General features: G+C 36.8%; 13 protein-coding genes across 22 annotated transcripts in view; 4 read left to right on the top strand and 9 right to left on the bottom strand.

Annotated features, from left to right (window-relative positions):
• dock2 (dedicator of cytokinesis 2) overlaps nt 1-21,593 on the bottom strand; it is a 171,403-nt gene extending 149,810 nt beyond the window's left edge. For both annotated transcript variants that reach the window (XM_087799620.1, XM_087799621.1), the window contains exons 1-12: nt 21,419-21,593; nt 19,671-19,754; nt 19,290-19,330; nt 19,120-19,175; nt 18,938-19,034; nt 18,717-18,865; nt 17,556-17,691; nt 14,169-14,326; nt 11,259-11,334; nt 10,955-11,087; nt 10,784-10,859; nt 716-792 (exon numbers count right to left, since the gene is read on the bottom strand). In XM_087799620.1, coding sequence (XP_087655746.1) covers nt 716-792; nt 10,784-10,859; nt 10,955-11,087; nt 11,259-11,334; nt 14,169-14,326; nt 17,556-17,691; nt 18,717-18,865; nt 18,938-19,034; nt 19,120-19,175; nt 19,290-19,330; nt 19,671-19,754; nt 21,419-21,461 — 1,126 coding nt within the window. In that variant the 5' untranslated portion in view covers nt 21,462-21,593. The remainder of the gene's footprint in view (nt 1-715; nt 793-10,783; nt 10,860-10,954; nt 11,088-11,258; nt 11,335-14,168; nt 14,327-17,555; nt 17,692-18,716; nt 18,866-18,937; nt 19,035-19,119; nt 19,176-19,289; nt 19,331-19,670; nt 19,755-21,418) is intronic.
• A 4,795-nt stretch (nt 21,594-26,388) lies between these two features.
• hrh2a (histamine receptor H2a) lies at nt 26,389-35,106 on the top strand. The gene is made up of 2 exons (XM_087798861.1): nt 26,389-26,729; nt 31,277-35,106. The coding sequence occupies exon 2, from the start codon at nt 31,403-31,405 to the stop codon at nt 32,438-32,440; it is 1,038 nt and encodes a 345-aa protein (XP_087654987.1). The 5' UTR covers nt 26,389-26,729; nt 31,277-31,402; the 3' UTR covers nt 32,441-35,106.
• Nucleotides 35,107-55,944: 20,838 nt separating this feature from the next.
• tlx3a (T cell leukemia homeobox 3a) lies at nt 55,945-58,522 on the top strand. The gene is made up of 3 exons (XM_087799619.1): nt 55,945-56,356; nt 57,099-57,336; nt 58,330-58,522. The coding sequence occupies exons 1-3, from the start codon at nt 55,945-55,947 to the stop codon at nt 58,511-58,513; spliced, it is 834 nt and encodes a 277-aa protein (XP_087655745.1). The 3' UTR covers nt 58,514-58,522.
• A 3,161-nt stretch (nt 58,523-61,683) lies between these two features.
• kcnip1a (Kv channel interacting protein 1 a) lies at nt 61,684-126,331 on the bottom strand. 2 transcript variants are annotated; one of them, XM_087798538.1, is made up of 8 exons: nt 126,244-126,331; nt 67,776-67,900; nt 67,624-67,693; nt 67,498-67,568; nt 67,333-67,440; nt 65,213-65,317; nt 63,894-63,956; nt 61,684-62,572 (listed from the first exon to the last, which is right to left on the bottom strand). In XM_087798538.1, exons 1-8 carry the CDS (start codon nt 126,329-126,331, stop codon nt 62,525-62,527), a joined length of 678 nt encoding a protein of 225 aa, XP_087654664.1. In that variant the 3' UTR covers nt 61,684-62,524. The 2 variants fall into 2 exon arrangements, with proteins under 2 accessions (XP_087654664.1, XP_087654665.1); XM_087798539.1 differs by lacking the exon at nt 126,244-126,331 and adding an exon at nt 90,810-90,970.
• A 12,371-nt stretch (nt 126,332-138,702) lies between these two features.
• On the bottom strand, nt 138,703-156,298 carry LOC148072326 (uncharacterized). Of its 2 annotated transcripts, none has more exons than XM_087799714.1 (17): nt 156,222-156,298; nt 156,072-156,130; nt 153,609-154,316; nt 152,329-152,697; nt 150,149-151,192; nt 148,989-149,048; nt 148,788-148,934; nt 145,804-145,920; nt 145,576-145,698; nt 144,385-144,435; nt 143,926-144,321; nt 143,177-143,320; nt 141,383-141,914; nt 140,515-140,645; nt 140,393-140,446; nt 140,191-140,332; nt 138,703-139,192 (listed from the first exon to the last, which is right to left on the bottom strand). In XM_087799714.1, exons 2-16 carry the CDS (start codon nt 156,072-156,074, stop codon nt 140,207-140,209), a joined length of 4,005 nt encoding a protein of 1,334 aa, XP_087655840.1. In that variant the 5' UTR covers nt 156,075-156,130; nt 156,222-156,298; the 3' UTR covers nt 138,703-139,192; nt 140,191-140,206. The 2 variants fall into 2 exon arrangements, with proteins under 2 accessions (XP_087655840.1, XP_087655841.1); XM_087799715.1 differs by having other exon boundaries at nt 150,149-151,189.
• Nucleotides 156,299-156,306: 8 nt separating this feature from the next.
• jakmip1 (janus kinase and microtubule interacting protein 1) lies at nt 156,307-196,652 on the bottom strand. 3 transcript variants are annotated; one of them, XM_087799717.1, is made up of 24 exons: nt 196,353-196,652; nt 183,068-183,336; nt 181,586-181,918; nt 179,766-179,927; nt 178,139-178,351; nt 177,844-178,002; nt 176,589-176,735; nt 175,619-175,789; nt 174,151-174,210; nt 172,101-172,229; nt 171,909-172,037; nt 170,203-170,286; nt 169,654-169,716; nt 167,619-167,717; nt 166,454-166,555; nt 166,340-166,393; nt 166,215-166,280; nt 165,125-165,193; nt 164,979-165,056; nt 162,292-162,501; nt 157,148-157,213; nt 156,978-157,055; nt 156,625-156,902; nt 156,307-156,422 (listed from the first exon to the last, which is right to left on the bottom strand). In XM_087799717.1, exons 2-22 carry the CDS (start codon nt 183,221-183,223, stop codon nt 157,005-157,007), a joined length of 2,601 nt encoding a protein of 866 aa, XP_087655843.1. In that variant the 5' UTR covers nt 183,224-183,336; nt 196,353-196,652; the 3' UTR covers nt 156,307-156,422; nt 156,625-156,902; nt 156,978-157,004. The 3 variants fall into 3 exon arrangements, with proteins under 3 accessions (XP_087655843.1, XP_087655844.1, XP_087655845.1); XM_087799718.1 differs by lacking the exon at nt 196,353-196,652 and adding an exon at nt 192,031-192,101; XM_087799719.1 differs by having other exon boundaries at nt 156,308-156,422; nt 177,844-177,957.
• A 6,448-nt stretch (nt 196,653-203,100) lies between these two features.
• On the top strand, nt 203,101-214,533 carry wfs1b (Wolfram syndrome 1b (wolframin)). Of its 2 annotated transcripts, XM_087799228.1 has the most exons (10): nt 203,101-203,218; nt 203,548-203,820; nt 206,004-206,080; nt 206,163-206,307; nt 209,167-209,340; nt 209,398-209,478; nt 210,295-210,458; nt 210,536-210,772; nt 210,845-210,963; nt 211,967-214,533. In XM_087799228.1, exons 2-10 carry the CDS (start codon nt 203,550-203,552, stop codon nt 213,462-213,464), a joined length of 2,766 nt encoding a protein of 921 aa, XP_087655354.1. In that variant the 5' UTR covers nt 203,101-203,218; nt 203,548-203,549; the 3' UTR covers nt 213,465-214,533. The 2 variants fall into 2 exon arrangements, with proteins under 2 accessions (XP_087655354.1, XP_087655353.1); XM_087799227.1 differs by having other exon boundaries at nt 209,167-209,478.
• A 933-nt stretch (nt 214,534-215,466) lies between these two features.
• On the bottom strand, nt 215,467-246,234 carry LOC148072323 (serine/threonine-protein phosphatase 2A 55 kDa regulatory subunit B gamma isoform). 4 transcript variants are annotated; one of them, XM_087799722.1, is made up of 13 exons: nt 246,149-246,227; nt 242,171-242,602; nt 241,584-241,906; nt 236,966-237,122; nt 231,278-231,375; nt 230,881-231,046; nt 229,521-229,633; nt 225,936-226,113; nt 223,945-224,109; nt 222,804-222,973; nt 218,715-218,806; nt 217,080-217,413; nt 215,467-216,962 (listed from the first exon to the last, which is right to left on the bottom strand). In XM_087799722.1, exons 4-12 carry the CDS (start codon nt 237,045-237,047, stop codon nt 217,119-217,121), a joined length of 1,359 nt encoding a protein of 452 aa, XP_087655848.1. In that variant the 5' UTR covers nt 237,048-237,122; nt 241,584-241,906; nt 242,171-242,602; nt 246,149-246,227; the 3' UTR covers nt 215,467-216,962; nt 217,080-217,118. The 4 variants fall into 4 exon arrangements, with proteins under 4 accessions (XP_087655848.1, XP_087655847.1, XP_087655846.1 ...); XM_087799721.1 differs by having other exon boundaries at nt 215,467-217,413; nt 242,171-242,567; nt 246,149-246,234; XM_087799720.1 differs by having other exon boundaries at nt 215,467-217,413.
• Nucleotides 246,235-256,631: 10,397 nt separating this feature from the next.
• LOC148072322 (uncharacterized) lies at nt 256,632-264,405 on the bottom strand. The gene is made up of 6 exons (XM_087798916.1): nt 264,279-264,405; nt 262,329-262,684; nt 261,111-261,241; nt 260,640-260,678; nt 260,491-260,548; nt 256,632-258,239 (listed from the first exon to the last, which is right to left on the bottom strand). The coding sequence occupies exons 2-6, from the start codon at nt 262,654-262,656 to the stop codon at nt 257,629-257,631; spliced, it is 1,167 nt and encodes a 388-aa protein (XP_087655042.1). The 5' UTR covers nt 262,657-262,684; nt 264,279-264,405; the 3' UTR covers nt 256,632-257,628.
• A 1,310-nt stretch (nt 264,406-265,715) lies between these two features.
• mif (macrophage migration inhibitory factor) lies at nt 265,716-267,340 on the bottom strand. The gene is made up of 3 exons (XM_087798893.1): nt 267,137-267,340; nt 266,008-266,180; nt 265,716-265,937 (listed from the first exon to the last, which is right to left on the bottom strand). Exons 1-3 carry the CDS (start codon nt 267,242-267,244, stop codon nt 265,871-265,873), a joined length of 348 nt encoding a protein of 115 aa, XP_087655019.1. The 5' UTR covers nt 267,245-267,340; the 3' UTR covers nt 265,716-265,870.
• Nucleotides 267,341-267,576: 236 nt separating this feature from the next.
• Nucleotides 267,577-272,904, top strand: LOC148072320 (uncharacterized). Its single transcript, XM_087798914.1, has 5 exons — nt 267,577-267,737; nt 268,038-268,355; nt 270,047-270,345; nt 270,450-270,561; nt 271,573-272,904. Exons 2-5 carry the CDS (start codon nt 268,052-268,054, stop codon nt 272,616-272,618), a joined length of 1,761 nt encoding a protein of 586 aa, XP_087655040.1. The 5' UTR covers nt 267,577-267,737; nt 268,038-268,051; the 3' UTR covers nt 272,619-272,904.
• Nucleotides 272,905-273,863: 959 nt separating this feature from the next.
• Nucleotides 273,864-275,984, bottom strand: LOC148072319 (endonuclease domain-containing 1 protein-like). Its single transcript, XM_087798915.1, has 2 exons — nt 275,694-275,984; nt 273,864-274,777 (listed from the first exon to the last, which is right to left on the bottom strand). The coding sequence occupies exons 1-2, from the start codon at nt 275,982-275,984 to the stop codon at nt 274,172-274,174; spliced, it is 897 nt and encodes a 298-aa protein (XP_087655041.1). The 3' UTR covers nt 273,864-274,171.
• A 285-nt stretch (nt 275,985-276,269) lies between these two features.
• Nucleotides 276,270-279,261, bottom strand: LOC148072318 (endonuclease domain-containing 1 protein-like). Its single transcript, XM_087799125.1, has 2 exons — nt 278,945-279,261; nt 276,270-277,810 (listed from the first exon to the last, which is right to left on the bottom strand). The coding sequence occupies exons 1-2, from the start codon at nt 279,233-279,235 to the stop codon at nt 277,205-277,207; spliced, it is 897 nt and encodes a 298-aa protein (XP_087655251.1). The 5' UTR covers nt 279,236-279,261; the 3' UTR covers nt 276,270-277,204.
• Between the last annotated feature and the right edge of the window lie 9,097 nt (nt 279,262-288,358).

Raw genomic sequence — 288,358 nt, 5'->3', positions numbered from 1 at the left:
TTTTGTGATTCATCTTTCCACCCCCATGACTTCTTTAATGTATCCTATGCAAATTATTATATTTTATTCATATTTATTTTACCCATTCTATATTATATTGTAAACAAAACACCACAACAAACCTTGTGTATTAATTTCTACTAAGAAAATCATTGTATGTTTTACTTGATTTATATTTTTTCATTCATTATTTTTAGTTTGTTTTTACAATACTAGCAATAAAAGTTTTCCCTGCTTAGAAAAATGATTATTCAGTTCAACATAAACCAGGGCGACTTAATTCCGTGACCCGTTTTTGTCAGAACTTTGAGATAAGAGTCCATTAAAGTCAGGAACATAAAACGCTGTGTCGTCTGCTGCCCTCATCATATCTGTGTGTTCAGGTGATTCTTCTATATATCTAGGTTACGCCAGGGCGCCTCCAAGGTTGAGATAAAAGCTACACGAAGTGACAGCCGCTCGCCGTCGTTACGAGACGGTATCACTTGTAGGAGCCGCCGGCGCCGGCTTCAGACACCGGCGGGCGCCGAGTGTGGCGAGGAGGGTGAAGCTAAGGGCAGGTCGTAGAAAACATTCGCTGGCGGACGTTAACGATCCGTCAGGATTATGGTTTTCAGCGGCGGAAGAAGGAGAGGAGGCGTCCAGGGTCGTTTGAGCCGACCGGGAACAAGCCGGGTGTGAAGAGGGCTGCAGATATGAAAAGCCCACACAGTACCTTGGCCCCCGCTGTCTCCACGGAAGGCTGTTACTTTGTTCAGCAAAGTGTGGAGGAAGTCGTTCTCCGCTACGACCCTGCGGCGGAAGAGAGAAGCAACGATATTGGGATTAATTTCTCTCTAAAGAAAATACACATGAAACTAAAGAGTGCCTTTCAGCGGCAGACAAATCAATACCTAATGTATGAAGACCCTGATCCTTGTCAGTTTTGTTTTAGGGTAGACCAGCTCTATTAAACACTAATAAACACTCTAATAAACACTCTTATAAACACTAAACACTCTAATAAACATTAAACACTCTAATAAACACTCTAATAAACACTCTTATAAACACTAAACACTAATAAACATTAAACACTCTAATAAACACTCTAATAAACACTCTAATAAACACTCTAATAAACACTAAACACTCTAATAAACATTAAACACTCTAATAAACACTCTTATAAACACTCTAATAAACACTAAACACTCTAATAAACACTCTTATAAACACTCTAATAAACACTAAACACTCTAATAAACACTCTTATAAACACTCTAATAAACACTAAACACTCTAATAAACATTAAACACTCTAATAAACACTCTTATAAACACTCTAATAAACACTTTAATAAACACTCTAATAAACACTAAACACTCTAATAAACATTAAACACTCTAATAAACACTCTTATAAACACTCTAATAAACACTTTAATAAACACTCTAATAAACACTCTAATAAACACTAAACACTCTAATAAACACCAAACACTCTAATAAACACTAAACACTCTAATAAATACTCTTATAAACACTTTAATAAACACTCTAATAAACACTCTAATAAACACTAAACACTCTAATAAACACTAAATACTCTAATAAACATTAAACACTCTAACAAACACTAAAAAAAACACTCTAATAAACACTAATAAACACTAACAAACACTAAAAAAACACTCTAATAAACACTCTAATAAACACTAATAAACACTCTAATAAACACTAAACACTAATAAACACTCTAATAGAAACTCTAATAAACACTAAACACTCTAACAAACACTCTAATAAACAATCTAATAAACACTCTAATAAACACTAAACACTCTAATAAACACTAATAAACAATCTAACAAACACTAAACACTCTAACAAACACTAATAAACACTAACAAACGCTTAAAAAACCACTGTAATAAACACTAATAAACACTCTAATAATCACTAATAAACACTCTAATAAACATTCTAATAAACACTAAACACTCTAATAAACACTATAATAAACACTCTAATAAACACTCTAATAAACACTCTAATAAACGCTAATAAACACTCTAATAAACACTCGATTTTAGTCTGAGTCATTAGTGTTTATTAGCGTTTATTAAACACTCTAATAAACACTCTAATAAACACTAATAAACGCTCTAATAAACACTCTAATAAACACTCGATTTTAGTCTGAGTCATTAGTGTTTATTAGCGTTTATTAAACACTCTAATAAACACTCAAATAAACACTCTAATAAACACTAATAAACACTCGATTTTAGTCCAAGTCATGGGTCAAACTAAATGTACATTAACAAACCTTCTGTAATAGAGCAAGAACGAGTCTGATGGTGATATTATTACTGGATTCTTGGAGGGTCAAACCATCAGAGGTGTGTATCGGTCAGAATCTAGCCAAACGATACGCGTCACGATACGATATATATATATATATATAGATATATATCACAATATTGTAGGAAAAAAGCTTTTTTTAAAGAATGTAAATGCATGAAAACCGTCACAACACAGTAAACACACATCTGTTATATCACTAATCAAGTGAATATTTAAGTGAATTGTTAATTTAAAGAATCAATAAAGTGCTTCAAATATCGATAAGATATCAATATTTTATCAACCCTAGAATCCAACTTAATTATATCTGTGTTTGTCTTCAAAATCTCACGAGCAAATTCCTTTCCTTCAGGATCATTTCAACTCTTAGGACGTCTCTGTGCAACTGTTGGCCAAGATAAGCATCATTTCTTGGCTTGTTATTCTTGTTGTTGGCAGTTTAAACACTGGCAAAGTTACAGGTCATGAACAAGAACATGCATCTATTATAGTTTGGAACCGACCACATAAAACATCAAATCACTCCCCAGGAGTTGGACAAGTGGAACTCGTAACAATCCTCAACAGCGACCTTGTCAGAACGCGTTTGTGGCTCTCCGTCAAATTGAATGAGGTTTTGGGATGTCGTTCAAAAAGTGTTACCCAGAGTGAAAAGAAAACATTCAGCCGAGTTATGACACCAGTTCCTAAACTCTAAACACCTCACGTATAAGAGGTTCTGAAGGAGAGAAATCTCAGCATGACGTTCTGAACTTGAGGTTTGTTTTGAGCTTCCTGGAGGTTTTGTTGTTTTTCATGCTGTGTTTGACCTTCAGACGTCAAAGATCGAGAGACATCTGACCCCTTGGCATTTACCACCGTTTTAAAATAAATACCGTAAATAATGACTTTTTTTTAACAACAAAAGACAAAGAAACCAGAACAGAAGGCGACAACTCATGAAGTTAGCGTTTAGTTAAATCGAGCGAATACGTCTTTTCCATCACTCGCTTGTGAACTTTGTGTCTACGTGAGCATGAACTTGTGTTAGCAGCGAACAAGGATGTTAACTGAGGTGAGTTAGTTTATACTTTAGACTTTCTTTATCGTCACTTCACAGAAGAACACGGCAGTGAAAAACTGGCAACGAAATTTCGTTGCTTGGCAACCGTTTAAAAAACAACAGCATAGAGTGAATGCATAAATATAAATATTATTAAGTGATAAACAGTGCAATATAATATAAACAGAAGAAATTAATGTTTTAAATATTGCATATAAAAAATATTAATATAATATTTATAAATTATAAACAGTGCAATATAATATGAACAGAATAAATAAATGTTTTAGATATTGCATATAAAAATATAAATATAATATTAATAAGTTATAAACAGTGCAATATAATATGAACAGAATAAATAAATGTTTTAGATATTGCATATAAAAATAAAAATATAATATTAATAAGTTATAAACAGTGAAATATAATATAAACAGAATAAATAAATGTTTTAAATATTGCGTAGAAAAAATATAAATATAATATAAGTTATAAACAGTGCAATATAATATAAACAGAATAAAATGTTTTAAATATTGCATATAAAAAAATATGAATATAATATTAATAAGTTATAAACAGTGCAATATAATATAAACAGAATAAATAAATGTTTTAAATATTGCATATAAAAATATAAATATAATATTAATAAGTTATAAACAGTGCAATATAATATAAACAGAATAAATAAATGTTTTAAATATTGCATATAAAAATATAAATATAATATTAATAAGTTATGAACAGTGCAATATAATATAAACAGAATAAATAAATGTTTTAAATATTGCATATAAAAAAATATTAATATAATATTAATAAGTTATAAACAGTGCAATATAATATAAACAGAACAAATAAATGTTTTAAATATTGCATATAAAAAATATAAATATAATATACATAAGTTATAAACAGTGCAATATAATATAAACAGAATAAATAAATGTTTTAAATATTGCATATAAAAAATAAATATAATATTAATAAGTTATAAACAGTGCAATATAATATAAACAGAATAAATAAATGTTTTAAATATTGCATATAAAAAAATATTAATATAATATTAATAAGTTATAAACAGTGCAATATAATATAAACAGAACAAATAAATGTTTTAAATATTGCATATAAAAAATATAAATATAATATTATTAAGTTATAAACAGTGCAATATAATATAAACAGAATAAATAAATGTTTTAAATATTGCATATAAAAAATAAATATAATATTAATAAGTTATAAACAGTGCAATATAATATAAACAGAATAAATAAATGTTTTAAATATTGCATATAAAAATATAAATATAATATTAATAAGTTATAAACAGTGCAATATAATATAAACAGAATAAATAAATGTTTTAAATATTGCATATAAAAATATAAATATAATATTAATAAGTTATGAACAGTGCAATATAATATAAACAGAACAAATACATGTTTTAAATATTGCATATAAAAATATAAATATAATATTAATAAGTTATGAACAGTGCAATATAATATAAACAGAATAAATAAATGTTTTAAATATTGCATATAAAAAATATTAATATAATATTAATAAGTTATAAACAGTGCAATATAATATAAACAGAACAAATAAATGTTTTAAATATTGCATATAAAAAATATTAATATAATATTAATAAGTTATGAACAGTGCAATATAATATAAACAGAACAAATAAATGTTTTAAATATTGCATATAAAAATATAAATATAATATTATTAAGTTATAAACAGTGCAATATAATATAAACAGAATAAATAAATGTTTTAAATATTGCATATAAAAAATAAATATAATATTAATAAGTTATAAACAGTGCAATATAATATAAACAGAATAAATAAATGTTTTAAATATTGCATATAAAAATATAAATATAATATTAATAAGTTATAAACAGTGCAATATAATATAAACAGAACAAATAAATGTTTTAAATATTGCATATAAAAATATAAATATAATATTAATAAGTTATGAACAGTGCAATATAATATAAACAGAATAAATAAATGTTTTAAATATTGCATATAAAAAAATATTAATATAATATTAATAAGTTATAAACAGTGCAATATAATATAAACATAACAAATAAATGTTTTAAATATTGCATAAAAAAAAATATAAATATAATATTATTAAGTTATAAACAGTGCAATATAATATAAACAGAATAAATAAATGTTTTAAATATTGCATATAAAAATATAAATATAATATTAATAAGTTATGAACAGTGCAATATAATATAAACAGAACAAATACATGTTTTAAATATTGCATATAAAAATATAAATATAATATTAATAAGTTATGAACAGTGCAATATAATATAAACAGAATAAATAAATGTTTTAAATATTGCATATAAAAAATATTAATATAATATTAATAAGTTATAAACAGTGCAATATAATATAAACAGAACAAATAAATGTTTTAAATATTGCATATAAAAAATATTAATATAATATTAATAAGTTATGAACAGTGCAATATAATATAAACAGAACAAATAAATGTTTTAAATATTGCATATAAAAATATAAATATAATATTATTAAGTTATAAACAGTGCAATATAATATAAACAGAATAAATAAATGTTTTAAATATTGCATATAAAAAATAAATATAATATTAATAAGTTATAAACAGTGCAATATAATATAAACAGAATAAATAAATGTTTTAAATATTGCATATAAAAATATAAATATAATATTAATAAGTTATAAACAGTGCAATATAATATAAACAGAACAAATAAATGTTTTAAATATTGCATATAAAAATATAAATATAATATTAATAAGTTATGAACAGTGCAATATAATATAAACAGAATAAATAAATGTTTTAAATATTGCATATAAAAAAATATTAATATAATATTAATAAGTTATAAACAGTGCAATATAATATAAACATAACAAATAAATGTTTTAAATATTGCATAAAAAAAAATATAAATATAATATTATTAAGTTATAAACAGTGCAATATAATATAAACAGAATAAATAAATGTTTTAAATATTGCATATAAAAATATAAATATAATATTAATTAGTTATGAACAGTGCAATATAATATAAACAGAATAAATAAATGTTTTAAATATTGCATATAAAAAAAATATTAATATAATATTAATAAGTTATGAACAGTGCAATATAATATAAACAGAATAAATAAATGTTTTAAATATTGCATATAAAAAAATATTAATATAATATTAATAAGTTATAAACAGTGCAATATAATATAAACAGAATAAATAAATGTTGTAAATATTGCATATAAAAATATAAATATAATATGAATTAGTTATGAACAGTGCAATATAATATAAACAGAATAAATAAATGTTTTAAATATTGCATATAAAAAAATATTAATATAATATTAATAAGTTATAAACAGTGCAATATAATATAAACAGAATAAATAAATGTTTTAAATATTGCATATAAAAAAATATTAATATAATATTAATAAGTTATAAACAGTGCAATATAATATAAACAGAATAAATAAATGTTGTAAATATTGCATATAAAAATACAAATATAATATTAATAAGTTATAAACAGTGCAATATAATATAAACAGAATAAATAAATGTTTTAAATTGCATATATAAAATATAAATATAATATAAATAAGTTATAAACAGTGCAATATAATATAAACAGAATAAATAAATGTTTTAAATATTGCATGTAAAAAATAAAATATAATATTAATAAGTTATAAACGGTGCAATATAATATAAACAGAATAAATAAATGTTTTAAATATTGCATGTAAAAATATAAATTTAATATAAATAAGTTATGAACAGTGCAATATAATATAAAAAGAATAAATAAATGTTTTAAATATTGCATGTAAAAAGTAAAAATAAAAATATAATATAAATAAGTTATAAACAGAATAAATAAATGTTTTAAATATTGCATATAAAGAGTAAAATTATAAATAAGTTATGAACAGTGCAATATAATATAAAAAGAATAAATAAAAGTTTTAAATATTGCATGTAAAAATATAAATATAATATAAATAAGTTATAAACAGTGCAATATAATATTAACAGAATAAATAAATGATTTAAATATTGCATGTAAAAAGTAAAAATATAATATAAATAAGTTTAAAAAAAAGTAAAATATACAGTATATATATATAAATAGAATAAATAATGTTTTAAATTGCGCTCGAAGTTACTAGTAACGTTGCTTTCTGCAAAGTAGGGGCTTGAGGGAGCAGGTGGAGGGGCCTGAGAGCGCAGGTCTGCAACCACCATTAGAGAGAGACGACCCCTCCAGGTCCAGTATAAACCCGTTTAAGGACCGACCCCAGAACCGTGTGTTCAGTAGAACTGATCTAAGGACGGCGAGGTTATCGACGCCATTATTCCAGAACTCAAACGCCGCCTCCAAGATTAACCCTGGTGCTTCACCGACTGCTGCGAGACACGAGCAGATTACGAAGGACTCCGCAGCGAGTGAACATCACAGAACGCAAGCCTTGGCAGCGTCGCCGAGTGTTACTCCCTCTCCTGGCGCTGATCCGGCGCCGTATCTGCACACCATCAGCCGTTCGTGGATCGTGGGACGGCAGGAAGAGCGAGAGGCTCTCGAAGTCGTGGCTGCGAATTAAATCTTAAATATTTCAGGAGCTCAGGAGCCTCCGGTCTCTCCTCCCGACAGACTTGGTTTCACTTTTCATTAAGTAGTTCCAGGAGTTTCATTAACAAGCTACAAACCCCAGGCTGCGGAAAATGTAAGCATTGTTCAGGCCGACGTCGACGACCTTTGCTGCTCGCCGTCATTCAAAGTGTGCAATAAAGTTTTTTTTCAATGTGGAACAGTGGTCCACAAACTTTTTCCTTTTTCCCTTCTTTGTAACAGTAAAAGCTTGACGATCCCTAAACGTACAACTGTATTTCCAGGAAGTCACGCATAACCAAATAACTAAGGCTGCACGATATATCGAAAAAATATCGATATCGCGATATTGGCCCGTGCGATATGCATATCGAAAACACGCGAAAACTGAGCGACCTCAGAGAGGAGCCGCCGGCGCGTCGCGATATCACCAAATCAATAATAAATCCACCTTCTTGTACGCGCACACATAACACTTTATAAATGACGCTAACAACTTAGCTTGTTAGCACACGGTTAAGACAGACTAAATCAAGCATTTTTTAAATCCGCACTTCGACCAATCAGTGTCGCGTTCTGTAAAGTTGTCAATTTGTACTTCTATGTCTCCTTGTTGTTTACGTCTCCGTCCGTCTGTGAACTGTGCGGCGCAGCTTGCTAGGCTAGGTTGCTATGGCGACGCGTCTTGCTGATGTATCGCAGCTCAGTATATCCACGGAAGTAATACTAACTTTTGATCTAGTCAAACACTAGTGATCCAGTGAAGTAATACTAACTTATGATCTAGTCAAACACTAGTGATCCAGTGAAGTAATACTAACTTCTGATCTAGTCAAACACTAGTGATCCAGTGAAGTAATACTAACTTATGATCTAGACAAACACTAGTGATCCAGTGAAGTAATACTAACTTATGATCTAGTCAACCACTAGTGATCCAGTGAAGTAATACTAACTTATGATCTAGTCAAACACTAGTGATCCAGTGAAGTAATACTAACTTCTGATCTAGTCAAACACTAGTGATCCAGTGAAGTAATACTAACTTATGATCTAGACAAACACTAGTGATCCAGTGAAGTAATACTAACTTATGATCTAGTCAAACACTAGTGATCCAGTGAAGTAATACTAACTTCTGATCTAGTCAAACACTAGTGATCCAGTCACTCGTCTCTTTCAACCTCCTTTCTTAAAGCAACATATCGTAAGAACTTTTCATCTCGTCTCAGTTGTTTTCTGATAAGATCGTGAACTTCCAAACAAACCTGTCCGTCTTCACCGTATGCTAACGAGCTAAGTTGTTAGCGTCATTTATAAAGTGTTATGTGGTGCAGCCTACTCCCATCAGTATGTGTGAATGGCTGTCAAAGCGCTTTGTGACCGTGGTCTAGAAAGGCGCTATATAAATAGAGATTATTATATCGCGACGCGCCGGCGGCTCCTCTCTGATGTCACTCAGTTTGGTGGGAAACCGATGCAAGTCCCGCGAGACTGAGCGTTATAAGTGATACATATATAAGTGATACATATATAAGTGATACATATATAAGCGATACATATATAAGCGATACATATATAAGCGATACATATATAAGCGATACATATATAAGTGATACATATATAAGTGATACATATATAAGTGATACATATATAAGTGATACATATATGAGTGATACATATATAAGCGATACATATATAAGTGATACATATATAAGTGATACATATATAAGCGATACATATATAAGCGATACATATATAAGCGATACATATATAAGTGATACATATATAAGCGATACATATATAAGTGATACATATATAAGCGATACATTTATAAGCGATACATATATAAGCGATACATATATAAGCGATACATATATAAGCGATACATATATAAGCGATACATATATAAGTGATACATATATAAGCGATACATATATAAGTGATACATATATAAGTGATACATATATAAGTGATACATATATAAGTGATACATATATAAGTGATACATATATAAGTGATACATATATAAGCGATACATATATAAGCGATACATATATAAGTGATACATATATAAGCGATACATATATAAGTGATACATATATAAGTGATACATATATAAGTGATACATATATAAGTGATACATATATAAGTGATACATATATAAGTGATACATATATAAGCGATACATATATAAGCGATACATATATAAGTGATACATATATAAGTGATACATATATAAGTGATACATATATAAGTGATACATATATAAGTGATATTTTTCTACGATCATGTCGACACAGAAGCGCGGAAATAAATGAAAGGGAAATATCTCATTGTTTTCCCTCCCCCCCCCCGGACCTCCACTACAGTACTCGTGGGTGCGTGCACGCGGCTACATTTTTAGGTGAAAGAAAACAATATCGCATTAATATCAATATTGCAATTCCAGACACCAATATCGAATGTCGCACTTATTTCCAATATCGTCAAGCCCTACCCTTCCTGGGTTCTTCACAGAAAGAAAAAGTCAGGAAAAAAATAACACTTTTTATGGAATAAATAACCAAAACCACCCTCTGGGTTTAAAATTTTAGGCCCTAAAAGTTTTATTTCGCTACTTTAAAATCATGATTGTATCTAGAATGAGCGATTTAAAACGAAAAAAAAACAGACTTACGGGAAGAAGGGGATGAAATACTGCTTCTCTTCATCACATTCCATCTTGCCCTTGATGATGTCACTGATGTCCATGACTGTCAATCAAAGTGACACACGTCAAGGTCATTAACATTTGACATCAATTAAATCAAGACTCATTGTGGCGATTAAAAAAATAATAATTCACGACCTGCGACCCCGAACGGCCTCCTCAGACCCTGAGTGCACTTTTTGTGGTTCTCCTTCAGATCCATGCGACCCGAGCGAACGATCTGACAGATCAGATAAATCTTCTCGCGACTCAAGTCCTTGTTGCCCAAGTCCTGGTCCAGGGAGGAGAGGAAAGAAACAGGATTTAAAACTCACACAAACTGGGAAAATCCATATCCAACAATCAATTTTATCATTGTTAATATTGGAAGAAACATATTTCCAGGGTGACGTTTTTGAAGAAGCTAAAGATGGAACTCTAGCGCCACCGCGTGTTCGCTTACCGTAAAGACAACCTTCAAGTTGTTCAGCATGTCGATAGGAACGTCTTTCCCGCCCCAACGAACAAGATAGTTTTCGCTGCAACAAGGAAGGTACATTTCTTTGTTCATTTTTCAATTTATAAATATATTATTCGCATTTAAACAAACGTTTCCTGCTAAATTATCAGGTTTTACATCAAATTAAAACATGTTTTTACTTTAAATAAAAATATCAAATCTTTATATTTTTTATTATTTACTTATGATATGTTTTAAATCATTATGATCGATGCACGTGATCTATTGGTTTAGTGAAAATAATAATAAAAATAAACGTATTAGGTTTAAACGTCTTTTTAAACAGACTGTTGCCGTAGGAACTGTGAAAAAAACTGTAATAATGACTAGTTTAGGGAGTTGCAATCCATCAAATTATTTTAATACTAACATATAATTAAATACTAACTTAATACTTCAATGTTTACAAATAGAACAAATGCTTAAAAATAAGGGGATGAAAAGAGTCGGATGCAAATTTCAATGTTTATGTAAACACTACACAGGGTTTTTTTGTGGTGACAATACAGAATAAAACAATGAAATAATATACAAGAAATGAAAAGAGATTAATAAAATATAAAAAAAAATATGATACATTAAATAAGACGAATAAGAAAATGAAATAAGGAATAATTAATTAAAATAATTAAATCATGTTCATTATCTCGACAGCAGATGGAAAGAAACAGATCTTGAACCGAGATTTTATTCAAAGTTCAAATCGGTTCAATTTTATTTATATTAAAGCATTTATATTAAAGCATATTTCATACATATTAAATAAGGACAATATCTATAATTTCAGTTTTTAATCAGAAATTTTCATTTGCATAATCCATCTTAACCGTATTCTCTTCCATCCTCCCCCTCTTTTTTTTTCAGTTTACTTTTCATTTCATCATTTATATTAAACTCTCATTTTCAGTTAAAGAATATTTATATTCTTATCCTTTTTTTAAACATCAGTTTGTCATCTTCAGTTAAAGTATTATATATTTGACTTCAATGTATTATTTTTGTCATTTTCAGTCAAAATCATTTCATAATTTTTTTCTTCAATGGAGCAAACAAACATACCCGACCTAACATCTAAACCAGAAGGATGTGTCTCGCCTGCACTTCATACAAAACTCTGCAGCCAGAATTCAGAGCCGCTCTAGTAGAAGAACTCACATTTCTCCTTCAAACTCTTCACTGGCTGCCAGTTTCTTTCAGGATCAACTTTAAAATTCTGGTTCTTACTTTCAGATCTATTCATGGTCAGACCTTCCATCAGTGATCTGATCCAGACTTACACCCCAGCTCGGGCTCTGAGGTCTGTGGATCAAAATCTACTGATGGTTCCTGAACTTCAGGACCAGAGGAGACTGTTGCTCCTAAGCTTTGGAACCATCTATGTGTTTGATGATCTACTGACTCCTTCAAGAAACATCTGTGTTTGATGATCTACTGACTCCTTCAAGAAACATCTGTGTTTGATGATCTACTGACTCCTTCAAGAAACATCTGTGTTTGATGATCTACTGACTCCTTCAAGAAACATCTGTGTTTGATGATCTACTGACTCCTTCAAGAAACATCTGTGTTTGATGATCTACTGACTCCTTCAAGAAACATCTGTGTTTGATGATCTACTGACTCCTTCAAGAAACATCTGAAGACACTTTTATTTGTGTTTTTCCTTGATTCTCTGAGACTCCTGTGTATGTCTCGGAGATATCTGGACCTTTTAAGTATCGTATTTTCCGGACTATAAGGCGCAGACTTATACTCTGGAGCGACATATGTGTGAAATTATTAACACATTATTACCATAATATCATTTCACATGTTATTTTCACACTAAACCACAAGAGGGCGCTCTAGGCCTGTGTTGATGATTTCCACGTAGAAGAGGAAGCGCCGCATCTTCTACCTCCGGAGTTAGTTAGTTGTTTAAAAGTGACACCGATGAAGATTTCATTGGATTTGAGTTATTTGGAGTTACACGGATGGTTTGGTAAACTTGTTAGTTATTTATGCTATAGTTATGTGAATAACTCTTAATATGTTACGTTAACATACCAGGTTCTCAGTCGTGTCATGTAACGTAACGTACAATTATTCAGCCTGTTGTTGCCTCTATTCTATTTTTATTTTAAATTGTCTTTCAAGATGACATGTCTGTTCTTGGTGTTGGATTTTATCAAATCAATTTCCCCCAAAAATGCGACTTATACTCCAGTGCGACTTATATACGTTTTTTCCTTCTTTATTATGCATTTTATGGCTGGAGCGACTTGTTCTCCGGAGCGACTTATAGTCCGGAAAATACGATATATTTTATTGAGTATTGTTTTGATTGTTTAAGCGCTTTGTGACCCTGGTCTAGAAACAGGCTCTATAGATATTACTTACTTACATGGCAACAACAGGTACGTCAGCTAGTTCTTCAGAAGTACAGACACATGTTTAAAGAGCAGGTAAAAACACGTCGAAGTTGCCATGACAGTGGGGAACTTGAGGGAAAGTGTCGAGGTGCGGATCCAGATTCTAACTCCCCACCAAGATATTGACGAGCCCGACAGTGAGTGACAGGGTTTAGCATTAGCAGAGCGAGCAGCGCCGCGGTCACGTCACTCAACGTCTACAGTCCTGGTAATTACATTTTTGCTCCAACCTCTAATTCTCTTCTTCTAATCGGGTCACGTTTCATCACCGACTGTGGAGTCTTTGAAACATAAACCGAGGAGGAAGAGAATTCCTGCGAGCGTCCATGAGTAATAACAATAACAACGTCTTTCATCAATAGACGCCAGAACGGATTAACTCCGTATCGGATCGAGAGGAAAAACAAACCTTTCTATAGACGTAAGGAGCGACGGTTCTGACCTGATGATGGCTTGTTTGTTGGGGTCGTAGAGGGACATGAAGAGCTCCGTGTCCTCCTCGATGCGACACACGAAGTTCCGGACGAAGACGTAGAGACTGTGGGTCGGCGAGGACTGGATCCGGGCCGAGATCCCGCTGTGATCCGTCTGGATGTTGGACTGACGAGGATCGATGTGGTTTTTAGCTCTTTTGACCAGAGGCCGAACCACAGCGTTTTATACTTAACCGTCTTAGGAGACACTTGCTTTGTCCCAAATCGCATTCTTGCGTACTCAAAGTTAGTATTTTAAGTGGGTAAGTGCGTCTCAATTCTTAGTATGTGAAATTTAGTGCGCCATACACACTAGATTGTCATTAAAACACCCACAAAACTGAGTATGGATCGATGGACACTTTCTACACTAAACAGCTCCATCTTAGTGACGTTGTAAACGAAGTTACGTCACATATATATATATATACATATATATATATATATATATATATATTCATATACTTACAGCTGTATTTTCAGCAGCAGTAGGAGGATAAACACGTCTTCGGTGCTGATACCAGCTTAAATATCTCGCAAATATTTTGATTCTCATATTTTTTCTTTATTTCTTTTTCCAAACTTGCAATACGTGCTGCCAGCAGGTGGCGATAGCGTTCAAACAGCTGATTGAAACATCGTTAAATAGAAGTAGAAGAAGAAGCTGTCATGTGATCTCTGGTTAGTGTGTAGCAGCAGAGTTTGATTTGAGACATACTATCTGTGGAGAATTTGCGTACTAGTTAGTATGTACACTAAACTGATGCATACTAACTTCTAGCATACTAAGAGTAGTATGCGATTTGAGACACAGCAATGCTTTGTCTCAAATCGCATTCTTGCGTACTCAAAGTTAGTATTTTAAGTGGGTAAGTGCGTCTCAATTCTTAGTATGCGAAATTTAGTGCGCCATACACACTAGATTGTCACTAAAACGGCCACAAAACCGAGTATGGATCGATGGACACTTTCTACACTAAATGGCTCCATCTTAGAGACGTTGTAAACAGAAGTTACGTCATATATATATATATATATATATATATACATATACTTACAGCTGTATTTTCAGCAGCAGTAGGAGGATAAACACGTCTTCGCTGCTGATACCAGCTTAAATATCTCGCAAATATTTTGATTCTCATATTTTTTCTTTATTTCTTTTTCCAAACTTGCAAACGAGCTGCCAGCAGGTGGCGATAGCGAACAGTTGGTTGAAACCATCGTTGAATAGTAGTAGAAGAAGAAGAAGCTGTCGCGTCATTTCCTGTTAGTTCGTAGCAGCAGAGTTTGATTTGAGACATATGCTGTGTCTCAAATCGCATACTAGCGTACTAAAAGTTAGTATTTTTAGTGCGTTAGTGCGTCTCAATTCTTAGTATGCGAAATTTAGTGCGCCATACCGACTAAATTGGCGTACTAACACGCCCACAAAACTGAGCATGGTTCGATGGACACTAACCACACTAAACAGCCGCCATCTTAGTGACGTTTTAAACGGACGTTACGCCATATATAAATGCATATATATTCATATACTTACAGGTGTATTTTCAGCAGTAGGAGGATAAACACGTCTTCGCTGCTGATACCAGCTTCAATATCTCGCGATTATTTAGATTCTCATATTTTTTCTTTATTTCTTTTTCCAAAGTTGCAATACGTGCTGCCAGCAGGTGGCGATAGCGTTCAAACAGCTGATTGAAACATCGTTAAATAGAAGTAGAAGAAGAAGCTGTCATGTGATCTCCGAGTTTGATTTGAGACATACTATCTGTGGAGAATTTGCGTACTAGTTAGTATGTACACTAAACTGATGCATACTAACTTCTAGCATACTAAGAGAAGTATGTGATTTGAGACACAGCAACAGTGTGAACACACGAGGTCGGAATAATGCGAGAAAATGTTCCCGATAAAAATAATTATTAGGATCATAACAATAATTCAACTCGTATAAATATCATTGTCATGTTTATTGATATCAGGTTTATATTCGTCATAAGTGCATTTACACCATGTTTTCTAAATTAAATATTAATAAAAATTAAATTTATTTCATGGATGTATGCATTTTATTTAGGATTGAACTATTCAATGTTAGTTTTTTTGTTTAATAAATAAATTAAAAACTTAAATAATATACAATCAAATTAAGATTGAAGCTTCTTTTTTTTTAGAATGTCCTTATATTTGTTTAATTAATTTTTTCTCCATTTTATTAAATCCTTTGTTTGTCCCTTCCTTCTTTTCTTTCTGTTGCTTCCATAAGTGCACTGTCTTACAGTGTACTTAGTGCACTTACTTAATTTTGACAGGGCAGTACTGTCTCAAATCAAACACACTAACAGGAAATAACTCGACAGTTTCTTCTTCTACTACTTTTTAACACTGATTGTAACCAGCTGTTGAAACTCTATCACTGACACTTGACAACACTTTTAACCGAAAGAAACAAGTTATTAAGTTGTGTTTTATTGTGTTATTACTGTTGTTGTGTTGTTTTGTGGTAAAATAAGTGTTTTCTCGAGACATTTACGTCAGTATCTGCTCCGAAGACGCGTCGTCAGTGACGTAGCTTCAGTTTAGCTTCAGTTTAGCTTCAGTTTAGCTTCAGTTTAGCTTCAGTTTAGCTTCAGTTTAGCTTCAGTTTAGCTTCAGTTTAGCTTCAGTTTAGCTTCATCTACGTCACTAAGATGGAGGACGTTGAGGGTTGAAAGTGTTCATCGATCCACACTCAATTTTCTGGTCATTTAAGTGCACAGACGTATAACCATGGACGCCGCATCGACTGCTGCCGCCCACTACAGCGGTGTGCATACAGGGCGGCCATCTTGGTACAGTGCCACTCACTCCTACAGTGCATTCATCTATATGTGTTTACTCTATAAAAGTCATAAATCGCTCGTTCCTCAAGCTTTTTTCACAGGGTTTTTAAACCTCAGACCAGATAGACAGACGTTATTAGAAGGTATATTCTACTACATTTTTTAAAATATACACAAGCACCCTGTATCATAGCTACATGTATGACGATTTTACAAATGTATTTTGTATTTATTTAATTTACATTTTCACATAACACTTATTTACTTTTTCCCTACTTTTTTTGTGTCATTTTTCGAGTATATATTAATCGCACAAAATATTTTATAGTTTAGTTTATTTTAAGTTAGTTGAAGAAATGATAAAAAAAAACTTATATATATACAAGAATAATATTGCAGCTTATTTAGCTTAGTAATCATGACCTATTTTTTAGGGATTTTTTTCATCTTTCTTTTTGCTTGACGGCCCCTAACGACATTCACAGAATTTAATGTGGCCCCTTGAAGATGATAGTTTGATTCGCTCACCTCCTCCTCCCGAATGCGCTCCTTGATCTTGGCGGTTGCTTTCTCGTGAGCCCGGAACAGGCTGATGACACTCGCCTGCTCCGGGTCCAGGATGTTCCCGGCAGTGTCTCGAACCACTTGATCCAACTCCAGGATTCTAGAGAAGGAAGGAGACTAGAGTGATGTTTGGAGCTTCTTGGAATAATGGCTGAGAAATCAAGCAGCTCCACGGACTGTTCTTTACTCTCCTCTTTTTTCTCTCACTGTATCCTCCCTCTCTTCTCTCCTCTTTTCTCTCACTGTATCCTCCCTCTCTCTTCTCTCCTCTTTTCTCTCACTGTATCCTCCCCCTCTCTTCTGTCCTCTTTTCTCTCACTGTATCCTCCCTCACTCTTCTCTCCTCTTTTCTCTCACTGTATCCTCCCTCACTTCTCTCCTATTTTCTCTTACTGTACCCTCCCCCTATCTTCTCTCCTCTTTTCTCTCACTGTATCCTCCCTCACTCTTCTGTCCTCTTTTCTCTCACTGTATCCTCCCTCACTCTTCTTTTCTCTCATTGTATCCTCCCTCCCTCTTCTCTCCTCTTTTCTCTCACTGTATCCTCCCTCTCTCTTCTCTCCTCTTTTCTCTCACTGTATCCTCCCTCTCTCCTCTTTTCTCTCACTGTAACCTCCCTCTCTCTTCTCTCCTCTTTTTTCTCTCACTGTAACCTCCCTCTCTCTTCTCTCCTCTTTTCTCTCTCACTGTAACCTCCCTCTCTTCTCTCCTCTTTTCTCTCACTGTATCCTCCCTCTCTCTTCTCTCCTCTTTTCTCTCACTGTATCCTCCCTCTGTCTTCTCTCCGTCCATCTTTCTACCCTTCATCCTTCCTCCCAGCCGGTCACAGCATGAGGCCGTCTGGGAGCCTGGTTCTGCTCCAGGTTTCTGCCTTCTAAAAGGAACTTTTTCCTCGCCACAATGTTATTTACTCATTGTTGAGTTGCTGGATCTTTCTCCACTATAGTCTTCCTTCAACTGTTAAGTGTCTTGAGATAACTTTGTTATGATGAGACACTTTAAATACAATTGAATTGAGAAATAACTGAGATTAACTGTATTTTAATCACAGTTTCTTAAAGAGTAAACATGTTTTTGTTTTTGTTCTTCTGGAGAGTGAAAATGGAGCCTCTACTGTAAACCTACTTGTTTCCATAATCGATTTTGGAGGTGACTTTCTGCTTGAGCTCCTTAAACTCGTCGCTGGGCAACGTTCCCGAGAGGAGCTGCGAGCGCCACTCGATCAGCTCCCACATCAGGCCCTGGACCTGCTTGACTCGCGCCTCCTTGTTGGCCTTTCATGGAAGAAACGCGTCGGATTATCTTCTCGACTATCGAACGTTTGAGACCAGGTTCTGGTTTCATACCACGAAGAGCTGCTTCCAGATGCTGCCCCACTCCCTCAGCGTCGTGGTGACCTCTTTGACCAGCGGCAGCTCCGCCGACAGAACCACCTCCTCATTTCTTCAGAGACAAAAGGGATTTATTTTAAATTATTCAAAGTCAAAGTCAAATATTCAAAGTCCTAAAGTATCTAAAGGCGTCTCACCCTCGATGTTCAACAACAGCCTCCCTGAGGTGGATGAAGCTGGCGGGAAACACACCCTGGAAATGTTTGATCAATTATAATCTGTATAAGTGAGTTTTGTTCATATAGTTTTATAGAAACACATCATCAATAACTGTATACTTTTTAAAGGAGACATGCTTGTAAAATACCTGAAGAGACTCGTTTCTGGCCAGGTACCCTTTGAACCACCCTTGAAAAACAGGGGGAAAAATACATATATTCATCATTAATATATACATTATCTATGAGAATTTGTTTCAAATTTGTTCTTTTTGCAATTTTTTTCGTCACTAACAGGAGGGATGAACGCGAGGCTAGTTCTTAGTAAGAAATTATAATTATATCGAAAATAAAAAGATGTAAAAAATAATATATTTACACAAAGAAACTGTTGAGTAACTTAACTAGAGACAATATGGAGAATAGTAGAAGGATTATCAGTTCAAATCACAAAGCTTTGTAAATATACAGCATGTATTATTATGTGTACAACTGTGACACTATTATGATACATTGTAGAGAATACTTACCATCACACACTTCTTGAATAAAAACTGCATCTCCAATTTCCAGAGAAAGCTGCTTCTCTCCTTTGCCGGTAAAGTTCCACTTCACTGGAAACGGGAAACATAAATACAAGGAAAATAAATGTAAATACTGGCAGATTTTTAAAAAGGTATATTTTATTGCTTAATGGACTAGAAAAATAACAAGCTAGTAGCACTAGCTTAGCGATTAGTTTAGCAACTAATTTAGCGATTAGCTTAGAGATTAGTTTAGCAACTAATTTAACGATTAGTTTAGCGATTAGTTTAGCGATCATCTTAGCGATCAGCTTAGCGATTAGTTTAGCGATTATCTTAGCTATTAGCTTAGCGTTAGTTTAGCAATTCATTTAGCGATTAGTTTAGCGATCATTTTAGCGATAATCTTAGCTATTAGCTTAGCAATTATCTTAGCGATTAGATTAGCGATTATCTTAGAGAATAGTTTAGCAATTAATTTAGCGATTAGTTTAGCGATTAGTTTAGCGGTCATCTTAGAGATTAGTTTAGCGATTATTTTAGCGATTAGTTTAGCGATTAATTTAGCTTTCATCTCAGATATCAGTTGAGCAATTTTCTTATCGATTAGTTTAGCGATTATCTTAGTGATTAGTTTAGCAATTAGTTTAGCAATTAGCTTAGCAGTTAGCTAAGGCCTGCTTGATCATACGATTAAAATCTATGGAGGTAAATATAAATTGAAGTTATAAAGATAAATTGTTCCAATACTTAATCTAAAGTAGGTCAATACTTAAGATCTTTAAAAATGCAGTTTGTCCCGTTTATATAGTCAAATAAAAAAAATGTACCGCTGAAGGCCAAATATAATTGTCTCAACCCTCAACTATTTATTCAATCATTATCACACATTAATGTATATTGTAAAAAAAAAAAAAAGAACACAATAATTATAGTGAATACAAAACCATAATTACTAAACATAATGTAGATGGACATTTTCAACGAATGCACTAGTAATTAAAATGCTAAACATATTTAACATTCCTTTACACTTGGCTTAAGATATCACAATAGAACATATATTCAAATCCTACATTTCAATTGTTGTCTTAAACCTTTGTGACAAAAGGTCATCTGACAAATCCAGTCTCATTGCTGCAATTATGGTAATTAAAAAAAAAATACATTACAATTTAAGACTGAAAGGTTCTCACACGCACTGATTTAACAATCTTAAGAGAACAAACATAAAATCAGAAAAGTGCAATACTTGGGCTTTTTCTACACACATATATATATATAGATACAGTATTTGGCTCAACACGATACTTCCTCCTGTCTTCTCCATTTCCTGTGTTGTAGCCTCGCGCGAACCAGAAACACATTTTTAACAACATTAGAACTAAACAACCGCCTCATATTATATATAACCATATTGTTCTTGTTTATAACAAGTACTTTTAAACAAGTCAAAATATTAATCCAGATTAAATCAAAGGTTTATTCTAACAAGTGCTGCAAATATAACCCCATAGAAACCAGTCAGCCGTATATAAAATGTCATTTATTTTTAATTATATACTTGCTATTAAATATTTGACGCCGATAGCAGAGGAACTATTTGTCCTGAACACCTGCTGACATCCTGTGACGCGTCGCGTTTATTCTCACTCCTCTGAGCCACTCTTTTTTTAAAAAATAACACTAATATCGACGCAAGATAAAGTTTCGTTCTTCTGCGTATGAACGTAAAAAAAAAAAAATCAACGTACCGACACCGAAGCGCTCGAGCGTCGTCCTCTTCCAGGAAACCATGATGAACCTCTCGCTTTATGTCCCTCGAGCGCTTTTTAAATCTCGTTCATCGTCTGAATGCAGTCGTGAATGATTTTGTCAGAAACTCGCAGAAGCAACCGTCATCTCTCTTCCTCTTCTGTCGCTCCTCTCTTCCTGCCTTCGCTCGGTTAAGAGGAAGTGGCTACGACAAGGTGGAGGCCGACAAAATGTGCAGTATTTGGCTCTACATGTTACTGGAGGTTATTTCATTTGCTGTTTTGGATCGTTTTTTTTGACAGTAAATAACTCCGACCTCAGTTCACTACGATCGTACATCGTGTTCAGGACATATTCTTCCGAACATGCTCCGTCATCATAAATAAATAGGGTAAATGTATTATGTATTTGAATTGACATAGGGTGCTCTAGTGGTTGTATAGCGTAACTGCGATAGAAAGATGGTATATCGGGGGATCATCCTTTTTGTAACCGGTTACACGACGGTTGGAAGCTTTGGTTACATGTGTAGAAAATATTGTAGAAAAATTGCCACACCAATGTGTGTTTGTATTAATATATATATATATATATATATATATATATTAATTATATTAAAAAAGTGGTTGTATAAGGCAACAACGATAGAAAGATGGTATATCGGGGATCATCTCTTGTGTAACCGGTTACACGGCAGTAAGAAGCTTCACTTACATATGTAGAAAATATTGTAGAAAAATTGACACCCCAATGTGTGTTTGTATATACTCTATATAGTATATATATATATATATATATATATATATATATTTTTTTTTTTAATTATTATTGTATTAAAAAGTGGTTATATAGCGTGACCAGAAAGATGGTATATCTGGGATCAGATATATCTTTGGTTAAATGTGTAGAAAATATTATAGAAAAATTGAAACGCCAATGTGTGTTTGAATTTATATATATATATATATATACAGTATATCTTTTTTTTTAAATTATATTAATAAAGTGGTTATACAGCGTGACTAGAAATATGGTATATCAGGGTTTATCCTTTGTGTAACCAGTTACACGACAGTTGGAAGCTTCGGTTACATGTGTAGAAAATATAGTGGAAAAATGAACACCCTCAATGTGTGTGTGTGTGTATATATATATATATATATATATATATAACAAATTGCATCACAAATACTGTCTTGCAATCTGAGTATCGGCAACAATACAAGTTTATTTCTCAGTTTACAAGATGGAGTCGAGAGGTGAACTGAGGATTCCATATATAAACATGAGTCGAAACCACTTTGATATTTGATACATAAAACGTCTTCACGAATCTGCCGAGAGTAGAAGAGATGACGAAGCATGTTCGGAAGAACATTTTTATGATAATTAATATATATATATATATATATATATATTAATATAGAGTGTAGAAGAGATGACAAAGCATGTTCGGAAGAACATTTTTATGATAATTAATATATATATATATATATTAATTATCATAAAAATGTTCTTAATAATATATATATTAATATATATATATATTATATTAATATTAATATATATATATATATATATATATATATATATATATATATATCTTCTACTCTCGGCAGATTCGTGAAGACGTTTTATGTATCAAATATCAAAGTGGCTTTGACTCATGTTTATATATGGAATCCTCAGTTCACCTCTCGACTCCATCTTGTAAACTGAGAAATAAACGTATATTGTTGCCGATACTCAGATTGCAAGACAGTATTTGTGATGAGTTCTGGGCTTTAGGTCGAGTTCAAATCCCATCTTAGAGGGAAAAGAAAAACAATCTTAAATCCGGGTTCGTCGTCTGGTTCGATCGCTTTAACATCTGAGACGAAAAGAGCCGACGCATCATTCACGGAACAATCCGTCTCTCAGGCCAGAGACGACGTGGAAGATCTGCCAACATGGACTTTACTTTTACTGGCTGTATTAGGACGTATGCAGCCTTTCTGGACAGAAAGTATGTGATGATCTCACACTGGCTGAAGAGGGAATTGAAACACTGTTGCCAAGAAAGTAAATGATCCACAAACTGATAAGGAAGATTTACGCAACTTTTACAACTAATCTCAGTCTTCTGCTATTTACCTCAGTTCTCCTGTGGCGTTTAACAAGGTACTATTTTGGGTCCTATTTTATTTTCTATGCATTTCAAGTGTCAAATCATTTAATGTAGCCTGGTTTGAAAACCAAACAAAAATGTTCAATGAGAAAAAAGGGGAGAAACATTTTATCAACTTTGATTAAACCAACTTCAATAATTATATGAATTATCATATAATATCGATACACTGAAATATCTAAATATTTTTTCACAATCCTGAAACAATGTTCAACATCATCAACATCATTTGTTGCAATTAAGATTCCGGCCTTTAGATGGCAGTAGTCTTTATGTCCGCCGAAGCTAAAGGAACAATCAAATTCTGCAAGATCCTGGTGATGACTGAGGACAAGAGGATACAGTGACTCCAGCAGCTTTTAAAGCTGATGTTTGGACATATTTTGGTTTCAAAAACAAATGTAAGCAGTTACGACTTCGTCAAGAATCATTTGAACTGTAAATACTACAACACCAGAGTCAAGTACTGGACAATACTACACTGACTCCTTTAAGAAACATTTTAAGACATTTCGATTTGTTCAGGCTTTTCCTTGATTTTCTGGAACTCCTGTTGTGTTCTCAGTTTTATCTTGATCTTTAAAGTATATACTTTATTGAATATTGTTTTGATTGTTTAAGCGCTTTGTGACCCTGGTCTGGAAAAGCGCCGCATAAATATAAATTACTTACTTACTTACATTTAATTTATTTAATTAAATTTTCAACACTTGTTAATACAGTATCATAATGTATCTTGCCAATACACACCTCTATCTATTTTCCATAGTCAGGAGCCTCACGGAGTAAAACTACAAGAAATGAGGGGTAATACTACAGTGACTCGCAGAATAATACCGTCTTGATGCGCAGTTCGCTTTATAGTTTATACAGATTTCTAAGCACCGTATACAACATAAAATTGGCTCTAGGTCAGAAAGTACAACCAAAATAAATTTATAAGGCCCACTGGCAATTTATAAGAAAGTTAAAGTATTTTAAATTTGCCGTTCAGTCCAAAAATACTGCAAATCAAGTTTTGTGATTTATCCGTCATGTTGGCTAAAACACATTTTAAAGTCCACAAAAATATAGATATTTTTTAATTGTTGAAAGGCATGACATTAGTTAGGACTCCACACCTCCTAACTTGTGATGTATTTGAATTGACACAGGATGCTTTAGTGGTTATATAGCGTAACTGCGATAGAAAGATGGTATATCGGAGATCATCCTTTGTGTAACCGGTTACACGACGGTTAGAAGCTTCAGTTACATGTGTAGAAAATATTGTAGAAAAATTGACAGCCCAATGTGTTATATATACATATATATTTTTTTAATATATTAAAAAAGTGGTTATATCGCGCAACTATGATATAAAGATGGTATATTGGGGATCATCCTTTTGTGTAACCGGTTACACGACAGTTGGAAGCTTCGGTTACATGTGTAGAAAATATTGTAGAAAGATTGACACCCCAATGTTTGTTTGTATTTATATATAAATATATATATACATTTTTAAATTATATTAAAAAAGTGGTTATATAGCGCAACTATAATAGAAAGATGGTATATTGGGGATCATCCTTTTGTGTAACCGGTTACACGACAGTTAGAAGCTTCGGTTACTTGTGTAGAAAATATTGTAGAAAAATTGACACCACAATGTGTGTTTGTATATACATATACATATACTGTATATCATTTTTAATTATATTAAAAAAGTGGTTTTATAGCGCAACTATAATAGAAAGATGGTATATTGGGGATCATCCTTTTGTGTAACCGGTTACACGACAGTTAAAAGCTTCGGTTACATGTGTAGAAAATATTGTAAAAAACTTGACACCCCCAATATATATATATATATATATAATTTTTAATTGTATTAAAAAAAGAGGTGATACAGCGCCACTATGATAGAAAGATGGTATATTGGCGATCATCCTTTTGTGTAACTGGTTAAACAATAGTTAGAGGCTACGGTTACATGTGTAGAAAATACTATAAAAAACTTGACATCCCAATATATATATATATATATATATATATATATACACACATATTAATTATCATAAAAATGTATATTTCTTTGGCCACCCAGATTCCAAGACAACTGGGTTTATTAATTTTCATTGCGTCCCATTTTGAGTTTTCATTTCTCCAGATGCGGTCGACTGGTGTTAATGATTACAGATCCATCATGAGGCAGGGAGGAGCACAGAGACATGAAATCATCTGCAAGCGACTAGAAAACGCTCGTTCTTCTCTCAGACGGATCACTCGTCTTTGTCTGCGATCCTCCATCACCTCCCAGAGTCGGAGTCGTGACAGGCTTTGTGTCCTGAAGACGTAATAACAATGAAAAGTGATAATTAGTCGGAGATATAAGAACGTCGGAGGCTAAAAAAAGTAAGGAAAAGGGAAAGAGAATGAAGAGATTCATCGAAGGAACAGGAAACGCATGAAAATACGAGACGGAAACTCGTAATGAAAAAGTACGACGAAAGATATGAAAGGAGGATGGCGAATGACTTATAGGCTCGCCTGCGAGCGTTAAGAAGATGGATCGACGATACAAAATGAAACGGAAACACCATCAACGGAACAAAAGATACATGTAAACCAAGAGCAAAGTAAAAAAGATGGATTCCCCGGTGAACGCACGAGGTCAGCGAGCGTGCAGCCGTCGATTCTCAGTCAACTGCACGGGAAACATTCAAGTTTAAAGCTGTAACGACGGCCTGAATTATTGAGAGAAGTATATATGGTTCACTGTGGAGGCATGTGACGCCACATGACACACTTGGACTCGAACAAGACTAATGTGCGTCTCTTTATAGCATTTGGAAAGACAATATTTACAGAGTGGATGAGGAATTATGATGGTGAACAAGAGCTAAAAGCCAAGTAATAAAAGCAGACGAGAGGAAGGTCGAAGATGGAAAGCACAAGGGAGAGAGAGAGGGAGGGAGGGAGGGCGAGAGAGAGAGAGAGAGAGGGATGTGAGTCACTGACGCTCTCGTCTCAAGCACACACACTCTCAGACACACCGACGGAGAAAGAGCAAAACAACTACAAAAAAAAAAAAAAAAATCTGGGATTCATCAGGAGACTGGAGTCTTTCTTCGCTCACAGACACAAAGGAGGACCAAAAGGTGGGTGACTTGGATTCTTATTTTCAGGTTCAAATCTAAAACCTAATTTAAACATTACTAACGTAGGTCTATTGGAAATTGAAAGCTGATGTGAGGAACTTGAGTGACGTGTGTGTGTGTGTGTGTACCCTTGTGTGTGTGTGTGTGTGTGTTTGTTTAAGGAAGTGACATTTGCCGCGACTGTACTGAACAGTCCAATGCAGTTCAGACGACATAAACACGCAGCCGATCACCTCGACTGAACTTTGAACAAAGGGAAGAAAAACTTACCTCACTCACTCGCAATAAGGAAGTGAGGTCGACCGACAGGAGGAAGTAATTCATTTTGTATCGCCGTGACATCGTAATATATGCAACTGACCGACTTAGAAAATAACACGTAGTGAAGATGCGTTTTAATTGTTACACAAATCACCCTCAAGAGATGTGCATCGTTTTTCTTTGTTTTGTTCAATACAGCCGTAAATATTCTCTCACGGTTTCTTGTTTTAAAGTCCATATTAAATGTTTTTTGCTGCACTTAAAAAATAAATAACAAAAACATGGTATCCTGGTTTAGTTGACTATTATGTTCGCTTGTTCACATCTTGCTTTATTTGTGGAAATATATACATTTAGTAAGAACTTTAATGTTATCTTGGCTTAACTCAGATGCATTTAATAGAATATTTGGAGTTTTATTTGAACAATTAATGTAAAATTGTTGTTTACTGAAGCATTCAAAGACATAAAGGGACGTCATTGGTTTGATCAGCTTTGAGAAAATGTCCCGTTTATTTTTATTTGTTCAGGCTTTTCCTTGATTTTCTGCAACTCCTGTTGTGTTATCAGTTTTATCTTGATCTTTAAAGTATATACTTTATTGAGTATTGTTCTGATTGTTTAAGCGCTTTGTGACCCTGGTCTGGAAAAGCACTATACAAATAAAAATTACTTACTTACTGTATTTTAATCCTAGAGGTACAACTTAATCCATCAATATATAACATCTGAAGTTTATTTTCAAACAATTATTATTATTATTATTAAACACCTGTAGGTTTAATGTGAGACACAACAACAACCCTTTTTTTTCCCCTCACTGTGTCAACAAATGTACATTCAGTACATAAACTTCCTGTAGGTATGTGATCATGTGATACCAACACAAACATCTCATTCATGGCATCGGCTCCTCAAATTTGATCACCGACTGGTCATGCATTTCGCTCCAGGTGATGTTCAAACCGACCTCTTGTTATCTGTCAACCATCGCTGTTATACAGGCGTGTGATCGGTGTTGTTTTGATACCAAACACGCTGATGGATTCATCTTCTGCTCTACAAAACAAAATAGAAACGTCACTCAAGGGTGGAGTAAACTCCTGCCATATTGGGATCTTTTTTCAAAATCACTATGGACATAGTTTAGATCAGGTGTCTGCAGAAAATGGCTGAGTTAAGAGTTTATAGTGAAGGTAAATGATTATTTTGAGGTAAACAAAAGTTTTATCTAAGAAATTGTCCGATTATTTATTTTGATTTTACTTTTTTAATGAGTAGTTGATTTATTTATGAGCACATTAGTTCAACAGACTTCAAAGCATTACATGTTTATTTATTTTTAAACTAAATCAATAAAAACGTTTTAAGAGTAAATAAAGTTGAAATTTCAAAGATGCAACATTTTCGGTAGATTGACACAGACCTTAATTTATATCATAAATTTTAACTTATGAATATTTTTTTTTCTTCAACGTCTTTTTCGCTTTTTGTATAATAGATTTTAGTCTTAACTTGAAGTGAAAAGGGTCCATTATAGCGATGAGCTCAATGCGCCAGCAGGGGGCAGTAGCAGGATGAATATTGCACAAGACAGAGTTTCAAGCTCGATTGACAGCTGGAAAGAAATGCCAAATCTAAACTCAAATTCACATGGAACTCCCAAAAATACCACAAATATTTAATCATCTGTTCTTTGTTATCCGTTATCAGTATTAACGCCGTTGTTGTCACGGGTCAAACCGGGATAAAGAAGCGTTCAGAAAGTCCAGTAGAGGAATATTTACACGAGTAATTCCAGGTTTTATTGATGTTTGATCTTGAAAATGCTTAATGGACAAATGTAGTGTTCACAGCAGTCAAACTGCTGAGGTGGTCCAGAAGGTTCTCAGCTCCTATTGGTCCGTGAGGTCGTGAGTAGCTCACAACAATCTTAATGACCACAAAGAAAAGATGTAAAATCAGCATTTTTAGCTACTTAATCTTTGATTTATGAGCTCTCCACGAAGCAAACCTTCAGCTAGAGATCATCGAAGGACACTCGGGGACTCGTTTTACTAAACAACGACAAAGAAATGCAAATATTTTCTCCTTTAAATTCAACAGCTGCAGGCGTAAAATGTTAATGTCAGAGGGTCTCCCTCGGAGTCGCCTCCTGAATCTTAAAAAAGTCACTCAGAGGATGTTGACGTGCGGCTGCAGACGGAATGAGGTCAACTTGACGCTCATTTGTTAACGTCGTCGAATGGACTGCGTGTCACTCAACCTGCTGCATAACCTCTTTACTGTCGTCGATCACCGAGTCTCGTATCCCGCCGTCGACTCCCCTCCGCTTGGGGATGACGGGCTGTTGCTAGGCAACCATCCATCCCAGAATGCCTCCCTGCTCCAGAGGCGATCAGCTGAGAGACGCATATGGAATCAACTAGAATGTTTTAAGGTCAGACTGCAGGACAGGAGAGATAAACATGACCTTTTATAAGAGTTATCTTTGTCCGTAAAAGAATAAAACATGTCAACAAAGATTCGGGAACATCAATGTTTTGTTAACAAACAACATAGTAAAGTACGGTTTCTTCCATTTCCCTTGATAACAACTTCAAGTTAAAGACTTGGGGGGGGGGGGGGGGGAATCGAGACTTGGCAGAGATCAGATCTAAATACTTTGTTGTGTACTGAGCAACATCTCTGCCCGACGGGCCTGCAGTGATGTTCCCTTGAGACTCTATTTAAAGCGAAGACGATGAAGTCGTGACGTCATGATGTCCTCAAGATGCATGTAAGCAGGAGCAGGTTTTTGTGGCCGACGTTGCTACGTTACGACGAAAGACTTCAGCTTCGAGTGCATCGTGAACGACAAAACTAGCTGCTAAAATAAATACATGGAATGTTCTCACGACCTGAAAACAGCTTCGTCATTTGCATGTTCAAAGGTTTCATGTGTCAATAGTTACTTTGGTTGTGTGACAACAAAGTTTAGGATCAACTCATGTAATTTAAGCATTTCGTAAAGTGTTGTGTGACTCTATTGTGTCATCAGTGTGTGTTTGTACAAAACTCTTTTCACTGAAATATTGATATTAAAAAAAGAAAAAGTTTTTCTGGAGATTAAGTCTTGTTTACCATAACCACACCCGCTGTGATTGGTCAAACATGGAGGTTTGTCACCGCGCGTCATCAATCCCGGGAGCCTTTCCCTCCAAGGGACTCGTTGTATAAACAAAGCGGGGCGTGATTACAGCTGGAGGAGGAGTTAAGCCATTATTGCCTCATATTGGACTCTCGTAACCTCTCGTTCGCCCAGATTTCAGAGCAACTAAAGTAATAAGTTGAAAACATGGTCATGATGAAGAACTTACTGCATCTTGGAGAGAAGAACGTTTACTGCATGAGAGTCAGAAGTGTGGGTTTTTATTTGAGGACTACAGGCATCACTAAGAATGTGCAAGGCAGAGTATTTATAATAATTCGTTTATGTTAGGGATGTTAAGTACAAGCCATAAAAGCACAAATTTCTATTAATAAGATTTGCTGGTGTAAGAGCATTACTCAGCAGTTCTTATGATCCATTAAAGTCCTTAAAATGTAAAACCATCCAGTGGCTTAACCTTGTTGTGTCGTTTAAAGACTGCAGTAGTGTGCGTTTAAAAAAGCAAAAACAACCATATTCAAGAATATATATATATATATATATATATATATATATATATATAGATAAAATATTAGGGAGTCTATCTCTTATTATTATTATAAATTAAGCATTCACACAGACATCAAATCTGGTGAATTCCAAAGCCATGAGAGATGAAATGCTATTATTCATCCTTGTTTTTGTACCTCAGTGATCGACTGATCTACTGCATAAACATGCCAGGTGTGTGGATGGATCAAGAGTAAAATGAAGTTAAGGTATTTTTTTCTAACTCATAAATAACAATGACAATATCGACGTTGGCAAGCAAAGATGATTTAGTTAAACATTATTGCTTGTGATAATGTGTCATAATAACTGAGAACAGTATAAAATGTACAATACACATTTATATCTTAAAAGATTTAAATCCATTAATGTAGTATATAAACAACTTTAAACTTTTATTATTCATCTATCAATTGTGTAACTGACAAAAACGATGCTATTGTTTCAGAGTTGTTGTTTTGATTGTGTGTATTTTGCTTATATTCTTCTTCTGTGTTTCAAGTAGAAAGACCACGTGTTTCCATTGAATATTTTTTAGATCCAGTATTATGAGATGATCATTGCAATTCTCCTCTACGTCCACCAGATGTCAGCAGAGCCACAGAAGACGCTGAGCTGAGTTCCCGGAGAGAGCGATGACATCACTGACGTTCAGGCTCATCGTCATGTCAGACCCGAGTCATGATGGGATGACACCGAGGTAGATGACGAGATGAAAGAAGTGGGGCTTTCACTTAAAACTGAAGTCATGACAGACGTCCTACTGGGTTCGGTCCTGGTCCTGCTCATACTTCTGACCATCGGCGGCAACGTGACGGTGTGTGTGGCCGTGTGCATCTCCCGACGCCTGCGCTGCCTCACCAACTGCTTCATCATCTCGCTGGCCATCACCGACCTGCTCCTGGGCCTCCTGGTCCTGCCCTTCTCCGCCCTGCTGGAGCTCACCCGCGACTGGCCCTTCGGCCCCGGATTCTGCAACTTCTACATCTGCATGGACGTGATGCTGTGCACCGCCTCCATCCTGACCCTGCTGGTCATCAGCGTGGACCGGTACCTGGCCGTGACCATGCCGCTGAGGTACTCCTCGCTGGTGCTGCCCTGGCGGGTGGGCGTGGCGATGGCCATCGTCTGGACCACGTCCCTGGCCGTGTCCTTCCTGCCCATCCAGATGGGCTGGAACACCGCCAACGGCACGCTGCAGAACTTCGGGCCGGGGTCCACGAAAGGATCCTGCCGGTTCGAGCTGAACCGGCCTTACGTCCTGACGGACTCCATCCTCACGTTCTTCTTGCCGCTCTTCGCCATGTGCTGCATCTACCTCAGAATACTGCGCATCGCCAGGAAACAGGCCAAGCGGATCGTCAACGCCCGCCCCAACTGCGTCCAGAACTACCAGGGCGGCAACAACAAACCCAACACCTCCGCCACCGCCACCACCTTACGCGAGCACAAAGCCACGGTCACGCTCACGGCCGTGATCGGGGCGTTCGCCATCTGCTGGTTACCCTACTTCATCATGTTCACCGTGTTGGGTTTAGAGGAGCACCCTCACCCCAACACCGTGTCAGGATTCTCCGTCGTTTTGTGGGTCGGCTACACAAACTCGGCCCTCAACCCGTTTCTTTACGGCGCACTCAACAGAGACTTCAGGACGGCCTACAGGCAGGTCCTGGGGTGTCCTTGCTCCAGGAGGTGCAGGAGCCATACGCAGTCGACGGCGACAGCAGCCGACGCCGAAACTCGTCAGTGACATCGAGCGTCTCGACGTCCTCGTCCAGATGTCGTTCTCAGTAAATTATTCAACACCAGCAACACCTCCACACACCAGTCCTCGTGTCCCACGACTTTCCTAGACTGTGGGCGCCAGAAACCTTGACATAACCAGACTCAAGCTAGGTAGCGCTCTTGACTAAGTTGTTTACCGAAAGAATAGTTCTGTTCCGAGTCTTTTTAAGGAGCTTTAGGACAAAGAGGACGAGGTCAATGGAAGGAACTCAAACGACTCAGGGATCGACAAACTCTTTACTTCGTTCTTGGTTAAGGCTCGACCTTTAAGTAAGACTTTGAGGCCACGCATTCGTTGACGTCTTTCATCTCTTGTTTACACAGAGTCTAGAATCCAAATATACAACTCAAAAGTTTCCTGTGCCCTTTACTTTCACCAACAATCTTTTGGGAAACACCTGCATCTCCTCCTGACATTCCTTCTTCTACCAACACGCCTCACAAACACTAAACTACACAAGAACTACACAAGCTGCGATGTACACGTCAAACTCAAAACCCTTGGGCCTCATTTAAAACACCACAGTACCTTGAAAAGGCAAGTGTTGGATCCACAAATGAACTGTAAACAAGATCTTCCACGATGATTGGTTATTCCATGACCTATGAAGTGACAGCCTCCAATTACTAGACCGCGTCCAAGGGTTGCTTAAAGCAAAACTCGTGTCTTTTGTGCTACACAAGTGTCAAAGTACAATATCTAACGAAAAACTAGGGACAGGTTCCAATAAGTGTCACCATCGAGCCGAGCTTTCAGACATAAAATGATACGATTTCTTTACTTAGTTTTTTTCCTGATAAACATCTAAAATACAGAGCTAAGAACAAGTATTTAAATATCAATGATTCATGGACATGAAGTTATGACGCTCAAGACAAAAACACAATAACTTTCTATTGAAGATCATTAGAATTATTTTGTACGTCTATTTTGACGACATTCTGCACTTTCAATGAATCTCTGTGGAGTGGACTGTATGTCGGGAAGTGGACAATATCAACAATATTATTAAAGAAAGAGAGAACTTGGGGCAAAAACGAGACCAGGACCAAGACTGGAAATAACTGGTCCGATGATCGGTCAAGTATACAAGTACAATTTCAAATATTTTGGTTTGATTTTTGTTTCATGGACCAATTTAAAAGCACCAGTTTTTTTCACCAGTATCACAAGTGAACATGTTGAATAAACACTTCTATGTTGTGGGACAATTTAATGAACGAGTTTACACTGGAGTTCCCCCCTGTGGTCGTGTTCAATAACTACAAGTCTAATTATCATTACATGTGTACGAATAGATACACTTTTTTTTTGTGGAAACGATCAAAAATGCCTCCGTACTATATAATATTAAATATTTGAAATGTGTTTTTACTCCACTTTCCAATTCTTTTATAGAATCTTGAAAAATAAAATTGAAAAATGACGTTTTTTATAACATAATTTGTAATTTTGCTAGAATTAAATATACTTGAAATAACTTGAAACAACTTGAAAGAAAGAAATCCAAAATAACTTGGAGTGAAAATCTACCGAAGCCAAAAATGTATCTCAAAATTTGTACTGTGTGTGACATAATTTTCTTTTTATTAAACTGCGTCTTATGAAATTGCCATCTGCAAAAGTATTGCTCAATTACATCGAGGTGAAGGTCAAAGTATTTGTACCAGTATCGGAAAATCATTTTTTTATTGACACCCGTCCCTCAACATGTGACATCCAATGCATACTTTATATTTATTTGTCCCTTTATTCAAGCCAAAAGAACCTTTACGAGTCCACTGCTGTGTGGAGATGTTTCTAAACCAGCAAAGACCTTCCAAAGACTACTGGGATCAAACAGAACCGGGAAAGAACCGACGAGCCGCTATAAAAAATGACTGTCAATGAAAAAATAGGTGAAGCAAATCTCGGTCATCGCTCAGATGTTGCGTTTTTTATGTGTGTACCGGGTGTATTTAGCTTCTACCACAAAGTGCACAGCGGACGCAGGGAGGCACTTCTACCGCCCGTCTTGCCAAATAAATCCAGGGCGATCCCCATCGTGAGGCCAGCAGCAAATGAACTGTGACACACATGTCCTAATGGTGTCGTCCTCGGAGCGGCGGGCCATATGGCAACACGCTTGTTAGGCCAATAAACCTGGTTTTCAGCCGGCGAGGAGCCGCATTAGCCGCTTTCACACACGGCTCTCATTTCTCCGCTCGGCTTCAAACCACTCGCTCATTACTCACGTGTACAAATGTGCATTAGTTAAAGCAATACTCTCTTAGCAGAGACCGAGGACGCGCCGACGTCGCTGCTCCCGTGATTCGATTTCCGAACCTGCGCTCATCCCTTTTCTACACGTTCCAGATATTTGGATTTCAAAACTAGCATGTTTTGGTTTCCGGTTCGTCATTAACGTGTTGTTAAAAACATGTGTATTCAAACTAAAACATGGAGCTCATTTTTCCAATCATAATAGGAGAGGAAATTAAATGTTTAATAGTCGTGGCAGCGACTCTTTTGCATGTTGGAAACTCGCTAAGATTCCGGGTTGACATGTTGAAAAACTTAATAGTAGGTTGTTTAATGCGTTTGTCTAACTTATGTATTTATTTTAGCTACAGTTTTACCAAGAATGTGAAAACTCGCTCATCCTTAATCAGGTTATTTGGAAAAACTGGAGTTTTTACGGAAACTAATGTTGAATAAAAACGAATGATCTGAATTTAAAGTATGTTTCATGTTTCTGTTCTTCGTGTGCTTTTGTAAGTAAGAAAGTAATTTATATTTTTAAAGACATTTTCCAAAGATCTCTAAATTAAGGAAAATGTTGTCACAGCATAACCTGGAGTTTATAATCCATGTGTTCTTCTTGTTTAAACTATTGTAACAGTTTATTTTGGTGTCTAAATAAGAAGGATCTGTCTCGCCTGCAGTTGATGCAACATTTCTGAGCCGCTCTAGTAGAAGAACTCACATTTTCCCGAAACTTAAATCTCTTGTGAGTTTATTCTTTTTATGAGTTTCTTTGAGCACTCTGGTTTCCTCCCACATTCCTTAAAGTTAAAAGTCTCCGTTGTGTTTGAGTCATGTTTACTGTGATGGACTGGCCACCTTTCCAGGGTGTCCCCTACCTGGGTTTAGCTCAGGGCAAACGGGTACGGACAAGTGAAAGACAATTTCACATATTCAAAAATTCCCCTTTTTCAAAAGAAGGAAAATTCACCTTTCTTTTCTGCCTTTAACATATTATTATTAGTTTATATTTTTATTTCATCATCACTTTGATGTTACAATCTGCAAGTATTTCAATAGATTGTGTACGTAATGTATTTATTTATTAATTTTTCCCCAGTCATGATATATTTGGATAATTGAGTCATGAAGATAAAAACAAAACATACATTTCGTCCTAAGAAGCAGAATTAAAATCAACTAAATTGATTCTGAACAAGAGGTTTTTTGGAGTAGTTGGAAGTAAAACGTGTGTCAAGTGTAGTAACCTGAAGGGTTGACATATAATCTACAGTTTAAATTTCAAATCTGTCAAAAGTCAGCCAAGCTTGCTCTTTAAATCAATCCCTGAACATGATAAATCACCTTCGTAAATAACATCGGATCACATTTGACGGTTAATATTCAACGATACCAAATAAACAAAACGCTAATGATGCCGAAATGAACAATGAAAAAAAAAAATCTTTGAATCGATGAAAGGACACGGCGGTCAAAACCAGTGGGTAATTTCCTACGATGACGGTAACTATGACCCGCACATTGGAAACAATTCATCAAACCTGTCAGCGAAACGTCGCCTCAATCCACTGCAACATTAACTCTTAACCTTTTATGTTGTGCGAGCGAGTTCCTCCGAGATGGAGGTTCAGAGGAGGACGAGCTGGTACCGAAGGCACATGTGATGCGGGTCATGGAGCGTCTGCTAATGTACCTTAAGATAAGTGTAAGCATCGACAGACGCACAGAAGAGATATCAGCACTTTCACGAAAAGTTTGCTGGGAAACGTCGAGAAGTTTTATCTAGAAGTGTCTTTGTTTGTCATTGTAAGTCATTGTGAGTAAGTAAGTAAGTAATTTTTATTTGTATAGCGCTTTTCTAGACCAGGGTCACAAAGCGCTTAAACAATCAAAACACTTTAAAGGGCAAAATAAAACTGATAACACAACAGGAGTTCCAGAAAATCAAGGAAAAGCCTGAACTAATAAAAATTACTTACTTACTGTACGAAACTATGAGTCAATACAAATAATTGTTGGTTAAGTTACCTACGAACATGCCTAAGAGAAGATATAAGACAGATTATTGATGTAAATAAAATATATTCAAAATAAATACATTTTACTCGATATTAACAAAGAGAAAAAGCAGGTGAAATTTACTGCCTCAGACAATTGTATATTTATCTTAAAGGAAGAATGTAATTATAGAAGATTTAACATTCCAGAATTAAACAAAAACAAAAATAGAATATTTGAAATTTGAGATGAATTAAAATCAATCCCACAAAGTACAAAAAATAAAATAAAAAATCCAAAAGACAGTTTTACACAAGAGGGAAAGATCTTTCAAGATAACTTTTTTTCCACCCATTATAAATGTATATCTAAAGGATTCATCATTTTTTATTAATACTCCTGAATCACTAAGAAAAATAAAAGTGTTCTTTCGATCTCTGGATTAGAAAATACAAATCTTGAGTCAAAAACGCAAATTTAAAGAAAAAACTGAAAGATAACCTGAAAGAATATCTTTTTTAAATCAATAATTTAATACAAATCTTAAAATAACGCTAAAAATGAAGATGATTTGAAACAACATTCAATTTTGAAAACCTTTTTTTTTATTATTATTATTTATTTATTTTAAATCAATAAATTAAAAAATATTGAGCAAAAACGCAGAAATTAAGATAATCTAAAAAACGAATTAAAAACCCCTTTATCCATTAAATAATACAAATCTTCAGTCAAAGACACATTTAAAGAACATTTTAAATAATATTTTTTAATCCAAAAAATTAATTAAATTAATTAAAATACGCAAAAATTAAGATAATTTGAAACGCAATTCAAATATAAATCCATACATTTAAAATATCAATACTGAGTAAAAAACACAGAAATTAAAATAATCTGAAATGAAAAAAAAAACATTTTTAACCATAAATTAAATAATACAACTCTTGAGACAAAAACATAGAAATTAAGATAATCTGAAACAATTAAAAATAATAAACTGACAACTAAGAATGATCTGAAATGAAACACGAGAAAATGAATATATAAACAGATGGACAGTGACGTCAAGAATGTTGTAGGAGACAATTTAAATCTAATTAAAGTCGATTAAACATGACTATATGAAGGTAAAACCGCATGTGAGAGTAAAAAGTGTCAGTCAATATGTTTATAATTTATCCTTTTATCACACGCCAGGATCTCCGGGCTCCTCAGGAGGTCATTAACTTCCTCCTTCCACGAGTGACCACCGGCTGATCGAAGCACATGAAAACCATTCATCACGGCTTCTTTAACATAGCATTAATGTGAGGAACATATCAACTCTTATCCTCTCACACACACACACACACACACCTCCACAGGAGCTATCAATCATAAATATTGTCATTATTCAACAGTGTCATCGACAAACACCTCTTCTTCTTTTCCCTTCCTTTTCTCCCTCTCTGACACCGACCATGCATCATAAATCACATGAATGCCATCTTAAGACTTCTCGCCGCTATGAGAAAAGAGCGAGTGATTGATAGACGAGGACGAGTGGAGCTTAGAGGAGGAAAGAGAAAAAAAAAAAAAAAAAAAAAGATGGACCAGAAGGTGGCCACCAGAAACACGGAGGTCAGAAGCTACAGTTCAGGGGTCAAACGGATTGAAGGAGGCTCAATATGGCCGAGAAGGGTTGAGATATTTAGGGAGGGGGGGGGGGGTGTAAGTGGTTGAAGATGAAGACGAGGAGGTGGGAGAGAGAGAGAGAGGGGGGGGCGAGCGAAGGAGGGGAGGAGGCACAGGGAGGCTAAAGCCATAACTCATCTTTTATTAAAAATAATGAAAAAACTTAATGAGTTAATAATATCTGGAGAAAGCGAGTGAGACAAAGACGGAGGAAGGGACGGAGCGAGACGGAGAGCTGGAGGAAGAGAATGAAGCCGGCGGAGGATGGAAGGCAGAGAGGAGAGGGTCAGCCTCTCTCCTCCGCCAGGTGGTCAACTTAATGCACTTCTCGAAAAAAAAAGTTGCCGGAAGATCCATTTGCAATCAGCAGAAGACGGCGGTTCGACGGCTCAAGTCCCAGAGCCGGGCCTGGTAATTAAAGGCACTTAACAACCAATTAACAACGAGCGGCTAAATTAGCAGGAAGCGACGGGCGGAAGCCTCGGCGCTTGCATGTCGGCAAATGACGGATTAATTACTATTAAAACATCAGCGTCTTAATGAGCTTTGGAAACAATTAGGGGGGTCGTTAGCACGTGGCGAGCGGCTGGAGAGGGGAACGCGGCGGCGGCGGCGGCGGCGGAGAGAAAAGGAAAAACGCCGCCGCAAAATGAGAGAAATCTTCATTGGGAAGCAATTCTGATTAAATGGACGTACAGTCGTGCTCGTCGCCCCAATATCCGAGGCCTTATTAAATACATGACATCACCATTTGTCTCCGCACGCTTCTTCCCTTCCGCCATTATCCTTCCCCCCGTCGTTCCACGGCGACTCCCGGCTTTTGTTGTGACTCTCATAAAAAGCCTTTTTCTTGCTTCTTCATCCACTTTTTAAGTTTGTTTTTTTTTCCTTCCTTCCTCCCCGGCTTCATGCTTGGGGGGCACAGTCCTGTGAAGGAATTTAATATGCAACTTTTATATGAGAAACCAATCGCATACGTCGGGCTCTATTGGGCTCGCAATCTATCGGCCCGGACGGCTAATGCAATAGAGGGAGCCGGGGCTATTTATCACACGGGGAGCCATCTTTCCTGCTCCCTCTCTCTCTCTCCCCCTCTTTATTCAAGCCCCGGATTCCGGGGCTGCCACTAAATCAGGCCAACTATGAGCTATGGCTGCCCAGAGGGCATCTCCGACTTTATGGGGGATTTGGATTCTGTATCTTCTGGTTCCTCAGTGGTCGTTGAGACTCTTGCTAACGGAAGCTATAAACGCCCAAACAAAAAGACGGGAACTTGAGCGTTCGCTCCGGCCCCCCCGACGGTAATGACGGGGAACATGTGGAAGTCGGCGGCGGCAGCGTAAACAAACCATCATCGCAAACGTTTTCATCAGGCGCTCGGATGCGTCGGCGACATCACACAGTCGAGCTAATGCGCTGTTAGCGTAGCTACCAGGCAGAAAATAACCGTCGACCGATGTATCGCGATATTTCTGCACAATATAGTAATTTTTAATGGTTCTTTTATGGTTGATACTTCATTAAGTGTGTGTAACGTGATTAATACAATTGTTTTATTTATTTTTTACAATAAACACGCAAATACTTACAGCGTTTGTTCATTTTTCTGTTGCGGGATGTTGAAAAAGTACTTCATTTGAAAACATGCTGTGAAGATTTTCGGTGGTCACATGGACACTAGGGGTGTAAAAAAAATGTATACACTTAAATATATCCATGTTTTTCACAATATCGTATCGATATTCAATAGCACTGTATAGATATAGTTTATATGTGTACGTTATATATTTATTTAATTTTTATCATAGTTATTTTATTGTTTGTTATTCAACGTATTGTGTAAAGTAAAACACTGTGGATATTTGCATTTTAACTGTCAATTTTTTTTTATTTACATGTATTTGTTCATTTTTGTGTAGCCATTAAACTTCCGGCCGCTAGATGGCAGCAGCCATTAAGTCCCTCGCAGCTTAAAGAATGATGAAATCCCGCAAGATTCTGGCGATGACTGAGGACGAGAGGATACAGTGGACTCCAGCAGCTTTTAAAGCTGATGTTTTGACATATTTTGGTTTGAAAACAAATAAAAGCAGTTACGACTTTGTCAAGAGTCATGTGGTCTGTAAATTCTGAAACACCAGAGTCAAGTACTGGACAATACTACACATATATCCTTATACATTGTCTTTAAATCCTATTGAATTTTTATTATTGTTACTTTGTTTGTTATTCAATATATTGTGTAAAATAAAATAACATGAATATTTGCACTTTAATTTTCAATATTTTATTTACAGGCGTTTGTTCATTTTTGTGTAGAAATTATAATTATAATTAAGAAACAAATTCCTGCAAGATCCCGTCAGAGACTGAGGATGAGAGGATACAGCAGCTTTGAAAGCTGATGTTTTGACACATCAAGAAGCATGTGGTCTGTAAATTCTGCAACACCAGAGTAAAGTACTCGACAAAACTACAAATATATACTTGTTCCTGGTCCGGCATCTAAATATACTCGCAGTATAATCGTTTCGCTGCTGCTGTATCGACAGATCTTTGCAAATCCACATCCATAGTCGCTACATCAACAATAGCTAAACTTGGGTAAACAAGAGTGACGGTGGGGGGGGCGAGCCCACCTGCAGCAATTAAAATGCAGCAGAAAAGCAAATTCATTTCAACAAATTAGCCACATTACTGGCCACTGTGTAATCGCTGATGGCAATTAATAAGAAATTAGTCACAATCAGCCCTATATTAACATCTCACCCAGGGGCCGCGGCTGGAAATTAATAACCGGAGATTCATCTCTCTTACCGTCTTTCTGGCGAGCGCCCATAAACTCACACACACACGCACACACACACACCTACAGCCACCTATAACGCTCATGAATCACCTCTAAGACACTGATATTTCTATGTGGATCATCACATGAGCCCCACAATCTGCTCGTGTCAGCGAGCCAGCTTCCTCTTTACCAAGGTGTGAAAACCCCCTGAAAGACATATGTGTGTGTGTCGGCCAGAACATGCGCCAGTGTGTGTGTGTGTGTGCGACCCGGTGTGTATTTATATTCATGTTTAATGTTGCACAATGCTACCAAAACAAATCCCTTTCGGTGGAACCGTGCACTGCCAACAGCAATAAAGATAATTCTGATGGTGTTTAAATTGAGGGAAGAAAAAGATTCATCTTTTCACATTTTATGTTGACTTGATGGCAGATTAAATTCAGGTACATTACTTTATCAAAGAACAAATATATATATATATATATATATATATATATATATATATTCAAACTGCCTTGAAAATGAGTTTTTATGACATAACTTAAATTTGATTACCATATAAAATTGAGGCTCTAAGATTAAAGATATATATATTTATGAGTTATGTTACATTTGTTATTACATGTTTTATTATATTATTAAGTTTAATGTGCTGCCCTATTCAATATACTGTAAGTAAGTAAATTATATTTGTAGAGCGCTTTTCCAGAACCAAAACCAATTTAAAGAACTTGTACAAGTCTTTATATACAGTATATGTCACAGTACAGATTGGAATCCAGTAGAACCTGGAATCCTGCTACCGAACTGGGATCTTAATACCGATATACAGTATATATTAGAATTGGAGATTGTTCTGGTAGAATTCCCATTTGTCCTAGGACAGATTGCAATTCCAATATTCAGATCCAAATACAGTAGTATGATTGCTAGATCCTACTAGTGGATGAATTCAATAGTAGGATCTGGAATCCTATTAGTACAGATTGGAATTCCAATCTTCAGATTCCAATACAGTAGTAGAATTCCAATCTGTACTAGTAGGATCTGGAATCCTACTAGTACAGATTGGAATTCCAATCTCTACTAGTAATATTCCAGATCCTACTGGATTCCAATCTGTACCCTAACATATACACATAGACCAGAGACCTTCATACATTTCAAATTTCCCAATTGTTGGACAAATAAATATGCGTTCTTTTCCAATTTTTCTCTCATCAAACTTGTTTCCTCAAACCAATTCATATTATTTTCACGTTACAACTTTTAAATCAGTCCTTTTTTCCCCCTTTTTTTCAGCTGGTTGTCGTTTTTAAGTTTAAGTAAAGTCAAGTCTACAGGAATATTATAAATAGAGAGAATAGATGTAATAACTGTAAGAACAAAACAAACAAATAAAATAAAAATAGGCATTGATTAGCAGTTGTAACGATTATTTAGCGCATCTCTACTTGGTATCGATCTGGATTACTTTATCTTGAATTAAGAACTTTACTCAAAGATCAACTTGAGTTTCATAAATTGATTTGAAAAATGTGTCACAAAAGGTTTATCTACTTATTTGTTACTTCAGACAATTTTGTGAACCTGTAGACGATCATGTGACAACGTAGAAGAACTGGCGTGTTAATTCCTCATAGTGATAGCTTTGGAACTATTATACATACATTTTATATGGAATTAATAAGAATAAATAACTATATGGGTGAAGAAAAAAGTATTCATTTTGAAAATATTCTAATTTTTCAACTGTTGACCCAGAGAAAGAACAACAAATACCACAATTTGATTTATTTTATTTTGATTTATTTTTTATGAAAAAATTGCTGTATTTTCTGTGGCTATTGGGAAAAAACAATTTCATAAATCAATAAAATTTGACCTTACCTTACAAAAACACATTTGTTTTCGGGCCTCAGGTCACCTTGACCTTGAGATAGCATAACGGTTTCTTTATCTCTTTTTTATTTGTTATTTGTTTGCAGACCTGGCTTAGGAAGCACTTAAACAACACTATAATACACTATTAAAATAATTTAATAAATATTTTAATATAGAAACAATTGAATCCAATGGCTAAAAAAAAAGAAAAATTGTATACGCTTAAAAAGAACAAACAATATTCCGATGACGCTGATTTACTTTCACACTTCTGCCGTGAAAACTATTTTCGACTAATTTCGGCAACTGTGTGCACAAATGTGCGTCGCTGGAGCCTGAACCCGCCTCTAGGGGGCCTCACACCAATCAGCAAAGCGCCCCATGAATCAATTAACACCGGTGGGAGGGGGCAGAGGGTACGACCAACACACTCGGTCGTGCACACACTCTGCCCACACACATGGTACTGTCTGAAGAGATATCCGTCACGTGCACTATATGCCAACGGTCGTGTCTCTGAGGCGTGTGCGCCAGTCACGGTGAGCGCCGGTGCCTCATGGGGTGAGTTTTGGGAACAGATTGGGGGTCAGCAGGGGGGTCAGGCCAGGGTCACCCCCCCCCAGTCCGAGTGGTGCAAGTGTGTGTGTCTGACCATCGCTGGCAGACGGACGTGAATAAGACGGATGATGTTGATTCAAAGCACAAATTCATCGTTTGCACCGAATCCACGGAGAATAAAACATTGGCCGAAATTATGAAGCATGGGAGCGAAATGAGCGTCTCACGATTCATATCCTCGACACTCTCGCCGAGCACCAGCGTCTCTCTGGTGCCGGCGACATGAAAGCCATTCATCACTGCATCTTTACCATTAAAATCCTCTGACAGTGGACGATGAGGCGGACGCTGTTCATGCCTGGACTGAGATCCATTTATTGGACAGTGAAGGCGGCTGGTTAGGTCACTTCAACTGTGACTGACGGGGCCTTTGCACAAACCTTATATAGTTTAGTTTAGTCATTGATAGGTCACCTTCAAGGTCAAAAGTTAAGTGGTTTATTAGCCGTGACCTTGACCTTGGGTGGAGTGTTGAATGGCACAGAATATGCTCTAACTTTTTTAGATGCTGAGGTAGACTTCGGCCATTTTCAAGTTCAGAACACGACCAAAATATTTGAAACTATTTGAAACTATTTTGCGAAAAGTTTCATCCTGCTTTGAAAACCTTTCAAACATGGTGTCTGGTGACAGTGGGGGTTTCACAGTCCAATACTATGGTCCTTTGCGGAGTAATACACTGGTCCCAGATAGAGTAATACACTGGTCCCAGATAGAGTAATACACTGGTCCCTCGCAGAGCAATGCAACGGCCCCTCGCCGAGCAATGCAACGGCCCCTCGCGGAGCAATGCAACGGCCCCTCGCCGAGCAATGCAACGGCCCCTCGCCGAGCAATGCAACGGTCCCTCGCGGAGCAATGCAACGGTCCCTCGCGGAGCAATGCAACGGTCCCTCGCGGAGCAATGCAACGGTCCCTCGCGGAGCAATGCAACGGTCCCTCGCGGAGCAATGCAACGGTCCCTCGCGGAGCAATGCAACGGTCCCTCGCGGAGCAATGCAACGGTCCCTCGCGGAGCAATGCAACGGTCCCTCGCGGAGCAATGCAACGGTCCCTCGCGGAGCAATGCAACGGTCCCTCGCGGAATAATGCAACGGTCCCCCGCGGAATAATGCAACGGTCCCTCGTAGAGTAATGCAACGGTCCCACGTGGAGTAATGCAACGGTCCCTCGTGGAGTAATGCAACGGTCCCTCGTGTAGTAATGCAACGGTCCCTCACAGAGTAATACAACGGTCTGTCGCAAAGTAATACCCTAGTCCCTCGCGGAGCAATGCAACGGTCCCTCGCGGAGCAATGCAACGGTCCCTCGCGGAGCAATGCAACGGTCCCTCGCGGAGCAATGCAACGGTCCCTCGCGGAGCAATGCAACGGTCCCTCGCGGAGCAATGCAACGGTCCCTCGCGGAGCAATGCAACGGTCCCTCGCGGAGTAATGCAACGGTCCCTTGTGGAGTAATACAATGGTCCCTTGTGGAGTAATACAACGGTCTGTCGCAGAGTAATACCCCAGTCCATTGCGAAGCAATACAACGATCCCTCATAGAGTAATACCAGCCCCTCGTAAAGTTATTCAACTGCCCCTCGCAAAGTAAAACTCCGGTCGGTTGCGAAGCAATTCAACGGTTCCTCGTAGAGCAAAACAACGGTCCCTCGCGGAGTAATGCAACGGTCCCTCATGGAGTAATGCAACGGTCCCTCATGGAGTAATGCAACGGTCCCTCGCGGAGTAATGCAACGGTCCCTCGCGGAGTAATGCAACGGTCCCTCGCGGAGTAATGCAACGGTCCCTCGTAGAGTAATACAACGGTCCCTCGTAGAGTAATACAACGGTCCCTCGTAGAGTAATACAACGGTCCCTCGTGGACTAATGCAACGGTCCCTAGTGGAGTAATGCAACGTGCCTTGTAGAGTAATACAACGGTCCCTCACAGAGTAATACAACGGTCTGTCGCAAAGTAATACCCCAGTCCATTGCGAAGCAATACAACGATCCCTCGTAGAATAATACCAGCCCCTCGCAAAGTTATTCAACTGCCCCTCGCAAAGTAATACTCCGGTCCGTTGCGAAGCAATTCAACGGTCCCTCGTAGAGCAATGCAACGGTCCCTCGCGGAGCAATGCAACGGTCCCTCGCGGAGCAATGCAACGGTCCCTCGCGGAGCAATGCAACGGTCCCTCGCGGAGCAATGCAACGGTCCCTCGCGGAGCAATGCAACGGTCCCTCGCGGAGCAATGCAACGGTCCCTCGCGGAGCAATGCAACGGTCCCTCGCGGAGCAATGCAACGGTCCCTCGCGGAGCAATGCAACGGTCCCTCGCGGAGCAATGCAACGGTCCCTCGCGGAGCAAAGCAACAGTCCCTCGCGGAGCAAAGCAACGGTCCCTCGCGGAGCAATGCAACGGTCCCTCGCGGAGCAATGCAACGGTCCCTCGTAGAGCAAAGCAACGGTCCCTCGCGGAGCAATGCAACGGTCCCTCGCGGAGCAATGCAACGGTCCCTCGCGGAGCAATGCAACGGTCCCTCGCGGAGTAATGCTACGGTCCCTTGTAGAGTAATGCTACGGTCCCTTGTAGAGTAATACAACGGTCCCTCGCAGTGTAATACAACGGTCCCTCGTGGAGTAATACAACGGTCCCTCGCAGAGTAATACAACGGTCCGTCGCAAAGTAATACCCTGGTTCATTGCGAAGCAATACAACGATCCCTCGTAGAGTAATACCAGCCCCTCGCAAAGTTATTCAACTGCCCCTCGCAAAGTAATACTCCGGTCCGTTGCGAAGCAATACAACGGTCCCTCGTAGAGTAAAACAACGGTCCATCGCGGAGTAATACAAAGGTCCCTCGATATTTGAGAAAATTAAAGGATTTTGTTGAGAACTTAAATACTGTTTAGAGAGTAACTCAAGTAGTCAGTAAGTATAACATTAGCGCTGTTGTGAACACAGATTGAGACCATTTTTTTTTTTAATATTAAATTGTAAACATAGACACAATTAGTTGTCACTTAATGATATGAATCAAATCTTGCAGATTACACACACAACCCTTGAAGGACCGTTATCTGATTGTATTTCCTACTCTAGAGGCTCACAAGCTATATCACTCTTCTTTTCAGGGTCTAATCTTTTCTACAGGATCTTCATACTTTAAATGGATGACAGAGCATGTAAACAAACAATGTTTTATTCTTTCAACAAATATATATATCGATTATTGATTAAAAGTAAAATGAGTATTTTATGAAAACAAAATGTCTTTAAAATCTTTATTTTTATGTTTGTACGTATGTTGGTTTCAAAACAAATGAAATCGTTTATGACAATCACTAATAACAGAAATTGTGAAAAAATAAAAACGTCAAAATGTCAAGTTGTGTTGCGTTAATATGTGCGTCAGGATTAGGTTGTTGTCAAGAATCTGGTGAGACGATTTGCATCACGATACAGGGCAACAACGATACGATGTATCGTGATACTGCAGTAACAAGGACATATGTATAGTATTGTCGAGTACTCTGGTGTTGTAGTATTTACAGACTACATGACTCTTGACGAAGTCGTAACTGCTTTCATTTGTTTTGAAACCAAAATATGTCAAAACATCATCTTAAAAAGCTGCTGGAGTCCACTGTATCCTCTCGTCCTTAGTTATCACAGTATCCTCTCGCCCTTAGTCATCACAGTATCCTCTCGTCTTTAGTCATCACTGTATCCTCTCGTCCTCAGTCATCACTGTATCCTCTCGTCCTTAGTTATCACAGTATCCTCTCGCCCTTAGTCATCACAGTATCCTCTCGTCTTTAGTCATCACTGTATCCTCTCGTCCTCAGTCATCACTGTATCCTCTCGTCCTCAGTCATCACTGTATCCTCTCGTCCTCAGTCATCACTGTATCCTCTCGTCCTCAGTCATCACTGTAGCCTCTCGTCCTCAGTCATCACTGTAGCCTCTCGTCCTCAGTCATCACTGTAGCCTCTCGTCCTCAGTCATCACTGTAGCCTCTCGTCCTCAGTCATCACTGTATCCTCTCGTCCTTAGTCACCACTGTATCCTCTCGTCCTTAGTCACCACTGTATCCTCTCGTCCTTAGTCACCACTGTATCCTCTCGTCCTTAGTCACCACTGTATCCTCTCGTCCTTAGTCACCACTGTATCCTCTCGTCCTTAGTCACCACTGTATCCTCTCGTCCTTAGTCACCACTGTATCCTCTCGTCCTTAGTCACCACTGTAACCTCTCGTCCTTAGTCATCACTGTATCCTCTCGTCCTTAGTCATCACTGTATCCTCTCGTCCTTAGTCATCACTGTATCTCTCGTCCTTAGTCACCACTGTATCCTCTCGTCCTTAGTCACCACTGTATCCTCTCGTCCTTAGTCATCACTGTATCCTCTCGTCCTTAGTCATCACTGTATCCTCTCGTCCTTAGTCATCACTGTATCTCTCGTCCTTAGTCATCACTGTATCTCTCGTCCTTGGTCACCACTGTATCCTCTCGTCCTTAGTCATCATCTGGACGTTGCAGGATATCATTGTTTCTTTAGCTACCGAGGACGGTTCCATCTAGTGGCCGGGGATTTAATTGCACCACGAAAATGAACAAAGGCTGTAAATATTGTCATGTTAATTTCAAGTTTAAAAATGTATAATTATTTTTGAAGGATTTTCATGTTTATTTTTAATCCATAAACTACTTTTAAATATTGATACAGTATTGTGTTAAAGATATTGTGATGTTCTTTCTCCTACTTCTGCTAAAAAAAAAACAACTCACATACTAAGTAATAAAAAGACGTCACAAACACTTAAAACCTCCTCAACCTTTCGTCCATCTGCTCGCCCGGTCGCACCAGTCCATCCACTTCCACCCCCCCCTCACTCACTTCCTCCCTCCTCCCCGGCTCCGTCTCCCCCTCGGGGGGGAAGTAAGGCGATCCTCTCCTGGAGTAAGTGACTGGTATTAGTATCCTTCTCTGTCTGTCTGTTTGATCTGCGCTCTAATGACTCCGGAGGGACTGAGGTCTGATAATGGGAAATCAATATTGAGAGCGGTGGTGGAGGCGGTGGTGGACCGGCCTCACTTACAGCTCGCGCTCGTTCACGCCTCGCACGGTGACGGTGTGCGTTATTCACTTCAAGTGTAGCCGTGGTCCATTAGTCGAAACCCCAGGTAGGGGTAAGAAAAAAAAAAAAGCACTTGTAGGAGTCCTGGGCGGGCGGCGGAGGGTGAAACTTTTAACTGCTAATGTACGCAGAAGTGGTGCGAGCCTGTGTGTAATCGGTCACAGTGCAACGCCTGGAGCAAGACAGGTGGGGCTGGTGGCATGAGTCTGGTGTCAGCCCCCCCACACACCACCCCCCTAAAACACACACACACACCCTCAGGGGCCAGAAGGCCCAGCAAAGCAGGGGGCTTGCAGTAGCTCCCTCTGCCAGGCAGCAGAGCAACTATGGCTGGTGGCAGCTGGTCCTCAGCCCCCCCCCCCTCACCTCACCCCCCTACACCTCCTCCCCTCGCACCAGCACCCCATGGGTAAGGCAACAGGAGGGGTGAGGAGGTCAAGAGGCAGCAGAGAATTGGTGGAACGGCGGCGAAACGAAGGATAATCGGCTTTTATGAAGCGCGGCGAAGACGGACGGGGAGCGGCGGACGCACAATGCGAGCCGCTACAAGCGGTAATGAATTAACGCATTAGCAGCCACGAGCGGGGAGGAACTCAGCTGCTCTTAAGGGCCCGATGCCGGCGCCGCCGCCGCCTCCTCACGCACGCCAGTCAAAGAGGTCATCATGGCAACGCCGAGGATTCATCACGTCGTTTTCTCATCTGCTAGAAAAAAAACTAGGAGCATAGAGAGAGAGAGAGTCTCACAAAGACAATGAGAAACTTCCTGCAGCCAGTTTTAACTGTAGCCATGTGTTCAATTATCATTAATGCTTTAAGTCTTTCTCTCACATCTCAGCTCGAGCCATCCGTCCATCCCTATAATTCAAGTCCGTGCGGTTCCTTCCCCTCCGTCTTCCACCCCCTTCCCCGCCCTCGCCGTCCTTCTAACCAGCGTGAAGAGGCAGCCGTGCGTTCAACCATCAGACAGACTTACGTGCTCTCAGCACACACACACACACACACACACACACACACACACACTCAATGGGAAAACACGAAGACAATGTTCATAATCGACGCTCGCCACGCGGTCGAAGGGGGCATCCTGATACTGGTAGAAAAGCTAATTTGTACACAAAATTATGCTAAATATTTCCGCCTTTAGTGACTTTTTCTTTCCACGTGAAGCACATACACGATAATCAAAAGCATTTACCGTCCACCGTCTTAAAAGGATCGAGCTTCGGGAATAATCCTTTACCGCCCTTTAAAAAAAGAAGAGATATACATCTATATTAATACGTTATAACCAAGACCCTCGCCCCGGCTTTGTTGTGCGTTTCATTTAGCCGAGCGCGTTTTCATCAACGTAACAGCGGCAATTAAGGAGGAATCCGTGGTCACCAATTACCGTTGATATTATTATGTTTTTGGTTTATGGGAGTTTGGATGGGTGTTGTAATGAGACGACGGCGCTAATGGCTGCGTCAACGAGACACTTAACTCCGCTTTAAAAGGTGCAGTGTGTAACATTCAACATATCAAGTCGCCGTATGTCGACATAACAGCGGCGAGGACTCGGATGAACGCGGCGTTTCGGAATTTCCCTTTTGTACGAGGCGTCGTCGTGAGTCGAAGAAGGCGTCGGCTTAATTTAGAATGTCTGGTAAATTAAGGATGGAAATCAAAACGAGTGGAAAAGGGACATCGAGTGGATCTAGAATTAGGAAATTTAGATTAAAAAAATGAATAATCATAGTTTTATTCATTGTTTTTTACCGTTACAAATGGGTTCAGGGAGAGAAGATTTCTGGACATGGTGATGAATTTGCATAGTTTCTGCTGAGATCCTTCTTTAAAACATAAAAGAAAAGATATGTTTAAAAAACAAAAACAATCTCAGGTCAATCTTTCTTTTAAATGAAATAAATTAGTATTAAAATGTTTCTGCTAAATCATTTTGAATTAGTGTTTCTAAGGATTTTCCAACAAATTTGATGTCAACTATTGGAAAATATAAATAAAACAAAAAAAACTTAGAGAAAATAAAAGGGTTTACTTTAAGAAAGACAGAAAAAAGGGAAAAAAGAAAAGGATTTTTTGTTGTTTCTTATTAAAAGGGTTAAAGAAAAGTAAACGTTTGACTCACTCGAAAAAAAGAAAAATGATTTTGTTTTTTAACTCTGGAGGTTTGAGTTAATTTGTTTCATTGTAAAATAGAAACTTCTGACTTTATTAGTCAAATGTTATTTTGTGCATCACGTCAAATCTTACAATAAATAAATAAACACTTATGTTAAATGAAATAAAACTGTACGATAACTTCTAGTAAATCTGCCCATTATTATGGTCATCCAGGATATATTGTACGTTGGTTGATTCATTTTTGATTGAATCAAAACATGCACTTTTGATTCATCTAAACCCTCACACTGGCTCTAAACCTCTTAAACAAACGTTCAACAAAACATCATCTCTGTCGCGACCTTCAAATAAACATTGTTCTCTGTACGTCTCATATTTCTCTGCTGAACAATAAAAACCACAGTCAGGGCTGTCAGTACATATTCAGTAATTAAACTCATTCATTATTAACTCGGCCGTTTATTTGACGTCCGCCGTGACATTTAAGATGCTTTATCTGCTTTTAAACTGTCTGCTGGATGAATTGTGTCCACACACGGTCCGGGGGAACGACGGCGGTGGAGGAGGGTTATGGTCCAGATCAGGTCCCTGATGGGGGATCCATTCCTCTCGTCTCCTCCAACAATCCCAGCGAGCATGTCAATCTTGAAACACTAGACCTGCGTCTGCCTGTGTATCAACTTGTAAATTAAACCAAATCAGCTCCTGACACACTCGAACCCATGATGATGGTGAAGGATGGAAAAGGAGCTTCTTTTTTTTTTTTGGTTGTTGGGGCCAACTTTTCAAAAGAAAAAAAAAGAAGCAAATGTTGTCAGATGGCCAGCGTCATTCAGCTTAATACCACCTATATTAAATAGTTTAAATATTTCATAAGGACGTTTTTTTTTTTTTTTAGATGGAGGGAGGGGAAATCGTTAGCCTCGGTAAAGTTTCATTAACTGCTCCACATTTCGCTGCGAGGCAAACTCATCTCCTCTTATTGTAATAAAACAATCTCTCTTTCTTTTTTCCGCGCGTCTCCCTCTCTCTGCCCCCTCTTCCTCTCCTCTTTTACATCATAATAATACACTACATCCACTTTAAATGCACTATTACTTACCGCTGCCTTTTCATATTGTAACATCACGGGCACTTTAGCGACAATATAAAAGCGTGTCATTCATTATTCACAAGCCTCGGCCCCTTTTAAAAAGTCAGCCGCTGCTGAAATTGATAACGGCGCAGAGACGCGCAATAAAAACGGCGCCCGCGGGCGCAGGAGCCGCAGCCCAGACCCCCCGATTATGCAGATCAAGTGGTAATTTCTCAAACAAATCGCACTCTTTCACTCTTTTGTTGTCGTTTCTTTTTGGGACTTTGGAAAATCACGGTGTCAGGTTTAATCATCTGGGGGGGGCGTGAGGGTGGGAGACTAGGATTGATGCGCGCTTTAATTGCGCGGCCACGTTAATGTCTCTCACACACACACACACACACACACACAAAAGAAACTTAAATATTTCTGCTTCTGTCATGAGGCAATAACGCGAGAACACAGTCTAGGGAGTTTCGAGGAGTGAGTTGTTGTTTTTTTTCTGTATTTTTTTTTTTTTTTTTTTTAAACTTGTGCCAATGTGTCGTCATCGCTCACCATCATTGGATTACAAGGGGATTAGCAAAATGTGCAACCAGTGGGGGAACGTCGCGGGCACCCCGCCAAACATGGAAGTTACTGTCGTCACTTAAGGGAAGGAAACACTGGGAAATATTAATGCACGAGGGGGCGTGGCCAAGAGAAGATTCTACTGAACTATATACCTGAGTAAATGTGGCCCTGGTGACGTCAGAAAAAAAATCATAAAGATAATAACTATTATATTTTTAATTACTTGTCTATAAATAAAGTTGTTTTTTTGGGGCATTTTTGTGACTATTTATCGTCAAAACGACGTAAGTTAACACGGAAAAATATATTTGCGTAAAAATCGCTTTTACATCAGATTTATCATAATAAAAAACGATATAAAATACAATTGTTTTAGACACAGCTACTGTATAAAATGTGGCCCCTGAGGGAATAGCATTGCCCACCCCTGAACTAAACTGACAAATAACTCATAACAGATGAATAAGCCATATAGGATATTTGTGACAAGTATCGGTTTTTTTCTTAATAAGTTTCTTTTTCTCACCTAAAACACGCGATAACTTCAATTTACAATTTTACAAAAATGCTTTAGAAAAACACAGAAGTATTTTTATAGTTTTAAGAAATAAAGCAAAAGTCGTTTCGTTTTTTCTTCAGAATGTAAACAGTAAGTAATAGTTATTTGTAAAACGCCTTTATAGAGCAGGTCAATTTATATTATTTTAACAACATGGTATATGTATAGTTTCTCGTTATAACCAACATTTCATTTTTCATTTGAAGTAAAACTGGCACATCTTATGGCAAGTAGTTTTCACGAGAGAGAAATTATATATATATATATATATATATATATATATATATATAAATGGATTTAAATTAATAATAATAATTAAAAGGTAAGAAAGTCCAAGAATACACAGAAAATACCCATTTGGCGCATCAACATTTCCTCTATTGTGGTATAGAAAAAATAAATAAGTGAATAAATAAAAACATGGACTCGTCCCCAAAACGTTGACAGCTATCACAGACCAATTCCTCCTCCATCAAGAGCCACTGGTGAGCTCGCATATGGCAGCGAGGTCCGGCCAACACTCAGTCTGTCCATATTGCCAAACAAACACCTCAGGCCTTCCTGCGTCTCATATTGCCTCTTATATATTGCGATCTCAGGTGTTTCTTAAATATATATATATATTGCTTTTTTGGGGGGGCGGGGGGTAGATCGTTCCAGGTGCATAAGATAAACTCTTAGAATGAAAATACATATTTTATACAAACAGAGAAGAATCATTAAAATATGTTTAGGCTCTTAATGGTGTTGAAAAACTTCAGTGGAGAGAAGTATTCGTTCAGACAAGTAACGTGATCGCGTGAACACCTGAACCATTAGTCTGTGGCGGCGACACGTTGGTTGCAAATGAGATTATCTGGGATCACTTTGGGCGCCTCGCACATTGAATCTGAGCGGTTCGCAGCTTCCAGAGTCCAGACACTTTATCTGGACTCGCCCTCGGCCTCGACTTGTCAGGTCACTTAATGTCGCTCCGGAGTCCGGGACCAAATAAAGACCAGGACGACGCTTCAATAAAAGACTCGGATGCGTAATTACGCACCGACGGTACTTTAAACAGGTGGACACTCGCAGGTTTCTTTATCTGGAACAGTCGCCCCTTGATGGCGATTAAATAAACTTCAAACAACCACAAAGTAACCAAAACTAAACGTGTTTTAATACATGAACGTTTTAAAAAAAATGAACTTTGAAATACGTGATGTATGCCTCATTGAATTTTAGCACCAAAAACACCATTAAATCACTGCCATCTTCTGTCTGTTTTTTAACACAATAAAAATAAGTAACGAAACTCACCAGGTATTAACACTTTTACATTCCTCACTTATATACCTACATTTTCTGAGAATATTTGTGCACTTTCTTGAGAATACTTCTGTTCATTATTATTATATTAGGTGTATTTTTATGCATGCAATTGTTTTTATAAATGTGTATTAATATTGTCGATGTGTGTTAAATTAATGTGTTTTTTTACGTAAAATATTGTGTGACAATGCTACGGTTACTGTTCAAACTTTCTCACTTTTGGGGCGAAATAATATTCAAATCTTCTCTCAATTGATGACCATGAACTACTACTACGTCCACAACCACAAAAATATATTATAAACGGAAAAAGGTCTAATTATATTTCCGTTTGTTCATTAAAACCTTCGATTAATCTCAGTAAAAAATAAAAACAAAATTTCTCGTATTAATATTTAATTAATCGTTAATTCTATAAAACAACAGGAAGTTGACATTTACGTGTTATTTTCTTTTATAAAGCAATTTATATTTGATGGCAATTTCTTTTTTTTTAATAAATACATTGTCAGGTTAAAAAGATGTATGGGAAATTATTAGTTTGAAACGTTTATCAAATTGTCGATTTAATTATAATATATATAATAGAGTATTTGTTATTTTTCTTTGATCTATGTTCTTTATCTTTAGACTTAGATTGTATCATCTTGTTCTTTCTCTTCTTTTCTCTTTGTTCTTCTTTATTTTGATTATTTTTTATGAAAAAATTCTGTATTTGCTGTGGATAATTTGGAAAAAAAAACACAATTTCCACAAGGAGACCTCCTGAGGGATCAATAAAGTTCTACCTATAAACGTTTTCCTGTTATTTTTCCTCAAGAAAAAAGTTTATATTCAGTAAATCTCAATCTGACGTGTTCAGATTTCCTAAAACAAATTGAGGAATATATGCATTTATAATCTAATAATAAATCTTAAATATATAGAATATATTGTAAATAGAGCGAAATGAAGCAACTCATGCGTGTTTAAATCAGTTTTCAAATAAATAATAAAGTATTTGCTAAATTTACGCGCTAAATTCGGCGAATAAATCAAATAAATCAAAAGTATCATCGTTGAAACGATCCTACGACGCAAACAAAATGGCATCACGTGACTCCACCGATCATATTCCTGCACTATTAAGTCTCCTCGTCTGGATCCTGTCACGAGTGTTTTTCCCTATCGAAGGAAATCCTAGTGATGGAGCCAGTATTTTTTGGGGGGGCCCTGGACCCATTAAGCAGGACTCCTGCTGGTCGCAGCCAATGGCAGGCGTCGAGAGGAGGAGGAGGAGGAGGATGGAGTGAGAGGAAGGACTGAGCGTCACTTCTCTCCACACGCTCGTCAAACTTTCACAGGAGAGGAACCAGCATCCTGACCAGGCCTGGACCCCCGGACCCAGAGACATGGAGACTCTCGCGGTTCTGTCTTTTGGATCCGTTTGACCGAAGATTTAGATTTTGTTTTTTTCTGTGTTTTCTAATTCCGTGAGAGAGCCAAGGATGGATCCGGCACCGAGCAGTCCTCCTCCGAAACCAGCAGAGCCCATCAGCTTCGGCATCGACCAGATCCTGGGTTCGGAACCGGAGAGCGGACGCACGGCGGGGAGACCGAGCGGAACCGATTTAAGCAGCGCGGATGGATATTACGGTTTGGGGAGCCCGACCGGGGCCGGGGGGGCGCCCACGTACACCGCCCTGTCCATCTCGCTCTCCGGCATCATGCCCCCGGTGGAGGTGCCGGGCTCGTACGGGGAGAGCAGGAGTTTGGGGAGTCGCGGGGTGATCCGGGTCCCGGCGCACAGACCGGTGACAGCCCCGGGACCACCGACCCCTGGGCACGGCGCAGTTCCGGGGTTCGGGGGACTGTGTTTTCCATGGATCGGAAACAGGTTCTCCAAGGAGAGGATATCAGGTAAAAATAATAATAATACACCGTTTTATATAAATATATGTAGCGATAAATGTTGAAATATTTACACCAATAAGTGCTTTATATTTTATTAAATCTCTTACGAAAATAAATACCTCGAAAAATAGATATTTTCACGAGTAAAACGAACAAATAAATAAACAACTTGCTGAGAAGCATCGTGTAAATTTGCCAGTGCTTTAAAACAAATGGAAAATAAACACGACAAATGACTACTAAATATTACTACCATTTACATATTATCAAATAATGTATTCTTGTTTTTCTGTTGTCATTTTTTAATACGTATACTGTATGTTTAATGTTTTTTTTAGTGAAATGTATCTCTGGGAAATTAAAATGTAACCAATGATGGAAGAATAAATTAATAAAGGAAAATAAAGGACAGAAATGTATTTATTTTTTTGTGTAGTTTATTTAGTTTTATTTTACAATTTGGGGCCTGTGGATTCTTACTCCACAAAAATCCATTATTTATCACTAAAGTTTAAGTTTTAATTAAATGTGTTTTTGTTATTAAAAAAACAAAACAACAACCGATGAAGTGAATTTAATCATTTTAGGGATTTTTTTTAATTGTCCAAATTAATTATTGATACGAGAAGAATAAATAAATAAATATTTCACGTTTAGAAATTAAGTAGAAGTAGTAAAAAAAAGGTAATAAAATACGTTTTACGAATTAATTACTAAAACTTGACTCACCTGTGATTTCTCTGCGCAGCTGCTCTGGTTCCGTTCACGGTGACCCGGAGAATAGGACACCCCTATCAGAACCGGACGCCTCCAAAGAGGAAAAAGCCTCGAACCTCCTTCTCGCGGGTCCAGATCTGCGAGCTGGAGAAGCGGTTCCACCGGCAGAAGTACCTGGCGAGCGCCGAGAGAGCCGCGCTGGCCAAGAGCCTGAAGATGACGGACGCCCAGGTCAAGACCTGGTTCCAGAACCGGAGAACCAAGTGGAGGTACCGGTTCGAATTGACACCTTAAACTCCTCCGTGTCGCATTAGTGTCGAGTTTTTTTGTTTTTTTTGTGCTAAATCTAAAGCGTTTTTGGAAGAAAAAAAAGTCGCTAAATTGCTAATTCAGTAGCATTTCTTTAACTAATATCTGACGCAATTTCCGGTTTTATGACCTTTGACACCTGTTTAAATACTTTATGCAGCTGAAATGAACACGAACTTCCGCCGTTTGTCTTTCGTTTACGTATTTGTTTCTGTTGATATCTTTATTTATATTTCAGTATTTTATACATAAAAATGCACAATTAACGATTTCCATTTGTGTATAAATAATTAAGTTTATTTTAAAAATAAATTAACGGTTAGTGCGGTTCATTTAAATACAGTAGCAACGGTTTGAGCCGAAAATAAAACAAGATTAATTCAAACAAAAATAACTGAAAGTTTGTTTGTTAAATAATAATGTCTTTTTTTTTCAAGATTATAAAATATATATATTTTTAAGTTATTAATGTAATTAGGGGGTTAAGGGAGAATTAATTTAATATTTTAACCCATTGTAGTTATATTTTGTATTTATAATTATAGTATTTAGTATGAACGAGAATCAATTAAATAAATTAATAAAAAGAAAAGTAATATTTATTTAACATTTGGAAATTATATTACGATTTAAAACGACGTTTATTTTTCTGAATTCATTCTTTACTTTATCATAGTTATTATGCATAGTGTTGCTTTAAAACTATTTACAATGGATTTGCTTTTTAAATATTAAATGGTCAGTCGTGGAAGTCAACAGCAAGGTTGTGAGCTCAATTCCAGCCTGAGGCAACTTTTGCTTTGCAATAAAACAGGATTTATGAATCGCAGAAGAAAATGTGAAAATAGATCTTTTCTTGTTTATTAATGAATGCAAACAATCCGGAGCATCCATCCATCTTGGACGTTCAATTCAGAGCCTCTGGTTTGATTGATGTTCCTGGTGTGTCTCAGGCGACAGACAGCTGAGGAGCGGGAGGCGGAGCGTCAACAGGCCAATCGTCTGATCCTGCAGCTGCAGCAGTCGGCCCTGCAGAAGTCCCTGGGCGACGCCTCCGTGTCCGACCCCCTGTGCGCCCACAACTCCTCCCTGTACGCCCTGCAGAACCTGCAGCCCTGGGCCGAGGAGAGGGAGTAGCGTGGACCCATCTCTGGTCCTGGTGAAGGAGACGCATAGACTTGACAAACTGCTTATTCTCTGGTCAAATATCCAGATTCTTGGTCGAGATTCGACCCGAGAACCTCCTTCCGGTTCAAAACTGGAGACCCAGAAACAAATAAAAGGACATTTAAAGTGATCTCGACCTCACGCAGACGACCAATACATTCCTCCTCTCGACAATAAAAACACATGTGGGTCCTCACGAGACTTGTCGGACAAGAGCAAAGTCAAAAACAATGCAATAAATCAAGTTAAATAAAGGTGTACAGTTAAATCTCCGTCCGTATATAACATCGTTTGTGAGGTTTAATCAATCAATCTAAATTATTCTACCTTTTATGTTCGACTGTAAATATGTTTGCTAAGAGGCAATATAATTATTTATCAGCAGTATTTTTTGGGTTCATCACGACAGGGTAGCAGAAGAATGAAGCCAGTTTTCGGGGCGATTTTTTTCTCCAACAATAAGTGTCTACAATCAACCTGAGAATGCATGTTTTTTTTGTTTTTTTTTAACAGAAATGATCCGACTCTTATTAATACTTCACTTGTAAATGAGCCGTGTAAATACCTGGGTCACTGTGACCCGTGACAAGAATTTCAGAGACGCATGTTCAGTTATGAAGTTTTTTTTAAAAACTTGTTTGCACACAATCACGCTTTTATTTATGCGCCCATGTTGTCGAAGGGACGGTTCGAGACTTTTGTATTTTCATTGTATATCCGTGTAAATTATAGTATAAACTTTTCCTCTGAATCTTCGCCTCATGGTTTTATTTTTTTTATTTTTTAATTTTGTCTTTGAGCAAAGATGGTATGCGAAGGATTATTTTGGGAACATATGATTACATGATGTCGCGGCTGGCTAAAGCCACGACGTATGGCGTCAGAGCTTTCATCTGACCTTTGACCTCCTCGGTGTCTATGAAGCTATTTTTTTTTTTTAAAGAAAAAAAATTGTAACATCACAATTAATAGCTGTTAAACTGAGATACACGTCTAAATATTCATATTTATTCATTTTTTATCAACTTGGTCTACAATAATCATCAAAAAAAATGACCGGTTTCAATTCATTTTGGAAGGTTCACGGGCCAAATCTGGCCTGCCTAGTCATTTTCTGTATAAAATACATAATCAATATTGATTTAAAGCTGCATCTTTTGATTAAATGTTGGTATAGTTTATTCACAGACCGAGCTTCAGATAAAAATGTATCATATCAAGTTTGTGTTTCACTCATTTTCGCTGGTTTAAAGGTAACATGTTTAAACTCGACTGAAACGAGGGTCACACACTGATATTACTTGAGAGTAAATAACATCTTTGTTAATTAAAAACACCACCTAGACAGTAATAATTGATAGAACAGGAATAATATACATGATTCTTTTCTTTGTGGCCGCTAACGAATGCATCATGGACCAGTTCCAGTCCGCATGCCAGGTGTTTTAACTGTCAATGCATGTCAACTTTGTGGTTAAACTAAGATTAGATAGACTTTATTAGAGTTTATTAATCCCTCTGGAGATCTGCTTCAGGAGATGAGGTTTCCAGTTCACAGCAGACCATAGAAGATAGAAGAATAGAGGACAATAGAGTTATAAAGAGACGGTTAGAAACTGACCTTCAACTGAGAAAAATCTCTAAACTCAGGAAAATGATGTCATAACATGATCTGGAGCTTATAATCCATACGTTTGTGTCGTTTATACTATTGTAACAGTTTTTTTAAGTGTCTAAACAAGAAGGATGTGTCTCGCCTGCAGTTCATACAAAACTCTGCAGCCAGAATTCTGACCCGCTCTAGTAGAAGAACTCACATTTCTCCGAACTCTCCACCGGCTGCCTGTCTTGGGGGTGCTGTGTTTGTCTCTTTGTTGTCTCGGCCTTTTAGAGTTTTTAAATTTGTATGTATTTTTAACCGTGTGTTGCTTTTAATTATTCGAGCGCTTTGTTACCCTGGTGAGAAAGGCACTTTACTAATAACTATTACTCACTTAGTTTTACCTTACCTTACCTTACCTTACAATTAAGATTACTTTACTTAGACTACTAGATTTAAACACACTTTTTTTCTCAATAGCAAAAATTAAACAAGTAGGAAATGGAGAAACTTCTGAGAAGTTGATTCAGGAAGAAAATTAAATAATTGTTTGTTGTTGTTGAGAACAAGAAACAATTCTTCTTCTTTACAAAACTATTTGTTGAAGTTCTTCATCTAGTTCAAAACCATTTTTTTTAAGCAAAGACAAGCCCTTTTTTTAACTCAGTATTTATTATTCATCTAACTTCGATGTACATTTTTGGGGTCATAATCAGATTTAGCCCCCCCCCAAAAAAGATCAAAATAATTAAAGAAATTAAATTAGATGAAAGTTAATGTTGATTTGATGAGCTATAAACTATTGATGTGTTGATGAAGCGTCATGAAACAGTGACATGTTGTTCAGAGGTCAGTAGGTGGCGACATCACTTTAAAAATGATGTTTCATTAGAACAGTTGTTCAAAACAAAGTAAAATAGTGCAGAGACGCCATCTAGTGGACTCTGAAGATAATGACACTGTTTCATGACGCTTCATCAACACATCACTACTATAAAGATGCCAGTGTTTAAGATAAGATAAGAGATAACAGACGTCAACGACTTTACAGAGACGTCTACTGAGGTTGATGGAGATTCAATACTAGTTTAGTTTTGTAAAAATTTGAAAAAGCCTGAAATCAAGATTGATGAAGGATTTTGTTCTCGTGTGAAAGATAAGATATCATTCAGTTTTAACCAAAGCTGGTGCCAAACTTTATAAAGAATGAACATAAACATTTGGAAAAAAAAGCTCTTTCCCAAAATTCGTAATAATAAAATAACAATGTGTGTTACAGTAGTAAAACAAGATGTCTTGAGTTCTGTCAGAATTACTTTGTGGATAAATTGTGTGTGTATGAGACGACGCTGAATCACCATCATTAATATATTTTCAAATACTAGTTTGAATGTTTGTATTTTAGAAAAAAACGCATGTTGTACATTTACATGATCTAGTGAAACACATTACATTAGGTTGATCATTTTCTGACACACACAGACACACACACACAGACACACAGACACACACACACAGACACACAAAGACGACTCCAACGTGGTTTTTCTTGAAAACTTTATTGATAAATATAATGATTTTATACAGTATTTCAACACACACACGCCGACAGTTGTCTGTCTGTCTGTGTGAGATGTGAGCGAGCGTCGCGTCGGAGCCGAGTCTCGTTGCCGTGACAACCTTTTTAATTTTGATTAACGATGGCTCTTAATTAAAACATGGCTTCCAGACGAGGAAAGTCTCGTCCTCCCGCCGTTTCCTCTCCGTCACAGTGGAAGGATGTAGAAAATAAATAAAAAGTATTACTAATGTATCCCGTTTGATTGACAGCCCTTCACGCGTGAGTGACATCAACAGACAGAGAGACAGACAGCTGGAGTGACAGACGGTTCAGAGAAACACGACAGTTCTTTATCTACGATGGAAACACTGACAAGAACACTCGAGGGAAGGAAGGAGTGATGAGGTCGTTTTGGTCTTTTCGATGTCGCCCGAACTCATGGCACGGATACATTATGACCACCTCACTGTCCGGCATGCTAACAGTGCTGGTGGATGACGAGGCCCCTTTTTTATCTTCGGCCATTTTGTTTTTCGAGCTGCTTCATGAAGTGGTTTCATATACAAATATATGAAAAGTATTTCACAAAAAAATGCGTAGGGAATCGTACGTACGAAGTCCGAAAGTGGGACGACACAAACAAACCGTTGAGGTTTTCGGTGAGAGACTTTTTTTGATTTTTTCTCGGAAGTTTTTACATCAGCTAGCTTGGCGCGGCTAACGGCGGCTTCTCACAGTCGTTTTTCTGCCTTACAGAGGCTGGATTTTTCACCGCCGCGCTCGTGCCCTTTGACCTCACCGTCCTCTCCTCGTGGTTCTCTTAGATCACGTTCTCGAACAGCTGCAGGGACCTCATGATGTTTTCGTCCTGAGAGAACGTAGAGAATCCGTTAGCGTAGCTTCGGTGGACGACGACAAACAAACTTACATAAACATGTTAAATAAAAACATATTCTCTTTTTTTTTTTTGAATTAGTTTGGACCATTTAACAGAATTAAGAACGAATAAAATTACTTGTAAAGAATTAATATTATTCTTAAAGTGGGAGATCGTTGATATTTAAACAATTCAATACAGCGTTTGACCACTAGAGGGAGGCAGAGCGTTTACAGTGAAGCCTTTTGGTCAGCTGTGTAATAATATAATAATAATAATAATAATAATAATCTCTATTTATATAGCTCCTTTCTAGACCAGGCACATTGAATAAATGAATTTCATTTTCGAGCTTGTATAAAATATGTAATTTATTTTGCATATAGAACGAATAAATATACCGAAAATACAGCAAAAATTATATGATTAAATAAATAAAAACAGTATAGGAAGAAATAAAAATACCTACTTACTTACTTATTTATACTTTACTTATTCTTAAGTTTTCAGCCACATATTTTCACACCTATATAAATACCTAATTAAAAGCACTTATAGTAAATAATATATCACACATTATCACTTGATATTGTATAATAAATATAAGTAGATATTCATTTAAATACATGATATATACACATGTTACTACTTTATTATTATAATCCCCTTAAATATATATCATATACGAATTTAACTGCAAAAGAACCATGAAGGCTTTTCCTTTTCATGCTCAATTATCACACCTCCTCTTTCATATACTTATACTAAATATATGTTTATTTAAAACAGATTTATATTTATATTTTGTTTCATTTCTGTCTCACTACACAGCTCGATACACACATATTTTCAAATGTATCACGTAAAGCCTTTGACTTTTTTAAAGTTTAAGTTTTCCCTTAAAATATATCTAATTTAATATGTTTTAAAAGTGGATAAATAATGTTGAGCCACTAAAAACTATTCTCAAATAGTAGTTGGATCATGTGTGATTTGATCATTTTCATAATATTCTCAGGATAATAATTAATAATGTATAGTTTTGAACAAGAGGCGTCTGGGGCGAGACATTAACAGGCAGGTGGTCATAATGATATGGCAGATGTGTGTATGGTTATCAGCTCAATTCAATTGTGGTGTATTTCTCAGCGAGTGTGTGTGTGTGTGTGTGTGTGTGTGTGTGTGTGTGTGTGTGTGTGTGTGTGTGTGTGTGTGTGTGTGTGTGTGTGTGTGTGTGTGAACAAATTGAATCGAGTCTAATGGCATCTTCAGTCGCACCTGTGCTGAGATATTGTGTCTCTGAGTGAATTACCTCCTGACAGGACACGATGAATTCATCCAGGGTGACCACGCCGTCGCGGTTCTTGTCCATTTTCTGGAGATTAAAGGAGTTGCAGGTGCGACGAGGAAATAATCAGAGAAAACCAACCGAAAAGAAAGTTAAGATCCAGAAGTTTTCGTTTTAAACACTTTTTTTTTTAAACACAACACTTGTTTATATGTTTAAAAAACAAAGATAAATCTATATATTTCTATAATTATATAGACATAGTTTTAACTGTAGCAAGACAAGAGGACAGGACAGACTGAATATGTATCTAGCGACATCTAGCGGTGACAAATAAACTCCACACCAACTTCATGTGTCAGTGCTTTGGTTTATGAATGAGGTTCAGCTTATGGTTATGATTAGTTTTAGAAAATAAATAACAAGTCTAATTAAATTAAACATTAATAAATGTAATATAGTTAGAACACGTGAACAAGATAATTACATATAAAGTTTTTGGAAAGGTGTAAAGTTATGCAAAAAGAGAAATAATTCAAATGTTAATGGTTAGTGTTTGGTTTAGAAAATGAGTAAAAGTATTGATTAATTCAATTATAAATAATAATAAAACGTCTAGAAAGGCTCACGAATAACCATTATTTAGTTACTTACACAAAAATAATGTCATTAACAGTTATAAATAAATAAATTACAAGTTATTGAAAACATTTAAAGCAAAGAAATTAACTAAATATGTTATGGTGAACTAACTTTATATTTTAGCGTCTTTTAAAATACTTAATTGAAGTTGTTAATTTCATAATTCAAACCCAAATTAAAGTATTATCTTTCTAGACTGAAGGATGACATTTTCTTACTTACAAACAAAATTTTATTTGAAAACAATCCCGTAAATGTTTGTTTTACTCACATTTATAGTATATCGTTTTTTCCACTGCACTGCAGTGGATTATGGGATTTGTAGTTCAAGATTATATTATTTTACCATAAATATCTATATACATTTAAATATTATTAATTGTTTAATATATGATATTTATATATATATATATATATATATATATATATATATATATATATATATATATATATATATATATATATGAAAATAATAAATTCAATCTATTAAAATTAAAATAACCTTGTACATTTAAATCGTAAAAAATAACATTATACTTTAACAAATACATTCAAATTAAATAACTGAGGTGTTTATACTATAAGCTGTATAATTGGTTCTGAATAATCCTGTGTGAAACGCTGACCTTCTTTAAGTCAAATATTTACAGAAGTTCCTTGAAAAACTCTTCACAAAACGGCGACTGGACCTGAGAACGAACCTGGAAAAAGGCGTCTACGTGCTGCTTGGGTGCGTCTGTTCTCAAAGCGGGGTAGGTGTACTTCCCCATCATGTCGTAGATGGCGCGGACGATGTCCATCATCTCCTGCCACACAAGAACCAAAATAATCATCAATTAAATGTTTCCTTGTCACATGTAAACAGACAATAACAACACAACAATGAAGCCTGAAGTTCATACAAAACTCTGCAGCAAGAATTCTGAGCCGCTCTAGTAGAAGAACTCACATTTCTCCGATCCTTAAAACTCTTCACTGGCTGCCATTTTCTTTCAGGATAATTTAAAAATCCTGGTTCTTACTTTCAGATCTATTCATGGTCAGACCTTCCATCAGTGATCTGATCCAGACTTACACGCCAGCTCGGGCTCTGAGGTCTGTGGATCAGAATCTACTGATGGTTCCTGAACACGCTTCAGGACCAGAGGAGAGAAATCCTTCCAGACTGTTGCTCCTAAGCTTTGGAACCATCTCTGTGTTTGATGATCTACTGACTCCTTCAAGAAACATCTGTGTTTGATGATCTACTGACTCCTTCAAGAAACATCTGTGTTTGATGATCTACTGACTCCTTCAAGAAACATCTGTGTTTGATGATCTACTGACTCCTTCAAGAAACATCTGTGTTTGATGATCTACTGACTCCTTCAAGAAACATCTCTGTGTTTGATGATCTACTGACTCCTTCAAGAAACATCTGTGTTTGATGATCTACTGACTCCTTCAAGAAACATCTCTGTGTTTGATGATCTACTGACTCCTTCAAGAAACATCTGTGTTTGATGATCTACTGACTCCTTCAAGAAACATCTGTGTTTGATGATCTACTGACTCCTTCAAGAAACATCTGTGTTTGATGATCTACTGACTCCTTCAAGAAACATCTGTGTTTGATGATCTACTGACTCCTTCAAGAAACATCTGTGCTGATGATCTACTGACTCCTTCAAGAAACATCTGTGTTTGATGATCTACTGACTCCTTCAAGAAACATCTGTGTTTGATGATCTACTGACTCCTTCAAGAAACATTTGTGTTTGATGATCTACTGACTCCTTCAAGAAACATCTGTGTTTGATGATCTACTGACTCCTTCAAGAAACATCTGTGTTTGATGATCTGACTCCTTCAAGAAACATTTGTGTTTGATGATCTACTGACTCCTTCAAGAAACATCTGTGTTTGATGATCTACTGACTCCTTCAAGAAACATCTGTGTTTGATGATCTGACTCCTTCAAGAAACATCTGTGTTTGATGATCTACTGACTCCTTCAAGAAACATTTGTGTTTGATGATCTACTGACTCCTTCAAGAAACATCTGTGTTTGATGATCTACTGACTCCTTCAAGAAACATTTGTTTTTGATGATCTACTGACTCCTTCAAGAAACATCTCTGTGTTTGATGATCTACTGACTCCTTCAAGAAACATCTGTGTTTGATGATCTACTGACTCCTTCAAGAAACATCTCTGTGTTTGATGATCTACTGACTCCTTCAAGAAACATCTGTGTTTGATGATCTACTGACTCCTTCAAGAAACATCTCTGTGTTTGATGATCTACTGACTCCTTCAAGAAACATCTGTGTTTGATGATCTACTGACTCCTTAAAGAAACATCTGTGTTTGATGATCTACTGACTCCTTCAAGAAACATCTGTGTTTGATGATCTACTGACTCCTTCAAGAAACATCTGTGTTTGATGATCTACTGACTCCTTCAAGAAACATCTGTGTTTGATGATCTACTGACTCCTTCAAGAAACATCTGTGTTGGATGATCTACTGACTCCTTCAAGAAACATCTGTGTTTGATGATCTACTGACTCCTTCAAGAAACATCTGTGTTTGATGATCTACTGACTCCTTCAAGAAACATCTCAAGACACTTTTATTCGTGTCTGCGATCTACAAATATTATTTAATAACTTACATTTTATCCTCAGAGAGGGTTAAAAATGGTCATTAACTGCAGCTTGTTCACATCGTTTTGAAGAACATATAGCCCTCCTTTAAGGTGTTGACTTGTGTGCTCTAGAGTCAACTTTCTAATCCTTGATCTCGACCTCGGTCATCGGTTCAAGTCCCGAAGACGAACCTCTTTGTTGATGTATCCGTCTCTGTTGATGTCGTAGAGGTTGAAGGTCCAGCGCAGCTTCTCGGTGATGGTTCCTCTCAGCAGGATGGACAGAGCCGTCACGAAGTCCTGAAGGAGAAACAGGAATGTATTCATGTCGTCAAGACAGCGGCATGTTCGACTCACCTCGAACTTTATGGACCCGGTGTGCGCGGCGTCGAAGGCGTTGAACAGGAAGTGGGCGTAAGTGCTGGCGTCTGCAGAACGGCGAGAGCTTCAAACACTTGCACGAGTAAATGACGATTTTTTTACCTCCGTGAGGAAAGAACTGCGAGTATATTTGCTTGAAGGTGTCTTCGTTCACGACGCCGCTCGGACACTCCTGCACACGAGGGGAGAAGGGAAAAAAACGGTTGCGTTGCAGCCTACTGCCGCCACGGGGAGCGCAAAAATCTCCGACTCACGTTCTTGAAGCCTCGGTACAGAACCTGCAGTTCCCTCTTAGTGAAGTTGGTCTGAGCCTCCAGCTGGTCCAGTCCCTCCGGTCGGTGACACACCATGGTCATCTCAAGGTCATCGTCCGCCTTGTCTGGGGGAGAAAAAAACACACAAAAACGTCGGATCATTTTTGCCGGAGGGAAGGGCGGACGCAGAGGTGCCGGTCGCATGACTGTGACGGAGGTAAAGAACAGACGACGTTCTCTCTTTCACACACTAGTGTTTCTCCTCTGCTCCGACAATCACTCAGAGAGCGCAGACCTCCCCCAAGCAGCTCAGCTTCTACCAATATCAACGTTTTTTTTTTAAGCATTCGAAACAGCGATGAGCTAAATAAGAACAGAACTCGCTTACACAACACGAGAAATTGGGCCTCAGATCAAACGAATGTGACCAAACCTTCAATTGGTATGAGGAGCCAGACGGTCATTTCATTACTACCAAAAAAAAATTAGCTCGTGTCGCATCGTCAACGTTTGGTGTAAATAAATGTTACTCTGCTCACACTGTATCTAATCTATCTATCTATCTATCCATCCATCCATCCATCCATCCATCCATCCATCCATCCATCCATCCATGAAAAAAATAATTAAATTAAATTAAATAATTTGAGATCAAAATACAATTATTTTACATTAAAGTGGGAATGTAAAAATTTAAAAAAATAAATAAAAACTGCAAAAAGGTAGAATAACAATACTAAGTAATGCTCATGAGGAAAAACAATTAGTATAGTTAGAGTATAAAATACTTTTATTGCCAGTATTGTATTAAAAGTAACACATGAGGTTGTTGGTGTTTAAGATGCATAATAACATAAAATAAAACACATTAAAATACAATTATACTTCATCAAAATACAATTATTTCACATTAAAGTGGGCTTGTAAAAAAAATTAAAACCACATTAAAAATAAATAATAAATGGAGAAAAAATAAATAGTTTTTATGTTTCGGACAGCAGACGAGTTGAATAAGAATACTAAGTAATGTCCCTGAATATAACCGAAAAGTAAAAAAATATATTGTTCTAAACATAACAGTATTTTGTTGTTTAAAGGCTACTCTAAGAAAAAATATTGAAACTACTTATTTACAATCATGCTAATGCTAAATGGGGTTCAATGTGACACAAAACAAACAACTGTTTATTGAAACTATATCAGAAAATATATTTAAATGATGTTGAAAAAAATATATCACCTCAAAAATGGACCAAGTCAAGAGACATAAAAGTATAAAAAGTATTTCATCGAACAAGGAGATGATGAGAGAAGTCCTGCTGCAAACAGGAAGTGGACAACTTTGCTAGAAGACAAAGAAGGATCCAGACGAACTAACTTTGTTAGAAGACAAAGATGATCCAGAGTAACTAACTTTGCTAGAAGACAAAGATGATCCAGACTAACTAACTTTGCTAGAAGACAAAGAAGGATCCAGACAAACTAACTTTTCTAGAAGACAAAGAAGGATCCAGACTAACTAACTTTGCTAGAAGACAAAGAAGGATCCAGACTAACTAACTTTGCTAGAAGACAAAGAAGGATCCAGACTAACTAACTTTTCTAAAAGATAAAGAAGGATCCAGACTAACTAACTTTGCTAGAAGACAAAGAAGGATCCAGACTAACTAACTTTGCTAGAAGACAAAGAAGGATCCAGACTAACTAACTTTGCTAGAAGACAAAGAAGGATCCAGACTAACTAACTTTTCTAAAAGATAAAGAAGGATCCAGACTAACTAACTTTGCTAGAAGACAAAGAAGGATCCAGACTAACTAACTTTGCTAGAAGACAAAGAAGGATCCAGACTAACTAACTTTTCTAAAAGATAAAGAAGGATACAGACTAACTAACTTTGCTAGAAGACAAAGGACGATCCAGACTAACTAACTTTGCTAGAAGACAAAGAAGGATCCAGACTAACTAACTTTGCCAGAAGATAAAGAAGGATCCAGACTAACTAACTTTGCTAGAAGACAAAGGACGATCCAGACTAACTAACTTTGCTAGAAGACAAAGAAGGATCCAGACTAACTAACTTTGCTAGAAGACAAAGGACGATCCAGACTAACTAACTTTGCTAGAAGATAAAGGACGATCCAGACTAACTAACTTTGCTAGAAGACAAAGAAGGATCCAGACTAACTAACTTTGCTAGAAGACAAAGGACGATCCAGACTAACTAACTTTGCTAGAAGACAAAGATGATCCAGACTAACTAACTTTGCCAGAAGACAAAGATGATCCAGACCAACTCACCCTCCACACTGATGACTCCCAGCAGGTGCAGCATCTTGACGGCGCCGCAGCAGAGCAGGATCACAGCTATGGTCTTCAAACTGTCACCTTGTTCTTCTTTATCCATCTCACTCACAACCACTCTCTCCTTCTGACCAGCTAAATCTCCTTTTCCAACTCTCCTCCCAGCCTGGCTCTACTCTCCCTCCCCCTCTTCATCCCTTTCCTCCCTCAGGTCTCCCCCCTCTTCCCGACCTTCACTCCATCCCATCTCTCTCCCGGGCCGGTCCCGCCTCGGACTTCTGTTCCCGTCGTCCTTCACTCGTCAGGAATCACTGAAAAACCTAAAGTAAGGAACTCACCTTCCTCTGCACCCCTTGATAAATGGCCCCATCAACACCCAGTCACCCCGACAATAGACGACTATATTTACCCCAAAGTGCCTTTTCAGAGTCACTTCCTGCGGCTCCAGCACCTCAGCTCACCCCTGACTGTTCATGTTCTCGGTGAGAGCAGATGGAATTAAAGTTATGGGGAAGATAAAGAAGGAACCATCATGCTTGACTCCCTTGTGTCCAGCAGGGGGCGGTAGAGACCAACATAACTACTAGATTCAATGGTTGCGAGTCATGTTTCTCAATGAAACGTGTTGTTTGCCAACTCAACTGCGTGGATGAAGAAAATGCTTACAGTAAAAATAATTGATGTTGAAATTTAAACATATTTTCTAATAGTGTGGGGAAGAAAACAGCTTTAGATTTTTAGGTTCAACTCTTTAAACAGTACTTCTGTACAGCAAAAAAAATCAAATGTTGTTTTTACAACTCTGGCAAAAATGTTTCCGATTGTGACATATGTTCAAAAAGTAACCAAAATGTTGAGAGTCTTCAAATTCACAAAAATAGACTCTTTCATTGATAAGCACCTTATCATTTAGATTACATTAGATTTCTCCTTCGAGAAATTATGTTTCCAGTTCACATCAGACGATAGAAGGTAAGTAAGTAAGTAAGTAAGTAATTTTTATTTATATAGCGCTTTTCCAGACCAGGGTCACAAAGCGCCTAAACAATCAAAACAATACTCAATAAAGTATATACTTTAAAGATCAAGATAAAACTGATAACACAGCAGGAGTTCCAGAAAATCAAGTAAAAGCCTGAACAAATAAAAATGTCTTAAGATGTTTCTTGAAGGAGACAGCAGAAGTTTCATCAACGCAAGAACAAAGGACAAATAAAAAAACAAAGTGCAAAAGATGACTGCAAATAGCGTGGTTCAAAGGAGAACAAACACAAAGATCTTAAAGGATACGAAGATTAACATGGAATAAAATACATCATCCCTTCACGATCAATTTCAACAAACATGTATCAAGTCTAAACAAGTGGACTGGGGCAGGTCTAAAGTTATTGGAAAGTCAAAATGGTGGATCTGTTTGCAAACATCGCAGTAAAATCATGGCCGTTGGTAAAAGATGCAGATGTTTCACTTCATTTCGAGGTTTAATAGTAGATGTTGCTTGAAAAGAACCAAAGCTGACGTGTTTTCACGTGAGTGAGTTACTGAGAGATTTATTATGAAGTTAAAAAGACAGAAATAACTTTTCAAGTCGCCTTCAGTTAGTTCTGAGCAGGCATTTATTGATCGACTCGCTCCGACAGTTCGATCGATCAACGGTTTGATGGAGTCAGAGACGGTTGATGAATCGTACACAGAAAGTCATCCAAGCGTTGAACCTCTCACTGCTCTGGTTCTTTCTAATGTGCGCTGAACCTTCTCTGAACAACAGTGACCGCAACCCCTGCTCAAATCTCACCGTTTGATTGACAGGCTGATAAAATAGAAAGTTGTTTAAGATATTCCTACTCAACGTGAGACATGGTATTATTTTATAAAGCAGTAATAGTACATGGCTGTCTCGCCTACAGTTCATACAAAACTCTGCAGCAAGAATTCTGAGCCGCTCTAGTAGAAGAACTCACATTTCTCCGATCCTTAAAACTCTTAATCTTATTTTGTAAACCAAAAAAAACATGCTGTATCTGGCAATAGCGCAACAGATACATTACAAGAGTGCAGTTGCTCTTTTCCACCACTTGGGGAGCCATAAACTATCTAATCAAATCTACAAATTGTTGAATCACAGAAAGGGCCAAGATCTTTTCAGTCAAGGTCGCGGGATGAAGAAAAAGTTTATTTATATTGTTTTTAACAAAAAGTATGAGTGGGATATTGTTATTGTTTTTTTGTGATTGTGATTAATTACTCAAGCGTTTGTTCCTTTCTGTGCCATCAGTTCTACTTTAATTGTTGGTTTTTATCCTTAATCTCTGTCTTGTATCTTATCTTAAACACTGACGACGTAGAAGTTATTTGTAGTCGTCGTGTTGTGAAGTCAACGTGAGCCTTGAGAGTAATTTGACATGAAAGTGTGACAGAATGTTCCGTGACTTACTCGGTGTCCCAGCGAGCAGGAAAGATGATATAATCCAGTCTTTCTTACCCATAATTCAACTTTCCTTCATCATCACTGCTCTTTCAAATGTATCTTAAAGTTTCATGAAGTTATAAGTAAGTAAGTAAGTTATTATTTATAAAGATCTTCCTAGACCAGGGTCACAAAGTGCTTGAACAATTAAAAACAATACACAATTAAAATATATACTTTAAAACAGGGGTAGGGAACCTGGTCCAGAAAGAGCCGCAGTGGGTGCAGGTTTTCGTTCCAACCATTCAAGAGGACACATTTTGACCAATCAGGTGTCTTAGGAGTGTAATCAGTTGATTGTCAGTCTGGTGTTGCTTGTTCAGCTGAAACCTCATTGGTTAAACTGTATATGCTTGATCGGTTGGAACAAAAACCTGCACCCACTGCGGCTCTTTCTGGACCAGGTTCCCTACCCCTGCTTTAAAAGATCAAGACACATAAGACAAACACAGGAGTCTCAGAAAATCAGGGAAAAGCTCAAATAAAAATGTCTTGAGATGTTTCTTGAAGGAGTCAGTAGATCATCAAACACAGAGATGGTTCCAAAGATTAGGAGCAACAGTCTGGAAGGATTTCTCTCCTCTGGTCCTGAACTGTGTTCAGGAACCATCAGCAGATTCTGATCCACAGACCTCAGAGCCCGAGCTGGGATGTAAGTCTGGATCAGAATCTACTGATGGAAGGTCTGACCATGAATAGATCTGAAAGTAAGAAGCAGAATTTCAAAGTTGATCCTGAAAGAAACTGGCAGCCAGTGAAGAGTTTTAAGGATCGGAGAAATGTGAGTTCTTCTACTAGAGCTGCTCAGAATTCTGGCTGCAGAGTTTTGAATCAACTACAGGCGAGACAAATCCTTCTTGTTTAGACACCAAAATAAACTGTTACAATAGTTTAAACGACACAAACACATGGATTATAAGATCCAGATCATGTTGTGACATCATTTTCCTAAATTTAGAGCATTTTCTAAGTTGAAGGAAACAGTTTCTGGTCAGTTTTCTGCAGTAAAACAGTAAAGTCTGAGGAGATTTACAAGAGTTTTACCTCCATCTGTTGCTCCGACAGTGACTGAAAGGCTTTTCGTTCAGAGCGTCTTCGGCCTGATAGTGAACGTTGTCCATCACTCAAACCAAATCCAGCGACAACAGAGAAGTATTTTCTTCTTCTAATTACCGAGAGTTTCTCATCTATCTTCCTTCACTTCTGCTGCCCGCTCTGTTTCTCCGCCACGGTTTTATCTTTCTTACGCTGCCAAACTTCTCTTTTCTTCTTCTTCTTCTTCTCTTCATGGTAACTTCTGCCACATTTGCATAATCTAAATTTGCCTAATCTGTCATCCGCGGGCGGAGGAGAGAAGAATCTGTTTTTAAAAAGTCCGAAGCTCGACAAGAACCAGCCGAGGTCGTGAATGATTAAACACAGATGGAAGCGACGGAGCCAGAATTCACAATGTCGTGTCTCCGGCAACACTTGAACACACCGGCCTGAGAGAAGAAGATGAAGATGTTTAAAACCAAAATAATGACCTGAGTCTGAGCAGAGAATCCAAATAGTGAGAGAGAGTCTGGAGTCACATCTGATATGTAAATGAAGTGTCAGTCAAACTATCATGAAATATATTCAATTATGATCATTAAAAATGATTTGTTGGATGATTTCTCTTCATAAAACCTGTCATGAGAACATGTTGAACGAAGGCTCTATTCCATGTTGGCATTATTACATTAACCCTTGTGTTCTCAGGGTCAAGATGACCCAAAGGCAAGAAAAACAAATGTATTTGTGGTATCCCTTATGTAGTCTCTAGGTCAAGGTGAACCGAAGGCCAGAAAATACAACACCGAGACAAACACAGGAGTAGTACAGTGGCACCTCTCGGAGTAATACTATAGCAACTCTTGGAGCAATACTATGGAAACTCTCGGAGTAATACTCAGCACCTCTTGGAGTAATACTATAGCAATTCCTGGAGGAATACTATGGCAACTCTTGGATAAATACTATAGCAACTCTTGGAGGAATACTATGGCAACTCTTGGAGAAATACTATAGCAACTCTTGGGGCAGTACTACGGCGCCTCTTGGAGTAATACTCGGCACCTCTCGGAGTAATACTATGGCACCTCTCTGAGTAATACTATGGCAACTCTTGGAGGAATACTAGGGCAACTCTTGGAGGAATACTATGGCAACTCTTGGAGGAATACTATGGCAACTCTTGGAGTAGTACTACGGAACCTCTTGGAGTAATACTTGGCACCTTTCGGGGTAATACTATGGAACCTCTCAGAGTAATACTATGGCACCTCTCGGAGTTATAATATGGCAACTCTCCGAGTAATACTATGGCACCTCTCGGAGTAATACTATGGCACATATTGGAGTAATACTATAGCAACTCTCAGAGTAACACTACAGCACCTCTCGGAGTAATACTATGGCACCTCTCAGAGTAATACTATGGCATCTCTCAGATTAATAATATGGCACCTCTGGGAGTAAGACTATGCCACCTCTCGGAGTAATACTATGGCAACTCACGGAGGAATACTATAGCTATATATTTTATTTCTTATTTTACTCTTTGTTTTTCTGCTTTTTCCGTTGATGGTCTTGATGTTCTCGAGGTGTCGTGTTGTAAACAGTGATCAGTCACTGATGTGGACATTGATTCTGTGAATCCTATAACGCTTTTTCACATGTTATAATGTTTGGGACATAAGAAAACTACAATATTCACCCCTGCAGATGGAAACTACAACTGCATCTATGCAAGTATGTTAAAAACAATACATTAATGAATTATATAAATATTACTTCTAATATATATCAACCTTTTCATTTGCAACATAATGATTTTAAATGGGGAAAATAAATTATTGTTGACTTTTCTCAACAATTTTACGTGAAAATGAACAAAAAACAAGTTTGTTATTTGTAGGTATTTTGTGTATTAATATGTAATGACCTGTGAGTGTCGGCAACTGACTCCGACTCCATCTCTTCTCTGCCTCCGAGCGTCGAAGACACAAACAAACACACGATCCGATGCACAAACATTTGAAACGCCTCGAGCGCTTCAGGCCATGTGACAGGAAACAATTTCCTACGAGCAGCACAAGCGTGAAAACACACAACCATCCTCCGAGCAAACGTGATTCTGTTTGCTTAACGTTTGTTTGTTTTCTCAGCCGTGATAAATCTCGGGGATTCCACTCAAAGGTCGGTCGGTCGTCCGGGCTGCGATGCATCCAGATAATGATTTCTGTAGTCGAAGATGTGACGCGATCGATGGTCGCTCTCAGCGAGGAATACCAGATGAGCTCGGGGTAAGAGAAGTCGCGAAGTCGTCGATATTAGAATTAGGAACAGATATTATTCATTCATTACTTCATTGACAACTGCACATGTTATAAGGTTTGGGACATATGAAAACTACAATATTCACCCCTGCAGGTGGAAACTACAACTGCATCTGTGCAAGTATTTTAAAAACAACAAATTACTTAATGATATAAATATAACTTAAAATATATAAAAACCTTTTCATTTGTAACATAATGATTTTAAATGGGGAAAATAAAATATTGTTGATTTCTCAGAAATTTTACCTGAAAATGAACAATAAATAAAATCGCGTTTAATTCGAGGGAAGTCGTCGATATTAGAATAAGGAACAGATATTATTCATTCATTCATTCATTCATTCATTTATTGACAACTGATATATCCCAAGATCGGGGTCGCGGGGAGACTGGAGCCTATCCCAGAGTCATAGGGCGAGAAGCAGGGGACACCCTGGACAGGACGCCAGTCTGTCGCAGAGGAACAGATATAAGATTTCTCTAAATATTTAAAAAAATAAAATCATTATAGAAATAAATCTTTCTATTGTCCATATGTCACTCCATGGTCAAAGGAATGATACGTAACAAGCTCTCTCAAAAATGATTTATTTAAAAAATAAATATATATATATATATACTGTATATATATATATATATATACTGTATATATTTATTTTTTTCTTGTTCAGGCCAAAAACCCTCGAGGATAATGAAGTACAAACAAAGAATTCTGATTCAAGTCGTTGAAGATAGAAACGTCTACTGAGACTCATGCATCATATATGAACTCTGGGCCAGAATTGACTTGAATTCATAATCAACTTCTCAACTTGCGTACGAGGCCAGAAGAAAAGTTTCGAGTGGAGACGAGCGAGAGACCAGGAGATCACGGAGATCACGGAGATCTATCCTCCCGACGTGGATGACGCGTCCATTAGACTGTGAACAAACACACAACATCCTCACACCGACGCTCACACACCGTGGAGGCGTGGATCGGATTCTTCTCGCGGCTAAACATCCTGGGATTAGGAAGCGAACGCTCGCCTTCAGGGGGAAAGAAAACGCAGCTTATAAAGTCGCTTGAACCGTGAGGTTCATGGTTGGTGAGGCAGTGACTCCTTCAGTGTCAGATTTACAAGTGTATCAACATAAAAGGGAAGTTTACTCAATTGGCTACTGCTTATTTAATATCATCAGCATTCTTCACACACACATGCACACACACATGCACACACATGCACACACACAGACACACACATGCACACACACAGACACACACATGCACACACACAGACACACACATGCACACACACAGACACACACATGCACACACACAGACACACACATGCACACACACAGACACACACATGCACACACACAGACACACACATGCACACACACAGACACACACGGGATCTTGGGTAAAATTTAAGAGATTATTTTTACGAGACTGATGTCCTCCCTTATAGCATGAATCTGTCATATTTGAAAATATCACATGTTTAAGACGTTTTTTAAAAAAAAAAGTAATTAATCATTTTTCAAAAAGTCTATAATAAATTGTTGTGATATTTTGTGGGATGTTAGTCTACATCCTCTAGATCTATGGCGGTCATCGATTGTGGATAAATATTGATATATAGCTTCATAAACCTTACAAGCATCATAGCTGAAATATTATGTTTTAATCATCAATTTATTTAAAATTCTATATTCAAATATTTAACCATATTTATTGATCTGAGATCTTTCAATTGGCTGTAAAATCTGAATTCGTTCCAAACAATCAATGGATATAGAAAAAGATGAATGAACTAATAAATAATTTAAAAAAAGTATAGAAAACGTGGATTCTAAACAGTATAGAGTACGACCGCGATAGTAAAAGGATAACAAGGAAGACAAAGCTGATCCAATGCTCTTAATTTGAAAGCCGTTTATTTCCTCCTACTGAGGGGAAGTTACTGTAAAGTTCAGCGATTTTATTTTTACTCGAGAGTAAAATATCCAGAGCAACTGTTAGCTTGACAGCATTTCGATGTCAGCGCTGTATTCGTATTAAAATGTTTAGTTTACGATGAAGGGATTGTTAGACACATCGCTGTCAGGGAAGATGGACCCGCCTTTTCGTTGGCTTCTGATTGGTTAATATTGCGTAAGGCCTTCCCTGATTGGCTGGATTTACGCAGAAAGGACCAACGTCTATTATCATGAAAATATAAACATTGAGTATTAAATCGGTCAATATAAGGAAAACAAATAATATTTTATTCAAAGCCAAAATGTAGTTTTTTATATTTTATTGTATTTTTCTTAGTCTTTTTTATACGATTGAAATTAAAACCGTTTCGTCTGTTTTTCACCACACAAACCTCTTTTACTTTGTTGTAAAACCTTATTTCATTTAGTTTTAAAAGTCACCTCAGTGTGACGTAGTTTAATGAGGCTCATTAGATTGTGCCTCAAACTTTGCCTTTTCACCGCGGTTGTATTTCCGATCAACAAAACTAAATAAGACCCTTAAAAACATAAAACTTTAATGGTTAAAGACATCAGCCAGACTGTGGAAAATCAAGGCAAATAAACGTATCTGTGATCATTATATTGACGAGATTCAGAGATACAGCAACAGGCGCGTCAACAGCGTGTATCAACGCAGTTTGTGATGGATTGCGCATTGAGAGGTGAGGCACTGCCTCCCCTGCCTCCCCTAACCCCTGAGTTGAGGTTTTGCATTTAAAGTTCGATAAGTAGGTCTTGAAAACGCTGACTCAACGACCGAAAATAATTCACATTGTTGTCAAAAATGCAAAACATCTCGAATAAACTATTTCTTAAAAATAGATTCACTGAAGTATTATTTAATAATATTTTTCTCTGTGGAATCTTTTCTTCAAAGTAAGTACAAACGTTCTTCCACGAGTGCATTTTCCCCTGGTGGCGCATTAAGACAAGTGCAATTAAAAGTAAAATGCTCATTATTTTCAGAGGCTGGAAAGCAGGAGAAGACGCCAGTGCGTGGAGAGGAACAGGATCGTGGGTCGGGCGGTGGTCGGCGCCGGGTCGACGTGACAGATTGAGGCGACGGTAGAATCACAGGCCGGCGGCACCGACGACACAAATCATGATAATGTACCTGACATCCAGCCGGGGCGTTTTTCGGACCTGATGGCTTTCTCCTTTACACGACTTTGACCCAAGAGGAAGTGGCACAAAGAAAAAAACGTGACAAAAAAACTTCACTCCCGAGGGATCGGATCGAGGAACTTCCCTTTGATTAGAAAATGGCGGGAGAACTCTCGTCGGCGCGGAACTTAATGAGGCAGAGATCCGATGTGATTGCTTTTCCTGATGCGATTTGTTCTGTGATGTTATTGCCTCAGACCCAATTAGAGCCGCAGACTTAAATTATTTCTTAATATGAAGCCGTATTTCTAACAGGGCAGAAATACATTAAAACATTGATTACATTAGCGGCTAGCTAGCAGCGCCGCAGACAAGTAATGAGATTGCTTTAAATGATAAGTGGCATGTTATTACTGTTTGTCTTCCTCTATAGTTGATAGCTTTAGTGTTTAAAATAAAGGATATTTGATCAGGGACACACTTGTTTATGTAAAGACCTGATGCTCTGACGTTACAAGTTACTCACGGAACATGTACCATAGCAGAGTTCTGAGGCGTACATGTGGTCGGTTTTATCGCAGAATTAAAAAAAAAACGAGGTAGTGCTGAATGATATATCGATACTGTATCTCTATCCAGATATGGAAACATTGGAAAAGCAACAATATTGCTCAATATCTTTCGGGAACTGAATGTAAAACTGTAGAAGGTGAAAACTACTCAACTGGTTAAAGTGAAAGTTCACCCAAAATTCATTTTCTACTCACTCTTATGTCGACTAAGAAGTAACACAGTGTAATTCTACAAAGAGTCGCAAAGTAATAGTATAAGCATTGTGGTGTAATACTAGTAGAATCAAAGAGTTATACTACAAAAATCGAAGAGTAATACTACAAGAATCACAGAGTATAAGAAACGCAGTGTAATAGTACGAGAATCGCTGAGTAATACTACAAGAATCACAGAGTAATACTACAAGAATGGCAGAGTAATAGTACAAGAATCGCAGAGTACAAGAAACGCAGTGTAATAGTAAGAGAATCGCAGAGTAATACTACAAGAATGGCAGAGTAATAGAACAAGAATCGCAGAGTACAAGAAACGCAGTGTAATAGTACGAGAATCGCAGAGTAATACTACAAGAATTGTAGAGTAATAATACAAGAATTGTAGAGTAATACCACAAGAATCGCAGAGTAATACCACAAGAATCAAAGAGTTATACTACAAGAATGGCAGAGTAATAGTACAAGAATGGCAGAGTAATACTACGAGAATCACAGAGTAATACTACAAGAATCGCAGAGTAATACTACAAGAATGACAGAGTAATAGTACAAGAATGGCAGGGTAATACTACAAGAATGGCAGAGTAATAATACAAGAATGGCAGAGTAATAGTACAAGAATTGCAGAGTAATAGTACAAGAATGGCAGAGTAATACTACAAGAATGGCAGAGTAATACTACAAGAATGGCAGAGTAATAGTAAAAGAATCGCAGTGTACAAGAAACGCAGTGTAATAGTACGAGTATCGCAGACTAATACTACAAGAATTGTAGAGCAATACCACAAGAATCGAAGAGCAATACTACAAGAATAGCAAAGTAATAATATGAGAATGGCAAACTAATACTTAATGACTCACAGAGTAATACTACAAGAAACGCAGAGTAATACTACGAGAATCGCAGAGTAATACTACAAGATTTGCAGAGTAATACCACAAGAATCGCAAAGTAATACTACAAGAATTGTGAGGAATATCACAAGAATCGCAGAGTAATACTACAAGATTTGCAGAGTAATACCACAAGAATCGCAAAGTAATACTTCAAGAATTGTGAGGACTACAACAAGAATTGCAGAGCAATACTACAAGAATAGCAAAGTAATACTATGAGAATGGCAAACTAATAATAACGACTCACAGAGAAATACTACAAGAATCATGAAGTAATATGCAATGACTAACAGAGTTATACTACAGTGTCTCATAGTACTACTTTATATTGTATCAACAATTTGACAGATTTTTGACCACGGTATACCTTATAAAATCCGTTCGAGGAAAGATTTAAAGTACACCTTAAAGTCTGAAAAATACGGCAAAAAAAGTTCTGTGATTTATGTCGGCTCTGATTTAGTACATATTTAAAGTAGGTCCATAAGAAAAAAAAACTGTTGAATGTGCTGAAAAGATTAGGTCTGAGCTTTGCATCTAGATCATCATTTCATCATCATTTCATCCTGAGACAACGTCATCTACAAACTCACGAAGACACTAAATGGTCCCGAAATGGACAAAGAGATAAAGAGTGATGAGAGGCTGAGGCCTGAAAGGGCAAGAAGGTTCTGATGGAGCTAAAGGACAATGAGTGCGAGAGACTGGAAGACGTGAGTGATCTCTGCGGCACAGATTCCAGAAGTCAGGTGAAGGTAGGAAGATACATTTTTGTTGAGCTCGTTATCAACAACCAAGAAGAAATTCCTCAAGGTCGAGGAAACCGAAATACCCGACTCTCCTGACATGTAGTAAATGTTCTTCTCTCCAAGATGCAGTAAGTTCTTGATCATGATCATGTTTTCAACTTATTACTTTATAAAGTTGCTCTGAAATCTTGGCGTAATAATGGCTTCACCAAAAAACGAGTGGTTACGAGAGTCCATTATGACGTTATAATGGCTTCACTCCTCCTCCAGCCAGCTGTAATCACACCCCTGCTTTGTTTATACAACGAGTCCCTCATCATGACCATGTTTTACACTTATTACTTTATAAAGTTGCTCTGAAATCTGGGCGAACGAGAGGTTACAAGAGTCCATCATGACGTAATAATGGCTTCACTCCTCCTCCAGCCAGCTGTAATCAAGCCCCCGCTTTGTTATACAACGAGTCCCTCATCATGACCATGTTTTACACTTACTACTTTATAAAGTTACTCTGAAATTTGGACTAACGAGAGGTTACGAGAGTCCATTATGACGTAATAATGGCTTCACACCTACTCCAGCCAGCTGTAATCACGTCCCACATTGTTTATACAACGAGTCCCTCATCATGACCATGTTTTCCACTTATTACTTTATAAAGTTGCTGTGAAATCTGGGCGAACGAGAGGTTACGAGAGCCCATCATGAAGTAATAATGGCTTCACTTCTCCTCCAGCCAGCTGTAATCACACCCCTGCTTTGTTTATACAACGAGTCCCTCATCATGACCATGTTTTACACTTATTACTTTATAAAGTTGCTGTGAAATCTGGGCGAACGAGAGGTTACGAGAGTCCATCATGAAGTAATAATGGCTTCACTTCTCCTCCAGCCAGCTGTAATCACACCCCTGCTTTGTTTATACAACGAGTCCCTCATCATGACCATGTTTTACACTTACTACTTTATAAAGTTGCTCTGAAATCTGGGCGAACGAGAGGTTAAGAGAGTCCATTATGACGTAATAATGGCTTCACACCTACTCCAGCCAGCTGTAATCACGTCTCACATTGTTTATACAACGAGTCCCTCATCATGACCATGTTTTCCACTTATTACTTTATAAAGTTGCTCTGAAATCTGGGCAAACGAGAGGTTACGAAAGTCCATCATGATGTAATAATGGCTTAACTCCTCCTCCAGCCAGCTGTAATCACACCCCCACTTTGTTTATACAACAAGTCCCTCATCATGACCATGTTTTACACGTATTACTTTATAAAGTTTCTCTGAAATCTGGGCGAACGAGACGTTACAGGAGTTCATTATGATGTAATAATGGCTTCACTCCTCCTCCAGCCAACTGTAATCACCCCCCTGCTTTGTTTTTACAACGAGTCCCTCATCATGACCATCTTTTACACTTGTTACTTTATAAAGTTGCTCTGAAATCTGGGCGAACGAGAGGTTACGAGAGTCCATCATGATGTAATAATGGCTTAACTCCTCCTCCAGCCAGCTGTAATCACACCCCCGCTTTGTTTATACAACAAGTCCCTCATCACAACCGTGTTTTACACTTATTTACGTTATAAAGTTGCTCTGAAATCTGGGCGAACGAGAGGTTACGAGAGTCCATCATGACGTAATAATGGCTTCACTCCTCCTCCAGTCAGCTGTAATCACACCCTGCTTTGTTTATACAACGAGTCCCTCATCATGACCATGTTTTACACTTATTTACGTTATAAAGTTGCTCTGAAATCTGGGTGGACGAGAGGTTACGAGAGTCCATTATGATGTAATAATGGCTTCACTCCTCCTCCAGTCAGCTGTAATCACGCCCCCGCTTTGTTTATAAAACGAGTCCCTTGGAGGTGGAAACATTTTGGGATTGATGGGTGTGGTTATGGTCAACAAGATTTCATTTCCAGAAAAACAGTTTTTGTTCCAGTAGGTGCAGCTTAAGATCATTTTCTAATGTCGATATTTCAATGATATGATTAGACTGTAAAGTGTTTTAGTTCAGTCTCTACATTCTAATGTTTTCTTCTTCTGCTCAGATCCAGTTCTCCTGCTGCTCCACCAAAACACTACGACTCACCAGACAGTCGTTAAAAACCCGCCTCGGCTTCTTAGCAACGCGACCCCGGAGTCTTGACGAGACCATTAGACACGCGTCTGCAACATTAGCAGCGTTTAAAGCGACAGCGTCCGGCGGCGTCGGAACCCTCTCTGGAGACCCCCGGGGGCCCAGAAGACCTGCCTCTGGTTCAGGTCTGCACGAGTAGAAGCTTCTCTTCGGATCAATGCATCTCCGAACATGTGACTCACGAGGAAGTTGCAGAGAAACAAGCCTCGGGCTGACGCTGATTCAGCGTTTATTTCACCTCACATTTGTTTTGTGCTCTTGTGTTCGACCTGAATTCATCTGAACGCCTCGACTGTTGACATGATGTCGACATGAAGCCAGACTCTGGTGCAGATGTTTGTGATCCTGCTTTGAATTCTTCCTTCAGATCTACAGTCAAATGAAGCTGCTTTGATTGAGATTTTATTTCTACAAACAAACTACATTTTTAATATTGAACTGTTTTAACTCCACTGATGTAAAACTGGAGAAAACAACGAGTGGACTTTTATTGTTGTGTACAGTTGTGTAGCTGGTGTGTAGCTGGTGTGTAGCTGTTGTGTAGCTGTTGTGTTAGGACTGAGCCTGAACTCTTCTTCTTCCAGAGCGTGATTTTGAAGATCTGCTCACAAATGTGAAATTAAGCTTCTTTTTAACCTTTTTTTTTACTGAATTCATGATTCACTTGCTCTATGTCTCTCTCACTCCCTCTCAGTGAACTCATCACTACTACTTTGCTCCTAGACAAAAGAGAAAGACTAAGACTAAGACTAAGACTAAGACTAAGACTAAGACTAAGACTAAGACTAAGACTAAGAATAAGAATAAGAATAAGAATAATAAGAATAAGAATAAGAGAATGAAAAAGGGTAAGGGTAAGAGAAAGATCAAGAATAAGAGAAAAAAAAGGGTAAAAGTAAGAGAAAAAGTAAGAATATTATAATGAATAAGATCAAGAGAAAGAATAAGAATAAGAGAAAGAATAAGAGAAAGAATAATAAGAATAAGAATAAGAGAAAGAATAATAGGAATAAGAATAAGATAATGAAAAAGGGTAAGAGTAAGAGAAAGATTAAGAATAAGTGTAAGAATAAGAGAAAGAATAAAAGAAAAAAAAGGGTAAAAGTAAGAGAAAAAGTAAGAATAAGAATAAGAATAAGAGAAAGTATAAGAGAAAGAATAAGAATAAGTATCAGTATTATCTTGATCTTTAAAGTACTTTTTTGAGTATTGTTTTGATTGTTAAAGCGCTTTGTGACCCTGGTCTGGAAAAGCGCTATATAAATAAATATTACTTACTTACTTACTTACTTACTTACTTAATAAGAGAAAGAATAAGAATAAGATAAATAATAAGAATAAGAATACGAATAAGAATAAGAACAAGAGAAAGAATAAGAATAAGAGAAATAATAAGAATAAGAATAAGAGAAATAATAAGAATAAGAGAAAGAATAAGAATAAGAATAAGAGAAAGAATAAGAATAAGAATAAGAGAAAGAATAAGAATAAGAATAAGAGAAAGAATAAGAATAAGAGAAAGAATAAGAATAAGAGAAAGAATAAGAATAAGAGAAAGAATAAGAATAAGAGAATGAATAAGAATAAGAGAAAGAATAATAATAAGAATAAGAGAAAGAATAAGAATAAGAATAAGAGAAAGAATAAGAATAAGAGAATGAATAAGAATAAGAGAAAGAATAAGAATAAGAATAAGAGAAAGAATAAGAATAAGAGAATGAATAAGAATAAGAGAAAGAATAATAATAAGAATAAGAGAAAGAATAAGAACAAGAATAGGAGAAAGAATAAGAGTAAGAATAAGAATAAGAGAATGAATAAGAATAAGAGAAATAATAAGAATAAGAATAAGAATAAGAATAAGAATAAGAATACGAATAAGAATAAGAATAAGAATAAGAATAAGAATAAGAATGAGAATAAGAGAAAGAATAAGAATAAGAATAAGAGAAAGAATAAGAATAAGAATAAGAATAAGAATAAGAATAAGAATAAGAATAAGAATAAGAATGAGAATAAGAATAAGAATAAAAATAAAAGTAAGAATAAGAGAAAGAATAAGAATAAGTTATTTATGTAGCGCCTCCAGACATTCATCAGTCAGAAGATGTTTCACATAAAAGCTGAAATAAAACATTAACTTAGAAACAACACAAAAGTAACATCAACATAACAAAGACAAGACACATTCCATCAGTTACTAAAATAGCATCTTACAGTCAAAAACTTTAAAAGAGTAAAAAACGTAGTTTGTGTTTCCATTTATCTGAACTCTTGATGACTTTATATTGACTTTTAATGACTTTATATTCAACCACCAGCTCAACTAGTTCAACATGTGCTTTTGGATCTCACTGGTTTAACAAGTATTGATCACTTGATGTACGACCTGTCTAGACTAGTCTCTGTCACACACACACACACACACACGCACACACACACACACACACACACACACACACACACACACACACACACATGACTCTGGGCGGCGTGCCAAGGTGAGAGCCCGTCGACGACTTCATAAGCGTTCGCAGCAGCTAATGCTTGTGATAAAGTGAGCGAGCGAGTCGTGAAGCTGAGGGACATAAAAAAGCTTCGCTGATGAAAATTTAGGAAATAAAAATTGCAGAGGCTTGTGAGGAGGAGGGAAAAATATGAGAGTAAAAAAAGGGGGGATGAGGGGGAGGACAGGGAGGATGGATGGAGCTACAATAGAAGAGAGGAAGAATTTGTCAGGTTGTCAACATGTTTAGTTTTGTATTTAATAATAGAATAAACACTCTTTACTTGACGTTCAATATTATATTAAAACTACATTCATTGAAACAATTAAAAATCTGTATTTACATTTTGAAGTGTAAAAATAAAAATGTTAACACAACTATAATGAATAATATAAGAAAATAAATATATCCCATAGATTACAGTGTAAGAATCAAACTACTGTAGAAAATATTGATACACTGATACATTGCGATATTTATTTCACCACTGAATCAATCGTCAACAGCACTGGATCAATATGTTTGACAAATGATAAGGTAAGGTAAGGTAAGGTAAAACTTTATTGATCCCTCAGGAGGTCTACTTCGAGAAATTGTTTTTTTCCAATAGCCACAGAAAATACAGCAATTTTTGATATAATATTGATATATTAAATGATATATATATTTTTTATATTAGTTATTTTATGGTTTGAATTTAAATAAACTGAGTGTAAAATAAAATAATATGTTTTTTTTATCACAATTAACCTGAAAATATACTTTGTTTATTTTTGTGTTGCAGCTAAACTTGGCAGCAGTCATTACGTCCTCCACATCGATAAGAACAGTGATCCTGGCGATGACTGAGGATGAGAGGATACAGTGAACTCCAGCAGCTTTTAAAGCTTTTGCTCATTTTTTTGATGCAGCTAAACTTCCGACCACTAGGTGGCAGCAGTCATTACGTCCTCCACATCGATAAGAACAGTGATCCTGGCGATGACTGAGGATGAGAGGATACAGTGAACTCCAGCAGCTTTTAAAGCTTTTGCTCATTTTTGTGATGCAGCTAAACTTCCGACCACTAGGTGGCAGCAGTCATTACGTCCTCCACATCGATAAGAACAATGATCCTGGCGATGACTGAGGATGAGAGGATACAGTGAACTCCAGCAGCTTTTAAAGCTTTTGCTCATTTTTTTGATGCAGCTAAACTTCCGACCACTAGGTGGCAGCAGTCATTACGTCCTCCACATCAATAAGAACAATGATCCTGGCGATGACTGAGGATGAGAGGATACAGTGAACTCCAGCAGCTTTTAAAGCTTTTGCTCATTTTTGTGATGCAGCTAAACTTCCGACCACTAGGTGGCAGCAGTCATTTCGTCCTCCACATCGATAAGAATAATGATCCTGGCGATGACTGAGGATGAGAGGATACAGTGAACTCCAGCAGCTTTTAAAGCTTTTGCTCATTTTTGTGATGCAGCTAAACTTCCGACCACTAGGTGGCAGCAGTCATTACGTCCTCCACATCGATAAGAACAGTGATCCTGGCGATGACTGAGGATGAGAGGATACAGTGAACTCCAGCAGCTTTTAAAGCTTTTGCTCATTTTTGTGATGCAGCTAAACTTCCGACCACTAGGTGGCAGCAGTCATTACGTCCTCCACATCGATAAGAACAATGATCCTGGCGATGACTGAGGATGAGAGGATACAGTGAACTCCAGCAGCTTTTAAAGCTTTTGCTCATTTTTTTTGATGCAGCTAAACTTCCGACCACTAGGTGGCAGCAGTCATTACGTCCTCCACATCGATAAGAACAATGATCCTGGCGATGACTGAGGATGAGAGGATACAGTGAACTCCAGCAGCTTTTAAAGCTTTTGCTCATTTTTTTGATGCAGCTAAACTTCCGACCACTAGGTGGCAGCAGTCATTACGTCCTCCACATCAATAAGAACAATGATCCTGGCGATGACTGAGGATGAGAGGATACAGTGAACTCCAGCAGCTTTTAAAGCTTTTGCTCATTTTTGTGATGCAGCTAAACTTCCGACCACTAGGTGGCAGCAGTCATTTCGTCCTCCACATCGATAAGAACCATGATCCTGGCGATGACTGAGGATGAGAGGATACAGAGGACTAGAGCAGTTTTTAAAGCTTTTGCTCATTTTTGTGATGCAGTTTGTACGATGTTGTAGCTCAACACTGTAGTTAGTTTCATATTATTGTTCTCTGGTTCGCCTCAGACTTCTCTGCGATCCCGAAGCAATCGCTCCAAACACCGCTGCCACTGAGTCCAACTGTTTCGCTCGTCAAAGTTGAAATTTCCCGGAGGAGGTATTGAAAAAACTTGGTCCGTTCTGATCCAATCCTTTCTCCTCCTTAGGCGACAAACTCACTGTTTTTTTAGTTGAATAGCATTAGCTTTAGCTTGCTTCACTTTCGCCAACTTCTAACGCCATGTACGATGTTGTAGCTCAACTCTGTAGTTAGTTTCATATGAGACACACAACAACGCTTTCAAATACTTTTTTATTCTCTACCCCGATCCATCCACACACCTCCAACCATGTCAACAGTAGAGTACCACCTAGTGGTCATCAGGTTCCACTACACGGTTGAATTTCCGACAGCTAGATGGCATCATTCACTACGTCCTCCGTATCTATAAGAACAATGACAAGATCTTGGTGATGACTAAGGACAAGAGGATACAGTGGACTACATTTTCATTTTGTGTTGCAATCAAACTTTATGTTCTAAAGCTAAAGGAACAAAGATATCCTGACGGATGATGACTGAGGACGAGAGGATACAGTGATTCCAGCATCTTTTAAAGCCGATGTTTGGACATATTTTTGGTTTGAAAACAAGTTAAATCAGTTACGACTTCGTCAAGAGTCATGTTTTCTGTAAATTCTGCAACACCAGAGTCAAGTACTGGACAATACTACACATATATCCTTGGTACTACAGTAAGACAATATATCGTATCGTAAAACGTATCGTATAGATAGATTGTTTTTCCTTTTTGTTGTCTTTTTACACGACAATAAGAAAACTTAAAAGAGGACAGAAGGACTGAGAGGATGCAGGTATGACTGAGGACGAGAGGATACAGGGATGACTGATGACGAGAGGATACAGTGATGACTGATGACGAGAGGATACAGTGATGACTGAGGACGAGAGGATACAGGGATGACTGAGGACGAGAGGATACAGAGATGACTCAGGAAGAGAGGATACAGTGATGACTGAGGACGAGAGGATACAGTGATAACTGATGACGAGAGGATACAGGGATGACTCAGGACAAGAGGATACAGTGATGACTGAGGACGAGAGGATACAGTGACTCCAGCAGCTATTAAAGCTGATGTTTGGACATATTTTGGTTTGAAAACAAATGAAAGCAGTTACGACTTTGTCAAGAGTCATGTGGTCTGTAAATACGACAACACCAGAGTCAAGTACTCGACAATACTGCACATATATACTTGTTACTACAGTAGCACGATACAACGTGTCGTTGACCCTGTATCGTGATACGTGTCACCAGATTCTTGCAAATACACACCTCCTATCTTTTTATTTTGAAAATCACATTCTATTAAATAACAATATTGCTTTGATTTAAAATGAATTCATTTTCTTTACTATTACTAGAAACCTCTATATTTTTATTGACGTCCAAAACTGATGTTCCTTATTTTTATTTTTTTATTTTATTTTTTTTATTGAATCTTCCCAGCAGGAGGTCGCGCGGAGAATCCATCACGTAGGAATTTAATCTCACGATATTAGTGCCGAGGCTTCGTGACGCTCTGGTGTAAGAGCTGCTGCCAATGTTGTGATCCTGGATAACAACACATCGACAACACCAGAGAACAAGCGTCGACACACACACACACACACACACACACACACACACACACACACACACACACACACACACACCAGCTCAGACATCTTCAAACGCTTTCATGTTTTTTTTTCCAGGTCATTTGCTGCAGGAAAAAATATGTTCCTGTGCGAGAAACTGACTCCGAAAACCACACGTTTACAAACGTGTGGAGCTTCTGAAGACGCCTCATTATTCCAGCAACACGTTTGTGCTTCTGCTTAAAGCCCAAGAGAAAAAAAAACAAAAAACACTTGGACTCATTTGCACCAGATCATAGCTCAACACACACACACATTTAAAGTCAGCGCACACACCCGGGAGTCGTGACGATGATGCATCGGTCGGGTTCGAGCCAACAGGTGACGAGGACTCGCACCTGTCGATCCTCTCGTCTCGTTTTGGACTCGACTCACTCAAAACCTCATCAAGTCCCAAAACTGACATCTTTTTTGTTGCCATGGCGACGGTGCTTCCAAGGTAACAGCAAGATGGAAAAGCAGCGTGTGTGAGCTGAGTGACAAACACCTTCGACGTGTGTGTGTGTGTCGGTGTGTGTGTGTGTGTGGATCAGCATCAATGCAACACCGAGTCAAGAAGCCTCCCATGAATAAAAGATGAGCGCCGCGACAATAACTGACATCAGTACAACTTTATGGAATATTTTTCTTTACACCTGTTGGTCTGACATTCCTCACACTTGACACACTTCACACACACCCTGGTGGTGCCCTGCATGTAGACGTCAAAAAGTTTGTCGAATGATTGAGTGTGTGTGTGTGTGTGTGTGTGTTCCCTCACCCCGGGACGGCCTCCTCTGCTTGGTCTGCATGGTCAGCGTTCCCACCACGGCCCCCATGACTTCCTGTTGCCGCCGCGACAAGTGTCTGCTCACGAGTTTCGTGGAAGAAAAAAAAAAGCTTCTCACTTTCCTGCTCTTTCCTCCTCTAATGGCCGATCTCTGCAGAACCCTCTCCCTACCATCGTAACCCTCTCTTCTCCTCCTCCCGGTGCTCCTCCTCTCTTCCTCTCCCTCCCTCTCTCTCCCTCCCTCTTCTAGCCTCACCGTATGCTTCGCCGCCAGAGCGCAAGTGGAGCAGAAGTGATTCACAAGAACCAGGATGTTGTTGATTCATGGAAAAATATCGTTTTTGATACGAGGATGTGACGATGAGTCACCGGCGTGAAAAAACAAACAAACCTCCGAGAGATTCTAGAGCGTGTCATCCTCCTCCCTCTCGACAACCCTTTCGGTAGCAGTGACCTGGAAAGGTTCTCGTGATGCTTGGCCGCCCAGTAACCACCATCACTTTTGACGGAGAAATAAAGAATTTAAATACAGCATTGTAGCGACCAATCAAGCCGTGGCTAATGAAACGATCAAAACAATGCGGTCGCTTCCGTCGCTCCACCAGCGATGTCACTGCCGTCCCCGGGTCTTATACTTCGCGTCGTGGAGAAAGATGAACAATCCAGAGTTTGTAACGGGTCCAAGTCAAACATAATACAAGCTTTCAATTACGATCGACCGGACGCACCTTCTCCCGGCGATTGTAAAGGTCAATAGGCAGAAAAAGGTCCCGAGCTGTAGAAACATCGCTATATTTAAGGCAAATTTCCCGTCTCCTTTCCGGCCAAATTGTTCTTTCAAGTTCCCTGTGTCACGATCACCCCGCGGAGAGACATCCTGATTTGTTTTCTTGTAATCTAATCATTCAACTGTTCTCGGGCGGGGGTTATCTTCTCTTCCGTCTTTTAGCCCCCCTTTCCCGGGTGTGTCTTGCTTCGTTCCTTGATCTACGATTTAAGGTGTGATTTGCAGATAAACAGATGTTTTAAATAACCGGTGTCATATCTTTAATTCTGATCCAAGCTTGCCTCGAACCAGTGAATCAGTCTGGAGTGGAATGTTGATTGTGAATGTGTAGTCAAGCGTTTAAACTCTTAGATGAAGCGAGTAATTTATACTTTATATTTTGATTATCTTTTAGCATTAATTTAAGTATGGCGTATATGATTATTTTAATCTAACAGTAACTAGAGCAGTGTGTAGAAATGCCTCGTGGAAGTTTGATTGGCACCGTAAGTAAAGGGTGTTGTTGTAATGAGTCCGTCAGATTACGTTCTGTGTTGTGTTAAATGTCTTGTTTTCAACAGAGCGAACAAGGAGCGTCGCTGGTCCTGACCTAGTTAGCAACAATACATGTATTTAAATATGTAGTACTATCTAAAAAAGATAAAATATTCCGTCTTTTGTAAGAGTTTGGTTCTTTAATATCTCCAAGAGCATCTAATGTGTTGATTTTAGTGTGTGTTGTTGTGATGTGTGACTCTATTGTATCATCAGTGTGTGTGTGTTGTTGTGATGTGTGACTCTATTGTATCATCAGTGTGTGTGTGTTGTTGTGACTCTATTGTATCATCAGTGTGTGTTTGTTGTTGTGACTCTATTGTATCATCAGTGTGTGTGTGTTGTTGTGATGTGTGACTCTATTGTATCATCAGTGTGTGTGTGTTGTTGTGACTCTATTGTATCATCAGTGTGTGTGTGTTGTTGTGATGTGTGACTCTATTGTATAATCAGTGTGTGTGTGTTGTTGTGATGTGTGACTCTATTGTATCATCAGTGTGTATTTGTACAAAACTTTCTTTCCTTTGAAATATTGACATTAGAAAATTATTTAAACTCTTCACACTGAAAACACTTTCTGGAGATGAGATCTTGTTGACTATGACCACACCCACTCTGCTGCGATTGGTCAAACATGGAGGTTTGTCACCGCGTGTCATCAATCCCGGAAGTCTCCCCTTCCAAGGGACTCGTTGTATAAACAAAGCGGGGGTGTGAGTACAGCTGGCTGGAGGAGGAGTGAAGCCATTATTACGTCATAATGGACTCTCGTAACCTCTCGTTCGCCCAGATTACAGACGAGAACTTTATAAAGCAATAATTCAAAACATTGTCATGATGATGGACTTACTGTGCATCTCAACTATGGACATAAACATGATCAAACTTTTGAATTCTAGTCACTCATAAAGTGTTGCTGATAAAACTGTGTGACCTCGCGATGACAGGAAGTCCCCGTGAGTAGAAACATGAAACAATAAATCAAGAAGACTTTATCGTGTTGTGGTTCTGGTGTTGGATCAATACCTACATAAACTAGATACTGTAAAACAGATTGGATGCTGGGAAGGAGAAAATCTTGTCTGGATAGAAAGAAGAAAACTTTTTTCTGTCTGACATTTTAGTAATATTACGTATAACAAACAAAAATAATGACGATATCATAAATAACACTTTAAATATCAGATGAGAAATACAAACAGGAATACAGAGAATTTTTTTTTTTAAATAAGTAACACTAAAATAACTAAAGGAAAAATAAAAGAAGGAAAAAAGTATATGAAAACAAAATACACACTAAATAAAGCTGTTACACACATTTATTTCTATTTATACAATTCTATAACTTTTTGAGCATTTAAAAAGCCACAACAGAACTCCCTTAACACTGTTATCTCTGGGTCAGGGTGACCCGAAGACCAGAAAACAAATGTGTTTGTGGTATCCCTTGTGTTGTCTGAGGGTCAAGGTGACCTGAAGGCCCTAAAGCAAATGTGTTTGTGGTATCCCTTGTGTTGTCTCTGGGTCAAGGTGGTACATGATGGTGGAGGTCGTTTATCTTGACCCAGATACAACAGGGCCACTTTACTCAGAGACAAAACAAAGGGATACCACAAACACATTTGTTTTCAGGCCTTCGGGGTCACTTTGACCCTGAGATAACACCAGGGTTAAACCGAGCGAGTCCCAAAAGGCCCAATACGTATGTTTGAAATTCTTGTTTCTGGCTCCCCCTGGTGTCGGTTCCAGTGTCGCTACAATATTAAATATTTGTTTCACTGTTGCCAAGCATTTGTTACTCTCCGTGTGAAAAATCTGAGCAACTGCTCAAAACGTATCTGGTAAAGTTACATAGTGAAGATTAAAAACATCGTAACGTTAACCAAGACACAAATCTTGACCATCTCTCCGTCTCTTAACGTTCCAGCGCCCGAACATCTGGTCCGACACGTTTCTTCTCTAATCCACGTTAATCCTTTTCTTTTATCTTTCCTTTGTCTTCCTCTAATACCAACTCCCCCCGTTTTCTACTGCCATCTTCCTGTGAGATGAATTGGGAAGTGATCGAATTGACCACGTTTGTGTTGTTTTCTAGCGTTTTTAACGTTTATTTCCTCCATTATAAAGACCGTATTTGTTTCCTGGATAAGTCTGTGCACAGTTTTATGATTTATATGAACATTTAAGGAGCAGAAGTTAATCTTTCTAGAACCTTTGTTGCACTTTAGAGGTAATATAAACGAAATACAGTACATAGTACTGATATTCTACGCATTATAGATCATAAATGGAGAATTTTTCATTCAGAATTCCCGTTATTTTCCCTCGATATCGTGAAAACCGTCGCTGCTATCCATCCCACTTTCATTTCTCCGCACCTATCGGTTCCTTCCATCCATCCATAACACTCCATTACACTCGTTCGCCGGCTGCTCTCGGGAGTGTGTGTCGGCAGATTAGCTCTCAGGACTTGAAAAGCGAAATGGAAAAAAAAAAAAAAAAAGCCGTAAAAGAAGGGAAAGAAGCTTAAAGTCGTAGAGAGGGAGATTAGACTAGAAGAGTAGGCGGGGGGGAGGCGGAGAAAGGATGGGATGGTGAACGGTGTTGGAAACAGATCCATCAAGAGCTGGTGTCGGACCGGCTTGATGAAAGAACCTCTGAATTGCTCTCGGGTCAATATGAACCGGGGGCGGAGGAGAGTCCAGGAGGATCGTTGCTCCGAGAATCTCCTCCACCTGATGGCGTGGAAATGATATTTACGGCTGATTTACGACGGAGGATTAACTCTTGTCTCGGCAGCGGTTTAAAGAGATGTGAGACCAAAACTAATGGAAGCCACTGAACTACTCAACGGATGCAAATGTGTCTGGAAAAAAAACTCTGATTTAAATCTGTTTCAAAGTCTTATATTTATATTTGAGATTAAGTACAGGATTCATTAGGATATACAGTCGGACATATAGGTCTATATAAGAAACCTTGGATCTATAAGAATGTTCATGAATTAATTTCAAATAGAAAATATATATAAATATTTATGCATTTAAATGTTACAAAACATTTTTTCCCAAGACTGTACTTCACTACAGCAGTGTAGTGATTTTTTAATTTTAAAATAAACATGAAAACATGATTTATTTATTTTTGTGTTGCAATTTAAAGTCCATTACATCCTCCGCATCAGAAGAAACAATTGAATCCCGCAAGATGACTGAGGACGAGAGGATACAGTCGAATCCAGCAGCTTTTAAAGCTGATGTTTGGATATATTTTAGTTTGAAAACAAATGAAAGCAGTTACGACTTTGTCAAGAGTCATGTGGTCTGTAAATACTACAACACCAGAGTCAAGTACTCGACAATACACGTGTATCCTTGTTACTACAGTATCACGATATATCGATGTAATGCTGCCCCTGTGTCGTAATACGTATGATGGATTCTTGCCAATACACACCTCTAATAAAAGGATAAAAACACTCATTGTGATGTTGTAAAACTGTTTGTTATTATTCTGATAGATGAAACAAAAGTTGCTGGAGTCTACTGTATCCTCTCGTCCTCAGTCATAGCCAGTGATTTCGCAGGACTTCAATGTTCCTTTAGCTACGTAATGACTGCTTCCATCTAGTGTATGGAAGTGTAATTGCAACACAAGTTGACCGTACGTCGTGAATATTTACATGTTAATCGTTATATATATGTATCGTTGTATATATATATTTTGCGTTTTTTAATTTTATTACTTTATTTTTCTGTTGTGTTTGTATACATCGACCTCTGTCGAATATTGATACGACATTGTGAGAAAAACTATTGTATATATTGAATATATTCATCATATTTAAGGAGTTTAATGACCATTAAAGCTACATTAAGATAAAAAAAATGTCATCTGTTATTCACTGTGAACAAAAAAAAAGGCAAAAACACAAACGAGAGTGTGATGTGTTTACAGATGGAAAAACTACGACACCATTAATGTGTAAAAATGAGAGCGAAGTGAAGCGACTCTGTTTGCTGGAGGTAAATAATGAAGCCGACGCGCTCGTTCGGAGCCATATGGGAAGATTCAGCGGAAGAGATTGACTTCTGCCGAGGAACAGAAAAGCTGTGAACAGAGTTGTGAGCGAGAGAGACAGAACGCACACCAGTGGGGAGCATCACCCGCCATGACACACACACACACACACACACACACATGTGCTCACACACCCCGACACATGGCAGCAGCTCCGATCACAGATTGTATGATCGGCGCCTCAGGGAAGTGTTGCTCACATTTGGAACTCGTGCTCGTGTTCACGCCTCCGCGGCGTCGACGTACATCTTCGGCCTCTAAACGTCTCAATGTGTTTCGCTCCCGAAACTCATTTCACGTCTGGAAGCAGCAGCAGCAGCAGCAGCAGCAGCAGCTGGAGTCAATGTTTATTTCTGAGTATTTGTGTTTGGTAGCTGTGCCTGCAGACATGTTGCTCAAGGAGAGAAGATGTGGAAGATATAGAAGCAGGAGAAGATGATGCAGATGAAGACGATAAGAAACCATAAGTAAGTAAGTATGTAATATTTATTTATATAGCGCTTTTCGAGACCAGGGTCACAAAGCGCTTAAACAATCAAAACAATACTCAAAAAAGTACATACTTTAAAGATCAAGATAATACTGAGAACCACACAGGAGTTCCAGAAAATCAAGGAAAAGCCTGAACAAATAGAAACGTCTTAAGATGTTTCTTAAAGGAGTCAGTAGACTCCATCAAGCGCAAAGAGAGAGAAGATCGTTCCAAAGCTTAGGAGCAACAGCCTGTAAAGATTTCTCTCCTCTGGTCCTGAGCCGTGTTCAGGAACCATAAGTAGATTCTGATCCACAGACCTCAGAGCCCGAGCTGGGGTGTAAGGCTGGATCAGATCACTGATGGAAGGTCTGACCATGAATAGCTCTGAAAGTAAGAACCAGAATTTTAAAGTTGATCCTGAAAGAAACTGGAAGCCAGTGAAGAGTTTTAAGGATCAGAGAAATGTGAGTTCTCCTACTTGAGCGGGTCAGAATTCTGGCTGCAGAGTTCTGAATCAACTGCAGACGAGACACATCCTTCTTATTAAGACATGAAAACAAACTGTTACAATAGTCCAGACGAGAAGAAACAAACGCATTACAAGCTCCAGATCATGTTCCGACAACATTTTCCTAAGTTTAGAGATTTTTCTCAGTTGAAGGAAACAGTTTCTGGTCAGTTTTCTTCAGTGTCGAACAAGAGACATGTCTTTATCAAATACAACACCCAGGTCTCTCAGGCTCAGTTTGACAGACTGACCTAAGTAAGTATGTAAGTGACGTACATTTGTAAATTAAAAAAAGATTTTAAAGAATTTAATGGAAAATCTGAAAAGGATTGAGTGTAGTAACATGATTTGAAGGTCTTCGATAAGTGACGTAAGTTTGGTGACCATCGGAGTTTTAATTACAAATTTATTACACAATGTTTAGGAAACGTTGCATTCAATTATAGATTTTAAAGATTTCCACAAAAAAAAGAAAAGAAAAAGTAACAAGTGTAGTTACTTGATATGAAGATCCTCCATTAGTGACATAGATTTGGTGACCATCGGAGTTGTAATTACAAAGTTATTACGAAATGTTTACAGAAAATGGCATGAAAATATTGATTTTAAAGATTTCTGAAGAAGTGAGTGTAGTAACTTGATATGAAGGTATTCCATAAGTGACATAAATTTGGTGACCAATATTACATTTTATTAAAATTTAATTCATTTTCTAAACACTTATTCTAAACCATACCTAAATATAATCATTTGTATTCATTATTATTGACACCATTTTTTTTCACATTTTCAACATCCATAACATTTTGTATCTTAGTTTTCTTTTTTCAACACGTGTTTAATTTATTTGTGCCTCCAGACATTTTTTTAAATACTTCCAAAGGAGAATTTATTATTTTTAAATTAATCTTTACTTACCCTTATCATAAAATACATCAAAATGCAATATTTTTTCCTTATAATTGTATCGATAATTGACTCATATATTTTTATATTTTCTTTACTTTTCATCAATTCACTTTATATATTCACCATCCATCCATCCATCCATCCATCCATCCATCCATCCATCCATCCATCCATCCATCCATCCATTCATTCCACCCATCCCTCTATCCCTCCATCATCCATACATCCCTCCATCCATCCATCAATCCACCCACCCATCCATCCATCCATCCATCCATCCATCCATCCATCCATCCATCCATCCATCCACCCATCCATCCACCCATCCATCCATCCATCCATCCATCCATCCATCCAACCACCCATCCATCCATCCATCCATCCATTCATTCCACCCTTCCTCCATCCCTCCATCATCCATCCATCCCTCCATCATCCATCCATCCATCCATCCATCCATCCATCCATCTATCCACCCACCCATTCATCCATCCACCCATCCATCCATCCATCCATCCATCCATCCATCCATCCATCTATCCACCCACCCACCCACCCATCCATCCATCTATCCATCCATCCATCCATCCATCCATCCATCCATCCATCCCTCCCTCCCTTTCTCCATCCATCCATCCATCCATCCATCTTTTTCAAATGTCTCTAAAGAGAAAAGAGGTGGAAGATAAAGAACGACAGACGAAGAAGATACAAACCAGGAACGTTTCCAAGTGAGATTAGTTTGAGACTCATTGAAAGAACAGAGCGAGCGAGTGTCACCATCTTTATTTATCTTATATTTATATACCTTCATCTTCAAACACACATAAATATATATAATATATAATATATATCGTCTCCTCATCGTCACTGAACTCCCTTCTGATAAGAACTAACTATTGTCTCTGCTCGTCTCTAAATAACTGGATTAAGCGTTTAATCTCGGTCTAAGTTTGACACAATAGCGAGAGGATCTTGAATTGTTGTTTATTTTCAGCTCCTCGTCTCTGCTGCGACTCATGCGTTTGTCCTGTCAATCAAACTCTTCTTGTGTTTCCACGCATCATCAGGAGACATGATTTATTTACAGAGGAACTGCAGCAGCTCAGATGGGAATCAAACTGTTATCTTGAAACTATTAAAGCAGTACAATGTAGGAACAGTCGTGACTCAGTGGAACTCAACTTATTACTTGGTATTACTTGGTATTACTTGGTATTACTTGGTTATTACTGTGTCGTAACTCACACAAGATATTATTTCATTGATTCTCTTTATTACATTACTTTTGTTTTGCAGCAGAAGCTCAGAGTTTTCATACTGAGACGTTTGTTTTTGTATATAAATATAAATGATAAAAATTTACTATTACTATTACTATTACAAACAAATATATATAATGTTTTTAATTATTTTGTAATCTGTTTTTCGGTATTTGTGTAATTTCTATATTTTAATTATTGTTTTTCATTGTTCATTTCTGATTTATTGCATTATTCTAGTTGTTAGTTTTATTGTTAATTTGTTATTTATTCTATTATTTTGATTATTGTTTTATTGTTTGTTTGTTATTTATTCTATTATTTATATATTTATTTGTTATGCTTATTTGTTGTTTTATGTATTTTATTATTTTGATGATTGTTTATTTTTTATTTATTGCATTGTTTTATTATTGTTTTTCATTGTTTATTTGTTATTTATTGTATCATTTTAATTTTATATTTTAATTAGTTTGCTTTAAAGTTTATGTGTTATTTATTGTTTTTATTGTTTATTTGTTATTTGATGTATTATTTTGATTTTATATTTTAATTCGTTTTTTATTGTTTATTAGTTATTTAATTTATTATTTTGATTTTATATTTTAATTAGTTTTTTTCATTGTTTATTCGTAATTAATTGTATTATTTTACATTTTATAGTTTAATTCCTTTTCTTTATTGTTTATTTGTTATTTATTTTCCTTTAAATGTCCTTTCCTTAAATGTCCTTTATACAGTGTTGTTCGAGCTGTTTAGGTTTGTTTGATTAATTATAATATTTAAATAATAACATCATCATTTTCTCAAATGTATTTTATCTACCAGAAAAAAATTGGTGAATCGGAATCTGCGTTAAAATCGATGATTGATGCGTCAATGTGTCCGAACTGTGGGAGGAAACAGGAGTTTCCAGAGTAAACACACGCAAGAAAAAACACAAGTTGCCAGAGAAAGGTTTGCATAAATGGAGCGAGAATCTAATCTTCAAAGGATTTTTCTTGTCATTTCTTTCTGAAAATACTTGAAAAAAAAAACATCTGAGAAAAAACATTGAGACTTGAATCAACACCTGAGACTCTTCTGTCGCTTCAACATCCAATGATTTTCTTCTTGCACGACTTCTTCTCCATCAGCCCTCAGGCCTCGAACATCTCATCTTAAAAACATGGTCATCGAACAACTTCCTGTGTCTCGCACACGGAACCATCAGTCAGCACAGACGTGTCCATCAGCAGAATCAATACTCGTGTGTGGAGTCGACACGAGATTCTCTCGTCACATGATCTCGGGAAGAAACATCAAAGAATGGATGAACCAAGAAGAAGGAGAAGAGTGAGGAGCAGATGACAGAAGGTTCGTAGAGATGTGGAGCTCGAGACCATGAAGCTCTCAAATCCATCACGTCTGTCACGACACCTCAGCAAACACCAGCTGGAGACCAGTGTTCCCTCCTTCAATATTTAATGCTTTCTTATGATGAGAACATAAACACAAACACAAACACAAACACAAACACAAACACAAACACAAACACAAACACAAACACAAACATAAACACAAACACAAACACAAACACAAAGTGAGTTGAAAAACCCTCGCAACGAAAGAAACAAAAAAGATAGCTTAGAATTTAGCATAGCATCGACTTCCAAACTAGCATTTGCTTAGCATTAGCTAACAATAAATTAATTAATACAAATATTTTTTTTGTAATAACTTCTAATTCATTAACTTCAAGTAGCACATTAGCATTAGCCTGCTAATAACCATAAACATGTTTAAGTCAATCACAAACTAGCATGTGCTTATTATTAGCTAACAAAAAAATGTATTAATACAATTTTTTTTTTTGTAATAACTTCTAATTGATTAACTTCAAGTAGCCATTAGCATTAGCCTGCCAATAACCATAAACATGTTTAAGTCATTCACAAACTAGCATGTGCTTATTATTAGCTAACAATAAATTAATTAATACAAATATTTTTTTGTAATAACTTATAATTGATTAACTTCAAGTAGCACATTAGCATTAGCCTGCCAATAACCATAAACATGTTTAAGTCATTCACAAACTAGCATGTGCTTATAATTAGCTAACAATAAATGAATTAATACAAATATTTTTTTGTAATAACTTATAATTGATTAACTTCAAGTAGCACATTAGCATTAGCATGCTAATTACATAAACATTTTTAAGTGATTCACAAACTAGCATTTGCTTAGCATCAGCTAACAATAAATTAATTAATACAAATAAACTATTTTTAAAACTTCTAATTGATTAACTTCAAGTAACACTTTAACATTAGCATGCTAATAACCATAAACATGTTTAAGTCACTCAGAAACTAGCATCTGCTTAGTATTAGCTAACCATAAATGAGTGAATACAATAAAGTATTTTTTATTACTTCTCATGCATTAACTTGAAGTAGTACTTCAGCATTAGCATGCTAATAACCATAAACATGTTAAAGTAATTCACAAACTAGCATTCGCTTAGCATTAGCTAACAATACATGAATGAATACAAATAAAGTATTTTCTATAACTTCTCATACATTAACTTGAAGTAGCACGTTAGCGTTATAATGCTAATAACCATAAATATTTATAAAAAATTTCCATGAATAAACTACATTTTTTCAATCTTGACCACTTTCCTTTGGCAACTCTTTCTTCAAAATAAAAGCTTGCACAACTACTTCAATATTATTGAGAAATGAGAAATAAATGAAATCCACCATCTTTGTTCAGTTTTCAATAATAGACAAAATAATATTTCCTTTAATTACCTTAATAACGTCATTTTTCACGATTAATTCTTAACCTTTTAATAAACGTTATTAAAGTTTGTCTCAGAGTTTTTAATAGGTTCTTATTGAGAGACAGGAAGTAGAGCAGGAAGTGTCAGCGATGAAGACGCACATGTTTGGAAACGAGGTCAGATGATGTTTCTCTGGTTCGTTTGAAAACTGTGAAATGTTTTGAGAAGACGAGGTGAAAATCATCCGAGAATCTTCTGCACTACATCTCGTAAATCTCTCGGGTCAAAGGTCGTCGGCGCCGGAGCTTCACAGCAGGAGTTTCTCAGAGACGTTCTTGGACGAGAGGAGTTTGTTTTATTATTTATTGACTCCACAACTGCCAGAACCGGCTCCGATGATTTCACCGCCAGAGGTTTACCAGTCATTTCTGTTTTAAATTGTTTGTTTTCAATTAGTCTTCGAATTCACTTCCCACTCAACAGCAATAAAGAAGATTAAAAAACTACAGTTTCCTGTCGAAGCTGCTGATGAATTATTGGATGATTTGAGCAGAACATAATAAAAGTAACAACTTGGAAAACAAATCAACACAACATCGTTCATTTGTTCTTATTTTGTCGTCGTAGAAAATGGATCAATTCGCTTTGTTTGGTTTGAAAAACTTGTTTTATGTTAAAACATTTTTTTTTTATTTGCTGTAAACTAATAAATTTACATTTTAGTATGTTTGCTAATTTTATTTAATAAGTAGGATAGGATGGACTGTTAGCATGGACAGTTAGCTAGGACTGTTAACATGGACAGTTAGCATGGACAGTTAGCATGGACAGTTAGCATGGACAATAAGCATGGCCAGTTATCATGGACTGTTAGCATGGGCAGTTAGCATGGACTGTTGGCATGGACTGTAAGTATGGACTATTAGCATGGACAGTAAGCATGGCCAGTTATCATGGACTGTTAGCATGGACAGTTAGCATTGACAATAAGCATGGACAGTTAGCATGGTCAGTTATCATGGACTTTAAGCATGGACTGTTAGCATGGACTGTTAGCATGGGCAGTTAGCATGGACTGTTGGCATGGACTGTAAGTATGGACTGTTAGCATGGACAGTAAGCATGGCCAGTTATCATGGACTGTTAGCATGGACTGTTAGCATGGACAGTTAGCATGGACAATAAGCATGGCCAGTTATCATGGACTGTTAGCATGGACAGTTAGCATGTACAGTTAGCATGGACAGTAAGCATGGCCAGTTATCATGGACTGTTAGCATGGGCAGTTAGCATGGACAGTAAGCATGGCCAGTTATCATGGACTGTTAGCATGAAATGTTAGCATGCACTGATAGCATGGACAGTTAGCATGGACAATAAGCTTGGCCAGTTATCATGGACTGTTAGCATGGACTGTTGGCATGGACTGTTAGCATGGGCAGTTAGCATGGGCATTTAGCATGGACAATTAGCATGGACAGATAGCATGGACAGTTAACATGGACAGTTAGCATGGACTGTTAACATGGACTGTTAGCATGGACTGTTAGCATGGACTGTTAGCATGGACTGTTATGACCAAGGACTGAATTTTATTATTCAGTTTCTTTTTGTTTTTTTTATTCAAATTTTATAAAAAAAAAAATAATTATGTATTAAACCTATAACTATTACATAGTTCTGACCCATTTTTAAAATGTATTTCATTTTTAATTGGATTACATTTACTTACATTCATTTAATTGTATTAAAACCTTCTTCCATCTGAGTGTATTATTGTTTTGTGATTGTATCAAAATCAAGGCTGAATATAATGTAAAACGTACATATTTAAAACGAAAAGTTGTTGAACGAGAGCAAACACTTACAGTTATTCAAGAAGACATCAAAGGCTGCACTACTGAGATAAACTCTAGTTTAGTTGATAACTAACTCAACACTCACCCATGATAATATGCAAATGAAGATTCTACATCATGCATGCGACGCCCTCTACAGGCACGCATTCGTAGAACCCTCAGTTATAAGAAGTCATAACTTGGGGTGTTTTAAATGTGAGGAATATATTTTAAAGGACCTGAACATTGAAAATGATAAATTGCTTTTTTTCAAAAACTCAAATTAAAAAAAGTATTTAATTCATGTCAAAAAATGTAATTAGTTCTAACCTTTATTGATACATTTTATGTATGTTATTTGTATGTTTTAATATTTATTTTCATTCATTTTGGTTGAATTTTCTTTATAGATATAGATATATATATATTATATATGGATATTTTAAACACATTTTTGTTACCAAACCAAGTGTGAATCAAAAGAAATTTAAAGAAAACTTAATTTTGTGAATAATAAGTGAGACAGAACAGAAGGAGTGACCTCGTCTGAACCTGGGATCAAAAACCTTGCAGGGAAAACTTTCATAAATAAAAGATTTATACGTCCACGTGCACGTCCGTGCACGCTCGCTGGGAGCTTCAGATTAACTTGAAGCTGTTCCTCTGTGTTTCAAAGTGACTCAAAAAGATGTTTTGCTGTCCTAATTGGCCCTTTAGGTGCGCTTCTTTTGATGTTCCGGGATGAGACGCAGGGGTGGAAACTGCGCCGAGTTATTAAAGACACGATGGAAAAACAGTGGATTTCACTCTCAAGCGTTTTCGTGTTTGGTCGCTGCCCAAAAAACACTGAAAAGTGAAGCAAACACTGAGAGTCAACATTGAGATGAGAGGAGGCAGGAGACAGACGAGGAGAGAGGGAAATAAACAGACAGAATGATAAAAAAAAAAGGTTGATTCCAGTGAAGGGAGGAAAAAAGTTTCAAATTCAGTCGACGGAGCAGAAAAACAGCGAAACGAATGAAGCGAAAGTGTCGTGATGTGTCAGCGAAGGTGCAGCTTGAGCTGCTGAAGGAAACAAACTGACGGAGAGAAATGTTTCATTTCTTTTGGTGAAAACTGACACCGCGGGTCTCGATCTGCCTCGGGTGGATAAAAGAAACACGGGTCGACGTTTCAGCTCTCGGCCGTTTTCGTAGATTGATCTGTTGTGTCGGACCGAGAGGAATCAAAATCTCAAGGCCGCGGCGAAAATTGTGTCAGCGATCGACAACAAACATCCAGCAGTAGAGTTTAATGTAGTTCTTTTATATCTGTTGTTGATGGTTTATATTTCAATAACATGTCTATAAAATAAACTCGTTAACACAAGAATGGAGTTTAACTAATAACGATAAATATCACATATAAAGAGTAAAAATCACCACTTTAATGTAAGTAAACATGATCTCCAGTTATTTACAAGTGATAAGTAACTAATTTATATTAAAGTGCAAAAAGAATTGTACACATATTGTAGAGTAGGGGTTTTAGAAAAATACACTGATATATTACGATATTTCTTTTCACGATACTGTGTCATATTCAACTTCAATGTATTGATTAAAAAAACATTTCAGCTTTCGAAAAATAATACATTTTTATCATAGTTATTTTATGGTTTATATGTCAATAAATTAGTGTATAATAACATTTTAAGATTTTATTAATTAATAATTAACATGTTTATATTTATGTAATTTTTGTGCCGCAATTAAACTTCCAGCTGACATTATCGCCTCCGCAAATGATGACTGAGGACGAGAGGATACAGTCGACTCCAGCAGCTTTTAAAGCTGATGTTTGTTCATATTTTGGTTTTAAAAATAAATGACGAAATAAACGAACACAAACTATATAATGTATTTAATTGTTTTCAAATAAATGTTTGTGAATATTATTCTAATATTAAACCAAAATAAATTTAAGATAAAAGTTAAACAAATCCATGTAGATCATTTTTTACTTCTACCATGAAGGATTAATCTAAAAATTAAAATGTTTTTACTTAATGTTCATAAGATATTGTTATTAATTTATACAAAAATAAACAAGAGTATCTAATATAAGATAAGAGCTACTATAATATTATTAACTAACATGGTAACAATGAAGATAAGTATGAACAAAATGTATTTTTCTTCTATAATCAATTCATATCCAGGCAAAAATTGATAATAGAATAAATGATATATATAAAGTTGCAGTAAAATAAAGGAAAGATATTTTCTAATTTAATATTAATAAACAAACTGATGATAAGATATAAATAAATTGACTTTTTAAATCAGTTATTGAGTATAACTTTAATTTTAACTCTTTATTTATTATAAAAGCTTAGAAATTAAAGGGGGAAAAAACAATTAAAATGTCTTTGTATGTATTTAAATATTAAAAAAAAAAAAAAAATGTACATTAAGATTAAAATAGCACAAGAAAACGTTTCTAAAGGTCAGTTCAACGGTTCACACTGAGGTTGAGTAGTCGACCATGAGGTTTTATACATAATTATCTCTTGATTCATTGTTTTAAAGACCAAAAGAAGGAGAAAACCAAAGATAAATGAAGCTTTCTAGACTGATATAAAATCTGGATCACACTCCAGACAGTTCTCTAAATATACTTCACTTGTTAAAATGTAAATTTATCCACTTGAAAAATAACAAACTAACAAAACTAACTCACAGAATGGAAGCTAACTTTGTGCTGAGCCCAGCGAATCTTGGTTTGGGATCCAGGATGGATTACTGTGGACTACTTTCTGTAACACAGCAGCAGATGGTGACACACACACACACTCACACACACACACACACACACACTTCCAGTGACTCTCACAGAGCAGCCGTATGTGGAACGTTCTCGCCAACTTTCCCGACTTTACTCTCTCTCTCTTCCTCTCCGTGATTCATCCGTCGTTCGCACTTGAAAAGAAGAGCTATTTAGAGTCTGCCCTCGCTCGTGCTCCTCCGACTAAAGACTTTTCTTCAGCTCGTCCCAGTAAACACTGGCAGACTCTCCTACTTCCTGTTTGCAGACCTGGAAATGTCAACAATAATAATAACAATATGATTATTACTGATGTGGCTATATATGTTATGGTTTGTTTATTTGAACTGTTTCTTAACTCAAGGTCAGACAGCGACAGTTATCTTGACATTCAAAGTTCTTGAAACTTTTCTTCTGAATCAGGATCGGACTTCAGGAAACAGCATTTCTCCTTTCGTCCATAGTGGGCAGCACCGAGCTGTCGTCTGCCTAAATAACACCACCCTTTTTACAAGAGGTCATAACCTCTTAGTGTAGGATTAAAATAAACTATTTTACTGCATTTTATCTGACTTTATTGAAACATAAACATCAACCAACATAAATACATTCATGAGATTCGGTCACTTGAGAAGTAAATGACGTGATCTGGAATCAAATGCTATACATATGTGATATTTGATCATTTTATTTCAAGATTCTACATATAAATTAATAATTATATTTAAATGTTTAATATTAATAGTAGATACCAGAGTAAAATATACTTCAAGTGTGAAAATGTGCCATAAAATCTCTCCTGAGCTCAATGTATTTAATATTTTATTCTAGTTTTAGGTAATTTATTTACAACATCCACTGATGAAGCTTCACCAATGAGTGTCTTATTCTTCCAGCTCTGTAGGTGGCGCTCTCTGTTTTCAAAATTACGTGAGGTTTTAAATGGAATAGCTGTTCAAGGCACTAGATTGTAGAGCAGAGAGTGACATCTAGTGGCCCCTGAAAAAAAAAAGGATACTGCACCATGAAGCTTCTAAAGCTTTATGAAGCATTGTCACATTTCACCGAGCTCTATAGGTGGCGCTCTCAGTTTAAAAATGGAGTAGAGGTTCAATAGGTTCAAGGTGCAATAGATTGTAGAGCAGAGAGCGGTGCCATCTACTGGCCTCTGAAAAGAAGGATACTGCTCCATGAAGCTTCACAAAGCTTCATAAACACATCACTTGTGTTGCTTCATGAAGCTCTGTAGGTGGCGCTCTAAGTTGAAAAATGATACAACTAGAAGAGATGTTTAAAGCAACAGATTAAAGAGAAGAGAGTGCCATCTAGTGGACACTTTAAAAACAGAAAAAAAAGCTCCATTAAGCTTCACAAAGCTTCATAAACACATCACTGGTGTTGATGAAGTTTCGTGAAGCTTCATGAAGCTTCATGAAGCTCTGTAGGTGGCACTCTAAGTTTAAAAATGATATAATCACTGGTGTCGAACCCTCAGAAACATTCCTACATGATAAGAGGAATATTTTCCGGTCTAAACAGAGACCCGGCCAGGCCTGGCTCGCAGTGGAACTGGACTCTTAAGATGGTGTCGACACATCGTTTCATCTAGTTCAGGAAAACAAAGTCAGCTGCTCCACATGTTCCTCCTCGCACAGAAGACTTTGACCCACTTGAAACCTGATCTCGGTTCAGTCACCGGAGAGTCGTGTTTACAGCAGGTTTAACTACATGTTGACAAGCTGCACATACATCTCTGATACACACACACACACACACACACACACACACACACACACACACACACACACACACACACACACTCACACACACGACCAGTAGACGCTTCACTGGTTGACGAGGATTATGAAGAAACTCCTTTTGTTTGTTTGTTTGTGCATCAAACTGGCAATAAAGTTGTATTCGATTACACCTTATGACGATTGAACGACTTATATTCATCGCAGGTTTTTCATCCAACCTTTGTCAATATTGCGTCGACATCTTCTTCCGATGTAATCGGATCTAAAAATAAAAGCTGTTCTGGTGTTGAAGTACATCAGTGCCATTCAAATATTAAATGGTTACATTTTTTTAAATAACGTTTTTTGCTGAATTAAATTTAAAAAAATAATACAAATTTTAAAGGAATGTTTTTTTTGTTACACATAGAGTTTTATATTATAATCCCAATATTTCAAAAATAAATTCTCCAAATTCAATATTTTTGAATGTGTAGCCTTTCAAATTCAATATATAAATGCTGGTATAAAAGTGCTGCCAGACAAAACTAAACGAGCACAGAGCTACTCGATCCAACTTTTGTCCAATCGCGCGACATCGCAATCCCGATCACGTGACGACGTAGAAAAAGCTCTCGCTCGTCAATTTAATTTTTGGCGGATTCTAAAGCAACGGTACTATTTTTACGTTGAATTAAAAAAGCTACAAATTGAAAAATATTGAAGTTAGAATTTTTTTTTTTAATTATCGCAATTAGAATATCGAACTTCATGTGTAAAAAGAAAATCATTCATTTAAAAAAAATATTTAAAAAAAACAATGTAGTGCTTAAAAAAACAAAATTCGATGAAACTAGATTTTATCTTCTGTATCCTCTTGTCCTCAGTCATCGCCAGGTTTTCCCTGGATTGGATCCCATTGGATTCCATTGGATTCCATTGTTCCTTTAACTGCGTAGGATTTAACGACTGCTGCCGTTTAGTGTCACAAGTTTAGAAAAAAAGGTTTTAAAATGTTAAATCAATTCAATGTTCTGACGTCACTGATCCACTGTTGCTGTACCGTCGCACCAGGAAAACAAACATGTTTCGTCATCGAGTCGTAAAGATCAGCGAACGTTCTTCTGAGACGTGACGCTTCGCCGCGTCTTCGATCTTCCTTCCTCCTTCGTCCTCATTCCTTCAGGGTTTAAAGGTCAACTCGGACCAGACGCCGGGACCGTCTACACCAGAGTCTCGCTGAGAGTTTTCTAGTCCAGGACTGACGCGAGGAGGAGGACCAGAGGGAAAATACCATCACCTTTTATAGACATGCCCCCGATGACACCGCTGCACAGACACCGAGTCCCGGAGTCACAGACCTTTCCGATCAAACAAAGACCCTTCGAATACAACTTTATCGATATCACCCCAATTCACACCTCTTTGAATTTCTTCTGACCGGAACAACAAACAAACATCTTTACCTTTGTGGTAGCTCACTTGTTTGGACTGCATGGAGAAGGTTCCCATCACGAGACCCATGTTGTTTTCGTCGCCGTCGTCGTCGTCGTCGAGAAGTGTGTGTGTGTCGATCTATAATCAATCAAAAGGTGTGTGTGTGTGTGTGCGGAGAGAGAGCGAGAGAGAGAGAGTGTGTGTCTGTAATTAAGTTAGTCCATTAGCACAGCTGTTGGTGTCGCGAGTCAGGATCTCACTTCTGCTTCTCCTTCTTCCAGCTTGTGCTCGGGGGTGTATATGAGCGAGTGAAGAAGAGAGAGAGCGAGAAAGACAGAAAGAAAGAGAGAGAGAACGAGAGGATGAACTGCACGTTTACTCCGAGGCTACCTTTGTCTCGCTGTCACCGACGCCGCCGACGTTATATCCCCTCAGTCAACCATGCGTAGCCTCCTCCCTCCTCCTTCGCTCTCTCTCTCTCTCTCTCTCTCTTTCTGTCATTCCATCAATCCCTCTTTATGCATCTGTCTGCCCCCCCCCCACCACCCTCCCTTTCGTCTCTCCATCCGGTGTCTGGCTGAAAGAAAGGGATTCACTCTGTTGCGCGAGAGCAGGCGTTTAGAGGGAAATAATGATTTAATTGCTGGAGGGATGAGGCGGGAAGAGAATAGCGAGCGATAAGAGGAAAGAAGGGAAGGGATTCGGTCGGAGTGGGGGGGCCGAGGAGATTTATAGACGAGTGCAGGAGGTGAAGCCGGATGAAGGAGGAGAAGAAGGAGAATCTGCCACTTGTTTTTAGAGCGAAAAAAAACCTTTGTTATCGTCAAAAGAAAAAACAATATTTGTGTGTATTTGGAGTCGAAGTGTGTTGTGTTGGACACATGTTCTGCACTGATGAACATACACACACACACACACACACGTTTACTTCCCTGTCGTTCACGCTTAACCCCTCGCGGTCGCCTCGCGGTCGCCTCCCGCCGCCATTGACTCGGAATCTTATTAAGATTCCTCGCATGGACTCGGAGAAGAGAAGCCGCTGAAGCTTGAATTCAAGACCTTGTCGTGTGAAGACAACGAAGGTGGAGATCGAGACCAGTGTCCGGACAAAGTTTGGCCCAATTTTTCATTCAGAATGTTGAATTAAAATGAATATTTTCTGTGGAAACTTGTCCAGATTTTTTGTTTAAAAAAAATAAAACGCCTCACAGCTGGAAGGTTGCTGGTTCGCATCCAGGACAAGCCAACTTGTGACCCTTCTGTGTGGAGTTAGTTTGTTCTCCCCGAGTCGCGTGGGTTTACTCCGGGCACTCCGGTTTCCTCCCACAGTCCAAAAACATACAGAGGTGGATTGAGAATTTGGGGAGTGTGTGAGTGAATGGTTGTCTGTCTTTGTGTGCCCTGTGATGGACTGGCTTCCTGTCCAGAGTGTCCCCTGCCTCTCGACCAATGAAACTGGAATAGTCTCCCTGCGACCCCCATAAGGGATAAAAAATGAATGAATGTTTTTTAATCATTTTTTTTAGCAATATAAACAGTCACAATTCAAGTTTTACATACATCGACATGTTCTTTTAATTTTGTTAAATATTAAATACATAATAATTGATGTGTTGTTGGGTTTTTTTTTATACACTTTATTACGACAAATTATTTTAAAAAAAAACACATGAAACGAATGCATATTTTTAACCTATTGCATAATCTTTATGCAATATTACATTTTTTATTAATACATCTTACTATATAGAAAATACACAATGGTTTCTTCACTATTTTCTTTTTTGTTTTTTCATATTCTTTCGTATATTTTTTTCAGCGATTTTAATAGAACAATATATGAATAATAAACAATAGACGAAAAAGGAATATTTTGAATCTATTGCACAATTATGGTTTAAATAATAACGCATTATTTCATGAATAAAAAATATTTTTTCTTTTTCTGTTAAAAAGTATATAAAACAGACACAAATTTAAAATAAATTCTATTATTCCTCTATCATTTTTAAGGATACATCGATAGAGTCATTTGGTCTTCTTCAATACTAAATATGTTATATTTTCTTAAATTGTTTGAATTATTTTGTGCATTTATCACACATATTTTGTTTGTTTCTAATATAATCTGAGAGCTGAGGAGCCTTACGTCCTCTCTCCTCAAGCAACAGGCGCCAAGTTGTAACCTTCATTGTGCGGTACGTCACGATGAATTCATCTCCTGGTTTATCTCCATTACCTTTCATTGTTTTAGGTGTTTGGTTTTTCTATCATGTGATTTAGTGTGTTTCTTTGTTTTTTACGTTTTCTTAAGTTTGTGTTATAACGTGGTTTTTTTGACTGTTATATAGACTTTTCCTGACCTTGGACGCTTCTTCTTTGACCTTGTGAATAAACCAGTATTTTACATTTTTCTCCCTATTTCACGTATCTATGGATCTACTGTTGAGGAACATACGCGATAAAAGACGTACGTTCGCACGAGTACATCTTGTTAAACGCAGACTTCGGCGCCGACGCTCTGATTAAAACCCGGGGAGCTGGTTCTGGATCGGAGGAGATAAGGAAGCTTGATTTGCGGTGGTTTTCACTTCAGTGTCGAGCTTCACACATTCATCAGCGTCAGACGAACCTACAAAAGAAATGAACTCTGGAGAAGCAGGAAATCAAGAGGCTGAGATAAGCTCGACCACTTCAGGGAACAAACAAAATAAATGAATGAAAATCTTGGGTTAATAAACAATCTGACATTTAGATTCGAGAAGAGGACGAACTGGGAATAGACTCGTCTAGATTTACAAAAGCTAGACTAACCAACTACAAACTTAAATTAAAACAATAACATATATATTTTTTAAAGTCTAAAAAGCTATTTTGTTAAAAAATAATAACAATGTTTTTTGGTTGATTTTTAATATACGATTATGCTTCACTATGAGAAACAAATACAATCCTAAATGTGAAATAATAAATCATCTCAAAGTAATTATGAAAAAACAAAACCTTTCTGAAGTTACCAGACAAAACAAGAGTATTTTTTTCTTGTTTCGTAAACATGTGACACGTGGCAACAGCGCGACCAAACACGATCCAGGAAATTGCAGTTAGACTGTTCCCACACTGGGGGGAGCCAGAGACAATGTTTTCAATCTCACATATTACTGCTTTACAGTTCGGGCATCAAAAATTCAGAAGTAATTTTTAAATGCTGATACCTGACATTGGAGGAATCAAAGGGAATAAAGCAAATGAAAACTTAATTTGTGTTAAAGTGTTAAAGATATGTAAGGAAAAAGTTGACCCGAGTCTTCAAAAGGGAATATTAAGTTACAATTTAAAGAAGTGTCTCACGTTAGAAGAAACACGGAAATATGGCTTAAAGACAAGAATTTAGTGTTGAAATGAAGAGAGACTCAGTTTCGAGTTTGATAAAAGAAAGATATTTGTTTGTGTTAAGAAAAATGTGACAAGGGGGAGGAGCTATGGGATGAAGAGAATAGGAGCGAGGATAAAACCTTGAGGAACACCGGCGGAGGTGGAAGATGAATTAATGTCAGTTTTTCTTTCGTCGAGTTTGAGTAACTTAAAGGAGAACCAAGAAACGTACAACTGGGTGTCGTCTGCATATCAACAGGAACATGACACAACATTTACGAAAAATGTGACCAAGGGGGAGGAGCTACAGGATGAAGAGAATAGGAACGAGGATAGAGCCTTGACGAACACCGGCGAATTACGGAGATTTTAACTAGGAACGACCGATGGAATTATTAAGTACAATGTAAGGCAGGGGTCTTCAATTGTATTTCCTTAGGGGCCACATTATATACCGTGGTTGTTATAAGAGGCGAGCCAAATGAAGGAAAGGGACAAATTACCAATTTTAAATGATGGGAAAATTTCAAAATAAATAAATACATTTACAAAAGGACAAACAAGCTCAGGTTTTCATTTAATTGAAATAAGTGGGGTTTTTTTTTAATTATAATTCATTTTATTTTAACATTCTAAAAAAACGTTGTATATTTTATATATTTTACTATTTAAAATAAAATATATCAAATTCAAAAAAAGTGTTAAAATGCCATCATTTTATTTATTTATTTATTTATTTACTTTTTTAATATTATATAAAATAACTAAAAAGTATTAAACAAAAACCCATAAAAAGCAAAGTAATCTTTTGGTAAATTAATTGTGTACTATACAATATCATGTAAAAAGACTAGAAAATAAAGATATATAAAGTATATGTAGGGTTCAAGTAATAGTATGAACATCGATGTTAAACTTTCCTAAATGGACAGTGTTTCTGCTCAATATCAGTCAAATAACTTCCTTATTTCTCACGTCTCTATTAACGTGATACACAACTTCACACCTGTCGCACAACGGACTCACAACGAGGACTAATATCTCAACTTTTTCCACCATCATTAACCATCATCTGAGCTGCAACTCCATCCTCTGTTTTCCTGTGTAAGATCAGTGTCGGCCTCTTTCTGTCTCATCATTTATTCACCGACACACAACAGACTCCACGCGCCGAGAATATGAAGTGGTGATGGACGGGTGAGGCGGGGGTGAGGAGTGGGTGAGGAGGGGGTGAGGAGTGGGTGAGGAGTGGGTGAGGCGGGGGTGAGGAGTGAGTGAGGAGTGGGTGAGGCAGGGGTGAGGAGTGGGTGAGGAGTGGGTGAGGCAGGGGTGAGAGGAAAAGGTGGCGACGGTGTGAGACGAGGACGAGAAGAGAGTGAAGTCTTAACCGCCGTCGAGAGACGGAGGAGAAAAGATGAAGGGAACGAGATGTTGCAAGAGCCAGAAACAAGGGAGCGATAATAGTTTGTGAAAGAGTGAGACTAATGGCAGAGAGAAAGATGGATGGAGGGAGTTAGGGACGGAGAGAAGGAGATAAACGACGGGAGAAGGAGAAGGTGAGAGGAGGAGAGATTAAAAATTAAACGAGTGAGATTAGAAATCGTCTGGAATGATCTTTGGATTCTAAGAGTGAGACAAACGTGTCACTCCTCAGACGTGTCACTCCTCAGACGTGTCACTCCTCAGACGTGTCGCTCCTCAGACGTGTCACTCCTCAGACGTGTCACTCTTCAGACGTGTCACTCCTCAGACATGTCACTCCTCAGACGTGTCACTCCTCAGACGTGTCAATCCTCAGACGTGTCACTCCTCAGACGTGTCACTCTTCAGACGTCTCGCTCCTAAGACGTATCACTCCTCAGACATGTCACTCCTCAGATGTGTCACTCCTCAGACGTGTCACTCCTCAGACGTATCACTCCTCAGACGTGTCACTCCTCAGATGTGTCACTTCTCAGACGTGTCACTCCTCAAACGTGTCACAACTCTGACGTGTCACTCCTCAGACGTGTCACTCCTCAGACGTGTCACTCCTCAGACATGTCAATCCTCAGACGTGTCACTCCTCAGACATGTCACTCCTCAGACGTCTCGCTCCTCAGACGTGTCACTCCTCAGACATGTCAATCCTCAGACGTGTCACTCCTCAGACATGTCAATCCTCAGACGTGTCACTCCTCAGACGTCTCGCTCCTAAGACGTATCACTCCTCAGACATGTCAATCCTCAGATGTGTCACTCCTCAAATGTGTCACAACTCTGACGTGTCACTGCTCAGACGTGTCACTCCTCTGACGTGTCACTCCTCTGACGTGTCGCTCCTCAGACGTGTCACTCCTCTGACGTGTCACTCTTCAGACGTGTCACTCCTCTGACGTGTCACTCCTCTGACGTGTCACTCCTCTGACGTGTCACTCTTCAGACGTGTCACTCCTCAGATGTCTCACTCCTCAGACGTGTCACTCCTCAGACGTGTCACTCCTCAGACGTCTCGCTCCTCAGACGTGTCACTCCTCAGACGTCTCGCTCCTCAGACGTGTCACTCCTCAGACGTCTCGCTCCTCAGACGTGTCACTCCTCAGACGTCTCGCTCCTCTGACGTGTCACTCCTCAGACGTGTCACTCCTCAGACATGTCAATCCTCAGACGTGTCACTCCTCAGACGTCTCGCTCCTCTGACGTGTCACTCCTCAGATGTCTCGCTCCTCAGACGTGTCACTCCTCAGACGTGTCACTCCTCAGATGTCTCGCTCCTCAGACGTGTCACTCCTCAGACGTGTCACTCCTCAGACGTCTCGCTCCTCTGACGTGTCACTCCTCAGATGTCTCGCTCCTCAGACGTGTCACTCCTCAGACGTCTCGCTCCTCAGACGTGTCACTCCTCAGATGTCTCGCTCCTCAGACGTGTCACTCCTCAGACGTGTCACTCCTCAGACGTCTCGCTCCTCTGACGTGTCACTCCTCAGATGTCTCGCTCCTCAGACGTGTCACTCCTCTGACGTGTCACTCCTCTGACGTGTCACTCCTCAGATGTCTCGCTCCTCAGACGTGTCACTCCTCAGACGTGTCACTCCTCAGACGTGTCACTCCTCAGACGTCACACTCCTCAGACGTGTCACTCCTCTGGGATGCAGCGCCTAAACCTCACAGACACAAACATCTCACTCTCTGCTCCGACTACAGATTCCAGACTGCGAGCAGCAGCGTCTGATATAATCGATGTGTGAACAGAGTGTAAACGCCGGCGAGGAACTGGGCGACTCGCCAGGCAGCGTTAATCGATCACAGAGTCACATCAGTGGAATTAACGCTCGTACGAAGAGACGTTCGCTCGGATTCATTCGTGATTTCATCCGTGTTGAAGAATAGAGAGATTCATGTTGACACCTATGACTGACTGAGGATGAGAGGATACGCTCCAGCAGATGAGCTAAGATAAGATACATTATTATTTGTTGATTTATAAAATGTTTATAATACCCACTGTTACTACACTATCACAACACCAGAGCCAAGTACTCGACAATACTACTCATATATCTTTGTTACTACACTATCACAACACCAGAGTCAAGTACTCGACAATACTACACATATATCCTTGTTACTACAGTATCACAACACCAGAGCCAAGTACTGGACAATACTACACATATATCCTTGTTACTACAGTATCACAACACCAGAGTCAAGTACTGGACAATACTACTCATATATCTTTGTTACTACAATATCACAACACCAGAGCCAAGTACTGGACAATACTACACATATATCCTTGTTACTACAGTATCACAACACCAGAGTCAAGTACTGGACAATACTACACATATATCCTTTGTTACTACACTATCACAACACCAGAGTCAAGTACTGGACAATACTACACATATATACTTGTTACCACACTATCACAACACGAGAGTTAAGTACTCGACAATACCACACATATATACTTGTTACTACACTATCACAACACGAGAGTTAAGTACTCGACAATACTACACATATATCCTTGTTACTACACTATCACAACACAAGAGTTAAGTACTCGACAATACTACACATATATCCTTGTTACTACACTATCACAACACCAGAGTCAAGTACTGGACAATACTACACATATATCCTTGTTACTACAGTATCACAACACCAGAGTCAAGTACTGGACAATACTACACATATATCCTTTGTTACTACACTATCACAACACCAGAGTCAAGTACTGGACAATACTACACATATATACTTGTTACCACACTATCACAACACGAGAGTTAAGTACTCGACAATACCACACATATATACTTGTTACTACACTATCACAACACGAGAGTTAAGTACTCGACAATACTACACATATATCCTTGTTACTACACTATCACAACACAAGAGTTAAGTACTCGACAATACTACACATATATCCTTGTTACTACACTATCACAACACCAGAGTCAAGTACTGGACAATACTACACATATATCCTTGTTACTACAGTATCACAACACCAGAGTCAAGTACTGGACAATACTACACATATATCCTTTGTTACTACACTATCACAACACCAGAGTCAAGTACTGGACAATACTACACATATATACTTGTTACCACACTATCACAACACGAGAGTTAAGTACTCGACAATACCACACATATATACTTGTTACTACACTATCACAACACGAGAGTTAAGTACTCGACAATACTACACATATATCCTTGTTACTACACTATCACAACACAAGAGTTAAGTACTCGACAATACTACACATATATCCTTGTTACTACAGTATCACAACACCAGAGCCAAGTACTGGACAATACCACACATATATACTTGTTACTACAGTATCACAACACCAGAGCCAAGTACTGGACAATACCACACATATATACTTGTTACTACAGTATCACAACACCAGAGCCAAGTACTGGACAATACTACACATATATACTTGTTACTACACTATCACAACACGAGAGTTAAGTACTCGACAATACTACACATATATCCTTGTTACTACACTATCACAACACCAGAGCCAAGTACTGGACAATACCACACATATATACTTGTTACTACACTATCACAACACGAGAGTTAAGTACTCGACAATACTACACATATATACTTGTTACTACACTATCACAACACCAGAGTCAAGTACTGGACTATACAACACATATATACTTGTTACTACACTATCGCAACACGAGAGTTAAGTACTCGACAATACTACACATATATCCTTGTTACTACACTATCACAACACCAGAGTCAAGTACTCGACAATACTACACATATATCCCTGGTACAATATAACGATATTTCACTATATATTGTATCGTTGACCCTGTATATATACGTATCATATGGTCAGAACCTTTAAGAACCTAAACTCCTGCTCTTTGTGGCTTCATTTGATTCGTAAAGAGAACAAAAGCTTGTTTTTTCAAAGAGTTTCATTCATTCCTCGTTCGCTTCAACACTTCAGTGAAACTGCAGTGAATCTGCTGCTCTGTGATGAGGTCAGAGGTCACTTGTTAGATTCTCTCTCTGAGACCAGAGCGTTCAAGCGTTCGTGGATCCAGAAATATTCGACTCCACTTGTTTAACCTCCGGTGACTCACACACACACAGACTCACACACACACACACACACACACACACACACACACACACACACACACACACACACAGACTCACACAAGTGTGTCTCTTATGTTCGTCTCCGACACAAAACCTGTGTCTCAGAGAGAAACTGAACAGAAGGTGTTTAATAATGAATCTCTGATGACGCAGCTGCTCATGTGACTCATGGACTCATGGAGGTCATGGAGGTCATGGAGGTCATGGAGGTCAAGAGTGTCGTGTTCTGCAGGTCAACACACGTGTGATGATGTTGTGTACGTGTGCGTTGGCTGTTGCTTTGCACTAATGTGTGAGTTTGTGTTTAATTGTTGCTTTGATGAAATGCTACACACCTGTTGTACACGACTGCACTACTCACTTGCACCAACACTCTACTACACACCTATACTACACACCTGCACTACACACATATACTACACACCTGCACTACTCACCTGCACTACTCACCTGCACTACACACCTGCACTACTCAACTGCACTACTCACCTGCACTACACACACTACACACCTGCACTACACACCTGCACTACACACCGGCACTACACACCTAAGTTACACAACTGGACTACACTCCAGCACTACACTCTTGCCTCCAGCACTAAACAACTGCACTACACACCTGCATTACACACCTAAACTACACAACTGCACTACACACTTGCATTACACACCTAAACTACACAACTGCACTACACAAATGCACTACACACCTGCACTACACACCTGCACTACACACCTGCACTACACACCGGCATACACACCTAAGTTACACAACTGGACTACACTCCAGCACTACACTCCTGCCTCCAGCACTAAACAACTGCACTACACACCTGCACTACACATCTGCATTACACACCTAAACTATACAACTGCACTACACACCTAAGTTACACAACTGGACTACACTCCAGCACTACACTCCTGCCTCCAGCACTAAACAACTGCACTACACACCTGCACTACACACCTGCACTACACACCTGCACTACACACCTGCATTACACACCTAAACTACACAACTGCACTACACACCTGCACTACACACCTGCACTACACACCTGCACTACACACCTGCATTACACACCTAAACTACACACCTGCACTACACACCTAAGTTACACAACTGGACTACACTCCAGCACTACACTCCTGCCTCCAGCACTAAACAAATGCACTACACACCTGCACTACACACCTGCACTACACACCTGCACTACACACCGGCATACACACCTAAGTTACACAACTGGACTACACTCCAGCACTACACTCCTGCCTCCAGCACTAAACAACTGCACTACACACCTGCACTACACATCTGCATTACACACCTAAACTACACAACTGCACTACACACCTAAGTTACACAACTGGACTACACTCCAGCACTACACTCCTGCCTCCAGCACTAAACAACTGCACTACACACCTGCACTACACACCTGCATTACACACCTAAACTACACAACTGCACTACACACCTGCACTACACACCTGCACTACACACCTGCACTACACACCTGCATTACACACCTAAACTACACACCTGCACTACACGCCTAAGTTACACAACTGGACTACACTCCAGCACTACACTCCTGCCTCCAGCACTAAACAACTGCACTACACACCTGCACTACACACCTGCATTACACACCTAAACTACACAACTGCACTACACACCTAAGTTACACAACTGGACTACACTCCAGCACTACACTCCTGCCTCCAGCACTAAACAATTGCACTACACACCTGCACTACACACCTGCATTACACACCTAAACTACACAACTGCACTACACACCTGCACTACACACCTGCACTACACACCTGCACTACACACCTGCATTACACACCTAAACTACACACCTGCACTACACACCTGCACTACACACCTGCATTACACACCTAAACTACACACCTGCACTACACACCTGCACTACACACCTGCATTACACACCTAAACTACACAACTGCACTACACACCTGCACTACACACCTGCACTACACACCTGCACTACACACCTGCATTACACACCTAAACTACACACCTGCACTACACACCTGCATTACACACCTAAACTACACACCTGCACTACACACCTGCACTACACACCTGCATTACACACCTAAACTACACAACTGCACTACACACCTGCACTACACACCTGCACTACACACCTGCACTACACACCTGCACTACACACCTAAACGACACACCTGCACTACACACCTGCACTACACACCTGCACTACACACCTGCATTACACACCTAAACTACACACCTGCACTACACACCTGCACTACACACCTGCATTACAAACCTAAACTACACAACTGCACTACACAACTGCACTACATAACTGCACTACACAACTGCACTACACACTTGCATTACACACTTAAACTACACAACTGCACTACACAACTGCACTACACACCTGCATTACACACCTAAACTACACAACTGCACTACACACCTGCACTACACACCTGCATTACACACCTATACTACACACCTGCACTACACACCTGCATTACACACCTAAACTACACAACTGCACTACACACCTGCATTACACACCTAAACTACACAACTGCACTACACACCTGCACTACACACCTGCATTACACAACTAAACTACACAACTGCACTACACACCTGCATTACACACCTAAACTACACAACTGCACTACACACCTGCACTACACACCTGCATTACACACCTAAACTACACACCTGCATTACACACCTAAACTACACAACTGCACTACACACCTGCACTACACACCTGCATTACACACCTAAACTACACACCTGCACTACACACTTGCACTACACACCTGCACTACACACCTGCACTACACAACTGCACTACACACTTGCATTACACACCTAAACTACACAACTGCACTACACAAATGCACTACACACCTGCACTACACACCTGCACTACACACCGGCACTACACACCTAAGTTACACAACTGGACTACACTCCAGCACTACACTCCTGCCTCCAGCACTAAACAACTGCACTACACACCTGCACTACACATCTGCATTACACACCTAAACTACACAACTGCACTACACACCTAAGTTACACAACTGGACTACACTCCAGCACTACACTCCTGCCTCCAGCACTAAACAACTGCACTACACACCTGCACTACACACCTGCATTACACACCTAAACTACACACCTGCACTACACACCTGCACTACACACTTGCACTACACACCTGCACTACACACCTGCACTACACACTTGCACTACACACCTGCACTACACACCTGCACTACACACCTGCACTACACACCTGCATTACACACCTAAACTACACACCTGCACTACACACCTGCACTACACACCTGCACTACACGCCTGCACTACACACCTGCACTACACACCTGCACTACACAACTGCGTCATCTTTCCATCATGGATTCAGAGGAGCTGATCCTCATCCCAGCTCTAAACTAATCTTAATTCCTTCTTAGTTTCAGACGCCGTTAAAGTGAAATCATCAGAAATTCTAGTTTTTAATAAAGTTTCGTCCTTAAGGTTCAAAGTATTACATTAAAAACTTTCACTTGCCGAACTAAATAAATGTTGAACAATCTTGACCTGAACTTCATACATTCTTCATGAAGAGCAAGAAAACACCTTCGAGTGTCTCGTAAAATATTAATAAAATAAAAGCACAAATAGTGAAACGATATTTTTACTCTTATATTTATGTTCAATCACCAATTTTATAATTTGTTGTTAACATTTTGAGTCAAAAATTAAACCACTTTCCTTCTTGTTCTTTAATCAAAACCTCCACAAATAAACATCAGAAATCTTTTAATTCTGACTTTTTAAAGACCAATAGAAATGTCGAGAGTCATTAACTCCACTTCATATTAGGATCTGAGTCTGGTTCTTCTCAAGGTTTCTGCCTTTTAAAATAACATATTTTCTCCTTGAATCAACACGACATGAAGACGTTCATGTGTCACGAGGTGAGAAGAATCTTTCTTAACCCGACTTGAATATAATAATATATTGACTATAGTTCCGAGGGAGCCTGAGGGTTTCAAACCTGACACCTGCCTTGCTCATGGGCGGTGATGCTCCTCACACTAGTCTGGTTGTTGTTGCTGAGATGTTTATTTCTCTGTCTGAAGAGCTTGTATAAGTCACGTGACCTGCATACAAACGACCTGATGGAGAAGATTATTGATGACGTCACGTCCTCTGGGACTGTTTTCCATGTGAATTATTACGTTATAATGTGAATCAGAGCCACGTTCAAACGGATATGACGTCACGGTCAAAAGGAAATAAGATAAACAGCTTGAGAGCAACAAATAAACACACAAATATACCTTTAAAAAATCATCATAGTATCTGGTTTTTCGCAGCGAAGACTTGATGAATATTTAATGTCGCTGTGATGAAGAAAAACACCTCGAGTCTCTCTCACCGTCTGCTGTCGTTATATAAGCTTCCCGTGATAACATCCAATAATTCAAGATTAACGGAAACACAATCAGGGAAAAGATTTAATTCATAAACCATTTAACGCGAGGATGAAGGGAAAAGCATAGACGCTGGCGCCCTCTGTTGGTCAGCATAGGAAATGCAACAGATTTAAAACTACTAGTTAAATACTTTTGTTTTATTTCAAATCAATCATTGTTTTAAAATATAGCAATTTATGTTGTTAGTGATGAAGATGAAGCTTTTCATTTTTCGTTTTAATTTTTTTTAAAGGTAAAACTGCTCTTTTTAGAGAATTTGTGGGAGAAGTTTCTTTAACACAAACATTGATGAAAATAAATAGTAAGTAAGTAAGTAAGTTTATAGAGCGCTTTTCCACATCAGGGTCACAAAGCTCTTAATTGTTTAAGCGCTTTCTGACAATAAACCCAATAAAATATTTACTTAAAAGGTCAAGATAACACAGAGAACAACACAGGAGTTCCAGTAAATCAAAATATATCTTCTGATGTCATATTTCAGCAACGCTACCTAACGTTGTTTCTAAAATAATTATTAGTTTATTAAAGTTGGTCGATAAGATTGTATTAAAACGTACACGCGTAAGATTTTCTTTTTTTTCAAGTTCCACATGTGACCAGCAGAGGTCAGCCACACACAGAGCGATAAAGCGAGGCTATTCAGTGACTAAACTACGAGACAAACTCTGAAATATTTTGAATTTATCTCGTAAAATAAACGTTAAAAATAAACATATTTATCTTTCATAAAGATGGAAGTTAAATGCAAACATCTATATAAACAGATCTGTTCACTTCCTGAAGGATTTTTGTGGAAGTTCCTGAATGGAATCTGGAAAATGTAAAATGACACAGTCAGCAAAAAACTCTTGAAAGGATCCAGATCTGACCCGGAAACTCTGCAGTTCTTTGTAAAAACATGAGAAATAAAATGTCAAAATAAAGGTATGAAATATAGCGTTTATATTATCTTTATATTATCATTTAATGTATCCATTATAAGACAATAAAGGAAATTAAAAACGACATTAATGGATGAAAATAACGACTTACAGGACAAGATATGAAGGAGAATTATGTTTTTTTATGTTCAATAAATCGCAATAATGACTCAAAGCGTGAGAATCCAGTCGTTACAACGAAGATAAAAACGCTAAAATTAACATTAATTGGATTTTAAAGCGGGAGAGAATTAATTTAATAACCGATTTATTTTCGACCATTTTTTAATTGACTGTGAATGAACGGGTCTGTCAATCCTTCACTAAACCATGACTATTGTGAGAGAAAACAAATAAAAACCAGTTGAAAGTATTCTTTCAAAAAAACATCTAAAAGCATCTCAAGCTCTTTCAAGTTCCCAGGATTCATGTGAACAAATGGTTTGTTTAATGGCTTCTTTATTTCCTGCTCTTTTGTGAGGAACGTGTTACGTAACCCTCGTGCGTGAGTGCAGAGACCCCGGGGGGCTGTAGGGGGCTGTAGGGGGCTGTAGGGGGGCAGCAGCTCTTGAGCAAGGCATGAGTGAGTCTCTGTTAGATTAATTTGTTTGAATCACTTCACTGGTGTTTCCTGCACTTCACACTAAATGTCAATTGCCTCAAAAACACTGAAAGTATGAGAGATTGTGTCTTTGTGTGTGCGTGTGCGTGTGTGTGTGTGCGTGTGCGTGTGTGTGTGTGTGTGTATGTGTGTGTGTGTGTGTGTGTGCGTGTGTGTGTGTGTGCGTGTGTGCCCAGAGGCAGTTGCACAGTTTCTGAAGATTTGTGTGTAATTGCACCACTGCTATACTGCCGCCATAATAAACGCTCCACGATGAGATTAAAAAGCACTACACACACACACACACACACACACAGACACACACTCAAACACACACACACACACACACACACAGACACACACACACACACACACACACACACACACACACACACACACACACAGACACACACTCAAACACACACACACACACACTTATTGGCTTTCTATCAAGGAATTCTACACACACATAAACCACAACAACTAATGAATCAGCAGAGAAAACTCTCTGTTTCCACGAAGCTTCAGACCTTCTCTCATCCTCCTCTCCTCCTCTCATCCTCCTCTCCTCTTCCTCTCCTCCTCTCCTCCTCCTCATCCTCATCTTCCTCTTCCTCTTCCTCTTCCTCTTCCTCTTCCTCCTCCTCTCCTCTTCCTCTCCTCCTCTCCTCTTCCTCATCCTCCTCCTCCTCTTCCTCTTCCTCTTCCTCTTCCTCTTCCTCTTCCTCCTCCTCTCCTCTTCCTCCTCCTCTCCTCTTCCTCTCATCCTCTCTTCCTCCTCTCATCCTTTCCTCGTCCTCTCATACTCCTCTCCTCCTCTCATCCTCCTCCCCTACTCTCATCCTCCTCTCCTTCTCTCCTCTCATCCTCTCCTCTCCCATCCTCTCCTCTTCTCATCCTCTCCTCCTCTCATCCTCTTCTCCTCTCATCTTCTCCTCCTCTCCTCCTCTCATACTCCTCTCCTCCTCTTCTAGTCGCCACACAGACACATTTTATTACTCACATTCATCAGCGTCTCTATATCAACTTTATTTCTCCTCCACTCGTTCACTCCTTTTATCTCCTGCCCTGGAGAAGGAGGTCAAGCCCGACAAGAGTCTTCAAGACACGAGTCGTAAAGAAGATGTTTTTTCACGAGCTCGAGCTTCGAGGAACTTTAGAAAAAAAACGTCTCTTACCTTTGTTGAGTTTCCCGGTGACGAGTCTGTGCAGAGACACCGCGAACTTGACCAGACCTTGTTTACATCTCTTCACACAGCCCGGCATGATGGCCAGGAGGGGGGTCCGGGGTCCGGGGTCCGGGACCAACTCAGAGTCAATCCAAACACAAGTGAGGAGTGAAGTGAGTCCTGTGTTCATGGAGGAATCAAAAGATGGAGTGAACTCTCTCTGTCCACTCCCTCCATCCCTCCATCCCGCCATCCCTCCATCCCTCCATCCCTCCATCCCTCCATCCCTCCATCCATCCATACACTTAAAAAACTGAAACATGCAGTTCAGACGCAGAGAAAGTCATAAAAAGTAACGATAATGGACATTAAAGTTTCCACAAAACTTACTTCCACTCGTCGGTTTGAAGGTGAAGAAGTTTGTTTGCGCTCGTTCACTTCAGCACCACGAGTGTGGACAGTTCCCTCAACACTGAGCTCGACGCTGTGTGACAAACACACGCGTCCTGAAGCCCCGCCCACCTCCTCCTGCACGAGGGCAGATCCATGTGGAGTAAAACAGCGTCATCACAGAATTCGATTTTAAACATTTTAAATATTGAATTTATTTTATTGAAACTTTATTGGTTTTTTTAAAGCATTGAATTAAAAAATAATGTGTATTTTATTTATTTATTTTACACATAGAGTCCGATTCTGATTGCAATAATCCAACAATTAACGTGATATTTTTAAAGTCGTAGTCTTTTAATTTCAATCAGAAAATGTTGCTGTTATACAATCTTGCCAGACTAAACCAATCGAGCATGATTGGCTGAAAGATCGACCAAGTAACTCATTACTCGTTTAGTTTAGTCTGACTGGTGGCACTATCTTTTTAACAATTTTAAATTGGATTTAAAAGGCAACGAATTAAAAAAAAAATTAATAATAATTAATTAAAAAATTGTAATTTAGTCAAATTAAAAAAACATTATTGTAATAAGATCAAACTTTGCGTAAAAAACATTTTAAATAAATTCAAATGTATTAATTTAAGAACTCTTGAGTACAAACTTTTAGTATACAAATTTCTTAATTAAATTGTTCAATTGTAAGACATATCATTACATTCAAATTATTAATTTATTGAAAAAATAATAATAAATTCCTAAAAAACATTTCAATTATAAAAAAATTGAAATTCCGATCTCTTTTGATAGAAGTAATAGAAGTGAAAACCAAAATATGTCAAAACATCAGCTTTAGAAGCTTCTTGAGTCGACTGTATCCTCTCGTCCTCAGTCGACACAAGGATCTGGCTGGATCTCTTCTGCCAACTAGTGGTCAGGAGTTTATCTGACTCTGTCCCTTAAAACTGAGCTTAAAGGTTGTGTTTTTAAAATGAACAGATTACCTTAATAGCCTCAGTGATGGGTTGACAAGGCTTCATGAAACAACAGACATGGTATCATGATACAACATCTTCATTTTAAGAGACCACCAGATGTCACTCTCTGCTTCATAATCTTTGCTCAATGAAAAATGGCAAAATTTTTCAAAACCAAGAGTGACATCTAGTGGCAAAAATGAAGAAACTGTATCATGATACCTCATCAGGTGTTTCATGAAACCTCATCATGTGTTTCGTGAAGCTTCATCAGTTGTTTCATGAAACCTCATCAGTTGTTTCATGAAACCTCATCAAGTGTTTCATGAAGCCTCATCCATTGTTTCATGACACCTCATCATGTGTTTCATGAAGCCTAATCAGTTGTTTCATGAAACCTCATCAGTTGTTTCATGAAACCTCATCAGTTGTTTCTTGAAACCTCATCATGTGTTTCATGAAGCCTTATCAGGTGTTTCATGAAACTTCATCAGGTTTTTCATGAAACCTCATCAGTTGTTTTATAAAGCCTCATCAGGTGTTTCATGAAACCTCATCAGGTGTTTCATGAAACCTCATCAGGTGTTTCATGAAACCTCATCACATGTTTCATGAAGCCTCGTCAGGTTTTTCATTAAACCTCATCAGGTGTTTCGTGAAACCTCATCAGGTGTTTCATGAAACCTCATCATGTGTTTCATTAAACCTCATCAGGTGTTTCATGAAGCCTCATCAGGTGTTTCATTAAACCTCATCAGGTGTTTCATGAAGCCCCATCAGGTGTTTTATTATCCCTCATCAGGTGTTTCATGAAACATCATCAGGTGTTTCATGAAACCTCATCATGTGTTTCATGAAGCCCCATCAGGTGTTTTATTATCCCTCATCAGGTGTTTCATGAAACATCATCAGGTGTTTCATGAAACCTCATCAGGTGTTTCATGAAGCCTCATCAGGTGTTTCATGAAACCTCATCAGGTGTTTCATGAAGCCTCATCAGGTGTTTCATGAAGCCTCATCAACACATCGCTAAAACATCTTCTTGGCAGAAGTAATTAATCTGATACAGCACAAGCCTGGACTAATAATCCGCAGAAGGAATAAACTTTGAATTAATAAATAATGGAATCTTGAGAAGATACTTTTTTAATGAGCATAAATACATTTGAGGCGAAGAAAAACAAATTTGTTCTTTCATCGTTTCAACCTGATTAATGAATGTTTACTTTCTACTCCCTCACGGAGCTGAGTAAGCGCTTTTTTACCGTAACCAATAAAATGGTGACGTCAAACTAATATGAATGTAACTTATATTTAATGGTGTCATCTGCGTATATATACACGAATCCATGTGTTTATCTCCAGGCTTGTAACACATTCTTCACTATCGATTGAAAAATACTTATCTTAAATCCAATTAAGCTCTTTTTTACGCCCGATCATAAATCATTGATAAACTCTCGCTCGCCAACAGCAGGAAGTCAATGCGGCCGCGGCGGAACTGATTTAACGCCGACCCGGACCAGACCCGACATCCATCGCGACGCTCGAACCTGACGCGGAACCAAAACTGAGACAAAAGACAGGAGTTAGAGAGGAGCATGCTGGGAGTTCATCTCATAACTCAAGACTATTTTTAGTCGAGGATATTGAAGCCGGACCTGAACGTCGGGAAGAGAAACGGAGGGAAGGATTGTAAGGGACGCCGGAGGAGGGGAGGGGGGGATGTAATGAAACAATAAAAATGCAGATGAAAGCATTAAAAAACAGAGGAAGGAGGGGAGAGTACGTTAAAGAGGGGGATGCGTCGCTGGAGGTGGAATGTAAAACGTAATGTTCCCTTAAACAAAAGCATTATTAGCAAAACACAGCTGCGGAAACGTTGGAGCCACGAGAGGAAAAAAATGATGGATTTAATGGAGGTTAACGTTCAGAGCGACATAAACATCATGTCGAGTCGTGTGAACATGTCGCAGTGGAACGTTATGCGTCTCCTTCGTGGCCCCAGACTAGAGACACGATCCACACCAGGGGCCCCAAACTTGCGACACCTTCACTTGATGTCGATGGAACCATATGGAACGGAACCCAAGTGCGAGTGAGAGTCTCGAGCAGAACACAGGGATTATGAAGTCCAATATCTCATATGTAAATAAGGGTCCAATATATCATGAGAAAGTGTGAATAAGAGTCCAAAACCTCACACAGAAATAAAAGTTCGAAATCTCACACGTGAATAAGAGTCCAAAGCCTTACATGGAAATAAAAGTCTGAAATCTCACATGTCAATAAGAGTCCAAATCCTCACTCGGGAATAAGAGTCCAAATCCTCACTCGGGAATAAGAGTCCAAATCCTCACTCAGGAATAAGAGTCCAAATCCTCACTCAGGAATAAGAGTCCAAAATCTCACACGCGAATAGGAGTCCAAAATTTCACTAGGGAATAAGAGTCCGAAACCTCACTAGGGAATAAGAGTCCAAAATCTCACATGTGGATAAGAATCCCAAATTTCACAAGTGAATAAGAGTCCAATACCTCACACTTGAATAAGAATCCAAAATTTCACACGTGAATAAGAATCCAAAATTTCATACGTGAATAAGATTCCAAAATCTCGCACATGAATAAGAGTCCAAAATCTTACACGTGAATAAGAGTCCAAAATCTCACATGTGGATAAGAATTCTAAATCTCAAATGTGAATAAGAGTCCAAAATATCTAACAAAAAGTCCAAAAACTCTGTGTCTATCAACACAGGGAATAAATAGCAAAAGAAAACCAGAACAAGGAATCTGAAAACAGAACAAAAAATACGAAGGTCAAAATATTCTAAAAAATGATTTAAAAAAAATCATCAGGGCAAGAATATAAAATCCAACATAAGCCAAGAAACACGAGAGAAAGAATCACATCAAAATATCAACAAAACTTTTTGTTCTGGAGGCAGGTGGTAGAAATACTGTAAGTTAACACTTTCAAATTAGTTTATAGCTCTACTGGATAGAGGAGAAAAATAGATAGAGAGAGAAATTTGAATAATTTTTAGTAGATCTCTGAACAAAACTGGGTAGAAGGCAAGAGAAAAGAAAAGCATTTTAAATAATTCCCCACTTGAGTGGATTAAAAACAAAGAAAGTGGTCGTGCTGCCAGACTCTCCAGGGAACCAGTGTTTACTTCCAACATGGATTTCTTTCATTTCTGTGCCTCAGTGAGAGTCGATGTGATGCCAACGTCCTCCTTTGAAGTTTGTACATGTGTGTTCAGCATGTTTCAAGCTGTGCCAGTGACACGTCCGACTCTCAACATAAAAGGTACAAAAAAAACAACAACAAGAGTCCAGTATCTCATAGGACAATAAGAGTCCAAAATCTCACATGTGAATAAGAGTCCAAAATCTCCCATGTTATTAAGAGTCTGAAATCTCACATGTTATTAGGAGCCCAAAATCTCACATGTTATTAAGAGTCCAATATCTCCCATGTGAATAAGAGTCCGAAATCTCACATGTTATTAAGAGTCCAAAATCTCACATGTTATTAAGAGTCCAAAATCTCCCATGTGAATAAGAGTCCGAAATCTCACATGTTATTAAGAATCCAAAATCTCACATGTGAATAAGAATCCAAAATCTCATGTGTTATTAAGAGTCAAAAAACTCCCATGTGAATAAGAGTCCAAAATCTCACATTTTATTAAGAGTCCAAAATCTCACATGTTATTAAGAGTCCAAAATCTCCCATGTGAATAACAGTCCAAAATCTCACATGTGACTAACAGTCCAAAATCTTACATGTGAATAAGAGTCCAAAATCTCCCATGTTATTAAGAGTCCGAAATCTTACATGTTATTAAGAGCCCAAAATCTCACATGTTATTAAGAGTCCAATATCTCCCATGTGAATAAGAGTCCGAAATCTCACATGTTATTAAGAGTCCAAAATCTCCCATGTGAATAATAGTCCAAAATATCAAATGTTAATAACAGTCCAAGATTGCACACTTGAATACGAGTCCAAAACCTCACACATGAATAAGAGTCCAAAATCTCACGTCAATTAGAGTCCAAAACCTAATGAAAATGTAATATAATGTCGTTAGACTTGAGGACCACAAAAGTTGTTGCCGAGTTGACAAACACAGAAACAACTAATTGAGTATCAACGCAGTTCAAACTGAGCCAAAAAAGGGATGATGCAGGAAATTAAATGCCGTTAGCAGAAGTAATCACCACTTTGCTCTTTGCCAGCCGAGGATAACCTCGAACAGCAGAAAGTGTAAGCGTTAGAGGAGACGAAACGACTCGTGGACTCTGCCAGGAATACACAAACAGCACAAACAACTTCACAGGAACTTCAGCAAAGACACTGCAGAGGTTATGATGGCGATAGCAGTGATTTAGAAGAAGAAGGAACGTAACTCAAGGATTCTGGTCCGGAATTTTATGAGGCAGCTGGACGGTTCAAAATGTAATGATTTAATCTTCGTATAAAATATCAGTTTTTAGTGTCAATATGTAGATTTACTGTATAATAACCATAAAACATAGTTAGTTTGGAATGTGTTCAAGACAGTTTGGTTAAAATAAAATTCTGTTCGGTGCTAAAAGATTTTGTCGTGATTGAGTTTGAAATGTTCTTTAAACTTCCTGAGTCCATCAAAAAATACGTTACAAGATTCATTTTGGACTCTTATTTACATTTGAGATTTTGGACTCTTATTCAAAATGTGTTTTATGTGTGAAATTTTGGACCATTAATCCTGGTTAGATTTTGCACTCTTATGCACGTGTTAGATGTTGGACGCTTATTAACGTGTTAGATTTTGGACTGTTATTCATGTGCGAGATTTTGGACTCTTTATCACGTGTTAGATTTTGGACTCTTATTCCAGGTTAGATTTTGAAATCTTATTCACGTGTTATATTCTGGACTCTTATTCACGTATTAGATTTTGGACTCTTATTCCAGGTTAGATTCTGGACTCTTATTCACGTGTTATATTCTGGACTGTTAATCACGTATTAGATTTTGGACTCTTATTCCAGGTTAGATTCTGGACTCTTATTCACGTGTTAGATTTTGGACTCGAATTCACATGTTATATTCCGGACTCTTATTCACTTGTTAGATTTTGGACTCTTATTCCAGGTTAGATTTTGGACTCTTATTCCAGGTTAGATTTTGGACTCTTATTCAAGTGTTAGATTTTGGAATCTTATTCACGTTATTTTCCGGACTCTTATTCACTTGTTAGATTTTGGACTCTTATTCCAGGTTAGATTTTGGACTCTTATTCAAGTGTTAGATTTTGGACTCTTATGACCAATCACAGCAGAGTGGGCGTGGTTACGGTCAATAGTGAGCGAACGTTCCGTAGATTCACGTTTGCTTCGAAGCTAAACGTTGAACCGTTTAAAGTCCAAGCGACGACTAATGCTTGACCTTTCATTAAAGGGTTTTACATTTGGTGTCAAGCGCTCGAGCACGAAAAAAGAAGAAGAAAAATGTCTTTTTTTCCGAACGATCGTAAACTGTGCCCCCATTGTTCACGATTAATGACATCACAGTCTCCGCACACGTCGTACATAATTGCTCGTCCACTCATAAATATAAATCGCAACACTCGGCGGAACTTGAGGCGCTAATCTCCGCAGATGATGAAGGGAACACAGAAGAAGGAGAAGAAGCGTTTTCCACTATGATAGAGCGAGAGATAAAAACATTGTGTAAAACGAGGGATGTTGACGTGGTAAACATTAAGATCTCATCTCGACACCACCGGGATAATGGCGCTCAGAGTATGAGGAATGAACGAGAGGATGGAGGTTGAAAGGAGGAGCTGGAATGGAGGATAAATCCACCGAAAAAAAAAAAAAAAGGGAATGTGTCGGAGGAAGGAGATAAAGACGAGCGGTTTAAAGCGTGTGGTGATAGTGATAGTGCGGCTCTAAATATAACAGAGATGTTCTGATAATGTTCCTCGACAGACATGGAGGGACTGAAGACGTTCCTCTCACTGTAGCGACCGTGAAGACCCGGATCATTCCATCACCGCCGCTGACAACAAAGCCAACAATCCCCCTCGGAGGCGACTCTCTTATCGAGCGGCTCCCAGCAGCCCCGGCCCCCGGAGGTCCCATTCAAAAGCACAAGAACAAACAAACACCGCGGACGCCGTCAGTGCTGCTGACGACGACGACGACGACGAGGATGAAATTCAAACCCGTTTCTCCTCTTTCGCTTCCAGACGATGCGTTTCCTCGGACTGGTGAAGGTGATACTTCTGTACCAGTCGTTCACACGCGCCATCATCAAGTATACACGAGTACTACTCCCTCAGCTGTGGTTCATATAAGTACAATTAAAAACAACCTTTAGAAGATGAAGATAAACCGGTCAAATAAAGGACAGTTGAAATACTGGGGCACGGTCACTTTGTCTTGGTTTATGCCAGAGTAATCCATTACTTTTTAGATTATAGAAAGTATTTATATACTACATACAGTACATACTGTACATACAAATACTTCCATGTTGTTCGTCTGTACATGTACACAGTAGACACTGGGAGTTCAAGCGAGACTCACGTGGGAGATTTAGGACTCTTATTAACGTGTGGGATTTTGGACTCTTATTCACGTCTGGGATTTTGGACTCTTATTCACGTATGGGATTTTGGACTCTTATTCACGTCTGGGATTTTGGACTCTTATTCACGTCTGGGATTTTGGACTCTTATTCACGTCTGGGATTTTGGACTCTTATTCACGTCTGGGATTTTGGACTCTTATTCACGTCTGGGATTTTGGACTCTTATTCACGTATGGGATTTTGGACTCTTATTCACGTCTGGGATTTTGGACTCTTATTCACGTCTGGGATTTTGGACTCTTATTCACGTCTGGGATTTTGGACTCTTATTCACGTGTGAGATTTTGGACTCTTATTCACGTCTGGGATTTTGGACTCTTATTCACGTCTGGGATTTTGGACTCTTATTCACGTCTGGGATTTTGGACTCTTATTCACGTCTGGGATTTTGGACTCTTATTCACGTGTGAGATTTTGGACTCTTATTTACTTTTGTTTAGATGATGATATTGTGTCACTCTAGACCAGTACTTCTTCAATAGTGGGCCTCACTGGTACATGTAGTTACACAATCACGCCTGTAGGTGAAAGTAAGTAAGTAATGTCCGATTCTTAGGTTGACTTCTTTATTTTTTAACAATTATAACATTCTTAATATATATTGCATTATTTCGTGAGTCTTTTTAAAATCAATCTAATTCTTTTTTTAATTCAATATATATATATATATATATATATTTTTTTAATTCAATCTGGTTTTTTTTTTTATTCAATATTTTTTTTATTTAATCACATTTCTTTTTTTTTAATTTAATGAAAACCTTCTTTTAGTTCAATCTAATTTTTTTTTAATTCAATCTAATATTTTTCTAAATTCAATATATATATTTTTAATTCGATATATATTTTTTATTTTTTATTCAATATTATTTTATTTTTCAATTAAATCTTATAATTGATTTGAATTCAAACCTTTTTTTTTATTCAATAAAATTTAATTTTGGCAAATTGATTTTCTTTAAATATTTTCTGTTACAGACTGAAAATCATGTAAAGTTTTTAGTTAATAAAACATTTTTGGGGGCATAAACAAAAAGTTAGTTAATTAGTTAATAATCGTAGTAATTTAACATGTAATAATTTATGATACTGAGTAAATTCCCTGAATTGTTTCTAACCCTTGGTCATTTTCTACCGTAATGTCTGGTCTAATCTCGCACATCAAATTTAACCTCAGATAGTTTGACTAAAATCTTGACGTGAATAATTTTACCTCAAAACAAAGATTCATCAAATGTAATATTAACATAAAAAACTGCCCAACTTGATCCGTATCAACAAACAGGATGTTGAAAAACTAACTTTCCTTATACATGCTTTTATTTTGAAAAGGATTTAACGAAAAAGACCACAGATTCGTCTCCAGGATCCAACCTTTACGTTACCGTCCATCAGAATCTTTAATCTCCTCCTGAGACGTAATTACTGCGTCGGTCATTAACTCGTGTAAACAAGACACGGCTGGTGTGTGTCATGTATGTTGAAGTGTGTGTTCGTAATGAAGACGAATCTCCTCGGAGAGATTAATGAGGGTCCCGGGGGCCCCGAGACGACTCTTCATTTCTGCTTGTTTAAGGGCCCGGTAGCGCTCGGTCGAAGCTTTTGATATATGGACACATAACACACTTAACAGCAGCAGTTGTGTAACTAGTTTCTGTATTTATTTTTTTATTTTAAAACATAGTTTATAAAGCAGAAGCTACTTTTACGTCTTGAAAAAAACGTTTGGATTTCACATCAAGTCAGGAATTAAAGGATTTATTTAGATTGAACGTGTTTGTATTCGTCTCCCCCTATTGTTAAAACAGTGCAATTGCAAAAGTTTAGATTGTCGTGAAAACCGAAGCGTCTCCTGCCCTCCTGTCACAACCAGAACAAACGTTTTTCAAACACAACGAGGGTATTTTTGGTTAGTTTCTCTTTCCTGCAGCTTGAGTCGTTACGCTAACGCTAAAGTTCTTTGGCAACGTTTCACTTTAAATTAGTTACAATAATGAAATTAACTTAGAATTTTTAACATCCTTTCAAAATAAACAACAATTAACATGTTATTTTTTATTCTTCAGCCTGAGTTGCTGTCATTATAGCATCACTAGCTTAAGATGCTAACATTTGCGATGCTAATAATAATTAAAGTTCAAGTCAGTTTTTGGGAAATTTCACTTTAATTTAGTAACATGAGAAAAGTATTTAGAAATGTTATTATCTTTCTAAATAATCATAAACCAACATGTTAGCATATCAAATGTTAGCAGCTAACATGTTATCATCTAAAATGTTAGGGGCTAAAATGTTATCAGGTATATGCTAGCAGATGAAATATTAGCAGCTAAAATGTAAGCAGGTGAATGATAGGAGGTAAATGTAAGCAGCTAAAATGTTAGCAGGTAAATGTTAGCAGCTAAAATGTTAGGAGCTAAAATTTTAGCAGCTAAAACGTTAGGAGCTAAAATGTTAGCAGGTAAAATGTAAGCAGGTAAATATGAGGAGCTAAAATTTTAGCAGGTAAATGTTAGGAGCTAAAATGTTAGCAGCTAAAATGTAAGCAGCTAAAATGTTAGGAGCTAAAATGTTAGCAGGTAAATGTTAGCAGCTAAAATGTTAACAGCTAAATGTTAGCAGCAAAAATGTTAGGAGCTAAAATGTTAGCAGGTAAATGTTAGCAGCTAAAATGTTAGGAGCTAAAATGTTATTAGCTAAAATGTTATCAGGGAAATATTAGGAGCTTAAATGTTAGCAGCTTAAATGTTAGGAGCTCAAATATTAGCAGCTAAAATGTTAGCAGCTAAAATGTTAGCGGCTAAAATGTTAGCGGCTAATTGTTAGCAGCTAACATGTTAGGAACTCATTTGACTGTGGAGGTTCCATTGAGTCCTTGAATCTGCAGCCACAGATTGTATCGTCGTGTTGGCCGACGTCGCTGCTTCTAATCTGTTCCGTCAGTTTTGAGTTTCACTCGAAAGCGAGTCGAGTCCAAAGGTTTTCAGTCGATCTGAGCAGCTCTTTGTACGTCTGTCAGCAGCTTTGACGGACGCTGAGTCTGCGAAGAAAGCGTCCATCAGAGGATGTGACTGGGTTACACATCACTGGACAAAACTCCACCACGCTGAGCCTCGTTTTTGTTTCCATAATGGCTCGAGTGTTACTTAATAGGACGTCGTCCAAACAAATCCATTATTGAGGACGACTTAAAGAGACCTAAAGTCCCTGGAAAAGAGGTTTGGAAGTTTAATGTTGTTTTTTTTAATCTATTAATGGATACACACTGAACAGATGAAGAAGCTTTTGTACAAAAACAATCACTTTATGATTTAATCTAAATGTTTCAAGTATGAATAACAAAAACAAGATATGAATTATGATTAAACTGTTTAAGTAGAACAAACAAAAAGGAAAACAAGATTAAAAAAAATGGTTGTTTTTTATAATTCATGGTTTAAAACGGCTTCTGAGATGCTATCAGTACAGAATGAATAGCTTTAGCGAGTAGCTGCTAACAGTCATGATGCTAAAGACCATTTTTTGCCATATTTTCATTCACTTTACATCAGTTAAATAATGAAAAGTACTTTGGCATGTTATATGTTTAAATTAATACTTAATTAATACGTTATTTGATTATTTCATCATTTCCTCACAACAGCATTAGTAGTTTTAGCTGTTAGCTGTTAACAGTCGGGATGCTAACACTGCTGAAGACTGTTTTTTGCAATATTTTCATTCATTTTACATTAGTTAAATAATCAAAAGTATTTAGGAATGTTATATGTTGAAAGAAAAAACCTTAATTCATATGTTATTTTGATTATTTCATCATGAGTTACGATCATTACAGCATTAGTAGCTTTAGCTGTTAGCTGCTATCAGTTGTGATGCTAACACTGCTAAAGACCGTTTTTTGCCATATTTTCATTCACTTTAAATTAGTAAAATTATCAAAGGTATTAAGGAATGTTATATGTTTAAATAATACTAAACATACATGTGATTATTTCATAATGAGTTGCTCTCAATAAAAGTTTTAGCAAGGAGCTGCTAACTGTCGCAATGCTAACACTAACATTTCCATTCATTTAAATGAGTTACATGATAAAATGTATTAAAAAAACGTTCTTTTTCTGCCTAAATAATTCTAAACGAAAGTGTTATCTGTGATTCTTTTATTCTTTCTCATTACAGCATTACAAGCTTTAGCGATTAGCTGCTAGTAGTCTAACACTGCTAAAGTCCGTTTCCAACCTTTCCATTTACTTTAAATTAGTAACAATAATAAAATAAGCAGCTATGTTAGAAGCTAAAATGCTAGCATGTAAATGTTAGTTTTTAGTTTTTTAAATATAAATTTCTAACTAAAACAAAAAACCGTTGATAAAGAAACAAACCACAGTTAATATAAACACATTTATTTTGGTACAGTCATGTGACATCTGTGAGAAAAACATCTGCTGCTAATAGAAAAATATTCCTTGGTGACGTAGCAAAAGCATCGATGAGGTGAAAGTTGTATCAAACGACAAAGTGCTCAACATCCATTTGAAGTTCATAAATATGGTGTCATTACTTTTTTTTAAATAATCCATCAGCATTTCTGTAATTTTCATAAAAATATTGTGGATAAATCTCTTCAGATTCTAATGTGTTCAGTGTTTGATACAAACCCACGAGGAGCAGAAACCAGTCTTTGGAGAAACTCTCTCTAAAAGAAGAAAAGGAACGTTGAGGTGAAAGAAGAGTCTGTGAGGTCGTCCGTCAGAAAGACTCGGGTGTCACGTGTTAAATGTTTCAGATTCACTGAGCGTCAGTGACACGTCAACAGGTAAGGACACCTGTCGCTGTTGACCATGTGACCATCTGGAGCTGGATGAGGTCACGAGGTGAGGCAGGACGAGCGAGTGACTGTAAACGTTTCCTTGGCTGAGGTTAAAGGTTCGAGAGCTGCAGGAGACAAGACAAGTTGGTGATTTGACAGAAAACTTCTACAAAACTTTTTATTTAAAGTTTTTATTTTCTCTTAAACCGCTTTGGTTTCCTTGTTTTCAATATTTCTGATTATGGTCTAAAATGTTAGCATCTATCATGTTAGCAGCTGAAATGTTAGGAGCTAAAATGTTAGCAGCTAACATGTTAGCAGGTAAAATATTAGCAGGTAAATGTTAGCAGTTAAACTGTTAGCAGATAAATGTTAGAAGCTAAAAGTTAAGTAGGTAAATGTTAGCAGCTAAAACGTAAGTAGGTAAATGTTTGCATCTAAAATGTTAGCAGGTAAATGTTAGCAGCTTAAATATTGGCAGGTAGATGTTAGCTGCTAAATTTTAGCACGATAATGTTGGCAGCTAAAATATTGGCAGTTAAATGTTAGCAGCTAAAATAGTGGCAGGTGAATGTTAGCAGCGAATATGCTACCAGGTAAATGTTAGCAGCTAACATTCTACCAGGTATATGTTAGCAGCTAATATGCTACCAGGTAAATGTTAGCAGCTAAAATTCTACCAGGTAAATGTTAGCAGCTAAAATGTTAGCAGCTAAAATTATACCAGGTAAATGTAAGCAGATACAATGTTAACAGGTAAAATGTTAGCAGCTTAAATGATAGCTGGTAAATGTTAGCAGCTAAAATTATACCAGGTAAAATGTTAGCAGCTTAAATGATAGCTGGTAAATGTTAGCAGCTAAAATTATACCAGGTAAAATGTTAGCAGCTTAAATGATAGCTGGTAAATGTTAGCAGCTAAAATTATACCAGGTAAATCTACCAGCTAAAATGTTAGCAGGTAAAATTTTAGCAGCTTAAATGATAGCTGGTAAATGTTAGCAGCTAAAATTTTTAGAAGCTAAAAGGTTAGCAGCTAAAATGATTTAGCAGATTTTATCATTTTCTGACGCAACAAACAAACATTTGATCATTTAATAAAAAGTGAACTGCGTCGACTCACAGGTTGCGAAGGTGTGTCACTGCTCGTCACTCCCGACAGACTCAAACACAACCTGGACTTTGTTGGAACACAAACCGTTGGATCCCAGTGTTTGGACGCTGATGTCGACCGGGACCGTCGGGGGGACGTTCTCCAGAACACACTGTCAAAGAAACATGTCGTAAACATCACCGTTGTTGACACATGAGTTCAAAGGTCGTACTTTGGTGCAGGCCGAGCTCAGGACCGACTTGTGGAAGATCCCGTCGACGAACACCTGAAAGAAATCACAAGGATTTGAGAAAATACTGTAAAAGGAACTTAGGTTTCTTTACTCCGGCCTACCCTGTACCCGTAGACAAACGTTCCGTTGCTGCAGCCCAGCTCGTCCAGGGGGGGTCTGTCCCAGCCAATCAGGAGGCTGCTCTGACCCACTCTTTTGATGACCCGGGCCGAGCCCACTTCTGATGGAGCTTCTGGAACAAACAGGAAATACGATTATTTAGCTACAAACATTTTAACTGCAAACATTTTACTTGCTAACATTTACCTGCAAATATTTACCTTCTAACATTTTACTTGCTAACATTTAGCTGCTAACATTTAACTTATAACATTTTTAGCTGTGAACATTTAGTTGCTAAAATCGAGCTGGTAGCATTTAGCTGCTAACATTTAATATGCTAACATTTACTTGCTAACATTTTGGCTGTAACATTTACCTGCTCAAATCTTACCTGCTAACCTTTACCTGCTAACATTTAGGTGCTTATATTTTAGCTGCTAACATTTTAGCACCTAAAATTTTAGCTGCTAAAACTTTGGCTGTTTACATTTATCTGATAACATTTTAGCTGCAAACATTTTAGCCCCAAAATTTTTAGCTGCTCACACTTAGCTTATTTACCTGCTACTATTTAGCTGCTAACATTTTAGCTCCTAACATTTAGTTGCTAACATTTAGCTGCTAATATTTTAGCTTCTAACATTTTGGCTGCTAATATTAAGCGGCTAACATTTTAGCTGTTAACATTTTAGCTCCTAACATTTAGTTGCTAACATTTAGCTGCTAATATTTTAGCTGCTAACATTTTAGCTGCTAACATTAAGCGGCTTATATTTTACCTGATAACATTTAAGCTGATCACATTTTAGATGCTAGCATTTTAGCAACAATAACTTGTGAAAAAAGGTAAATAAATCGTAAGATTGCCTGGATCTGGTCTTGGGACTTTCTTCTTCTCCAGAGCTGGAGAAGCTCCAGAAGAGTCAGGGAGGTGAGAGCAGGACGTGGATCTGGAGAGACTGTCCAAGGAACCATCATCTAAGGTGGACCTTCTGAAGGACACGTTACTTGTGGCAGGAGTCTTGAAGTCCACGGAGGCAGCGCTGATGGACTTCCTGTCCGCGGAAGACGCCGCACCTGAACCGTTGCTCTTTGGCTTGAGGGTCGTGGTCTTGGAGGTTTGAAACTGTGGCGTCACTGGTGGGATGTCAGGCCGAGTCAACGGACCTCTGGACATGTTGGCGGGTCTGGACGTCACTGGTGGGATGTCGGGCCGAGTCAACGGACCTCTGGACATGTTGGCGGATCTGGACGTCACCGCCTCAAAAAGTGACTTCAGCGGCGGAGTCTGGTTTGTTGCCATGGTTACCGGAGAAGAGGCAGGTCGTGATGGAGGACGAGAGGAAACGCATGATGGACTTTTGTCCAGAAGATCTTCTCGTCCACGACCTGCTGGAGCCTGAAGACCAACGACGTCGTTAATCACAGGTAACGATGCAACTCAACCAGAGTTTAACGATCAACATGAAGCTTAAAGTCCTCTTGCGCCCTCGTGTGGAGAGACTTGTGACCTACATCTGTGCTTTTATCAAACTATGAACTTCTATTTGATATTAACCCACGTTAGAGCTAGTTATTGACTTTAATTCTGATCAATAATAACTGATTAAATCTTGGTCACGATTAATCTACTTTAATAATGATCATAAGATATTGATTTAAATCCAGATAACAAATAAAGTTTAATTGTGATCGCAATTAATTTAATTTAATAATGAGTGATCATGAGTGGTCGAATATAATCGTAAGAATGAATAATTAAATAGTGATTAATCAGATTAATTTGAAATTGAAGATTATCATAATTAATCAGATTTACTTGTTAAAAACAATGAATAAAATGTAATTATTAATAGTGATCATGATTAATCTAATGGTATAATGTATATGATGTATTCAAATTGAATTTTGAAAATGATTTATGGAATTAAAATATCGGTTAGGATTAATCTAATTTAATCGTGATAACGATTCATCGAATCTAATCAGGATAATGATTCATTTAATAGTAATAAAGGTTAATCGAATTTAATCGTGATAACGATTCATTTAATAGTAATAAAGGTTAATCGAATTTAATCGTGATAACGATTCATTTAATAGTAATAAAGGTTAATCGAATTTAATCGTTGTATCGATTAATTGAATAGTGATAAAGATTAATCGAAATTAATCGTGATAAAGTTGAATCCAATTTAATCATGATAACTATTAATCGAATCTAATCGAGGTAACAATTAATAAAATTAAATCATGAAGAAGATAAATCAAATTTAATCATGAAGATAATTAATCAAATTTAATCGTGATAAAGATTAATCGAATTGAATCACGATAACAATTAATCAAATTGAATCTTGGTAACGTTTAATTGAATCTAATATTGATAACGATTAACAGAATTTAATCAGGATAATGATTAATTGAATAGTACTAAAGTTTAATCGAATTTAATCGCGGTAAAAATAATATATATATATTTGAATTAATAATAATAAATCCATCACACGTGGCCTCACAACAGTCTTAGTCTTCGGCCGAAAACTAGAAAATGTAATAAATAAAAGTGTGAGAGACTAGAAATCCTTAATGATTAATTAATTTAACAATACAATAGAATAATATTTAATGAGGTGTGTCTGTCCAGGTGAGTCTTCACACCTGGTAGCTGCTCAGCAGAGTCTGCTGCAGCTGCTGGTGCAGACTGAGGATCTTCTCGGGGCTGCTGAGTCTCCTCCTGAGGCCCACCAGAGACAGATCCGGGCTGGACTCGGACCTCCTGTCCAGACCTCTGTGGTCCAGAACCTGAGGTCACACGACAACAACAACACCTTCATTTATTCCATGAGTCACGACGAGAGATAATTAAATAAACAAATTAATAGATTTAAATAATAATAATAATAAATCAAAGTGACCCGAAGGCTCCCTGAAAACAAATGTGTTTGTGGTATCCCTTTTGTTATCTCAGGGTAAAAGTGATCTAAAGGCCCCCGAAAACAAATGTGTTTATGGTATCCCTTGTGTTATCTCAAAACAAATGTGTTTTAGGTATTCCTTGTGTTGACTCAGGGTCAAGGTGACCTGAAGGCCCCGGTAAAAACAAATGTGTTTGTGGTATCCCTTGTGTTATCTCAGGGTGAATGTTACCCAAATGCTCCCCCCCAAAAAAGGCATCCATGGTATCCCTTGTGTTATCTCAGGGTCAAAGTGACATGAAGGCCCCCGTAAAAAAAACTGTTTGTGGTATCCCTTGTTATCTCAGGGTCAAGGTCAGCCGAAGGCTTCCCGAAAACAAATGTGTTTGTGGTATCCTTTGTGTGTTCGGGTCACCTTGACCCTGAGACGACACAAGGGTTAAAATGAATAAATCTCTTCTTATGACCTTGAAATACTTTTCTTTCTCTGACCTTCTTGCTCGTTCTCTGCTCTGCACTCGTGTCAGCTGATGTTTGGACCTCCATGCTGTTGTTCTCCTGCAAACACGTCGCTGGACGTTCATCGTCGTCCTCCGGCGCCACCGTCAGGGCGGCCATGACATCACCGCCGTCGATCACGTGACCCGCGACGACCTCCCCGGCGTGCTCCTCCTTCATCAGAGGCCCCGGCGTGGAGCTCCGCCTATGTTGAAGACCTTCTAGCGTCCAGGTCCTGGAGTACTGGTCCAGGGTGGCGTCGCGGAGACACTTGTCCACTCGCTGCGAGAGCGACGTGTCCAGGCGAGCGTGTTGACGCACGAGTCTGGTGACCTGCAGCAGGAGCTGGTTCCTCTCCTGACACTTGAGGACCAGACACGACAGCTGCGCCTGAACATCATCACAACCGTGAGTAGAAACAAGTCCTAACAGAGAACAGAAGGTCTTCTTCACCTTTAATGGAACCAAGTCCGAGGGACTCTTGGCTCTCACCAGAGACTCGTACTGAAAAACAACTTTTATAGTCAATAGAATACCAAGAATAATAAAGTTAATGTCACTGTATTGTGAAGTGTTACTGCAGAAGAGACCTTGACTTTGTCCAAAAAAGGATTTTAAATTCTAGCGAGACCTGATCTCTTCAAACTCACTGCCGCCCTCTGCTGGAGAGTCTGAAAGACTCAAAACGCGTTTAGTCCTTTAATATGTTTTTTATGTGGATGAGCTCGACTCAAAGCAATTCAACACATTTACAATAACAATTATCTACAGTTTGACTGTGTTTATTAAGATTTTTAAGGTTGTATAGTTGTTTTTAAAATGCACGTTTGTCTTTTTTTATTAAACATATACTTTTGTTCTTAATAAGTATGCGTTATTATTAATCATTACATTATGAGTTTCAGTTGAAATGTCTTTTATAAGTAGATATTTCAGATTTGTAGCTGGTAAAAAAAAATACAATTCAACCTGAATAATAATAATAACAAATCAGTGGTTGATTTAACTATTACATTTAATACCAATTTTTTTTTTTTTTTTTTTTTTTCCCCCATTATTTTACAATAATAATACTAATAACTCAATCATTTATATATTGAAAGGTTGGATTTGTTTTTTATTTTTATAATTATAAATTCAAATATAAATTAATTAGTTAATATTATATTGAAATTCTAAATACATACAAATAATGAGCACCATTTTAACAAAATATTAAGTTTAGTAATTGGAGTTTGAATGTCAAAATATGTGTGAAAAATATTATTTTACTATTATTTTCTTTTATAAAGACAAAATATATATAAGGAATCCACCTTTTAATATACAAATATTGTATTAAATTAATAATAAAGGATTAAAAAAACATTTAGATAAATTAATTAAAAGTGTCAACATTTGCACTCATGGGCTTCAATACGTTTGAAACAGATATTTTTATTATTATTAAACTAAAAAGATTTTCTTTCACAGTTGAGTGAGACTCAAACTCTTTCTCTCTTCGCCTCACTCCCTCTCAGTGAACTGATCAGGGCTCTTCAACCATCACGAGGAAGCTTTTTATAACCCTGACAGTTTCTAGACTTGAACGTCAACATACGTGTATCAATAAAGTTGGTTTCAATCATGAACCATGATCCTCACCTTCACCTCCAGGTCGCGGTGCCGTGACCTCAGAGACACGAGGTCAGTCGTAAGGTCGTCCTGATCGCCTCGGTGTCTCTTCAGGGTCATGAACTCAGAGTTGAGCTCGTCCAGAGCTTCAGACTGAGACGTTCGAGACAAAGAGAAGAAAATTAACTTTAAGGTTAACTTGTCGCTAGTTTTACTCAGTGAATTAAAAACTATTATTTCTCTGCATTAAAAGGAAACCTTGGCTTTGAGCTGAGCCGCGATCCACTCGTGTTTCTCTTCGATCTGAGCCTGAAGTGTTTGTTGATCCGACTTTTCTCGCTGGAGTTTTGACACTTTGTGCTGCAGCTCTGACACCTGCAGGAGAACGACAAGAAAACATGGATATTTCAACAAGAAAATGTATTTTTAAGTTTTCTACTTTCTTTTCAGAGATTCAAAATATTTAAATGTTGACTTTTAGTCAAATAAGTTTCTGTTAATACTTAATTAATAATTAAATGTACAAATTAATCAAATTTAAAATATTTAAATGAATAAATCAATGTTAAAATAACAAAATACATAAATAATGAAATGTACAAATTAATAAAAGTTAAAATATTTAAATGAATAAATCAAAGTTGAAATAACAAAATACATGAAAAAGAAATGTACAAATTAATAAAAGTTAAAATAAATAAACATAGAAATAGTGACGTTCTTCCACAAGAAAAATGTTTCTGTCATTTATTTATTTATACGGTTTTATATTTACTCAACCATTTATTTATACATTTATTTATACATTTAGTTAGTTTAGTGTATTTGTGCATTTATTTAGAATTATGTTCTTTATTGCCTTCAAAGTAGTCAAACTATGGACTCAATATTTCAATAAATATTTTAGTCCAAGTCGTGGAAATTATAATTTTCAATGTTGGTTTTATTATTGTTTTTTTATTCTTTAAGGCTCAGTTTATCTTAATTATATCACAAAAAAACGAATTCCTTTCCTTAAAAACATCAATTTTACTGTCATTAAGACTCGGTATGTTGACATCAACTGTTTTTCAACACCTAAAAGTCAATAAATAAAGATACATAATGAATAATAAAGATACATAATGAAGAATAAAGATACATAATGAAGAATAAAGTTACATAATGAAGAATAAAGATACATAATGAAGAATAAAGATACATAATGAAGAATAAAGCTACATAATGAAGAATAAAGATACATAATGAAGAATAAAGATACATAATGAAGAATAAAGATACATAATGAAGAATAAAGATACATAATGAAGAATAAAGATACATAATGAAGAATAAAGATACATAATGAAGAATAAAGATACATAATGAAGAATAAAGATACATAATGAAGAATAAAGATACATAATGAAGAATAAAGATACATAATGAAGAATAAAGATACATAATGAAGAATAAAGATACATAATGAAGAATAAAGATACATAATGAAGAATAAAAATACATAATGAAGAATAAAGATACATAATGAAGAATAAAGCTACATAATGAAGAATAAAGATACATAATGAAGAATAAAGATACATAATGAAGAATAAAGATACATAATGAAGAATAAAAATACATAATGAAGAATAAAGATACATAATGAAGAATAATGAAGAATAAAGATACATAATGAAGAATAAAGCTACATAATGAAGAATAAAGATACATAATGAAGAATAAAGATACATAATGAAGAATAAAGATACATAATGAAGAATAAAGATACATAATGAAGAATAAAGATACATAATGAAGAATAAAGATACATAATGAAGAATAAAGATACATAATGAAGAATAAAGATACATAATGAAGAATAAAGATACATAATGAAGAATAAAGATACATAATGAAGAATAAAGATACATAATGAAGAATAAAAATACATAATGAAGAATAAAGATACATAATGAAGAATAAAGCTACATAATGAAGAATAAAGATACATAATGAAGAATAAAGATACATAATGAAGAATAAAGATACATAATGAAGAATAAAAATACATAATGAAGAATAAAGATACATAATGAAGAATAATGAAGAATAAAGATACATAATGAAGAATAAAGATACATAATGAAGAATAAAGATACATAATGAAGAATAAAGCTACATAATGAAGAATAAAGATACATAATGAAGAATAAAGCTACATAATGAAGAATAAAGTTACATAATGAAGAATAAAGATACATAATGAAGAATAAAGCTACATAATGAAGAATAAAGATACATAATGAAGAATAAAGCTACATAATGAAGAATAAAGCTACATAATGAAGAATAAAGATACATAATGAAGAATAAAGATACATAATGAAGAATAAAGATACATAATGAAGAATAAAGATACATAATGAAGAATAAAGCTACATAATGAAGAATAAAGATACATAATGAAGAATAAAGCTACATAATGAAGAATAAAGCTACATAATGAAGAATAAAGCTACATAATGAAGAATAAAGATACATAATGAAGAATAAAGATACATAATGAAGAATAAAGATACATAATGAAGAATAAAGATACATAATGAAGAATAAAGATACATCATGAAGAATAAAGATACATAATGAAGAATAAAGTTACATAATGAAGAATAAAGCTACATAATGAAGAATAAAGATACATAATGAAGAATAAAGATACATAATGAAGAATAAAGATACATAATGAAGAATAAAGATACATAATGAAGAATAAAGATACATAATGAAGAATAAAGATACATAATGAAGAATAAAGATACATAATGAAGAATAATGAAGAATAAAGATACATAATGAAGAATAAAGATACATAATGAAGAATAAAGATACATAATGAAGAATAATGAAGAATAAAGATACATAATGAAGAATAAAGATACATAATGAAGAATAATGAAGAATAAAGATACATAATGAAGAATAAAGATAAATAATGAAGAATAAAGATACATAATGAAGAATAAAGATACATAATGAAGAATAAAGATACATAATGAAGAATAAAGCTACATAATGAAGAATAAAGCTACATAATGAAGAATAAAGATACATAATGAAGAATAAAGATACATAATGAAGAATAAAGATACATAATGAAGAATAAAGATACATAATGAAGAATAAAGCTACATAATGAAGAATAAAGATACATAATGAAGAATAAAGCTACATAAAGATGAACCTCAGGTGTGTCTTCATACCTGCGTGAGCAAGGATTGGTTCTCCGTCCTCATGTCTTCCGTGTGACGGGTCAGATCCGAGACTCTCCTCCGGTTCTCCTCGGCTGCTCGCTGGGATTCTTCCCTCTGGACGTCCAGACGCTGCAGCTGGTGGTGAAGCTTCGTGATCTACGGGAGTCGAACCATCAACCTTCTCCTCTGAGCTGAGGTCCATCATCTCACCTCCGTGTGTTTGTCGTCCAGATCCATCTGAAGCTTCTTCAGCGCCGCACTCACTTCACTCTGTCGTCACACACGGTATCAGTGATTCACGATACAGGGGTCAATGATACGATATATAGTGATACTGTAGTAACAAGTATATATGTGTAGTATTGTCCAGTACTTGACTCAAACCAAAACATGTCCAAACATCAGCTTTAAAAACTTCTGGAGTCACTGTATCCTCTTGTCCTCAGTCATTGCATGAATTTAATTTCCCTTTAACTGTGGATGATGTAATAAATTTAAGTTTAATTGCAACACAACAATGAACAAACATCATGAATATTTGAGTGTTAATTGTAAATACAAATCTGTAAATTTTACATCAGCTTTAAAATCAGCTGGAGTCACTGTATCCTCTCGTCCTCAGTCATTACAGGGATCTCGCGGGATTTCATTATTGCTTTAGCTGAGGAGGATGTAATGACTGCTGCCATCTAGCGGCCATGAGTTAAATTGCAACAAAATAAAGGAACAAATGTCATGAATATTTGTATGTTCATCCTCAAAATCCTCACGTTTTTCAATACAATTTATTTGATTTATAAACACTTTATTGAAATATAAACCATAAAATAACTATCATGAAAAATACAATGTGTGCAATAATGAAATAATTAAAAAAATGTAAAAAAAATAATCATATAAACGTATACGATACAATGCCTTCGAGTATTGATCGCTTAGAATATATATATATAGCGATATTTAAGTGTATCAATATTTTCTCACAACCTGAGTAATTAAGATTGAGTCAGAATTTCAAAATAAAAGCTCAGATATCTAGAACACGGTCAGACAGTGTCGGGTTTAATTGATCGTGTAACGAAAAGCTTGTGCAACAAATTTTACAAAATCTTTTTTAATTAACTGGTGGAATCTGATAGAAAACTAAGAGTTGAAGCCACATTAGATAAAAGGCCCTCGACCTTCAAGCTTTAGAATAAATTCACCTTTTCTTGTTTTTTTTATGTTTTTGTTACATAATCTTCTCAAAAAATTGTATTTTCTGAATTTCTTTTGAAGTGAAAAATACAAATAAGGAACTAATAAAAACACACAACACGTAAAACATAAATGACAATAAATTTAAAGTAAATAAAAAGTGATAAACTCACCTTCTGGACAGAGACGTTGTTGAGACCTCGCACCTCGATCTCCTTCAACATCTCAGCTCTGGACACCTGATGTTTCTCATCCTTTCTTTCTTCTCTTGAATCTTTCCCTCGTCGTTCTTCTTCTCTCAAGCAGACGATTGACTCCTCCAGTTTCTTCTTATCCTCTTTGAGGCGACCTTTGTGACCTCGTTCCTCTTCTCTCAAGCAGACGATTGAATCCTCCAGTTTCTTCTTCTCCTCTCTGAGTCGACCGTTGTGACCTCCTCGCTCCTCCTGCTCCTCCTTCAGCGCCTGAAGATGACCTTCAAGACGATCTTTCTCCTGCTTCAGACGCAGCAACGTCAGACCGAGCTGATCTTTCTCCGCCTGAAGAGTCTGAATCGAGTCACCTCCTTCTGATCTGCTGCTCGACATCTTCTCCTTCTCCCTCCTGAGCTGCTCCTTCAGTCCAAACACGGCCCGGTTCAGCGTCTCCTTCTCTTGCTTGAGTCGATCCAGAGTCTTACGGACTTGATCCTTCTCCTCCTTCAGGCCCCAAACCTGACGAGTCAGCACTCGTTTCTCCTCCGACTGGTTCTGAACCGAAGCTTCCACGTCGTTCCTCTGCTCCTTCAGAGCTTCGATCTTCTCACGGAGCTCCTGCTCTTCTTCCGCCAGACTCTGGATCGACTCGTCGGGTCTGGCCTCACGACGGATCGGACTCTCCCGCATCTCTTCGTCCAGGTCGACCACGCTCTCCACCAGGATGTCGATGACGTCGTCGATGTTCCTCACGCGAGGGGACCTGCTCGGCTCTCCCACGCCAGGTGACCCCTGACCCCGCCGCGACCCCTGCCGCAGCTCCATGATGGTGTTGAGGTCGTCCTCCGTCTTCTTGGTGAGTTCCGTGATCAGACCCGATTGTTCTCGGACCTCCAGCTCCAGTCTGGAGATGTGTTCCTTCATCGTCGTCTCGTCCTGAAGGTCCACGTGGGTCAGCAGCTCCTGGATCTTCAGCATCAACGCCCGGTTCTCTTCGTTCAGAGCTTGGACCAGACTCGACTCCTGGAGGAGAATTTCTAACTTTTTAAAACTTTCATGAAAGTTTTTCAGCGACTACAGAATATTACTTTAGATGTTGACACTTTGTTCATTGAAATGTTGTTGGAAAAAAATACTTTTTTTTTTACTTGTGTAATTGTGTAGAAGTAGTTTTGTTTCTTTATTGTTCAATCAATACATTTGCATAATCAACAAAAAAACTTTCTTAAAAATATATTTTCAATTAAAAAATATTTCAAAACGTATTTTCAAATTAAAATATATTGTTTTTTGTTTGTTTTTTTGTTTTAGGGCAAAATTCTGGGTTGGATATTTTTGTCTTTATTTTTCAATTCGATTTTTTTTTTCTTAATAATTCAAAAGTGTTTATTATTTTTTTTATTTTCTTTATTAAAGTAAAAACTATTTTGTCTTTATTCAAGTCTTTTATTAAGTTTGATTCTAGTCATTCTTTTGATTAAAGTTTTTGTCTTGATTGAATCAACTTTTTGTTTTAAAAATATTTATTAGATTTTTCCTTTGATTAAAACAAATAAGAAAGAAACAAAAATACCTTGAATTTTTTTTATATAATTAATTGAAAAAATGTATTTACAAAAGTAACGAGTATTGAAATGTTGTTGTTTTTAATTATTTAGTGAATAATTAAATGTAATCATTTGGCAAATTAAAGGTTGAATAAGGTTTTCTTTTAATTGTTTCATTTTTTAAAAATCTGATATTTTCTAAAAATTGTTTTTTTTACACATAAAGTTTGTATTCTAATTGAAATAATTCAAAAATACATTTTCTAAATTCATTATTTTTAAATTTGTAGCCTTTTAAATTCAATATTAAAATGTGTCACCAGACAAACTTTCAGCCAATCACGTTCGCTCATGTGACGTAGAAGCATCAATTCACCCAGTAGCTCGGTGCTCGTTCAGTAATGTCTGACACTATTATACCAACATTTATATATATTAATTGACATGTTCTTTAGACCTTTTAACACAGATATACTTGATTTAAATTATTCAAAACATCATTAAAGGCTTAATAAAAACAACAACATTAATAATAAAGTTTTCAAAATTGAATATTTTGATGACACAGATATACTTCAGTAAACTTTTTCATCCAACTTTAAAATACTGCACCTTTCGTCCTTCATCTTCTTCTTCTTCATGCTGAGTTTGTTCCTGCAGCTGCAGCTTCAGCTCACAGTTCTCCTGAGAAAGAACCAGAAGCTGCTGCTGCGCCTCCTGCAGAGAAACCTCCAGACACTCGCTCTGACCCTGAAGGGCCCGGAGATCTTCCCCGAATCCCAGGCTCCGGTACGCTTCCCTCAGGGCGTCCGACTCTTCGCTGGGAGCTTCGTCCAAGTCCAACACTGCGCTGGAGAACCAGGACCCTGATTTAAAGTCCTCAACCGTCTCCACTGACAACCTGCTGCCACTCTGCGTGGCTTTTACCGCCCCTCTGTGGCCAGTGAGTGGAACTGCAGTGGATTGGTCATCCGGGACGAGCTGCAGGAAACATAAACATAAACATTCATTTTAATTGCAAGAAAATAAGAAAGATAAGTATCCTCAAAAAAAACATTTTAAGAAACACTGAATACAAATATAAGTGACTTTATTTTTAGACAGAAATTGAAGATTAATCCATGGATAATAATTAAAAAAATAAATCCTTCAAAATAAATGTATTCATCAGTCATGGGTCAAATTAAATGTCAATTTACTGATGAAGGTACTTTTGTTTCTTACCATTTAACAAAAAAAACTTCAATCAAAAGGAAAAAACTATCGATAAAGAAATGTGTTGGAATGTTTTTTTATTGAAACATCTATTTGTAATATTTTACTCTTGTGTCTTAATAATTAAATCAAAAGTCGTTTCATCCTAAATACAAGTTAAAATTGTTATTGTTTTTGTGTAACTTTTTTATTGAATAATAAAGAAACAAAATACCTTCACACCTGCATGACCTTTTATATGATCTAACGTTGCTATTTATAATCTATACTTTGCCACAGTTTATTTTAAAAATTACTTAACAAATGAGAAGACTTGCAGGAGCCAAGGTCTCAAGCAGTTCCCACAAACTTTTAATGCTTTTATTTATTAACTTTTATTTTCTCCATTAGGTCTGTTAGGGTTGAGGAGATGTAAAATAATATTATGCATTTGTTAAGAGAAGACGTTTCTTTAATTTGTGTTTTTTGTTTTTATCCATAATCTTTTAACTTCTTTTAAGCATATTTTATGTCTATTAACAAATTAAAATACGTTTTCTGTATTTTAATGACGTTAAATACATGTTTTTCCCATAGTTCTCAACACAAGTATATATAAATAAACAAATATATAGAAGAACAACAAACTGAGGAAGTTCTTAGCTGGTAAAATGGAGAATTAAAGACCTTCAACGTACTTTTCCGATGATGGAGGGATGAAGCGGATCAGTGTCGGAGGGAACCGAGCAAACACCGGCGTCACTGATGGAGGTTGGATTTGTTGGTCCAGGGGTTGAGGAGGTTCGATGGTTCTCTCTGAGCACATGGTTCTCCTCCCTCAGCTGGTCCAGCTCCTGCAGCAGCGACCTCGTCCTCAGGATCTCCGCCTCCATCTGCTCCACCTTCCACTCCAGCAGGTGCCTGCTCTCCTGAGCCTCCTGCAGATCCTCCACCATCTTCCTCCTGCTGCTCATCCCGTTCTCCTCGCGCTCCAGCAGAACCTTCAGGTCCGCCCTCAGGTTCACCAGGCACTTCTGGACCTCCTTACAACTCCTCTCCTCGCCTCCCGGCGGCCACTTCCTCCTCCTCTCCTCCTTCCTCTCCTCCTCTCCTTCACCTTCTCCTCTCAGGACCAGCAGCTGGTCCTCCAGGTGCGGCGCCGTGATCCGGACCTGGCCGATGGCGGGGACGCCGGTGGCGGCGCTCACGGTCACTTCCAGGAGCTGCTTCTCCAGAGTGTGGACCCGGTTCTGAAGGTTCTCCTCCCGGTCTCGGCTCAAGGTCAGCTGGTGCTGGAGTCGACTCTTCACGTCCTGGAAGTAGCGAGTCTGGAGGATCATCTCGTCCTCTTTGGTCTTCAGTTGCCTCTGGCAGCGCAGCAGCATCACCTCGTCCTTGTCCTGCATCTGAGCACAGAGTTGAGGGTTCAACGCCATCATGAGGTTGAAAAGAAGTCAAAGGAAAAGACGAGTGGAAATATTTTCACCAGTGAAATGTTGAAACTTTGAACTTTTTTATTTTCTACAAGCCTTTCCTTTTTTTTTATAACTAAATTTAACAATTTATTCTGAAAGGTTGAATTTGTTTTAATGTTGTAATTTATTTTTATTTATTTTATAATGAATGCATTTTTCTTTACACATAGAATTTAAAAATTAAATTAAATTAAATATTCTTTCTATGAATAGCCTTTTTATTCAATATAATAATGTTGGTGTAATAGTGACACCAGATAATACCTGGATTGACAAACCAGTGCTTCCAGGTCATCATGTGATTATTGTTTGTTTAAAATGAAGTAATTAAAAAAATGAAAAAGATTAGATAATATTCATAGTGTTTGTTTATTTGTGTGTTGAAATTAAGCTTCTGGCCGCTAGATGGCAGCAGTCATTGCGTCCCCCGCAGCTAAAGGAACAATGAAATAATACACGATCCAGTGATGACTGAGGACGAGAGGATACAGTGACTCCAGCAGCTTTTAAAGCTGATTTTTGGACATATTTTGGTTTGAAAACAAAATAAAGCAATTAAGACTTCAAGAGTCATGTGGTCTGTAAATACTACAACACCAGAGTCAAGTACTGGACAATACTACACATATATCCTTGTAACTACACTATCACAACACCAGAGCCAAGTACTGGACAATACTACACATTTATACTTGTTAATACACTATCACAACACCAGAGTCAAGTACTGGACAATACTACACATATATACTTATTACTACAGTATTACAACACCAGAGTCAAGTACTCGACAATACTACACATATATACTTGTTACTACAGTATCACAACACCAGAGTCAAGTACTGGACAATACTACACATATATACTTGTTAATACAGTATCACAACACCAGAGTCAAGTACTGGACAATACTACACATATATACTTGTAACTACACTATCACAACACCAGAGCCAAGTACTGGACAATACTACACATATATCCTTGTTACTACACTATCACAACACCAGAGTCAAGTACTGGACAATACTACACATATATACTTATTACTACAGTATTACAACACCAGAGTCAAGTACTCGACAATACTACACATATATACTTGTTACTACAGTATCACAACACCAGAGTCAAGTACTGGACAATACTACACATATATACTTGTTAATACAGTATTACAACACCAGAGTCAAGTACTGGACAATACTACACATATATATTTAAATGAATGATGAATTTATGAATTTAAACAATTTCAATAAAGTTTTACCTTACCTTACCTTATATATTTGTTACTACAGTATCAGTATACATTGTATCGTTGACACTGTATTGTGATACGTATCGTAGCATCAGATTCTTGCCAATAAACATCACTAGTCAAGTAGATTTGAATTCTATTGATAATGGCTGGTGACACTATTATACCAATATTCTTATACTGAATTTAAAATGTACTATTTGTGTAAAAAAAACGTTTTAATTATTAAAAGTAGAAAAAAATACCATATGTTTAAAAAAAAATCATTACTTTTGACAAAAAAAATGGTTTTAATCCAATGCTTGAAAAAACATGGACAACATTTGAATAAATGTAAAAACTTCTTAGTTTCAATATTTGTCAAATACAAATACTCTCAATACACTGAAGCCACTGATGTACTTCCATAGACAAACACTCACCATGTTCCTGACCTTCACCGGCAGCTGCTTCTGCTCCAGCTCTTCTTCTTCTTCTTCTTCTTCTGTTGTCATGAAACGCATCAGAAACGTGGAGAAAAAACAACAAAAAACATCTAAAAATGGAGGAAAAGTTTGAACTGAATCTCCCACCTGCTTCTTTCCAGAGCTCCCCCTCTCTCCCTCTCTCCCTCTCTCTCTCTCCCTCCCTCTCTCTTTCTCCGCCGGAACTTGTGAGCCGGCGCCGCTTCAAACCGATCCCGTTACCATGGCAGCCGAACAGCCGGTGACACAGTCAGACGAGGTCATGTGATCCTTCACCGCTTCCCTTCTGTCCCTTTGGTTTTCCTTTTCCTGCAAAACACGACCAGCGTCTCGAGTCCAACGGAACTTCTTCTTTAAAAGTCTTCACTATTAAAATTCGTCAAAATTAAAAGTGTGAAAAAATAAGGCGCAAACTCGTCAATTATTGACGGCGTCGACAGCTGCCAGTTAAAGTATATCTCAGGTTACTTTTCACCAGGTTTTCTCACGAGGAAAAAGTCAAGATACTAACCTGGTTTTGGCTTCTTCTCTTCTTGCCGTTTCCGTGGCAACGATCCAGAGTTTCGCCAAAAATTCCTGACAACATGTCACAGATCTTCACGGAGGTTTTTTCTCTTGTGTGTGTGTGTGTGTGTGTGTGTGTGTGTCAGGTCCAAGTATCATCGTATAAAGAGTTCATGTGGATATAAGTCGAGTAATTGCACGTTTATCAAAAAGGCCATAAAGGTTTTTTCATGAAGTCTCTACAAAAAGATTAACAAAAAGTCTTCGGTCCGGGGCGAGCGACACCTGCGGAGAGAGAGAGAGAGAGAGAGAGAGTCGTGGTCACCTGGATGATGTTGGACGAGAGTCAAGAGCTCGTACCTGACGATGGTCCACGTTCAAAGCTCATTAAGGCCAAAGAATGAAGGCCAGAGAGAAGAAGAGAAAGAGGAACAAGAACTGAAGGAGGAAGAGAAGTTTAAAGAGCGAGAGAGATGTTAGTGAAGAGTTTCGTTGTCACGACGACGGGGAAAAATACGTTTTTTAAGTACCTTCTCCTCGATCTCCTTGATCTGTCTCTTCTGGAAGTCGAGTCTGTCCTCCAGGTCTCTAATCCTCTGAAAGGTCAACACACCAGGTTAGATGTTTATAGAAACATCAAAGCTCGACTTGTGCGTCATTGAACCTCCAGAGTTTTGTGTTTATTCACAAATGAAAAGTAACTTTTGCTGAATTTTCAACCTTCAAACACCATCTTGATGACGTGATGTTGTGATTTATGCTTAGAAAAAATGTAGTGTTTTAAGGTTAAGAGATTTTTATTCTCAATTTCAGGCATGATTTGGGATTTAATGAGTCATTTTCTAAGACTTTATCCATAGTTTTAATTTTTTTTTTTTTTTTAAGATAAACTCACACGTCTAGTAACAGTTTAATTCGATTCTTGACGATGCAACATTTTATATAATTAACTCTGCCAAGGAGGTTATTATTTGTCAGTGTTGATCTGCTTATAGGCAAATTAACACAAAAACCTCTCAAATTTAAGTCGATTCAATTCTATAATGTTGATAATTTGACAAGAAAAATATGATTTTGATATGGTCTTGGAGTTCCATCTGGATCTAGGAAGGTTTTGAAGGTGCTGTTAGGTGTATGGTGTCTCACTGCTGCTTCGTTTAAAGTGTTCAATCATAACAACGTTATCTCAAGACACTGTTCAGGTTAAATAAGGCTTCACTGGCCAATCACAATGAGCGAAAGTGGCGATAAAAACCTCCTTTAAACGAGCAGAAACCTTTTCTTTATTATTATTATTATTATTTGTTATTCTTTTTTATCGTCAGTCAGGAAGTAGATTATTAAACTTTATGTGTAAAGCAATAATGATTCTATTAAAAAAAAAATATTCAATGCTTAAAAACAATTTCATCAACTCAAAGTTTTAAATGAATGTATAATTCAATAAAAAATTCAATAAAGTTTTTTCCATTTAATTTTCATATCCTACACTTTTTTCTACTAAAGAATTAAAAAGGAAAAGTTCGTTTCAGTGTAGAACGAGTGGTCATAATGTTATGGTCTGGTGTCCTTATTATAACAACAATTTTATACTGAATTTAAAATACTACGAATTTTAAAAAAAACGTTGATTTTAGAAAATGTATTTATGAGTTATTGGAAGTAGAATATTAAACTTTATGTGTAAAATAAAATAACAATACATTTAGATTAAAAAAAAATATTTAATATTAAAATAATAAATAATATAATAATACAATTCAATAAATCAATGTTTAACATATAAAATGTTAAATTTAATTAAAAAAAACTTTTTCATTTGTCATTTCATTTTCATATCCTACACTTTTTTTAAAGGAACAAAGAAACCTTACTGTGACTGAGGACGAGAGGATACAGTGACTCCAGCTGCTTTTAAAGCTGATGTTTGGACATATTTTGGTTTGAAAACAAATGAAAGCAGTTACGACTTCGTCAAGAGTCATGTGGTCTGTAAATACTACAACACCAGAGTCAAGTACTGGACAATACTACACATATATACTTGTTACTAAAGTATCACAATATCGCAATTTCATATATATTTATGAGATATTGGAAGTAGAATATTAAACTCTTTGTGTAAAACAATAATGATTCATTTTTTTAAATTCAACGCTTAAAACATTCCAATAACTCAAAGTTTTTAATTAATGTTAAATTCAATAAAAAATATAATATAATAAAATATAATATATTTAATTTTCATATCCTACACTTTTTCTACTAAATAATTAAGGAGGAAATTTTTTTTTTCATTGTAGGGCGAGTGGTCATAATGTTATTGTCTGGTGTCCTTATTTTAACAAAAATGTTATACTGAATTTAAAATACTACAAATTAAAAAAAAAAAAACGTTGATTTTAGAAAATGTATTTATGAGTTATTGGAAGTAGAATATTAAACTTTATGTGTAAAATAAAATAACGATAAATTTAGATAAAAAAGTGTATTTAATGCTTTAAAATTTTTAAATAAATCAATGCTTAACATTTAAAATGTTAAATTAAATAAAATAAAAAATATTTTTGTGTCATTTCATTTTCATATCCTACATTTTTCTACTGAAGAGTTAAAAAGGAAAAGTTGTTTTCATTGTAGGGCGAGTGGTCATAATGTTATGGTCTGGTGTCCTTTTTTTAACAACCATTTTATACTAAATTTAAAAGACTACAAATAAAAAATAAAAAACGTGTTTTATTTAATGTATTAATGAGATATTGGACCTAGAATATTAAACTATGTGTAAAACAATAATGATTAAATAAGATTATTTTTTGAAATTCAAGAACATTTCAATAACTCAAGTTTTAAATCAAATCAAATCAAATAATTCAATAAAAAAACATTTTTTTTCATTTAATTTTCATATCCTACACTTTTTTCTACTAGAGAATTAAAAAGGAAAATATGTTTTCAGTGGTCATAATGTTATTGTCTGGTGTCCTTATTATAACAACAATTTAATACTGAATTTAAAATACTACGAATTAAAAAAAAAGATTTTAGAAAATGTATTTATGAGTTATTGGAAGTAGAATATCAAACTTTACGTGTAAAATAAAATAACGATTAATTTAAATAAAAAAAACATGTATTTAATGCTTAAAACATTTCAATAAATCAATGTTTAACATTTAAAATGTTAAATCAGTTTTGTGTCATTTAATTTTCATATCCTACACTTTTTCTACTAAAGAATTAAAAAGGAAAAGTTTGTTTCAGTGTAGAATGAGTGGTCATAATGTTATGGTCTGGTGTCCTTATTTTAACAACCATTTAATACTGAATTTGAAATACTACGAATAAAAAAAAAAACATTTTAGAAAATGTATTTATGAGTTATTGGAAGTAGAATATCAAACTTTATGTGTAAAATTAAATAACGATTAATTTAAATTTTAAAAAAATGTATTTAATGCTTAAAAACATTTCAATAAATCTGATTCTTATTTTCATATCCTACACTTTTTCTACTAAAGAATTAAAAAGGAAAAGTTTTTTTCAGTGTAGGGCGAGTGGTCATAATGTTATGGTCTGGTGTCCTTATTATAACAACAATTTAATACTCGATTTGAAAGACTACGACTAAAAAAAAAATGGAATTCTTGGAAATGGAATATCAAACTTTATGTGTAAAATAAAATAACGATAAATTTAGATTAAAAAATGTATTTAATTAATGCTTAAAAAAATCAATGTTTAACATTTAAAATGTTTAATTATATATTTAAAAAAAAACATTTTCGTGTCATTTAATTTAAATATCCTACACTTTTTCTACTAAAAAGTAAAAGTTAGTTTCAGTGTAGGGCGAGTGGTCATAATGTTATTGTCTGGTGTCCTTATTATAACAAAAATGTTATACTGAATTTAAAATACTACGAATAAAAGAAAAACGTAGATTTTAGATAATGTATTTATGAGTTATTGGAAGTAGAATATTAAACTTTACGTGTAAAATAAAATAACGATAAATTTAGATTTAAAAAAATGTATTTAATGCTTAAAAAAAATTAAATAAATCAATGTTTAACATTTAAATTGTTAAATTAAATAAATAAAAAACAACAGTTTTTTGTCATTTAATTTTCATATCTTACACTTTTTCCACTAAAGAATTTAAAAGGAAAAGTTTCAGTGTAGAACGAGTGGTCGTAATGTTATTGTCTGGTGTCCTTATTATAACAAAAATGTTATACTGAATTTAAAATACTACGAATAAAAAAAAAACGTAGATTTTTAGATAATGTATTTATGAGTTATTGGAAGTAGAATATTAAACTTTATGTGTAAAATAAAATAACGATAAATTTAGATTTAAAAAAATGTATTTAATGCTTAAATAAATCAATGTTTAACATTTAAAATGTTAAATTAAATAAATAAAAAACAACAGTTTTTTGTCATTTAATTTTCATATCTTACACTTTTTCCACTAAAGAATTAAAAAGGAAAAGTTTCAGTGTAGGGCGAGTGGTCATAATGTTATTGTCTGGTGTCCTTATTATAACAAAAATGTTATACTGAATTTAAAATACTACGAATAAAAGAAAAACGTAGATTTTAGATAATGTATTTATGAGTTATTGGAAGTAGAATATTAAACTTTATGTGTAAAATAAAATAACGATAAATTTAGATTTAAAAAAATGTATTTAATGCTTAAAAAAAATTAAATAAATCAATGTTTAACATTTAAAATGTTAAATTAAATAAATAAAAAACAACAGTTTTTTGTCATTTAATTTTCATATCTTACACTTTTTCCACTAAAGAATTAAAAAGGAAAAGTTTCAGTGTAGGGCGAGTGGTCATAATGTTATTGTCTGGTGTCCTTATTATAACAAAAATGTTATACTGAATTTAAAATACTACGAATAAAAAAAAAACGTAGATTTTAGATAATGTATTTATGAGTTATTGGAAGTAGAATATTAAACTTTATGTGTAAAATAAAATAACGATAAATTTAGATTTAAAAAAATGTATTTAATGCTTAAAAAAAATTAAATAAATCAATGTTTAACATTTAAAATGTTAAATTAAATAAATAAAAAACAACAGTTTTTTGTCATTTAATTTTCATATCTTACACTTTTTCCACTAAAGAATTAAAAAGGAAAAGTTTCAGTGTAGGGCGAGTGGTCATAATGTTATTGTCTGGTGTCCTTATTATAACAAAAATGTTATACTGAATTTAAAATACTACGAATAAAAAAAAAAACGTAGATTTTAGATAATGTATTTATGAGTTATTGGAAGTAGAATATTAAACTTTATGTGTAAAATAAAATAACGATAAATTTAGATTTAAAAAAATGTATTTAATGCTTAAATAAATTAATGTTTAACATTTAAAATGTTAAATTAAATAAATAAAAAACAACAGTTTTTTGTCATTTAATTTTCATATCTTACACTTTTTCCACTAAAGAATTAAAAAGGAAAAGTTTCAGTGTAGGGCGAGTGGTCGTAATGTTATGGCACCGATGAGTTAATTCTCAACTGTAGGAATGTGGCGGTGAGTGTTAATGATCAACACACAGGTGGAGGTGTGTGGGTGGAAGCACCGGGTCAGGACGCACACACACACGAGCAGGGATACTGCATCTTTATCCAGGCCGCGTCTCACCTGCTGCGCCTGCTGTAAGAGCTCCATGCGCTCCTGTAAGATCTGACTGTCATAACTGCGGCTCTGGCGCAGGATCTGCCGGCGCAGCTTGTCCACGGCGAGCCGGAGCTCCTCCCTCTGACGCTCCGTCAGCGACTCGGCCACGGCTCGGCAGGAAGGCTGCTCCTGCTGCAGAGCGCTGTAGAGCGTGGCCTCCAGCTCCTCGATCCGCTGCCACACACACACACACACACGTGGACAACACACACCGGTAGACGTGCACATGCAGGGACATGCACAGGCAACACACACACGCGCACAAACACACACTATAGTGATCATGTTTTGTTTTTTGTTTAAATAAAGTTTTTAGATTCATGTTCGTCGAGACAAACACTTCAGCACCATGATTGACCTTTTGTGACCTTTTGTGACCTTTTGTGACCTTTTGTGACCTTTCGGACGATGAGGTGAAGTTTTGGAGGGAATTTAGTAAAGATCGGATTAAAAAATTGTTTTGTTTGTTTTTAGTAAAAATATAAACTATCCTTTAAAAATTGGATCCAAAAACTTCTCTCTGATGCTGAAGGTTGAAATAAAGATTAAGATACTTTCGTAACTAAAAATATGTCACCATCATAAGTATAATAATAATAATTATTATTATTATTATTATTATTATTTTTATTTATTTTTGCATTTAACTTCACTCGAGTCATTTTTATTTAATTTATATTTATATTATTTGTTTTTCAATTAAACCATCTTTCCATTATACATGTATTTTAATTTGTTTTACTAAGAATATGTGTATGTTTCTATGATAAATTGTAGTATTTGTAAGTATTTATGTGTAAAAAAATATATATTTGATCTTAGTTTTCAAGCTTCATTGTTATGTATATGAAAATATTAATGATAAATGATGTAAAAATGAAATAACAATTCAATTACATCTAAATATATATATAATTTAAATATATGTGTCTCGCATGCAGTTAATGCAAAACGCTGGAGCGAGAATTCTGAGCCGCTCTAGTAGGAGAACTCACATTTAACTGTGTATTGTTCTGTTTTTTAAGTGCTTTGTTACCCTGGTCTGAGAACTATCTGGTAAGAGTAAGTAAGTAAATTATATTTACTTACTTACTCTTCATCTACAAAAAGTACATTTGCTCAGGGGTCACATTATATACTATATAGATTGTTGTCAGGGGCCGTCAAGCCAGAAGAGAGAAAAAACTTTACTATCCCAAATAAATAAATTGATTTTAATTGTATTTTCATCATATATAATTTTGTCTGTATATATTCCCTCATATTTGTAAATAACTAAAGTTCTTGTCTGTCGACAGTATCATGTGTATCATGTGTATCACGTGTATCACGTGTATCATGTGTGTCATGTGTATCATTTGCGTCATGTGCGTCATGTGTGTCATGTGTATCCTGTGTATCCTGTGTATCATGTGTATCATGTGTATTATGTGTATCATTTGTATCATTTGTATCATTTGTATCATGTATATCATGTGTATCATGTGTATCATGTGTATCATGTGTATCATGTGTATCTTGTGTATCTTGTGTATCATGTGTTTCATGTGTATCATGTGTATCTTGTGTATCTTGTGTATCATGTGTGTCATGTGTATCATGTGTATCATGTGCATCTTGTGTATCTTGTGTATCATGTGTATCATGTGTATCATGGGTATCTTGTGAATCTTGTGTATCTTGTGTATCATGTGTATAATCTGTATCTTGTGTATCATGGGTATCCTGTGTATCCTGTGTATCATGTGTATCATGTGTGTCATGTGTATCATTTGCGTCATGTGTGTCATGTGTATCCTGTGTATCCTGTGTATCCTGTGTATCCTGTGTATCATGTGTATCATGTGTATTATGTGTATTATGTGTATCATTTGTATCATTTGTATCATGTATATCATGTGTATCATGTGTATCATTTGTATCATTTGTATCATTTGTATCATGTGTATCATGTGTATCATGTGTATCATGTATATCATGTGTATCTTGTGTATCATTTGTATCATTTGAATCATTTGTATCATTTGTATCATGTATATCATGTGTATCATGTGTATCATGTGTATCATGTGTATCATGTGTATCATGTGCATCATGTGCATCATGTGCATCATGTGTATCTTGTGTATCATTTGTATCATTTGAATCATTTGTATCATTTGTATCATTTGTATCATGTGTATCATGTGTATCATGTGTATCATGTGTATCATGTGCATCATGTGCATCATGTGCATCATGTGTATCATGTGTATCATTTGTATCATTTGTATCATTTGAATCATTTGTATCATTTGTATCATGTGTATCATGTGTATCATGTGTATCATGTACAGTATATCATGTGTATCATGTGGTGCTGAAAGAACAATATTAAAGATCATCAGCTTAAACTCTGGTCAAACCTTTCACTAACTATTCAAACAAATCAAACTTCCTGGTCAACGCTTGAACGCACACATTTATTCTTAAGACAATTTATCAATACTTCTCCTGGTAAAAGATGCAGTATCCCGTCTGTCGGTACATGTATCACGTCAGTGATGATGTTTCATGAGGATGTGTCATGCTGGAGTGATGTGTGTCCTTCTGCTCTATCTTCTTCTTTAAAACATGTCTTTTATTCAAGTTAAACATCATTATCTTCGTACCATGTAAGCCTGGTCCAGAGCCTGCTTCCTGTAGTCCAGCTCCTCCTCCAGGAACCCCTTTTGTTTACTGAACAGATCCTGGCATTTAAAAACACAAAGTTAAATGTTTTTAAAACAGTAGATAAAGAGTTTGATGGTTTACGGACCTTGTCGTTCTCCAGATCGATCATCTTCTGAGTGAGAGCCGCCTCTGTGTTGTCGATCTGCTTCAACCACTGACCAGAGAAAGATGAAAATAAAATAAATACTAGAACGTTTGCATTTCTATAAGAAGCTGAAGTGTGAATGCTGAACGTGCTGAATGTGTAAACTCAAATACTCTACACACATTTTTACTTTGAATACTTTAAACACTTGAAATGATCACATTAAGAAAGACTGAAGTGAAAACATTGAAATACAGTGAAAAGGGTTGAGAAGAAGAAAATGAATAATTTCTATAAGGAGTATAAGAGTATAAGAAGAAGTAGTGGGAGTAGAAGAATTAGTAGAGTTAGTAGTTATTTGTAGAAGTAGTAGTAGAAGTAGAAGTAGTAAAATAATTAGTAGAAGTAGAAGTAGTGGGAGTAGAAGTAGTAGTTTGAGTAGAATAAGTAGTAGAATAATTAGTAGTAGAGGTAGAATAGTCGTAGAATTAGCAGATGTAGAAAAAGTAGTAGTAGTAGTAGAAATAGAAGTGTTAGAAGTAGTAGTAGTAGAAGTAGTAAATGTATAAGAAGTAGTAATAGAAGTAGTACAAGTAGAAGAAGTAGTAGTAGAAGTAGAAATAGTAGTACCTAGTAGAAGAAGTAGCAGAAGTAGTAGTACAGGTATAATTAGTAAAATCAGTAGTATGATTAGTTGTAGAATTAGTAGTAAAGGTAGAATTAGTAGTAAAAGTAAAAGCAAAATTAGTAGTAAAATTATAAGTAGAATTAGTAGTAGTAGAATTAGGTGTATAATAATAAGTAGTAGTATTACTAGTAGTAAGTAAACAAAAGTATTTGTAATGTTGAATGAAGTTTCTAAGAGTGAGTACATAAATGTAGGAGGAGTTGAAAAACGAGGTGAATATAGAAAAAAAAGGTAGAAAAAGAGGAATAGATGAAAGAGTAGAAGACAAAAAAGAAAAGTTAAAAGTTTAAATGGTTCAAATCGGATGATATTTGTATGAATAAAGTTGAGATGATAAAAGTAAAAGCGTATCTTGATACCTTCATTCACACAACTATTGTTCTTGTTCACTTGAACTCTTACCTTCTCGCACAGAGAGATGACAGTTCCTGCTTGAATCACCGCCACCTGCTCCTCGTTCCTCAGGTTCTACACGAGAAGAACATGTTCAGCCACCAGAGGGCGCTCTTTCAAACCCTGACTCTCACCCCGTTGTCGCCCAGAATGTCCAGTTTCTTCATCAGCTCCGGGATGACCACGTCCTTCAGACCCGGAAGTTAAAATGAATGAGTTATAAAACGTTCATTTTCGAGTAGACTCACCTTGACTCCTTGTTGTTGGCAGTAGAACTGAAGGGCGCTGCTGCTGTTCTCAGGGAAGGCGGAGATGTGGAAGTTGAGAGCCGGAGATTTACGTTCTCGCTCCTGGAGGAACATCAGGGTCAGAGGAACTCAAAGAACACGTGACCCTCGTTTAGGTTACGAAATGACCTTTGACATGCAGACCAAAGAAATCGATCTCAGAGGATGAATCTACTGACATAACCAGGAGCGGCAAAAATGAGGTACAGTCGGGATAAAATAAATAAAAACAAGAGGATACACATGCGGAAAATAAAAGTAAAACATTATTCAATCAAACAAAACAGTTTGGAAATGTAATATTCTTATAATTATTTAAAATTATAATTGAAATTAATTACGCCACACTACAAAATAAATAGATTTACTTACCTTACAGACCAAATATAAATCAAATTCAAAACGTGAAAAGAAGAACTTGAACATGATTGTGATTAATAAATATTTTAAAAGAAAGATGACAATAAATCAAACGCACAATATAGTTATAAAAACAAAGACACATACAGTATTTGTAAAGTAAACAAAATTACAATACAAAAATATGTTTCATGAATGTAAAATATATATATTTTAAATATAAATACATTCAGTTTAAAATTTAAAAATAATGAAATAAAATAAATCATTTTTCAATCATAAAATGTCCAAAATAATAAACATTTAATTCTTAAATGTATTTTCTTGAGACATTTTGCATGTTGAAGGCTCTAGAAACTGTCTAGTACTTTTATCAGTACAAACTATTAAACTATTGAAGTAATAAACGAGTTTCTCGGATGATTTCGTGGTAAAAAATACGTCACAAAATAAACATTTCAAGGGAACTTGATGAACACATGCGACAATGGAATTAAAAAAAAAGACAAAATGTGAAAGTGCACGTGGAACATAAATACATTTGGTCATTTATTAAAAACAGGTTCGAACAAAACAAAACATTCCAGTACAGTGCAGGGTAATGAGCTGCCATGCAAAAACAAAAAACGTGGAAAAATTATCAGGGAACTTTTCTGGAGGAAACAAGCGAGTCATTGTGTCACTGAATGTAGGTCCTGCGTCTGGAGTTTAGACTGTGCTGGTTGTCGCCTCCTGGCGACACTTTGAAGGTACTGCAGTCTCTTACTTCCAGTTCAAGCACTCGAAACTCCAGGAGCTCGTTCTGGTCTCGGGCGTCCTGGACCTCAGCCTGGAGCCGCAGCTCCACCTGCTGCAGCGAACACACCTGCACACACAGGTGCATTAGCATTAGCATTAGCAAGCACAGGTGAACCATTAGCTCCATCCTGGGGCCACAACTGTAGCTAAAATGAGATATAGATTCTTAAATACCAAATACATGTATTTATTTTCAGACAATAAAAGCAGGACTTAGTACAACAGAAACAGACTACACAATTCCCCGCCAGTGAATCGTGAGAGTGTTTTGCTGTGCTCTTAACCCAGGTGACGGAAAAACTATAAAAAGCTAGAAAAGAGTCAAACGTTGATAATTTGGACTTTTGTCTACATTTTAAAGTTTGGATGTTGTTTCTACGTTTGCCAGAGCAGGACATGTTTGAAGAAAGTTGCAGATTTGTGACTTTTCTTTTACCTCGTTCCATTCATTCCTGAGGGGAAATTTATCGCGTTTTTTTGCCACTAATAAGGTGTTTAGGAACCCTCTGCCGCCCCCTTTTGGTCTGAACGTGCACAACATCAAGAAGATCAGATGAATTTGAAACTTATTGGAGGCTCGAGTACAGACCTGTGCAAGGTGCTGCCATTTGACTGTATTTATGTGGCCCTCGTAATGTCAAAGTATTGTCATGTATAAATGTTTCTAATGCATTTACAAATGTATTTTGTATTTATTATTCATTTACATTTTCCACATACTTGTTTTATTTTTGTGTGTATTTTTTGGAGTATATATTTATCCCTCAAAACATTTTTTATAAATTAGTTGAAGAAATGTTTTGAAAAAAACCTCATATATACAAGAATAAAATGCATCTTATTTAGCTCAATAATCATGGCTTAATGACGAATGTACTTTTTTTTTTAGGGATTTTTTCATCTCTCTTTTTGCTTGACGGCCCCTAACAACATAATTTAATGTGGCCCATTGAAGAATAATAATTATATTTATTATATTAATTATTATAAAACCCCTGCTCTAGTACTTACTTACTGTATATCTATGAAATAAATATTTATTTTACTCTTTCATTGCTTTTCTAAATGGTCTATTTTTCTTTCATTGTTCATTGTCTTTCAAAATGTTTGAATTACATTGTATTATCGTATTAACTTAAAATAGTGTGTATACAAATATATATTTATATTCATATTCATATATATATACATATATAGGTAGTGTTTTTTACATTTATTTAATTTTAAACCATAAAATACATTTTTTGATTAAATCACATTTCATAATGAAAAAAGGCAGAAGCGTCTTGATATATATATATATATATAAATGCATACACAGTATTCAATATATATATTACGTGATTACCTTTTCTGACATCCCTGTCTTTTTATCATTGTGTAATTATATCTGAACTTAATTTTTTTTATTTTAAACGACCACAGTACATTTTCTTGCTAATAAAGTTCATCTATATAGTCTAATACTTATTCTATTTAAAAAAAATATATATATATATATATATAAATATTGGAAGTTGGGGGTGTTTTTTACATTTATTTAATTTTAAACCATAAAATACATTTTTTGATTAAATCACATTTCATAATGAAAATAATGGCAGGAACGTCTTGATATATATATATATATATATATATATATATATATATACACACACACACACACATACATATATATATATATATATACAGTGTATACAGTGTATATTTTTTATATATTTGTTTAAATTAGAATAGATTTACCAGGGTCATATTAAAAAGTATTTAAATTTAAGCCTTAAAATGTATCTTTTAATAAAAATCAATTTCACAATTTAAAAAAAGAGGGTAAAATCAGAAAACTTTTTCTTTTACATTTCAATTTTGATTTCAAAGAAAAATTACATTTACCACATTTTATATCTTTCGATAAGTTTCAATTTTACAATTTCAAATCCTGCTCTTACTACATGAAAAATATGTATATTTTGGACAAAAAACAAACAAACATGATCTTGTTTTACCTTCTCGTGCAGTTCCTGGTTGGTCCTGAGCAAGTACTGTTTCTCTTCCACCCACTTGGAGTCCTGTCGCGACACTGACTTTTAGACGCAACACCAACACTTTAAGGAAGAAGCAAAGACGTGCGAACACATGCACAAGTAACACACATGCAACACGTGTGGAGTCACAAAACTTTATTGACAGCCCGGTGCAGACAAGGGAGAGAAGATGAACAAAACCACAGAAGCTGCAGAAGAAGAAATGAATGATTGAAATTTAACTCAAATATTTGACTTTCCCTGAATAACTTTGTTCACCCGAGAATAAAAACAAGTTGTTCCACAGAGAGAGAGAGAAAGTCAACAGACAGGAAGCCGCCGACAGGAAGTGAGGAGGCGGAGCATGCAGGCGCCGTGAGGTCACGCATGCAGGAAGTGACGTCACATGATGGTGTGGCAGAGCTGGTCGGCGTAGCGCCAGCCCAGGAGCAGAGCGGCCAGAAACACGTGCAGGACGGCGAGCGAGAACAAGAGCCGAGACCTGCCGCCTCCACCTTTGTTGTTTGTTACCTGCCCGCGCTCGACCAGAGCCTTCTCCAGGTCCAGAACCTTCGCCTGACAGCTGCTCAGGTCCGTCTGCAGCTGCTCACGCGTCTGTGCAGGACAGACAACCGTCACTGTAGCATCTTTTAAAAGTACTTGTTTGAAACTCTTGTTATACTTGGAATTAGGTATTTAAAATGTTTATATTTAACATTTAATTATTTTTTATTTGATTATTTTTTATATATATTTAATTATTTTTTGAAAACTATTTTTTATTTGATTATTTTTTATATATATTTAATTATTTTTGAAAACTATTTTTAATTTGATTATTTTTTATTTATTTTTGATTGTTTTATATTTGATTATTTTTATATACATTTAATTATTTTTGAAAAAAAAATTTATTTGATGATTTCTGATATATATTTTATTTTTTATTTGATTATTTTTGATATACATTTAATTATTTTTGAAAACTATTTTTTATTTGATTATTTTTTATTTATTTTTGATTATTTTATATTTGATTCTTTTTATATACATCTAATTCTTTTTGAAAAATGTTTTTTATTTGATTATTTCTGATATATATTTTATTTTTTATTTGATTATTTTTGATATACATTTAATTATTTTTGAAAACTATTTTTTATTTGATTACTTTTTATTTATATTTGATTATTTTTGATATACATTTAATTATTTTTGAATGCTTTTTTTTTTATATATACATATATATATATATATATACATATATATATATATATATATATATTGAATTATTTTCTATTTTATTTTTGATATTGTTTAATTTTTTCGAATACTATTTTTTATTTTTTATATATATTTAATTATGTTTTATTATATATATAAATATAAAAATGTAATTGTTTTTCAATTATTTTTGAATTAGATTTTTTATATATTTTATATTTAATTATTTATGATATTTTCTATAGATATTTAATTAGATTTTGATTCGGTTGTTTTCCCCCCATTCGGCTCTTATTCAAGTTATTTAATTTATTTCAGTCATCTTAATAATATTATTATTAGTAATATATTTTTTGTACTTTGAACATTTTCTTAAATAGAAAAATAGTAATTGATTTAAGTTATTTGTTTATTTAATTTGTCCTTCATTTTGTGAAAAGATCATGATATTGTGATAAACAAATAGTTGTTTAAAAAAATACAGAAAAAAATACAAAAACTACATAAATACAAATACAATATTCAAAAATCTATAAAGTACTATTATACATTTTTTAAATATATATGTAGTTTTTAAGACATAAACAGGTAGTTTGAAATACAACAAAATCTAAATCTAGTTCAGTAAGAAAATACATATCTACTGAAATAATAAAATCCTAATTTAAAGGTTCATATAATATGGATTTAAACCACCAGATGGACTAATAGTCTCAACAGATGTATTTTGTGAATTAGAACATGATATTGTCATAAACAAATAATTACAATTTTTAAAAAATAATACAAAAACGACATAAATACAAATACAATATTTATAAAGCTATATAGTACTATTATTATAATTTTAAATATATATATATATATATCATTTATTTAGACATAAACAGGTAATTTGAAATACAACAAAATCTAAGTCTAGTTCAGTAAGAAAATAATCAAATAATCATTTAAAGGTTGATATAATATGGATGTAAACCAGATGGACTAATAGTCCCAGCAGATGTACCAACCCTGGCCTCCCTCTCAGCGTCCACACAGCCTCCCGTCTGCTCCTGCAGGAGTGCGTACGCTCTCTGGAGAGCCTGGTATTCCCTGGTGAGCTGACGGAAGCGAAGCTCCGACTCCTCGCGGGACACGGTCTGTGGTTTCAAAAAATGAGAATCAGAACCTTTGAAAACCACCGTTTCATCCACGACACGAACCTCTTCGAACTCCTCCTCCGGGGTCGCCGGCGTGCGGTCGGTGAGGTCGGTGTTGAAGGAGGTCAGCGACGACGTCTCCGAGTCCACGGACTCCTCGTCAAATCCAAAATACGTCTCCACAACATGCCTCTGGAGACACAAACACGAACGTTTGAGAACTTTTCAACAGAGAGTCGACGCCACGTCCAGCTCCACCTCCACCTGTCTGAGCAGAAAACCTCACCGTCGTGTTTGTAAGTCATTTCCTGACAGCCGGAGAAGTAGAGGCAGACCAGAGCACACAGGCAGATGAAGGACGAGAAGTAGAGGATGAGGAGGAAGTATTCAGTCATGTTGCTTTAGTTTAAAAAAAAAAGCTGACGTAGTGAATCACTGAGCGGCTGCTGGAAGCATGTTTTCATTAAAGAGTCAAAGTGGAAAATCACTAAAGCTGCTCCTCTGGTCTGTTGTTTTCTTCCCGAGGCAAACATCTACGGACGACAGACTCCACCTCTTAGCAACGTCCCAGAATCCCCTGGGGCATCATCATAGAGAAACCTGTCGCCTCAGTGAAGCTTCAACCCTCAGAGCAGGTTCTTCATCAAGCGGATCAGAACGTTTGAATCCTACATTTCAGATGTTGACAGTTTTTTTTTTACTGATATTATAAAGCGTAATATTTTTTTAATTTTTACTATACGTTTTTTATTTTAAATATTTTTAAATAATTGAGTTCAACAACTGGTAAATGGAAAGGTTGATTTTTTTTGTATAAATATATATATATATACTGTATATATATGTATAATTTAATTAAATTATTTCTTTATTGAAAGGTTGAATAAGATTTTCTTAAAATAAAATATTTGAATATTTTCTAAATTAAAGTTTTTTTTGTAACACATACATTTTGATATTCTGTTTCCAATAATTAAAACTTTTTTTTTTCTATATTCAACATGTTTTAATAGTGACACCAGACCAAACCAACAGAGCACCGAGCTACTTTGATTGTGGTCACGTGATCGTCTGCGAGTCTCATCATTGGCTGAATCTTTTCATCAAGTAGCTCGGTGCTCTATTGTTTTGGTCTGGTGTCACTGACATTTTTTATATTGGATTTAAAAGAATACCAAATATTTAATTTAGAAACATTTATGAATCATTGTTAAAACGCAAACTACGTGTTAAAAATAACACCTTCCAAGTATTCCCAAAAAATCATATCAGCTTCCAACAATTTATTGAATTCCATTAAAACTAATTCAACTTTTAAATATATAAATTATAGAATTAATGGCTTTAAAACTATGAAAAAGTTAATGTATAAAATAAACAGATTAATAAGTAAAAAATATATTTTATTTAATGTTTTTATTATGATCTGAACAAGAATAACTTGATATTTCTGTAGTTTTTCCTTCAAATTGCATATTTATATATGATTTTTTGTCCTGGTAATAATCATATAAAATACATTTCTTTATTTAACTATTTGTTAAAAACAAAACGCCTTCCAATTATTCCAAAAAAATAATTTAAACTTTCAACAATTTATTGAATTCCATTAAAAGTAATTCAACTTTTAAATATATACATAATAGAATTAACGGCTTTTAAAACTATGAAAAAGTTCATATATAAAACGAACAAATTAATAAGTAAAAATTATATTTTATTTAATGTTTTTATTATGATCTGAACAAGAATAACTTAATATTTCTGTAGATTTCCCTTCAAATTGCATATTTATATATGATAATAAATATAAAAATATAAAGATATAAATAACGCCTTGGGATTATTCCAAAAAATTAATTTCAACTTTCGATTTATTGAATTCCATTAAAACTAATTCAACTTTTAAAAATATAAATTATGGAATTAAATGCTTAAAAAACAAACTTTCAAACGTAACATTCAACAACGTTATACTCCGACAGCACCGATAAACTTCCGTTCGCTCTGCTTTATAAATATTCTCTCGAAGAAAAACCACAGAACGTTCCGCGCTCGTCTCTGGAGACCAATTAAAAACCAGAAGACGTGTCGTGTTGCTTCAGTCGCTTACCTTGGTGAGTTTCAGTGGTTTCCTCCTCGTCTTCTTGCCCATCACGATCCGATCGCGTTCCTCCAGGACACAAACAAAACCAACGTTATTAGCAGAAGATAGTGAGGCGAGCATTTTTTGTGTAGCAGATAAAACGCAGAAGAATGGAATGCTAACAGCTGTTAGCATATCGAGTGCTAGCAGCTGTTAGCATATCAAGTGCTAGCAGCTGTTAGCATATCAAGTGCTAGCAGCTGTTAGCATATCAAGTGCTAGCTCTGGATGTTAGCCATGTTAGCATCCTTGTGTTTGATCAAAGTCTTCCACACGATCCGTCGAATGTGAGCAGTGAAGGTCACGATCAAGATGACAACATGTTCTGAATCTTTAAAAGAAAGGAAACTACGATGAGAAGTGGATTCGTGGCAAAACATTGAGGGTTTATAGGTCGAATCGAGTGTGTTTTACACGCTTTTAACTCAGTTTAACACATGTTTAGAATTTTTAATTCCTCAAAAAGACACCAAACCAGGCCAGTTGTAGAACAAAGTTGTGTTTGATTCAACTTTTAAATATATCAATTATAGAATTAATGGCTTTAAAACTATGAAAAAGTTCATATATAAAACGAACAAATTGATAAGTAAAACATATATTTTATTTAAAGGTTTTTATTATGATCTGAACAAGAATAACGTGATATTTCTGTATTTTTTTCTTCAAATTGTATATTTATATTTGTCCTGGTAATAATTATATTTAATTTGTTAAAAATAACACCTTCCAATTATTCCAAAAAATGTATTTGAACTTTCAATTTATTGAATTACATTAAAACTAATTCAACTTTTAAATATATAAATCATAGAATTAATGGCTTTAAAACTATGAAAAAGTTTGTATATTTATCGTATATTTGCTTTTAACTCAGTTAAACACATATTTAGAATTTTTATTTCCCCAAAAAGACACCGAAACAGGCCAGTTGGAGAACAAAGTTGTGTTTATAATTAAATTAAATAAAAATCTAAAGAATTTTTACAAAATATATCAGCGAGAATTAGAACAAAATGATGGTTTTGTATAAATATACAGATTTTTTATTTAAAATAATTGTATTTCTGTCTTCTAGTCAAAAAATAACCGAACTTTAAATGTTTAGTTATTCTTCAAAATAATGTATTTTATTACGGCTGATGAAAAAATATAATTAATGCGTCAACACTCAACAAAAAGTAAACAAAAACACTGAGTGTTTAGAATTGAAATCCATCGTGTGTTTTCAAATGAACTATTATTGGTTAATTGTAAATATATATATATATATATATATATATATATATATTGTAAATACTGAAGTTATTGACAGTTGTGACTGACAGTAGTGACTAGCTAGCTGGGCGGCAAAGCACCACAGAGCCGTCCAGGTCGAGTTCAGGTCACGGCTCCTCACCTGAACTCTTCTGCTCACCTGAACTCTTCTCCTCACCTGCATCAGTTCGTCGATGATGCCGCGTTGCTCGGCAACCTGCAGCTTGAGGAACTCCACTTCCTGTTCCTCGTGGGCGTGGCTCAGGTCGGTGAGTGAGGTGGGTCTCTTCAGGTGCGACGAGTGAGGAACCTGCTGCGAGGGCGGGCGACAGGTGGCGGCTTTTTCTTTCTAACGGGAGGAGGAGAAGGAGGGAGGAATTTAGAGCTTTCTTTAACAGCCACTAGAGGTCACTAGAGGTGATTCAAACCACTTTCAAAAGGTAAGAGTTGCTAATCTTTTTAGCATGTTGCTAACATGTGGAAATGTTCTTGTTGTGATATTAAATTCCAGCAGAGAATGATTTACACCTGGTTTTTATAATAAATAGATGCTGTTTATTCATTTATTTCTTCTATAAGTCTTTCATATATAAAACGAACAAATTAATTAGTAAATATAATATTTTATTTAATGTTCTTTATCCAGTTTTTATTACCTTTTATTATGAACTGAACAAGAATAACTTAATATTTCTGTAGTTTTTCCTTCAAATTATATATATGTATATATATATATTTTATTAATAATTATTCACTTCTTGAAATGTTATTTAGCAACTACTTTTATACGAGACACAATTTAAATGGATATTGAATCAAATGTAATGAAACTCACCGTAAGCTGTAATGAACATAGAAAAGGGAAAGTCCAATCTATACAGTATATATAATTTTCTTTATTTTTTTTGTCATTATCCCACTTTATACAAGCTACTATTCTACAGATGTGATGCCTTTGACATTCCTCTAACTTTAGACCCAACCTCGGCAGATTGTCCTACTTTTTTAAACTGCAAATGTATTTGTTTATTTAAGGATTTATTATAGTTTGAATAATTAAAAAGGTGATGATAATTGGTGCATTGATAAAAGGGATATATAGTAGTAAAAATAATAATAATAATAATATTTATTATTATGTGACTCACCATCTCTGCGTTGTCTCGACTCAAGTTCTTGAGTTTCTCCTCCATGCGCTGCAGAGTTTGCAGCAGGTCGTCGTTCTTCTTCGACAAGCGTTTGTTCTTCTCAAACATGGGCTTCATCTGACTCTCCGCCTCCCTCACTCTTTTCAACTAGAAGTAGAACATCGAGAGTTTCACTTGTAATTAATGGGAGTAATTATTTCAGGGCCATCAGAATATTAGACGTTGATTCTTTCTAATGAAAGTTTCTTAAGCATTGAATTATTGTTTTAATAAATGAATTCAATACTTTATATGGATACAGACATTTGTATTTGTTGTTTTCAGTATACAATTTGATGTAGATTTGTATATTATATTTTATATATTCCAATAATTACAAAACCAATATTCTAGATATATATTTCTGTATTTGTAGCCTTTTAAATTCAATATAAGAATTGTGGAACTATTTTATTAACACTTTAAAGTTGAATTAAAAAGTATTGAATTAAGAACATATTTTGGTAATATAAGTATTACAAAATTAAACTCTGTGTAAAAAATAAATTTAATTATAACACTTTCTAAAATTTCCACATTTAATAGAAAAATTATTGAATTACATTTTGTTTTTTAGATGTTACCTTTTAAAATAGAAATTATTGAATGAATTTTCTTTTTTTTAATCTTACCTTTTAATAGAAATTATTCAATTAAATTATTTTAAAAAAAATGTAGAAATTAATCAATTCATAATTTTTTTTAATTTTACTTTTTTATATAGAAAATATTCAATAAAATGTTTTTTTTTAAATGTAACCTTTTAATATAGAATTTATTCAATAAAAATACTTTAACATGTTTTACTTTTTTGTATAGAAATTAATCAATTAAATTATCTTTTTTAAATGATACTTTTTAATATAGATATTACTCAATTAAATTCTTTTTTAAATGTAACCTTTTAATATAGAAACTATTGAAGTAAAATTTCCTTTTAAATGTTACCTTTTAATAAAGAAATAATTCAATAAAATTATTTTTTAAAAACGTAACCTTTTAATATAGAAATTATTAAATAAAATTTTTTTTTTAAATGTTACCTTTTAATATTGAAATGATTCAATTACATTTTTATTTTTTTTATGTAAACTTTTAATATAGAAACAATTGAATAAAAAAAAGGTTTAATGAAACTTTAAGCATTTAAATTCAACAATCTTCTGATGGCACTGATACACTATCATTTTTATTTATTTATTAAATCCGTCCTCACCAGTTCATTCCTCTCGTCCGCCAGCAGGGCGTTCCTGTCCTCCAGCTTCCTGATGACCGAGTGAAGCTCCGCGATCTTCAGCTGGAACCTCCTGGTGTCTCGCTCCTCCACCTCCTGGTGCACAGATGGAAGAGGGGAGGAGGAAGAGGAGGAATGAAACTAAAAAAGGGAACATGCAGGCGGCAACATTGATGGAGGGAGGGGGGGGGGTTGACCGGGCGAAAGGATGAGCGGACATTTTACTGATGGTCCAGATGACGAACAGATCTAAAGGAAGTCAAGGATCAACAAATACCAGGTTGTTCAGCAGGTCCGGGTTGTCTCCGATCCCGGGCACCGCCTCCCTCTTGGGACTCCCGTGGTTGTGTCTCTCGGCCTCTCGTACCTGGCCCAGCTGCTCGTCCAGAGCCTCCTTCTGGAGCTGGAGCTTCTGGGCGTAGCCCGCCTGCAGACCCAGCTCCCTCTCCAGGGCGCCGACCACCCGATCCTTGCCCTTCAGCTCCTCCATCTGTGGAGACACTTCCTGGTCATTCTTCTCTCATCACCAAAGTTCAACGCCTTCTTAGAACCATTTGAAATAAAGACGATAAGTTAAAGTTTGTATCAAAGTACATTTTAAAAGTTACATTTTTCTTTTTATTAAAACATTGATTTTTTTTTTAATTTTCATTAAAAGAAAAATTCTTACATATATTATTATTGCATTTCTTAGAACTTGATAAAATATTTTCATAATTAATTATTTATTGTATATAAAGTTTAATATTCTTATTCCAATAATTCAAAAAAGTCATTTCTAAATGTACTATTTTTAATTGGTAATTGGAGTTTTCAATTAAAAAATGTGTTTCATATTTATATATAATATAATGATTTAAACCAAAAATTTAAACCTTTCAGTATAGAAAATACTTTTAATTATTAAAAAGAAATATATATATATAAAGCTTAAAAAACAACATTTCAATAAAATAACTGTTCTTATTGTTAAAACAAAAACTAATTAAACCTTTCAATGTAGACATTTTTAATTCAATTATTGAAAGAAATGCTTGAAAAACATTTCAATAAAAGAAATTTCAACATTTAAAATGTTTAATTCAACAATTAAATATCCTGATATACTTACTTAAATGTGTTTTATAATGTATTTTTAGAACCTTTGGCAAATTATACAGAATTCTACTTCCATCAACATTTTGATCATAAACTCTAAAGACATTAAAATTAGCAATAAAACCTAAAAACGTAGTTAAAAGATACGACAGAAACAAACAGATTTTTACTGATGTTTTGTTTTTCTTCTCAACACGACAGGAAAACTGTGACTAACAGCCTTTTTATCGCCTCCTTCCTGTCAGTGAACGTGGTTCAAGTTCGTCTCCTCATCTCGCTGGTTTAGATAAAGACGACTCAGCGATCGCTCGACACAAGAAGAAGAAGAAGAAGAAGAAGACGTTACTTTAATTAAAGTCAAGTTCATCCCTCGCTCAGGAACAATCCACTCATTAAAGTCTGGCGCGAGTCGACGAGCGATCGTTCCAACGAACCCGCTAACAACTCACCGCGGACTCGTTACCGTGGCGAGGAGTAAATAGTTCACTTTTATCTCATCAAGTTGTCAGGATTGATCCAGACTCGCACCTTCGCACGCGCCTCGTAACTCACGTGGAATGAGGCCGCGTTCGCCGATCACCCATGATGCCTCACTCCTGAGGAACATCAGCGAGAAGCGGCCTCTGGAATGTGTCAAATATTAAATAAGGGGGTTTTTAGTCGAGAGCTGCGAGTGCACTTAACGCGCACTCTTTGCACTCTCCAGACTCCTTTCTGCACCGATTCATTGTTATTGACTCGGAGTTTTAATTTATTTCACGCCTCACGCGCGTCCCGGGGATCGGGGTTCATTACTGCTCTCTCACCAGTCGTCGGATGTCTCGCTCGCAGTCCCGCTTGATCCGGTGGACCTCGTCCTGGTGCTGCTGGTAGGCCGTTCTGAGATCGGCTGCTTTTGCCTTGTCGGCCTGGAGAGCGTTGGCCATGGCCTCCTCCGCCTGCTTCCTGGCCGTCTTCTGCTCCTGGATCTGCACACGAAACAACATCCAGGTTCTTGGTACGATCCATGTGAAAACAATGGCTCGACCCGAAAGCTTTTCCGTGTGACTTCCTGTTTGGGACTCACAGCTACAGGCAACAATAATGACTGAAGCTAAGACTAAGAGAACATTTACTGTCTTTAAGTATCGAGTATAATCTTTGTTCCTTATCTTGTCTTAACCACCTTTACACGTCACCATAGCAACAAAGATATTCATTTAATTTGGACCGAAACCATCCAGTGGGACAAATTCAATTTGTATTAAAGTATATCAGTGTCATCAGAGTATTTAATAGTAACATTTAACTTTTTAAATGTTTATTTACATTATTAAAACATTTTTTCTAAGTATTTAGAAATTAGATTGAATAATTAAATTGTATTTCTATATTATTTACATTTTTATATTGAAACAATGTATTATTATTGTTGTTTATAATTACTACTCTACATAGAGTTTGATATTTACTTCCAATAATAATATATGTATCTATATATATTTCTAAAATGTATTCTTTTTTTAAGTATTTAGAAATTAGATTGAATAATTATATTTTATTTCTATATTAATTACATTTTCATATTGAAACGATAGAATTTTATAAGAAGTCACATATTTTATAAATTATTATTATTGTTGTTTATATTTACTACTCTAAATAGAGTTTGATATTCTACTTCCAATTTTAAAATAAGTATCTATATATTTCCAAAATGTAATATTTCTTTAACTAGTAGCATGTTAATTTCAATATAAAATAGAAAATAGAAACCAATAGAGTGCCGAGCTACTCGATGGAACTTTCAGCCAATCATGAACCCAGAAGACGATCACATGACGTCATTCAAGCCCCTTTGGTTTTGTATATTGTCATTTTTATATTGAATTTAAAAGGCTACAAATGTACAAAAAAATATTGAATTGAGAAAATTTATTTTATAATTAGAGGAAATAGTTTATCAAACGCAGTTATATTGTTATAGTTTGATATTGTAACTCAATTTCTTTTTTGTAAATCAAATATTTTAATCTATAGACAAAACTTAAATTAAATATAAATTGTTAGACAATGGAAAAATATTGAATTCACACATTTTTTAAATTAAAATATTTAACTGTGTAAAAGAATTTTAATTTTAAAGATATTACATTTTTTTTAATTAACTTAAAACAGACCTGTATACAATTTGTTATTCAATTAACACAAATTAAACCTTTAAATACATGTAATTTCATTATTTAAATTAAATTAAATGCTTACACTAAAATTTCAATAAGAACATTTAAAAAGGTTAAATTTACTAAAAATATTTATCAATTATTAAATTAATTATATAAATGTCAACCTTTTAATAGACATATTATTGAACTCAAATATACAATAAAAACAAATTTTATCTCAATATAGACATTATTTAAATCAATTAATTAGAAAGAAAATTAAACAACTAAAAATATAAATATAATTTCAAATAAAAAGTTAAATATTTAAGATTTGAAAAGCGAAATACTCTGATGACACGTGTGTACTTCCATAAACCCACATGAGTTTGACTTCAACAGTGTAACTAAACTAACCCATAATGAGAAGACGATCAATCAAGTGTTAATAATACTGGAGTGAGAAGACATAGAAGTTCTACCTCCTGCTGTAGCTTCAGTCTCTCTCCATCAAAAGCCCTCCTGGCCTCCTCCCGAGCCTCGGCCAGCAGAGCGTTCTTCAGCTTGTCTGCGGCTCCGTCCCTCAGAGCGTTGACCAGACCCTGCAGACGCTGCACCTCCGTGTCCCGGATCTTGATGGTCCGGTTCAGCTCGGCGTCGTGCTGGCGAGCGAGGGCTTCTCTCGCCGCCGCGATCTCTCGCAGCTTCTCCTCGTGGAGTTTGGCTCGCAGGTCTGTGATGGCGACGGCGTGTTTGTGCGTCTCCAGCTCTCGCGCCTGACGCTGCTCCTGCAGACGCTCGCGGAGCTTACACACCTGAGGAGGACACGTTTACTAGAAGGTTCATGTTTCCAGGAGAACATGCAGAAGTAGTACTAGGAGTAGAATAAGTAGTAGAAGTAGTAGAATAGTTAGTAGTAGAAGTAGAACTAGTAGTGGAAGTAGAAGAAGTAGTAGAAGTAGTAGTATAATAATTAGTAGAAGTAGTAGTAGAAGTAGTAGTAGAAGTAGTAGTAGAAGAATTAGTAGAAGTAGTAGTAGAAAAATGAGTAGAAGTAGTAGTAGAAGTAGTAGTGGGAGTAGAATAAGCAGTAGAAGTAGTAGAATAATTACTAGTAGAAGTAGAAGCAGTAGAATTAGTAGTAGAAGTAGTAGTTGGAGTAGAAGAAGTAGGATAAATAGTAGAATAATTAGTAGTAGTGGAATTAGTAGTAGAAGTAGAAGTAGAAGTAATAGAAGTAGAAGTGGGAGTAGGATAAGTAGTAGAAGTGGAATATTAGAAAAATATATTCAAGTGTTTCGATGTTTTATTTTGTAATAAAGTAGTGTAGAAATGAGATTTCCTGACTAAATAAGTCAAAAATCAAAAGTAGAGAGTAGAAAGTGAAAAGACTATTTTAAGATTTATTTTTAATCTTGTTTTAATTACAAGATTTTATTTCACCCATATTTTTAATTGTTACATCTTTTGTTTGTTTTTTACATGAAATTCACTTCTTAAACAAGCTTTTTTTTAAATTAAAATTAATATTTAGAGGCAAACTGACGTAAAAAAGTAGAAATGTGTTTAATTTCCTTGAGATAATGGAAAAGTTTCGGACAAGAATGGTCTCATGAACGGGTCTGAACTCATACCATCAACCGTTTATGGACAAATTGGATAAAATAAAACATTTTTTCATCCCACATTAGAAGAATTTGTTTATTATAACCAGCGCAGAATTTTTTACACTAACTGTATTTTTTATATTTTTGATTTAAAAGACAAAATAATAAAAATAAATAAAATATAATAAAATAAATTGAACTAAAGTCGATTTTGTTATTCTGAAATATATGATTATATTAAAGTTTATACATACAATTAAACACAAATACTACAACATTGCAAATGATTATTACTCATTATTATTGTATTAGTTTGTATTTAGTATATAAATTCTAAACATAACCAAATCTGCTGACCTTGCTCCTCTCCTGCTGCAGTTCCATCTGAGTGTCCATCAGTTTTCCTCTCAGCTCCTCAGTAGTGTTCTGGATCGCTTCGGCCATCACCTCCGATTTCTCCGGCTTCCTTCCCTTCTTAGGGGGCGGGGCCACGGGGGGCGTGGCTGACGACATGGCGCTCTGCCCGACTGACCAGGAGATTCATGTGGCGTCCGGAGTCCAGTCGTGACGGAGGAGAAGGGATGTGGTCTCGCTCTGGTCTACATCATCGTTGGAGGAGGACGTCTCTGCGAGAGGACGGAAGACGAGGAGATGTTAGAACCTGACAGAAGTCACGTGACTTGTTGGACCGAAGGACACGACCACCTTGTGTAACCAGACTGGAATAAATGTATTTTTTAGATCTTTCTATTGAGCTCCTATGTATCAACTGTAGTTACACGTTATCATTTATATGTTTTCATATCATAGTTGTTTTTTAAACAATTCAAGAGTCCATACTTGTAAAATACGTAGTATTATCTTGTACAAAATGTTGTATTTTACATGCATTTGAAATTAGCCTTGTAGCTAAATATCGATACGCTTTAATATTGCAATGTTTATTCCCCGATACAGATCAATATTCAAGAGCACTTACGATATTCAACGCGTTTGTTCATTTTTCTGTTGCGATTTAATTTATGGCAGCAGTGGATACCTTTATAGGCAGTTAAAGGAACAGTGAAATACTACAAGATCACCTTAAAAAGTAGTAGAAGTAGTAGAAAAATAATTAATAGTAGAGTAGTAGAAATATCAGTAGAAGTAGAATAAGTAGTAGAAGTAATAGAAAAATAATTATTAGAAGTAGTAGAAGTATAAGTAGAAGAATTATTAGTAGAAGTAGAATTAGTAGTAGAAGTAGTAGTAGAAGTAGTTGTGGGAGTAGAATGAGTAGTAGAAGTAGTAGTAGAATAATTAGTAGTAGAAGTAGTAGTAGAAGTAGTAGTGGGAGTAGAATAAGTAGTAGAAGTAGTATTAGAGGAATTGGTAGTAGAAATAGAATAAGTAGTAGTAGAATTAGAACTAGAAGTAGTTGTGGGAGTAGAAAAAGTAGTAGAAGTATAATAAGTAGTAGAAGTAGTAGTAGAAGAATGAATAGTAGAAGTACTACTGGGACTAAAATAAGTAGTAGTAGAAGTAGTAGAAGTAGTAGAATTAGTAGTAAGGTAGAAGAAGGAGTAGTAGAACAATTAATAGTAGAAGTACTAGTAGGAGTAGAAGTAGAAGTAGATTAAGTAACATAAGTAGTAGTAGAAGTAGAATATGTAGTAGTAGAAGTAGAAGTAGTAGAAGTAGAAGAAGTAGTAGTATTATTCAAATGTGCGTCCACATGTGATACGTTGAGATTGTCGGTCACAGATGTTTTTATGGATTAATTTCAATTCCTGATTAAATCTGATTCAATTCTTTCTTTATTCATGTCTAGTTTTGCATAAACTGCAAAGCTTGAGAAAGAAGGTACGATATATGAGCTTCTCTTTTAAACTAATGAATAGTTTATGGTCACAAAAACCTTTTTTCTTAAACAAACATTTAAGTTGTTGACATTCTCTGTGAGCAGCTAAAGCGCTTCTTATTTACTTAAAGACATCTTTAAGTGAGCGAACAGAACAAACCAAAGCTGTCACTATCCTCAGTTCCATCTTCTCTGTCTTTCATGGCGAGTTTTAGATCCTACTGCAGGCGCATTTGTGCAGGAAATAAAACAACTAACTGCACTAAATGTTTTTTTTATCAGATTTTGAGCTCCAACTTTTTTCCAGTCTGCGCTGTGCTGAGCTGAATTGATTGAAGTGTGACAAGAACATAAGAACAATTATGTTTTCAGATACAATAAGTGCTGTGTCTCAAATCGTGCACCTCTCTAAATGCACTCCTTTACAGTACACTGTAAGACAGTGCACTTACTTGCCCAGTGCGCAAATTTTCGAGATGAAAATCTGCTGCTTCCCTTCAACAGGAAATAACTCGACAGCTTCTTCTTCTATTATTTTTTAACACTGATTGTAACCAGCTGTTGAAGCTCTATCGCCGACACTTGACAACACTTTTTACCAATAGAAACAAGTTATTAAGTTGTGTTTCATTGTGTTATTACTGTTGTTGTGTCGTAGCTTCAGTTTAGCTTCAGTTTAGCTTCATCTACGTCACTAAGATGGAGGACGTTGAGGGTAGAAAGTGTCCATCGATCCACACTCGATTATCTGGCTGTTTGAGTGCACTAATTGAGTGCTCATTTTCGCACACTGCTTATCAGGACGCACTTGTGTACTCAAAATATTAAGTGTAAGAGCAGAAGTGTGCGATTTGGAACACAGCCCAGGTCTTGATTATACTATAATATCGTCAAATTCTCTGTACTGTATGGTTTACTTTCAAGAGCACATACATTTTAAAACAGCGATACACTTGGAGATTGCAAGTATTGATTTTATTTTTATGTTTTTTAGCTTTTAAATCATGTTTTATTATTTTTATGATTTAAATTCGAATAAAGTGTGTTTAAAATAAAAGCAAATATTGACAGCATTTGTTTTGTGTTGCTATTAAACATCCGGCCACTAGATGGCAACAGTCATTATGTCTATGTATAAGGGAACGATTAAATCCTGCGAGACTCTGGTGATGACTGGGGACGCTGATGTTTGGACTTATATTCTAGTTTTTAATAGTGGTGTAAGAAAACATTGATCCACTTAAACATCGCAATATTATGACACTGTGTCAATAATTGACTACTTATTTACTAATGTACTAATATTTTTAAATTCGTTTCTCTTTGGCTTTTCAAATCTATATCTTGTTTTTTTATCGTTTATATTTCAATAATGTGTGTCCAAAATAAAATGAAACGATGTTTTATTTAAAATCATAGCAATTATTTGCAGCGTTGGTTAATTTTTTTGTTGCAATTGAATTCCCGGTCGCTAGATGGCAGCAGTCATTACGTGCTCTGCAGTTAAAGTAACGATAAAACCCAGTAAGAGCACAGTGATGACTGAGGACGAGAGGATACAGTGACTCCAGTTCCTTTTAAAGCTGATGTTGGACATATTTTTAGTTTGAAAACAAATGAGAGCAGAAAAGACTTTGTGGTCTGTAAATTCTGCAACACCAGAGTCTAGTACTCGACAATACTACAAATACATCTATGTTACTTTCAGAATATTAACATCCTCTGAACACACCTTTGTTTAAATGAAGGTTGTGCTATTTTTAGAGCGTCTTGGAGCGAGTGCCAACATCAAAAGACTTTCAGTTTCACTTTCAGGTTCTTTCTATGTTCGGAAAAACACTGACATCATTAAACTAAACACAAGAATGTTTCGTCTCGACATTCGCACGTAATTCCAACGTCCGATTCGTTGCATCTATAATCCCGGATCCATCGACTCCTTTAATCTGCTCGGGTTAAGAGCCGTGACCCTCCATTGTTCCTGCCGCCGATAAATAATGCAACGATGACACGACAGATAGAATCTTACGCTCTCGTATTTTAACCCCATTCTCTAGTAAGATGCACACACTCATTGCTGCAACGGTTCCCGTGGCAACCACTACACCGTCACAACTGCCAAGGATGCTCGCGCCGGTGACACACTAACACACAGACGCACACAGGAAGCGGGCGATCACTCGTAATTACAGGCACATGGATGCTATCAGGGCGTCGTTTATTTACCGCACGGGTTTTTTAAAAAGGGGTTGTGAAAACACCAGCTAGCCGGGGTTAACAACGGACTATCTTGATGCTTCGTTGTTTTCCATCCCCCACTCGACGCCAATGTTGCCAAGTGATGTCACTCTCATTCACGGAGTCTACACTGGGGCGACGGAACTGCGAACAACACCGGCTAACATGCATTCACCCCGACTCCCACGGCTCTTATTCACGACTGAAACAAACGCACACGTGTCCAGACGACACACACACACACACACACACACACACAGCATCGGTTTGAAATGATGCAGCTGATCCAGGAGCTGTTTGGAACATTATGATAAAAGCTAGTTTTTTTTACAATATTTGATTCAGGAATGTTGAAAAAATAGGATGTTTACAGATTTAAAGTTTATTTAGAAGTGTTAAAATATACATCGCCAATTTTACTATTGAAAATACAAAGTATCCTGAATACAAACCTGTTCAGAAAAGAGTTCCGCTGGCAAAGTTATCAAATATAATGAAAAAATGTGAGTCAAATATTTACGAAAGATCCTCTATAAACACAACTACAAAATGGTATTTGTTTTATATCGTTTTATATCGATTTATCTTTACAAATCCAGATATGTCTCTTGTTTAAGGAGTAATAAGTAGTTTAATCCAAATAAATCATACTTTTTCATAATTAATTAAATGAAAACAGGAAAAATAAACAGCTATAATAAGATTTATTAGTAAGTGCTACTGCTAAAGAAATATAACATCATGGTGAAAATAAAATGCGATTCTTTTCAAATCACATTTTAGTTTCTTGTATGGTTTATTTTATGGTTTTGACCTTTTAAGTATTTATTTTATTGTTTTTTTAAAATTATTGAAGTGCTTTGTGACCCTGGTCTTGAAAAGCGCTTTATAAATACTAATTACTTACTTACTAACTTACTTACTTATAGTTCATTAAAGTGTGTAAAAAAAATGTTTTTGTTAAATCTACAATTAACATGAAAATATTCAGAGCGTTTGCTCATTTTAGTGTTGCAATTGCAATAAGCAGTTATTACGTCCTCCACCCCTAAAGGAACACCACGAGATCATGGTGATGACTGAGAACGAGAGGATACAGTGAGTCCAGCAGCTTTTAAAGCTGATGTTTGGACATATTTTGGTTTGAAAACAAATGAAAGCAGTTACGACTTCATCAAGAGTCATGTGGTCTGTAAATACTACAACACCAGAGTCAAGTACTGGACAATACTACACATATATACTTGTTACTACAGTATCACAACACCAGAGTCAAGTACTTGAAAATACTACACATGTATTCTTGTTACTACACTATCACAACAACAGAGTCAAGTACTCGACAATACTACACATGTATACTTCTATACTACAGTATCACAACACCAGAGTCAAGTACTTGAAAATACTACACATGTATTCTTGTTACTACACTATCACAACACCAGAGTCAAGTACTCGACAATACTACACATATATACTAGTTACTACAGTATCACAACACCAGAGTCAAGTACTCGACAATACTACACATGTATTCTTGTTACTACACTATCACAACACCAGAGTCAAGTATTCGACAATACTACACATATATACTTGTTACTACAGTATCACAACACCAGAGTCAAGTACTCGACAATACTACAAATATATCCTTGTTACTACACTATCACAACACCAGAGTCAAGTACTAGACAATACTACACATATATACTTGTTACTACACTATCACAACACCAGAGTCAAGTAGTCGACAATACTACACATATATACTTGTTACTACACTATCACAACACCAGAGTCAAGTACTAGACAATACTACACATACATCCTTGTTACTACACTATCACAACACCAGAGTCAAGTACTAGACAATACTACACATATATACTTGTTACTACACTATCACAACACCAGAGTCAAGTAGTCGACAATACTACACATATATACTTGTTACTACACTATCACAACACCAGAGTCAAGTACTAGACAATACTACACATACATCCTTGTTACTACACTATCACAACACCAGAGTCAAGTACTCGACAATACTACACATATATACTTGTTAATACACTATCACTATATATCATATCGTTGCACTTGTATCATGATGTACAGTATATTGTATCGCAGACTCAATAACATCATTTCAAAAGTTTTTTTTCCCCATTTTCTTTCCAAATATGGCTCAATTTCCTATTTTTAGATTATAAGGTGGAAGCCCCGGGACTCTCCCGTGTTTACTATCTTTGAGTACACTAAGCAACATTTTTAATTTAGTTTGGTTTCTTCCATGATGTAATCTCATGGCAGTCGAACAAACTTCTCAAAGAACGTCTTGAACTGGTACCAACTCCACATTATCCACCATAAGATTGTAATTTAAACAATTTTAAAAAACAATGACAAACATTCCGAAGAGCCACATGTTTCCGAGACGACTTTTATAGTTACCAGGAAGAGGCGAGACGTTATATGGGAAACTTGGAGGGTTTTTACGGGGGAACGAGGAGCTAATGAGCTTCTTTTAAGGTCGAAAAAAAAACTTTGGTCACAAAATGACTCGTCGCACATGAAAGCCTCGGTTTGCTCATTATATAGAAATGCAAGTCTAGTTTAACAGCATTATTTCAAGAGATTATGGTCAATATACTGAAAGAAATGTGTCAAAAATGTATTTTAAAAGGCTCAAAACTGAGAATTGAAAATGTTTTTAATTGCTTTAAGCAAGTTTCAATGTCAATATAAATATAAATCTATAGTTTTTCTCCCAAGAATGTGAATGTACCATGACTAGAAAGCCATGTGTGTTCAATTTAAATTAAATTACATTTATTTAATTACATTATGAAGATTATATCGTTGATACTTTCCTTTCTTTAAGTACAAGTTTTATTTCATAATGTATGCCTCTTATACATATTTGCATACCACCAAATAACACATGTTCAGGCTATTACAAAGACACTGTTTCTTTAAGTGACATTACACATACTTTCATATGATTTACTGAACCTAACCTCCAGGTAATGTGAGATAAACTGTCAAAAATTAAGTTTGTTTTGCAACTGAAATTGAAAATAAAAGGAATGCTACACTTGCTAGCTCTTACAGTGATAGGTTCAGTTATTATTTATATCTTTTGAACATTAATAATGACATTTTGGACATTAATAATGATATTTTATAAATCTCAAATCAGATAAGAAACATTAAATGACAGCAAAACATTTTATTTTTTTAATTAATTTTATGCTAAAATAGTGAATAGCGTCCATTAGGAGGTGGTTAAGATCAATTCATCTGCATTATGGAAGGTTGTTGCAGGTTATGTAATACTTCTTCATGACCTTTTGACCCATGGATGGAAGTACTGGATTATCTGTGCTGATAAACTCATTTGTGATCCTGTTTCCAAGAGTTGACGCTTCATCCATGATTCGTAGAAGTCATAACTACTGACTATTTATACATAAACTCACAATATAAGTGACACTAAAGAAACAGGTGAAATTGGAAGGAATAAGATATTGTTAAAGACAGTTTAGTTCATATGAAATGTGTGACGAAAAATAAGGCTTAAATATAGGACAATAATATGAAAATATATATACAAATACATCGATCACATGTACACAAAACGGCTCATTTAAGATGGGAGAACACAACAAATGACAGAATGAATAATGCAAACAGTAACCAAAGCCAAAACTGTGGAATACATTATTTATTTCCACATTGTTCTTCCTCAGAACTAGTTTTGTTCCACAATCTGCAACCATTTATTCGTGAAAACATCATCATTCGAGAAAATGTTGTTAAATCGCTAAATATCCCAATTTTTTTTAACCACAAAGCTGCATATTAAACTATGGTTTTAAGACATTATTTCCCGATTTCGGAGACCTTCATTTTAGACCATTTTTTTTTTAACTCTCTGCAACGGAAATATGTCAAATTTTCCCGTCATCATCAATATTCAAGAGTACTGTACTTATTTTTCTTTTCAAATCACATTTTATTTTCGCCATGTTTCTGTAATGATTTATAGTTCATTAAAGTGTGTATAAAAATGTTCTTTTTAATTTACAATTAACATGCAAATATTCACAACGTTTGATCATTTTAGTGTTGCAATTGCAAAAAGCAGTTATTACGTCCTCCACCGCTAAAGAAACACCACGAGATCCATGGCTATGACTGAGGACGAGAGGATACAGTGACTCCAGCAGCTTTTAAAGCTGATGTTCGGACAAATTTTGGTTTGAAAAAACAAATGAAAGCAGTTACAACTTCGTCAAGAGTCATGTGGTTTGTAAATACTGCAACACCAGAGTCAAGTATTGGACAATACTACACATATATACTTGTTACTACAGTATCACGATATATCGTATCGTTGCACTTGTATCATGACGTTTATTGTATCGCTAGACAAAAACTACACCTCCTCTTTTTTAAAACACCCAAAATATTTTAGCGATGCATGTGACATGTACATGCATAGTATATATTTACCAAACTCTCTGTAACAGAAAGTATTACTCTGATGATTTGTCCTTTCATTAAAAAGTATTTATTTTCCCAAACATGTCTTTCCATTGACTCCTGTTTCACTGTTATTGTTATAAGTCTCTCTTTAATGCTAGACATCTATATTCTCTGCCCCTTATCTTACCTTAAACACCTAAACATCCATACAAGTTAGGAAGTTAACAAACTAACTTCAGTGAGCAGAACTCAAACCACCGAGGAAACACAGGAAGACACCGAAGCGACGTGTGAACCAAGAACAATGAAAGCAGGAAGTAGTTCTTCAAGTCGAGCAGAGACGACGTTGCTAAAAATAAACGCACGACCATCAAAGTAAAACCATCAGGAAAAGATGAAACTTCAAAAACACTTAAAAAGGGGAACTTGAAATGACGTCGCCGTGGACCAGTGGAGTTCCTCACAGACCAGGACATGTGGAATGTCTTCAAACATTAACTAGACCTGAGTGACAGGAGCGCCTAATAAATCCATAAAAACAGACCTTAAATCGACTCCTCACATGTCGGGTTAAACATCAACACGGACGCACTTCTGTTTACGCCGCACACTCGGGAGTCCATGTTTTTCCTGCTGATCCCATTAACAGCATGATGTCCCGCCGAGATCCAGACGCTCAGCATCTCGTGCAGAACATCTCTCGTGCGGCGTCACGACCCGAGGTGATCGACTAGTTACTGACCTGGTTGACTCGTCGAAGCGTCTCAAACCTGCCGCTGCACTGAATCAATACTATCAGAGCTTAAAGATGCACATGTGCGTGAGGTCTGTAGCGTGGACCTCCTCCTCCTCCTCCTCCTCCTCCTCCTGACATGTCAGCCAGTAATGTGATTAACCTTCCTTCCTCCCTGCACAGATCACTGCTTCAGCTCGTCGTCGACTTAAGAGTCGGACGCACAACAATCACAGGAGGCTTTAGACGACCATCTGTTTCACCTTCAACGCGAGCGGTTAGGCTGCACTTTGACGCTAAATATTTAGGAGCGTAAGACACCGGTGTGTGTGAGATAAAGTGATTGGATTAGATCGACGTTTAGACACAAAACAGACGATTGTGTTTTGGAGGAAACTTAACTTAACTTAAAACGTAATTTCTGGACCTTAACTGTATAATTTATATGGATGTTATTGGCAAGAATCTGACGATACGATATGTACTGTATGTACAGTATCACAATATAATATATTAAGATATATCGTGATAGTGTAGTAACAAGTATATATGTGTAGTATTGTCCAGTACTTGACTCTGGTGTTGTAGTATTTACAGACCACATGACTCTTGAGGAAGATGTAACTGCTTTCACTTTTTTTTCAAACAAAAATATCTCCAAACATCAGCTTTACAAACTGTTGGAGTCACTGTATCCTCTCGTCCTCAGTCGTTCTGTCGTAAAAAAAAAAAACACCTGAACACTTTTAGTGTGAGTCCACCCCCCAAAAATTGTGTAACTAATTAACAATGTAATCCTCAAATTAACACTGAACAACAACAAATATCGCAATATATTGTGATAGTGTAGTAACAATGATATATTTGTAGTATTGTCCAGTACTTGACTCTGGTGTTGTGAGACTGTTGTAACAAGGATATGTTTGTAGTATTGTCCAGTACTTGACTCTGGTGTTGTGATAGTGTAGTAACAAGTATATATGTGTAGTATTGTCCAGTACTTGACTCTGGTGTTGTGATAGTGTAGAAGCAAGGATATATGTGTAGTATTGTCGAGTACTTGACTGAACCAAAATATGTCCATGTACATGTTAAAAGCTGCTGGAGTCACTGTATCCTCTCGTCCTCAGTCATCAACAGGATCTTACTGGGTTTTATTGTTACTTTAACTGCAAAGCACATAATGACTCCTGCCATCTACTTGGCCAACAACAACAAAATGAACAAACGCTGCGAATAATTGCTATGATGTAGTTTTATCTATCTATCTAAAACATCGATTCATTTTATTTTATACACACATTATTGAAATATAAACGAAAAAAAACAAGATATAGATAAAGTAATCTAGAAGAGAAATGTAATTTTAGAAAAATGCATTGAACATGGGTACAGTATTGTAATATCACGATGTTTAAGTGGTTCAATGTTCTCTTACACCACTACTAGTTACTAATCAATACATTTAGAAAAATATATACTTTTGTACAAATATAAGTCACATCTTTGTCTATAAGTGTCCACGGCTCCAAGTTGTAAACGTGAGATTGAAAAAAAAAAAAAAAACTTTTTTCCAAGCAGTTCCCGTAACACGGCAATAAAACAGTTAGTAAAAAATAAAATATTCTTTATCAAGTTCAGATAATTTTCCCTTTGAGAGAAGATCTATACGCTGCCGTCTCCAACGTTCCACCATCCATTGATTAATAATCAAACATAATTTTACTTTGCAAATCGACAATGCTAAAAAAATAGTTTTCTGACGATCATTACTCATTTTAAACTATGTTAAGGACAAAAACTTTAACACTTAAGATTCACGGACAATGTGAGGTTCACTTCCAAAAGAGGACTGACGATGAATATTGCAGGTCATACAGGGGCAGACCTTCTAATATATTCCACCAAGAACATCCTCCTGCCCTCAACAAACCTCGCTACATAAATTCAAAGTCTATTATTAATGCACAGATGGTGGAGAGTACTTCACTTCTCAAGTCACGAATGCAACACTTGAAACTCTGAGGTCATCAGAGTATGTTCACGAGGATGAAACAATACTGTAGACTATAAACAGGTTTATTTTGATAAATACTCGTCTGTAATTGAGTCACTATTGATATAAATAGTTAGTTCGTTTTATCGAGTAGAGAAGTTTCCTCTAGAAGTTACACGTCCGAAGTACTTTTTTGTTACGTTCAACTTCATCAGATTCATTTTCTAAAGGGTTTGAATAGCCGGATTACTCTTCCCTTAGTTCCCTTAATCTGGAGGATTAAACTACCAACCACCTGCAAAACTTTAATCAGTATAAACCCGTCAGATCAGGTCGGACTCAATCACACCGGAGGCCAAACTGTCAGCAGTCGCGGGACGATTAAAATGTCTTTTACCAAACCTTAATCTTAATGTTTGTTTTTCTTTCCTTGAGGCTGAATTTATCTCAATGATCTCTGTGTTTTGTCACCAAAATACTCATATCAGTTTAACTCTCTACTCTCTGGAAGTATTATTGTTTACTGACCAGAGGTACTGAATCAACAGGAACATTTTTCTATTTAGGAATAAATATTTTCAGGAATAAAGCTTTTCTATTTCTATTCTATTTCTATTTTTGTACAGTATTTTTGGGAGTTTCCTTCAATTTTCTCTAAAATTAAACAGTGAGCCTTATGTATAAATTGTGAAAATACTTAGTATTAATTACTCCCTTAGTATTACTCCGCGATTCTCCTTAGTAGTAATCCGCGAGGCTCCTTAGTATTACTCCGCGATTCTCCTTAATAGTACTCCGCGAGGCTCCTTAGTGTTACTCTGTAAAGCTACTTAGTATTACTCTGTGAAACTACTTAGTATTACTCCACAAGGCCACTTAGTATTGCTCCGCGATACTCCTTAGTATTACTCCGCGAGGCTCCTTAGTATTACTCCGCGAGGCTCCTTAGTATTACTCCGCGATCCTCCCTAGTAGTACTCCGCGATTCTCCTTAGTATTACTCCACGAGGCTCCTTAGTATTAATCTGTAAAGCTACTTAGTATTACTATGTAAAGCTACTTAGTATTACTCTGTAAAGCTACTTAGTATTACTCCACAAGGCCACTTAATATTACTCTGCGATTCTCCTTAGTAGTACTCCGCGAGGTTCCTAAATATTACTCTGTAAAGCTACTAAGTATTACTCTGTAAAGCTACTTAGTAGTACTCCCTGATTCTCCGTAGTAGTACTCCGCGAGGCTCCTTTATATTACTCTGCAAGGCTCCTTAGTAGTACTCCGCGAGGCTCCTTTATATTACTCTGCGAGGCACCTTTGTATTACTCCGCAAGGCTCCTTAGTATTTTTCTGTGAAGCTACTTAGTATTACTCCACGATTCTCCTTAGTAATACTCTGTGAGGCTCCTTAGTATTACTCTGTGAAGCTACTTACTATTACTCTGTGAGACTCCTTAGTATCTTAGTATTACTCTTTGAAGCTACTTAGTATTAATCCGTGAGGCTCCTTAGTATTACTCTGTGAAGCTACTTAGTATTACTCCATGAGGCTCCTTAGTATTACTCTGTGAAGCTACTTAGTATTACTCTGTGAAGCTACTTAGTATTACTCCGCGAGGCTCCTTAGTATTACTCTGTGAAGCTACTTAGTATTACTCCACGATTCTCCTTAGTATAACTCCGCGAGGCTTCTTAGTATTACTCTGTGAAACTACTTGAATTATTTAATTTGCAGTACCATATACATTTGTCCACCAATAGATTACTACAGATATCCTGCAGAAACCAAAGTAAATAATATATTTTTTGAACAGATCTGCAGATGATGTCATGTAGTACACAGAACAGGACTATAACTTGAACCTGCACTAATGCAGTGAAACACGTGAACCTCCTGCAGATCAGATCCTGATGTTCCTCCCTGAGACCAGAACTGTTACTGAGACCAGAACTGTTACTGAGACCAGAACTGTTACTGAGACATTAGAGTGTTTAGCTGCCGCTGACAGACAAACCACACCCAGAACCGACTTGTGCTGCAGCAACATCCGGCCTGGACGAGCACACTCACGGGGCAGACTCCAGACCCGCATCCCTGTCCTGGTCCTCATGAGGAGTTGACATGAACCCACCGTGACGTCACACACGCAGGGGAAAGTAGTCGAATATTAATCTCCCGGTCAAGGTGGATCCAGACTTCAGACTCTCAGGCCACGGATGAGAGGAAGTCTTCACTCACGGTGCCGGTTCTATTATGGGATGGACCGACCGTGTTTCCCCGGTGACTGCACGAGAGTCGCAGGAGACACACGAGCGTGTAGTGAAGAATAAAACTCACCGATAATGTTCGTTCATCACCGGAGACTCCAGCGGGTTCACCTCGCAGCAACTTTGCTCCACGGGTTAGTTCCGTCGAGCGGGGACGGTGGAGTAATCCTAGCTCGGTGTTGCGTTCAGGTTCCGCATGTTGAATGGACCTCCACACACACACTGGACAGGAAGGAGTGTATCCTTCCACACTGGGGTCTGGCAGGAGTGTGTCACCCGTGGAGGAGGAGAGGAGGAGAGGAGGAGGAGGAGAGGAGGAGGACCGAACGTGGGAAACGAGCTCCGGCGGGCGTCGCCGGCGGCGTGAAAGAAGCGCGACACCTGACTGCGTGTCCGGGAATGACAGCGACGGTGAGGAGACGCGGATGCTGCGGCGACGCTCGATTTCCGGTGTAAATCCGGGGAGGATTTTTATTTTTTATTTATTAATATAAAATAAAATCTGCATTTATTTGTCAGAAGAAAATGTATTTAAGGGCTATATATTGTTTTAAAATGGTTATCACGTGGTTTAGAAAACTTCTAAGTAAATTGGAATTTTAATAAAGTTGCTGAGTAATATACATTTTTTTTATAATTTAAAATAAGAAGATTGGTTCTAAAAAAAAATATGCTGGAATATAAAATAAAAGTAAAAAAAATACAGAACACTCATAAATAGCTTTGTAAAAAGCGAAGTAAATCATCCTAATTTATTTTAAGTGCCAATTCAAGATGGCGGTGATTCAAGCTCATACATTTGCATCTCTACAATAAACATAGAGTAAATAAATACATTCGTAATAATACATATTTATGTATTTTATGTAACACATGATAAATTGTATAACACACATGCTTTTATTATTATTTTTTATCTAAATTAATGGGGGGAAAAACGTGATATTCATTTAGAATTTAGAATCTAATTTTTTTTTAATTATTATTCGAATGAATAATTCTACGAAGATGATTGTAGACTTTTGTAAAGTAATGTATTTATTGGACAGTAAACAGTGTATTTTCTGTCAGTGAGACACAATTTACTCCTAGTAAAAAAAATAAAATAAAATAAAATAAAATAATACAGTTTGTATCGACTAAGAATAATTCCAGCATTTGAAAAAGAAAAAGAATATTGGTTTAAAAAACAAAGTTGGAAGAGAAAGTATACGTTAAAGTAATATAATCAGCGACCAAAAGAAAAAACACTTCAAATAAACATAGTTATTAAAATATTTATTTTTAAAAATCGTTTGGTTTTCCTGCTAAATGTAAACATATTACAAATCTTTATTGACAGTAATGTTAACAACAAAACAGAAAGTAGTCATGGTGACGTGGGAAAAGCGAGAGAATCACCACATTTGCAAAAGTATATGAAAATGTTAAAAAAAAAAAAAGTGTTTTTTTTACGAGACGCTTTCACTAATTTCATCAAGTACATTTTTATTAATATTATACTTACATCAAAATAATGGGGAAATGTGATATTCAGAAACATCTCAACTTACACAATGATTATTGATACATAGTTTTACTATGTTACATTGTAACATAATGAAATGCAATTTGTACTTTAAATATTTGAATCTGTCTCAATTAAGGTTTCGAATTTGAATAACTTCACGTAAAGCAGGACATGTGACTGTTTGAAGTTTTATATTTATTGGACATGATATTGTATTGTCAGACATTTATGACACATCATTTTTATTTTTATTTTAATTCATCTTACAAGACTGAATCTGAACATGGAGAAAAACCACACTCAAACGAATAAATCATTTTATTGTAAATTAATTCTGAAATACTTTATCCATCCATCCATCCATCTATCATCCATCCGTCGATCCATCCATCCATCTATCATCCATCCTTCGATCCATCCATCCATCTATCCATCCATCTATCTATCATCTATCCATCTATCATCCATCCATCCATCCATCCATTCATCCATCCATCCATCCATCTATCCATCCATCTATCTATCATCTATCCATCTATCATCCATCCATCCATCCATTCATCCATCCATCTATCATCCGTCCATCTGTCCATCCATCCATCCATTCATCCATCCATCCAAACATCTATCCATCCATCCATCCATCCATCCATCCACCCATCATCCATCCATCATCCATTCATCCATTCATCCATTCATCCATTCATCCATCCATCCATCCATCCAAATATCTATCCATCCATCCATTCATTCATTCATTCATTCATTCATCCATTCATCCATTCATCCATCCATCCAAACATCTATCCATCCATCCATCCATCCATCCATCCATCTATCATCCGTCCATCTGTCCGTCCATCCATCCATCCATCTGTCATACATCCATCCATCCATCCATCTATCATCCGTCCATCTGTCCATCCATCCATCCATCCATCCATCCACCCATCCATTCATCCATCCATCCAAACATCTATCCATCCATCCATCCATCCATCCATCCATTCATCCATCCATCCATCCATCCATCCATTCATCCATTCATCCATTCATCCATTCATCCATTCATCCATTTATCCATCCATCCATCCATCCATCCAAACATCTATCCATCCATCCATCCATCCATCCATCCATTCATCCATTCATCCATTTATTTATCCATCCATCCATCCATCCAAACATCTATCCATCCATCCATCCATCCATCCATCCATCCATCCATCCATCCACCCATCATCCATCCATTCATCCATTCATCCATTCATCCATTCATCCATTCATCCATTCATCCATTCATCCATCCATTCATCCATCCATTCATCCATCCATCCATCCAAACATCTATCCATCCATCCATCCATCCATTCATCCATAAGTCCGTCCGTCCGTCCGTCCGTCCATCCATCATCCATCCATCCATTCATCCATTCATCCATTCATCCATTCATCCATTCATCCATTCATCCATTTATCCATCCATCCATCCATCCATCCAAACATCTATCCATCCATCCATCCATCCATCCATCCATCCATATCAATAGTACCAGAAGTAACAATACTCTCACATGTACACACAGTATTATATGACTCGTCAAATGACAGAAGTAGGTGAAATAATCCAAGCATATGAAAGTCGTGTGAGTCTGACCCAGATTCTGTTGAATGAATTACTTCCGCACAGATGCTTGTGTCTGTGCAGCCGACGACAGAGAGTTTCACTGAACCAACCAACGACAATACAAGACATTGCACACGAACACAGAGACACATTCAGTCACGTAGTATTGTTCAAATCTTTGTTAAAAGTGAGTTCGACGGCGGCTTTTTATAGCTCGACATGTGACGACAGAAGGTGCTTTAAAGGTTATTAAAAGAAAGGAGGTTGGATTCACACCCAGGTTTCTGATGGAGGACAGATGGAGACGAACGGTGGAACAAAGAGGATAAAATGAAGTTTATTGAAGAGAGTTCATGTTTAATGGACTCACGAATGTCAAATATGAGTTTTACGGGTTGACATTTGTCACTGAATGGGAAGAGAAAGTAAGAGACTTGCACTGAACAGACTGGATCCATTTTTAAAATCACCCAACTGACCTACTTTCCTCAATTTAGAGCGAAGTTATTGATGTGATGATGCAACGCATGGAAGGTAATTGGGCTCCAGCCCGTGACTCACCGCACTCTCACTGAGGCTGACTTGGATTTTCCACGTCGACTTTCTCCCAGAAACAACCGGCGTTTATTCCACATTGTGAGCAGCGGCGTAACAATGTTGTGGAAAACACAGTCGATCATGACGCACGTCTTTGATGGAACCTCTGAAGGTTCTCGGTACGAGTCCAGCTCTTTTCATCAGAGTTATTCCTAACACGTGACGGAAGGTTTGGACGAGAGGAACCGAAGGAACCGAAGGAACATCTTTTCCATCCACTCCTTTGTCAATGAATTCTGAGTCTGGTTCTCAAGTTCTCAGAGGCAGAGGTGAAGAAAAATGTTTAATGAAAGTTAAATAAAGAGACAATAAACCTCCAAACATTTAATTCACTATATATATATAAAAATATATATATATTGTACTGAAAGTTATTCCAAAGTTATTCCATAACTAAACTAAAAATAAATAAATAAATACTCACAATACTCATCACGATACAGGGGTCAACGATACGATATAGTGATACTGTAGTAACAAGGATATATGTGTAGTATTGTCCAGTACTTGACTCTGGTGTTGTAGTATTTACAGACTACATGACTATTAACGAAGTCGTAACTGTTTTCTTTGTTTTCAAACCAAAATATGTCCAAACATCAGCTTTAAAAGCTGCTGGACTCACTGTATCCTCTCGTCCCCAGTCATCACAGAGCTCTTGGAAGGATTTCCTTGTTCCAGCAGTCATTGATGCTGCCATCTGGCGACCGGTTAAATTGACACAAAAATGAAAACATGCTGTGACTACTAACATTTTAATTGTAAATCTAAAAAAAATCTAAATATTTTATTGAAATATTTTATTGAAATATAAACCATAAAAACTTTTTTTTTTAACAAAAAAAAAAGAAAAAAGTCAATACAGTACTGTTGCATATCAACACAGTATCGTTTGGGGAAAATGCCACAATATATAACAGTAATGATGTACATGTAATGTTTTTGTACACTTCAATAGAACTTAGAATTGTTTGCAGGACAGAATAATTGCTGATTGTGGAACCAAAATATCTGTTAGATAAAGAATAATGAGGAAATAAATGGATTGAATGAATGGGATTTTGTTTTATTTTATACACATTTTTAGATATAAGAACTATTCTATTAAAAATAAAAACAATATAAAACATTGATACAACGCTGTTGTATATGAATACAGTTTTGTCAAAAAAAAAAGTGTAATTAATATTTCCTTACTCCTCTTATTAATAGACATGATTTATTACAATAAAGTGTATGATATATGCACTGATATATTTAGAGAAACAAACAAAATGAAGTATTGTGTTGTCTTATGTGTTAAACTTGTCTCTGGTATGTCATACAAGTGTGAATAACTACAAATAAAAGCAACATTTTAATCAAGTGTTTCATGTCTTGAGGTTTGTTTTAGAGACAAAACTAAAGGATTTTTTTTAGTTTTAAATGTCAGTAACGAGGAGAGATGAACGTCGGGTGAAGAGGCAGTGGACACCCTGGACAGATTGCCGGTCTTTCTACAGACAGTCAAACAAATCCATTAAATCATCACAATATTCTTTCATCCTGAACCTTGAGAAGCTCCAGGTGTTCCCAATAATTCCAGTGTGTGTGTGTGTGTGTGTGTGTGTGTGTGTGCGTGTGTGTGTGTGTGTGTGTGTGTGTGTGTGTGTGTGTGTGTGTGTGTGTGTGTGTGTGTGTGTGTGTGTGTGTGTGTGTGTGTGTGTGTGTGTGTCTGTGGTGTCCACAAGCTCCACTTTAAATAACGAGTCTTCAAATGAGTTTAATTACGTCAAATATCCATCTTAAGCACTTTACGTAACCTCGGAGGAAGCGTGGAGCTCCGCTCGGGCCTTAAGCTCATTTGACGGCTCCCTAAAATAGCAAGTAAAATTAAAAACTACCGCTTCTCTCTTCAACTGGATCCAGATAATCCACTAATAGCTCCATTTACATAAGTGTATCAAGGCGTAATTACAGACCCTCGTTTCCTTATTTCCCTGCGGGGTTTAGGTTCCAGGTCTGAACTGTAGTCGACCCTGAATGTAGACTCCGCCTCCAGCCCACACACTCACATGCTTTTGTTTTTCCATGTCACAAAAACATAAACAAAACCTTATTTAATAAATGCTTAACAAGAAAAAACTTAAAAATATGTTAAGTATAGAAAGAAAAATCTACAGAAATCTAATTATAATTTATTTCATTTGACTTTTAAATTATACTTTATTGAAAAAGGTTGTGTGTCTTTCAAATAATCTCTTGTTATTCTTTACGTTAATCCTTTAATTTAGACAGATTAAAACTTTTAATGAATTGTGTATATTAGGAATGATCTTCAGCACATTTGGATTTAATGATATAATGTGTGTTATATGTTCCAATAATCTTTAATGGTTTAGCTAAGAGGTCATTATGGGACAAATGGGTTTTTATTTTTTATATTCCTGACTGTATAACACGTTTATTTCTCTTTATTCATTTATGAACTAGCACTATTTTTGTTTAGTGTCACATAAAGAAGACACAGATATGAATCATATAAAAAAAATACTTTTATTTATTCTCTTTTTACGTATTTTAAATCGTAAACTAATTTGTTTTGCAATACAAACCGTTTTTCTGTAATCAAACCATTGTAAATAAAAAATATAATCGTGTATTGATCGTACTTACGGTGTCATTTACTTTGTTGTGTTAATATTTCTCACGTGAGAATCTAAATAGTTGCAACTATGAATCATAACTCGACCCTCTATCCAAGCTACTATTCTGCCATCTGGTGGTGCAGCTGCAACATTACAACCACTGAACAGATATAAAATCATTGACGCAACATCAACACTTTTTTTTATATTCACAAAAAAATTGTCAAAGATCTTCAATCATCAAATAACCAAAGAAAAGATGAATAAAAATGAAATGAATGAAGAGATTTTTCTCTCCGTTAAAAGTGCTGTGACTGACGTGTGTCACAGTTTGCGTCAACAGCGAATCACATGGCTTATTACGTTCGCGTCCGCAATGAGTTGACCAATCACATCACAGATGAGGTGGAAAGTGGGCGGGGTTTGGCACCGCTGAAGCAGCTGTGTTTGGAGTTTGACCACAAATGTTCTGAGGAAGAAGAAGAAGAAGAAACTTCTCTGGTGTCTCGACTTAACAGCTTCGTTGAAGCGAGCGAGGACGAAGAAGAAGTCCATAGATGTTACGACACACGAAGGTGAGTCGACAAAAGTTTGTGTCATGGTAGCATGTTAGCATTAGCATCAACAATAGGCGGTTGTTCTGGACAATTCAATTGTTTCCATTTTTTTTAAATGTAAAATATATTTGTTGACTCCCTCGTTTAGTTTGCAACTGTCTGGTTCTTTTTTCAACCATGTGTCATTGAAAGAGACTCTGACACTGGACCAGGACCAGTGAAGGTGTCACTTCTCAATTTAGCTCGACCTGAACCAAGATAGTCTCAAACAGCTGCAAACAAAAGAGTCACTAACTTGTCTCTGACGTCATTCACCTCTGCTGACGTCACCATTATGTCACCTCCAGGTATGGATCCAGCATCAGTGGACTTGACCCCAAACCCTGCCCCTCCTCTGGCCACCATGAGGACGGACTCGTCCGGATCCTCCCCGGACCGACCCAGACCCGTCACCAGGTCCAGCACGTTGTCGTCCTCGTCGTCGACCCCGGGTGTGTTCTCCAGGTCCTCGTCTCTGTCCACGCCGCCCGTGTCTCCCGCTCGCCCGCACAACAGAAGCTCCTCCGGGTCGGGTCGATCGCAGCTCAACGGGTCGACCAGCACGTCAACACCTGAGATAGGTAAGAGATGGACGTGAGTCTGGAGATCCTGAAGGTCAACTTATGTCAACAATCCTGACATGCAGTAAACGTTCTTCTCTTCAAGATGCAGTAAGTTCTTCATCATGACCATGTTTTGAACTTATTACTTTATAAAGTTGCTCTGAAATCTGGACGAACGAGAGGTTACGAGAGCCCATTATGACGTAATAATGGCTTCACTCCAACAGCTGTAATCACACCGTGCTTCATTTATACAACAAGTCCCTCATCATGACCATGTTTTACACTTATTACTTTATATAGTTGCTCTGAAATCTGGGCGAACAAGAGGTTACGAGAGTCCATTACGACTTAATAATGTCTTCACTCCTCCTCCAGCCAGCTGCAATAACACCCTGCTTTGTTTATACAACAAGTCCCTCATCATGACCATGTTTTACACTTATTACTTTATAAAGTTGCTCTGAAATCTGGGCAAACGAGAGGTTACGAGAGTCCATTATGACATAGTAATGGCTTCACTCCTCCTCCAGCTGCAACCACGCCCCGCATTTTTTATACAACGAGTCCCTCTGAGGTGGAGACTTCCAGGATTGATGACATGCAGTGACAAACCTGGATGTTTGACCAATCACAGCAGAGTGGGCGTGGTTATAGTAAACAAGATTTCATCTCCAGAAAAAACAAAGTGTAATTTAGTTAATCTTGATGAAAGATATTAACTAAACACTATGATTATTTTATGGTAAAATAAATATGTTGTAAAATAAAGTTTCGCTTATAAACACTTTTACATTTGACTCTGCACTTTATAAATAGTTTAATTGCATTAATTTTAATGTTTAAGATTCTAAAATTCTGATTCTATAAGCAACTTTTGTGTAAAATTGTCCTCAAGCATTTGTAATTATTGTGTTTTAGTTTTGTTTTTATCAATTTTGAAAGATTGTCCAGTTGTTCTTGAATAGTTTCAAATGTGTTTTGTTTATAAAAGTCTTGAATTTAACTTGTTGTTATGAAACAACATGTAAAACTTCTGCTGCGACAACAAAAAGTAACATTTTGTGCTGAGTAATGGAAAAATAATCCAGTTTTAAAGAAGTGTATCTGCTCGCTCAGGCTTTTATGAACGTCTCTCATGTAACGTTGATGAGGTTTTGAGTCTGAATGATCCTCATGGTTCTGTCGAAAGTCATTTGAGGTAAAAGTAAAAATGAAACCAGATAAAATATTTTTATCATTTATGATCTTAGATGTTTGAATTTTGCACCTAAAGTCATTATTGACAACAACTGATCCATGTTGAGTCAAAGAATTGATGAATCTAGAAACAAACGTTAACCATCGACGAACTAAAATAATCCTTTAAAACACTTTTATTTAGTCTGTAGTCAACAGTTGGTTCAGTTAAAAAAGTAACAACATACAATAAATTCATAATAACATTATTTTCACATCCATTTAATTCTTTTCAGCTTTTTTAATTTAATATTAATGTAATTATTAAATGAACGTACGAGTCACTTTTTTGGTTTTATTATAGTTTATTACATTTTTATTGCAACATATTTTATAATGTATCTACAGCTGTGTTTTTTTTACAATATTGTTATAAAAAAATCGGATTCTAAAAACTGAATGATTTCATTAGAGACAAATCCTGTAAACCCCGCGCTCAACCACCAGATGGAGTCAGAGATAACTTCATATTTCATTTTAAACCCACTTTTTCTTTTGAATAAATCAAAAATAATACCAAAAATACATCTTTTTTCTTTCTGTGAAATTGGGCTTGATATAAAGAATGAGTGTGAATGTCTGTGACGGAAATTCTAATCGTCAATAATAACTAATTCAAACGTTACTAATCTAATAAATAAATAAAAAATGGTGCCCTTTTCTGCCATTAGAAACTTTATTTTAAACCTTTACAGACACAACATCACAACACACTCATCTAAAGACCAAAACTGAAAGATTTGAAATTGTAACTTGTTTTAAAGCAGCAATACATAACATTGAAACTTCCTTTGCTCCCCCAGTGGTAGAAACGTGTAACTACAATGTAGTGGAAAGATTTTTGTTTGAAATTAAACCAAACATATTTTTAAAAACGTTACATATTGTTTTCTAACGTCTCATTTATTAGGACTATAAAGTGACTCAAAAATATATATATTTTTTGTGTGTGTTTTCTCCAGAGGATCCAGACGACGAGGTCGGCTTTGAAGACCTGGAGCGAAGAGCGAAGTCAGGAGACGCTAAATGTCAGACGAAGGTCAGTGTCCTTGAGGCGTCGGTTCCGATCCGAACACACGGAGAGAGAACTTTGAAGAAAGCGCTGACTCGTGTCTCTCCAGATGGGTCGGTTCTTCCTGGTTCTGGCCGAGCAGCGAGACGAGGAACTGAACAACTGCACGGCCGTGACGTGGCTCCTGCAGGCGGCGAAGCAGGGACGCAAGGATGCAGTGAAGCTGCTGCAGCAGTGCCTGTCCTCCAGGAGAGGTACAAATACACTCTAGTGTAGTAATACTACTTCATAATACACAAGTATATCAGTGCCTGTCCTCCAGGAGAGGTACAAATACACTCTAGTGTAGTAATACTACTTCATAATACACAAGTATATCAGTGCCTGTCCTCCAGGAGAGGTACAAATACACTCTAGTGTAGTAATACTTCTTCATAATACACAAGTATATCAGTGCAGTGAAGCTGCTGCAGCAGTGCCTGTCCTCCAGGAGAGGTACAAATACACTCTAGTGTAGTAATACTACTTCATAATACACAAGTATATCAGTGCCTGTCCTCCAGGAGAGGTACAAATACACTCTAGTGTAGTAATACTTCTTCATAATACACAAGTATATCAGTGCCTGTCCTCCAGGAGAGGTACAAATACACTCTAGTGTAGTAATACTTCTTCATAATACACAAGTATATCAGTGCCTGTCCTCCAGGAGAGGTACAAATACACTCTAGTGTAGTAATACTTCTTCATAATACACAAGTATATCAGTGCTTGTCCTCCAGGAGAGGTACAAATACACTCTAGTGTAGTAATACTACTTCATAATACACAAGTATATCAGTGCTTGTCCTCCAGGAGAAGTACGAGAATTATGTTATTGTCGTAATACTACTTCATAATACACACGTATATCAGTGCTTGTCCTCCAGGAGAGGTACGAGAATTATGTTATTGTGGTAATACTTCTTCATAATACACAAGTATATCAGTGCCTGTCCTCCAGGAGAGGTACAAATACACTCTAGTGTAGTAATACTTCTTCATAATACACAAGTATATCAGTGCCTGTCCTCCAGGAGAGGTACAAATACACTCTAGTGTAGTAATACTACTTCATAATACACAAGTATATCAGTGCTTGTCCTCCAGGAGAGGTACGAGAATTATGTTATTGTAGTAATACTACTTCATAATACACAAGTATATCAGTGCTTGTCCTCCAGGAGAGGTACAAGAAATATTCTATTGTAGTAATACTACTTCATAATACACAAGTATATCAGTGCTTGTCCTCCAGGAGAGGTACAAGAAATATTCTATTGTAGTAATACTACTTCATAATACACAAGTATATCAGTGCTTGTCCTCCAGGAGAGGTATGAGAATTATGTTATTATAGTAAATACTACTTCATAATACACAAGTATATCAGTGCAGTCAAGCTGCTGCAGCAGTGCCTGTCCTCCAGGAGAGGTACAAATACACTCTAGTGTAGTAATACTACTTCATAATACACAAGTATATCAGTGCCTGTCCTCCAGGAGAGGTACAAATACACTCAAGTGTAGTCATACTACTTCATAATACACAAGTATATCAGTGCCTGTCCTCCAGGAGAGGTACAAATACACTCTAGTGTAGTAATACTACTTCATAATACACAAGTATATCAGTGCCTGTCCTCCAGGAGAGGTACAAATACACTCTAGTGTAGTAATACTACTTCATAATACACAAGTATATCAGTGCTTGTCCTCCAGGAGAGGTATGAGAATTATGTTATTATAGTAAATACTACTTCATAATACACAAGTATATCAGTGCAGTCAAGCTGCTGCAGCAGTGCCTGTCCTCCAGGAGAGGTACAAATACACTCTAGTGTAGTAATACTACTTCATAATACACAAGTATATCAGTGCCTGTCCTCCAGGAGAGGTACAAATACACTCTAGTGTAGTAATACTACTTCATAATACACAAGTATATCAGTGCTTGTCCTCCAGGAGCGGTACAAGAAATATTTTATTGTAGTAATACTACTTCATAATACACAAGTATATCAGTGCTTGTCCTCCAGGAGAGGTATGAGAATTATGTTATTATAGTAAATACTACTTCATAATAAACAAGTATATCAGTGCAGTCAAGCTGCTGCAGCAGTGCTTGTCCTCCGGGAGAGGTACAAATACACTTTATTGTAATAAATAGTTCTTCATAATACACAAGTATACATCAATCAAGTAATTTAACATTTCAACTTTGAATTATTTTATTGATTTATTTATTATTATTTATTTTTCTTTGCCAATTCAAATGTTGATTTTGTTTTTAATAATTTGATTAAAAATATATATATATTAAATTCCACCTAATTTGTATTTTACTTTCTTAGGTTATTACTAAAACAAAAAACACATAGAGTTTGATGTTCTAATCCCAATTATCAAAAACAACATTTTCTAATTTCAATATTTGTGAATTCGTAGATTTTTAAATTCAATATAAAAATGTTTGTGTTATCAGACAAAACCCAACGAGTACCGAGATACTTGATCCAAACTCTTGGCCAATCATGTGACGCGACGATGATCACGTGACGCCGTAAAAGCTACAGCACTTCAGTGAATTGAATTGATTTTTTGGGGGAATTATTGGAACAATAATAATAAACTCTAAGTAAAAAGATTACTTTTCAAGATAGAAAATATTTAATTAAATTATTCAATAAACACTAATTCAACCGTTCAATATAGAAATAGTAGAAATTAATATTTTAAAACGATTCAATGCTTTAAAAGAAATGAAACAACATGTGACATATTTGAAAAATATGTTTCTATATTGAATTTAAAAATAAAAGACACAAAATTCATTTAGAAAATTAATTTTTGGAATTAAAATGTAAAAAAAAAAGAGAAAGTGATAATTGTTTGTTTAACTCAATTAAAAAAAAATAAAACTAATAATGAAAAAAAACTAATAATATACATTTGTTTTAATTGAATTATAAATAAAAAAAATCAGTTCTTTCAAAAACATTTCAATAAAACTTTCAACATTTTTAAATTAAATGTAAATGAATTGACTCTGATAACAAACACAAACGTCCTCAGGCATCACTCTGGAAAACTGCGAGGAGGTGAAGAAGTTGTGCGTCGAGACTCGCTTCGAGCGCGGCGTCAGGAAGGCGGCGCTGCTCATGTACTGGAGGCTGAACCCCGAGAGGAAGAAGTCGGTGGCGGTTTCTGAGATGCTGGAGAACGTGGAGCGAGTCGGCGCCGATCAAGGTTTGGACCGAACACGTCGTTCATGTGAACATTTTTATGAACGAGTTTCACTTCCAGACAAACCTGCGTCTCCGGAGCCACTCGACCGGTCGGTCAAGAAGCAGAGACGAGTCCTGGAGTCCATGGTGACCAGCGAGGGTGAGTTCGGTTTCTAATGTTGAAACTTTTTTTGTTATCTTTTAATTTAATTAAATCAAATCTAAAGCCAAACATGTGACGCAGACAGAAGTTCACGAGACAGTTCGATGGAGCAGCTCGGCGCTCGTTTGCTCATGTCTGGTCAAAACACACTTTATATTGAATCTAAAAGACTACGATTTGAAAAATATTGAATTTAATAAAAATAGGTATTTTTTAATTATTGAACTGAGAATTTCAAACTGTCTTAAACTGTCATAAAACAAAAAAATTATTTAGAAAAGTTTATTTCAAATTATTGAACATAGAATGTCAAACTGTATATACGTCCTAAAAGAAAAATTGAATTTAGAAAAGATTTGAAGAAATAAATCATGCTTTTAGAAAAAAATGTATTTGATTCAATTATAAAAAAAATACAATTAAAATACTGTTTCATATTAACTACTAAAATACATTTTCTAAATTAATTTTCAAAAATGTTTAGCCTTTGAAATGTAATTAAAAAATATTTAAAACAAACGCATCATGTGATCGTCTGCTCGTCGCATGATTGGCTGAGAAGTTTGAAGAAGGAAAGAATGAAATTTAATTCATTTTAATTAATTTAAATAAATTGTTGGAATTATTTATGAAACTATAAAAAAAGAAACTAATTCATTTTGAAAATATTTCGATTTTTAAAATGTTATTATTAAAAAACAAAACAACAAATTAATCATTTTAATATAGAAATAATGTATTTCAAGAAATAATGAAATATACATTTTTAATGTATTTACTGAATTAAGTTGATTGACGTGTGTCACCTGTCAGCCTGCACACACGTAGGACTGGACGACTTCGTGGAAATGACCAAGAAATACGCTCAGGGCGTCGCACCCTCAACCGTCATGGCCGCCGTGGGCGACAACGACGACGACGAGGACGAGGACGACGTGGTCGTGAAGAACCCAGACGACCTCCCGCTCCATCAGAAGGTACGTTCGGTTCCTTCCTTGAGGATGTCGATCAGGGTCTGAGGTCAGGGGTCAAATCTCAAAATCCTGGTCCACAGCTGCTGAAGTTCCCCCTGCACGCCCTGCTGGAGATCAAGGAGCACCTGATCGATTGGGCCTCGCGGGCCGGCATGCAGTGGCTCAGCGCCCTGATCCCGACCCACCACGTCAACGCCCTCGTCTTCTTCTTCATCATCTCCAACCTCACCGTGGAGTTCTTCGTCTTCCTCATCCCGCTGCTGGTCTTCTACCTGTCGCTGTCCTCCATGGTCATCTGCACCCTGAGGGTCTTCCAGGTCAGAGTCTGAACCCTGCAGGGTCCGTGGTTCCGAGTCCAGGTTTATTTGACTCTTTTGATCTCGTCTCAGAATTCCAAAGCGTGGGAGAATTATCGGGCGCTGACGGACCTGCTGGCTCGCTTTGAACCGGGTCTGGACCTGGAGCAGGCGGAGACCAACTTCAGCTGGACTCACCTGGAGCCGTACCTGTGAGACTCGCTGACGTTGATGCGACATTTTAATGCTGGCTCAGCTTTTTTCCTGCTTTAGTTTAACCTGCGACTCGACTTGTACTTTAGTAGCAGTTTTTAATCTTCGCCACAAGATGGCAGCAGAACTCAGCCTTGACTTCTGTTCTGCGATTGACTCTTTAATAGATAGTTTTCTTATTATTTATTTTAACAGTTTACAAATATCTTGACACGATCTATAGAAGTACTTCAGTGAAACCATAGTATTTAATTAATTCATTTCAAATGTATTTTAAGACATTTTTTTGCATTAAATGTGTTTTTATATCATTTAATTACATTATTTCTAAATTGAAAGTTAGATTTATTTTTACTAAATCATTTTATAAATTTAAATCTCGAGTTAATCTGAGTTTTTATATCATTCAATTTTAAAATTTTAATATTTTAAAATTTCTTATTCAAATACTTAAAGAAAAATACATTCCCTTCTGCCTTTTAAATTAAATATAAATAAAACTTTAACAGTGATTCTATGTCACATGATCGTCAAAAGTGCTCTTTTGTGGTATTATTTGTGACACTAATATATTATACTGACATTATAATATATTTAATGAATAAAACTACAATTTAAAAAAATGATTTAGGAAAAAAAAATTAATTATTTCAATAACAATATGTATTTTTTCGTTTTATATAATTAATTAATTTTGAAAATAGACGATTTTTTGTTATTCAATTATTAAAAAAGAATTAAACTTTCCAATATACTTATTTAAATACAATTATTCTATAAATATGCAACATTTAAAAACACTAAATTGTTGGATTCAATTATTAAATGATCATTAAAAGCTTAAAAACAAGATTTTAATTTGAAAACTATAATTTCAACCAGTATTCTGCTGACACTGATATACTTTCTTACTCAAGACTTGTATATTTCAGTGTATTATGGTGTAGTTAACGTAGTAAATATATACATATATTATGTATATATTATATCTCTCTCTCTCAGGTACTTCCTTCTCTCCGTGGTCTTCGTCGTCTTCTCCTTCCCGGTCGCCGACAAGTCGTGGATCCCGAGCTCGGAGCTCGCGGCCGTCGCTCTCTTCTTCACCGTCACCGCCTTCCTCGGCCTCCAGGCCTCGGCCCGACTCTTCGCCCGCCGGGCCCTCGTGACCGAGGTCCTCTCGGGGGTCTGCGCCCTCACCCGCCTGCTGCCCCCCTCCCTCTGGCTGCTCCGGTGTCTGGGGACCACCTGGATCTCGGTGCCTCTGGGCGACGTCCTGACCCTGAACCTGGGTCTGCCGTGCGCCCTGTACGCCCACCTCTGCTACCTCCTGGTCCGGATGGCTCAGCTCCGAGGGTTCAAGGGGATCTACCTGTGCCTGGTGCCGTACCTGGTCTGCTTCACCTGGTGCGAGCTCTGCCTGGTGTTCCTGAACAACGCCAGCGCCATCGGACTCATCCGGACCTGCGTGGGCTACGTCCTGTTCCTGTTCTCGCTGCCGGTCCTGACCCTGGGTCTGGCGGCGGTGCTGGCGGCCCAGCTGCTGCGCTGGTTCCTGGCCCTGGAGGTCCTGAAGATGGCGGTGACCGTGACGGTGTGTTTCGTCCCCGTGGTCCTGAGACTGTGGACCCGCTTCAGCCTGAACCCCGTGGTGGTGTTCCGCTCGCTGTCCCGGAGCAGCGTGGTCAAGCTGGTCCTGGTCTGGATCAGCGCCGTGGTTCTGTTCTGCTGGATGTACGTGTACCGCTCCGAGGGCATGAAGGTCTACAACTCCACGCTCACCTGGCCCGAGTACAGCAACCTGTGCGGCCCGCCGGCCTGGAAGGAGTCCAACATGGCCCAGACCCAGATCCTCTGCTCCCACCTGGAGGGTCACCGGGTCACCTGGACGGGCCGCTTCAAGTACGTGCGCGTGACGGACATCGAGAACGGGCCGCAGTCCGTCGTCAACCTGCTGCCCGCCTCCCTGGGGAACTGGGTGCGGTGCCTCTACGGGGAACCGTACCCGGCCTGCGAGGACGGGTCGGCGCCGGCGCCGGCTCTGTGCAGGCTCCGGGCTCTGGCCAAGAACCAGTGCCACGTCAAGCGCTTCGACCGCTACAAGTTCGAGGTGACGATGGGGATGCCGCAGGAGAGGAAGAGGAGGAACGGAACCGTCATGGAGGACGAAGACGCCACCAAGGACATCGTGCTGCGGGCGAGCCACGAGTTCAAGGCGGTGCTGCTGCACCTGAACACGGGCAGCGTGCTGGAGTTCAGCACCATCCTGGAGGGACGTCTGGGCTCCAAGTGGCCCGTGTTCGAGCTCAAGGCCGTCCACTGCCTGTCCTGCGGCGACGCCCCGGTGCCGCGCCGGAGACACTTCAAGATCGAGACGGACTGGAGGCGCTCGGTGCAGGAGGCGCTGCAGTTCGCCTTCGACTTCTTCTTCGACCCCTTCCTGAGCGCTCGCCTGCGGCCGCCGGCCACCGCCGAGGTCGCGGTTCCTCAGGGGGACGAGTGAAGATATGAGGCTTCGTGGAACAAAATGATACAGTGGCTTCCTTCTGCCACTAGATGGCACTATTTGGGAATAAAAAGATGCCAGGATTCATGGGATTGGATCAGAGAGCGCCCTCTAGTGGCGATTAAAATTTAGGTTTTCATTTAAGTGGAAAAATAAAAACCATTCTTCACCTGCAGGATAAACATCTTGTCAGACAAACTGAATATAAAATGTTATATATAATGAATCTATATATAATAAAAAATATATAATAAAACGTTCCTACACTGACTGTAACTAAACATTAAAACAAACCAGTGACTCACTTCAGAAAAATGTCTAAGATTTGAGGTAATTTTGGTTTTTTTTAAAAGTTGAATTCAAAATTAATGGAAAAAAAGAAACGTCGCCTTGTTATAAAGAGTTTTATCATTAATTATCTTATGTTTATTCATAGAAAAACTTTTAAGTTGGGAAATGTTTGGTATTTTAAAAACACGAGAGAAAATATCCTCAGATGGTTAAAACTTAATTCTTTAATAATATTTGTAAGTAAAAAAAGGTTTAAATATCAAGGAAATAATGACGGTAAATAAGAAACATAATCCTTTTTAATAATCTTTATAAAGTTTCATTTTCAAAGAGTGCCATCTAGTGGTCTTTAAAAAAATAAAATGAAGACACTGTATCATCCAGTGATGTGTTGATGAAACTTCATGAAACAGTGTCATTATCTTCAGAGTCCACTAGATGGCGTCTCTGCACTATTTTGTTTTGAACAACTGTTCTAATGAAACATCATTTTTAAACTGATGGCGCCACCTACTGACCTCTGAACAACATGACACTGTTTCATGAAGCTTCACCACGAGTACCATCATCCGTTCCATGAGGCTTCACTACAATCCACTGGCACTAAAATTGAGTCACTTTGAGACGATTTTGAGACGTTTGACATGTTTGAGGTGATTTTTAGAGGGAAAGGTTTAAGTTTCTGGATCGGTTCTCTAGAGATTTATATTTATTCACAGACGATTCGTGATCTTCTGTGTCTTCATGCCTGCTGTGCAGGAAACAGTAGCAGAGAAACACTGGTTTTATTCTGTGGAAACAAAATAAAATACTTTCAATGAGTCCTTGTCTTCGTGTGTGGAGAACAGAATTCCAGCTTTTTTCCTCAAGATCACAACTCGCTGCTTTGCCGCCCAGCCAACCAATCACAGCTGTCAATCACAACATTTCAATATATAACATTAACTATAATGTAGCGACCAATCATCTGTCACTAAAAAGAGCAGTGTGTAGAAAACTGTGATGTGTTGACGAAGCTTCATGAAACTGTCATTATCTTCAGAGACCACTAGATGGTAGCGATGTGTTGATAAAGATTCATGACACAGTGACATTATCTTCAGACTCCACTAGATGGTAGCGATGTGTTGATAAAGCTTCATGACACAGTGACATTATCTTCAGACTCCACTAGATGGCGTCTTTGAACTATTTACTTTTGTTTTGAACCACTGTTCCAATGAAACATCATTTTTAAACTGATGGCGCCACCTACTGACCTCTGAACAACATGACACTGTTTCATGAAGCTTTATGAAACAGTGTCATTATTTTCAGAGTCCACTAGATGGCGCCTGTGCACTATTTTCCTTTGTTTTAAACTGTTCTAATGAAACATCATTTTTAAACCGATGGCGCCACCTACTGACCTCTGAACAACATGGCACTGTTTTTTTTTTAGAATCCCTTATTTGTCCCACGATGAAGCTTCATGAAACAGTGTCATTATTTTCAGAGTCCACTAGATGGCGCCTGTGCACTATTTTCCTTTGTTTTAAACTGTTCTAATGAAACATCATTTTTAAACCGATGGCGCCACCTACTGACCTCTGAACAACATGACACTGCTTCATGAAGCTTCATCAACACATCACTAGTAGAAAGGCATCATGGGAGCTTTAAGTAAGTAATGGTCGGAGACAATGATCCGAGCTGAACGGTCGTTGGATGCAATTTCTTTGAAGTTTTTATTGAGAAAGACATATTAAACCGTGGTGTCCGTGAGACGCTCGTCGAGGACACGCACCGAGACAGAAGACGTCGAGGACAGAGAGAAAGAAAAAGGATTTTCTAAAAATAAACTTTTCTGCAAAGAAACGCGTGGAAGGAAAAAGGCTGACGAGATCAGAGCATCTCGGCGGAAACTAAAAGGGCCTCAAACATCAGCAGGTTATTTTATTTTATACAGACCCCACTGTGGCCCTTAGTTTTTTTTCTGTCGGGTCAGAAACATTCTTCGCTCAGACGCACATGTTCGACCCGAACACTCGTAAACATGCTTCGGCGTCCTCGGAGGAAGAGCCGGGTCGTACGTGTTTTTAGCTCGTGCTGCATATTTTGGGGGGGCCCCGGGGCCCTCTCGAAGCTTTTGTACAGCCGGGGGTCTAACGTGGTTAAGAAAGGCAGCCAAGTCGGTCAATTTATAAACAGCGAGGCTTGAATCTGTTCAACCATGCAGCGCCTTTTTTTTTTTTGCTTTTTCTGATTTTTTTCATTTTTTGCTCGGTTTGTGTGTTTGATGCAGAACCAGAAGCAGCAGCAGGTTTTGTTTTTTTAGACACAAACATGTTCCGGGGAATTGGAGGTGGGAGCTCGGATTGAGGGGGTCACAGGTCGATCTTTCAATGCAGCGAAAAGTGGGTTTGCATTCACTCGAGAAAGAAACTAAAGTCTTATCTTAACTTAGACTCCATGAGTGTCTCTTAAATGTATTTGAAGTATATCAGTGTCACCAGAATATTGACGTTTTAAATGTTTTATTTAAATGTTGAATATTTCGGGGTGAATAAGTGAATGTGGCCATTAATTGAAATTAATAATGTCATTAAAAAATGAATATTTTTTTAATTAATGCATTTTTTTATATTCCAATTCCAAATATTCCAAAAAATACATTTTCTAAATGTATTTATTTATTTTAATTCATAGACTTGTAAATTCAATAAAACAATGATAGAAAAAAACTGAATTTAAAACATCACAAATGAAAAAATATTTAATTTTGGAAATATTGGAATTAAAATATAAAACTCTATGTGTAATTTAGTTTTTAATAATTTTGAACATATTTTAATTTGTAAATGCAATTAATAAATAAAAATAAATACATATTTAATGTAAATACTCATCATATTATCATGACACTGAAGTACTTCCGTACACGTTGTGTTCAAAGGAACCGTCAAGATAGTGTCGTGATTCTCGGGCCTAAAGTTCAAAGGTCAAGTACGGCAGGTGAGTGACGATTATTGCAGATTAAAAAGGTGGGAAAAAAACAAAAGAAAATCTCAAGTTTTTACATTCAAAGCGTGAAAGAAAACGAGAGGATGAACGTCCGACAAACTTACGTAAACGACCCGCTTCTCGTAACACAAACGTGAGAAGAACAGACCAGAACCAGGAGGAGGAGGACGAGGAGGAGGAGGACGAAGATAAAAACAGATCCTGAAAAAACGGAAGTTTTAAAAAACCTGTAAACGTCTGCTTCTCCACCGATCCGCTCCCGTCTCAGTCCTGGGAGGAGGAGGAGGAGGAGGAGGATGAAGATGTGTGAGGCTCTACCTTCTCTCCAGGCACATTCCTGGTCGTTTACATTCCTTTTTAGTGCATCTCCGCGTTCAGCTTGTCCTGGAAGATGTAGAGGTTGTTGGTGGCGGCGATGGCGATGATGTTCTCCGTGGGGTGCCAGGCGGTGTGCAGGATCTTCTTGGTGAAGTCCAGGCTGTCCACGCTGATGTCGTCCTTGCGCCTCTTGCCCCCCGCGGCGCAGACCCGCCGGGGCTTGAGGACGGCGCGGGGTTTGCTGCTCTCGCGAGACGCTTCCAGCGTCACGTCGCGCTTCGTGTTGCGGTCGAACATGCGGAAGAAGTTGTTGTAGGCGCCCGTCATGATGACGCTGAGGGGGAGATGTTAGCCATGAAGACGGTGATTATGGACTCCCGCCGCTAGGTGGCAGCAGTCGTGTTGACGACACAAAAATTCAATATGGAAGTATTTTAGTGCCACGAGAATATTGAATATAACTTTGACATTTTTAAATTAAAATGTTAGTTTCTATGCATTCAATCGTCTTTTTTTGACAATTGTATTCAATAACTTGTATAATGAAAGGTTGAATGTGTTTTTTTAAATAAATGAACTAATAATTAAATATTTTTCATATTTTAATTCGAATAATAATAAAACAAATCGAAATTCAGCATTTATTTATAAGTTTATAGTCTTTTAAATTCAATATAAAAATGTTATTTTACACATCACGTGATCGTCTACGCGTCACATGGGCAGCTATTACACCAATACTTTCATATTACATTTAAAAAGGCTACAAATACTGTATTTTTGAATTATTAGAAAATCTAACTCTCAGTAAAAAAAATACTAATTTAAATTGTTCAAAAAACTAAAACAAATTCAACCTTTCAATATAAAATAATTGAATAAGATTATTTAAAAAAAAAATGCTGTTTAAGCATCTACATTTAAAAAAAACAACAACATTAAATAACAGTTTATTTAATGTTGAATTAAACATTTCAATATTCCGATTGAGCCGATGTACTTCCGTACTCCCAACACTGGGTGGCGATAGTTGCCTTGACAACCCAAAATTCGGTTGGAAAGTGAAGCGATATGAATTAAAAATGACTCCATATGAGTTTAAGACAAAACAAAAACTAATTTTAAAATACTAATACATTCAATTATCGCATTGAATTTAACTAAACATCATAATCATGTCATTACCGTATATTATTATAAAAGTCATTATTATTAATTGTGTATTTAATTATTTTATAATTCTGCTGTAACAACCAAATGTAAACACAGAACAAACATTGTTTTATATTCACGTCTGATGGAAGAAAGAGTTTCAACAAAGACTGTTGTTGACATGAGTGGAAACACTGATCATCACTTTCCTCTAATCTGTCTGATCATGATTATAAAGACTCACACACACACACTAACACACACACACACTAACAAACACACAAACAAACACACACATGTTTATCTGAGCAGATGAAGAAATGACACAGTTGACCTTAACATGGAGAAGCTGCTGTTGATGTGTCTTTGTTGAGATGATCAAAGGTGAAGCTGTTGAAGACTTAGACACGCAGATGTGTGTTGTGTGTAGGCACAAATGTGTGCGTGTGTGTGTGTGTGTGTGTGTCTGTGCATGTTCTTTACCTGTCGGATCCGTTCCAGGCACACTCGAATTTGTCAAATATGCAGTCGTTTTCATAAAGCGAGCACAACTTGCTGCGGAGGTAATCGTGGACCTGGAGACACACACACACACACACACACACACACACACACACACACACACACACACACACAAACATAAACACACAAACGGAGAAACACAAAGAAAGAAAGCAGTTATAAATAGTGTTATTTCAACAAATTTAGGCTTATTTTAGAAGCCGGCGACTAAATATAGATGAAGGAATATCAGTGAGAACTTATTGATGTTTTCAGCCATAAACTATTTTAGAAAGATACACAATACAAACGCTATTGTAGACACACACTCTCACACTCAAACGCACACTCACACACAACACAGCAACAGACCCAGTGAAAGAGATGAAAGAGATTAACACAGAAGAGAAAAACTGAAACACAATCACGCATGTAGAAAGAAAAGACACACACAGACGGACATACAGTCATACATAGTTATACACACACACAGTAGAGGACACACACATAGACACACTTGTGTGCGGGAAGATGAAAAACACACAAACAAAGTAGAATGAACACATGTTTACTTTAAACATCTCCAGTAACAAACAATGACGACAGTTAAACACACACGAGAGTCAAGAGGGAGATAATCTGGCGCACACTGCAGAATATCACAAACAGTCACACACACAAGGCAACAAACGATCACACAGGTTAGCGCGCACACACACACACACACACACACACATACACACACAGATAGTCAAATCCATCCAGAGGTAAACAAACACAAACAAATGTTGATAATAACACAAAACTAAATAGAATTTTTTGAAACGCAATACAAAGGAGACGTTGAGAAAGGAGTAGGAAAACATACAATATATTGTGATATACTGTGATACTGTAGTAACGAGTATATATTTGTAGTATTGTCGAGTACTTGACTCTGGTGTTGTAGTATTTACAGACCACATGACTCTTGACGAAGTCGTAACTGCTTTCATTGGTTTTCGAACCAAAATATGTCCAAACATCATCTTTAAAAGCTGCTGGAGTCACTGTATCCTCTCGTCCTCAGTCAACGCGGGATTTCATTGTTACTCTAGCTGCTGATGACGTAATAACTGCCGCCATCTAGCGGCCTGAAGATTAATTACAACACAAAAATGAAAGTGAATGTGAAATGTACACTAAACAACATTAAAAACTGAATTGATTTTGATATAGTGCTGTTGAATATCATGAAATTGCGATTATTTAATTGTATCAATATTTTCTGACACTCATACATTTATCTCTCAACTCAACTCAACTTTATTTATAAAGCGCTTTAAAAACAACAACATTTGTTACAAAGTGCTGTACTGTGACATAAAAACACACAAAGGTAAAAACAATATCAAATAAAACAAGTAAAAGGCACTAAAAAAACAGCTCAGAGTCTCATGCTGTGTTAAAAACCAGGGAATAAAAGTGTGTTTTAGGACGAGATTTTAAAAAAATTGGATGAAAATACTTTAATTCAACATCATAAGCTAGGACAACGTGGTCTTACACACGAACGCACACACACACACACACACACACACACACACACACACACACACACACACACACACACACACACAAACACACACACACACACACACGAACACACACCTACACACACACACACACACACACAGACACACACACACGAACACGCACACACGCTCGTAAATTCTCAGACTAATATCTGGATCAGCTCAGTTGAGAAAACGAGTGAAAATCTGCATCGTCTCTTCTTCTGCATCAAGTCAGCAACAACCATCTGGATCGATGCTCGGGTCAAGCTGAGGTCGAGTCTCGGCTCTTCATCAAACCAGGTGACAGGTTACCCCCCCCACCCCCCTCCCCCACCATACCCCCACATAACACCCCCAAACCCCAAACCCCCCATAAATGATTTTAGGTCCATGTATGAATCAGCAAACCAAGCCCCGCTAATAAAATATTAAATTAAAAAGGTTCTCGTCTCCTTCCGTCCGACCCTGATCCTCCAGCATTATTCCCTCTGGTCCAGGACCTCCTCCTCCTCCCCTCCAGGACCTCCTCCTCCTCCCCTCCCTCCCTCTCTGTGCTGCATTGCAGATCTAGGTGTCGGACTCTGTGCAGGTTTTCCTCCTACAGGCTTAAAATAACCGAGTCTCAGAGCAACATGTCAGAAACTCTGCTTCACCCGCAGGCGTGAGGAGGAAACTAAATACTCTCCGTTATCATTGAAACACGATCGTGGCTCCTTGGTACTACGAGTTTCTCACAGAAGTACACGATTCTGCGACAACTTTTATAATAAATATACATTAAAAAAAATGATATAAAGATGTATCTGCCAGGATCAGTTCCTCCAAGTTCAGGACCAGGATTGTTAGATACAGAAAATGGTTTAACAGAATCTGCTCAAGTCAAACTTTAAAATAAATGAATTTAAAGTCTACTTTGAATAAACTTTTTTAAAACAATAAAGCTCAGTCAACATTTTAATGATCACAGTATCTTTTTTTGGTACAAATGTTTTTTTCTTAGACCGAAAATATTTGTGTTCGTAGATGTTTTAATAGAATTTATTTTTTCCTGTTAAAACTGTTGTCTGTATCTAAAAAAATAAAATTTTACATTTTAAAAAATGCAAAAGAAAAGTGAAAACACTTAAGATTTATCTTTTGGTTCAGTGGGAATCAAACAAGGGGCCAAAATATTTGAGCTGTTCAAGTCGGGGGCCAAAGAAAAACTCCATTTACGTAATTGTCTGTAACAGGAAGTGTGAGTTTGATGTTTTCTTTTCATTTTTAGAGGCTCAATATATCGTAAAAATCTCATTTTTGTTCTCTTTCCAACAAACATTCCCATCAAACACTAAACCATCAACATCATTGTAACTGTTTAATCGTTGACGTCCACAATCTCTGTCTCTTATCTTAACTATTTTTTTGGGGTATAAATGTTATTTATTTGTTTCATTTCATTTATTATTGGTGTGTATTGTCAATAATATATTTGAATACAAAATATTACAATATATGGAGATACTGTAGGGACGAGGACATATTGGTACTTTTAGTATGAAGTATTTTCAAGTATATTCTTAATAATAATTTGAAATTATAATGTTGGTATATGCTTAACATCATTTCACTTAATTCAAGTAAATCAAATGAATATTTGCTCGTTATTGATAATAAACTGATAATAAAAAACTGTGCTGTTATGGATTCAGTCGTGATATTAAGTATATAGATATTTTCCTTGTTATTTATTAAAATAGGCAAATTTCAATAATACGCATTTGTACTTATAATGAAAAATACATTCAAGAAACACTTTTTAACTGATGTTTAAATACATTAAATCACAGTTTAAACAAGTCAGTCGTATAAAGTCCATCTAAAAGAAAGAAGAACATTTTTCCATCTATATACGTATATTTAAAAAGTAAATATTTTTTATTCTCTTTTTGATTAAAACACGTTGATAAACTCGAGTTAAAGTTCAATAATCAGTGCTGATGTCGACTCATTGATCCAATTAAGCTGATTGTAGCTCATGATGCACGAGTGACGCAACAACATCCTCTTCACCGACGGAAGGTCGTCCATCAATGAGTCGTTACATCAGGACCAGATCCATCACGTTTGACGCTTCAGGCTCAACTATGGAAGTATATCAGTGCCAGGAATATTGAATACAAAAATAAATATTCTTAATTCACAAATGTTGGTATAATAGTGTCACCAGACAATACCAAAACTTGAATTAATAACATTTATTTTGGAATTATTGGAATTGGAATGTAAAAAATAATAAATAATACTTCTTTTTTTTTAAAGTAATTTATTTTTTAAATATTCGATTTTTAATAATGTAATTATTTAAACGAAAAAACGTGTTTAGCCTTTTAATAAAGAATTAATTTAATTTGATTTAATGCTTACATTTAAAAAAGATATATATTATTCAATTTAAAATGTTAAATTCTTCAATAATCTGATGATATACTCGCATTAAAAGGTGTTTCAGAAACAGGAAGTAGAATGTAATCACCTGGTACGTCTCCAGGGGTTTGCTCTCCATGTTAAGGTCCCAGACTTTGGCGGTCAGGTAGTCCCTGGTGAGCAGGTATCTGCCGCTGTGGCTGAACTTGACATCGGACACGGAGGAGATGATCTCGGAGAAGAAGGAGCGAGCGCTGGGGTCCTCGGGCTCCTCGAACACTAGGGGGCGACAGAGAGCGAGAGGGTTAGTTAGTAATTTGTATTTATAGCGCTTTTCGAGTGACAGGCTGTAATAAATCAGGCTGTGTGTCATCGACTCTTGGACAAAGTCGTAACTGCTTTCACGTTCAAGAAAAATATGTCCAAACATCAGCTTTATAAACATCGTCGTTCTCTGTCGTCGTCGTCGTCCCCAAGTTATGTAACTAATTAACAATGTAATCCTCAAATTTACACCGATCATCAACAAATATTGCAATATATTGTGATATATCGTGATACATTAGGAACAAGGATATATGTCTAGTATTGTCCAGTACTTGACTCTGGTGTTGTGATAGTGTCGTAACAAGTATATATGTGTAGTATTGTCGAGTACTTGACTCTGGTGTTGTGATACTGTAGTAAAAATTATATATATATATATATGTAGTATTGTCGAGTACTTGACTCTGGTGTTGTGATAGTGTAGCAACAAGTATATATGTGTAGTATTGTCGAGTACTTGACTCTGGTGTTGTGATACTGTAGTAAAAAGTATATATGTGTAGTATTGTCGAGTACTTGACTCTGGTGTTGTGATACTGTAGTAAAAAGTATATATATATATATGTATATATATATATGTAGTATTGTCCAGTACTTGACTCTGGTGTTGTGATACTGTAGTAACAAGTATATATGTGTAGTATTGTCCAGTACTTGACTCTGGTGTTGTAGTATTTACAGACCACATGACTCTTGATGAAGTCGTAACTGCTTTCATTTGTTTTCAAACCAAAATATGTCCAAACATCAGCTTTAAAAGCTGCTGGAGTCACTGTATCCTCTCGTCCTCAGTCATCACCGGGATCCAGCATGATTTCATAGCACGGAGTTCACTGTTATATTGTATTTTTCCTCCACATTCTTCGAACGACACATTCTGTCCGTCTGTTACCGCAGATATAATAAAGTATCCATGAACTCACGTTTGGAGTGTTTGTCACAGAGCGCCGCCTCCCTCATATCGCACAGTCTCAGCGTTCCTTTGCTGCTGCTGTAGACGAACAGGTTGCAGTGATGAGGATGGAACTCTGCCGCCGTGATCACCTCCGTCAGGTCCTCCATGTTGGTCGGCTTGATGTCCACGATGTCTGCGCACACAGACGCTGAGGAAAAACAACTTCTTCCTTCAGATCGATGGGTTTTTTCCTCACCGACTCCCTCGGCAACTAATTAAAGCGTCCCTTCCTCGCCGAGACACAATTGTAGGAATAAACTCAGGCAGGACCATAGAAATAATTTATCCGGGAAATGAAGGGAAAGCAATAAAAACATAGTTCGGGGGGTGAAGTCGTTCCCTATTGGGATAAATTACACTGCGATGAATCAAGTCCTGGTCAGGACTGTGTCCTGTTGAGCTGGATTAGAAGCAAGAACGACGCTGAAATATTTATGCAGCTTTTGAATTATTCATTAAAAGCTGCATTTTCCCTCCTCAAGAATAATAACCTCCTCCCCCCGTTTGTACATGTTTCTCAACCAACGGCAGTTTTCTGTGTCAGCGTTTGGTTTGTTCGGATTTATTATCATCATTTATTTGTTTTTGGTCTTTTACGAAAACAAAGTGTTGTTTTTTTTATCTCATAATTGAATGGGTTCCTACAGTTTTATGACTTTTGCATGAAATTGAAGATCAACTTGTGTTATCTCAGGGTCAAGGTGACCCGGAGGCCTGAAAAAATGTGTTTGTGGTATCCCTTGTGTTATCTCAGGGTCAAGGTGACCCGAAAGGCCTGAAAGAAAATGTGTTTGTGGTATCCCTTGTGTTATCTCAGGGTCAGCGTAACCTGGAGGCCTGAAAACAAATGTGTTAGTGGTATCCCTTGTGTTTTCCCAGGGTCATGGTGAACGACCTCCACCACTGCGTCTATATTTATGGGAGACAGGGAGGTCGTTCACCTTGACCCAGGGACAACACAAGGGATACCACAACTCTCTTTTCATTGAAATTTTTACATTAGAAAATTCGCCCACTGAAAACACTTTGTTTTTCTGGGGATTAAATCTTGTTGACCATAACAACACCCACTCTCCTGTGATTGGTCAAACATGGAGGTTTGTCACCGTGCGTCATCAATCCCGAAAGTCATCCATTGGTTGTATAAACAAAGCGGGCGTGATTACAGGTGAAGCCATTGTTACGTCGTAATGGACTCTCGTAACCTCTCGTTCGCCCAGATTTCAGAGCTAACTTTATAAAGTAATAAGTTCAAAACATGTTCATGAGGGACTCGTTGTATAAACAAAGCGGGGCGTAATTACAGGTGAAGCCATTATCACGTCGTAATGGACTCTCGTAACCTCTCGTTCGCCCAGATTTCAGAGCTAACTTTATAAAGTAATAAGTTCAAAACATGTTCATGATGAGGGACTTGTTGTATAAACAAAGCGGGCGTGATTACAGGTGAAGCCATTGTTACGTCGTAATGGATTCTCGTAACCTCTCGTTCGCCAAGATTTCAGAGCTAACTTTATAAAGTAAAAAATTCTAAACATGTTCATGATGAGGGACTCGTTGTATAAACAAAGCAGGGCGTGATTACAGCTGGCTGGAGGAGGAGTGAAGCCATTATTACGTCATAATGGACTCTCGTAACCTCTTGTTCGCCCAGATTTCAGAGCTAACTTTATACAGTAATAAGTTCAAAACATGTTCATGATGAGGGACTCGTTGTATAAACAAAGCGGGGCGTGATTACAGGCGGCTGGAGGAGGAGTGAAGCCACTGTTACGTCATAATGGACTCTCGTAACCTCTCGTTCGCTCAGATTTCAAAGCTATTTTATAAAGTAATAAGTTCAAAACATGGTCATGATGAGGGTCTTACTGTGTCTTCATCAGTCGATCATTAGTTTATATTTAAGACATTTTCATGTAAGTTTTTAAAGTAGCCCAATGTAAACGATCAAAAGGATACTGAAGCTGCGGTCGGTGATGTCCAGGTGCCAGAGGTTGATCCTCAGGTCGTCGGCCGACATGTAGGTCTGGTAATCCGAGTTGACGGAGATGGAGTTGACGTGGTACGTGTGGGCGTTTGCAAAAACCCGCCGGGGGCTCACCTCCACCATCAGATCCATGGGCCTCAGCACCGGCACCTGCGGGACACAAACACACACACCGTGACACACACACCGTGACACACACACCGTGACACCTCCAGTACTCGACTCATCTGCTTAAGAGAAGACGAATGGATCGCGGCCGAATCATCACGTTCCATTTGTACAGTTTTATTGTATCGTGCATGAATATTTAATAGACAAGCCTCAGTCCTACGTTCGTTTCGACAGCAAGATCAAGTATCAGTTAATTTGATTTATTACACTATTCATTACAAAATGTCTTGTATTTTGTGTGTGTGTGTGTGATTTATGTTTCAAACCTGCCGCACAACTCAACATCCGTCGTGAATTCACCTTTAGAGAAAATCCAATAACGTCAGAAGAGATAAGATAGTGAATATTATTATTTCTGCAGGAACCAGATCTAGATCTCACTATGAGAATACTGTTATATAAAGCTTATGTTGAAATTTAATAAAAGAAATACACCCACTATGTACTTCTGTGTGTAATAATGTCTACATTTGTTGATATATTTATCGTCGTTTTAGTATTTATTGATTTTTTTATCACGTTATTATTTTTCAATAATTGTGTTTTTACTATGGTTTGTATTGTTTGACCATCATTGTTATTGTTGTTATATTTTAATATGTGTACTATATGTTTTAAAAATAATCTGCTTTATAATGAGCTGGACTCACTGGTGACAAGAGATCTCTGGACAAACTACTGTCCATCACGGATGATGACATCATCCTCTGAACACTGTCATCAGTGAACAGATGCAGCACGAATGCTCCTCCCATGATGCAACACTAATAGACTCAGGGACTCATTCATTCCTCGTGATATTAGATTGTTTAATTCTGAGGTTTGGGGGCAGAAGTGAAAAGATGATTCTATTCCATGTTAATCTTTGTATCCTTTTCTTTGTTATTTTTCTTTGATTATGTTCTTTATCTTTAGACTTAGATTGTGTCGTGTTGTTCTTTCTTTTTATTGTACTTTGTTCTTGTTTCATGAATCTATCGTCCAAGTTGCTGGAATAACCATTTACTGAAGAGATGAATAAAGTTATCCATCCATCCATCCATCCATCCATCCATCCATCCATCCATCCATCCATCCATCCATCCATCCATCCATCCATCCATCCATCCATCCATCCATCCATCCATCATTCATCCATCCATCCATCCATCCATTCATCCATCCATCCATATATCCATCCATCCGACCGTCTTTCCGTCCGTCCATCCATCCATCTACCCGCCCGTCCGTCCACCCATCCATCCTCCATCCGTCCATCCATCCATCCATCCATCCATCCATCCATCCATCCATCCATCCATCCATCCATCCATCCATCCATCCATCCATCCATCCATCCATCCATCCACCCCGCACCCACCCACCCATCCATCCATCCATCCATCCATCCATCCATCCATCCATCCATCCATCCATCCATCCATCCATCCATCCATCCATCCATCCATCCATCCATCCATCCATCCATCCATCCATTCATCCATCCATCCATATATCCATCCATCCGACCGTCTTTCCGTCCGTCCATCCATCCATCTACCCGCCCGTCCGTCCACCCATCCATCCTCCATCCGTCCATCCATCCATCCATCCATCCATCCATCCATCCATCCATCCATCCATCCATCCATCCATCCATCCACCCCGCACCCACCCACCCACCCATCCATCCACCCATCCATCCATCCATCCATCCATCCATCCATCCATCCATCCATCCATCCATCCATCCATCCATCCATCCATCCATCCATCCATCCATCCATCCATCCATCCATCCATCCATCCATCCATCCATCCATCCATCAATATGTTCTGATTGTATTTGGGCTTCCTATCGTTTCATTTATTTTTTAAATTGAATAATTACTATCTTTAACCTAATTTAATAATTTTTCGAATTTTGTGGAGCAGTTGTTTTATTCTTTTGATTCTTTTTTTCATTTTAAGGGAAAAAAGGAGTTATAAAAGTTAGATGTTAGAAAAAATAAAATGACATGAAAAAAAAATCCATATTTCTTCAGAAATAAAACTGAACTGCAGACGTTAGAGAGTAAAAAATTCCTCCGAAGCTCCAACCTTTGTGCCACTGACACATTTTCACACATGCAGACACGTCGGTACCTGCTGACCCACTTCTTCACGCTCCTGTATTATTCATGTTCGGGGGCAGACAGGGTAAAATAACATTTGAGAGTGAAGACGGTTCATTATTATTTTTGATTCCAGTGTTATTTCAATCCTGATGTAAGTTTACGAGACTCGAGCGACTTGTATGAGAATGAAAAAAGTGTCAAACTCAAATGTGGACCCAAAACGTACCCTATGTTGCCTGCAAGAGCTTTAAAATGTAAAGTAGGCTCAAAACAAACTTCAAGAATGAATCTGTAAACATACAAAAAATCGGCACGGATCCAAAAAATATATGATTTATGATTAAATGAGCATGAAACACCTGTAAGTCTGATTTAAGTTGTGTATGTTTAGAGTGTTTTTAGAAGAGAGACAGTGTTTGACAAGGCATGAAAATAGCACTTACACAGCACATACATCTGCCAAGGAGCTCGCTTCATACAAACACAATCAAATCAGTAAAACAACATCCATGTCTTAATAACTATAACTTAGATCTATTAAAATAAATAACATTACTTGCACTGTTCTCTGGAAATGTCTCTACGCTGTCAGTAGTTTTCAGTGGACGGATCAACATATTTTTTTTACCACTTTTACTCCATTAAACTTCATTCATTTTAGATTCAATTGCATATATTAAATCAAGTTTCCAGGTAACTATCCAGTTGTGTGATACAGAACTGTCAATCAAAGTTTCTGACTCTGACACAACACGCCCTCACAGGTAGAGCCAGACAGAAGTAATCGATAAATGATCACGTCATTTTGCTTTATAACAAGACAGACCTGATCAAACAAAACAAATGAAATAGACATATTTTTTATAAAGTGAAAGGTCTGGACGTTGAACATGTAAATTATTATTTATTTTTTAAAATGTAACTACCAAATAGCAATTTATTACAGATCAATAGTTCATTCTATTATCTTACTTACCCTATGATATAGTATATTTTTACAGGTTCCAACTATTATAAACAAAAAGGTATTTAAATTTATAAAGACAGATTAAGATAAGAAAAAGAGAATATTGATGTCAACAAAACTTCCAATAACAGTAAAAAGGAAGTTAATGGGAATTTAAGAGACATGTTGGTAGAAATAACATTATTTCAGGACACAACTACAGTGCTAAAGATGTTTTCTACTTGTGTGATTGAGTTTGTTTTTTAAAAAAACAAGCCTCTGGGTAAAATAAATATGTCATCAAACAGCGAAAACAGCTGAGCATCGTTCAAGGCCACACTTACCTGCAGTGAGGTGACCGTGGAGAGATCCTTGATACGACCCTCTTCATCCTTCAGGTTGTATCCTTCTGGCCGCTTGTCTCTCTCGCTCACCTTCCACAATTTGATGGTCTTATCTGTGCGGCAAAACAAATCGATAACACACCAGATTCTTCTTTTACAACAGCTCAGTTTTAAACCCGATCTCAGCGAAGATTTCCGATGGATTTTTCTTGACAACTACGCGCTCGGAGTGGACTTGAGTTTGACTTATGAGAGTGACATGGGATCCGTCGAGCGTCGGCGAAGGCAGCGTAGCATAACTGCTGAGGCTAGTCTTACATTTTTCATCGCCTGGACCATAAATAATAGAGACCTTAAATAAATCAATAGCAAAGGCTCTCAGGGAAAATCCATACATCAGACAATATCACCGCGAGTCAAAAGCAGTGGCGGGAGTGAATGTAGATTTAAAATGAGTTTAAAATGAAAACAGAAATAGTTTTAGCGGTATTACGCTATTAAAACGTAAGTGATTATTCACGTCAAATCTACTGAGAAGCATCTACTGTCAAACCAGAGACAATTATAGTCAGAAGTATAAAAGTATATCAGTGACATCACAATATTGAATAGATGAATTTAACATTCAATTGTTAGAATTATAATTATTTTATTTAGATTTTTTTAGTTTTAAAGCATTTATAGATTTTTTGTACTAATTTAATTAAATTATTTCTACATTGATAAGTTGAACTTGTTTTTATCGAATAATTTAATTCAATAGTTTGTATATTGAAAGATTTCTATTTTGTAGATTTCTGTTTTAATTTAGAATAAAATACATTCAGAATTAATTATTAAATAAAAAAAGGGAATTTTTCGATTTCATCTTTTAATCTTACACATAGATTTTGATATTCTTATTAATTGAAAATATCTACAGTATATATTTTTTATTATTATTTAAAGAACTCGCATGAGTGAATCACATGTTTGAAATGTTCTTCTCTCCAAGATGCAGTAAGTCCCTCATCATGACCATGTTCTCAACTTATTACTTTATAAATATCGTTTGAAATCTGGGCGAACGAGAGGTTACGAGAGCCCATTATGACGTAATAATGGCTTCACTCCTCCTCCAGCTGTAATCACGCCCCGCTATGTTTATACAACGAGTGCCTTGGAGGTGGAGACTTCTGGGATTGATGACGCGCAGTGACAAACCTCCATGCTTGACCAATCACAGCAAAGTGGACGTGGTCATGGTAACAACAAGATTTCATCTCCAAAAGAATAAAGTGTGTTCAGTGGGCAGAGCTTCAGATAACTTTCTAATAATTCAATGAAAAGAGAGTTTTGTACAAGGTCTAGCGAAACCCACCGTTGGTCGACAGGAGGAAGTGGGCCGGGTTCTGCTGAGGCAGCCACCGGATCTTATTGATCTTCTCCTCGATCTCCAGACTCTTAAGGTAGTCGAACTCGGGCTCATGGCTCTGGAAGGTGCTGTAGACGTTGTACTCGCCCTGGGAGAACGGCTCATGTTTGCTCTGTGGACGACAGCGGGAACACGGGTGAGCGGCGAGGAGGTGTCTTCGTGCAGAGACCAGTCGCTCCGGCCCAGACACCGGCATCAACTATTTATCAACCTTCACTCTGGCTGGAGGGGAAGTGTGTTCGTTGCTCACCGATCGCACTCTGAGGAAGAAAAATTCTGGGCTGTGTGTGTGTGTGTGTGTGTGTGTGTGTGTGTGTGTGTGTGTGTGTGTGTGTGTGTGTACCTCGGGTTCCCTCTGAAAGATGACCACTCGGCCTCCTTTGTCTCCAGTGGCCAGGAGCTCTCCGGTCTGGTTGAACTCAACAGTGGAGATGATATCAGCTGCAGACAGAGAGAGAGAGAGAGAGAGAGAGAGAGAGAGACATTAGATAATTGATGTCTTTCTATCAAGATCTAATACAACTCATCGTGTAACACTTAATGAGTAGAGAAATAAGATGCGTATAGACGAGCAAAGCTTTCAATTTAATCGACTACTTTGGATGTCAGAGTTCTGGAAAACCTTTCTGGACCTGAAACAAAGTTTGACGGTATACAATGAGAACAAACATTTTTAAATATTACTTTTTTTTATATATCTTTCTTTTCACTTAAGTAAAATGATGTCAAAATAAATGTAATTAAAAAATATTTAAACTTAAGTGTCTCGCTGCTATGTTTACTTCATATTTATTCATGATTTAAATTGAGTATATTTTCACATGAGTACATTAATCTATCGAATTAAACCTGTTTTATTTTTTGGAAACCACAAGATATGGTCTGATGGCACCTTAAGAAATAGAAAGTAAGTAAGTAAAGGTTACTTGTAAATATCTTTCTAGACCAGGGTCACAAAGCACTTTAAAAATTAAAAACAATACACAGTTAAAATATATACTTTAAAATCAAGACACATAAGACAAACACAGGAGTCCCAGAAGAGAAGAAGATCGTTCCAAAGCTTAGGAGCAACAGTCTGGAAGGATTTCTCTCCTCTGGTCCTGAACCGTGTTCAGGAACCATCAGTAGATTCTGATCCACAGACCTCAGAGCCCGAGCTGGGGTGTAAGGCTGGATCAGTAGCTGCAGATGGAAGGTCTGACCATGAATAGATCTGAAAGTAAGAACCTGGATTTGAAACTCAATCCTGAAAGAAACTGGCAGCCAGTGAAGAGTTTTAAGGATCGGAGAAATGTGAGTTCTTCTACTAGAGCAGCTCAGAATTCTAACACAGTTTTGTATTAACTGCAGGAGAGACATCACCTTCTGAAAAATGCAATTGTTATCCCTGTTCTCGACAAATAAATTCCCTGACGAGTTATTCTAGGGGTTGTGATGTCATAATCTGACACCATCTCAAGGATAATAAGAAATAAAAATGGAAGTTACAGTTTGTTTAAATGAGAGAAACCTTTGATTTCTTTGAACAAAAAATCTTTTTAAGTTGCAGACAGTCGAGCTGTTTCTTATAATTATTACAATAATAATTAAGGTTTTTTAAATCACTTAAAAGGTCATAACAATGACATTTAACTGCAAGGGTGAATTGTAGCTTATGCAATATTTTTATTTACTGTTGATTATATTTAAGGGAAATTATAATAGAGGACATTAAAGTGTATTCTTCTTTCACACAGTTGTATTTTATTTTATTTTTGCTGCTGACATTTTCATTGATCCCTTTCTTTTCTCTGTTTTCTCTCTCTCTGTCCTTGTGTCTTTTGTCGAGGACGATTCGTATCTCAGTGGTTTCTCAATGATTTTGTGATTGAAAAGAAATCATCCTCCCCGTGAAGGTACATGAGCAGAGAAGACAACACAAGCTTTAATAGCGGTTGTAAAAAAAAATAAAACAGGGGGAGACTGACATGGCAATTGTGTTTGGCCTTGAAAGAGGGGGTTTATGATGGAGAGGGGGGTTCAGGGACACGAGCCTCCTCCACTTCACAGCAGTATTTATTGTCTCCACACTCGTGGGTCCGTGACTCCCCTTTTTACCTTTTTCGTGTACTAGTTTTGTGTAAATGAAAATGATGGAGAGGAAGCGAGGGGGGGAGGAAGGATGAGCCGGGGCGGAGGGAGAGGATGATGGGTCCTTCAGTGAGCATGGGGGTTGCCGTGGTAACAAGGCTGAGCCAACCAGTAGCATTATTTTGCAGTACCAGTTAGCCATATACGGCAATGTGGCAAAAAAGCAGGAAGTGGGATCCGTCCATCCAACCCTCGCAGGAAGTTGAAACGTGGCAAAAATGTAAAAAAGCCGTCCGCTCGCTAACAAAGCTGGTTTTGAGGGGGAGGAGGGAAGGAGGCGCACGGCAGGGATATTAATCAATCGTCAAACACCAGCGTGATGAAATGATCACGGACGTCAGAAGGAGCCGAGCTCAGCAGAACCACGAGCATAAATAACACTTAGAAAATACTTTCATTTATCCTGTGAGTGTTTGTCTTAAAGTAGATTCTAAAATATGATTATTCTGAGAAACATGTATCCATTACCATTAAGAATATGTTGAACAACTGCATTCAAACATGAAAGATCTCATAATGGACGTTGTTTTGGTTTTAAGAACTACATCAGGGAGCGTTTTATTTAAAAGTATATCTATCAGAAAATTTAACTGTTGAATTTGACGAATGTTGATAACTATATATTTTTGTATTGAAATATTGTTGTATTATTAAGCATTGAATTATTCTTTAAATAATTTTATTTAATTTGTATATTAATGGTTTTCAATCATCTAATTCAATATGTTTCGTATGAATGTTAAATGTATGAATCTTTTTTTCCAACCATACTTGTTTTGTTTATTTAATTCAATATTTCTTATTTGTAGTCATTGAAATTCAACCAAAAAAACGTTGGTATACTAGCCAGACAATACCACAAGAGTACTTGATCGAACTTTCAGCCAATCTTGCGACGAAGAGACGATCATGTGAATAATTATTATTATTATTTTTTAAATAAAAAATGTAACACAACAACTGAGTTATAAATAACTGAGCTATAAATAAACAAAAGATTCACATGGATATTTAAAATATGGGAGACCTTTTACACCGAGTCTGGTTCTGATCAAGGTTTCTGCCGGCTAAACGTCTTTCTCAAAAGTACAATAACGTTCACGTTGATACGTCGTCCTATAGAGACGTCAAAGTTTAAGATAAGATAAGAAACCGAGAGATAAAAGATGTTAACAGTTACCAGTTGTGAAAATTTGCTAAAAAAAACGTTTGTTTTGTGAAGTGCTAAAATATTTTGTCTCCTAGTGTAATTAAATTTTACACCTCCTGCTGTAAAGTGTCTTGAAATAATGTTGTTCTGAGTCCAAATTAACATAATAAAATTGTATTTAATTCAAGCGTCTACACAGAACAGTTTAATGTATCAACAGAGTATCTCACTTTGATTTAACACTCCTTATCTAACTAAACCTTGTCTGTGCTGCTCAGTGTTAAAAGCAACACCTTCATTCTCTTGTACTGATGTCGTAATAGTAAGTAAGTAAGTAAATAATAGTTATTTGTAAAGCGCCTTCCTAGACCAAGGTCCCAAAGCGCTTTAACCATTAAAAAACAATACACAGTTAAAATATTGTTATATCATTCTTGTTTAGACTCCAAAATAAACTGTTACAATAGTCTAAACGAGAACAAACACATGGATTATAAACTCCGGATCGTGTCGTGCTTCGACCGGTGACCTCTGTGAACTCTGAGCCGTTCGTCTATAAGTCGACGACAAATGGTCGACGACCAAATGTGCAACAGATACTTTCTCTCGGCTCCCACAGCTCGTCGATGAGCATCAGCCTTGTCTGTGAGTCATCGCTGCAGGAGTGGCAGGAACACACTGTGACTGCAACAAGCCCACACATCAACACAAACACATCGCCCTCAACTCTGACTCGACTCACACCTGTCAATCATGGATGCAGATCGACTATCAACAGATGATGATCGCAGCTGTTCATTAGAAGACAAAAGACAAGCGGGAATATTTCATATTTCGCTATATTTTTTAAGAACCCAAACATACAATACAGTATATTAAGTATATATTAAGGATATTGTTCATTTCAACTGCCTCAAGTGGAAAAACTGCATGATAATTTAGTTTTTTTAATCGATTACTTTATAAAAAACTTTGTAATCCGTTTCCTGTTAAGGGGAACAATCTGTTCGTCTATCTTTTATCATCCAAGTCATAATGTTTTTGAGTGAAAAATCAGAGAAGAATATGCCCTCAGTCAAATATGCAACAAGTTTCTGCACGAAACACATTTAATATGCCTCGCAGCTGAATCGGAAACTTCGAGCAGGAGGAGGATTCCGAGGGTTGTCTTTTTACAAAGATGAGTCATCTCCAGAGCAGAACTTGGTTTCATTATATTGCTTCTAAATCCATCTTTGGCTTTCAAACTAAACGTGTGTTTCTAACTCTAAATTGACTTTTTAATGAAAGACAAATGTTTCTTAAATAGCTTAGCCGCTATAGATAAAGAAAATGTTTTATTTTATTTTCATTATGGACAAAAGTAAGTGACCATATTGTTAATTACATGTGTGTCTTCCTGTGTAGAGCATCATTTAATGTTCCTTCTTATCAGGTTTGTGGTATTTATGAATATAAATTACATTTATATTACTCATTTAAAAAATGATTAGCATTTTAATAGATTTAAATGAACAAAAGTTGAAGTATTTTTCACTTTGTACAATCATGTTTTCATGTAAATAAAAAAAATAGGGTATATTAATGAATTATGTTCTTTAATTAGTTAATCTAATTAATCGTTTTTAATCTCACTTAAGAATTGTTGAGAAAAGCCTTTAGCTTGATTTTACATGTTCTATTTGAAGTAATCATTTTTGATAAACAAAAGGACGAATAAAAGTGTCTTCTTCAAGTCATTATTTGTTTTACGGATGCAGTTCTTCAGTTTCGCCAGCAGGGCTAAATGTTGCCGCGTTCATTTGTCTTAATAATTGGAAAATAAAACTAAAAACATCATTAGTTAACTTGTCAAAAAATCAATTTGTCAAGTAATACGATTGACCAGAATGATCAATGAATGTCCTGCACAACCCATGCAAAGGAAGACCAACAAAAAATATATTTTACAAATTGAATAAACTGTAAAATTCAAGATGAAAATTCAGATTAACAATTAAAACACTAATTGTGACTGTAATTGATTAATCGCGATTAATGACATCATTTAACGTTGCCAACATAATGCATCACGGTGCGTCCATTTGTTTGCAGTGTAAGTGGATTATAAGGAGCTCATTTCTCAGAAGATCAATGCAAAGAAAGATGGAGTTGAGATGAACAACAAGAAGACTGATGTCGTCCGATGACATCGAGTCTTTCCATAAATATTTAAAGGTAGAAACAACATTAAGTGTAATTGAAAATGTCGTTTCTGTGCGTCTTGTACCCCAAAATGTAATCGTTTTCTTCCGTGCAACAGATTAAAAGCTCAGCTGGTTTTACATCCAATCTCACCTCTCGCACGGATTATTGCAGTGAATCCATGGATACAGAATATAATCCCACACTTGCCTTTTGATTCACGCCGCACGTTAACGTGGATTAAAAGCTGTTGATAAAACACCTCGACTCGCGTGTCTTTGATCTCATTGGATGGATCTATTTGAGGATATCAATGACACATCGTGTCGAGGTCACGTCGTCGCACTCGACACAACAACGGCGGCGGCGGCGAGGTCTAAAAATAATGAAGCCGGCACAGAAATAGAGACAGAAGATGACGCAGGTGTGTGATGTTTTCTCAGGTGTTTGTGACTCTCCGTCTCGTGTCTGAGTCATTTAACGCTTTTTCTCTCTCGTGGCACAAGTTTGCAATAAAAAAAAAAACGAGCTTCTGGATAGAAGAGAGTGATAGAGCACACACACCTTCAGTGTACGAGGCAAACGGCTCGGGCTCCAGAGAAAGGGTAGTGATGTCGGAGCACAGGACCTGGATGGGGCTCAACATCCTGGGGGAGGACTCCGGGGTGAGGAGGGGTGGACGGGATGGGCGGAGCTCTTCAGGCTATAGCCAGGAGCAGCCCTGCAAGAGGAGCAAGGATGAAGGAAGGAAGGGAAGGAGGGAAGGATGCGGGGGAAAGGAAAAAGGGCAGGTTGGGATAAAAGGGGAAGGGGTCAGGTTGGGGTATTAACAGCACGTTTGGCCAAAAAAAAAAAAAGCTTGCTGATGCAAATGTTGGATATATGGTGAGAAATGCTAATATATATGATCACATGATTCACTTTCTGTATGTTCTCTAGAGAAAATAGTGATGAGTTTTCTTGACAAAAAGTGTCAAATATACTTGTATATGATTCATGGTTATAGTGGAAGTTTTATGATGAAACGTTTGAAATCTTCTTCTAAAATAAATACCTGCACAATGTCGGAATTGGTTTCAGGTTTTTTTTTTTACCTTTCTGATAATAATACGTTTTTCCAGAAGATCAGAGGACAATAGTAACACACGTCTGCCATCAGTTTGAGGAGAAATGATTTATGTTATAATTTAACTTCTTGTTTGAAGACAGTTAATTATATTAAATCTCCTGCTATGATGAAAAAAAAGATCACAGATTCATAATAAAACATTTCCAAACCCTCCAAGTATTCTTGCTGTTCATAGTAAATGTCTATGAAAATAGAATTATTTATATTTATTTATATTTCTTCCACAGATTTCCTTAGCAGGGTCTTGGGAGTCTATCCCAGCTACTTCGGGTGAGAGGCAGGGGACACTCTGGAAAGATTGCACGGAGATGCACAAAAGATTCACACAATCACACCAATGGATAATTTAACCCCCTGTGGGTTTTTGAACTGTCGGAGGAAACCGGAGTGCCCGGAGTAAAGACAGACACAGGGAGAAAAAAAACAACCCAAGAGAATATTAATAATAACAAATATACAGAAACTTAAATTGAGATTAAACTGGAGTCAAAAGAAACTAAAGAGATTGAGTTCGACACAGCAGTTTTAAAACTTTACGCACAAATTATTTCAGTGCAAGTCTTCTTCTTCAAGTGTGTATTAGCAAGAAGCTGTTGATACGATACGTATCACGATACGATGTAGTAACAATGATATATTTGTAGTATTGTCGAGTACCTGACTCTGGTGTTGTGATAGTGTAGTAACAAGGATATATGTGTAGTATTGTCGAGTACTTGACTCTGGTGTTGTGATAGTGTAGTAACAAGGATATATGTGTAGTATTGTCGAGTACTTGACTCTGGTGTTGTGATAGTGTAGTAACAAGGATATATGTGTAGTATTGTCGAGTACTTGACTCTGGTATTGTGATAGTGTAGTTACAAGTATATATGTGTAGTATTGTCCAGTAATTGACTCTGGTGTTGTGATAGTGTAGTAACAAGTATATATGTGTAGTATTGTCCAGTACTTTACCCTAGTATTTACAGACCACATGAGTCTTTACGAAGTTGTAACTGCTTTCATTTGTTTTCAAACCAAAATATGCCCAAACATCAGCTTTAAAAGCTGCTGGAGTCACTGTATCCTCTCATCCTCAGTCATCACCGAGATCTCGCAGGATTTCATTGTTCCTTAAACTGCGTATGAAGCAATTACTGCTCCCATCTAGAGGCCAGAAGTTTAATTTCGACACATAAATAAATAAACAAACACAGAGAATATTTCCACGTTTATTGTAAATTAAAAATCGAATTAATTTAATTTGCAAAAACTTAATTAAATGTAAACCATAAGAGAACTATTCAAAAATAAAAGATGGTTTGGAGAAAAAAAACTTTATTTTACAGTGCTTCTAAATACTGATATAAAACTTATAATTAACTTGTGAATATTTGCATGTTTAGTGTTGAAAAATAATCAAATTATTTTATTTTATACAAACCCAATAGAAAATTTAACCATAAAAAAAATATAAAAAAGGATGATAAAGTGATTATTAATACAGATATCATTAAAAAAAAAAACATTATGCAATATTTAAAATGATCAAACACGTACTGTGTATTTACTTAATATTTACAGGTATATTGCATTAACAAAAAAATATATATATATATATTTAATACAAACTTAATTAAAGTGTAAACCATTAATGAAAATACTTGAAATAAAAAAGAGTACTATGATTACAAACATTGGTATGTCATTTATATTTCAACATTCAAGTGTATCAATATTGTCTTACACCCGTAAGAAACAGTGCAGCAGTGAAGGTTTAGCGAGGGAGTGAAGGGGGAAAAAAGGAGGGATGAGAAAGAGAAGGAGGTATGAGAAAGAGATGGAGGGAAGATAGAGAGCTGCCGGTGGCTTAAGCGCCTACGATGCTGTCAAAAGGCCGGAGGAAAACCCCACAGAATGAACAGACGCAGGAGCAAACGAAAAAAAAAAGAAAGTGCGTCCTCACAGAAAACTCACGTGGACATGAATGCAACACAGAAGCCATTGAGGTGCACAACGAGCATTTGTGTCTCGTCCTCACCAGCGACATGTTGGAGTCCCTCACACAGACACACAATTGTGTTGTAATTGTTTGGCAGACGAGCCACTTCAGCACCGATGCTGCGAGATGCATTAGAGGACTGATGGACGAGAGAGAGAGAGAGAGAGAGAGAGGGGGAGAGAGAGAGAGAGTGGGGGATGGAAATGGGGTGGTGACGGGGGGGATGGGGTGAAGGTGGAGTGGTGGGGGGTTGCCGGGGGAACAAGAACAGGTAAATGAATCACGGTGTTTATTTGTGACGGAGAATGATTCCGAGGTCATTATGGAATTGATTCACTTTATTGTTGCGCAACTTTCTCTATCTCTCCCCCACAGCGAGCGAGCGAGTCCATCTGGATCCGGAAGCTCATCAGGAATTCAAGCCGACGAGTCGCGAGAAATAATTTAATACCGACCATTATTGGTGGGCGGGGACGACCCGTCAGTCATACTCCGTGAACACGAAGAGAAGCGTGTTTATAATCACGATGGCCTCCTGTTGCTATGGCGATAACCCACTGGTGATTCATTTTAAGCCTAATTTTCCACCACGTAAAAAAACCTTCTAACACCACAAGGACGTAGAAATAAAGTACCTTCGTTTATATTTGGGGGGGCTACGTTCTGAAACACCCGTCATGATGTTTATATGAACATTTATTTAAACTCAACATTGCATACGAGGCGCCATCTTTCTTAACAACCCTCTCAGTAACGGTGACCTGAGGAAGCCGTAACGCTTTGCCGCCCAGCCGTCGATCACTTTTTGACAACATGGAGTTGAAATACGGTATTGTAGCGACCAATCAGCTGTCACAAAAATACAGCAGTGTCTACTAAGGCATGATGGGAGTTCACCGTTCTATCGGTATCATCGGTAAAGTGGTCGTGTTGAAGTTTATCTTTAGTTAAAAAGAATCCGTTTGTAATACTCTGAGGTACTGAAGCATGACAGGTTGTTTTTTATGGTGAAAGAATTTCACTTGACAAGCTATTCGGGGACAAACAAATTTAAAGTAGGTTCCTCATCGTTCCAAGAGGCAGTACAGTACGTTTTCCCGAACACAACAGATTGAGGGCAGGCGTCCTCGCAGGCATTCAGGTGAGATTAGTTGTGTAACTGAGATTAGCTGAAGTGGCAGCGAAGTGTTACGGCATAATCCCTCGGTCCGGTGAATAGAACGGTTTTCTTTAAAAGATCCCATTAAAGTATACAACGATAATACAGTACGTGTATCGGCGAGAATCTGCCGAAATGATCACGATACACAGGCTACGATACAATGTATCGCGATACAGTAAGTAAGTAAATAATTTTTATTTTTATAGTGCTTTTCCAGACCAGGGTCACAAAGCGCTTAAACAATCAAAACTATATTCAATAAAGTATATACTTTAAAGGTCAAGATAAAACTGAGAACACAACAGGAGTTCCAGAAAGAAATGTATTGAGTTTCTTTTAAAGAATGTAATTACAAGAAAAGTTCATTTTCAATAGTGTTTACGATATATATTTGTTTAAGGGAATATTTGTAGCTTAAGAATCTAAAAAAAATCAATAAAGTTACGTTGAATATCGACATGTTATTGTGAAAAAACGTATCAATATTTTCTTGAACCCCTAAAACGTTAAGACCGATTCGATCAGTTCCTCGTATAAAAGCTAAAAAAGCAGAGTGACAACCTTCCTGACAGACTAAAGTATTGATGTAGTTTTTTTAAGTCAAAGACAAATCTATTGGTTATATTTTAAAACCACGTGAACGAAACAATGTTTTGGTCTGTTTACATAAAAACTGTTTTACCCTTCGGAGTCTCACACTGTGAGGGCGACTGGGATCGTCTAGATTTTTTTAAGAGCAGATCAATTCCCCCCCGCAGGGAGTCAGAAGAGCAGATCAACACTGTGACAGAAATACCCACAGCTCACAGGGAGACTGGGGGGTCATTATGAGGAACTTTAAATTCAGGGATTCACTGAGGAAAGTTGCGACTCTAGAGACGGGGGGTGGGGGGGGGACGACACCTACCTTCAGTCACATAGTTGTGGTCCGGGAGATAGCCGCGGGGGTCGAGCGTCGGGGTGGCGTCAGTGTCTTCGCCCATCAGCAGGGCTGGGGGGGGGAGTGCCCGTCCTGGAGGGGCAATGTGGTGGTAGATCGGTGGTGGTGGTGGAGGGTGTGGTGGGGATGATGACCAGCTCAGTGCCCATGCTGCTACCCACCGATGCCCCCTTAGCACAGGGGTGCAGGACCAGGCATCCTATCCCACAGGTGGATGACGACTGGTTCCCCCGGAAAGTAAGAAGTGGAGGAGAATCTTAGAGGGTTCCTGTAAAAGTCCCGGCGTTCACCTGCGGAGAGAGAGTATTAAAAAAAAAAAATCCAAAAAAAATCAAATAAATCCCTCTGTTTGTATCAAAAGGAAGAGACGATACAAAGCGTCTTCAGAATATGTGTTTCCGGAATATTTCATGGTGACGCCTGACGAGTGTAGGGGGAGGGGAGCGAGGGATGAGCAAGAACCCCTGGTCCAAGCATCTGCAGTGCTGATGCTTCTGCAGTGAACTCAAAAAAAAAAAAAAAACAACCAAAAAAAAAAAACCTAAAACACCTACTCTCTCGTCGGCCGTCGTCCGTGGACCCTCCAGGTGAGACGTTTCCTTCTCGGGGATTCCACCCTCCCGGTTTCTTTTTTCTTCTCCGGCTTACACGTGAAGGGAAATCCTGCTGGTGCGGAGGATCTGCTGCAGTCTATGTATGAGAGTGAGCGCTGGAAGGAGGGGGGAGGGAAGATAGAGGGAGGGAGAGAGAGAGAGAGAGAGAGAGAGAGAATCTGTTCTGCTGCGCTGGTACGTGAGTCCGATGCATGAAGCGTAGACCCGCCCGCCTCCTTTTTTCCGTGGCAGCCAATGGGCACCCAGGGCGAGCACCTGCTGGACCAGTGGCTACAGGTCATCGAAGGAAGACGAGCAGGAGTGTCATGCGAGGTGACGAGTGAAGGAGGGGGAGAGTCTGCGGGAGGGAGGAGGACGAGGGGGAGGTTACACCTGAGCGAGGGGTTGAGAATGATGGAGTCATTACAAGAGGTTTTCACCTGCAGTCGCTCGTCAATTAGCAGAAGAGGAACGACTCGTTTTTGTCGACTAGAGACGTTTGTCATGTATATATTTGATTGACTAATAAAGGTTATTTAACTGCTATTAAAATGGGACTTTCTGCCACATGAACATGGTGTCATATTAAAAAATAAAGCTATTTAAAAGTAGTGTAAGAAAATATTGATACACTTAAATATTGCAATATATTTTTTCATGATACCGTATCAGTATTCAATACCACTGTATCCTTTTCTTTTTTCTATTTATTTTTTGCCATTCAAATCATACTTCATTATACATTTATATACATGGTCAATAATTCAAAACACTGTATATATAATTAAATAATTAAAATTTCCATATTGCTATCAAACCTCAGGCCACACTATGAGTCATTACCGTCCTCCGCAGCCAAAGGAATAACGAAATCCCGCGAGGTCCCGGCGATGACTGAGGACGAGAGGATACAGTGGAATTTCAGTAGCTTTTTAAAGCCGATGGTTTTAAAACAATTAAAGGCAGTTACGACTTTGTCAAGAGTCGTGTGGTCTGTATATTCTGCAAAATCTTATAATGGCAAAATGATTTATAAAATTATTAAATATTGACGTATTTAGAAAGACATATCATGAAGAATTATAAAAAACTAAAAAATATTTATCACTAAACAAGAATGATAAACTATGTTGAATTATAAACATTAAAAAACATAAAAAAAAACATGTTATATTAATTAAAAAAAACGTAAGTTTTGACTGTATTTAGAAAGACGTATACTGAAGAATCTTAATGAACTAAAAAAGATTAATCACTAAACAAAAATGATGAACTATGTTGAATTATAAAAATAAAAAAAACATGTTATATCAATTAAAACACGTAAATATAGTATTTAGAAAGACGTATACTGAAGAATTACAATAAACTAAAAAAGATATATAACTAAACAAAAATGATAAACTATGATGAATTATAAACATTAATAAACATTTTATATCAATTTAAAAAACGTAAGTATTGGATGGATTTAGAAAGACGTATACTGAAGAATTATAAAAAAATAAAAAATATTCATTACTTAACAAAAATGATAAACTATGTTGAATTATAAACATTAAAAAACGTGTTAAATCAAATAAAAAATGCAAATATAGTATTCAGAAAGACGTATACTGAAGAATTAAAATAAACTAAAAAAGATTCATCACTAAACAATAATGATGAACTGTGTTGAATTATAAACATTACAAAAACATGTTATATCAATTAAAAAACGTAAATATAGTATTAAGAAAGACGTATACCGAAGAATCATAATGAACTAAATGCATCAGTAAACAATTCTTTAAAAACTATGATGAAACATGAAACAAGAAAGATGAAAGATCACTCCTAAATAAATCAAACAAACATGTTCTTTCATCTCATCCTTCACATCCAGACGGTCACAGTCAAGTGGCTCTCGTGGCTCAGATTAAAGACTCCAATATCTCTGAAAGAGAGAGATTATCCGAGGAACACGTCCTCCTTCCACGTAGATACCAGCACACAGGGAACATGGCAGCACAGACTACGGTTCTGCCAGTAACAGTCGGTGCCATCATCGGGTCTGGCCGTCTGCCACCAGGCTTTACTACACCCCCCCCCCCCACTCAGCGGGGAACAAGAAGAGCTGTTTATCTGACTTGGTGCAAGACTGCCAACAGAGACCTCCCCCACCCACCTCGCACTGGTGGTGGGCAACGCTCCACACACTACCAGCCATATCTGCCCCGGTGCTCGCCCCCCCCCACAAGCTTGACATCTAGACGAAAGCCCCCCGTAAGCCCACCCACTGTTTCCCCATATAGAGTGACAGCTCTACCTGCAGTCTTCAGCCACTCCAGCTCAACCATATGCCACCAAAACACACGTCGGGTTAAACCTTTAAACCTCAGTATTGGCTCTCAGTTAGGATGTTACTGTTGAATAATAACAACAGTAACTTTATCAATGTTACGACTGTGTAATGACTTTTATTCATGGTAACTTGAATATAAATCCACATAATGTAATTAAAGTCTACATTAAACAAATGTTTAAAAGATGACATCAATTAATTAAAAAATATTTTTCTCTACGGACCAGGACAATAGTTGAGTTTGTAATTTATTCTTAGTGACAGACGTCTTTTATGAAACAATCTTCACTATATTTTATTAAACGAAACAATTTTTTCTATTTGAAAATAAGTTTTCATAATGAGTTTGTTGTTGCAGAACATTATGCGTGTAAACTGGAAAGAATCTGGTATATATATAGGGGCAATGATAGGATATATTGCGATATATTGCATTACTGTAGGAACAAGATTATATGTGTAGTATTGTCCAGTACTTGACTCTGGTGTTGTGATAGTTTAGTAACAAGTATATATGTGTAGTATTGTCCAATACTTGACTCTGGTGTTGTGATAGTGTAGTAACAAGTATATATGTGTAGTATTGTCCAGTACTTGACTCTGGTGTTGTGATAGTGTAGTAACAAGGATATATTTGTAGTATTGTCCAGTACTTGACTCTGGTGTTGTAGTATTTACAGACCACATGACTCTTGACGAAGTTGTAACTGCTTTCATTTGTTTTCAAACCAAAATATGTCCAAACATCAGCTTTAAAAGCTGCTGGAGTCCACTGTATCCTCTCATCCTCAGTCATCGCAGGGATCTCGCTGGATTTCATTGTTCCTTTAGCTGCGGAGGATGTAATGACTGCTGCCATCTAGCGGTCAGAAGTTTAATTGCAACAGATTATTGAACTATAAACCGCAGAACTACGGGAACAGATACAATATGATTTACAAATATAAATGTGTGTGTGTGTGTGTGTGTGTGTGTGTATTGCTCTTTTTTATATTTATTAATAGATTAACTGTGATCGAATTCTAATAAAGTACCAAGGAAAAGAATATTGCCATATTACTGCCGTGTTGATATTTTCTTACACACCTGTGACCCTGGTCTGGAAAAGCGCTATATAAATACAAATTACTTACTTACTTACCTATAAATTATACATATAAAAAAACAACATCTCTGGTTCTACACAAAAAGTTTTCAAATCAATTGTTAAGAAATATGGTTTAAAAAAACGGAAATATTAACAAATAACCATTTTTTAATTAATAAAGAAGGTAGATCTTGTTTTAGCTACTTAGTTTTTGAAAAACAAATAGCAAGTGAAAGATTCTTTACAAATAAGCAAACACATGACAGTATATCTCTGTTTGAAAAATAAACTTATACTGATAAACAACACTCATGGTGTTCTATATAGTCAGTTAAGCTACAGATATATGTATAAATATAACTTTTTTATAGCAGTTAAAATATGTTGTTTACAAGTTAGTTAGCTTTGCTAGCTTACCTTGGCTACGTTAGCTACTGCTAACATGCTAGCATTCTCTCATCTCAAAATGTACATAAACAAGCCTTTAACAAATATTTAAAATAATTACCTTTAGTTTCTAGTGTTCTTGAGTTGCTTAAAAATATATATAAAAGGTCCTGTGAGTCCTGAGGTTTCTTGTCATTTAAACTTCAGAGTCACGTCACGTGACAAACATGGCGGAGCAGATGATGTCAGAAAAAAAGGGACGTTATTGCCTTCCTAGTATTAGCTTTAAAAACTTTTTAAAATCGCGACTTGAATAAAATATTAAGAACTTTGAGAAAGTAGCAGCAATTTTGTTATTACTTTAAATAGTTTTTGTGATCATTCTACTTTTACTTTTGGGTTCAGTTTTCTTTAAGAATCTTCCATAGTGACCATTAAATCAGAGAATTATAAACTAATCTTATCAATACAATGAGCTTCCTCTGGTATATATTTGACCTGTTGAACACATTCAAATCACACCAAAATTGTTCCATAATAGAACCAAGTTATTATAATAAAAACATTAAAAGCTTAACGTAGTAAAAAAAATATTTAAACGTTTACAAAGTTCAGGAAAAACACTTGTATTGTCAACACAAACGCTCCGTCAACATGGTCGCAGTAAAGCTTGAGACCGTCTGTCCGTCTCTGTTGACCCCGCGATGCTTCATGTCGACCCCCCATCACCAGACACATGGTTGCCTAGCAACCCCTGCCCAGCCTGAAGACACAAACACTCGAGTGGGAAACACACTCGTGCAGACACACACTTGGAAGAACGTGTGAATTCTACAGGAGGAAGATAATATTTTATCACGTGCCAAAAATGTGATGGATTTAGTTTATAAAATAGTAATACATTTATATATATATATATATATATATAGGAAAAGCTTGTCATATTGATGTTTAAAACTATTGTATTTCTACTTTTTTTGTTTATTCCTACCTTGTATAATAACATTTTTAATTAGGGGTTTAAGAAACTATTGATACACTTAAATATCGCAGGGTTTTTTCATGATACTGTATCAAATCTGTATTAATTGTTGTTTTTTGCTTAACAATCATATTTTATCATTTCATCTCTTATCTTATATCTTATACTGTAGTTTATATTTCAATGATTTAAAGTGTATATCTGATCTTATCAAATAATTCGATTTTTTTTATATATATATATACACAATATACAATGCAAATAGTACAATTTCATTGTTCCAACAGTTAAAGGAACAATAAGATTTTTATATATATATTTGTCTATAGGTGGAAGAAAATATCAATATAGCGGAAGGTTTGAGTAAAATTCTCTATTGATATTTAACAACTACATTTTTGTTGTCGTTGTTTGTTTTGTTATTTAAATGTTATTTTAGTTATCTTGTAGTTTGTGTGTATACTTTTTTTTTCTAAATTTACAATCGATACATTTATGCTGTTTTTGCAATTTCACCTGCGGCCGCTAGATGGTAGCAGTCATTACATCATCCGCAGATAAAGAAACAATGAAATACTGGTAACGACTGAGGACGAGAGGATACAGTGACTCCATTTAAAGCTGATTTTTGGACTTATATTTGTTTCAAAAAGAATGAACGCAGTTACGACTTCGTCAAGAGTCATGTGGTCTGTAAATACTACAACACCAGAGTCAAGTACTGGACAAAACTACACATATATCCTCGTTACTACAGTATGACTATATATCGTATCACCAGATTAGTGCCAATACACACCCCTTAATTGGAAACCTCATTTATTCCAGAACGTTGTCGCTCCTGATATTCTATTTACTTCAATAATCCGACCAGATTCTCAACCAGCGATAGATTTAAGGAAGTATCCGTGAAATCGTCATGAATGATGTGATCATCAGAAGATTGTGAAAGATCTACGGCGTCTCCTCGACTCTAACAGAATCACAGCGAGTGATTAAAAACACGGCCGTCGGCGCGAGAAAATAATAACTACATTTTTGTTGTCGTTGTTTGTTTTGTTATTTAAATGTTATTTTAGTTATCTTGTAGTTTGTGTGTATACTTTTTTTTTCTAAATTTACAATCGATACATTTATGCTGTTTTTGCAATTTCACCTGCGGCCGCTAGATGGTAGCAGTCATTACATCATCCACAGATAAAGAAACAATGAAATACTGGTAACGACTGAGGACGAGAGGATACAGTGACTCCATTTAAAGCTGATTTTTGGACCTATATTTGTTTCAAACCGAATGAAAGCAGTTACGACTTCGTCAAGGGTCATGTGGTCTGTAAATACTACAACACCAGAGTCAAGTACTGGACAAAACTACACATATATCCTCGTTACTACAGTATGACTATATATCGTATCACCAGATTAGTGCCAACACACACCCCCTAATTGGAAACCTCATTTATTCCAGAACGTTGTCGCTCCTGATATTCTATTTACTTCAATAATCCGACCAGATTCTCAACCAGCGATAGATTTAAGGAAGTATCCGTGAAATCGTCGTGAATGACGTGATCATCAGAAGATTGTGAAAGATCTACGGCGTCTCCTCGACTCTAACAGAATCACAGCGAGTGATAAAAAACACGGCCGTCGGCGCAAGAAAATAATAACTACATTTTTGTTGTCGTTGTTTGTTTTGTTATTTAAATGTTATTTTAGTTATCTTGTAGTTTGTGTGTATACTTTTTTTTTCTAAATTTACAATCGATACATTTATGCTGGTTTTGCAATTTCACCTGCGGCCGCTAGATGGTAGCAGTCATTACATCATCCGCAGATAAAGAAACAATGAAATACTGGTAACGACTGAGGACGAGAGGATACAGTGACTCCATTTAAAGCTGATTTTTGGACTTATATTTGTTTCAAAAAGAATGAACGCAGTTACGACTTCGTCAAGAGTCATGTGGTCTGTAAATACTACAACACCAGAGTCAAGTACTGGACAAAACTACACATATATCCTTGTTACTACAGTATGACTATATATCGTATCACCAGATTAGTGCCAATACACACCCCCTAATTGGAAACCTCATTTATTCCAGAACGTTGTCGCTCCTGATATTCTATTTACTTCAATAATCCGACCAGATTCTCAACCAGCGATAGATTTAAGGAAGTATCCGTGAAATCGTCGTGAATGACGTGATCATCAGAAGATTGTGAAAGATGTACGGCGTCTCCTCGACTCTAACAGAATCACAGCGAGTGATTAAAAACACGGCCGTCGGCGCGAGAAAATAATAACTACATTTTTGTTGTCGTTGTTTGTTTTGTTATTTAAATGTTATTTTAGTTATCTTGTAGTTTGTGTGTATACTTTTTTTTTCTAAATTTACAATCGATACATTTATGCTGTTTTTGCAATTTCACCTGCGGCCGCTAGATGGTAGCAGTCATTACATCATCCGCAGATAAAGAAACAATGAAATACTGGTAACGACTGAGGACTAGAGGATACAGTGACTCCATTTAAAGCTGATTTTTGGACTTATATTTGTTTCAAAAAGAATGAACGCAGTTACGACTTCGTCAAGAGTCATGTGGTCTGTAAATACTACAACACCAGAGTCAAGTACTGGACAAAACTACACATATATCCTCGTTACTACAGTATGACTATATATCGTATCACCAGATTAGTGCCAATACACACCCCTTAATTGGAAACCTCATTTATTCCAGAACGTTGTCGCTCCTGATATTCTATTTACTTCAATAATCCGACCAGATTCTCAACCAGCGATAGATTTAAGGAAGTATCCGTGAAATCGTCGTGAATGACGTGATCATCAGAAGATTGTGAAAGATCTACGGCGTCTCCTCGACTCTAACAGAATCACAGCGAGTGATTAAAAACACGGCCGTCGGCGCGAGAAAATAATAACTCCATTTTTGCTGTCGTTGTTTGTTTTGTTATTTAAATGTTATTTTAGTTATCTTGTAGTTTGTGTGTATACTTTTTTTTTCTAAATTTACAATCGATACATTTATGCTGTTTTTGCAATTTCACCTGCGGCCGCTAGATGGTAGCAGTCATTACATCATCCACAGATAAAGAAACAATGAAATACTGGTAACGACTGAGGACGAGAGGATACAGTGACTCCATTTAAAGCTGATTTTTGGACTTATATTTGTTTCAAAAAGAATGAACGCAGTTACGACTTCGTCAAGAGTCATGTGGTCTGTAAATACTACAACACCAGAGTCAAGTACTGGACAAAACTACACATATATCCTTGTTACTACAGTATGACTATATATCGTATCACCAGATTAGTGCCAATACACACCCCCTAATTGGAAACCTCATTTATTCCAGAACGTTGTCGATCCTGATATTCTATTTACTTCAATAATCCGACCAGATTCCTAACCAGCGATAGATTTAAGGAAGTATCCGTGAAATCGTCGTGAATGACGTGATCATCAGAAGATTGTGAAAGATCTACGGCGTCTCCTCGACTCTAACAGAATCACAGCGAGTGATTAAAAACACGGCCGTCGGCGCGAGAAAATAATAACTACATTTTTGTTGTCGTTGTTTGTTTTGTTATTTAAATGTTATTTTAGTTATCTTGTAGTTTGTGTGTATACTTTTTTTTTCTAAATTTACAATCGATACATTTATGCTGTTTTTGCAATTTCACCTGCGGCCGCTAGATGGTAGCAGTCATTACATCATCCGCAGATAAAGAAACAATGAAATACTGGTAACGACTGAGGACGAGAGGATACAGTGACTCCATTTAAAGCTGATTTTTGGACCTATATTTGTTTCAAAAAGAATGAACGCAGTTACAACTTCGTCAAGAGTCGTGTGGTCTGTAAATACTACAACACCAGAGTCAAGTACTGGACAAAAGTACACATATATCCTTGTTACTACAGTATCACAACACCAGAGTCAAGTACTGGACAATACTACACATATATCCTTGTTACTACAGTATGACTATATATCGTATCACCAGATTAGTGCCAATACACACACCCTAATTGGAAACCTCATTTATTCCAGAACGTTGTCGATCCTGATATTCTATTTACTTCAATAATCCGACCAGATTCCTAACCAGCGATAGATTTAAGGAAGTATCCGTGAAATCGTCGTGAATGACGTGATCATCAGAAGATTGTGAAAGATCTACGGCGTCTCCTCGACTCTAACAGAATCACAGCGAGTGATTAAAAACACGGCCGTCGGCGCGAGAAAATAATCCTTGAAAGGGAGTTTCTCTGCTGTAATGACGGGAGGCACTGCCGGGATTATGGGATGCCTTGGGGCGAGGCTAAACCTTCAGAGCGGCAGGAAGTGATTTAAAAGCGCACAGATGTTTGCCAGAGAGAGTGTGTACCAACATCTCACGTGGAAGAAAAGCTTCCTATGAGTAAACATGTCGACTGGTTTATGACATTATTTCGGGGGGCCGAGGCAGCGCCGGGGTCTCGGGGGGATCATTTCACTCCTGGAGGATTAGACGATAGTGATGGAATCACTCTTTGGACTGTTTTTTTCCGGGTAAATTAAAGCAACGGCCCGAGGGGTGAGCCGAGGCAACATGGTCGCACAGACCATAAAGCACATGGAAGGGAGTGAGGGGCCTGCAGCGGCACGACCGGGACCCTCGTAAACACCATTAGTGACTATTAGAGATGCTGGGTTAGCAGCGAACACGCCTCCATCAGACGTGTTCCATTTAAAGCCTGTCGATACGCCGCTGAAATAAATACCTTTCTTAAGTATCACATAAGAAAACATTACATTTATTTTACTAGGGGTGTCAAAAAAGCACTACATTCGTTTTCATGATACCTTAAAATATGTGTACTTTATTTTTTATCATAGTTCTTGAATTGTTTATGTTTAAAAAAAAAAAAGTAGATTTAATTATTTACCATTAACATTTTTGTGTTCAAATTAATCTTCCTTGCCGTCATTTCGTCCTCCGCAACTAAAGCGACAATGAAACACTCCGAGAGCCCCGTGATGACTGAGGACGAGAGGATACAGTGATGACTGAGGGCGAGAGATTACATTGGCTTCCAGCATCTTTTAAAGCTGATGTTTGGACATATTTTGGTTTGAAAACAAATGAAAGCAGTTACGACTGAGCACGAGAGGATACAGTGACTCCAGCAGCTTTTAAAGCTGATGTTTGGACATATTTTGGTTTGAAAACAAATGAAAGCAGTTACGACTGAGGACGAGAGGATACAGTGACTCCAGCAGCTTTTAAAGCTGATGTTTGGACATATTTTGGTTTGAAAACAAATGAAAGCAGTTACGACTGAGGACGAGAGGATACAGTGACTCCAGCAGCTTGTAAAGCTGATGTTTGGACATATTTTGGTTTGAAAACAAATGAAAGCAGTTACGACTGAGGACGAGAGGATACAGTGACTCCAGCAGCTTGGACATATTTTGGTTTGAAAACAAATGAAAGCAGTTACGACTGAGGACGAGAGGATACAGCGACTCCAGCAGCTTTTAAAGCTGATGTTTGGACATATTTTGGTTTGAAAACAAATGAAAGCAGTTACTACTGAGGACGAGAGGATACAGTGACTCCAGCAGCTTTTAAAGCTGATGTTTGGACATATTTAGGTTTGAAAACAAATGAAAGCAGTTACTACTGAGGACGAGAGGATACATTGGATTCCAGCAACTTTTAAATCTGATATTTGAACATATTTTGGTTTGAAAACAAATGAAAGCAGTTACTACTGAGGATGAGAGGATACAGTGACTCCAGCAGCTTTTAGAGCTGATGTTTGGACATATTTTGGTTCGAAAACAAATGAAAGCAGTTACTACTGAGGACGAGAGGATACAGTGGACTCCAGCAGCTTTTAAAGCTGATTTTTGGACATATTTTGGTTTGAAAACAAATGAAAGCAGTTACTACTGAGGATGAGAGGATACAGTGACTCCAGCAGCTTTTAAAGCTGATGTTTGGACATATTTTGGTTTGAAAACAAATGAAAGCAGTTACTACTGAGGACGAGAGGATACAGTGACTCCAGCAGCTTTTAAAGCTGATGTTTGGACATATTTTGGTTTGAAAACAAATGAAAGCAGTTACTACTGAGGATGAGAGGATACAGTGACTCCAGCAGCTTTTGAAGCTGATGTTTGGACATATTTTGGTTCGAAAACAAATGAAAGCAGTTACTACTGAGGACGAGAGGATACAGTGGACTCCAGCAGCTTTTAAAGCTGATTTTTGGACATATTTTGGTTTGAAAACAAATGAAAGCAGTTACTACTGAGGATGAGAGGATACAGTGACTCCAGCAGTTTTTAAAGCTGATGTTTGGACATATTTTGGTTCGAAAACAAATGAAAGCAGTTACTACTGAGGACGAGAGGATACAGTGGACTCCAGCAGCTTTTAAAGCTGATTTTTGGACATATTTTGGTTTGAAAACAAATGAAAGCAGTTACTACTGAGGACGAGAGGATACATTGGATTCCAGCAACTTTTAAATCTGATATTTGAACATATTTTGGTTTGAAAACAAATGAAAGCAGTTACTACTGAGGATGAGAGGATACAGTGACTCCAGCAGCTTTTAGAGCTGATGTTTGGACATATTTTGGTTCGAAAACAAATGAAAGCAGTTACTACTGAGGACGAGAGGATACAGTGGACTCCAGCAGCTTTTAAAGCTGATTTTTGGACATATTTTGGTTTGAAAACAAATGAAAGCAGTTACTACTGAGGATGAGAGGATACAGTGACTCCAGCAGCTTTTAAAGCTGATGTTTGGACATATTTTGGTTTGAAAACAAATGAAAGCAGTTACTACTGAGGACGAGAGGATACAGTGACTCCAGCAGCTTTTAAAGCTGATGTTTGGACATATTTTGGTTTGAAAACAAATGAAAGCAGTTACTACTGAGGATGAGAGGATACAGTGACTCCAGCAGCTTTTGAAGCTGATGTTTGGACATATTTTGGTTCGAAAACAAATGAAAGCAGTTACTACTGAGGACGAGAGGATACAGTGGACTCCAGCAGCTTTTAAAGCTGATTTTTGGACATATTTTGGTTTGAAAACAAATGAAAGCAGTTACTACTGAGGATGAGAGGATACAGTGACTCCAGCAGTTTTTAAAGCTGATGTTTGGACATATTTTGGTTCGAAAACAAATGAAAGCAGTTACTACTGAGGACGAGAGGATACAGTGGACTCCAGCAGCTTTTAAAGCTGATTTTTGGACATATTTTGGTTTGAAAACAAATGAAAGCAGTTACTACTGAGGACGAGAGGATACAGTGACTCCAGCAGTTTTTAAAGCTGATGTTTGGACATATTTTGGTTTGAAAACAAATGAAAGCAGTTACTACTAAGGACGAGAGGATACAGTGACTCCAGCAGCTTTTAAAGCTGATGTTTGGACATATTTTGGTTTGAAAACAAATGAAAGCAGTTACGACTGAGGACGAGAGGATACAGTGACTCCAGCAGCTTTTAAAGCTGATGTTTGGACATATTTTGGTTTGAAAACAAATGAAAGCAGTTACGAATGAGGACGAGAGGATACAGTGACTCCAGCAGCTTTTAAAGCTGATGTTTGGACATATTTTGGTTTGAAAACAAATGAAAGCAGTTACGACTGAGGACGAGAGGATACAGTGACTCCAGCAGCTTTTAAAGCTGATGTTTGGACATATTTTGGTTTGAAAACAAATGAAAGCAGTTTGGACTTCGCCGTCAGGCATAACGTTGGTGAAAACTAAACACGTGCGTCTCTTTGTTCTTATATGCTTACGCAAGACACAATTCAAATAGATCCAGAGAGAAGAGACACAGTACCTCTCGTTCAAGTATCTACGGTAGGACTATCCAAACACAAAAAAAAATAACAATCTATAGAATCAACTTGAAAAAAAAAAAAAAAAAGTCAATGCAACTTAATATTATGATTTAAAAGCACTGGTCGTTAATAAACATTAATTCATTTTATTTTGGTCATAGTTGATCAATGTTCTTTGATGGTTAGTATTTCAATAAATAGTGTGTATAAAATGAAATGATTATATAAATAAAGAATTGCAGTAGTTATGATCTATAAAGCTAAAGGAGCTATGAAATCCTGCAGGATCCCAGCGATGACTGAGGACGAGGGGATACAGTCGACTCCAGCAGCAGACATATTTTGGTTTCTAAACAAATGAAAGCGGTTATGACTTCTTCAAGAGTCATGTGGTCTGTAAATTCTTCAACACCAGAGTCAAGTACTGGACAATACTACAAACACATCCTTGTTACTACAGTATCACGATAGATCGTATCTTTGCGCCTGTATCGTGATACTTTATCGCATCAACATATTCTTGCCAATTGACATTCTTAATAAAGATCTTGCTGGAGTCACTGTATCCTCTCGTCCTCGTGCCAAAGCCAGACGGTGTTTATTAAATCCGGGGGTCAACTTTTGCAGTGCATTATGGGAACTGATGATAGGAAACACTGACAAACTAAATGAGTCAGTCACACTCACATGTCCTTGGTCTGTCCCGGGGCCTCCTCCTCCCAATTGTTCCATTCCCTCCCTTCCCCAGAGCTAATGACTACAGCCGAAACATCTATATGCCGAGCACATGCTACACATCTCTTGTAAAGTAGCTTAATAATATTTGTGTTGACCTTTAAATAAATCAAACGCTCGTCGTCATTATTGACCGTGGGTCGTTCACATACCAGGTCTCTCCCCCTCAGAGCTCGCCGCCCTCCACTGTTCATTTTGTCGCCGCTGCCTCCCGAGTAAAGCAGCTTAGAGCAGAAAGAAGATTACACACACATAACCAAATATAAAAACACAAAGTCTAAAAGCCCATTTAACCTCTTACGGGACAAATCTCCGCACCCGTGCGGCGAGGGGTTAACGGCCAAAACAATCGTACAGTTCTTAATCTTTTGATTCTGCTCCGACTGGTTTCAGATCAGGTCTATCACGAAGTGAGATCTATGGAAGTTCATCATTTAAATGTATATATATTATTAAAATTAGGGTGTTTGGCTGCAGCTGAAATCGTCAGGGTTTGATCAACTCCAATATTATGATTTAAAAGCACTGGATCGTTAATAAACATTAATTAATTTTATTTTAATCAAAGTTGATCAATATTCTTTGATGGTTAGTATTTGGATTTTTACAATAAATAGTGTATAAAATGAAATAATTATATAAATAACTAATTGCAGTCGTTACGTCCTATAAAGCTAAAGAAGCTCTGAAATCCTGCAGGATCCCAGTGATGACTGAGGACGAGGGGATACAGTCGACTGGAGCCAAAATCGTCAGGGTTTTGATCAACTCCAACAGCAGGGGTGAGAGCGTACGTTTGAAAGACCTGAAACACTACCTAGGTAACATCACTGATGATGTGTCCATGTTGTAGTACAATTTTTAATTTTATACACATTAAAAAAAACATTTCAATTGAAAGTCTCAACATTTGAGATTTTACATTTAAAAAGAAAAATGGAAAATAAAGTGATTTTAAACATTTGCATGCAACCAAATTATTAAGTAAAACTGTGGAATGTTTTGAAAGTGAAACTTTAATGAGAGTTTTAAACAAACAGCTAAACTTCCATCAGGATGATACATAAATCAAATGAACTATTACATTAAAAGAAAATAGTAAATAAACTGTTCTATAAACCCTTGAGAAATAAGTATAAGCAAAAGGTAAAATATTTATGATTAAAAAAAAAAAAGCTTTAACACTGAATGTTAACGAAAGCAATCATCAATTCACACAAAGAATACAAGTAATGGTAACATCTTAATACGTGTTAACACGATATTCTGAAAGCAGAAGTTGGACGAAACTAAGGTTTTACTAGAAGCTCAAACACAGTCAGTTTGTTAAATGGCAGGAATTTTATTCTGGGCCCCGACATTAGAAAAACCTCCAACAGTGGTTCAACTGAACGAGAAGAGAAAGATGAAGAAACAAGAGTCACTGAAAACATTGAACAATCTATCAAAGCGCTTCCCAGCGATGTAACAATACCGCCCCCTGGCGGTTCACCGTGAAACAACAAAATCGAGTCCGATGCGGTCAACGAACTTTATTAAAACAAAAAGCCTCGGAATGTTTGATTTCTTTTAAGTTCTCTACGAAGAATGTTTGGATCCCAGAAGTCGTACCTGTGAGATCGAGAGTAGAATTTCTGAGGCTTTGGAGACATTTTCATCTCATTTAAAATGTAACACATTTGATTCAGAATAATAACAATTAATAAAATATAGGTAAGAAAATTCAACAAACATAATAAAAAGAGAAGTAAAAACTAAAATACTTCATTGACGTGAAATTCTTGTGAAAGAACAGTATTTCTAAGTCCAACGTAATAAAGAAAAGTAGTTAATACACAATAAATCAGTGTATTTTAGCCAAACCACTGAATTAAACCGACAAAAACTTGAAGCTTTAAAAAAGTAGCATCAAGAAACTTTAGTAACAAATGTGACCGTGCTCACATCGGCAGGAAGTCCGGCGTTTAAATTAACCTCGTCGGGGTCAAGACCCTCAGAGAAGTTCATCTTCCATCTCCAGGGGTTTAGTCCAGCTGTGGTCCATGTTGTCTCGCATGTGTATGGTGTTGACGTGACGCTTCAGCGAGCGCTTGCTGGACAATCTCTTTTGACACACATGGCAGCAGAAATGATCATCCATCACGGATGATAATTTCGTCACGGATGATAATTTCTCCTGCGTCACGCGGGGACGTTTGTGGGGCGACAGACGGTGGGAGAAGCGAACGCCTCCGTCCGCCGATCCCGGCTTTCCACGTTTCCTGGAGTGGTTCCTGTGCTTCAGTTTGCTGCAGGACTTGAGGTGATCCTGGTAGACGGCCGGCGACAGGAAGGGTTTCAAGCATCCACCGCAGACCCGCTCGTGACTCCGGCGCCCGCCGGGCTCCTCTCGGGCCGCCACGCGTTTCTTCAACACGAACGTCGTCCTGGCTTTGACTTTGGGTGAGTTTCTTCGTCGCGCCAGCGGTTTATCTTCTGGTTTCCTCTTGGGTCTGTGGAGGTCGTCCTTGATGTCCCGCAGGTAAATGATCGGGTTGTCTTTGACTTGTGGAGTTGGTTTGACAAGTTTTTTCTTCCTTGGCGCCCCCTTCTGACGAGAGCTCCCTGATGATGTAAAGCAGTACGTGTCGTCAAGTTAAACACAAGCAGAGACATCATTTATATCGACAATCAAAGCACAAAGTACCTTAAAGAAGTACTTATATTCTTGAAGCTTAACCACAAATCTGATTTTAACTTACTCTTCCATCTATTTTTGTAGGTAATGAGTTCCAAAAACGTGAAGCTAGTGACACGATACAGAGGCAACAATACAATAAATTGCGATAGCTTACGATATATCTGAGTACTTGACTGTGGTGTTGTAGTATTTACAAACCACGTGACTCTTGACGAAGTCGTAACTGCTTTCATTTGTTTTCAAACCAAACATCAGCTTTTAAAAGCTGCTGGAGTCACTGTATCCTCTCGTCCTCAGTCATTGCAGGATTTAATTGTTCCTCGGTGGCGTCTTGAACTCTTAAATCATGTATTTTATCGGGTATTGTTCTGATCGTTTAAACGCTTTGTGACCCTGGTCTAGAAAAGCGCTCTACAAATATTACTTACTTTAACTGTCGTAGATGTAATGACTTCTGCCATCTAGTGGCCAGAAGATTAATTGCAAACACAAAAATGGAAGAAAAAAAAGCTGCAACTATTGATTATAATAATAATAATAATAATAATATACTATAGTTGTTATTTATTAAACATTCATTATTAAACTAATGGTAAATAAAAATAGATTGTTATTTTACATGGACATATAAAAATATAAACTATAAATAAACTAAACATCAAACATGATTAAAGAACCCAAATAAGACTAATTTATTTAGTTCATGTTTTGTAAATTCAACGTATTAATTCAAATAAAAAGTTAACCTTGAATCCCACATTTATTTAAAGTCATCAAAAACGAGTTTTACAGTTTCAGGATTTATCGACATGTTTGAATTGTCGACGTGAGCGGAAATGTTTGCTGAAGGTGTGACTAACTTTCCTCAAAGGATCCTCATTTCCCTTGAACTGAAGTCACTTCCTCCTTTACCATCCGTGTGGATTAGAAGAGCAGGTTTTTTTAGAGCGAGGGTAATGCAACCTCTGCTGGGTCAGAAGTCATTGTGACCCTGGAATTTATCTGAATTCCTTAAGCAAACTCACTGATAAGAGCACAATATAGAGCAGGGGTAGGGAACCTGGTCCAGAAAGAGCCGCAATGGGTGCAGGTTTTTGTTCCAACCGATCAAGCATATACAGTTTAACCAATGAGGTTTCAGCTCAACAAGCAACACCAGACTGACAATCAACTGATTACACTCCTAAGACACCTGATTGGATAAAATGTGTCCTCTTGAATGGTTGGAACGAAAACCTGCACCCACTGCGGCTCTTTCTGGACCAGGTTCCCTACCCCTGGTATAGAGCAACAACTGCCACAACTGAGTGTTTAAATCAACTTCCTTTGTTCCATTTCATTTCTATAGAACATAAAGAACTTTAACATAAACTCTGAGACGCTCAAAACGACAAAAACAATATTTTGATTTCAAGTACGTTTGGACCATTAACACAATGACAACCGTTAGGATATTATTTTAATTTAGTGTTATTTTTTAAAATTGTAATTATGTTTAAATGTTTTGAGAATAATCGACATACTGTGATTGTGTATTGACTCCGTTCTGCTCTCTGAAAAACAACCATTTGATATAAATGTCATGCATGTCTGTGGACACTTTGATTTGTCAAAGACTAATTAAGATTAGATTAGATTATTTTAGTTGGAGCAGCATCAGGGGAAAAAAAGAATGCAATAAGCAAAGCACAAACCAAAATAGAAAAAAAAAAGAATAAAATACTTAAATAAGAATACAAAATAAATAAAATCTAGATTTATATATCTATATTTTTCCTCATGGAGGCCAAAAATAGAGAATATTTTAAGTACAATTTCATAATTTTTTGTAAGACAGAATGAAAATATTTGATGATAATCCAGGACTTCATTTATATAAGCAATTTTCAGCGAGGTGAGTTAATGTCATGACTGAATACACTTTTAAGCTTCTGGGAAAAAAAGCTTCAACTATTGATTATAATAATAATAATAATAATATACTCTAGTTGTTATAAACTAGTTTGTGTGATTTTTACAAGTTAAAAAATACAAACTAAATAAAGCACAATAATTATATTTATCGTAATCATGTCATAAACTGTCAGAACATCAGACCAATATAGATTCAGTCACTGAAGTGTGTTTGTCGTCTGGAAGTCCATATGTGATAAGAACATTATTGATAAAACTCACCTTTGCGCTTCTTTCTTGCCTTTGATGTTTGTGGAGAATGAAGTTCATTTTCTACGACCTGAAAGTAATGATGAATGAAGAAGCGTTTATTACATTTTCAGATATTTTCTCTTGCAAAAACAGTAAATATTTTTTAAAGAAACTCTCACCTTTGGTGGTTGATTAGATTCAAGGTCCATTTCTATGATCTGAAAACAATAGTTATTAATCAACCTGTCAAACATATTGACAGTTGGTATATTTTACAAAAGCTTAATTATATAATTAATATTTAAAACTCTTCTAGAATACTGCATTCATCATTAGTAAAGAAAAGAGCCTTGAATTTATTTCTACATCAAGATCTTGTCGCAGTGGGACTAATTAGTTTTGCTTGTACCAGACTTCAATCAATAACATTTTTTAATTAACTCCGAATCGAAGCCTTACAAAATATCCATCGAATTGTATTTAAGAAAAATTGAAACCAGCTCTGATTGAAAGTAACACATTTTACTTGTATACAAGTGAGAAAATACAAGAGTTTACATGTCTGTCTGGAATCTTTCTGAAGCAGAGAGCTGTTAGTTCGCTGTTATATCTCTGTCGCAGTTTATTGAGCCAAAAGGCCAAAGATATACCTCTGGTTTGATCTTCGAAATGGAGTTCTGTAGAACCGGCATCTCCTGGTCCGTAACACATCGGGGCAACTGACCCTGTGGACTCATGGAGGTCTGGCTCTCCACACTGACAAGACTGACCAGAGGAGTCTCTGCAATCAAAAATCATATTTATAACGGTTCAAACAGAAAAACACCAATTTTTCACAAGGAAGCATTTTTGCCTCCAAACTAGTCATGCATCGTGATGTCATTCTTTATATTTCATTTCGCTCATTTTCAAGTGTAAAAGTTGTTATTAATGCAGCTTTCTGAAAAGGAATTCCAGCATTTTCCACTTCACTGGAGTATTAAATTATAGGAAAGGTTCAACCAAAATTCAATCTTCCCTCATTTTCTACTCACCCTCATGTCGACTAAGAGTTGGGATTTTTTTTAGAGTAATCTGTTCTTTTTAGAGTCATAGACAAAATGTTTGTTCATTTTAATGAAGGGACTGGAGCTCAGTTGTCCAAAAAGACACTTAAAAACATCCAAATACCTCCATAATGCTCGTCTGTACCGTCCATCTTGTACTGAAGCCTCGACATGAGAAATGGTTTGTGGAAAACTTAAATAAATCCATATTTTAATATTGTTTTAGACGATAGCAATGTGTTTGAGTGAGAGAAAAGACTTCAGGCAGCAACTGTGATACTGATACCTTCCTCTACGAACAAACTTAAAAATATGGATAGATGGAAAGACTTTATTAATCCCTCTGGAGATCTCCTTCAGGAAATTGGGTGTGTATGTATATATATATATATATATATATATATATATATTTGGTATAAATATATACTTGTTTGATTTTTTATCTCTAACAATAACTAATGTTGAGGCTTCAGTACAAGAGGGACGTTAAAGACAAGCAGTTTGGAGGTATTTGGATGTTTTTAAAGTGTCTTTTTGGACGAAGATGAAGACGAAGACAACTGAGCTGCAGTCGCTACATTAAAATGAACAAACATTTTTCTCTACAAGTGTAAAAAGTACAGATAAGTCTGACAATAATCCCAACTCTTAGTCGACACGAGGGCAAGTAGAACATGAGTGACATCTGAATTTTGCGCAAACTATCACCAACAGCAATTACACAAATCATAAGATTTGTCTTTCACTTTCATATTTTAATGTAAAGTTACTCGTTAATTCTCCAGCATTTAAGATGTTCAATCTGAATTATGAAAAACTCACCCCTCAATTCCACAAGTTCATGTGTGGACGTCTGCACGGCGATGTCTGAAGGCGGTTCACAGGCGGCGTTTGTCGTCGCCTCCGCCCGGGAGTTGACGCTTTGTTCGTTCTGTGGCTTTTGTCTCTCGCCCTCCTTCTGTGGACACTCTGTCGTCTCCAACTGTCTCATGAGTTTCACCAGCTTCTCGTCCTTCAGCGACAGCTCCTTCCGATAGTCGCGTACGCTGCCCTCGAAGATGACCACGATGTCCATCACGGTTTTCCTCAGGATGGCGTCCATGGCGACGGTCAGCTGCGCCCGGAACCTTCGCGTCACAAAGTCGGACATCTTGAGCGAGTCCGGAGCTAGTTGATACCTGGACAAAAATACAATTAGAAAACGATTTGGAATTTTAATTAAATTCCTTTTATAAATATCAACACCTGGGATGTATATGAATAAATATAAATAGATTTATATGCAACTTGTACTTCACAGGTATTAACAGACTAATAAAAATAGCATATGTCTTAAGATAAAATACTAAAGACGATTGGTTTTATTTTTAATTTATATATTTTCTTTTCTTTTTTTTCTACTGTGTTTTTTTTTTTAAAGGAAAGCTGCTAATAAGGTTCCAGGGTTGAGTCAGTACTTGGGTGACTTAGGTCAGTCTGTCAAACTGAGCCTGAGAAACCTGGGTGTTGTATTTGATAAAGACATCAACACTGCAGACAACTGACCACAAACTGTTTCAACTGAGAAAAATCTCTAAATTTAGGAAAATGTTGTCACAACATGATCTGGAGCTTATAATCTCATCTTCATAATCATCAATCTTATAATAAAGGATCTGTCTCACCGGCGGTTCATACAAAACTCTGCTGCCAGATTTCTGAGCTGCTCTAGTAGAAGAACTCACATTTCTCCGATCCTTAAAACTCTTCACTGGCTGCCAGTTTCTTTCAGGATCATTTTTAAAATTCTGGTTCTTACTTTCAGATCTATTCATGGTCAGACCTTCCATCAGTGATCTGATCCAGACTTACACCCCAGCTCGGGCTAAAGATGTCTGTGGATCAGCATCTACTGATGGTTCCTGAACAAGCTTTGGAACGATCTTCTTCTCCCTCTGTTTTTGATGGATCTACTGACTCCTTCAAGAAACATTGTAAGACTTTCTTATTTTTGAAGGCTTTTCCCGGATTTAATTGAACTCCTGCGTTTCGAATTCAAGAGCAATCTCTTCTGGTACTGAGTAATTAGTTAAAGTATATATTTTAACTGTGTTTTGTTTTTTGATTGTTAAGGCGCTTTGTGACCCTGGTCTAGAAAGATCTTTACAAATAACAATTACTTGACTTTAATACCTGAAGGAGTCCAGGTTATTATGTAAAAGCACTTTTCTCAAATTATATAAATAAAGGTTATTATTAGATAAATAATTCAAATTGCTCTCAGCTTCTTTTCTGTAGTTTCCATGACTCCCTCTCAGTGTTTTGCAAAAGGAAACAGTTATATCTATAAAAAAGGAAGTGCCATGTTTTAACAGGTGAAGGAATGTTTCTCAGTCTCAGGTAAGTGACATGTTTAGACTGACTGTGTCAAAACATCCTTGCATTGATCTTCAACAGGGGATGTTGAATGTTGTATTGATCTGTATCTTATTGTTCTCCTAAAGGCCTCGACTGATAACATTGTTATCTTTAACTAACAACACTGAGCCTGCAGAAATGTCAAGAAAGAAACACAACATAACGTAAATTTCGCGTCTACGTTTCAATTTTCCTTGCAACATGGTCCAGAAACCTTCTTCTCACGTGTTCTCTACAAACCAAACCTGGCACTTGTATGAAGAATAACATCTGAGAACTACTAAAAATCCCTTAAATTCCTCCGACAACAGTTTTTTCTTGGCTCGTAAAGGAAAAAAGTGCGAAACAATGGATACAAAGTGAAGAAATACTGACCTTAGACCTCTTACGGTGATATTTTACTTTTGCTTACTGCTTAGACAATAGTTTATAGAACAAAGGCGAATAAAAAAAGGTTCAATTTGAAAGGTTTCCTTCGAGCTAACGATTTCTCTCATAACAAGACATGCCCCGCTCTTTGACAGCGGGAAAAAACAACCTTTAAATCGTCATCATCGCCACCTGTTGGGTCGGAGTGTAATTGCATGACCGTCACACGTTTGTCTTTAGTTTTCAAACTATAAACAGAATAATTATGTGTAAAAAAAAAGACTCAATAATTTCCATATTTAAATGTTGAATTTGCTTTGGTTGAATAATTAAATAAAAATAAAAAAGCGAATGAAATTGTTTACAGTTTGATATTCTTTTTCCTATAATTTAAAAAAGAAATGTTCTAAATTGTTACAGTTACTTGTTGTCTTACAGTTGAATTCTTAGCCTTTTAAATTCTATATAAAAATGCCTAGATTTTAAATGACATGTGTTTTTTTCTATATTCAAAGGTTAAATTAATCTTAATACGTTTTTATTTGTTCAGGCTTTTCCTTGATTTTCTGGAACTCCTGTTGTGTTATCAGTTTAATTTGACCTCTAAAGCATGTACTTTATTGAATATTGTTTTGATTGTTTAAGCGCTTTGTGACCCTGGTCTCGAAAAGCTCTATATAAATAAAAATCACTTACTTACTTACTAATAATAGTTGAATGAAAACACTTTTACACAGAGATCGATATTCTAATACAAGTATTCAAAAATAAATTCCATATATTTTAATTTTAGCCTTTTGAATAAAATATAAAAAAAATGTGAATGTTTTATTTTAATGTTTCAAATTGTTATTTTCCTTTCCACTGCTCCCTTGTTTTAAATTGAACTCAATTTATTCTATATTAAAGGTTAAATGATCATTGAAAGGTTAACTTAATTTTTTTTTTTATAGTTAAATAAAAAAAAAAAAAGTAATTTATGAAATGAATGATATTAATTTAATACGGAGTATAATATTCGTATTCCAATAAATGTTGAAAATTCAACATTACTTAATTTATTAGTACACAAATATTTGTATAAAAGTGCTATCATTTTTAATATTAAAATAATAATAACAATTATCTAAAAAGTAATTAAATACAAAAAAAACATTTTTGAACAAAAGCAATCCTATTTTAAATATTTATTTCCTAAAAAATCCTGTTGTTTTTCTAGATACTGCATCCAGGTTTTTTTTCTTAAAAAATGGATTTGTTGACGTCACACATTATTTTAAATCTAAACCAGAGCAAAGCCAGGGATTCAAAAGATTTTGAACTAAACATGCTTCTCAGATGTATAAATACAACATGACTTTTACATTTTGTTGCAGTCAAACTTGCCAAATGTTAATCTGCTGCGCCGACTCATGCAAAATGTTCATCATTCACGACAACAAGTCGAGTCAACAACGTTTTTTTTTATTATTGCAGTGATCAAAACGATAGGAACGTTCAAGTTTAAGTGCATATTTTAGGAATTAATTCACCTACTCAGAACAGATATACATATACAGTATATACTATATATGGATGAACACGATGTCAGATCCATGTTAACCAAACGTGGTGTTGTTCCAGGCCACGTTCGCTGCATCCATGTCCACAAAGTTGATGTAAATCCTGGGAAGGAGAAAAAGGGAAGCTCAACAAGATGAGGGTAACCATGGCGACCAGAGTGCTGGTGCGATACCTGTCGGGAGAAATGCCCAGGTGTTTGTTGAGAAGCTTGCACAGCAGTTTGGAGTATTGCTTGTTGTGAGCTCCGCTGATCTTCCCAATGCTGTGGAGGGAGCAGAGCGCACAGGGGTCTCCGTTCCCGCCGAACATCATCATCTGGTCTGGGTTGATGTGAACAGCGATGTACTGGGAACACGGAAAACATGCTGATGTCGGATTATACAGATAATTATAGAGACATTAAAGACCATCGTTATTGTTGATAAGTGTTAGTGTCAATGTGTCGGGATCAGGTTAATATTAAATATCAATTAATTTAATATACGAGTCTACATGAAATAAAACATTTAACTATTATAAGACCAAAGTAAAGTATTATAAGGGGAAAATAAAATATTATAAGCCAAAAAAATATGCTGGAAACTTATATTTGTTCAGTTTTGTGTGATTTTTAAGAGTAAAAATTCCAGTTGCCTAAAACTATTTACTCAGTACCAGTAGGGATTGCTCTTGAATTCAAAATTAATTATTAACTATCTTTGGGAAAACTTAACAAGAAACGCCTGCTCTACTTTTATTTGAGCTTCTAACATTCTGTAAATTAAGTTAATAGTTGACAAAAGCATGACTTGGTTTTCATGTCTAACAGGTCTCAGCTATAAGTGAGAAAAGTTTCATGTATTTTTAACTTGGAAATATAAAAGGTATTCTCATCCAAGTACAGTGTAATAATATCAATAAATATAGCGCAATATATTTTAATTAATATATAAAATAAACTTAATAGTTGACAGAATCTGACTTGATTTTCATGTTTTAAAATATGAATGAGCAAAGTGTCATGCATTTTGTATACTGGATAATATATATACTGTATATATATATATATATATATATATATATATATATAAAAACACTAAATTGCGTATTATTTTAATAGTTGTACACCTTTAATGCGAATGACAAATACAAATACAAATACAAATTCACAGCAAATGTTTTAACATTTATCAACGTATTATCTGTAAACAAAGAGCATGGAAACAAATGCATAATATATAACATATAAAAGTGTGTATTTTTCAAAAGAGGAGAATCTTAAAACGTCATTTAAACACTAACGTAGCTAAAGTGTGACCTACTTGTGCAGGTTTTCCCATTTCCTTGGCTAGTTCCTTGGTGGCCTCCGACAGAAGTGACGCCGGAACATCACTTTTAGCAACATTAGTGTTCACGACAAACATCGGCATTTTGAGTGTTTGAAAAAAACCCTGATTTAATTCAGTTTTAATAAAAACAAATGTTGTTCCTTCCGCAGGACGGATTGTCAAAGATCTCTTCTTCGTTTCCTAATAACCCCGAGGCTATTTCTCTCCACAGCGCCCTCTATCATCTCGGAAGGTTGAGATTTAATTCAGCTAAATATCCGATTGTTTTTTATCATATTATTATAAACAAAAATACATTTTAATATTAAAGTGTTTAAATAATAATAGAGTCGCATAAAAAAAGGCGATAGTGTGTCATATTGTAGTTACGGTAACGCGCATGCGCAGTGGCGGGCGGAGACGTTGTGCATTGCTGAAGGAGGTGAGAAGGAAAACAGTGTCTGGAGAGGGAGGACACAAGTTGCTTCCTTTGTCGCCGTGTTGCGGTGTTTACCTACAATTATCGCGCGGATTCTGCACTTCGTGCTTTGTCTGTTGAATCCACGTCTTCTGGTCGAGTTATCTTCGATAAACGGTGCGTAAAAATGAAGCTAAACTAGCCGAGGAGCTACTAGCTACGAACGCTATATTGTTAGCTTCATGTTGTTGCTAGTAAAGCTAGATCGATAATAGACCTGATCAAATTGTAAATGTTTATTTGTGTCACACGCGTTGAGGGTTCTTTACCTAAACAGGAAGATCGCTGTCATGTTGCACTTCCCTGTCAAGAAAATGGCTTCTCCTCAAGTGTCTCTTGACATCTTCAAGCTCTTGTCAACTGGATTGAACGTGTGATGATCATGCAACTGTTTTTGTTTATTTTATGGATCACCAGGCTGGAGACCGAAGATGATCGAGGAGTCGGTGACCACCTTCGAGACTCATCTGACCGCCGTCATGGACAGCCTGATCCGGGCGTCCGTCTGCGAGATCAGCAAGCTCTTCAAGGAGACGGTCCACGGCTACCTGGTGGAGCTGTCCCTCAACAGGAAGGAGAACGACGCTCTGAAGCTGCGCCTCAGGCTCACGGACAACAAGCTGAGGACCGAGCGCAAGTACGGGATGGGCTGGGCCGCCAACCGGCGCAGCGCCGGGCTGGCCGGGTCCGAGGAGGGGGCGTCGGTGCGACCCAAAAGACGAGCCGATGTGTCGCGTAAGGATTTCTTCGAAACCATATCTCACAACTTTTCTTTTTGTGTGTGGAGTTCAGTTGGAACCATCTGGAAGGAGCTGGTTTCCCTCCCTCCTTTCCTGCCTCCCCCTCCTTCCTGCACCTCCTCCGCCTCCTCCGCCTCCTCTTCGTGTTCTTCCCCTCTGTCCTTCACCTCCCCCTCTCCTCTGCGTTCTTTCCCTCCCACTCTCCTGTGCCTCCGCACACTCCTCCCCCTCCTCCCTCAACTCTCCACCTCCTCCCTTCCCTGCTCCTCTACTTCTTGGCTGCTCCTCCTCCTCCCTCGCTCCCTCTCTCCCTCTCTCCCTCCCTGCCCCCATCTACTCCGGCGACGCTCCCTGCTGTTTTTCTCTCATCACACTGCATACTCCTCCTACTTCCCTCCCCACCTCCTCCACGTCCTTCTCTCTGAAATTACATGTTCTCTCTCCACTCTTTATTTTTCTCCTTCTCTCTCATCTGTTTCTTTGCCCTCTTTTTTTTTCAACCTCATCCATCATTTACACGTCACAACCCTGTTTTTTATTTTCACCCAATACATCCCACCTCCTCTTCCTCCTTCTGTGTCCTTCTTCTGTCCTCCTATCATCTTCTTCCTTTACTCCTCCTCCTCCTTCTGTGTCCTTCTTAATATCTCTATTGGTCCTGCTGTTGTCTCCTTTCTTTACTCCCCCTCTTTCTCCTCCTCCTCCTTCTTCTGTCCTCCTATCATCTTCTTCCTTTACTCCTCCTCCTCCTTCTGTCTCCTTCTTAATATCTCTATTGGTCCTGCTGTTGTCTCCTTTCTTTACTTCCCCGCTTTCTCCTCCTCCTCCTTCTTCTGTCCTCCTATCATCTTCTTCCTTTACTCCTCCTCCTCCTTCTGTCTCCTTCTTAATATCTCTATTGGTCCTGCTGTTGTCACCTTTCTTTACTCCCCCTCTTTCTCCTCCTCCTCCTCCTCCTCCTCCTTCTGTCCTCCTATTATCCTCTTTCTTTACTCCTCTTACTCCTTTGTCTCCTTTCATATCTCTATTGGTCCTCCTGTCATCTCCTTTCTTTACTCCTCCTCTTCCTCCTTCTGTCTTCTACTTTCATATCTCTTTTGGTGCACCTGTCGTCTCCTTTCCCTACTCCTCCTCTTTCTCCTTGTGTCTCCCTTTTTCCTATTTCTTTTGGTCCTCCTTTTGTCTATTTTCTTTACTCCTCCTCCTCCTTCTGTCTCCTTCTATCTTGTTTCTAAGGGTTCTCCTATCGTCTCATTTCTTTACTCCTTCTATCCTGTTTCTAAAGGTCCTCATCGTCTCCTCCTACTCTTTCTCCTCATGCCTCCCTTTTTCTCGTCTCGTTTGCGCCATTAATCGTCTCCTTTCTTTACTCCTTCTCTTCCTCCTTCTGTCTCCTTCTTTCATATCCCTATTGATCCTCCTATCGTCTCCTTTCTTTACTCCTTCTATCCTGTTTCTATCGATCCTCATCGTCTCCTCTCTCTCCTCCTACTCTTTCTCCTCATGCCTCCATTTTTCCCGTCTTGTTTGCACCATTAACCGTCTCCTCTCTTTACTCCTTCTCTCCATCATAATTCATCTCCTTCACTATCTGTCACCGCACGCCCTCCCTCTCACTCTCCCTCTCACCCCGACTCTCTTCTTCCTACCTCCCACTTGCTCCTCATCTCCATCTTCTCTCCTCAGGAGGCAAGTCGAAGAAGGCAAACGGATCAGCCTATCGCAGAGGCTGGCCGGGAGCCGTGTGGGTGGCAGGAGGAGCCGGGATCGACGGCAACATTCTGGGGGGGAGGAACGGGTCGGTGGGGGCGGTGGGCCTGGCGAGAGGACCGGGACAGGGGGCGCGAGGCGAGAAGGAGGCCAGGGAGATGTACCTGATGCAGCTCCCGAGGGCGGAGGAGGAAGATGAAGAGATGCAGGAGAACGAGGAGGGGGAGAGCAGCTTCGAAGGCGAGGGGGAGGAGACGACCAACATCAAAGAGGAGGTGAGAGAGAAGACGGAGTCAGACTCTGATGCCGCAAAGTTTTCAGCGTGAACTCGAGATCAACCGGCGGATTATGAAAATAATCTGCGACGCTTCTCCGTCAGTACTGTCAGGTGGAAGCGTATCAACCCGCCTCGCTCAAGCTCATCAAAGAGGCTCTCAGGATGGACGCGCCCGTCCAGAACCTGCACTCGCGCTCCAGGGCCCAGAGCGAAGGTATCACCAGAACTGATCAGTGATCAATCAGAAGATCAATAGTTTGATGTAACATTTCAAATGATCAAGCTATTCATTTCTTTTTTTAAATGTTTTATTATATGTTTTTGTTTTATTAAATTCAATTATTTATAGATTGAAAAGTTGAATTAGTTTAGTTAAATAATTAAATTAATTCATTTGTATATTAAAGGTTAGTATTTTTATTTTTAGTTACATTTAAAAAAAAAATTAAATTAAATAATTTATCAATTGAAAGGTTGAATTTGTTTTATTTAATAATTAAATTAATTCATTTGTATGTTAAAGGGTTCATTTCTTTATTTAAATGTTTAATTATATTTTATTGTTTTATTTAATTAAATAATTTATGGATTGAAAGGTTGAATTTGTTTTGTTAAATAATTAAAATAAATCATTTGTATATTAAAGGTTCATTTCTTTATTTAAATGTTTAATTATATGTTTTTTTTGTTCAATTCAATAATTTATAGATTGAAAGGTTGAATTTGTTTTATTAAATAATTGTATTTATTTATATATTAAAGTTTTTATTTATTTATTTTATTTATAATTGAATGGAAACAAATACATAGATTTATTTAATTATATTTACTTTATTACTTATTTAATTATTTATTTTTTCACTACTTTCATTATTTATTTTGTGCACGTAGTTTTATATTCTAATTCCAAAAATTGCACTATTATACCAACATTTTTATATAGAATTTGGATTAGATTTTTTAAATGTGTTTTTTAAAAAGTGGAATTACAAAATCAAAATCTTATGTGTGTAAAACAAAAATATATATATAAAAAAAATGTCTAACAACTATTCAACCAATCGATATCTAAATTATTCCATTTTTAGAAACAAATTAAATGCTTAAAAAACAATAATGTTTCAATCAAAATAAGTTTCAACATTTTAAAAAGGTTCTGATAAACTTCCAAACATGACTCATAAGTTTTACTGCAGGTTTTCTTAATGGTGGATTTGTGTCTCAGGTGATGTTTCAGAACATCCCACAAACCTCCCACCAGCACAAGGGGAGGTGGAGGAGTGGCAGGAGGGGGCGCCGGTGGAACCCTCGGAGGGCGGCATGACTGTGGAGCAGCTCCGGGGCCTGGAGTCGGCGTTGAAGGCGGAGAGGAGCAGGGAGGAGGCGGCCATGACGGTTCCTGAGCCCACCGGCTCCGACCCGGCGGCCGAGTCGTCCTGCAGCAAGACCAACCTGCCCCCCAAGTACATCGGCCTCGACGGGCTGGAGCAGGAAGGGGGGGAGCACAGGGTCCGGCCCGGCCAGGTGGAAGAGCACGTGGGTCAAAGGTCGTCGAAGGAGCGCGCGAGGCCGGCGGCGGCGTTCGGAGGAGGAGCGGAGACCCGCTGGTCCAAGAGGGCCAAAGAGAGCGACACCAGCTCGGTCCTGTCCAGCGAAGAGATGATGGATCAGTGCGAGTCGGACCACCCGCCCCAGCTCTCCACCTCGGGAAGCGTGGGCGAGAGCGGCGAGGAAGAGGGCGGCGACTTCCTGCACTTCTGCCCCCAGTGCGGCGGCGGCTTCCCCACGGCGGCGGAGGTGGAGGACCACCCCTGTCCGCTGGGGGGCGCCAACGTGCAGGAGGGCGACGGCGACGGCAACGTCTACCCGTGCGCGCACTGCGGCAACACCTTCAGCCACGCGTGGGCGCTCAAGAACCACGAGTGCGCCTGCGCCGCCGAGCGGCCGCACTGCTGCGAGATCTGCGGGAAGCGCTTCACGCACTCGCGCTCGCTGGAGCGCCACCACCTGGTGCACTCGGGCGAGCGCCCGCACACGTGCCCGCAGTGCGGGCGCAGCTTCAGCCGCCTGGGGAACCTGGAGCGCCACCAGAGGATCCACACGGGCGAGCGTCCGTACGGCTGCGACGCCTGCGGGAAGCGCTTCAGCAGAGTGGAGTACCTGAAGAGGCACCAGCTCATCCACAACAGCGAGAAGGTGACGCTCACCTGCTCCAACTGCGGCGTCACCTGCAGCGACGTGGAGCAGATGAAGGCCCACCAGTGCTTCTAGGAACCTCTTCCCAGGACACACTCTTTGGCACTTGATCCTGAAGACTTTAAGGAACTTTTTAAAACATATCTAAAGTAGGGACTTTTGTAACATATGGAAAGAATTCAATTGACAATCTAACGAATGTTTAACATTTGTTCTTATTTATGGTATCGAATGATATGACTTTTTGTTTTCGTGGTTATTCTGCTGCTGCTGTCTTTTAGCGACACGAACGACGGCTGGATATTTTGTACATTTGTGTTTTTGTTAAGATAAGCTAATAAACATCAGCTCATGAAATGAACCGTTCACTGAAGTTTATCTTATATAAACGGCTTAAAAAAAGCTTAATATTTAAGGAGAAATGACAGTTTCTCGTGGTGCTCGAGTTTCCTCCCACAAAAGGTCACACTAGGGGTTTAAGAAAATATTGATACATTTAAATATGTTTTGACGATACTGTATTGATATACAACTGCACTGTATCGAGATACATACAGTATATACTTTTTTCTTTTGCTTTATATATTTCAATAAATTGTGTATCAAATTCTATTTTCTTCTAATATTTCATGCAATTTAACTTCCGGCCTCTAGATGGCAGCAGCCATTAATGTAGAAACATTAAAAAACAGTGCAAGATCCTGGTGGTGACTGAGGACGAGAGGATACAGTCGACTCCAGCAGCTCTCAATGCTGATGTTTGGATATATTTTGGTTTGAAAACACTTGAGAGCATTTATGACTTCGTCAAGAGACGTGTGGTCTGTAAATTCTGCAACACCAAGTACTCGACAATACTACAAATATGTCCTTGTTACTACAGTATCGCAATGTATCGTTTCGTTGCCTGTGTGTCAGGATAAATTTCGTGTCACTTACAAACACACACTCCTATCTAACCCTAAACTTTCGACCCGTATTAGGTAAAATACAGGTCTTTAATGACATATTATAATTTTTAGAAACTATATACAAGAAGCTAGAATCGCAGTAATCTTAATAGCTAAACATAATGCTAGCATATGGTAGCTCTGCTAGCTTATCTTGGCTACGTTAGCTTATGCTAATACAGTAGCATGCTCTTATCTATTGTCAATCCTTGAGAAAAAAATTTATAAATATATATGTTTATATATTTTTATATATAGTTAATAAGTATATATATATATTTATAAAACAGACATTTTCAACTCAGTTTATAACATTGAAATATATTTCAATAACTTGCGGAACTAAGGAGACAAGCAAACAAACATTCAATTGTAAAGTATTATAAATCATTTTATTCAAAATGAAAACAAAACTGACATTCGGAAGAAAATGCAATTTAAAAGGCGTTTTTTTTTTTGATCAAATAAGAATTTCCTTTCATATTCAACAACACGTGCCACATCCATCCATGTAGCTCGAAGCTAAAGAAGCTACAGAAGCTAATGAAGCTAAAGATGCTAACGTATGTCATGGTTTGTGTCACTTCCCTCTCGTGGCAACGACTCACGCAAAGACATTCAGAGACAGATCGGCGCTAGAGGACGAGTTGTCCATCGGTTCCGCCCACAGTTGTGGATCTAGAGACACTGACCCTCGAACAGAGAGACGGGTCCGGTCAGCCGTTGAGCGAGTATGTCTTGGAGCTCCGTCACCGGCATCTGCCTCACGCTGTACTGACGCGTCGACCTCTTGCCCGTCGGGTTCACCGACACCAGCTCGTCTCCGCTGTCGGGGTCGTTTCTTCCCAGCGCGGCGTACGTCGGGAAAAGGCGCCGCTCGAACTTGGGAATGTTGGACTTGTAGGCGGGACAGCAGTGGGCGGACCAGAGGTACTCGGGGACGGACACCCTGTTCTTGATCTTCTTCTCCTGGGACGCGTACGGCAAGACTCCTGTGATCACGTACATGGCGCCTTCACAGTAATCCTTGAACCTGCGCAGCATTTGTTTCTCCAGGATGTTCCAGGGTCCGCCGTTAGATCCGGCCTTCTGCGGGACGATGTTGGTCAGGGTGAAGGTGGCCATCCGGTTGTCCGAGCTCCTCATGTGCATGCTGGGGTTGAGGTGTCCTTTGGTGTAGCTGGAGTTCGTGTAGTCGTCGGGAACCGCTTGGCTCTCCCGGACGTTCTGGTTCACGGGGAAACCGAACGGTTCCATTTCGGGTTGGGCTCGGGAGAACGACAGCTGTCGGGGGGATGACGAGGTGAAAGTTCAGCATGAGGTCATGAGTTCGAGGAAGTAGATCAGTGACATTCGAATATTGAATATTGAATATTGAATATTGAACACCAACCGGGCCATCCCGGTGGAATAAAATTATTAAATTATTAAATTATATTTTTATATTGAAAGGTTGAATTGGTTTTTGACATCAATTAATTCATCATTTTTATATGGAAAGGTCGATTTTCTTCTTTCAATAATTTAACAACAACAAACAGCAAATGTAAAAAATGTAATATTGACTATTTAGATACTGTATATATATCTTTTACTTTATTGATCTCCCGAATTCACTGTTTAATTCAAATTGATTTGAGTTTTTTTCAACTTTCACACATAGTTCGATGTAATAATTCCAATTGTAAAAAATAATAATTCTTAATTAAACAATTTTTAATTCGTATTTAAAATAAATAATTATAAAAAGGTTGGTATAATGGTGAAAAAATGTTTTCTAATATTTTTTTTTATAATTGTTATTATTATATTATTTCTATAATTGAATTTAATCATTTTATTATATTGATTTAAATTTAATAAAGCATTTAAATAAATGAATATTAAAAAAACAATTGATATTCCAATTTCATTATATTTGCCTTTACCTAAAATAAATATGTATTTAGAAAGTAAATTAAGTTGCAGGCTACAAGTTTTATAAAGAGTACTTTATTATAGCTACGTTATCTTATGCTAATACACTAGCGTTATCTTATCTTTATCCTTGAGAAAAAATATAAATGTATAATTAAATAAAACAGAAGTTTTTAACTCAGTTTATAAAATGTAAATATATTTCAATAACATATAAATCTATGGAGATAAAAATTCATTTGAAGTATTAAAAGCAATTTCTTTGAAAATAAGAGACGTTTACCTGCGGCTCCTTCATCCAGGTGGATTTGGGTCGCCGTCCGTCGGCGGCTCCGATCACGTAGGCGGAGAACAAGGGTGTGTGGCGGGTCCGGTCGTACAAGCTGGCGAAGTGGTACTGGTTCTTGTAGCGCTGACATATGGGCTGCAGTCCTGCCCCCGTCAGACCCTTGGGAGGCGAACCCTTGTGGAAGAAATGAGAACATCTGTGGAAGTTCTGGTCCAGCTCCCCGAGGGTCTGGGCGATGGAGCAGGCCAGCAGGAAGAGCATGGAAGCCATGTTCCCCGGAGACATCCTGACGAGTGCTGCTGTCACAGTAGTTTCTGTCTAATTTTGAGTCACGGATCCCTGGGAAGGGTGTTTCCAAATATTGACTCAAATAACCTGTTGAAAAATGTGGGGAAACTTTGTATTAAAAAAAAAAAAAGTATCAATAAACCAGATGAAATTGAAATTTATTTATTTCAGTGATTTCATTATATGTTTTTTTTTACTTCAAAAACTTCTTCAAGCTCCAGAACAACAATTAAAAAAGTTTTTATCTGACAATGTGACACCAATATTAATCTTCTCACCTTCTAATGTCAGCAAAGAAAGATAGATTGAAAGATAAAACCCTTATGGAAGAAGAAGCTGAAGGTGAAAAACATCCTTGAAAAATACCATCAGAAAGATTGACAACTCCTCGTAAAGACAGGCACAAATTAAGACGTTCTTTTAGAGAGTTGTTCGTATAAAATAATAAAATAATAATACAACATGCCTGTATAGTGTTGGTCTAACTGTGATTATGACCAAATGACTACTGAGCAAGCAATTTAATTTACTCGTGGGACACGTTATGTTCATTATATTTCATGAAACTGTTAGATTAAAATTATTATACACTATATGTATACGACATACTTAAATTAATGCTAAAAGTTATCAAAATATAAAGTATAAATTACTCGCTTCATCTAAGAGCTTAAACGTTTGACTACACATTCACAATCAACATTCCACTCAGACTCACTGGTTCGAGGCAAGCTTGGATCAGAATTAGAGTTATGACACCGGTAATTTAAAACTTCTGTTTATCTGCAAATCACACCTTAAATCGTAGATCAAAGAACAAAGCAAGACACACCCGGGAAAGGGGGGCTAAAAGACGGAAGAGAAGATAACCCCCGCCCGAGAACAGTTGAATGATTAGATAAGAAAACAAATCAGGATGTCTCTCTACGGGGGATCGTGACACAGGGAACTTAAAAGAACCTTTGGCCGGAAAGGGACGACCTCCTGGACCAGAAATTTGTCTTAAATATAGTTATCTTTCTACAGATCGGGACCTTTTCTGCCCGAGGCTATTCACCTGTACAGTCGCCGGGAGAAAGTGTGTCCGATCGCGATCGTAAAGCTTGTATTTTGTTTGACTTGAAGCGGCGAATAAACGACCCATGAGACACTCTGATTCAGAGACAGATCGGCGCTAAAGGACGAGTTGTCCATCGGTTCCGCCCACAGTTGTGGATCTAGAGACACTGACCCTCGAACAGAGAGACGGGTCCGGTCAGCCGTTGAGCGAGTATGTCTTGGAGCTCCGTCACCGGCATCTGCCTCACGCTGTACTGACGCGTCGACCTCTTGCCCGTCGGGTTCACCGACACCAGCTCGTCTCCGCTGTCGGGGTCATTTCTTCCCAGCGTGGCGTACGTCGGGAAAAGGCGCCGCTCGAACTTGGGAATGTTGGACTTGTAGGCGGGACAGCAGTAGGCGGACCAGAGGTACTCGGGGACGGACACCCTGTTCTTGATCTTCTTCTCCTGGGACGCGTACGGCAAGACTCCTGTGATCACGTACATGGCGCCTTCACAGTAGGCCTTGAACCTGCGCAGCATTTGTTTCTCCAGGGTGTTCCACGGTCCGGCGTTAGATCCGGCCTTCTGCGGGACGATGTTGGTCAGGGTGAAGGTGGCCATCCGGTTGTCAAAGCTCCTCATGTGCATGCTGGGGTTGAGGTGTCCTTTGGTGTAGCTGGAGTTCGTGTAGTCGTTGGGAACCGCTTGGCTCTCCCGGACGTTCTGGTCCACGGGGAAACCGAACGGTTCCATTTCGGGTTGGGCTCGGGAGAACGACAGCTGTCGGGGGGATGACGAGGTGAGAGTTCAGCATGAGGTCATGAGTTCGAGGAAGTATATCAGTGTCATCGGAATATTGAATATTGAATATTGAATATTGAATATTGAATATTGAATATTGAACACCAACCGGGCCATCCCGGTGGAATAAAATAATTAAATTATTAAATTGTATTTCTATATTGAAAGGTTGAATTGATTTTTTGACATCAATTAATTCATTATTTTTATATGGAAAGGTCGATTTTCTTCTAATTTAACAACAACAAATAGCAAATGTAAAAAATGTAATATTGACCATTTAGATACTGTATATATATCTTTTACTTTATTGATCTCCCAAATTCACAGTTTAATTCAAATTGATTTGAGTTAGTTTTTTCTACTTTCACACATAGTTCGATGTAATAATTCCAATTATAAAAAATAATAATACTTAATTAAACATTTTTTAATTCGTATATAAAATAAATAATTATAAAAAGGTTGGTATAATGGTGAAAAAATGTTTTTTAATTCCTTTTTTTATAATTGTTATTATTATTTCTTTAATTGAATTTAATGTTTTTATTATATTGAATTTTGTTTTAAATTTAATAAAGCATTTAAATAAAGGTATATTAAAAAAAACAATTGATATTCCAATTTGATTATATTTGCTAAAACCCTTGTATTATCTCAGGGTCAAGATGACCCGAAGGCCCGAAAACTGGGCTGAGATAACACAAAACGTAAAAGTACTCATTTCAATACTTTCAATTTGTAGCCTTTTAAATCAGTATTAAAATGTTGGTATAAAAGTGCCACCAGACAATACCAAAAGAGTACTGATATTACCTTAACAGCAAATTAATTATCAAAAGAAACATGTATTTAGAAAGTACATTAAGTTGCAGGCTACAAGTTATATAAAGAGTACTTTACTAAAGCTACGTTATCTTATGCTAATACACTAGCCTTATCTTATCTTTATCCTTGAGGAAAAATATAAATGTATAATTAAATAAAACAGAAGTTTTTTAACTCAGTTTATAAAATATATACAGTATATAGTTCAATAACATATGAATCAATGGAGACAAAAATTAATTTCAAGTATTAAAAGTCATTTCATTGACAATAAGAGACGTTTACCTGCGGCTCCTTCATCCAGGTGGATTTGGGTCGCCGTCCGTCGGCGGCTCCGATCACGTAGGCGGAGAACAAGGGTGTGTGGCGGGTCCGGTCGTACAAGCTGGCGAAGTGGTACTGGTTCTTGTAGCGCTGACATATGGGCTGCAGTCCTGCCCCCGTCAGACCCTTGGGAGGCGAACCCTTGTGGAAGAAATGAGAACATTTGTGGAAGTTCTGGTCCAGCTCCCCGAGGGTCTGGGCGATGGAGCAGGCCAGCAGGAAGAGCATGGAAGCCATGTTCCCCGGAGACATCCTGACGAGTGCTGCTGTCAGATGAAGCGTCGCGGTTAAATACGTCTGAGTCTCCTGACCGTCTGATCCGTGGCTTCCTGTTTTGGCCTTCTTCGTGTTTTCTGTTCTGTCTGTCAAACTTCTCCGGGGCGTCTTTCACAGGCTTGACAGGAAAAATGAACCACGTTTGTAGGAAATTGATCTGGTCATTAGGAATCCCCAGATTTCTTTCTCTCTGGTTTCTTTAATGATAACGAATCCTGTTGCTTACGTACTTTATTATTTATTTCTTATTCAAAGAAAGTGGATTTTTTCTGTTAAAAAACAATAAAAGAGGGATTCAACAGAGGGAAAGTAAAGAAACAAAGACAGTAAATAAAGATATCAATTAGTGCGATGGGGATTCCAAATCAAACTCTGTCGAATAACAACATCATCTTTTGATATATGTGGTTGATAAGAGCACCTATGGACACAGAAGAAGAAAGAAAATCTCAAGTTTTTAAAAAGGTCTCGACCATAAATACATATACAGTGGTGGAGGTCGTTCATCTTGACCAAGAGACAACACAAGGGATACCACAAACACATTAGTTTTCGGTCCTTTGGGTCACCTTGACCCTGCGATAACACAAGGGTCAATAAGTTAGAAGTTCAAACAGGTTAAGAGAAGTTAAAAAAATTACTGAGAACTTAAAGAAGGTATTGAGAAGTTAAACATGTTCTGGATAAGTTCTCAATTATTCAAAAAGAATATATTTGTCAAGATCTGATCGTATTTCCTTGTACTTGTACTAAAACTTCTTAATAACTCTTTTAACTTCTCTATATATGTTTTTTAACTTCTCAATAACTTTTTAAACTTCTCAATAACCTTTTAAACTTCTCAAGATCTTTTTCAACTTCTCAATAACTTTTTTAACTTTTCAATAACTTTTTTAACTTCTCAAGATCTTTTTAAACTTCTCAATAACTTGTTTAAATTCTCAATAACTCTTTAAACTTCTCAATAACTTTTTAAACTTTTCAATAACTTTTTTAACTTCTCAAGATCTTTTTAAACTTCTCAATAACTTGTTTAACTTCTCAATAACTCTTTAAACTTCTCAATAACTTTTTTAACTTCTCAATCACTTTTTTAACTTCTCAAGATCTTTTTAAACTTCTCAATAACTTTTTTAAATTCTCAATAACTCTTTTAACTTCTCAAGATCTTTTTTAACTTCTCAATAACCCTTTAAACTTCTCAATAACTTTTTTAACTTCTCAAGGTATTTTTAAACTTCTCAATAACTTGTTTAAATTCTCAATAACTCTTTAAACTTCTCAATAACTTTTTTAACTTTTCAATAACTTTTTTAACTTCTCAAGATCTTTTTAAACTTATTACAGGTGGTGCAAACATTGATAATGGGTTGTGCAGTAAAAAGATGTGTAGAAAAATACACATATTTAAGTGTTGGGAAGAAAAGTATTTTTGGTAATGTATTTAACTTACTTATATATATATATGTATACATATTAATATATATTATACATGAGGTACGTTTAGGTATATTCTACTTTTGTAACAAGAACAAAATCTTTAAAGACAGTTTACTAACTTATCTTTTGAATTGTAAAATAAATAAATAAATAAAAGCTCAATATAACCATTACTTACTTAATTACTTACTTAAATACATCTAAATATGTTTTTCAGATGCCAGAAGAGAAAACATATGTGATCATTTGGATCACCTTAAGTTATAATGAAATAAAATAAATAATTCGCTTTAACAGTTATTTTGTGGTTTCTTAAATAATATTTAGTACTTATATCTATATATAATTAGACAGTACGTCTATTTTAAACAATAAAATGAAACATTGGTTTCAAATGTGGGTTAAAATATTTTTCTCTAAGTAATTATAATGTTAATATTTTGGATTATTAATTAAATGTCTTTAACAATATTATAGATTATTAATTAAACAACACAAATGTAAAACCGTTTTTTTATCTTAATAAATTCTGACATTTACATTCTTTTTTTTCCTCCTCATGAGTCCAAACCTCAGCTTCACCTCCATTTAAACGTCAGCATTTATTCTTTCTCTCTGCGTCACAGTAGTTTCTGTCTGGTTGTTGCGCAAGTGGCTCTTATTTTGAGTCACGGATCCCTGAGAAGATTCCATCCTGTGCTGTTTCCAAATATTGACTCAAATAACCATCTTAACAAAACATCTTAGGTTATATCATATAATATGTGTATTATTATTATATATTAGGTTATGACATACATTTGTCATATTTTTAATAACCAAATTAAAAAATACAATATATAATCTAACTATTGTAGTGATTTATAGACCTTATAAAAAGGTTTATTTTCAGAACATCTAAGTTCTGGTAGATTTAACTTTAAAATGGCCTCTAGGTAAGATTTACCTGAAGAAAGGGGGAACCACCCTTGGTTATAGTTCAAGGGAAACTATTACATTTACGTGAATAATAATTAATTAATTGGCCTAATTAATTAACTATGAAACACTAGTTTTAATCAATCTCATTTAACTGAAGTTTACTACTTTTGTCGTGATTATCTGTTCTTTACTGAGTAAGAGGCTCTTAAATTGACCGTTATTACACCAGAATAGAGACGCGAACAACGACGTGACGTTTTATAGATTCATTTAAAAAGGAATGAATAATGAATGACAAAATTGAGTATGTTATGGTAAGTTTCGGACCCGAGAATAAAACAGAAACAGGAAAAGAATCGTGGACGAAATCTTAATAGACTACCCGCATATTAAACAACCCAGACACAAATCAATTTGTTCAAGATGAAGTGATCAGCTTCTTACTTGACGGTCGATGGTGAACGGAGGTTTAGGCAGCAGCTGGAGACCAGATGAAGGTGGCAAGAGGGTGGATGACGGAGTTGGAGGATGAGGAGGAAGGAGAGGATGATGAGGAAGACAGTCAGGAACGAGGGGATCAAAGTTCTTTCGACAAGCGGTCCGATGAATCACAGTGTCGGCTTCCTGGTTGTAGTCTTGAGGTCAGGAACACTTGCTTCTTACGGGAGGTGAGGATGATTCACGGGCTGTTGCTTCTTGATGGAGATTCGCAGTCTGGGAGACGTGCTGCGAATATTGGAATAATCGGACCGGTCTGGTCAAGATTATTAAGAAACTCACGGAACTTTGCGGAGTCTGGAAGGATGCTGGAAGCATTAAAAATGCTTTAAAACGATTTGTTCTTTCTAGATTCTTTTCCCACGGAGCACGGACATTCAAATAACACCAAACATGAACAATGTAGAACACGTTATTACAAAATGAAGGTTTTGATAATGATTCATTCAATTATTATATTTCATCTGTGATTACTTTCTTCATTTTGATAACTTCAAACACCTGGCACGTAGCTCCATTCACTTACAAGTATATTTCTTTAAGCAGGTAATACATATTTCAATGAATATTATCCAAGACCCACACACACACACACACACATTTTGCCTGTGAAGACATCTGTTAGCACTTTCAATGTTGGTTCTTTTCAGGCTGTTGCTCCTAAGCTTTGGAACGATCTTCTCTCTCTTTGCGCTTAATGGATCTACTGACTCCTTTAAGAAACATCTTAAGACGTTTCTATTTGTTCAGGCTTTTCCTTGAATTTCTGGAACTCCTGTGTTGTTCTCAGTATTATCTTGATCTTTAAAGTATACACTTTTTTGAGTATTGTTTTGATTGTTTAAGCGCTTTGTGACCCTGGTCTGGAAAAGCGCTATATAAATAAATATTACTTACTTACTTACAAACTCTGCGTCTGCAGGAAGCCATAAAAGTTCTTATCTGATCTTGGTTGGTCAGAATCTCACCATGAAGTGTTGAACTCTTCGGTCATTTGAAGGTTTAGCTTGACCGTCCGTCAAACTTCTAATCCTCCTTGCTTCGGGAAGTCGGGCTAATGGACTTTATTTCCCTGAAATATCCCTCCTCTGCTGTGATTACTCACTCGAAGTTTGTGAAATACCAATTACACCTGGTGTGGGGTTTTCTTATCATCGGAAGAATGTTGATGCAGATCCTGAGGAGTGGGTGAGCTTTCACAGATGTTTTCCAATGAAGATAAGTTCATTACACCGGCCTATGATCATGTTTGGGAACCAATAACAATTCTTATCTATTTTATTGTGTGAATGCTGGGAAGCATTCACACAATTGAGTTCCTGTTTCTCTTTAATCTTTTTCTTTTTCTTTTTCCTCTTCCGTCTTCTGACCTAAACTTTGTACCGCTTCTACTTCCACAAATTTCATCCGATTTGAACCGTTCAAACTTTTATCAATTCAGCTCGTTCCAGTCATTCAGGCTATGTTCTACCTCTCTTTTATCTCTTCCCCTCTTTCTTTTATTCCACTTTTTCTACCCTTTTTTTCCCCATTCATTTGAATGGGGAAACTCTTCAACTCATGTTTTGACTCCTTCCACTTCAATCTGTGATACTTTCCACTACTAATTCCACTAGTACTGCCTTATGCTTATGCTTATAGTTATACTTATATTTATACTAATAGTTTTTACTTATACTTATACTCTTATACTCCTCCACTTTTTGACTCTTCCACTCTTTTCACTCCTTCACTCTTCCACTCCTTCACTCTTCCACTTTTTCACTCTTTCACTACTCAATAGTTAAACTTATAGTTATACTTATAATTATAGTAAAACTTATAGTTATAGTTATAGTTAAACTTATAGTTATACTTATAATTATAGTTAAACTTATAGTTATACTTATACTTATAGTTATACTTATAATTATAGTTAAACTTATACTTATAGTTATACTTATACTTATACCTATAGTTATACCAATAATTATACTCTCCTTCACTCCTCCACTCCTTCACTCTTTCACTCCTCCAATACTCTACTCATTAAATACTCTACTCCTTCACTCCTCCACTTCTTCAATCCTCTACTCCTTCACTCTTAGTAGAACTACACGTACGAGTACTACTACAAATACTAGAACTACTACGAGTACTACAAATACTAGTACTACTAAGAATACTAGTACTACTAAAAGTACTACAAATACTAGTACTACTACGAGTACCACACATACAATTACTACTACAATTAATACTAGTACTACTATGAGTACTAGTACTACGAGTACTAGTACTACTACGAGTACTACACGTACTAGTACTACTATGAGTAGTACAAATAGTAGTATTTCTACGAATACTAGTAGTACTTCTACGAATACTAGTACTACTTCGACAAGTACTAGTACTTCTTTGAGTACTAGTACTATGAGTTCTAGTACTACGAGTACTAATAGTACTACAAGTACTAATAGTACTACGAGTAGTACTACAAGTAGTACTACGAGTACTCATACTACTACGAGTACCTGTAGTACTAGTACTGAGAGTAATTCATAATAATAATAATAATTTAATTTAAAGTGTGTAATCACAACAAAGTTATCTGAAGACACTTTACAGTTGAAGTAATACTACAGTGGAGAAAGTAAAAACAGATCAATAATAAAGTACAGTGTGGCTGGAGCAGGAAAAAGTTCCTTTTAGAAGAACCTGGAGCAGAAGTAAACAGTTGATGAATGAAAACAAGAGCGTCCAGGTTTACTTGTTGAACAAAGACCAAGATGACACCATTGATCAGGTGACAGCGATCGTGGATAAATGAACACATGACTTCCTCAACCAGACCCTGCGATGGATCACAGATTCACTGATGCACTGAGACAACAATGTTTTTAGAACCTATGAAGAACTCAAAGACAAAATCAAAAATACAGGAACCATTGCTTAATACTGTTAAGTTGAATCTCAGTGTGTGAAAGAACTGCATTTCCCAGAGTGCACCAGCAGCAGCTGCTTCAGTCATTGTCACTAATGAGCAGCACCTGTGAACTGTGAGGTAATGGAGGCTCTCAGTCAGTCAGTCAGAGAGAGAAGACGCTCCAAGTTCACAACAATGGCTTCAGTCCAAAGACGCCAATGGTCGGTGAAACGTTTTCTTTACTTTGATTTAGTGCTTGTTAATTCATTTAAAATATTTGATGAAGTTGTTTAAATGAATTTAAAGAATTTGAATGTTTAATTATTTGAATAAATTCAAAATGTTTCAATGTTTAAGTTAATTTAAAATGAATTTAGAATGTTTAAATTAAATGGATAATTAAAATGTTGTGTTTATCCGTCTTTAAAGGTTTACAACCTAATTACTAACAATCCGAAAGAAAATAAAAGTGATTGAGTGAAACGTTTGAGTTGTCATTTGGAACCTGAACAACAGTTGGACTTGACAAGCTATAGGAAAAAATAAAACTCTGTTCATTTCGTGGTATGAACCTCACTCTTGGTGACTGAGGTCTTGGGTTCAAAACCCAGAGGTGATATGAAACTTTAGTTTCTCTCATTGTGTAGATATAGTTTGTGTTTAGTCTGTGGAAAACTTCTCTTTTATCTCTTCCATTCTTTCTTTTATTCCTCTTCTTCTACCCCATTCATTTCAATGGGGAAACTCTTCAACTCATGTCCAACTCCTTCCAGTTTGACCTACCACTTATACTTTTACGACGAATTCTACTACTTCTTCCACTATTAATTCTACTACTAATACTACATATACTTTTACTACTAATTCTACTTCTACTTTTACTTTACTTCTCCCTTTTACTACTAATTCTACTTCTTCTACTTTAACTATAAATTCCTCTTACACTTCCACGACTACTTCTACTACTAATGCTACTACTACTTCTACTACTAATAATAATACTACTACTTCTACTACTAATACTACTACTGCACAGCTACAGCTACGGCCAGCATTCACACTGCATTTTCTTCTGGAAATGCAATCTTTCTAGTTTGTTATGTATTTGTTCATGTAGCAGCAGAGAAAACAATGTCTTTGATGACTTTATTCATAAAAAAACAACAATTTTCACAAAAAATCTTAGGTTATATCATATAATATGTGTATTATTATTGTGTGAATGCTTCCCAGCATTCACACAATTGATTTCCTGTTTTTCTCTTTATTATTCCCCTTACTTCTGCCGTAAACTTTGTGCCACTTCTACTTCCACAAATTTAATCCGATTTGAACCATTCAAACTTTTATCAATTCAGCTCGTACCCGTCTTTCAGGCTATGTTCTACCTCTCTTTTATCTCTTCCCCTCTTTCTTTTATTCCACTTTTTCTTCCCCATTCATTTCAATGGGGAAACTCTTCAACTCATGTATCGACTCCTTCCACTTCCATCTAGTTTCCACTACTAATTCCGGTGGTCTAGTGGTTTGACCCTTGCTCTCAATGACTGAGGTCCTGGGTTCAAAACCCAGAGGTGACATGAAATTTGAGTTTTTCTCTTTGTTTAGATATGGTTTGTGTGTAGTCTGTGTAAAAATTCTCTTTTATCTCTTCCCCTCTTTCTTTTATTCCACTTTTTCTACCCTTTTTTTTCCCCTGTTCATTTCAATGGGGAAACTCTTCAACTCAATTTTCGACTCCTTCCACTGTAACCTACTACTTCTACTACTAATTCCACTTCTACTTCCACTACTACTACTTCCACAACTACTACTTCAAATACTACTTCCACTACTACTACTACTACTTCCACTACTAATTCCACTACTACTAATCCAACTACTTCTTCCACTACCAGTTCCACTTCTACTAGTTCCTTCCACTACTACAACTTCCGGTACTACCAATTGTGCGAATGCTGCTCAGCATTCACACTGCATTTTCGTTCCGGAAATGCACTGTTTTCTAGTTATATATTAGGTTATGACATACATTTGTCATATTTTTAATAACCAAATTAAAAAATACAATATATAATCTAACTCTATCTTCATCAAGGACACAACAACAGGAGGAAAATCAAAAATATAATATCACAAAAAAAACAATATTCACAAAACATCTTAGGTTATATCATATAATATGTGTATTATTATTATATATTAGGTTATGACATACATTTTTCATATTTTTAATAACCAGATAAAAAAAAACAATATTAGTCTGACTCTATCTTCATCAAGGACACGACAACTGGAGGAAAAACAAAAATATAATATCACAAAAAAAACAATATTCACAAAACATCTTAGGTTATATCATAACATAATATAATTTGTCATATTTTTAATAACCAGATTTAAAAATATATATACAGTATATATAATTGACTATCTTCATCAAGGACACGACAACTGGAGGAAAATCAAAAATATAATGAAAGCGAAATAGAATTCTGCAACACACCGCCCTCTGGTGGCTGACTCCTGTTATAACACTTGTACATAACAGCGCTGGGTTGTTGTGATGATCTGTTGCTGGATTTTCATGAATAGTTTGACGTAAAATTTTCTCGTCATGATTGCGTGTCAGATTCATCACGTGGGATTGACTAAGATAAGTTCGCTTCCTGTTGATGAGCAAAGGTAAATAAAGGCAATGGTAAAAATATCAAATGTCTCCCTCGATTCTCTTTTTAAATCGACTATTATTTTGACGAAACTTTATTGATACCTCCGCTGTGACAACCAACCTGCAGGTCAAATATTATTTGAGCTTGAATAACATTGAGCCTCAAAAATCAACACAATTGTCAGGAAAATTTGGGAAAGCTTTGGATTCAAAAAAAATGTATCAATATATCAGATGAAATTGACATTTATTTATTTCAGTGATTTCATATGTTTTTTTTTACTTCAAAAACTTCAAGCTCCAGAACAACCATCAAAAAATGTTTTATCTGACAATGTGACACCAATACCATGATGAGGGTTGGACCGTGAACAGGATTAATCTTCTCACCTTCTAATGTCAGCATAGAAAGATAGATAAAACCCTTATGGAAGAAGAAGCTGAAGGTGAAAAACATCCTTAAAAATACCATCAGAAAGATTGACATACTTAAATTAATGCTAAAAGATCAAAATATAAAGTATAACTTACTGGCTTGATCTAAGAGCTTAAACGCTTGAATACACATTCACAATCAACATTCCACTCAGACTGATTCACTGGTTCGAGGCAAGCTTGGATCAGAATTAGAGTTATGACACCGGTAATTTAAAACATCTGTTTA

This window comes from Callionymus lyra, chromosome 9, assembly GCF_982586985.1.
Source record: "Callionymus lyra chromosome 9, fCalLyr1.hap1.1, whole genome shotgun sequence".
Classification (NCBI taxonomy): Eukaryota; Metazoa; Chordata; class Actinopteri; order Syngnathiformes; family Callionymidae; genus Callionymus; species Callionymus lyra.
The sequence above is the reverse complement of the archived record's forward strand: the minus strand, read 5'-3'. Positions and strand labels throughout refer to the sequence as shown.

Excerpts from the sequence above, each read along its gene's own strand:
- kcnip1a (XM_087798538.1), bottom strand. The coding sequence starts at position 126,331 with ATGCCGGGCTGTGTGAAGAGATGTAAACAAGGTCTGGTCAAGTTCGCG. Across the intron at positions 67,694-67,775 it reads TGTACCGAGGCTTCAAGAAC|GAGTGTCCGAGCGGCGTCGT; the intron begins GTGAGTCGGAGA and ends CCTCGTGTGCAG. Across the intron at positions 67,569-67,623 it reads GCAGTTCTTTCCTCACGGAG|ACGCCAGCACTTACGCCCAC; the intron begins GTAAAAAAATCG and ends GCCGTTCTGCAG.
- LOC148072318 (XM_087799125.1), bottom strand. The coding sequence starts at position 279,235 with ATGTCTCCGGGGAACATGGCTTCCATGCTCTTCCTGCTGGCCTGCTCC. Across the intron at positions 277,811-278,944 it reads CCTGGATGAAGGAGCCGCAG|CTGTCGTTCTCCCGAGCCCA; the intron begins GTAAACGTCTCT and ends TCCCCCCGACAG.
- LOC148072322 (XM_087798916.1), bottom strand. The coding sequence starts at position 262,656 with ATGTCCGACTTTGTGACGCGAAGGTTCCGGGCGCAGCTGACCGTCGCC. Across the intron at positions 260,679-261,110 it reads TTTCGAAGATCAAACCAGAG|ATCATAGAAATGGACCTTGA; the intron begins GTATATCTTTGG and ends TATTGTTTTCAG. Across the intron at positions 260,549-260,639 it reads AATCTAATCAACCACCAAAG|GTCGTAGAAAATGAACTTCA; the intron begins GTGAGAGTTTCT and ends CATTACTTTCAG.
- mif (XM_087798893.1), bottom strand. The coding sequence starts at position 267,244 with ATGCCGATGTTTGTCGTGAACACTAATGTTGCTAAAAGTGATGTTCCG. Across the intron at positions 266,181-267,136 it reads AAATGGGAAAACCTGCACAA|TACATCGCTGTTCACATCAA; the intron begins GTAGGTCACACT and ends CCGTGTTCCCAG. Across the intron at positions 265,938-266,007 it reads CTGGGCATTTCTCCCGACAG|GATTTACATCAACTTTGTGG; the intron begins GTATCGCACCAG and ends TCTCCTTCCCAG.
- hrh2a (XM_087798861.1), top strand. The coding sequence starts at position 31,403 with ATGAAAGAAGTGGGGCTTTCACTTAAAACTGAAGTCATGACAGACGTC.
- LOC148072323 (XM_087799721.1), bottom strand. The coding sequence starts at position 237,047 with ATGTTGAGCCCCATCCAGGTCCTGTGCTCCGACATCACTACCCTTTCT. Across the intron at positions 226,114-229,520 it reads CCACGGTCACCTCACTGCAG|GTGCCGGTGCTGAGGCCCAT; the intron begins GTAAGTGTGGCC and ends TGTGTCCCGCAG. Across the intron at positions 224,110-225,935 it reads CATCACCGACCGCAGCTTCA|ACATCGTGGACATCAAGCCG; the intron begins GTATCCTTTTGA and ends CTGTGTGCGCAG.
- LOC148072326 (XM_087799714.1), bottom strand. Across the intron at positions 141,915-143,176 it reads CTCTGCTGAGCAGCTACCAG|GCTCCAGCAGGTCGTGGACG; the intron begins GTGTGAAGACTC and ends GTTGGTCTTCAG. Across the intron at positions 140,646-141,382 it reads AGTCCCAAGACCAGATCCAG|AAGCTCCATCAGAAGTGGGC; the intron begins GCAATCTTACGA and ends TGTTTGTTCCAG.
- tlx3a (XM_087799619.1), top strand. The coding sequence starts at position 55,945 with ATGGATCCGGCACCGAGCAGTCCTCCTCCGAAACCAGCAGAGCCCATC. Across the intron at positions 56,357-57,098 it reads CTCCAAGGAGAGGATATCAG|CTGCTCTGGTTCCGTTCACG; the intron begins GTAAAAATAATA and ends TTCTCTGCGCAG. Across the intron at positions 57,337-58,329 it reads AACCGGAGAACCAAGTGGAG|GCGACAGACAGCTGAGGAGC; the intron begins GTACCGGTTCGA and ends GGTGTGTCTCAG.
- LOC148072319 (XM_087798915.1), bottom strand. The coding sequence starts at position 275,984 with ATGTCTCCGGGGAACATGGCTTCCATGCTCTTCCTGCTGGCCTGCTCC. Across the intron at positions 274,778-275,693 it reads CCTGGATGAAGGAGCCGCAG|CTGTCGTTCTCCCGAGCCCA; the intron begins GTAAACGTCTCT and ends TCCCCCCGACAG.
- LOC148072320 (XM_087798914.1), top strand. The coding sequence starts at position 268,052 with ATGATCGAGGAGTCGGTGACCACCTTCGAGACTCATCTGACCGCCGTC. Across the intron at positions 268,356-270,046 it reads AAGACGAGCCGATGTGTCGC|GAGGCAAGTCGAAGAAGGCA; the intron begins GTAAGGATTTCT and ends TTCTCTCCTCAG. Across the intron at positions 270,346-270,449 it reads CGACCAACATCAAAGAGGAG|TACTGTCAGGTGGAAGCGTA; the intron begins GTGAGAGAGAAG and ends CTTCTCCGTCAG.
- jakmip1 (XM_087799717.1), bottom strand. The coding sequence starts at position 183,223 with ATGTCGTCAGCCACGCCCCCCGTGGCCCCGCCCCCTAAGAAGGGAAGG. Across the intron at positions 178,352-179,765 it reads AGCGAGACATCCGACGACTG|ATGGAGGAGCTGAAGGGCAA; the intron begins GTGAGAGAGCAG and ends GTGTCTCCACAG. Across the intron at positions 166,281-166,339 it reads ACATTCTGGGCGACAACGGG|AACCTGAGGAACGAGGAGCA; the intron begins GTGAGAGTCAGG and ends CTTCTCGTGTAG.
- wfs1b (XM_087799227.1), top strand. The coding sequence starts at position 203,550 with ATGGATCCAGCATCAGTGGACTTGACCCCAAACCCTGCCCCTCCTCTG. Across the intron at positions 206,081-206,162 it reads ACGCTAAATGTCAGACGAAG|ATGGGTCGGTTCTTCCTGGT; the intron begins GTCAGTGTCCTT and ends GTGTCTCTCCAG. Across the intron at positions 206,308-209,166 it reads GTGCCTGTCCTCCAGGAGAG|GCATCACTCTGGAAAACTGC; the intron begins GTACAAATACAC and ends AAACGTCCTCAG.